Source organism: Cricetulus griseus, chromosome 2, assembly GCF_003668045.3.
Source record: "Cricetulus griseus strain 17A/GY chromosome 2, alternate assembly CriGri-PICRH-1.0, whole genome shotgun sequence".
NCBI classification, from domain to species: domain Eukaryota; kingdom Metazoa; phylum Chordata; class Mammalia; order Rodentia; family Cricetidae; genus Cricetulus; species Cricetulus griseus.
In genome coordinates this window covers 77,106,045-77,394,402 of record NC_048595.1, presented here as the reverse complement: position 1 = coordinate 77,394,402, position 288,358 = coordinate 77,106,045, and the positions used below count along the sequence as shown (strand labels likewise).

The window sequence follows — 288,358 nt, the reverse complement described above, 5'->3', positions numbered from 1 at the left end:
CACAGCTCATTGAACACAGAGTGCTACCTTAATCGAATTTTCACCCCTAGTTCTAGTCTCTGTTGTGGATCTCTGCAGTCTACTAAAAAAGAAACCCAGAAATCAACCCAGCGAAAAACCTTCGACCTACAACCTGTCGGGCTTGAAACATGTGTAAGGCAATACTGGCTCACAATTTGTGGGAGTGACCAACTTGTGGGCGTGGCCAACTAAAGCGTGCTTTTGCCACAAGAGGGAGCCCATGTCTTACACTACGTCCATTGCCAGGAGTTGGAGACTTCATAGCACAGGTATCTAGGATAGAACCAAACACAAACAGGACGGACAAACAAAAAACAAAAAACAAAAACAAAACAAAAAAACAGAGACAAAACCTTCGTGATTCTTCTGGCAGCAAATGGGAGAGGGTGCAGAAACCTACAGCAAGACATAATGTGGAGAGAGTCTAAATTGACTGGAGGGAGGTCTCCATGGGGCCCCTCCTCTCAGAGCTAAGAGAATCCTACAGTAGAAAGGAAAGATTGTATGAGACACAGGGATTGGAGGACAACAGGAAAATATGCCCCACTGAATTAAATAAGCAGGGCTCATATGGGCTCACAGAGACAGAAGACACAAGAACACGTTCTGCATGTGTTAGCACTAGGCCCTCTACATATGTGTTATGGCTGTTAGCTTGGTGTTTTTGCGAGACTGGCTCCTAACAGCTGGAAGCAGGTGTGCCTCTGACTCTTTTCCTGCCCTTGGGATGCTTTGTCTCCTGTTAGGTTTCTTCGTCCATCCTCGATACGAGGGCTTTAGCATTGTCTTTTTGTGTCTAGTTTTGTTGTGTTTGTGATTCTTGGACACTTGCTCCTTTCTGTAGGGTAAGGAAGGGTAATGCATCTGGGGGAAATGGAAGATAGGGAAGAGCTGGAAGGAGTGGAGAAAGGAAACTGTGAGATGCATTGTTTGAGGAAGAATTTACTTTCAATAAAAATAGAGGGATACTCTGTCAGCCTAGATACACCGGGGAGGGCCTAGGCCCTGCCCCAAATGATGTGACAGACTTTGATGATCCCCCAAGGAAGGAAGGCCTCCCCCTTGCTGGGGAGTGTATTGGGGGTGGGATGGGGAATTAGTGGGGGGCATGAGAGGATAGGAGGAAGAGGGAACTGGGATTGGTATGTAAAATAAGATTGTTTCTAATTGAAGTAAAAATTTATAAAAAATATTTTGAAAGACAGTACATCAATGAAATTTTTCCTATAATTTTTTCTAACATTCTTTATTTTTAGTAGTTTTATTGCTAATCCATTAATATGCCTATTTGAAAATCTGAATTTTATCATGTGTATATGAAAATGCACTTATGCATTTAGAGGATCAAAGTCATCTAAGTATCTAGGAACAACTGAATATTTTACATTATATATATATATATATATTGAATAAACATGTATATACATACATGCACACATATATATATAATGTATTTGGCCAGGGTTACATGATAATAGAATAGATAGGTAATTTATACACATTGAAGAGGCAGAGAACCTGGTAGCTCTTTTGCCCATGAAGTTGACAGCCTAAGTGGTCCTAGTTCATGCTGAAGATTTGAAAGTCATCTGGAATATCTGCTGTTGAGTCATCTTTGTAAAGGTCACAGAAGCTGCAGCATGTGAATGAGAGTAGCAGTGTCTGTCTAGACACCTGAAACTACTAGATGAATGTATGCTTCCCACATTCTGTTTGTCATTGCTCCATTATTTAACTACCCATGCAACTCTCCACCTGCTAGGTAAGTATAAATCTAATTGACTACTAGCCATCACATTTATGAAAAACATACATATAGACCACACGCACAGAGCTGTGTAGTGTGATTTGAAGTATTTTTAAGGAATCTCAGAATGTATCCCCCATGTATAGTGGGGCACTATCTTATTTACCCCACCATCCAAATACAAACATGTACAAATCAAATGCCATGTGGTTTCTTTTCTCTCTGCCTTATCTTCAAACTTCAGATGGTAATACCAACAGAGTCTATTTAAGGGCATTATAGACAAACCTCTCTGTCCTAAACACCAAGAAACCATCACCATGAAATAAGTTCTGAAGATGCTGCAATATTTTTGTAGAAGATGTCATCTCTCCTTAACTGTGTCTTCAGAAAGCTAGTCCTGTGCGTCTTTCACATGGCATGCCATTTGGTGTTTGTGACCATCGTGCTGGGGTTAACAACATTTGGGAACTCACCCACTCTGACTGAGCTTATCCAATCTCTTCACAGAGCAACATAAGATAACAAATAAAAATGTTTGCAATAACAGAGGATCATGCAAATGCCAAATATAATACTGATTCTATAATTCCACCGCTTCACCAGCATCATGAAAGTAAGGAGGGCAAGACAAGACAGAGTGCATGAATAATTAGAATAGTTTCTCAGGATTCATTTCAAATTATTCTATGAAAGGTGAAGACACAGTTTTCGGGTCACCTTGAAGGTGAGATCCAGTTTCAGAATAGTGGAATGAGAACCTTCCAAAGTCCTCTTTGTAATTATGCATTTTCCTAACCAACAATAAAAATAATATGAAAAAACACTTAACTAAATCAGATGCAGACAGCTGTTTGATAAAGTAGAGGTAATTTTTTTATCATTTTAAAAGCTTTTGTTTTCATAAAGGAAAGAAAATAGGACGTGTTTCTTTGCTTTTGTTTTTAAGGGAGGAATAAGCATATTTTTTTTAATTTGAAGTGGAGTATTAATGGTGTTATCTCCTGAGAATTGCTGCATTAGAGTGAATTGTAGAAAATGCAGTTACTTGCAAGCTTTCTGGTAAATTTTTCCCTGACTTAGAAAGTCAGTGCCATATTATATCAGCCTATTGCTCCAAGACAATATGTACACACCCTGAGAGTTAATTTCCTGAGCCTCTTTTACTAGATCGTCTTACTTTCTTTGTTTATATTATTGATTTAGCAAAAATCATTCTGTGAATATTGAGTGTTTCCCTAAACGAGAAGGTGATAAAACATGGCAAGGAGACAGAGGGATACAGTGTAACAAGGATAATAAAGCCTTGTGTTTCTACTGCAATTTATGACTTACATTATCCTGTTTGAATCTCACCATATACCTGAGCATTATGAGGATAGACACAATTGCACCAATTTTACAGTTTCAAGTGAAAACATGTGGCATTTAATTAGGTTTCCTGTGGTGCCCTTCCCCTGTACCATCAGTAATTGAACTGAAGCTTGGAGATTCACCAATCAGTCTAATGCTCTTTCAACATAAAGATGCTTCTAGATTAAACATCAACCAAGACATTGATAGGCCTATTTACTACACCTACTGTTTAGATGACTCTGGGGTCAAAACTATGGCAGGAATGACAGCATTGTGAGGAATTGCATCTGAACAAAGATGTGTGCCATTGAATCTCAAAGACAAACCTGAAATACACAAGCTATATTAGAAGTAAGATGTGCAAATGAACCACTACAAGGATGATATGTGGCTAAATGTATGAAAGTGATTCCTCAGAAAGAGAACTTTGTAAAGTCTTTGGTATTTGAGCACAAAATTAATGATGTCATAATATTTGCTGAGCAAATATCATTGCTTCCAGTCACATGAGTTGTGACCTCAATCATTCAGTGACTATTTTCTGTGTTTTGATCCCAAGAAGGTATGTAGATACACAGGCAAAAACCTCTGCTTTGTATACTTAATAACCATGGTCATGAAGCTTCATCTTTCTCTTCATTAAAAAAATGGTTTAAAAATATACCTAATTTCATGAACTTTCTGTGAATAGGATATTATTTACGATGAAATTTTAGCAAATAATGAAGTTCCTAGGATTATATGTGTTTTGCATTTAATGATTATGGTTATTTTTCATATTATATTTAGGAGACAGAAATAAAAATGAATAAGAAAATCACCTTGCTATTAATTAATCCTATCAAGAAAAGTTCACACACCTTTCTTCCCTTCCTTTTTCTTGCTCTGCAATCCCTTCTCTCCCTCCTTATTTAATTCCATTGCCTATCATGGCTTCCCTTTTTTCCACAAAACCTTTGTGTTCTCATATTCTCCTTTTTTCTTTCGGTAAGTACTTAACTAGGGCCTAATCTTTACCCTAAAAGACAAAACTCAATTACTTAGTTTTTAAGTTTATATAAGACACTGGCCCAGTTTTCAAAGAGATCCCACCAAGACAGGAAATAATACACAAACTGCAATTAATTCTTAACATCATTTTAAAGAATAACCAGTATAGAAAAGTATCATATGAGTATAAGCAGAAGGGGATCAAGAGCACAGTTGCTTTGAAGGGGAAGGGAGGGTTTAACTGAATGGAAAGGTTAATACTCAGGGAAACTATGGAGGAGAGACAAATAACACAAAGGATGCTTGAAAAAGCCATAGGAAAACCAATTATTTAATAAAGTTACTTAAGATATGTATATGTTACAATTACCTAATATAATGGGATAATGAGCCCCCTAGGAGTCAGAGTACATCTTATCAAACTCCATTGTCTGATGATGATACCTCACTTCAAGTTGTTACTCTGAAAGTTTTATGTTGTGGATGGTTTCTTTCTGGCCAGGTTCCACTACCCTTCTCAGACCCCAAATAAGCACATGGACACCTACATTAATTATTAAACTGTGGCCGGAGAATAGAGCTTCTTAATTGTTAACCCATTTCTATAAATCTATGTATTTCCATGTGGTATTATCTTACCAGAGAGGGGTCCAGACCTTTTACTCCTTTGTGGTCTGCATGGGAACTGATCTCTGGCAGGCTCTCCTGCCTCTTTCCCAAAATTCTCCTCATCTCCTGGTCCTGCCTATCCTCCTGCTCCATTGCCCAAACAGTGTTTTATTCATCAACTAATAAGAGAAACATATATACAGAAGAACATCCCCCATCAGTTTTAGAGGACACCTAAACAATGTAGGCTATTGAATTTCTTATGTTCCTACAAGAACTACAAAAAAATCTATCACTAAAGATATTTATTGCACATTTTGTTCACAGGACTTGGAGAAATCAAACTAGTCCTGATAAGGAAGCCTCTTCCAACAGACAACCAGTGCTAATTCTCATAATGTTGGCAAGTGCTATTGCTAACCACTAAAGAGAGGATTTATCAACAGTCCTCTACCAATGTAAAGCCTGAGAACTACAATAGCAGCAGGCCCAGCAAGATACTCCCAGATGGGTAATAATGGTACTTCCTTCTTAAAAACACCTGGCAGCAGTCTGATTGGACTCAAAGCCTGATCCAATGGAAGGGAATTATCACTGGTTATATAAACCTATCCATGAGGGAAAGTTGCTACTCTATTATTAAAAACCTTCCAACAACCTTCCAAATACTCAGCCTTACAGATAAGTGCAGCTCATTCATAGCATCAAAGAAGTGTCTTTCTGCAGCAAATGGAGAACACTAGTGAGACCCATGCTGCCCAAAATGAAAATAAGCACTGACCCTGAAATGTTCAGGAACAAACAGGACATTTATAATATATCCCTTACAGTTGAATCTTAGGGAATATTGTAAAACAAATGGAGGGAGAATGTAGGAGCCTAAGGACCAGGATGATTGCTAGATTCTTCTGAACAGGACATGGGTGTTACTCCATATAATCTCAAAAATATAGTTGCCTGTGTAGGACTAACAGATTGTTTTTTAGATGCCATTATTATTTTTTGTTTATTCGTTGTTTTTGAGAGTTATCCTGGTTGGGTTTTAATGGATTTTCTTGTGGTCATCATCACTATAATACATAGAGTTATACAAAAAGAAACAACAATTGAGAAAATTACTCAATAAGATTGGCCTATAGGCAACCCCATTGGTCATTTTTGACTGATGATTGATACAAGGGGGCTCAGTCCATATGGATATTGTCACCCATGGACACTTGACCCTGGGTAATATAAGAAAGTAGGCTGAGTAAGCCATGGAGAGCAAGCAAGAAAGTACATTCCTCCATGGCTTCTGTCCCAGTTCCTGTCTCCAGATCCCCAGCTTGAGTTTCATCACTGACTTCCTTTAATGATGGACTGTCAAGAGTAATTATAAAGGAAATAAACTCTTTCCTTTCCTGGTTGCTTTTGCTCATAATGTTTTATCACAGCAATAGGAAGCTGAAACAGTGGTTTTGTTATTATTGTTGTTATTTTTCAGGGATATTATTTTAATACTGAGTGATCAGCACCAAAAAATGCAAGTAGGAGGGAAAATAATTATACTCCATAGGAATCAGTAGTTTGCATGTGTGTGTTTGTGCATGTGTGTGGAGAGGCTATGAATTTGAGATGGAATGTTTGGAGTGAACAGGAAGAGTTGAGGAGGAAAACAATCCTAACACAGTAAAATCATGTGTGAAATTCTAAAATAAAATAAAAAGTAAGTAGTAATAAAAAAACTGTGAGTCCCCAAGATGTAGTTGAAAATTCTATGACTATCTGTTATCTCAAGCACAATCAGATTTCCAAAGGTAACACTAAGATTTTAAGAAATATAGTGAAACAAGTAACATTTGCTGAAGATACAATCAGAAAAATATACCTTGGAGAAAACTCTACATGACAAATGACCCAATTGTTTTACAAAAACAAAATAATATGAGCTTTATAGGAAGAAGAATATAATCCCTAATTAATGGCAGGATGAAGCTGAATGATAAAGTATAGAATGATACATTCTGCCAAATTCAAGGACTAGGATTACAGCTGGTAAATATCAGTTGGTAACTGGGGTGTTCTAAGAACCAGATGTCTATATAGAATTCATTCCTCTGTAGACTTGCTGAGTACAAAGAGTATCTCAAACAGAAACATTTTCAATATCAAACAAACAACAGCAGTGGAAGAAATGCTGTATACTAAAGACTTAATGGACATATCAAGCATATTTGGATATGGAATCTTAATTGGATTCAAATTTGGGAAGAATACTCAATACAATTAACAATTTTGATCCAACTGGGGGAGACCACCTGTACATGATTTAGATATTTTGATGGCAGCAGGACTGTGTGTTATTGATGTTACCTGGGATGAGTTGGATATGTTCATTTACCCCAGTGGGAACAGACAGAACATACTGACCAGAGAAACAACTAAATCAATCTCCACATTAGCAAACTGAAAAGTGTATGGAGGCTGTTTACACAAGAATGACAGTGTCATGTCCAGAACCATAGAAAAGCAGATGGCAGCTAGATGACTCCAGCATTGGTTATTACTCAAGAAAGCTCTGCTTCTAGAGTTCCTGAGAGACCTGTGGGCATTTTTGCAGGTAAGATAGAAGAGTCTCCTTTCCACAGCAATCCTTGCTGATTTCTCTAAACTAAGGGAGTGAGTGAATTTCCAGATCATGGAAATTTTCAGTATTTCCCTGAGACTTGCTCACTTCTTGATGATGGTAAGTTTGTTGTTTTGGTTTTTGGTTTTCAGTTTTTTTGTTTGTTTGTTTTTTGTTTGTTTGTTTGTTTGTTTTTTACTTCCTTAGTCTTTTATACATTGTTATTTTCCTACACTTTGTGCTATCTATGGCTGATCACTCACAGGTACTTTAAACAGTTAAGAATCTCTTCATTAACTGCTACTACCCTCTGTAATAAGACCTCTGACCAAGGTTGAAAGGACCACAAATCTAAGACTAAATACTTAGAAGGCAATTTGACTACATGGCAATTTAGGAAAACAACACCAGTATGATTTCCCTTTGGAAATATGACTTCCTAACTTAAAGGCTTTGTCCATGTTTATAGAATGAGGTATGAGATCTCTCCTGTGGAAAAAGCTCCAGTCCAATCAAAGGAATAGTTGATTGGGCCTGTAAATAGTCTTGCACAATAGCAAATGCCTCCAATGCGTAGATTTTATCAGACAGGAGAGTACTGTGACACACATTTCAGCATTGGATAAACATGTTGACATTTTTTACGTTCCTATCAGCCTTTATAACACCTTCCAACATTAGGAAAGGTATCCAGAAGAAAGAACTGATCAGTTCAAGACCAATGTCTCTGTACCGTAATAAGTGTGTGTTGTCTACAGCAATGTGGTTCTCACTTTTTGAATCTTGCTCCAAGTCATAATGTTTAAAATTGGAAGAAAATGCTTCACTACAATTATTGGTTGTATTGGATGATAATGATTTTGTAATTAGAAAGAAGAAAGACAGAAAAGGAATAAAGAAGAGGAGGTGGAGAATAGTTCTAATTTGTTAGAGGTACTTAATCAAATATTATCAAACATGGGAAGATATTTGCTTCACAAGATTCTAGGACAGTAATCAACAAACAGTGACCAGTAGGTTCATGCAGAGCACTAAATGTTTAAATGTTTCCAAGATCAGATTCAATATTTTCATTGATGAAAAACAGAAAGAAACAGAAGTGTAGGTAACAGAAGGAGTGCCTAGGCATATCCAGGATCTAGATATCCTGGTCTTTCTCCTCCTGTCCCTACAGTAAAGTAAGAAAGAGTGACCAAGTCCTGTGGGATGTTTTGGAAGAACATTAGAAAAGTTTGCTAAAAGTATCATCATCACTTGGGAGGGTAGTTGGGGTGAATCTCAGTTTAAGAAGATTCTCTATTCTTGCTTTTTGAACAGACATTAATAACCCAATATTTTGAGCAAAAATTAAAGGAGTGCGATCATTCCCATCACTATTATTTATAAGATAGCAGAGGGGGGAAAAAGAAGATTCTAAATCCCAAGTAATGCTTGAATTCAGAATTCAAGGGGTAAAGCTACAGTCAAACAAAAATAGGGTTAACTGACACAATGAGTGTATGGATTCTAAATGTGGCATGTATTTCTGAAGGACAGAATTTGCAATTCAATGTCAGCCACATAGCTTTTGTTGAAAGAAAAAATAGAAAGAAAAACAGCAGAGTCTAGAGGGAAATCAGTGGCTGTTTATGCTTTATCATTTGTATACAATAAAAATACATTGGAAAGAAAAATTGATCCTGGTTCATTTTCTCATTTGGGTTTTATTCATCTACCCTCAGCTTCTTGGCTGAGACCTGTACCATCCATGTTATGTAAAATGGCCTGATGCTCTCCTCTTGCTTTCAATAATTATAGGTCTCCCCAGAATGTGTCTTTACAGGGAAATTTTATAAAAGTTTTAAAGATTTTTATTATGAAATATTAAGCCCTTCCACATTTATTAATTTTAAAGGTACTTGTAGCCACTGCTAGTGGACAGCTATTGATTCCCCTATAAAGTGGATGATCACTCCTATACACCTACCTGAATGCTATACCTCAGCATCTCCTAACCTGGTATAATAATGTTGAGAAGTATAGTCATTGAGTTTCTTGTGGAAGGGACTTTTATTCCCATTGATATTTAGCAAATAAACTTTAGGCCAATGGACAACAGCAGTCACAATATTTACATAGGTTATAACAGATACAAGGAAAGCAACAATTCACTTCATATTGATGTTAAATATTCTCAAGAAGGAATTGGTAAACTTATTTAACAGACAGCCCCCTACACATTTCTTGACTGAACCCTAACATGATTAAATATTAAGCATTTCCCTTATCTCTACCATGCTAGAGTATAGTGTTTAATCCAGCTGCCTAGTGGAAGAGTCGAAAGTGTACCATGTGCCATACAATTCCTTGATATAGATTACTGATGGGGGAGGTCCTTCTGTGTATATGAATGTCTTATTGTTTGATAAATAAAGTACTGTTGGTCAATAGGAAAACAAGGTAGGTGGGCCTGGGAGTCAAGGAGGATTCTGGGAAAGGTAGGAGAAAGGCAGAGTCACCATGTGAGCCCGGGAAGACAGGACACTTGCTGCTGGCATCCAATAAGATAAGTCTTATAAAATATATAAGATAATTAAATGATAATTAAGAGTGAGCTAGCAGATGAGAAATCCTAGTCATTGGCCAAGCAGCATTTGTACCTAATATAAGTCTTTCTGTGTTACTTGGGACCTTAACGTGGCAGCAGGCAGAACTAGGGTGGCCTGGCAGAAATCGCCCACGTGGCAGCAGGACTCGGCGGCTTGGTGGAAAGACTTATTTTTACACTTTACCTCTGTACTTGGTCCTGCATGAACATCATGACATGCCTAAAATACTAGTAATCATATCATACCTGAGAAAAAGAATAGGAGACCATTACAACTCTTTTTAAATTAAAAACAATCTTATTTAGCATACCAATCCCAGTTCCCTCTCCCTCCTGTCCTCCCATTCCCTCCAGCCAACCCACCATCCACTCTTTAGGGAATGTGAGGCCTCCCATGGGGGATCATCAAAGTCCGTCAAGTCATTTGGGGCAAGGCCTATGCCCTCCTCTGTGTATCTACCCCTCCATGGGTAATGGGCTCCTGAAGTCCATTTGTGCACTAGGGATACTTCCTGGTTCCACCGCCAGAGATGCCAGAGACTGCCCAAGGCCCCCAACTGACACCCACATTCGGGGGGCCTGGTTCTGCAGAAGACCATTTTTTTTTCCTTTTTTAAAATTTAAATTAGAAACAAGCCTCTTTTACATGTCAATACCAGATCCCTCTCCCTCCCCTCTTAACCTGCCACCCTCCAACACCCTCTCCCAACCCCAGGGTATCTTCAAAGTCTGTCATATCTTTGGAGCAGGACCTAGACCCTCCCCAGTGTGTCTAGGCTGAGAGAGTGTCCCTCTATGTGGAGAGGGCTCCCAAAATCCATTTGTGTACTAGGGGTAAATACTAACAGTGGCCCCATAGATGGTCCAGACCTCCAAACTGACTTCTTCATTCAGGGGTCTGGAACAGTCCTATGCTGATTTCCCAGCTATCAGTCTCCGGTCCATGAGCAACCCCTTGTTCAGGTCAACTGTTTTTGTGGGTTTCTCCAGCCTGAAAGAAGACAATTTTAAATCCAGAGTTATTCTCACTTTGTTTGGTAACTGAAGTGTTTACAGCACCAAGGAAAGTGCTTATTTACTTATCATGACCATATATATGCAACTACACCTTGCTTTAATAAATGTTAATGTTTTGACATATTCTTCTGGCATTGTTCAGTCATCAATGCAACTAAAACACTCCTGCTCTGCTAATTTGTCTTTTTCCTTACACGGAGAGCTTCACCTTCTTCTTAGGTCGTTTTTTATTTCTTTTTATTTTAGAAACACTCTTGTTTACATATCCATCCCCCATTCCCTCAACCTCCCATCCTTATAAGGGGACTGGATTATGGAATACAAGACAAGAAGAATTTCAAAGCCAAGCAGGTAAGATTGTTTTTTCACTTAGCAGATATGACTTGGAAAAAAAGTGTTTAACCTCTGGAACTTTATTATTGAAAGGGTACATACTGATAAGTAAAACTGATGTGAAAGACCAGCCATTGTGTCTGGAATAACATTAATATCCTATGAAAAAGAATCTACATTTCTTTAGACAATGTGAATTGGAAAAGTGTGAAGTCATCATGTTCTCTAGAGGAACAAAGCTGATGGTGTGAATACATATTGAAGGAGAATTTATTAGTTCAGTATCAACAATGAGGTCTGGGTATTCCAACAATGGCTATGTTCACAGTGGAATGATTGAGAACCAATAGCTACTCTGCACTGTCAATCTTCAGTATAAGTCCTGGAGAATTTCTGAAGAGACAATGGTCTTCATTGCATATTGTATGGCTGTAGAAACTAGGTTTCTGGGTTCTGGCCTGAAGCCAGCGATGGATGGCAGTACCAGCAGTAATAGCAGTGCCAGAAAAAGAATAGAGGAACTCACTAGCAAGACTTAAATTCCAGCAATGAAAAGGCAATGAGTCTTTCCCTTTACATGTGTAGTAGTATCAAAGGTTAGTACCTATATTTAGAAGGGGTGATCCCTTTTCATTTAAGCTAATCAAGAAACTCCTTCCCAAGTATACCTAGAGGCACATCTCTCTGTTCATTCCAGATCCAGTCAGTCAATACTATCACACTATATAAATGACAGTGGTAAGAGAGCTAGGTATTAACATCCCCTAGTCTGTTTTCTTACCTATTAAAAAAAAAAAACAGTGGGATAAATCTAGGTGGAATCCAGACAAAATATGGTCATTGATGTAAAATAACTTGGTCAATGCCTATAATAAAAACAATGATCCCAAGTACCAATAATTATTCCTTCATTTTCCTTCACTCATTATTACAAGAATAAAAATATCATTACACTGCATGTAACCCTCACAGAGTTGGTACTAAGGAATGCTGTAGCCAGGCTTCTTGGTCATTGGCTTTATTCAAATGAAGATTGTTTGTTTAATCCTGAGATCATCATCATTCTGTCCTCATCAGAAAAGCTTCTTTTATAAGATGGTAATGAACACAGATATTCACAACTGGACAAGTTGCAGAGAATGAGACAGCTTGGAGAACTCAGCTTTAATGGGATGCCATTCTCAAATTATTCTCTCGGTGCTCACAAATCTAATGAGATGAAGAAATGTAAATATTATAAGTGGTAGAGGTGGTAGATGAGTGCAAGGAATGATGTCTTCTTCCAGGCACATCAGAATTGATATACATATGAAATCACAGGAACTGACAGCATGCACAAGACCTGCAGAGTTTCGAAACTGACAAAATCCCAACAGTGACCAGAAGAAGTAGACACAAAATCTCACTGGGGTACAAGAAGCTATTTGTAACTGATACCTTCTGGCAAAGGAAAATCAGTTTTCTTTCAGCGAGTTCCACTAAGTATATTAACCAGACTCTAGAGCATATAAATGCCCAGGAGTAGGTGGTCAGTACAAAATGGACTCCATGTTGTGGTTGTTTTCTTTCATTTGTTTTGTGTGTGTGTGTGTGTGTGTGTGTGTGTGTTTATGACTGTTTCCTTTTTGGTGTTTGCTTCTTGTTCTTGATTTTCACTTTTTTGTTTTGTTTTGTTTTAGAGAGATGAACATGAAGATGAATATAGAGCTAGCTGGAAAGGATCTGGGAGCAGCTCAAGAGCAGAAAACAAGATCAAAATATATTGTGTAAAATAAAATTGAATTAGAAAAGTATTAATATATATATATTTATAATTCATATGATTAATAAAATGTTTTTAAGTAAAAAATGTGCTATTGTGATTAAAATATAATTCAGTGTGATACAGGGCAGAGGTGAGCTGCTTCAGCCCCTGCCTGGGGCCCAACTTCCACCTGCCCACTCTGGGAACTCCTGTGCTAAGGTATGCAGGCAGGTTGACTTGGCCCATGAGGAGAAAGCAACCCAGAGTCTGCTGACATCTCTGTGCTAGTCCTGCTCCCACCCACCTGGAGAGCAAGTACCTCAGACCCACCTGCACTCACCTTGAGACCTATCAGTGTATCAGACCCTCTTTCACCCACTGAAAGAGAACCTTGGACCCTTACACACCAGTAAAGGAAGAGACACCACCTGCACCCACTGGAAAAAGAGAATGGAAGACACAATAAAAGAACACATCCAACAACAGAGAAACCAATATGATGCCACCAGAGTCTAGGGACTCTACCCCAGCAAGACCTGAATATCCCAACAGAAATGAAGCAGAAGAGCGCAACGGTAAAAACAACTTCTTGATGATAGAGACCCTGAGAGAGGAAATCAGAAAATCCTTCAGAGAAATGGAAGAAGAGACAAACCAAAACATGAAAGAAATCAACAAATCTTTTAAGGAAAGCCAAGAAAATACAATCAAACAGCTGAAGGAAACAATTCAGACAGTTCAAGACCTGAAAAAATGAAATAGAGACAATAAAGAAAACACAAACTGAGGGAATGCTGAAAATAGAAAAGCTGAGTAAATGATCAGGAACAACAGATACAAGCATAACCTACAGAATACAAGATATGGAATCTCAGATTCTGAAGATAAACTAGAGGAAATAGATTCATCAAGCAAAGAAAGCTTCAGTCCATCAAATCCTTAACACAAGATATCCAGGAAATATGGGACACCATGAAAAGACCAAACCTAAGGATAACCAGTATAGAAGAAGGTAAAGAAACCAACTCAAAAGTGCAGAAAACATATTCAACAAAACCATAGAAGAAAACTTTCCCAACCTAAAGAAAGACATGCCAATGAAATTACAAGAAGCATAAAGAACACTAAATAGAGTGGACCACAAAAAAGCCCCCTCTTCACATAATAATTAAAACACCAAACATACAGGAAAAAAAGAATATTAAGAGCAGTAAAGGAAAAATGCCAAGTAACATTTAAAGGCAAACCTATCAAACTTACACCAGATTTCTCCATGGAAATTCTGAAAGTCAGAAGGGCCTGGATAGATATTATACAAAAACTAAGAGACCACAGTTGCCAGCCCAGACAACTATACCCAGCAAAGCTTTCAATCACAATATATGAAGAAAGCAAGATATTCCACAACAAAACCAGATTTAAACAACAAGTAACTACTAATCCAGCCCTACAGAAAATACTGGAAGGAAAGCGCCAACCTAAAGAAGTTAATTACACTCACAAAAACTTAGGCAATAGATAATCCCACTTTACCAAAAGCCAAAAGAAAAAGCAGGGTAAATCCACACACAATAACACTACCAGCAACAAATAAAAAACAAACAAGAATAAGCCCTCAATGGTCCACAATGTCTCTCAATATTAATGGTACTAATTCACCTATAAAAAGACAAAGGATAAAAAGAATGGATATGAAGACAGAATCCATTCTTCTGCTGCATACAAGAAACACAACTCAACTTCAAACATGGACATTACTATCTCGAGATGATCCATAGTCTATAAGGTTAGGATATCTTTATTTAGATAAACACCAGCCAAACACAAGCCAGAGTGTGACAGGGGCAGCAAGGCAGGGAGGCAAATGAGAAATAGCTCCCATGTGCCTTGCAGCCCCTTAAAAATCCTGTCACCCATCATCATGACCTCACCTTGACGTGCCCTGACAGACGTGGTCAGGCACACCTGTAGCCAGCTTCTAGCAGGCATGGCTTACACTGTCACGTACAATTCCCCTTTTAGCCTAAAAGAGGATTAAAGCTTAACAGTGTAAAGTATCCAAAATTAACAATCATAAAGGTGAAATACAAGAAGATACAATAATCTGCTATGACACATCCTAATTATGCCTACATCTATTAAATCCTAAGGTCATCTGAAAAGAGGTATCCAAGCCTGAACACCTCCTTCCAATCCCAACCATAAACAATAGTAAGATATCCCTAACTAGGCTTATGATACCCTAATATTAAAAAATCGGGGATAGGGACATAGCATCCTCCAAGTTACTCCCTGCTGAAATGGGACTAGGGTAGCCTTGTGGCATCCTGTGGGAAGAAAATGTTAGTATAGTGAAAGTCTCTAATGGATTATATCCAATCCATGTTAGATGGGATTTGCTTGATTGAAGATCTAGGTTGAAATCCTCAACTTGATTGAAGTCAGTACCTGAAGCTCTGGTTGGAGTGTCATTTGAAACAGAGTAAGTTGGATCCAGTGCAGTCTGGGAGGTATGACCCAATTTCCCTCCAGAGTGTCCAGTGATTGCTGTCAGGTGGGTCTTCATTGGCTGTGTGGGACTCAAACATAAGTGTTAGCAGAGAAATGTTTGCTTGTATGTATATGCATGCTGGAAAAGGCAACCATGGAAAAATAATCATTATGAGATGGTATACACCTTAAAGGAAAGAGCCAAAAAAAAACAAAGACAGTCCCCAAATTCTTCTCTCATTCTATATTACATCAATTGGATTCTTGATACAATAAAGAAATTCTAAAGTTCCTAAACAATGTGCTTGGATTTTTAGAGGAGGAAAGCCAAATCAAATTCTAAAGCCAGCATTGATTTACTTGAATAGGGACTAGAAAAATAAAGAGAAGTAGAGTTATTTGAGAGGCAACTGTAAAGTTTACCATATGGCATGTTCCTTTTGTTTGATGGTTACAGCTACCTTCTCTTCTTAAGCATCTACCCATGTAGTGTTCTTGTCAAGAGATTTGTCTTTTTCCAGTTGAATCTTGATCAACTTTGGTGGTATTCACAGTTTTTCTTCTCCTGTGGAAACAAATACAAAACCCCTACCCCAAGATAACACATGTCCAGGCTTCCATACAGAGGTTAGTACATCTTTGAAGTATACTGGTTGATACAGTTCAGCAGTTTTTTCCATAGTCCAGTGTCTTTCTGCAGCTGTTTGTCCTTTTTCTTTGGCATTAAGAATGGTTATTGTCAGTAAATAATTATGCAACCTATGTTTGGGGGTTTTGTCTTCCCATCCTGTCTATGGAGTATTTCCTTAAGTGTTCTATTAGATCTCTCAACCACTGCTTGTCCTGTAGGATTGTGTGGTATACCAGTGACATGCTTGATGTTATAATATTTGAAAACCTGTTCCATTTTTGTGGAGACATGTTCTGGAGCATTGTCAGTTTTTTTATTTTTTCAGGTGTACCCATAACTGCCATCACCTCTTGCAGGGGTGTAATAACAGAATCAGCTTTTTCAGAGTTGAGAGCAGTAGCCCATTGGAACCTTGAGAATGTGTCTATAGTATGATGCACATATTTCAAATTTCCAAATTTTGTGAAATGAAAGACATCCATCTGACAGATCTCATTCCTGAGAATGCCTTTAGGATTACAATGTGTTGGCATGGAGTTTGGTTTTAAAAGGAACAAGTAGGACAGTTTCTCACTATCTCCATGGCTTGTTGCCAAGTGATGGAGAAGTCCTCTTTTAAACCTTTGCTATTTACATGATGTTTCTTATGAAATTCTGAGGCTTCTAGCACACTTCCAATTAATAAATGAGCAATCTTATTATTGCCTTGTGCTAGTGGGTCTGGCAGACCCGTATGGGATCTGATATGTATAATGTATAGAGGATTACTTCTGTTTATGATTGTTTCCTGTAATTGTAGAAACAGCAAAGTTAATTCTGTATTATCAGGAATGAATTCTGAAGTCTCAATATGTAAGACAACTCTCTCTCTGCATATTGGGAATCAGTGAGTATATTAAGAGGTCCTGTAAAATCCATAAGCACCATAAGAATTGCATATAATTCTGCCTTCTGTACAAATGTATACAGACTTTGAACTACTTTACTTATGTCACCTGCTTTATAACCTGCCTTACCTGATTTGTTGACATCAGTGTAGAAGGTAAGAACTCCAGAAAAGGGAGTTTGTCTTACAATACATGGAAGAATCCAGACTCTATTTTTATGAATTTGATTCTGTCAGTTTTGGGATAGTTGTTGATAATCATTACCAAAAATTCAGTAAGAGCTATTTGCCAATATTCATTATCTTTCCACAACGAGGAAATTATTTCATTAGTTAAAGGAACTATAATTTCTCCTCGATCTTTTCCAGTCACTTGACAAAATCTTAATTTGCCCTTTAAAATCAAATCAGAAATGTTTTCTATATATGTCTTTAACTTTTTATTCTGTTTATGTGGCAGAAATATCCACTCCAATATGGTGCCTTCCCTCTGCATCAGAATTCCAGAAGGGTATTCTCTGGATTGCAAGATAACCAGAATACAGTCTAAATCAAGTTTTATCCCATCTACATGCGAATCCAATATTCTGTTTTCTACCCATTGTAATTCTTTTTCTGCCTCAGTGGATAATATTTCTGGACTGTTTAGGTCCTTATCATCTTTAAGGGCCATTTTAAATACTTTAAGTCATGTCCTTCTACCCCAATAATTGTCTGTAATTGAGAAATTTGCCCTAGCAGCTTCTGAAGACTATTAAGAGTTTGATAACGATCCCTTTTAATTTGTACCTTCTGTTGCCTGATTCTTTGTAAGTCTATCTTATAAATTAAATAGTTAATAGAATCTCCTCTTTGCATCTTTTCTGGGCCAATCTGTAAGCCCCATCTAGGCAGAATTTCCTTCACCATGTCAAACCTACGTTCCAAAGTTTCCTTATTGGAATCTGATAAAAGAATATCTTCCTTCTAATGATAAACAAGGGATTGTGAAAATTTCTTATGAATCATTTCCAAAGGTTGTTGTATGAAGTGTTGACATAAAGTAGGACTATTCAGCATCCCTTGTGGCAAAATCTTCCACTGATATCTTTGAACTGGCTGTGAGTTATTAAGACTTGGTACAGTAAATGCAAATTTCTCTCTATCACTTTCTTGTAATGGTATAGTGAAAAAATAGTCTTTCAGGTCAATTACTATGATTGACCATTCTTTAGGTATTAAGGAAGGCAATGGAATTCCAGGCTGTAGAGTTCCTATAGGCTGAATTACCTTATTTATGGCTCTCAAGTCTGTCAGCATTCTCCAGTTACCTGACTTCTTTTTGATAACAAATACATGAGAATTCCAAGGGCTGGTAGACTCCTCTATGTGTCCATACTCTAGCTGTTCCTGTACTAATTTTTCTAGAGTCTCTAGCTTCTCAGAGGTCAAAGGCCGTTGTCCTACCCAGACAGGTTCATCTGTAAGCCATTTTAATGGCAGGGCCTTTGGCTCCTCTGAAGGTCTATCATTTGTATTTAGTTTCTGAAAGCCTGGATGGTTGGTAACCATTTCCCATAGCATCTTACCAGGTCTTTTCTACTATCCAGAGATTGTACATAATTAGTATCTGACACTGCAGGGATATTAATCGAGTGTTCCATTGCTGTAAGAGATCACAACCCCCATAGATTTATAGCTATATTTGCCATTTATGGTTTTAGTCTCCCTTTCTGTTCTTCCTGTCCAAAGCAGACCACCAAGTGAACACTCTGTTGAACTCTAGATAGACTTCCAATTCCCAAAAATTTTACATTTGCTTCCCTAAGTGGCCACTTCTCTGGCCAGGACTTTTGTGTAATAATAGTAACATCATCAGCAATGGAGTCTACAATGCTGTTAATAATCTTATTATTGTTTTTACTTTTAAATGAGGCCTTTTATCTTTAATGGAGGTCTGTCAAAATATGTGCTTTTCGTAGTGTCCAGTTTTATCTGATTCTTCATCGCTAGTCAAACTACTATATATAGCAGTGTCATCTTTCACAATAGACAAAGAACTATCTATTCATCTATTCATGTGAGAAATTGTCTTCCACTGCTACTGGAAACGAAGAGACCTTTCTCGATGTGGGGGACTTCTTGAGGCCCCCTTCGGAGTTTCCCAACCTTAAAGGGTTCCCTTGCATGTCCCTGGTTGATCTACACTCACTAGTCCAATGTCTGACCTTACCATATCTCCTATACAATCCAGAAGGCAGTGTCCTTTCACATGAGGAATCATTAGAATTTCATTGCCTACAATTTCTCTTTACATGTCCCATCCTACCACAGCTGAAACCTAGGTTCCTGACATCTTCGTGGTCTCCTAGAGAGGGCTCTTCCTACCTGAGGTTCTGGTTCATAGTAGTGATGAATCTTGGCCTCTTGGTACCTATGTTGATCACGGTAAGCTGTTTTTCCTTCCCAAGCCCTTCCATCATGACCTCTGGAACTCTTAATCTCCTGTTACCTTTTGAAACCTCTTGGGATAGCTTATCCTGACCTGACTCCAGCATCTTGCACACTATAGTGAATATGGATTGTATGCATAACCCATTCTTCTAGTGGAGCTGATCTGATATTTAAAGGCAAAAGTATTCTTTTGCATATTGGGTTTGCATTGTCATAAGCTATCATATATACAAGGAATGTCTTACTGCTGGATCTGTTACTTGTAATTCTCCTGTCCTGGTTAACCTTTCTAAGAAGTCTTGGAATAGTTCTTTTGGTTCCTGTTCTATTCTGGTATAAGCTTCCAGTCATTCTCCTGTCTCATGAACCTTATCCCAGGCATTTAATGCTGCTGTCCTGCAAAGGGACAGCATATGGTCATCATATTCAGCCTGAACCTGTGGGTCAGAATAAATACCCTCATCAAGAATCTTATCCAGGGGACCTTCATAACTGTCTTTTATGCCCTGACACTCAAGAAGCTTTACTTCCTCCCTACCAATGGTTTCCACTGGATTTGACAAGAATTCTCAAGTATAGCTATACCAATCCTACCCAACCTGTTAAAGGTTGCCCATGAATGTAATAGCTGTTTTACATATGGGCTATGAAGACCATCTGAGACAAATTATTCTTTAATATACTTAAGATCCTTCAGCTGTATTGGTTGCCATACATAAGCCACCTGTCCCTGGGGATGTTTTTTAGTAGGTGGCTTTTCAACCATTGTTGCTGGGTAGACCAATGGTGTACATGTAATGACTTTAGAATGATCAAGACACCTGGGTGGAATAGGTGCCTCAGATTGGAATGATTCTGTCTCTGCATCATCCCAACAATCCTTGTAAAGATATCTTCATGAAAAGTTTCAATTTTCTTAAACATAAAAGATTCTAGGCATGACAGTGAATCCATAAATTGCTGTAACTGCTCTTCCACATGGTTTTCTAAGTGTTTAATATGTTCATCTCTAGCTAGCATCCGGGTTGGTGTGCTAACTGCCACCCAGGAATTGAAGTTTAGACTCGAGGATGTGATTTGCCTCAGCAATCGACCTAATGGACCTCTCTAATCTGTAAGCCCTGTTCTGTAGGTCATCTTCCAAACATTCTAAACTACATTCAACTCTATCATTTACCCTCTTGTATATTTCAGCCATAATGGCATTATCCAATTGTTTAAGCCTATCCTGGGTATCTTGCATCTTAGTATTTACATTACAGGACAGAGATCCTATCTGAGTTTCCAGTTGGCTACATATATTCTTTAGTTCATCACTGTCCTCTGACCATTCTGCCTGTATCATATAAGACATAGGGCAAAGCCTATCATCTAGCTTCTGTTCTACACGCTGCATAAATGTATCATGGGTCAGTCTTGTCTCTAAGACCTAAGCATTACATAAAGCTTGTATGTCCTGTAGGCAGGTGGTGAAATTAACTTTATCCCTGTTCCTGGGGACTCTGGCTAGTGATAATGCATGCATTAGCACGCTAAGACCAATAAGGCATACAGGCCAGTTATTGGCAGATCAGCACCTTCCTTAAACATTGAGTTTGTGTCAGAAGCGAAAATGTTACCAATTGAGGTGAATGATAAATATTCGACCATATTTACCAGTCAGCTTCTACTCCAGATACAGTAGGAGGTTTTCAGGTTGAATCAGGCTGCTTCCACTCCAGATGCAGTAACCACTTTTGACCAGCAGGTGGTGCCGGTGTTTAGTTGTGGTTGTTTTGAGTTGGACCAGAAATTTCCTGAAAAACTCTTACAGAGCTTGTTAAGAATGGATTGGGTATGTGTGTACTAGGTGTACTAGGAAAAACCTTCGAATAGTACAGGGTGGAGACCAAGCTTGGCAAATGGAGCTGGCGTGATAGGCAGCACAGCTGTAGCACAACCTCAGGACCGGGAGCTATGCTGGTGCGGAAGCGGCAGTGAGCATTCTCTTCTGAGAAAGGCTGAGGGCAGGCAGGTGGTATTGCTCCTTTGGCTTTGGAGGCTGCAGTAACAAAAAATAAAACTGTCCCAGTTTCGTGAGACAGGACAAAATGAGCCTGGTGCATCACTCCCGACTCTGGTGACAGGCATGCAAACACAGATAGATCTAAATGAGAGCATGTGGCTGAAAGCAGCTGTGGTATTTGCTGCCTAAGGCAGTAAAATCCTCGGGGAAGACTGTGGGAAATTTAAAACTCTCCCAATCAGGTGGAGGGCAGAGACAGTGTTCAATGTTCAGTGGGGGAGGCAGCAGACCAAGAAAGTTTAACTCCCTGTTTCCAAGATGCAAGCATGTAGGATTCCGTGCACAGGTGGGTGGAAGTATTTCGATACATTGCTTCAGGGGAACCAAAGCAGAGCAAATCCTACAGCCCTCTTGGGTCACGTGGCTTCTGGGCTGGGGCCAGCGGGCTTGCAATAAGCTGGAATGGGTCGTGGATTTCTGACAGGCACCAGATATCGTGAGATGATCCATAGTCTGTAAGGTTAAGATACCTTATTTAGATAAACCCCAGCCAAATGCAAGCCAAAGCATGCCAGGGGCAGCCAGGCAGGGAGGCCAGAGAGAAGGGGCTCCCATGTGTCTTGCAGCCCCTTAAAACCCTATCACATGTCATCCTGACCTCACCTTGACCATTTCCTGACAGGCATGGTTATGCACACCTATAGCCAGCTTCTAGCAGGTGTGGGTTACACTGTCCCCTACACATTACCTCAGAGTAAAGGGTTGGGATAAGATATTCCAATCAAATATACCCAAGAAACAAGCAGGGGTAGCTTAGCTATCCTGATATCTAACAAATAAGACTTCAAACTAAAATCAATCAAAAGAGAGAAGTTAATTTTATATTCATCACAGGAAAAATCCATCAGGAAGAAGTCCCAATTCTAAACATCTATGCCCCAAATACAAAGGCACCAACATTTGTAAAAGACACATTATAAAACCTCAAATCACAAATAAGACCTCACACAGTTATAGTGGGAGACTTCAACATCCCACTCTGACCACTGGACAGGACAAACAGACAGGAACTTCACAAAGAGACAAAGGAAATAACAGAAGTTATGATACAATTGGGATTAACAGATATCTATAGAACACTCCATCCAAACACAAAAGAATATACCTTCTTACCAGCACCACATGGAACTTGCTCTAAACTCTGAACACATACTTGGCAACAAAGCAAACCTCAATAGGTACAAAAAAATTGGAATAATCCCCTGTGTTTTATCAGTCCACCACAATTTAAAATTAGAAAAGTTAGAATTCAAATACAACACAAATTGCATAAAACCTAACAACTCATGGAAATTGAAAAATGTGCAATTGCACCATTCCTGTGTCAACACAGTCTTTAAGAAATTAAAGACTTCCTAGAATTCAATGAAAATGAAGACACAACATACCCAAACATATGGGATACTTTGAAAGCAGTACTAAGTGGATAGTTCATACCTCTAAGTGCTCACATGAAGAAACTAGAGAATAGATACACCAGAGAGTTGACATCATGACTGATAGCTCTAGAACAAATGGAGGTAAATTTACCCCAGAGGAGTACCTGCCAGGGAATAATCAAACTGAGGGCAGAAATCAAAAAAGTCAAAACAAAGAAAAAAATTCAAAGAATCAATGTAATAAATAATTGGTTCTTCGGGAAAATCAGCAAGAACAACAAGCCTTTATCCAAACTAATTAAAATGCAGAGAGAGAACATGAAAATTAACAAATTCAGAAATGAGAAGGGGGACATAACAACAGACACTGAGGAAATTCAAAGAATCTTCAGGTTGTACTTTGAAAACTTGTAATGCACAAAATTGGAAAAGTTAAAGTAAATCAACAATTTTCTGGACAGATATCATTTACCAAAATTGAATCAAGAACAGACAAGCAACTTAAACAGGCTAATGTTCCCTAAGGAAATAGAAGCAGCCATCAAAATGACGCCAACCAAAAAAATTCCTAGGTCCAGATGGCTTCAGTGCAGAATTCTACCTCAAATTCAAATAACAGCTAATACCAGTACTCCTCAAATTATTCCACACAATAGAAGCAGAAGGTTCATTGCCAAACTCTTTTTACAAGGCCACAATTACCTTGGTACCCAAACCACACAAAGAAAAACTAAGTATGAGAATTGCACACCAATATCCTTCATGAACATTGATGCAAAAATACTCAATAAAGTACTGGCAAATTGAATCCAAGAGCATATCAGAAAAGTCATCCACCATGATCAAGTAGGCTTCATCCCTGGGATGCAAGGTTGGTTCAACACACGAAAATACATCAATGTAATACACCATATAAACAAACTGAAAAAGAAAAAAAAAAAAACATGATCATCTCACTAGATGCTAAAAAACCTTTGTCAAAGTCTATCACCCCTTCATGATAAAGGGCCTGGAGAGATCAGGAATAATAGGAACATACCTCAATATAATAAAAACAATATAGAGTAAAGCAACAGCCAACATCAAACTAAATAGAGAGAAACTCAATGAGATTCCTCTAAAATCAGGAACAAGACAAGGCTGTCCACTATCTCCACATCTCTTCAATATTGTACTTGAAGTGCTAGCTAGAGCAACAAGACAACAAATGGAGATCAATGGGATACAAATTGTAAAGGAAGTTATCAAACCTTCACTATATGCAGATCATATGATAGTTTACATAATTGACACAGAAAACTCTACCACGGAGCTTCTACAACTGATAAACACATTCAGCAAAGTGGCAGAATACAAGATTAACTCAAAAAAAAAAAGAAGAAGAAGAATCAGTAGCCCTACTCTATACAGATGATAATAGGGCTGAGGAAAAAATCAGAGAAACGTCACACTTTACAATAGCCACAAACAACATAAAATATCTTGGGGTAACACTAACCAAACAAGTGAAAGGCCTGTCTAGTTAAAAACTTTGAGTCTTTTAAAAAAGAAATTAAAGAATATTCCAGAAAATGGAAAGATCTCCCATGCTCTTGGATAGGTAGGATCAACATAGTAACAATGACTATCTTGCCAAAAGCAATCTACAGATTCAATGCAATTCACATCAAAATCCCAACACAATTCATCACAGACCTTGAAAGAACAGTATTCACCTTCATATGGAAAAACAAAAGACCCAGGATAGCCAAAATAACACTGTACAATAAAGGAACTTCCGGAGGCATCACCATCCCTGACTTCAAGCTCTATTATAGAGCCATAGTCCTCAAAACAGCTGGGTATTGGCACAAAAGTAGACCCGTTGACCAATGGAACCGAATTAAAAACCCTGATATTAACTCACCAAGAAACACCCAATTTTTGACAAAGAACCTAAGGTTATACATAGGAAAAAAGAAAGTATCTTCCACAAATGGTTTTGGCATAACCTGATTCAGAAATGTAGAAGATTGAAGATAGATCCATATCTATTGCCATGCACAAAACCTAAATATCAGTGGATCAAGGACCTCAACATAAATTCAGGTGCACTAAACTTCCTAGAAGAGAAAGTAGATGATACCCTCGAACAAAGTGGTACAGGAGACCGATTTCTTAACATAACACCAGTATCACAAACATTGAGACTGACAATTAATAAATGGGACCTCCTGAAACTGAGAAGCTTCTATAAGGCAAAGGACACAGTCAACAAGACAAAATGCCAGCCCCCAGCATGGAAAAAGATATTCACCAACCCCACATGTGACAGAGTGCTGACTACCAAAATATACAAAGAACTCAAGAAGCTAGCCACCAAACCACCAAACAATGTAATTAAGTGGAGTGCAGAACTAAATAGACAATTCTCAACAGAGGAATCTAAAATGGCTGAGAGACACTTGAGAAAATGCTTAACATACTTAGCCATCAGGGAAATGCAGCTCAAACCACACTTATATACCATCTTATTCCTGTAAGAATGGCTAAAACCAATAACACCAATGACAGTTTATGTTGTAGTGGATTTGGAGAAAGAGGAAGACTCCTCTATTGCTGGTGGGAGTACAAACTTGTACAATCACTTTGGAAATCAGTATGGCGTTTTCTCAGGAAAATAGGAATCAGACTACCTCAAGATCCAGCAATTCCTGTCCTGGGCATACACCCCAAAGAAGCAAATTCATATAAAAAGGACATCTCTTCAACTATGTTCACAACACCATTATTTGTAATAGCCAGAACCTAGAAGCAACCTAGATGCCCCTCAAGTGAAGAATGGATAGAGAAAATGTGGTACATTTACACAACGGCATACTATTCAGTGAGAAAAAAAAGCAATGAAATCTTAAAATTCACAGGCAAATGTATGGAACCAGAAGAAACCATTCTGAGTGAGGTAACCCAGTCACAAAAAGACAAACATGATATGCACTCACTCATACATGGATTTTACACACAGATCAAAGGATTATCAGCCTACAATCCACCCCACTAGAGAAGCTAGGCAACAAGGAGGAATCTAAGAAATACATGATCCCCCTGAGAAGGGGAAAGGGAAAATTGGGAGCATGGGGGAGGGGTGGGGAGCTAAGAGAATGAGAATGGTAGAAGAGGAGGGGAGATGAGGACATAAGGGAACAGGAAGGTTTTGTAGGGGGAAGAATAGAGGAGAGCAAAATAAAAGATACATACCATCAGAGAGGGAACCAGTATAGGTTTAAAGAGAAATCAGGCACTAGGGAAATGTCCAGAGATCTACAAGAATGACACCAACTAACTATCTAAATAACAGTGGAGAGGCTACCTTAAATGCCCTTCCCTGATAATGAGATTAATGACTAACTTATATGCCATCCCAGAGCCTTCATCCATAAGCAAATGGAAGTAGAAGCAGATAGCAACAGCTAATCACTGAAAGAACAGGACTCCAGTTGCAGAGAAGGAAGACTGATGAGGAAAGGGGGTCAAGACCAGTCTGGTGAAACCCTCATAAAAAGCTATCCTCAACAAGGGGGAGTTCTTGGCCCCCAGACTGATAACTTGGAAACCAGCATGGAACTGATCCAGACTCCATGAATGTGGGTGTCATTGAGGAGGCCTCGTTAATCTATGGTACTTATCCCTAGTGTAGGAATGGACTTGGGGAGCCCATTTCATATAGAGTGATACTCCCTCAGCCTCGACACAGGAGGGAGGGCCTAGGTCCTATCGAAAAGGATATGACAGACTCTGAAGACCCCCCTTGCATGGAAGGCCTCATTCTCCATGGGGTGCAGAAATGGTATGGGGCAGGTAGGGTGTTTGTGGGGGCAGGGGAGAAGGGGAGGGAGAGGGAACTGAGATTGACATGTAAATCAATCTTGTAACTGACTTAAAAAATGGAGAAAATGTCTGTGTGATAAAGCATAATGATAAATATACCAGTATTCATTCATAGGAACTTCTCCATCTACTGCAGGAAAACAAATATGTACAGAGGATGAATATAATATACACATGTGAAAAAACCTAACATGCTCTAAAATTTAAATGAGACCTGTTTACATTAAAGACTTCTACTTATAAGAAGTGCTGACAATTTAAATTAGAAAGTAAAGTGATATTTCACAGGATAAAATTCTTAAAATAGAACAAACAAGCAATTTCAGGGATTGAAAGAGTCTGGAGAATACTGGGGCACACAGATAATGGGAGGAGATGTCATGAGGTTAGAAAAATATAAGAGTTGAGACTTCAGTCATATTTAATCATAGAAGAACTTTGAACAGCAGAGAGGCATAGTCAGAGAACCATTTAGAAAGATGAATCTGCAATAAAGGAAAAGAGGAAGGATTACATGGAGACATGAAGCCAGTTAAGTCTAATATATTAACCCATGTAAGAGTGACTAAGAGAATTAAGGGGCTTATAGTACATATTAAATGATGAATCCAGATGTGACAGAGGCAGATGTTGTGCTAAGACAGTAAACAGTTATACAATTATTAGTACTCAGGGAACATTTTACTTTTTCTTAATTATTGTTATGTTCTGCTCTGTAAATCCAGAAAGCATTTTTATGTCATCAATGCAAATTTCCACAGAAAATAAATTCCTTATGGTCACACATTTTAGGTTTTAGGTATGGAATTAGATGTCAGACCAGTTTGATGCAAACTCCTCTCCTTGCCTGCATTGTCTCAAATGCAAATAGGGAAGCCTATTGGCCAAAAAATACAGGCAAATTAGCTTGACTTCTATACCAATATATTGTTTTCCAGTGTGCTTTGTACCTGTTTGGAGAATTTAAACGTCCCTAGCTTGTTGCTTTGCTTTTGTCAGTGACACAGTGACACCATGGTTTGTGCTATAGTTTACCATCTGACGGCTGGAGTCCTCACTTCTTCAAAATGTTTCCGACAATTTCTTCAAATTTTCTTCAATTCAAACTTCTTCAATTTTCCAAATCAGATATTTTTTTCAGATCTTCAAGTCACAAAGTGAGCATTTCATTAACACATTTGTTGAAGTGGCATTGTCTATTTGGATTGATACACATAAAAACTTCACCACTTGCAATATCTTATGAGAGGACAAGGGAAATTATTGTTCTCTACAAGCCTTATTTGATTAGCTGCAGAGGTTTACAGTTTTGATTCTTTATATGGGTCCTGAAAATATTTTGTATCTCCAGGGAGTTGATCATTACTATCACACAAATAAATGAGATTTTTCTCTTGTATTAAATGTATAGTAATATGGTATAATTACAAGTGTTAATGATTTTTATTCACAATTCTAATTACCTTATAAATTATCTCACCTATAATTTAAGTCATTTTCTGAGATTGTAATTGTACATGATCTTTTCATGTTGATAATAGTTTTCCATATCTGCTATTTAAAAATATCTTAGTTCCATTTTTCTACAAATGTAGCAGGGAATACTTAAGAACAATGCTTTTTAGTTTTGTTTTGCTTCATTTTCACAGCTGAATTGGAAGCTTTAATTTATCATAATTATTGCCTTCCAAAAGTACAGTATAACATGGGACAAAAGTTAGGCCTAATTTTTGTAAATGTGATATGAATTATATATATATATATATATATATATATATATATAGTTTTTCGAGACAGGGTTCTCTGTGGCTTTGGAGGCTGTTCTGGAACTAGCTCTTGTAGACCAGGCTGGCCTCAAACTCACAGAGATCCACCTGCCTCTGCCTCCTGAGTGCTGGGTTTAAAGGCATGCGCCATCAACGCCCGGCCTTGAATTCTATTTTATAAATGGAAAATATTTGTTAAATTAGTCTTTAACATTTTCAAAATCAATGAAGTAGTTTATTTGCTTTTGCATTTAAAAAAGATTTATTTTATTTTTAATTTATATGTGTTTTTGTATGATTGCATGCCATATGAGAACAGGTAGCTCCTCTCTATCTCCTTAAGTTTTATAGGATTACTCATACTTCAATAATCAAAGCTATACTTATGCCATTTTACACACATATATTGATTTCAAGAAATAAATTATGAAAATATATTTAAACTGTTGCTTATACTTAAAACAACACAATTTTGCTCAGTGTTTTAAGCCATATCATTTCTTTCTCTTTTCTTTTTTAATCAATTTTTAAAGTTGGAAATAGATTCTTCTTTCATACAATACTCCCCAACCACAGTTTCCTCTCCCTCCATTCTTTCTAGCTCCCTCTTGCATTCCCACCATCCCCTCCATTTCCTCTTCTGAAAAGAACAGGCTTCCAAGACATAATCAAGGAGAACAAAACAAGATACAAGATATGACATGGAAAAAGCCCTCATAGCAAGGCTGAAGTGGGAAACCAAAAATAAGGGAAAGAGTCAGAAGAGCAGGCAAAAGAATCAGAGACACACCAGCTTTCATTGATTTGTTGTTGTTGTTGTTTTGTTTAGTTTTGTTTTGTTTCAAGACAGGGTTTCTCTGTGGCTTTGGAGGCTGTCCTAGAACTAGCTCTTGTAGACCAGGCTGGTCTGGAACTCACAGAGATCTGCTTGCCTCTGCCTCCTGAGTGCTAGAATTAAGGGTGTGCATGTGCCACCAATGCCCGGCTATCCATCTTCCATTGTTATGAGTCCCACAAAAAAAAAAAAAAAAAAAAAAAAAAAAAAACCACGAAGGTAACAGCCATAACTGAAGAGGACCTAGTCGAGACCTATGCAGGACTGATGCCTCTGAGGCATCAGTCTCTGTTAGCCCATTATGAGTCCTGCTTCGTTGATGCAGTGAGTCATGTTCTCTAGGTGTCCTCTGTTCCCTCTGACTCCTACAATCTTTCCTCCCTCTTCTGTGGGGTTTCACAATCTCTAAAGGAAAGAATACGACCTCCAATATAGACTTTCTTTTTTCATGTCTGGCTGTGAGTCTCTGCATATGCTTATATTTGCTGTCAGAGGAAGCCTCTTTTATGACAACTGGACAAAACAGAGATCTAGGTGTATAGCAGAATATTATTAGGAATAATTTCATTGATTTTTTTCTGCCTATTCTGTTTGTTTCTACCCTAAATCTATGCTAAGGAGCAATCAAGACTGTTTTTCTTACTTTTTCTGATCTTTGAAGGTAATGTTCTTTCAAACTTCCCAGACTTTTGATTAGCATAACATTAAATCTATTTGATTTATGTTTTGTTAAACATTTAAAGGAAATGAATAACCAAACCACTGAATAAAACAAAACAACAACAACAGAATATAGTTGTTTGGTGTCCATACCTATAATCCCAGAGTTGAGAAGTCAGGATCAAACAATAAAGGTCCTTCCCAAACTACTTAGTGAGACCTTTCTGACAAACAAACAAAACATTTTAAGTATGAATAAATGTTAGAGTTGATATGCTTGAATATTGAGATAATTATGAGGATTTTTTTGATTTATTTATTTATGGCATAATAGTAATGTTACATTTAAACTAGAATAAACTTTTTAAATAGAAAAATGTCCAGAAAATATAATTTGTTAATCAATTTGAATAGGTAATGTTTCATCATATTTGCTAAGTTGTTAAGGTATGTATATCAACAGTCCCAAGAGATGCTATTTAACTTTTTCCATTCTATCTTAAATGCTTTGCTAAAGTGTCAATAATGTCTTTCTCCATTTATTCACTCCACTTCCAACACAATTACACATGTTTTAATTAGTTAATGAGTAACCCATTTTCCCAAATTAAAAAAAAACTTTTCATTATGTTCATTAATCCTGCTGTTTTTGTTTTCAAAAACATTAATTTTCATTTTACTTATTAACCCTTACCTTCTGTTTTCCTTACATTTATTTTATTTTTTCATTTTACAATCTTTTAGATTAATGGTTAATTTATTTTCATGTTTTGAACACAGAAATATGTTTATAGCAGGAATTATGCTCTAGACATAATTGCCCCTCTTCTATATGACTGTATGTTTGGCATGTTGATTATTGTTGTCTTCTAGATATTCAACATTTTCTGTTGTACTTTTCGTTTTCTGATAATGGTTATTTAGAGACTGGGATAACTGGCAATTTTTAATGTGTTTTGACCACATTTTTTAAATTCAGATAAAAAACATTATCTTCCATCTTTCCTTTGCTTTTTTTAATATTCATTATTTTTTAAGATTTTTAAAAGCTGTGTGTGTGTGTGTGTGTGTGTGTGTGTGTGTGTGTGTGTGTGTGTGTGTGAGTGTGTGTGTTGGTACACACAAAGGCCAGGAGAGGGCACCAGAGTCTGGAGCCTGAATTTCAGGAGATTGTGGGATACCAGACTCCCATCGTTTCGATGGTGCATTATTTCCACAGATACCGAGCCCTCTCCAACCTCCTTTATTTCAGTGTTAAACATTGTTTAGGTGTTAATAGATGACAAACACAGTGCTGGGCCAACAAAATGTTCCTTGATACTTCTAAAGAGCAGGTATTTACTTTTCTTTGGTGTAGAATTGATAATATAATTTTGTTGAGCATATGATTCAGGTCAGATATCCATAACTAGATTTCTTAAATGTCTGAGAAATGCATCTTTTAAAATTATGAGTTAGTTAGAAAAACTTGCCAAAATTGTTTTTGTGTACTAATTTTTAGATTTTTCTATATGGTTTTCTTGACAGGTACATTGTGAACAATTATGCTTTCAAGCCTGTATACTTTTCTTAGTTAATTACTCTGATGTAATTTATGCTTATAGCTTACTTAATTTGTGAGATAATTTTGTTTGTGGAATGGTTTGTTCATAATTTTAGAATGCTCAGATACCCTTTTTTTTCACTTCTAATTTCATGGTGTAAGTCAATATGCTGGATTTTAAGGCAGCGATTAACTCTGTCATATTATATGATGTCTGTTTTTGTGCAATTCTATCATTTATTTCATGCCTTCATTTCCAATTTTGCCAGTTACATTTTCCAAGACATTTTCATGGTTTATACCATATAATAATTTTCACACTATATAATTTTAGCTACCTTTTACTTCAGCTCTAAATTAAAAGAAGTTTAGTGTATAAGACCTTTGAGGCCACAGTACCTCCATTTATACAGTTTGTTTTGTTTCAGTTTGTTTTGTTTCATTTTGTGGTTAAGTAGATTTTATGACCATCTATTTTCCACAGAAGGCTAATGGGTGGCATTTACTCTCAGTTCTAGTATGTATACAGGGCATAAAATGGCTTTGGGGTGACTTTATTCTTGAGCTCCAACTCTATAGTATAAAAATCTCGAGTCACCCTTCCTCCTCTCTGATCAACTAGACATGGTTAATATAGAATGCTACAGTCTTCTAGCATTGACCTCTGCTTAGAAATGAACAATGTTTGCCAGGTATGACACATGCCTGTAATCCCAGCTCCCAGGAGGGAAACACAAGAGCATCATAAATTCAAGGCCAGTCCGAGCTATGTTCAATAATTGTCTCAAAACTCTTTTATGAAAATAAAATGAGAAGCTCATCTCTTATTCATCCCCTTCTCAGTAAGAAATGTGTGTATAATCAGGGTATAGAGGTCTGAATGTCTTTAGAAATCAGTTGTGGCCTTTGAAACGTAATATCTTCCACAACTATTTTGCACATTCAATGTATTTTGTGGCAATGTATGTTCAGTTAATTTTTCTAAGACTTGTTACACTCTCTTTCAGATGGATTTCCTTATTTAATTCAGTGCATTTTTTGTTTTAAGACATTGTTTTTTGACTAAATTTTTCTCTTCTCCAGAAACATTAATCACTCAGATATTTGTTTTCTTCTGTATTTCATAGCAATAATTTTCCTTCTGAACAATTTTATTCTTTTTCTTTTCCATATTATTCTACATTGTTTTTCTAAACATATCCTCTGTAGTATTGTTGTTAGTATTTAGGGATTCCTTAACTTTACTTCCCCCTCCTTCTCACAGAGCTTTGATATTTTTGCTATTATATTATTAATTATTTTATAATTTCTTACAGGTACACTTTATATTCCCAAGTGCTTGATGATTCACCTTCACTTCCTTCCCCTTCTGAACTTCTCATCATCTTTGATCTTTTTTTCTGTTTTATAGCCTGTCAAATCCAAAATGTGCAGCCATATGCATGAGTCAGCATTTGCAACAAAAGAAGGTTCTCTGACAAAGACTGAGAAAAGTACTAATAATCAGTTATAAATACAAAGACTTGAAAATTAATTTGACAACATAACAATTTAGCAAACAGAAGTAATGCGTTCACCCTTCCAGAATATATCATATCCAGCCATATGCCTTTGAGCAGGTCTAATGCATAGGGCATAAGCTCAATCCTGTGGAACAGTGCTCATAATATAATTGGTTACCTACAAAACAGGCATGCTACTCTTATATCAGTAGGAATATTTTGCTGATTATATTGTTATTGTAGCAATCATCGTCCACAGTTAAGTAAGACTACTGATGATTTTTCTCCCCTTGTTGCAGTTGCCTTCTTAGAAACATCTCTTATTATGAAAGCTAGCATCAGGAAGCAAAGTTTCAGCTCAGTTCCACCATAATCTCTCTGTGTCACACATCCAAAGTGTGTATTGCCTCTAGAAACAGGGTCTCAGTATCTAGATGTAGTGGGTTACCAATATTGATGACAATATCCTGTAGTGTAGTGGGGTTGGGCCTCAGTAGCCTTACTAGCAAAAACGTAATAGGAGGGAATCCAACACCTAAATCTGGGATTTTCATTTATACTGTGTGGATTCTGTGATCGTCTACTCACCCATGAAAGATGCTTCCTTTAAATATATTTTAAAAGGGAGCTGAAATAAGTAGTTTCTATGTGGCTTTTCTGTATATGCTTAATTTTGATGACCCCACCTCATCTTTTCCTTCAACTTGGTACTCCCTGTGTACTTAAATTTTGTCATGCCCAGTATTCCCTCCCTCTCCTTTCATATGATATGTGTCCCATTACCCCTGTCTCATTATGACCACTCTCATGCCACTTTTCTAGTTTCCAGGACTTTATAAACATTCCAGGTGAAATGTGTCATGTTTAGTTTTCTGAGCCTGTGTCATTTTCTTGTAAAAATCTTTCCTGGAAAAGATTTCTCCCATTCTCTTGATTGCTTCTTCACTTGAATGGCAGTCTCTTCTCTAAATAATGTCATGGGGTCCCATTTGTTGATTGATAGCTTTAGTAACTCTGTAACTAGAATCATATTCAGGATGTCCTCATATATGTAATTGTAGCACTAATTATTCTGATTTTACATTCTATATTTTTTCATAGTTGGATTCAGTAACATATTCCTCAAAGAACACATGTTGAAAGCACATACACATAGGTATTAAACACTCCCATGTTTCTACACCTATGAAATATGTATTAAACTGAAAATAATGTAGATTATATATACTCCAAAATGATAAGTATCAAGGTGGCTTTTTTCTACATTCATGGCTTTTGTTAACCACTGTAGTTGATACATTATATACAGAATGGCATGCACACATATATGTACATAATAATTTTTATTATTCTTCCATGAGAAAAGGGAATTGTCAGTTTGAAACCTAGAGTATTGATTCAAATGTCTCTCTCTATTCATCTCTGCATCTCGGCTATGTCCTCCCTCGAGATATTTGTCTTCTTAGTGAAAAATTTATGAACAACACTAACAATAAACAACAGTATTTTGTATTCCCCTAAAAACCATATGTATCCAAATTTACCAGGTAATACTTCATATGTAATTTGCAGTTGATTTTAACATATGTAATAGATTAGAGAGATAATTCAGCAGCAAACTTTCATTCAGAGGAGGAATCCAGGAGATGGGTTGACAGAGGATCATGAAGAAATCTGTTGTGGCAGTGTTAGAAAGATGGCTCCAAAGTTTCACCATATGACAAATGTGTCATCTAAACCTGTGCAATTGTTCATGCCAATGAGAATGGAAGAAATAACCAATTCTTTCAAGGCACCATCCAATAAGCCATCTCTTCACTCTTGTTCAGAGTGAATAATAGTGCATTTTTCAAAAGGCTGTCTTAGACAACACGCTGAGTCTTCCCATAATGACCTGAGAACATTTGCAGCTTTTAAAATAATGTATATCATGCATGCATATTCTAAAATAATTGACATATGAAAGAATAGGCAATATTACATATTGGTCCAATATACAACAATGGGAACTCCCATTGCCACTGGCAGTTAACAATGGTAAAATCAGGAAACACAGCTCAGTAGTATGTAACAAAACCAAATATACTGTTGATATTTGATCCAATAGTTGTGTGTCTAGGTATCTAAGCAAAATAGCTGAACAATTTCATCTACATGAAATTTGCATATGAATATTTATAGCAGCTGTATTATGAATGTCCAAAACTGGAAACAACTGAGTAGTCCTTCACTAGATGAGTGTGTAAACAAATGGGTGTGCCTGTTCAAGAGGACAGTTAAAGGAAATGAGTTATCAGGACATCAGAAATATGGATAGGAATTAAATGAACACTCTCAGGTGAAAATAAGGACAACTAAATATATGACACCAAGTATAAGACATTTGCAGTAGTATCATGGACAATCAATTTATTGAAATTGAATGGAATGAAATAAAGTGAAAGAAATCATAGATGGTTATAATATTTACTCTTAATCCTTTTAGAAAGTGACACTACTCAATGAAAGCCTGAGCAACATATAGACAATAGCTAATTAGAATAGGCTGTTTGTTGCCTTCCTGATGCACAGCTTTATCTGTGCTATGCTTCCAAGGAAGAAGCCTCAGGACACAACATCCATGTCCTCTTCCTGGACACACACTAAAATCCACAGGAGCCTGGAACTACATGGCTCGTCTTGGTAGGTATCTAGTAAACCCAAATATGATTGCTAAAATATTCAACCAGATATTCTCTCTCTTCTGCAGTATCAGACTAGGTAGATATGATGGACACATTTAAAAAATGGAGGAATTTCAGTGTTACTACTCAGAGTAGAGCTACTAAGAATACCCACAAATCCACATTGAACTATGATAAGAGGTTGAACTGGGATTCTACTGTTGTTCACAGTATACTTGTTATTTGTTTGGTTAATATTAAGTGTCTGAGCTCATGTTTGAGTTGCAAAACACAACAGTGGAAACAAAGTAAATAAAGACCAAATTAATTATGGAATAACCCTAGTAAGGAGAGTTATTGTTTCTGGGTTTTTTTTATTTGTCTCTCATCTGTTGTTCATTTGTTTTTGTATGTCTGAAGAAAGGTTAATTTGGGGTAATGATTTTGATGGTTTTAGTTTTAATCTATCTTCTAATTTTATGTGTATGAATTTTGTGTTGAATGTCTGTGTATTATGTACGTACAGTGCACATAAAGACAGAAAAGTACATAAGATCCACTAGAAGTGGTGTTACTGAGAGTTGCTAACTACAATGTCAATGCTAGATCTAGAACCAAGGTCTTTTGCAGTAGTAACAACTGCTCTTAATTGCTGATCTATCTCTCTAGTATTTGTTTCTTTTTTTAAAGTCCCCATCCATTCCATAAAGATGTCTTCATGTCTGAAACAAGTCAAAACCCATATGTCCTACATATTTATGAGAGTTCTGAATTTTATGCTTGGATTTATGAGGAAAATGAAGATGGAGGTTATATTATATATTATATTGATGAAGAGAAAATTTTGAGGCATTATAAAAGATGTTATCCCATTTTTCCTCCTCAGTCATATATCTTAATTAATTTTCAGAAGGTAAATGTTAAAAAGAGGCAAACACAAAGCTAAATGTCCCACATTTAATTAGGAGCTGAAATAGGTCTGGAAGTGTAACATATCTGCCCTCAGCACACTGTTCTTTCTTAACAATGTGTTTTCTCTGAATCAAAATAAATGTTCTAGTGTCCAGGGGAATCATCAGAATCCAATCAACTACATGTTCATGTGAAGAATGAAGCACTGAAGTTCAAGCATAGCCAGCAAAAACTAACGGCCATTCAGTGTCAACCACATAGCTACACAGGTATTAAAGGCAATCAGAAGACACTCTGACTACTAGCTTTGTAGTAGGTGATGCTGTGTAGTTTCAGGGTTAGAGCTTGATGTTGGGTAAAGGTAATTTTCATTTTTACCCCTATAGAGCATCACTTGTGAAAAACTGACTTGTTCACATTCCTGAAAATCAATCTTTGAATGATTTGTGGTTAAATTGTAAATTTTATCTTTAAAATGAATGGAATTTCACATGGCACAAATGAGCTATTAAATAAACCTATAATAACTATAATGTGATAATTGTTAATATAACTGTAACAAAGTAGATAAGATTTGTTTTCATATTTAAGACTAGCTATACTTTCAATAAAATTGAGTAACCATATAGTCCACTAATGCTGTATATGAACTGTCTCAGTTTTACCAAGAGACCTTGGAGCCCTGAAAAACAACACAATAATCTCATAATAGAAAGTTGAAATACAGCAGGCAGCTCCTGATCCTGAAGGAGTAATCTTGGCTTACTTATCATGCTAAATTGAATTTAGGGTCAAGTTGGTTTCTATAAGGAAAATGAGATTAATTTTGGATGGATTTTAAGTCATTTTCTCATATTACCATCAAGTCTGTTTTACTTGTAAAGGGTGGATGCAAAATATAACCTATATCTAATAATATATAATAACACTTGTGTAAAAAAAATATAAACTAACTGTTTAAAACACCTAGTGGTTCCTTTTTGAGTGTTGTTATATTGATGATAAAAACGAGAATTAATTGCAGAAAATTCTTGCACATTTCAACAGAGTATAAAATTCACCTTTACTCTTACCACATCTTAATGTGCAACACCAGGATTTCTTCATTGTATTTTAAATTATACCTATATGTGTATACAAACACTTATAGGTATGTAGCATATACAAACATATAATATTTCTGTTATATTTAGCATTATGAAAGGGATTGAGAATATTAAATATTTTTAAGTACAGCATTATATTTTCAGATACCACAAAAAGGAAAATAATTGCCATATAAAAATATTTTGTGATAAGCAGACTTTAGCCTCAATGAAAAAACATACAATAAATTGTTTACCTTTGGAGGTTCTTCTGAAACACCTAAATATATTTACGATCACTGTGTTTCAATCAGATGAAACATTTTTCTCTCCCTCATATCTTATTTCTATAGTTAATTTACTTAGAATTATATTTTGCTTATAGATAACTCAAAATTATGGTTGAGTCTGGTCTGAATTGTTGGGAGCTGAATTAATCAGATTGGCTTGTATTTGACTTAGCTTCTGCAAGCATTTTTTTCTTCCAAATAAATCACCCTGCAACAAAGAACAAGAGAGTAACAATTAAAAAATGCATCAACAGAGTGCCAGTTCAGAGTACACTTTAGGAAATCATTAAGACAACAATGAGGAACAAAATTTTGCCTTGAAACCAGGAAGTAAATGCATTATGTCTCCATTTAGATAAACAGTTCTAGCACACAAAATCAAGTTAAAAAGTATGGTGTCTGGATTTCTAGAAGCACAAACTGAGGTTCATTAACCACAGCCTTGTAACAGAATGTGTTAAGCAAGGTTACAAGATAGATACAGCCCAGATTAAATGGCCTTTAGGTTAGTGCAAATTTAGCACCAAAGTGATGTTCTATAGAGCATCTTGTCCCTCATGGTGTAATGATCATGAGTGGGTGTTAGAAATAGTTGAGAAATGGGGTAAATAACTTGTAAATAAAAAAAAATCAAGAATAGATACTTTGCAATACATCTGAGAGCTAGTTGATCACCAGGTGAACCAGTCCCTCTTCCATACTTCATATGTTGCAAATATTTCTAGGTTCGAATCTGAGACCCTGGTCTCCTTGCTTTGTTAGCACTAGCATATCCCATTTCCTAAAATTTAGAATGAATACTTTGAGGCAAGGATTCACATGTTCTAGTCCTTCCATATAGAGTAAAATCTTATATGCTACAAAGGCTTATTATGTAAGCAAATGAGTGAATTAATGAATAAAAAATCTAAAGCAATTCCTAGTTTCAGAGTAGCTTTTATTTGTATGCTCTCCACTAGGAAACAGGGCTGAGACAGGGATAAAAATAGGACATCAGAGTCAGATCTGAGCATTTGCCTGTGCTTTGATTTGATGTGAACCAATTTACAATAATTAGAGGTTTATGTTCATCTTAAGTATCAGACATTGGCTTTGGAAATAGTCTTAGGTCTGCAGGGAAGAGGATGGTTTTCATTAAATATGTGCTATTAATTAAGGTCAATGAAGGTTATTTTGGACCTTTTTTTTTATATTAAGCAACTGCGGCATCTTCAACCATAGAGACTATGAAATTTTCTTAAGTTAAAAATAAAAAGTGTTTGCAATGGACTCGGTGTAAACTGGTGTCAGAGGACATGCTTGAGCTCCAGGAACATTGGGGATTTCTACACCAGTAGTGATGCTTATTTCCTACAATGTCCAAGTAATTTTCTTTTGTCCAGGTCACTGGCTCTGAACAGAAAGGCACCCATTAATTAGAAGCTTGACTCATGCATTCTTCTTTCTATTTACTTATAACTCATTTATACTGAGTCCATATTCTGATAGTTGTATTTGAGAGTGCAAGTCAGTTTTCCTTTTTGGTATCTGCCTACTTACAGATCAGTGCATTGGCCTTTTCTATAATCTTAAAATGGAAACATAGCTCCCAGCAACAGAGGCCTACAGAGTTGTCTCTGATTTGTTGGCATGGTAGTTTGAATAAAAATGGCTCCATAGGCTCATAGGGAGTGGCACTATTAAGAAGTGTGGTCTTGTTAGAGAACATGTGGTATTGTTGGAGAAAATATGTCACTGGGGACAGGCTTTGAGGTCTCAGAGGTTCTAGCCAGTCATAGTGTATCTTAATCTCTCTTCTTGGTTCCTGAAGATCAAGACGTAGAACCTCCAGCTCCTTCTCATGCACCATGTCTGTCTGTGAGCCACCTTGTTTCCCATCATGGTGATAATGTACTAAAGCTCTGAATTTTAAGCCAGCCCAAATGGTATGTTTTCCTTTATAAGAGTTGTCATGATTATGGTATCTCTTCACCAAAATAGAAACGCCAAGACAGAAGTTGGTGCCACCATATTGTGGCATTTCTCTGATAGACCTGAACATACTTTGGGAAGGATTATGGAAGGACTTTGGAACTTTGTGATAGGAAAGCCATTGGGTGTTGAGACCTCAGTGGGATGTTCTTTAGGAGTTTGGAAGATAAGAATTTTGAAAGTTGTACAGAAAATGGTGGAATGGCTAATGAAGTTTCATAAGGGAGTTAACGACTATCAGGGCCATTTAATATTTTGAATTAAAATTTTGTCATTCTGGTCAACTGAGGCTGAGACCAGCACCTCAAAAGTAAAACATTTTGTTTTTATGGGACAATTAATACTAATCAGATGAAGCTAAGAAACTAGTAGTGATTAAGAAGAGGCTAGCATCACTTAGATGAAATCCTCTGCAAAATGTTTCCTGAGATCACAGAAAAGCTTTGTTCCAGAGGTTGCCTTGGTTGTACCTAGTGTTGACGGCTGAACTTGGTGATGTATAAGAACCAACTAGGTGCTACTAGGATAAAGGTGGCATGGAGAGTAGCTGAGATTTGAAACTATGAGGGACCACAAGAAGATGTTAGTGAAGGTCCAGCAGTAGCAGTTAAAGACCCAGAAATGAAGGACCTTGAAAAAAAGTTGAAGCATAGCATCATGAAGATAGTTTATGAGAGACTATTGGTAAAAGTGCAGTCCAGTTGCAGCAAGAAACTTCAGTAGTTTTGGAGATTCCAGTGCCATGGGATGACTAAGAAGAACAGCAGCAGCAGTGGATGGGAGCCAGTCAGAGCCTACAAGGGAAGCTGTGTGTGCTACAGTGGCAGATATGGAGAAGAGTCCCATGTGCATTGGAGGACTCAAGATGACACTGAATATATCCTAGAAATTTAACAGTAGGAGCTTGGTCTTGCTTTTGTTTGATTGATTGTGACTGTCCTGATTTTTCTTCTTAAAGTGAGAAAGTAGTTTATTGGAGTCCTTAGTAGAGAGATTTGCATTTTAAATGACTGGATTTTAAAAGAGATTGACTATTTTAAAGGGACAAAATTTTTAATTTGTTTGAGTTTGTAAAGACTATTTGTAAGTTATTTGTGTTTTTAATGTGAGATCTTGGGGATGAATAAGAAAGGAAACATTGTGGCCTAGTACTTATCAGTCTGTGTGTCAAGTTCATATGGTGTCAATTGTACTGGCTCATTTTGTGTCCTCTTGACCTGAGCTAGAGTCTTCTGAGAGGAAAGGAGCCTCAATTAAAGAAAGGCCTCCCTGAGATCCAGCTCTATGGCATTTTGTAAAATACTGAACTATAGGGAAGGGCCCATCCCATTGTGAATGGTACCATCCCTAGCTGATATTCTCAGACTCTATAAGAAAGCAGGGTGAACAAGCCATTGAAAGCAAGCAGCACTTTTCCATAGTCCCTACATCAGCCCCTGTCTCCAGATTCCTGCCCTGTTTGAGTTCTAGTCCTGACTTTCTTTGATGATGGGCAGCAACAGGGAAGTATAAACCAAATAAATTCTTTCCTCCCCACAGGGAAGTACAAGCCAAATAAACTCTTTCCTCCCCATGGGGAAGTACAAGCCAAATAAACTCTCTCCTCCCCAACTTGTTTTTTGGTTCCAGTGCTTCATTGCATCAAACGAAACTCTGACTAGACATTTAGGTGTATCCATTTCCAGGGAACAATATTGGGGAGCAACATGACTCATCCCTCAACCTCATACTCCAGCCTCTGTGTAGTCAATATGACAGGCAAAGTTTGGCTTTCTGTTCTTCAGCCTCACAGAATTTGAGTACAAGTGACTCTAGACCTAGTGAAGCACTATCATGAAGACACTTGACCTCAGGAAATAGCTTCCTATTGACAACATGGCTCTATTAGGGAAGGTATCCTCAAGCATTGGAGGATACACAGAAATGTATTGCTGTGTTAAGGGATCCATCATTTATTTAAATCTTTATGGTTTACCAAAATGAATGCAGTAACTCAAATATGCTACATCCATCAACAACAATTTGAAAATTGTGCTAGAAAAGATGTAAATTAAAATTCTTGAAGGGGGAAGGATGCATACATAGATCAAAGCCCTAACAAGATCAGCTGCATGTGTCCAAGGCTCATCACTTCATGAAACTACAAAGAGCATTCAATTCCCTAGCTAATGTTGGACAATACGCATGAAATGTTCTCACCTAGGGCCACTCATTTGAGCACTGGTCTGTCCTTTCCACTGAAGATCAGTCACAGATGTGTACAGTAGCTGCCTGATTGGATTCAGCCACAATGACTGTTGGTTTGAAGAGTAAAAACAAATATTCATTGTAGATAACACTAAGTACAGAAACTATCCAGTCAAAATCATAACTGAGAACCATAGGTCTGGACATGTAAAAATATTCTTATAAGGCAGAACATTCCAGGATCTTAGAAAGTATCTTCTAAGTGTTAGGCAAAAGCCAGTACTAAAGGAAGGCTGTTCTTAAAAGGGTTCATGATTTGGGTAACCATATGTTTTCGAGCACAATTGCCAATGACAAAATACTGAACTCTTTGGATATATCTTTCTTCTTGCATTGAGGTAGCAAGCTGTCTAAGCCCCATTCTAAGTTCATAGTAGGTACATAAATGCATGCTTTAGTAGATAAAAAGAACGAATGGTTTCCACAACACAAATTGGGTTTTTAAAGAGTTTGTTGATCCTCCTTTTTGAAGCCCTAAGGACAAAGACATTATGAGAAGCAAGTTTCTATCCTGTCAAATACAAATGTTCATATCCATCCTATTTTCATGATCTGTTGGACAGTCAAACATTTAGACCCAGGACTCAAAGTCAGGTACACAAGTAAAATGGGTGTTCTTCATGGGGAAATGTGGAAGAGACTGGATTGTAGTGAGGCCCACCCATCACCCTGCTCACCAATGAACTTCTCACTCATTTATTGAAAAGTCTTGACAACAGAGCAAAGAAACATATGCAAAAGGAGCACGCCCAAGTCAGGTGTTGCCTGTGCCAACAGCAAGGGATGCACCACAGCCTGAGCATTTGTATCTCTGACACATCAGGAGTCATGCTTTACAGTTTGTGATGCTTCTGTTCCCTTTGTTTAATATCATAGTTGTGAAAGTACATCTTCAAGAATTCAAAAAATTATTTTTTAATCAGCTTATTAGGGAGTTCCTTATACTATGAAGCCTTTATATGGCAGCAAATCTCTGTTGCCATGAAGAGTTCCTTGCAATGTGACAGATTCAGGTCAGTGTCATTAACACACATCCAGATTGATGTTGCCAGCCTGATGATCATAGAAGATGGCAAATTCCCTCTGCACAGGGCAGAGTCGAGGAGCATTTGTCACACTAGATCATTGTGCCCATCCATTGGCAGAATGCCAAAATACTCTGATATAGATGTGTCTGGAGAAATGAGGTTAAATGTCTACACAGGTTTTGAGTTCAGAATTAGAAAGGGAGTCAAATGCTTTCCATCATTTCTCTACTATTGATACATTCTATGGAGTTTGCTAAGTCTCTTTATAAATCAGGGCCTCTGTGTATTTTTATCTGGAGGAAAAGTACACAAACACTCAACCAATGGTTAAAGAGGTCAGTCCTGATATCAGGAGCTGTTCTGATTCTATGGATGAAGCAGGGTGACATAAATAAATATGTCCCTTACCTTAGTAATTACCTTATCATTTTTCTAACTGCTTATAGATAATAGACATTAGTTAATTCCATAACACACAGATGCTAATAATGCTAGCTTCAATTCTTTTAAAATTACACCTGGTTCTGAGTTACAACATTTGTGTCTGTGTGTGTGTGTGTCTGTGTGTGTGTGTGTGTGCACGCGTGCATGTGTGCATGTGTATATGCACATGTTTTTATAATATATACACATTAATTTCAATGTTTACATAACTACATGTTTGTGCACATGTGCGTGGAAGCAGGATGTTGACTTTGCATCTTCCTCTGTTACTTTCATTGCTCTTTGAGATTGAGTCTTTCACTGCAACTGAAGCTCATTGATTCAGGTATTCTGGCTAGCAAATGTACTCCAAGAATCTGTACCCCAGATTCTTGATCCTAACCTACACTGGGGTCACAGAAAATGCTTCCATGCTCAGGTTTTGCATGGATCCTATGGTCAAATATAGGTTCCCCTGATTATGCAGCAGGCACTTTAACCAGTAACCACATCTCTGGCCCCTAATTATAACCTTTCTGATTAGCATTATGCCTTTTAATTTAATAATGAAGTTCCCTTAACCATTTCCTAAAATTCAATAATCTCCAATATATAAAACTCCATGAAAATAAGAAGTGGTCTCTGTTATCTACTGAACACTATGATGCAACCATTAACTCTACATGCTTTAAGAGAAATCCTGTGTACTTGAGAGATTACTGCTTTTGAAAGGGCCCATGTTGGAGCTGGTCATAATGTCCTCTTATTTGCCTGAGCATCTTCATAAGGGAACCTTGACAGTATCCTCAAAGTCACATAAAAATGACCTTTCTGAATACACTTAGGCCAAAGTTGCACTAATCTAGTATTTTTGACTCAGGCACTTGTCTCATTCTAATTGTCCTAGATCTCTCTTTACAAGACAATTACCTAGTTCTTTTCTATGGCCACAGAACTTGTTTTCTAAGGTCTGCATAACAAAACATTACAAATAAATGATTTGAACAACAAAGAAACTTTGTTATGATTTTGTGGTCGATATGTTTACAATTAAGATACAACATGTTATTGGTCCCCTGGAGAAAAGAAAAGGAACAAGCTCCCCTTAGCAAATTGGAGCAAGGGTGGAGCAGAGTTAGGAGACTAAGGAGAAAAGAGGACAGGGAAGGAAGACATGAGGGACCAGGAAGGTTGAGTTGGAGGTAGAGTAGAGGACAGCAAGAAAATAGATACCTTAATAAAGGGAGCCATTATAGGTTTAAAGAGAAATCTGGCATTAGGGAAATGTCCAGAGATGTACAAGGATGACCCTAACAAAGATTCTAAGCAATAGTGAAGAGGCTATCCTAAATGCCCTTCTCCTATCATGAGATTTATGGCTACCTTATATGCCATCTTAGAGCCTTCATTCAGTAGCTGATAAAAACAGAAGCAGAGACCCACAGCTAAGCACTGAGCCAAGTTCCTGGAATCCAGTCACAGAGAGTGAGGAGTGATGAGCAATGAGGTCAAGACCAGGCTGAGGAAACCCACAGAAACAACTGACCTGAACAAGGGAGAGCTTATGGACCCCAGACTGACAGCTCAGAAACCAGCACAGGAGGGAACCTGGCCTCCTGAACGTGGGTGTTAGTTAGGAGGCCTTGACAGTTTATGGGGACAGTGGTAGTGGAACAGTATTTATCCCTAGTGTAAGAATGGACATTAAGAGCCCATTCCCCAGGGGCTGGAGAGGTGGCTCAGAGGTTAAGAGCACTGACTGCTCTTCCATAAGTTCTGACTTCAATTCCCAGCAACCACATTGTGGCTCACAGCGATATGTTATGAGATGTGGTGCCCTCTTCCAGTATGCAGATATACATGGAAGCAGAATGCTGTATATATAATGACTAAATAAGTAAATAAATATATTTTTTGAAAAGAAACCATTCCCCACAGCGGGGTATTCTCTCAGGAAAGACACACAGTGGAGGGCCTAGGACCTGCCCCAAATGATGTAATAAACTGGATGATCCCCCATGAAAGGGCACCCCTCTCTAGGGAGGAGAACAGGGATGGAATGGGGGTCAGCTGGGAGCATAGGAGAATCGGTGGGAGAGGGAATTGTGACTGATATATCAAATAAGATTGTTTCTAATTAAATAAAAAGGAGCGATCTGCTCACCTGATCCGAACTCAGTGGCAGAACACGACTCACCAAGGCCCCGGGGGCAGCTCTATGTCCATCCACTGGCACAGATCTGAATTCACCTGCGGGTTCCCACAAACCAGGGCCCTGGTGACAACTCTGCCTCCCTCTGCTGGCCCAGGTAGGCCAGGTTCACCTTTGGTGTCACTGCTCAGGGTCGCCTGGCACCAGCGATCTGCTCACGGGATCCAAACTCTCAACGGCGGAATACAACACACCAGACACTCCGGAGGCCCTGATAACAACTCCAACTCCATCCACAGACCCAGCGTGACCCAACACAACCGATCACTGCCAAGGCCCCAGTATCAGGGCCACCTCCATCCACGAGAAAAGTACAGACATCAGAGTATTGAATCTGTTTGCATCTACCACAAGGGAACTTTGGTCACATACTCACCAGGAGAGGAAGAGACACCTGCTACACCCACCAGAAGAAAGGATGAGAAGAGGACAAGGTAAAAGTACAGTCAACAACAGAAAACCCAATATGACACCACCGGAGACTAGGAACCATATACCAGCAAGACCTGAACATCACAATGCAGATGAACCCAAAGAGAATGACCTTAAAAACATCTTAAGAAAAATGATAGAGGACATCAAAGAGGACATGAGAAAATCCCTTAAAGAAATGGAAGGAAAAGTAAACCAAAAAATACAAGATATCAACAAATATGTCAAGGAAACAGTTCAAGACTAAAAGCTGAAATAGAGACAATAAAGAAAGCACAATCTGAGGGAATGCTGGAAATAGAAATGCTGGGTAAATGATCAGGAACTACAGATGCAAGCATAGCCAACAGAATACAAGAGATGGAAGAGAGACTCTCAGGAGTTGAAGACACACTATCGGAAATAGATTCATCAACCAAAGAAAATCATAAGTCCAACAAATCCCTAACACAAAATATCCAGGAAATATGGGATACCATGAAAAGACCAAACCTAAGAATAATAGGTATAGAAGGTGAAGAAATCCAACTCAAAGGCGCAGAAAACATATTCAACAAAATCATAGAAGAAAACTTTCCCAACCTAAAGAAATACATGCCAATGAAAATACAAGAAGCCTACAGAATACCAAATAGACTGAACCAAAACAAGGTTTCCTTGCCACATAATAATCAAAACACCAAACCTACACAAATAAAGAGAAAATATTAAGAGCTGCAAAGGAAAAAGATCAAGTAACCTATAAAGGAAAACCTATCAGAATCACACCTGACTTTTCCGTGGAATCTCTGAAAGACAGAAGGTCCTGGAGACATATTCTACCTACAGTACTGGACCATGAGTGCCAGCCCAGACTACTATACCCAATAAAGCTTTCAATCAATGTAGATGGAGAAAACAAGATATTCCATGACAAAACCAGATTCAAACAATACATATACACCAATCCAGCCCTACAGAAATTTCTGGAAGGAAAACTGCAACCCAAGAAAGTTAACTACAACCAGAAAAATATAGGCAATAGATAACCCCACTTTACCAACTGCCAAAAGGAAAAAGGGATAGAATCCCACAAATAATCTCGCCACCATCACCAAATCAAAAGCAAACAAGAATGTACAATGAATGGTCATTAATATCCATGAACATTAATGGTCTTAACTGGCCTATAAAAAGAAACAGATAAGCAGAATCCGTAAGAAAACAGAATCCTTCCTTCTGCTGCATACAAGAAACACACCTCAACGTCAAAGACAGATGGTACCTAAGAATTAAAGGTTGGGGAAAGATTTTCCAATCAAATGGACCTAAGAAACAAGCAGGGGTAGTAATCCTAATATCCAACAAATTGGACTTTAAACTAAAATCAATCAAAAGAGATGAAGGAGGTCCCTCCTACTCATCACAGGAGAAATCCATCAGGATGAAGTCTCAATTCTGAAAATTTATGCTCCAAATACAAAGGCATCCACGTTTGTAAAAGAAACATTACTATAACTCAAATCACACATAAAACCGCACACACTTATAGTGGGAGACTTCAACACCCCACTCTCACCACTGGACAGGAACACCAGATAGAAACTTAACAAAGAAACAAAGAACTAATAGAAGTTATGGCGCAAGTGGACTTAATAGCTATCTGTAGAACATTCCATCCAAATACAAAACAATTTACCTTCTTTTCAGCACCACATGGAACCATCTCTAAAATTGACCACATACTTGGCAACATAGCAAAACTCAACAGGTACAAAAAAATTTAAATAACCCCTGTATCTTATCAGAACACCATGCTTCAAAGTTAGAATTTAACAACAACACGAATTACAGAAAACCTACAAACTCATGGAAATTAAGTAACACTCAATTGCACATCTCCTGGGTCCAGGAAGAAATTAAAAAAAGAAATTAAAGATGTCCTAGAATTCAATGAGAATGAATATCCAAACCTAAGGGATACTTTGAAAGCAGTGCTAAGAGGAAAGTTCATAGTGCTAAGTGCCCATATGAAGAAACAGGAGAATAATCACTAGAGAATTAACAGCACAACTGAAAGCCTTAGAAAACAAAGGAGCCAATACAACCTGGAGGAGCAGATGCCAGCATATAACCAAATTGAGAGCTGAAATCAATAAAATGAAAACTAGGAGAACAATACAAAGAATCAATATAACAAAGAGTTGGTTCTTCCAAGAAATCAACAAGATAGACAAACCTTTATCCAAACTTATCAAACAGCAGAGAGTGAACATGCAAATTAATAAAATAAGGATGAAAAGGGAGACATAACAACAGACACAGAGAAAATCCAGAGAATCATCAGGTCATACTTCGAAAACCTATATTCCTCAAAATTCAAAAATCTAAAGGAAATGGACAATTTTCTGGACAGATTTCACTTACCAAAATTAATTCAAGAACAGATAAGCAACTTAAATAGATCTATAATCCCTAATGAAACTGAAGCAGCCATCATAAGTCTCCCAAGGAAAAAAAAGCCCAGGGCCAGATGGCTTCTGTGCAGAAATCTACCAAAAATTCAAAGAAGAGCAATTACCAATACTCCTCCACACAATAGAAGCAGAAGGGACTTTGGCAAACTCTTTTTATGAGGCTTCAATAACCTTGATACCCAAGCCACACAAAATCACAACTAAGAAAGAGAACTACAGAGCAATATCCCTCATGAACATTGATGCAAAAATTCTCAATAAAATCCTGGCAAAACAAATCCAAGAACACATCAGAGAAATCACCCACCATGATCAAGTAGGCTTCATCCCATGGATACAAGGATGGTTCACCATATGAAAATTCATCAATATAATCTACCATACAAACAGACTGAGAAAAAAACAAAAACAAAAACAAAACAAAAAAATATGATCATCTCACTAGATGCCGAAAAAGCCTTTGACAAAATCCAACATCCCTTCATGATAAAGGTCTTGGAGAAATCAGGGATAACAGGAACTTAGCTCAAAATAAAAAAGCAATATACAGCAAGCCAACAGCAAACATCAAATTAAATGGAGAGAAACTCAATGCAATTCCTCTAAAATCAGGGAAAAGGCAAGGTTGTCCACTCTCTCCATACCTCTTCAATATTTTCCTTGAAGTTCTAGGTAGAGCAATAAGACAATGCCCCGGTAACAGTAACACCTCCATCCATAAGAAGAGGACACATATCAGAGTATTGGATCTGTTTGCATCTACCAGAAGGGAACCTTGGCCCCATATCTACCAGGAGAGCAAGAAACTCCTACTACACCCACCAGAAGAAAGGATGAGAAGAGGACAAGATAAAAGTACATTCAACAACAGAAAACTCAATATGATGCCTCCGGAGACTAGGAACCATACACCAGCAAGACCTGAACATCACAATGCAGATGAACCCAAAGAGAATGACCTTAAAAACATCTTAAGAAAAATGATAGAGAAACTCAAAGAGGACATGAGAAAATCCCTTAAAGAAATGGATGAGCCAGGCTTGGTGGCACACTCCTTTAATCCAAGCACTTAGGAGGCAGAGGCAGGCCAAAAGAAGCACATTCATACAACAAAGTCATTTGTTCAACAATGTTCATAGCAGCATTATTTGTAATAGCCAGAAACTGGAAGCAGCTTAGATGCCCCTCAACTGAAGAATGGATAGAGAAATTATGGTACATTTACACAATGGAGTACTACTCAGCAGAAAAAAAAAAAAAAAAAAAAAAAAAACAACGGAATCTTGAAATTTGCAGGAAAATGGGTGGAACTCGAAGAAATCATTCTGAGCAAGGTAACCCAATCACAAAATGACACACATGATATGTACTCATTCATATGTGGATTTTAGACATAGAGTAAGGGATTACCAGTTCTACAATCCACACTGCCAGAGAAACTAGTGAACAAGGAAGACCCTAAAAGAGACAAACATTGTCCCCTGGAGAAGGGGAAAGGGTCACCATCCCTTGAGCAAATTGAGAACATGGGAAGAGGTGGGAGGCAGCTATGAGAATGAAAAGGGAAGAAAAGGAAGAATGCAGAGGTCATGAGGGAGCAGAAAGGTTGAGTCAGGTGCAGATTAGAAGAAAGGATATGCAATAGGCAGGGTTTTAATTGGGGAGAGTTAGGAGAGGGAGGGAGAAGGAAACTGGGATTGTCATGTAATTAAATCTTGTTTATAATTCAAATAAAAAAAGTCAAAAAATGAAATAAAATATGGAAACTTTAAAAGAAAATCTGTAGCCCTACTATATACCGATGACATATTGGTGGAGAAAGAAATCAGAGAAACATCACCCTTTACAATTGCCACAAACAACATAAAATACCTTGGGTTAACACTAACCAAAAAAGTGAAAGACATTTACCATAAGAATTTTGAGTTTCTAAAGAAAGAAATTAAAGAAAATACCAGAAAATGGAACCATCTCCCATGCTTTTGGATAGGTAGGATCAACATAGTAAAAATGGCAATCTTTCCAAAAGCAATCTACAGATTCAATGCAATCCCCATCAAAATCCCAACACATTCTTCACAGACTTGGAAAGAACAATTCTCAACTTTATATGGAGAAACAAAACACCCAGGATAGCCAAAACAACCCTGTACAACCATCTGAGCGATGTAACCCAATCACAATAAGACAAACATGATATGTACTCAGTCGTATGTGGTTTTTAGACATAGAGTAAAGGATTAGCAGCCTACAATCCACACAGGCAGAGAAACAAATAAACAAGGAGGACCCTAAAAGAGACAAACATTGTTCCCTGGAGAAGGGGAAAGGGTCACTATCCTCTGAGCAAATTGAGAGCATGGGAATAGGGGGGAGGAAGCTACGAGAATGGGAAAGGAACAACAGGAAGGATGCAGAGGTCATGAGGGTGCAGAAAGTTTGAGTCAGGTGAAGACTAGAAGAATGGGTTTGTGATAAGTAGGGTTTTAACTGGGGGGGTGGTAAGAGAGGAAGGGAGGGAGAAGGGAACTAGGATTGTCATGTAAATCAATCTTGTTTCTAATTCAAATAAAAAATGATAAAAAAGACCACATCCCCTTTCAGTGCCACTCAGGCATTATAAATGTATGTATACAAATACATATCTGTAAATTTAAGTTTTAAATATTTTAAAATTTAAATAATATAATTCATAATTTGAAAACAAAAAAAAAGAAAAAGAAAAAATACATGTTAGGTGTCTTCTGAGACTGGTTTCTGGTTTTCCAATGATTGTTTGCTAGCCTTCAAGATAATTTTTATATAAGAGCCTCAGAATCAAAGGGAATATTTTCAGAAACTTCTTATTTTTTCTCCAAATTTGAGAACAGCCCTGAAGAATAAATGTGGCAAACTAGGTCGATTCCTCAATGAATAAAACACTTGACTTGAGTCTTAGTTAATGTCTCCTAAGTTCAGGGTTATGAGAAATGACCATAACGAAAAACAGCTGAGGAGGAAAGGGTCTATTTCATTTTATGGTTTGTAGTTCACAGGGAAAGTCAGGATATGAACTCAGGAAAGGAACTCAGAAGCAGGAACTGATTCAGAGGCCATGAGGAATGATGCTCATGAGGAATGATTCCTCGTGGTTTGCTCAGTTTTTTTTTTTTTTTTTTTTTTTTTTTTTTTTTTTTTTTTTTTTTTTTTTTTTCTGTTAAACCCTCCAGGGTTCAGGAGTATCACTATCCACAGTGGTCTGGGTCTAGCCAGAAAAATCATTTTTTCAAGAAAAATAATCAAGCCAATTTTATGGAGGCATTGTAGCAAATAAATAAAAGCCCCAGAGAATATTACAGTTCAAGCTTCAAGCTGAAGATCAGAGAAGCAAAGCAGCCAAGCCACTAGATCTCACCTCTACTCAGCTGAAAGGGAAATCCTAGCCCCATGAATACTAGGAGGCAGAAGGCTCTCAGACCTTGTCTACTCCTCCTTTTATTTCTTTCTCCACCCAGTCATATCACTCCTGTCTCCACCTTCCTAGTGCTGGGATTGAAGGCTTGTGATCCCAGGTGCTGAGATACCTATGTGTGAGTTGTTTCTTTTAGGACTGGATCAATTTCGTGTAGTCAGTTTGGCCTTAAACTAACAGAGAGCCATCTATCTCTTAATCCTGAGTCCTAGGATTAAAAATGTATGCCATCATCACTCAGCTTCTGTAGCTAACTAGTATGGTTGCTTTGCTATTTTGATCTCCAGTAGCTTTAATAAATCATAAACAAAATATCATCACAAGGCATTTCTTTCAATTGTTTCTCCCTCCTCTCAGATGATGTTGGCTTATGTTGAAGTGACACTAAACTAGTCAGCAGTACATAAATGTGAGAACCCAAAGTAAGAATTCCAGAATCCATGTAAAATTTGAGAAAAGGAAATCATCTGTAATTCCTGTGCTTAAGAGGTAGAGATAGATCCACAAAACTAGATTGCTAATTCTACTGGATAATCTGGGTAGCAACTGATTCAAAGATAATGTCTGCCTCAGTGAATGAAGTGGGGCCTAATTGCAGAAGGCATTTGATATCAACCTCCAAAATATAGGTGCACATGAACCCACACACATGTGAATCCACACACATGCAAACATATGTACACACATGTGCACATAACATACAAATACACTTGCAGATAATAATGGTTTATTTTCAAATGGTCACATGTAAATATCCATAAATGAAACACAAAGATAAATGGTATCTGTTTAATTATGTGAGCCTATATTTAGGGAAACAAGACACAAATATCTGTCCATCAATATATACTGCCTCATTAATAATAATAATTATAATAGAATCTGTACTTATCCTGTTATTACTACGTTCCTAGTGTTTTATATGCTTCGTCTTCTTTAATCTTGGGAAATCATTGTAAAAGTCAAAATTGGAGATCTGTAAAGATAAGGAACTTTCAGAGGACAAGTAGAGAGTAAATAATATTTACTTTGGTCCTACTATGTAAGATATTTTAGATATTTTCCTTATAATTACTCTAAGGAATTGTATTAGGATTAAAGGTGGGTGATAATATTACACATAGGATGATAAAGCCAAGCCCAGAGAGATGAGCTGGCTTTCTAAAGTTTATGTAGGTAAGTCTTGTTGGAGACCAGGTTTTACCCTCAAAAAAAGTTGATTCCAGAATTTGTGATTTTGGTCATTATTCTAAAACATCATGAGTAAGCATACATGCATCTTATATCATCATCAGCTGACCTAAGCTTGAACTGGGACAAATTATCTTAAAGAAAGCAATTGTTTGTAACATAGTTGATACAATGCTTAACAACATAAGAAAGCTATGGGTTCTAGCTGGCATTAGGGGAATGAAGAAAAATGTTGGTGTAGTGACATAACATTATTAGAGACTGGTTGTTGGAAAGAAAATGGCCACTGAAGGAAGTGGCACTATTAGGAGTTGTGGCTTTGTTGGAGTAAGTATGACCTTGGTGGAGGAAATATGTCATTCTGGAGGTAGGCATTGAAGGTTCTTATATGCTGAAGCCACACCCTTGTCTCAGATCACTTTCTGCTGCCTTCACATGATGTAGAACTTTCAGTTACTTCTCCACCACCATGTCTGCCTGCATGCTGCCCTGTCCCACAATGATGACAATGGACTGAACCTCTGAAATGGTAAGCAAGCACTCCTAATTAAATGTTTTCCTTTATAAGAGTTGCCACAGTAACGATGTTTTTTTCACAGCAAGAAACCCTAGCTAGGACAGAGATAGCTACAGTACCAAATGGTTCAAGGTTGTAGGACAAGCTCAATGACTGACATCCCCTAACAAGCAAGTAAAGAAATTGCTGGAAAATATATATGAAATGACAACAAGTTAAGGATCTGGATTCCAGAACTGGGGACTCACATCAGAAGTAGAGAGTCCATGCAGCCATGTGTAAGATATTGGCTTCTACTCCCAACACCACAAATTAAAGCAAAAGAACAACAAAACCTATCTATATACATTAAAAAGAACATTGACATGAAGCAAAAATAGAAAAAAAGAAAAAGGTATAAAGCCCTCTTTATTCAAGAACATGAGAACTTTACAACAGACAAAACCTGGAGTTTGAAAAAAGTCTAGAACAGACATCCAAGCATTTGAATATAAGGACAAAGTATGAGATGGTCTGAATATTAAATGTTTCTCATAGGTTTATGTGTTTTAACAGTCCCCAGATGGATGCATTGGTTTAGAATGTTATGGACCATTTAAGAGCTTGATCCTCAGTGAAGGAAGTAGGCAATTAAGAATGGGCTGTAGCTTTCTGCTGACCGACCCAGGAACTAAGTGAGTGAGACTCTGCCCTTACCCAACCCCCACCCAAACCATCACTCACCCTGACCACCCCAGGCCTGCACCTGCCTGCTTGGGGTAGACATGAAGAGACAAGGAGGAGATCCCTGAATTTGGGAACACCCCACTATTCCATCTCTTTCTGCCAACCGATCCATAACAAGTGAGGAGACTACCAGGAGAGGCAAGACCATCCAGAGTTGTGGACATTGAATTCCTGGCCCCCACACACCACTGGGTCACAAGAGGTGATAGAGAGACCCCACCTGTACCCACTAAAAGAAGATATGGAAAGAAGACATAATAAGATTTCACTCAACAACAGAAAGACCAATATGACACCACCAGAATCTAGGGACACCAAACCAGCAAGATCAGAAAACTCCAACACAAAGCATGAACATGAGATGGACCTCAAACATTATCTCAGCAAGATGATAAAGACCTTTAAAGGGGAAACAAGAAAATCCCTTTAAAAATAGAAGAAAAAGCAAACAAAAAATTACACGAAATGGAGGAAAAGACAAACCAAGAAATTCAAGAAATAAACAAATCTCTTAAAGAATCTAAAGAAAGCCAAGGAAAAACATCCAAACAAATGAAGGAAATTCTTTAAACAGTTCAAAGCATGAAAGCTGAAATAGACACAATAAAGAAAACACAGAATGAGGCCATGCTGGAAATAGAAAGGCTGGATAAATGATCAAGAACTAAAGATGTGAGTATAACCAATAAAATTCAAGAGATGGAAGAGAGAATCTCAGCTATTGAAGACTCGCTAGAGGATATACATTCATCAACCAAAGAAAACCTCAAGTCCAACAAATACCTAAGACAAAATATCCAGGAAATATGGGACACCGTAAAAAGACCAAACCTAAGAACAATAGGTGTAGAAGAAGGTGAAGAAACACTGCTCAAAGGTACAGAAATCATATTCAACAAAATCATAGAAGAAAACTTCACCAACCTACGGAAGGATATGCCTATGAAAATACAATAAGCTTGCAGGACAACAAACAGACTGGACCACAAAAAGAAGTCCCCCCCGACACATAATAACCAAAACACCAAATCTACAGAATAAAGAGAAAATACTAAGAGCAGCAAAGGAAAAAGGCCAAGTAACATATAAAGGCAAACCAATTAGAATCACACCCGACTTCTCAATGGAAACTCTGAAAGCCAGAAGGTCTTGGATAGATACCCTACAAGCACTAAGGGAGCATGGATGTCACCCAGACTACTGTACCCAGCAAAACTGTCAATCCAACATCCCTTCATGATAAAGATCTTGGAGAGAACAGGAATAACAGGAACATATCTAAACATGATAAATGCAATATACACCAAACCAATAGCCAACATCAAACTAAATGGAGAGAAACTCAAAGCGTTTCCTCTAAAATCAGGAACAAGACTAGGCTGTCCACTCTCTCCATATTCTTCAATATAGTACTTGAAGTTCTGGCTAGAGCAATAAGACAAGAAAAGGGGATCAAAGGGATACAAATTGGAAAGGATGAAGTCAAACTTTCACTATTTGCAGATGACATGATAGTCTACATTAGTGACCTGAAAAACTCTAGCCTGGGAACTCCTACGGCTGATAAACACCTTCAGCAAGGTAGCAGGATACAAAATTAACTCAAAAAAATCAGTAGCCCTGCTATATACAGATGACAAATGTAATGAGAAAGAAATCAGGAAAACATCACGTTTTACAATATCCACAAGCAACATAAAATACCTTGGTGTAACACTAACCAAAAAAGTGAAAGACCTGTACAATAAGAACTTTGAGACTTTGAAGAAAGAAATTAAAGAAAATACCAGAAAAATGGAAAGATCTCCCATGCTCTTGGATATGTAGAATTAACATAGTAAAAATGGCCATCCTGCCAAAAGCAATCTACAGATTCAATGCGATCCCCATCAAAATCCCAACACAGTTTTTCACAGACATTGAAAGAACAATAATCAACTTTATATATAAAATAAAAAACCCAGGATAGCCAAAACAACTTTGTACAATAAAGGATCTTCTGGAGGCATCACCATCCCTGAATTCAAGCTTTATTATAGAGCCATAGTTCTGAAAACAGCTTGATATTGGCACAAAAATACACAGATAGACCAATGGAATACCTTATTTTTGACAAAGGTGTTAAATCTATAAAATGGAAAAAAGATAGCATCTTCAACAAATGGTGCTGGTACAATTGGATTCCAACATGCAGAAAATTTCAGATAGATCCATACTTGTCATTATGCACAAAACTTAAGTGCAAATGGATCAAAGATCTCAGCATAAATCCAGCCACACTGAATCTTCTAGAAGAGAAAGTGGGAATTACCCTTGAACAAATTGGCACAGGAGACTGCTTCCTGAACATTATACCAGTAGCACAAACATTGAGGTCTGTAATTAATAAATGGGACCTCCTGAAACTGAGACGCTTCTGCAAGGCAAAGGAAACCATCAGTAGGACAAAGTGACCACCCACAGAATGGGAAAAGATCTTCACTGATCCCACATCTGACAGAGGACTGATTTCCAAAATATATAAGGAGCTCAAGAAGCTACCCACCAAAAAACCAAACAATGAAATTAAAAAGTGGGGTGCAGAGCTAAATAGAGAATTCTCAACAGAGGAATCTGAAATGGCTGAAAGACACTTAAGAAAGTGCTCAAAACGCTGGACCATCAGAGAAATGCAACCTAAAACAACTCTGAGATACCACCTCACAACTGTCAGAATGGCTAAAATCAAAAATACCAATGACAATCTATGCTGGAGAGGATGTGGAGTAAAAGGAACACTCCTCCATTGCTGGTGGGAGTGCGAACTTGTAAGACCACTCTGGAAATCAGTTGCTCAGAAAAATTGGAATCAGTCTACCTCAAGATCCAGCCATTCCTCTTTTGGGTAAAAACCCAAATAGTGCATGTTCATGCAGTAAGGACATATATTCAACCATGCCCATAGCAACATTGTTTGTATAAGTCAGAAACTGGAAGCAACCTAGATGCCACTCAACTGAAGAATGGATTGAGAAAATGTGGTACATTTATACAATGGAGTACTACTCAGCAGGAAAAAAGCGATGGAATCTTTAAATTCGCAGGCAAATGGATGGAACTAGAGGAAACCATCCTGAGTGAGGTAACCCAGTCACAAAAAGACAAACATGGTATGTACTCACTCATATATGAATTTTAGACAAAGAGCAAAGGATTACCAGCCTATAATCCTCTTCACCAAAGAAACTTGGAAACATGAAGGACTCTATGGGATAAATGGTCCCCAGGAATGGAAGTGGCATGAACTCCTGAACTAATTGGGAGCATGAGGGTGGGGGAGAGGGAGCTGCTACAATAAGAGCAAGAGAAGAGGAGTAGAGGAGAGAAAATGGAGGGGCAGAAATATTGAGCTTGGGGAAGAATAGAGGAGAGAGAGCAGGATGAGAGATCCATATCAGAGGGAGTCACTATAAGTTCTGAGAAGAGATTTGAAACCAGGGAGATCTCCAGAGACCTACAAGGATGACACGATCTGACAATCCAGGCAATGGTGTAGAGGATAACCCAAAAGCCCTTCCCCTAAAATGAGATTGATGACTTCTCTTTATGCCATCCTAGAACACTCATCCAGTGGCTGATGGAAGCAGAGACAGACATCCACAGATATACACTGAGCTGAAATCGGGAATTTAGTTGAAGAGAGGGAGGAATGAAGAGCGAAGGGGTCTGTACCAGGTTGGACAGGAACAATTGGCCTGAACAAGGGAGAGCACATCGACCCCAGATGCTGTCGGGGAGGCCAGTGCAAGACTGGTCCAGACCCCTGAACATGGATGTCAATAAGGAGGCCTCTGAACTCCAAGGAGCCTCTGGTGGTGGATTAGTATTTTTCCCAAGGGACTATGAGAGCCCATTCCACATGAAGGGTTACACTGTGGCCCTGGACACATGGGGAAGGCCCGGGACCAGCACAGGAAGATTTGGTGGACTTTGCAGAGCCCCGTTTGAGGGCCCTACCCTGCCTGGGGAGGGGTGGGTGGATGGGGTGCTGGGTAGGCTGGGGGTGGGGGAGGAAGGATGGGGGTGAGGTGAGGGAGAGGGAGAAGGGACTTACATGTGAAACAAGCTTGTTCCCTAACTAGAACTAAAAAAAAAAAAAAAAAGAATGGGCTGTAAAATATTATAGCTCTAGCTTTTGTAATATTAGAAGTGCCATGTAGGCTGTTGTGGGAAGCAGCAATACAGTTTTACCCACTTATGAACTCTGTGAGCCAGAATAGTGACTTTCCTGACGAGATATTCCCATGATACAGTAGTGACATACATTACGGGGGTAACCAATCACTTTGTGATTGAATTTAAGACTGTTCCACAAGAGGAGAGACTTACCTCAAGCTACAAATGTATCACATGTTTAGAAGTGCCCACAGGCCACAAGAGTGAACCTGCTACAATCGGATAAACTTAATTGTTCATCTAAATACGGATTCCTGTATCCACAGACCTCATTGGAGAAGTTTCTTTGTGAAATGGATGGTGGTTAAGGCAAAATCTGACAATTCGCCAAAATGCAGAGTCAGAGATTAGGAGTGCTCAATCAAAAAAATGGGACATAATCCTGTGGCTTATGAACCACTTATGGAATATGGAAGTGAAAGATTGTGAGAACTAGAGGTTACAGATGACTCAAGTGAAACAGTCTTCTGGCCCTGGCAAGACCACCGAAGGCATGAACTCAGAGTAGCAAATACTGTACAGACTTGTACAACATCAAGCTAGTGAACAGTCTAGCATGTGGGGGAGGGACTCCTGATACCCCCACCCCTAACTGAAGAGATACTGATATTTAATGGCCTCTGGTGGGAGATGAAAAGTCATTTTCTTTTAAAGATAAGTACCCTGGCATGATGACCAAACTCCCTTGGTTATCTCTTGAATATATGGGCAGTTGCGAAGAGTTGTAGAAGTGGAAGTTAATCTGGCAAAAGTTAATGAGAGGTGAATATTATATAATTACATTGTATGGATTTTTCAAGGAATTAATAAAATGTTACATTCAAAGCACTGCAAAACCTTTTATTGCCTCATTTTACCTCCTGTCTTTTCCTTGTTTCCTGAAGCCAGATACAATGTGACCAGATGTCTTGGGGTCCACTATAGATTCTCTGTAATGATGAACTTCATCCATTTAGTCACAACAACAAGGAAAGTAATTAACACAAAGAGGGTAATGAGATGGATTGGATTTGATACTTGAAATTCTAAAATGGCGGCCAGTTTCTCTCGGGATAAAATTGGAAATCCTCAAATGAGTTGCAACATGTTTTATCAAATAATAATCTTAGCATCTGCAGATATTACTGTGTATCCACACCCTTCAGTTTCTTGTCTTCTCTATTATTCTGTTATCTTAGGTAGACCTTCAATACAGCATGACGTCTAACCTGAAAAGTTTCTTTCTTCTCATCATCTCACTTAAATTATTCTTTATGATTCTGACTCTCTGTATACTCCAGCAGCACCTCACGATTGCTTTCCTTAACATATATTACACTTAAAGATACTCTTAATCTTTTTTCTTCATTTTTTCTATTTTTATTTAAATTAAGAATGAGCTAGTTCTAAATGTCAACCCCAGTTACCTCTCCACCCCTTTCCCTGACCCCCACTAACCCCCTAACCCATCCCCATTCTGCTCCCCAGGAAGAATGAAGCCTTCCATGGGGAATCTTCAAAATCTTTCATATCATACTGTTTATCTTGTTCTATAAAATACTAGCTTTGAAAAATACCTGTTGAATGAATGAATGAATGAGTATAAAATTGAGCTCCATCTCCTAATATGTGTCCTGAAGACAATACTTTCTCCAGATATTTCTTTGAGATTGTATCTGTAGATACTAATCAAGTACCTGAAGCTGTGAAATAGTTGCCCACATGAACTAAGAGCTGGTTATGTCCTGCTGGCCTCAATTGTCATGTGAAAATTCAATAAAGCAGACTCACCAAGTCCTTTGCTGGCAATTCTCTGAGCACATCAATTTCCTGCAGTGTTTGCAGGGAATAAAAAAAAATCACTCTATTTTACCACTAGTTTAGATAGGATGTTTTCTTCTTTGCCTGTCCTCTCATCAGTCTTATCCCACAGTGGGCCATTGTTCCAGGTGCTTCCAATTTGCAGGTGTGCCTGGTGCTGAAGGTGGAGCTTTAAGGGAAAGTTCAGTTTTTTGTAGGACTGCAATAGTGGCCCTTAATGTCCCAGTACTGAGCTTATTCTGCTGTTTCAGGATGGGTTGCTAAGCAACCAACCTATTTGCTTGGAAATTGGGTGAGGCTGTATGAGGTTGGTTTGGAGAAGACACTGGGAATGGTTACTCAGGACTTCTGACAAATTTAGTCTTCTGTTCATGATTCATTTACATGATATATATATATATATATATATATATATATATATATATATATATTTGCAGTCTTCCTTTATTTGGGACTTTGGATACATTATTGTAACCATTATTAACTTGTACAACACAAAGATTCATCTACAACTCATCCATTCTGTGCTGTAATTGAAAGGGTTCACGTAGATAACAAAAGACATTATTGGAAAACGATTTCCAGTCTTGGGTGGGAGCCATGCATAACTCAAAGGAATCATGAGGGCTAACTTCTATGGTCTTCATCAGGGAACACTAGGCAGGCTCTATAACCACTGCTTCCCGTTAAGGAATGGGAAGCAATTTTAAGCAAAAATATATCTAATGAAAATTTGGGGAGCCAGAAATTATTATGCATAAGTGATATATAAAGATACTTAGTACACAAGAATCATATGACTTTCAATAATCAACCTGTTTACAAAAGATCTTACCAAGAATTGAGTGCTTCAGGCATCAGAGCCATAATGCCTAAGCACTTAGTACTTATGCTAATTTGTAAATTTGAACCCACCTTATTTTGGTTGTTCTGATTTCTTCACCTGTTTGATGGGGATAACTTTTTTAGAGATTTCTAGGGAATAAATAAGATGCATAGCAAGTTATCTCTCAAAATCCACATCATAGTAGAGAATCTTCATTTGATCTATCCAAGTTTCAATGCTGTTGTAAGAGAAATAAATGGGTATATATGTTACAAGCAACAAAGGTAATTCTTTGACTTTTGGTACCATGAGATATAAATTATAAGAGAAAAAAAATGTGACAGAAGGGAGTTGAATGATGGTGGTCTCCTCATAGAACCTATCTCTTCTCTATAAAAGGCCCTTGTTTCTGTATCATTCATTCTAAAGATACCCTCTGGATATATCTGATTGCATAGGATGAGTCTGAAGTGGGTGTGCTTGATGCTTGGATCATGCTGATTCTGGCTCCATGTATAATATTGGAATAGGAAATTTGTTTAACTGAACAAAGGTTATCTTTTATGCCATATATTTATAAAAGATGAGAATTTTCATTTCCTGACATCAATTACCCATGCCACTACTCACAACCTGCCCATTTCAATCTCTTTATTAATTTTCCTACTACAGACACATCAGTAGTGGCTTGCCAAAATGTAGTAGGTCTACCTGGAGTCACTAGGTTTCCTGAGCTGTTGGAGGAGCAAGAACTACATCTGGGCTCTGAGCCAGAGAGTGCTCTTCCAGCTGGAAAGTCTGCCCTAAACACCCTACTCATCCTGAGCTCCTGCTGCAGCTGTATGATTCTGGTGTCAGTGCATTTAACACTATTTTTTGATTCCATCTTCTGGAGGAGCTTAACATTTCTGTGGTAAGGAAGTGGTGGTGTACAGGACTTTCAGAGTTTGGTCAGTTTCTTCAGATTGCATTTTTGCACATATTATTTGAACTTATTGAGGCAAATAAAGTTGTCTTTCATAGTTAAGAGCCCCGTTTTTTAGCCAATGGCAAATCCTAATCCCATGATTGTATAGAGACAGACAAAATACCTTTAAGACTAAGTTTAACTTCTTATATTGCTACTGAGTCAAGCAGCATTCTATGGTTTGCATATTGATGCCCCCCCAAAAAACTGATATAACATAACTAATTACACAATGTGAGGCCATTGGGATTGGGTTGATTTGTGAGAGTTCTACCTTCTCTACTTTATTGGAATTAATTAAAAAGGCGTTTTCTTTTTAACATTCTTTCACAATTCCAGACACCAAGTCTACTGATGCCTTATCTTGGAGTTCATCACTTCCATACTGAAGAGAACTACATTTCTAAGGTCCAACAATTACTCAGGTGTGTTATCATGTTGTAGCTTTTTAAATGTACTAATACATAGATAACCTGAATGAAATTATTACTCTTCTACTTATTCTGCAAAGTGAGCTGAATTGATTACAGATTTTATTCTTTCAAAATCAGTGCTATCTACATTGCCTTTATTCACCAAGTAGACAAGAGTCATGAATGGCAAATCTTCACAGATTTCTTAAAAATGGTTACTTTTTACAACAACCAGGATAGAGAAGACCTACTAAGAATCTCTTTTCTACAGGATAGAGAAGACCTATTAAGAATCTCTTCTCTACAGGATAGAGAAGATCTACTAAGAATCTTTTTTCTACAGAGAAGAAATTGAATCAGAGAGAGATTAAATAGCTCATTTACATTCCAAAGCTAATAAATAGCAAAGCTGCTGGCTTACTTTTCAACTCTAAGTCAGCACTTCTAGCTACTGTTCTGAATCCTCTGTTATTTTCTGTTAGAAACATTGTCAAACATTTGCTAAAAGTCACTAACCTGGAAATCAGAAAACACAGATTCTATTTCTGGTTTTATAGGCACTTGATAACCCCAGAAAAATCTTTTACCAAGGTGAAATCCCTAAACTCAAAATCGTTTTGTGCACTAACAAAATATCAAGTGATATTATTATTAATTGATAATAATTATGTACTATATGATAACACCATATAATTAACTAACTTTTGACAGTGTTTATAATCATCCTATAATTTATAAGAACATTATAATTTCCTCACTTGCACTGGTGTGTCATAAAGTCAGACCAATTTTCTATTGCCACCCAAGATTTGTGGGAATGGTTAGACTGAGAGGACACAGACATCTTTCCTAACAGCAACACCAAAATTTAGGCTTTCAGATGAGCAATTCTTCCATTCAAACCCTATGCCTAAATTTTATCAAGCACATTTTTCCCTTAAGGGAAATGGTTCCATGTAGAAGTATGAGCAAGACAAGAGAGTTTTAGCCCTAATGCAGATTATGTTCCCCAGGGAAAAGAACACTTGAGGATTCCTTCTTAGCAAGGAATTTTGGTATTGAAAATCAGATACTAACTCAGGGAGAAGTTCAACTTGTAATATATGGCATCTGTTTACTTCCTAAGGAAAGTATTTCTTTTTTTAGTTTTAGTAATCTCCTTTCATGTCCTCCTTTATATTTGCCACCACACCTATCTGCTATCAGGCTCTATTTGATTCTAATCCAATATCAAATCTTAATTTCTCATCCTCTCCCCAAACTCACTGATTTGTGATGTAATAGCCCTTTATTTAGTTTGTTCTTAATCTTAATAAGCACAAATTAATGTAATACACTTGGATCTAGAATATATTGATTTTCATTAAAGTCATCATACTACCATTCCTATCAACTGGTCCATATTTTAATAAAATATGATAGAGTCCAAGATAATGCCACATAAACTACATGGATTTGGTATGTTGTTTTAAAATAAATTGTGTTTCAGTCAAAAAGGAACTAAAGTGGTAGTGCAATGTTGATCAAAAATGCTGATGCATTGCACGATTTCAGAATATTCAAGGGGAACAAGTAAGGGATAGTGGAAATGTTGCTTCAAAGTGTATATAAAGGTATATTTTAATTAGGAAAAAGGACAGTATTTTTTAAAATTCTCCAAGCATTTATTAAGTTGATATGACAAAAGTAGGGTGACTACTTTTTCCTTGATTACTATCTAACCCATATCATCCTTGAGTCCTTCTTGACTTGTAAGCATCTTTGAGTAGAGAAGATTGTTACAAGCCAACATAGTATACCCTACCATTGACTTACTATGCTGAAAGATCCAGTGCAGGAGGGTAAAGAATGATTGTGCTTGTTACTGCAGCATTTAATGCTGTTTGGAAGAAGCAATGCTAGAATAATAAAGGTCACACAAGCATTCACTTTCCTCCAAGACTTTTAGGTTGATCAATCTGTAGCTTCTGATACTATATAAGAGGAAAGAAAATAATGACCTCCATTTAGCCTGAGATCACTGTCATTAATCAAAATTTGGCCAATCCTAGTAGTAAGAATTCCTTTCAATAAGATTTTGTTGATGATGATGTTGATAATGATGGTGGTAGAGGGAAACAGGACAGTGGAGATTGTAAAGGATGCAAATAAAGCACATGGCTGTGATTTCAGTAGCTCATTAGTTGAAATTCCACAAGGCAGAATCTTGTATTGGATAGGTAATTAGCATATGTGACCTTTAATTTTGAGATAATGAAAAGGGCACCAAGCTCACAGTCAGTGACCAAAACTGATGAAATAACTTTTTGAATAATTCCTTTTTGCTAAAGTTTGAAATATTTTAAAACATTCATTTAGTATTAAGCATCTTCTTTTTTATATGTTTAATTTCCTGTTTATTCTTCTTAATAAAGTGGCAATTTTAATCTTTGAATACTCTTGACAACCATTAACAATGCAACATCTATTTTATTTTACTGTTTTTCTAGCATATCTTTACTCATTCTTTTATCTTTAACATTTATTTATGTTTATATTTTAACCAGAAACTTGTAACCTGACAAACTGTTTTTTAATATATTAATTTTATCCAATTATAGTTATTGTGATTATCTGGACAAAAAGTTTTTGTTGCTATGTGTTTATGCATCTGGGTATTTTACTTTTCTCCTTCATGGCCTTCCTTCTTAATATTTGCTTTCCTCCTATGTTTCTTAGAAAGTGATATGTTCTGTTTCTACTCCATTAGGAGTTAGTCACTCCTCCCCCCTCTGATGCTGCAATATCATTTATTATTTGATCATTTATCACCATCTGGTGGATCCGAATTTTTTTATGATCATTTTTTCTCATAGAACTGTGAATAGATTAAATTCTTTATCATTAAGATAATTTTGTTTTAGTTTAGACAACCCAAGAAGGAAGTACATATCAGAAATTATGTTTTTGCACTAGAATAACCTCAAGTCTCATTGTTACTGTGTTCATTAGTTTTGCATACCAACATTACTCTCACATTGAAAGATATAGTCTCTGGGTAACTGTAATTTTAATCTCTGAAGAGAGCCTTACTGTTAGTGCAACTCTCTCCTTTCCTCTACTTTAAAGAGGTCATATATACCATGGTCTAGAATTTTCCAATGATTTTACTTGATAGCTAATTAATGGCTGTCTGTGGTTTCCATGGTGATGACATGCTTTACTGCCAAACCTTATCCAAATGGGCATTCTGTTCACTCTTCTGTCTTAGCATCAGCATATTAATCAGAGACTGTAGGTCTTCAGTTGCTGCATCAAATTGGTAAGAATCTAATTGAATTAAAATCCCACTCAAAGGCTTCAGGATTCTCTTCCTCAGGGTTAGAGGCAATCTTTGTAGTTTAAAGGGCTCAGAGTGAGACTGAAGCAAGAGACAATGGAATGCTACCAGATTTTTGTGTTCCATAGGTGCTAAGTATTTTTCTCTCACTGTAGATTATATTTTAGTGATTTTTCTTCTTGAAAATTCATATATTTCCATGATTTTCAAACACCATAAATGGTATACATTTTCAAAATGAAATGACTGACTCAGTATTCCAAGGTAAAGGTGGAGTGACTTTTCTCACACATATATTTGGTAAAGACTGATGAGGACTTTAGATTGAAGTTCTTAATATTGTGATAAGGATGAGGCAGCACTTCATGAAGATGAAGACTGCCTAGCAACCTTCCAAGTTCTTCACCTTGCAAGAAGACTTCAGTTAGGAGTTATGGGGAAGTCCTTGGAAGTTGGAGATAAGGGAGAAAAGAAAATGAACCAAAGTTAATCTGTCTGAAAAAGTTGTTTAGGTCATTATGATTGTGAATGTTTGTTTCTATTTATCCTATATAACCAACATTCTCACTCCTCCAAACAGTTATTTCCATTTAGAAATGAAACATTTCAAAGTTGTTGTTATAGCTAGTCCCTAATGTTTCTTATAAGCTCTGTTTTATATACTTGCTTTTTTGTTTTGTTTTGTTTGTTTTTACCTTTTCTCTGGTCATCATTTTCTTTTTGAATTGTTAAGTTCTAGCCATTTTTCAATACTGACAATGAGCCTGTCTCTTCTACAGAGCACCCCTTTTTCATACTGCCCAATAAATTATAGTTTCATCAGGGCTCTTCTCAATATGCCCAACTTTACAACAACACTCATCTTGGTTAACATATCTGTCTTCTTAATTACTATTTGAATGGCATAAAACCTGGGCCATTTCTTTTCAATATTTATATTTTTGACATTTTCCATCCATTTCCTAGTTGCTTAAAAATTTATGACTTCCTGAACTGCTTATGCTCTGGGGATATTCTGTAATATGACTCCCATAAAGGATGTCAAATCTAAATGACCACTGACACTTTCAAAAGCTGAGGTCCTAAAACCTATGCAAGCATGTTGTAGTCAGCTAAAATGTAAATGCATGTGATTCATACTAAAAATGAGAATATCAAAATTTTAATTTACAGTTTTATGAAAAAACATTTTTTTGTCCTCACTCAGTTTAAAAAGCCAAGAAATTCTCCTTTTGTACAGTGAAACACTACTTTTCACTTTAAAGTATCATTGATGGGGTTCATATGGTTTCCTGGTGACATCTAGGCTGTAGAAAAAACATGAAAGACAAATGCATGTAATAGAACTGAAGCCTGTGTGTGCTGGGGTCAAGAATGTGCAGAGTATGAAATGATACCTAATCATTAGATAGCTTTTATAACTGAATTGGGAATTATTCCTTCCCTTTGGTGAAAACCGTATTCAAGGAAAGTGGAAAATAGAGACAAGCAGTTTCCTGTGTAGGCAAGCAATCAGTGAACAGTGATGTTAGACCAGAATACTTCTATTTTCTACTGTACACTTCCATGATTCTGCATTTCACTCCCAATGCACAAATGACTATCTAGATTGCAGACAAGTACCTCTTGCAAATACCACTTAGTGAAAAAAACAAATTCTGATCTCCTAAGACTAATAAGCAATGTCTGCCCAAATCTTCTGCAGAAGTGTCTTGAGAAGAGCCTTCATCTTTCTGTCTATCAGTTTAGTAAACCCAAGTCCCTTTTAAAAATGGCAGTGTTTATACTGTGCATACATGTGTGGTAGGCAGTGGATTCCTGTGCACTTGTGCTCATTTGTATTATAAATGAATCCAACAGTAATTAAAAAGTACTTGGGAAGCCTTTGTACTCTAATAGAGTACTAAAACTTACAATATTATTATTGTTATTACTTGGTCATTGGCTACTCTCAAATTCAAACCATCCTTAATAGGGAAAACATTTCTGAGTAATATGGTATTATATTTCTTTTTGGAGAAATTAGCTGGAAATTTTTTTATAGAAGCAGAACAACTATCAAACACAATCTGGGTACAGAAATCTTTTACCTTTCGTAAAATTTTTTAAGGCAGAATGCACCAAGTGTAGAAAGTGCTTATAAAGAATGTGTGACTGCAAGGGAACCAGAAGCTTGGATTCAAACCTGTATCAGGGCAGTTATTACGGCTGTATTCATGAAAATGATGTTTCCCTTTGACCCTAACTTTTAAACTAAGGGCTTTGAGAAGCAAGTATCTAATATTATTCACAGTTCCATAATTGTGTCAGTTTATGTTGTCCCAGCCCCACCTATTAGGCAGCTTTCATTAGCTTCCATTTATTTAGAAGTAAAGTAGCCGAATGGGTAAGACTGAAGTGCTTTTGCATCCCCCAACCCCATCAAAGCATCAAAAGAAGCACAAAGAATTAAGCATAAAGAGGGAAGAAATCTTAGCCGAAGAAATATCTTCTTTATCTACGTCCATTTCCTCCCACAAGGAAACATGGCAGTGTCAGAGGTACATTACATATATCTCTTTCTTTCTCTTTTAGTGTTTAATCTTAGCACCTGCACAGCAGAGGTCTTTACAATTCATTGCATATGCTCTCCCCTTCTCCCCCCATCCACACAGCACCTGAGTCCCAAGAATCCACCACCTCAAAGCTCCACAAAAGTCCGAGACCCTTCTTCATGACATTATATAGTAGTAACAGACATGCCCCACAGTTTTATACAGTTGCTAGAACACTTTAGTTTCCAACAAATAAAGATTTTTTCCTCCTTTCTTTTGAATATTAATTACATTTTACAAATTATGTGTGTATGTGTGTGTGTGTGTCTCTGTGTGTTTTCTTTTGTTTTGCTTTGTGTTATTCTGTTGTATGTGTACAACAGAAAGGGAAAGTCCACGGCAAAGGGTCCCGGGTTAGCAGAGTTTGGCTGTCATCTGGTCAGACTGTTTGAGGATCTCAGTGTTGTAGAGGTCCAAGGCATGGTTCACCCTGATAATCTCACTGTTAGTCAGCTTCAGGCGGTGCTTCAACATACAGGAAAACAAGTCCAGCTGGGGTTTTCCTGGGGCCACAGGAGGGGCCAGGCGATTAATTCGGTCCCGAATGTCCAACATGAGGAGCATCACGGATGAAGAGGAATAGAACTGACCACCCTGTGTGTAGGACTGATTCACTTGCTGCACAGCACTTCGAAGGAGGTCAGCATTGAACCTCAGGCTGTACCCGAACACCTGCACATCGGATATCTTAATGTAGAATTGCCTCTTGGAGGGATCTGACAGGTCCACAGGGCCTTGGCCGGTGTCATTACGTAGGGTGGGTAGCCGAGTCCGACTACGCAGGTAAATATGGACAGTCTCGAAAAAAGTTTTCCATCGATTACCCAGCAAGAGAGTCCAGTTGTAGCATTGACTGTTTTGCAGACGGATCTTCTCCCAACGTGGATAGCCAAATTCCCCAAACGGCATGTTCCAGCCCTCTGAATGGCTGCCACTGAAAGGATTGACATAGACAAAGAACATGGGGTCCAGGCTGCTGTTTCGCATCTGGCAGATTCGCATGGACATGCCAATCACCATGTGGATGAAGTCCATGCGATTTTTGTTGCTCTTGAGAGTGAGTGACATGCGCTTGCGCCACCGAGGGTCAAAGAATGTATCCAGACGAATCTCATTGCTGATAAAGGTAGTGTGAACATAGAGGCGCGAGTCCATCTTCTGCAACAAGTATTTCAGTTCCAAGTCCTGGAAATCCAGGTCGGTTTCAAAGCTGATGAACTGCTCACTCCGCTCAGAGTCCACGTTCTGTGGTTCGCAGCGGCCTCTGTACAGCTTGTAGCCCTTATTGCATGAGCCACAGAGGGAGATGTTTGCCAGGCTGCACATGGCACAGCTGTTGTTCCCACCTATGATGCATGGGATGGGGCGCTGGCACAGTGTGGTACTACCATGGCACACACAACTCCTCTGGCTCTCCAGGAAGGTTCCCCAGAACCCGTTCTCATTGCAGTAGAGAAGTGACTGGACCCTTGCAAGCCACTGCTGAATTGTCCTGGGAAAAAAGAAGGAAAATGGAGGTTAGCCTACCAAGGATGGGGTTGTGAAGTGCAATACACAACTGACCATGCAATTTGGAGCCTCCCAAAGAATGAAAGGGGGATTAGAGGGATGATTTAGTTGGTAAAAATGCTTGCCCTTCAAGTATGAGGAACTAAGTTTAATCCCAAGTATCCAGGCAAAACGCTGGATAGAGTGGCCAAAATTTGGGAAGGTGAAGATAGGAGGATCCCTGAGACTCACTTGCCAGCTAATCTAGCCTAATTGGAGAGACCTATGACCCAGTGATATACACTCACAAAACAAAGTTGATGGCTGAAGAACAATGTCCAAATTTGACCTCTAACTTCCACATGTTTATACACTCATGTGCAGGTAAACCCAACTATAGTCACACCAACGCAAATGTGAAAACACACACACACACTACACACAGAAACAAATAAGCAAATCAACTATAAGAGAATGTAATGTGAATATGTAGTGATAAATACATGGTTATCATGCATAATATCATAAAGCAGTTGTATCACTCTGGCCTTTACACTTTTAATGTTCTCTGTGGACCTTTTAAAAAAGGAGGGGCTAGACTGCATTTGGGGTATCCACCCATTCCATTATATAATAGTTACTATAAAATTTGCTTGAGGAAACACAGTGTCTAAACATGAAAATGCTTTCTGGATGAGAACAAAATCATGAATCCTCCCCATGGGAAATATTTAAGGGTCATTATTTTTTATACAAACATCAGAGAATTTAATGTTCTCCACACCTTTCTCTGATGAGGTTATTTGATACCTAACCCTGCCAACAACAACAACAAAGCTTCGTTGCATTATATTCTAGAATTCCTGAGTGCTTCATCTGATGTGATTCTCACAGTGGCTTTCCATGCAATGCAATAAAGTTATATGTTCCTCAGATGTCCAGACTTCTAAATTCTCAATTGTGTGGCATTTCTATTGCAAACTGCATCTCTAGAACCCCTGACCATGGCCTCCCATACTGTGAATGATACCAGTGTCTATACCTAGATTCCAGACACTAAAATATTTCAATGAAGACAGATCTGTAAGCTGATCAGAAGCAGCAGAAGAATACATAAAAATATGGAAGGTAGTCAGCCTAGAGGCCTCTCATTTTTTCCCATTTCTGTGGAAGTCACCTCTTGGCTCTCTTCCATGTTACAAATAGTCCTGTATATCTGCCTAGCAGTCTTTACCCTGCACAGGGCATTTTTACTCCCAGCTTTTCACTCATGTCTACCAACAACTCTCAGACAATGACTTGAGATTCATGCATCATCAGAGACGTATTAAAATTTTGGCTCTTCTGCACATAAACAGAGGTGACAGTGGACAGTTTCCTTAGCCTTCCCACTCACTCCTTCTATAACACGGAGTTGTCGTGTTACATGAATTTTTATGAGAAATCTAGCATCAAATTTGGTATGCATTAAAGACTCAACAAAACTCAGCTCCTGTTCTCTCTGCAAAGGAATTGCCAGTTCATTTTATAAGCATGGCCATAGAAGATCCAGGCTAAATGATGACTTACAATCACATGACCATTGAGAAGGGAAGTCTCTTGACACACTCACTTTGCTTTGGGCATTGCCAACAATGCAGAAAGTTAAAAAGAAAAAAATCCTGCCTTAAGACTACATGCAAGGGCTATGATGATATCACTGCTAATTATGATGGAGCCCATAATTCATGATCTTCCATTACTATGATGCTGTAAACAGAAGCCCATCTGCATCCTAATTCCAGCAGTGGGGTATATTAGCAAACAGTCTGCTCTAACATATAGTCACCAAATCATAAACTCCCAAATTCATTGGAAAGGCAGTGAAGTCTAAGGATGAAGAGAATGGATTTTGTTGGTCCAAGCAAAACTGAAGTCCGGGGGAGAAAAATAAAGAAGCATACTTACATACACACACACACACACACACACACACACACACACACACACAGAGAGAGAGAGAGAGAGAGAGAGAGAGAGAGAGAGAGAGAGAGAGAGAGAGAGAGAGAGAGAGAGAGATCCTACTACTCTGGGACTGGGAATGAGTAATTGCATCTCTTGATTCCTTCATATTCTTTGCTAAAATGGGGTTAATAAAGTCTATCTCAAGAGGCTTCACTGGGGTTGCTGAGAAGATATATTTAAAGTGCTCAGAAAAGTCTAGCATACAGCAATTATAAAAAAATGTAATGATACACAATGCTCATATCTCAGAGAATAAGCTCTTCCTTTGAAGGTCCTGCGACACTCTGTGGGACTCTCTGAAGTGTAAAAGAAGCCATTTTGTTATAGCCATTTGAAAATGGATACTGTTGAAATGGTTGCCTGGCTGCCTTAGGTTTAAATGAGTTGTTTACCGGCTGAGAAAAATGGTGGAATAATTAGCTTCCTGAAACAGTCTACCTGTTTAATCTACAGAAACATTCCCACCTGGAAATAAAACCTTCCTCACAACACCCCAAGGTATTTCATCTGAACCATTTGACTCATTTTTACTTTCTCCTCCAGCTCCTCTGGTTTGGCGTCTATACCTAGCACACGACCAAGCTAGCTCTATAAATGTTTGCTGAATGAATGAAGAAAGAATATTAATATTTTCCTTCCTACATTTTATTAACAAAAGAAAAAAATAGGAGAAAGAAAACAAACGTCTCCCTCTCCCCTCAGGACTGCAGTATTAGTTTTCCATACCATCCACCCACACAGCCGCAGGCCTCTCTGGTCTCTGCTTCATGAGACCAATCCTATTACAGCCTGGAGAACAGCAGGCCCAGCTTTCAGGAAATGGAGCAAGAATCATAATGAGCTGTGTGGCTCTCACTTCCCAAATCAGAACATTGACTGAATATTGGGGTATGAGTCATCTGATATTTTTTGCGAGCTGCAGGGGCCCTCCACGCGGCTGCGATTGCGTGGTTACATCTGACAAGAGCGTTATTTCAAAATGCCTCTTTCAAATGGCCCACACTTGCCCCTGTCACTCCCTCTCCAATTGACAGCACAGTACCCCATTTAGAGCGCCTCTGTTCCCATCTGCAAGGCATTCTATAACCCCGTAGAGCGCCCCCTTTCTCGTGTCTCATCTTTGGGACCCTTTGTAGGGATCACAGCCCCCACTCCTCCTATCAATGCTCCATTGTGGTGGAACTCTCAGAATCCTCAGTGAGGGAAATAAAAAGATGAAAGTTCCTGGTGATGCTGGTACAAGCAAGGGGGCTGCTGAGGAATTAGGATTCCAGCCTTGTCAGGCAGGAGGGATTGGGGACAGAGGCCCTCTGAGACACATTAGCAGGCTGCATGGCACCTGCGTCTCCTGAGCTTGGAATAATCAGGAGGTTGTGGGCTGTATCAAAGGGGGCATTAATGATACAGCATGAGGACCCAGAAGGGAAGTGGTGTGAAAGAGGGGTATAAGGAGTGCTAGGCCCAGGAAAGAGGAAATGGAGGGAAAAGTGGGGTGGTAGAGGGGAGAAAAGGACTTCATGATGAAGATGATGGGAAGAAGGGTACATGGCAGCTACTGTACAGAAGATATGTCACAACCAAAGTGGGCAGGATAGAAACAATTTCAATTATCATCAGTTACAAGACTCAGAGAATGTGGACAGTGGAGAGCCCTCAACTGGGGCATGGATTAGTGATTCATCCCTTTTCTTTCATGCTAGAATAGCTGCACCAGAGGGAGTGCACACTGCTATCAGTGACTCCTAGTTTACAAGGCCAGTGAGCATCCTGTTTCTTTTCAGTACTTCATTTTGAGAAAATTAAAACCTGAAAACACAGGCTCAATCCATTGTGTGTGTGTGTGTGTGTGTGTGTGTGTGTGTGTGTGTGTGTGTGTACACAAGTGTACATGCACACTCTCACTGAGTTTTTTTTTTTTTAATACAAGCAACTTCAAGCAGTGAATCACCCTCAATCAACATAATCTATACCTTTTCCTCTACCCAGTGATCTGAGTAGTAAAACTGCTACTACAGGTGGAACCCTATGCTAGTGGAGGGATTCTATGCCTTGCCACCTATTATGCATCACTGTGTATCATAGGTGGTGATAGGGAGTGTTCATGTACAGTCTTCACATGAGTGTCACATGCCACCACCCTGTTGGGCACAGAAGATAATGGGGACTTGAGAAATGAGGTAACATACCATTCAAACACCAAGCTTTGTACATCTAGTAAGGATATACTTTGTGCTATGCACCATAATATGATACTACAGCAATAAAGAGAACACGGAGGAAGGAGTAGCCAGAAGAAGAGAAGCAAATGAAAAGAATGGGGAAATAAAGATAGTTTGAGTATGTAAGAACTATTATCACATGCCTTGCTTCCTCTCAACCTTCCAGGGTCCCTCTTCTCTGTTCACAGATAATTGGAAATCTCCTAAGAGTGCACAGGGATAGGATGGGGACCAGGGGTAGGAGGGGAATCTATAAATACCATTTCCCAGGCTAGCTGGTGACAGCCACCTCAACTTTGGCGACAGGGAAACAGCTTAATAGGCCAGTTCTGTATGGGAGGGTTTCCCAGTGCTCACACAGACCCACTGTTATGCAGTCAGTGTGAGGCAGCTAGAACCATGTTTTAAAATGCTTTTCTCTGTTCCTGGGGATCCAGCCACAGTGTCTTCCATTCGCAGCCAAATCAGCATCTATCTGTTGGATGAGATAGTCAATTAATTCATTCTGATGGGAGTTGGAGGGAAGGGAAGTGAGAGAGAAAGAGGGGAAGAAGGACTCAAGAGAAAGGGTGAAAGAGAGTAAAGAGGAAGGAAGACAGGAAGCTGAATATTCAGTTCTAAGCTGGTAAAATCTGGTGCTTGATTGATTAGTACCCACAGTGGCTTCAGATAAAACATAGAACTTTTAAGAAAAACCTTTCAAATTAATAGCCTATCTCTGTCACGTTTGGACCTCAGCACCCCTGTCACTGGATTTAGGACATGGACAGCCAATACTTTGCAGCATCTACTAGATCACAGAAGTTATCTCTTTACCCTCACATTACCCATATAAGATAGGATTTGCTTCTCATTTCCATCTTACTGACAATGGTGTTGAAGTCAGAAGAGGACTGTCACTCCCCGATGGTCACACAGCATATACATGGCCAGAGTTCAAAATCTCTAAATATAATCATAGCACACTCACTCCCAGTGATCATAGCATATATTGCTTGCCCTCTAAACCCAAGAGTGCATCTAAACCACTCTCAGAACCCAGGAGACTTCTCAGCTGCTTTCCTGCTGGGCCCTGTCTTTGCCTCAGCTAGGAAGTTCTGGCAAACTGACAGGACTCCTAGTGACACAGCATGAATCCCTTGTCATTTGGAGGACAGAGGCTTTGCCACCTAGGGCTTCCCATCCGTTGTTTAAAGGCTCACATCTCCCTTTCAGAACCATCAGGCTGGGGAGCCCTGGCTGGGATTCCTAATTCAAGCAACCTCCCTGCTGATTTTAATTGGAGGTTTTGCCTAAGCTGGGAATGTGGTGCCTGGCCCATGGCATTTTAGGGAAGATCACACAAATCTAGTGCCAAGAGGGTGTGTGTGTGGGGGGGTGCATCTAGGCTAAAATAGAAAACTATAATCCTTATGGCCTATTTGTTTAATAGAAGTGTGTTTTTAAAAGTGGAGAAGAAATGAAAAAAGAAGAAAGTGGAATTCCATAATATTCTTTTACTTATGTCCTGTGTGTCTTCCTAGGTGCTTCCTTGACACTATAATGGGTTTCTAGGCAAAGAGTATATTGGGCAGAAGACAGGCTGAAACTTGGAGACAAGTACTAGGTGCCTGGTATGCACTGTTTTCATATACAGTGTTTGTTTATGTGTGTGTATATGTGTGTGTATGTGTGTGTGTGGGTGGGTGCAGCTCTGCTCCTTCCTGTTCTGAAAGAATGGTGCTGATTAAATCTTCACATGTCTATAGTGTTAGATGCCTGGAGTACTGGCTCATGGCCTTGCTGGTCTTAATTATAGCTAGCCACCAGTCTCACTCTGTTCACCATTTTTCCCTGAACAAATATTTATCTTTTAATCATTGCCCTATTTGAGCTCCTTCCATGGCCTTAATAGCCTGTGTCTCCTTCTCAGTTCTTCAGATGATGTCAGAGCCTCAATGAGTGGCACATAATGATGAGGAAGTAAAGACCAAAGGAGAGTTGTGTGGTGTCATGCCCTGCTGAGGACATTTTCTAATTTGGAACTGTGGAGTGAAGGCAATAAGTATGCTTGCAGGGGGCAGGTGTGAGTGTGGAAGGAGGAAAAAGGCAAGCTGCAAAGTCAAAATCCAACCTGGTCTTTCAAATTAGGTTGTCAAAAACTTAATTGGGGAGGATTATGAAACAATTTTTGCAATTACACTGTTCTGTGTCTGGAAGGAGGTGACAGGCAACATCAGCTGCATATTCAAACTCAGAGTTTTGCTTTGGGGCATAGAAGTACTGAAGACAGATGATGGAAGGAGCGAGAGCTTCTCAGAGATGCAAGAACGACTGGAAAGCAGCAGGTGCTCCCATGTGGATGCTGACAGAGTGTATTATTTGTCCTGAGCAGCACACAGGCAGGAAAAGAAAAGCCTCAGACCAAGGAGGATAAAGAGACTAACTATAGCCCAATGGCCTGTTTTAACCTTGAAATGAGACAATAGCCATGCAGGTTAATGCTTTGGATGATAAAAGTGTACAAATCGGTTAAGTAAGAATTGCATTTGCACTAAAACTATTTGGTCTTGGATATTTGACCTTGAATGAGTCACAAACTCTTCGAAACTCAGTCTTCCTTCCTTTCTTTGTGCACACATTTTCACACATGTGTTTGAGTGAATGTATGTACACATTTGTGCTAATGCACTTGGAAACCATAGGCTAACCATTATTTCCTCAGGAGCCCACCATCTTATTTCCTATAGCAGGGTCTGCCACTGGAAAAGAAGGCTCACTGTTTAGTTTAGGATTGCCTAATACTGAGTTGCTAGGATTCAACTTTCTCTGTCTCTCCAGTGTTGGGATTTCAAGCATGAAATGCTTGAAATGTGGATACCAGTTTTTAATGTGGATACCAGTGATGGAACCCAAATATTCATGCTTACCATGCAACCACTTTTCCAACCTCTCTTTCAGTTTGCTTATCTGCCAAATGAGGAACACAGTATCTACTTTACACTTCGTCTTAAAAGTTGACTTGAATGAGAAAAGCTTCTTAAAGTTTCCAGTACAAGAAAGTTGTAAGTATTAGCCATTACTGTTACTGAGGGCAAAAAATAATCATGGATGGCAAATGTCTCACATGAAAATATTCTGCTGTGTTACTAGAACAGCCCAGCTGATTAGAGACTAATATTCTGGTTTCAGTGGTTGCTCATTCTTCACAATTCAAATGAACTTTGCCATTAGATTGCTTTCAAAAGAAAAAGCTAGACTAGAAATGGGCATTGGGCTGAGAGAAGAAGAAAAAAATGGAATTGAATCTTAATGAGTATATTATTTAACCTTGAACTAATCCTGTGTCTTTTCTAAGCTTCTCTTGTCTCCAGTACAGAATGCAATAATAGCATACCCCTTGCAATATCATTCTGAGCATCAGATAAGAGAATGCACAGAAGATTCAGACTTATGGTAGATGCTCAGGATCTTATAAAAACAAGGACTGGGCTCCCCCTGAGCTCACATAGTAAATGGTTCCTTTGAAACCAGTATAATTACTTAAAAAAAAGAAAGAAAAAATTAACAATTCAACGAGGTCTGATGGATGAGTTAACTACTGATGTTAAACAATGGAATTTTGGTAACAATTGCTTCTATTCCACCAAGTCAAGACAAGTCATGACAGATCTGTGAAAAATAAAAAGCAGCATGAACTAAATAATGTAACAAAACATGAAGGTAAATATTTTCATGGTATTAGAGTTGGGGGATATTTCTTTAATGTACTTACCATAGAAGAAAAATATTGGTTAATAGAAGAATGCTAAGATTAATTCTTACCCAGTAAAAATACTGAAATTAGAGACAACACAATGAGTTAATATATGCCCAGCAAAAAATATCATTTGTAACCCAAGCCATGGTCAGAACATCTCAATTTTCAAAGACATGGTGTTCGGTGGGGGAGGGGGGTCTTGGGAAGTGATAAGGCCATGAGAATGAAGTCCTCAGGAGTCGAATTAGTGTTTTTAAGCATGGGGACCAAAAGAGTTCCCTGAAGCCATCTATCATGAGAAGACACAGTTAGAGTGACCAGAAATTCCTCCTCAGACATTTGTGTTAATTTCTTGGTCTTGGAATTCCACATCTCCAAAACAAAGAGAAATAGATTTAGTTTCATATGTGATACACAGATTATAGTATCTTGTTGTAAAATTTTGAATGGCTTCAGACACCATATAAGGTACTACACCTCCATAAGAACAAGCCACCAGCAAAAATGGAACATGGGCAAATGACAGAAGCAGACAGTTCATTTAACAAGTGGTTATTTAAAATGCTAGTAACTCTGTGAAACTCAGCTTTTGTTTTTAAGAAAAGAAAGAAAGGAAAAAAGGAAGAAAGGAGGGAGGAAGGATATATATATATATATATATATATATATATAGAGAGAGAGAGAGAGAGAGAGAAACTCAAGGGAAAATGGTAAATATTGGCAAAGACATAGAACAAATGCAACTTCCCTGTGCAGTGATGGGAAAGAAATGGGTCCCAACAAAGAGAAGAAGTTTACTATTTACTGAAGTATTTCACAATGTGAACATATTAACATGTGTGCCAGCAATTCCATCTCTAGTATGCACACAACAAAAAAACAAATGTACCCTGAAAGGCATGCATTAGGATTGCCTCAGTAGTTATTGCAGCCCCAAACTGGACACACCATGCAAAAGTCCAACAGCAGAAGAACAGATGTCTACACATAGTTTGGAATCTGCTGGGAGATGAGCCAATCCCAGCTACACAAAGCAATGAATGGTAATTGCTAAGGACAATTACAAGGTAACAAAACAAAGATGAAGAGTTTGCACTAATTTTAAAAGGCAGATTTGAGCCATTTGAGATGGCTCAGAGGGTAAAGGTACATGCCAGTAAAGTTGACAACCTGAGTCTAAGCCCTGAAACCCTTGTGGTAGAAGGTGGTATCCTGACCTCCACTTGAGTACTATAGCAGTCATACATGTACAACTACAAATTAATGAATTAACTAGTTAATTAATATTTTTATACAAAGGCAGAGCTGACCTATGGCAAATGTGTCCATCAGAAGACAGTGATGGTCATGAGTACTTCAATTAAAATAAGACCCAATGTACATATAATATAGATATATGATACAGAAATAGAGCTGGGCAGATATTTGTTTAGATAGATAGGTGGGTATATGGATAGGGCTCTCTGTGTGTGTATATATAAATGCATGTATGTGTTCAAATTTTTACCTTTTAAATTAAAACATAATTACATCATCTTTCCTCTTCCCTTTGTTCCCTCCAACCCCTTTCATATACCATATATTCTCAACCTTGATTCCTCTGGAAATCATGGCTTCTTTGCCTTTAATTGCTGTTGTTTCATATATAGAGATATACATGCACATATGTACACATAAAATATATATTCACATGTATATAAATAAAGACACATACACACTCACATATTGTGCTCAGCCCATTTACTGTTACTCGTATACACATGATTGCAGTGCTTGCCACTTAGTATAGGATACTTTTTAAATTTCCTATGTGTGTGCATATATAAGCATGTTCACATACATGTGTTGGGAAGGCTCATGTTTGCTGGTGCTTGCAGAGGACAGAATAGATCTTTGATTACTTATTGCTGGCTTTTCAGATGGATGTAAGACATCTAATTTAAGTGTTTGGAATTGAACATAAGTCTTAGGGAGAGCAGCAATTTTTTTAACCTAAAACAATCTGTGTACCTCTAAGACCCTATTTCTTGGTCCTGTTGATATTTACATATGTGAAATTTCATCTTTTTATACACTTACATTGTTTCATGGTTTGTCCTTGCTGTAAGAACATATTAGTTATACAACAGGTTTGAAAAAATAAATCCTTTAAAATACTCAGAATAATAGCATTAAGCAGACAACCACCTGGCGCTGTATTATATCACCATCAAAATTTTAAGGTATTTTGTTTGTCTGTTTCATACTTAACTTTCATCTTCACAGTCATTGTTTGTCTTATGTTGGGTGAAGGAAACATTAAAAATGTCATTTTAACATTATGAGATACTGATGCTCAGAAAAGGAGAAGGGCAGCCTAATGGTCACTAGTGACCTGTCACAACACTGAGATTACACCTCACCCATGTGCAGGCTGGATGTATGTCTGGAGTGTTGGGTACAGCATGGGAAGACATTTCTGAAAGAAGCTTAAAAACAAAATGAAAGAAAGACCTATGCACAAAGATTATGAGAACTCAGTTCTATTTCTGACTCAATTCCCTGAGCCTCTAGATCCTAATCCAAATAAAAAATGGTTTATAGACTTGGGAAAAAGAGGGAAGATTAAAATCAAAACTAAATACAATATAAAGAAACTGAAGATACTTATTTTCTTGTCTTCCATCAAGGAAGTGAGTCAACTGCCTATTTGCTACAAATGCAGAAAGACAAACATTGATGTAAATGGAGATGTCCCTGGCAATCTTGACCTTGATAAATCCTGCAATCCTGCATATTGCTGAGAATGAGCTTTAGGCACACATCTCCCACACTTTATCATAATTGTACTTTCTTGGGTTGCCAGAGTGTAGGGACTCATTGCCATTTTTTTTTTTTTTTTGCTCCATAAATAGATAAGAAATGCCCAAAATACTTCTAGCTCAAAGCTTCATTGCCACATGGTTAGGAAGAAATCCTTAGGCCCTAGTGATTGACAGACAGCTGCCCCAGGCTATGCTGGATTTATTTGTGGACTTTAACCTCTTATTTAATAAGACAGTTTAATATACACTCAGAATAAGTCATATTCACCCAATCTATCACCTTCAACACACACACAAACACACACACACACACACACACACACACACACACACACACACACACACGAAAACAGTCAAGCTCTATCAAGGTAAGTGTTTATTCTGATAGGAAATGCTAAGGAGCCCATACTGGAAAAACATCAAAATCACTGATTTAAGTGATTCTTGGGCAAGGCCTGGACCATAAAATAGATGGAAAACTGAGACTAGAAACATTGTGTGATTTGCCTGAGCTTACACAAATTGTAATTGGAAGTCTACAATCCAAATCTGACCCTTAAGAAAGAATTTTCACGTTGCCCAAAATAATACTGTTAATCTTTCCATAAGATTTTTCCAAAGGAACCTTAATTCCACCAAGGTTATTGTGCATTAAAGACAAGAAGTAACAGAGGACTGATCTCCAAAATTTACAAAGAACTCAAGAGGCTAGTCTCCAAATCACCAAATAATCCAATTAAAAACTGTGGTACAGAACGAAATAGACAATTCTCAATAGAGGAATCTAAAATGGCTGAAAGACACATAAAAAAGTGTTCAACAGCTTCAGCCATCAGGGAAAAGCAAATCAAAACAACTCTGAGATACCATCTTACACCTGTCAGAATGGCTAAAATAAAAAACACCAATGACAGTTTATTCTGGAGAGGATGTGGAGAAAGGGAAACACTCCTCCACTGCTGGTGGGAGTGCCAACTCGTACAGCCACTTTGAAAATCTGTATGGCCATTCTTCAGGAAAATGGAAATGAGTCTACCACAAGATCCAGTAATTCCACTCTTAGGCATATACTCAAAAGAAGCACATTCATAAACAAGGACATCTGTTCAACTCTGTTCATCGCAGTATTATTTCTAATAGCCAGAACCCGGAAACAACCTAGAAGCCCCTCAACTGAAGAATGGATAGAGAAAATGTGGTACATTTACACAATGGAGTACTACTCAGCTGGGGAGGAGGGGGGAAAGAAATGGAATCTTGAAATTCACAGGAAAATGGATGGAACTAGAAGAAACCATTCTGTGTGAGGTAACCCAGTCAAAAAAAGACAGGCATGGTATGTACTCACTGATATGTGGGTTTTAGACATAGAGTAAAGGATTGCCAGCCTGCAGTCCATGCTGCGGAAGAGGCTGGTAAACAAGGAGGACCTTAAGAGAGAGATACATGGTCCCCTGGAGAAGGGGAAAGGGACAAGATCTGCTGAGCAAATTGGAAGCATGGGGGGAGGGGAGAGGGAACTAGGAGAATGAGAAGGGGAGAAGAAGAGTGGTGAGGAAGACATGATGGGACAGGGAGGTTGAGTTGGGGGAAGAACAAAAAAGAGCAAGATAAGAGATAATATATTAGAGGGAGACATTATAGGTTTAAAGAGAAATCAGTCACTAGGAAAATGTCGGGAGAGCTACAAAGATGACACCACCTAACAATCTAAGCAACAGAGGAGAGCCTACCTTAAATGCCCTCTATGATAATGAGATTGATGATTAATTTATATGCCATAGTATAGCCTTCATCCAGAAGCTGGTGAAAGTAGAAGCAGACACCCACAGCTAAACCTTGAAATGAACTGAAATCCAGTTGCAGAGAAGGAGGACTGATGAGCAAAGTGGTCCATACCAGGCTGGTGAAACCCACAGAAACAGCTGTGCTGAACAAGGGAAAGCTATTCATCCCTAGATGGATAGCTGGGAAACCAGCAAGGGACTCACCCAGACCCCCTGAATGTGGGTGTCAGTGAGGAGACCTTGGAAATCTATGGGGTCTCTTGTAGTGGATCAGTACTTATCCCTAGCCTAGGAATGGACTTTGGGAGCCCATTTCACATGTAGGGATACTCCCTGAGCCTAGATACAAGGGGGTTGGCCTAGGCCCTATCCCAAAGAATATGACAGACGTTGATGACCTCCCTATTGAAGGCCTCACCCTCCCCGGGGAGCAGAAAGGGTATGGGATAGGTAGAGTGTTATTGGGGGGGAGGGGAGGAGGGAAGGGAGAGGGACCTGGGATTGACATGTAAAATAATTTTCTTTCTAACAAAAAAAAATAAAAGGAAGAAAAGAAGTAATCTTATTGTTAGGTACATTCTGGACACTCGCCCTGAAGACACTAATTTTGGGAGACAGGAAATAGCACTGTGATCTACCCTCCCCATTAGAACAAGAGCTTATAGAGTTTAAATACTCCATGCTCTTTTTACAGGAGTCCAGTGACTATTTTTTATGATGCTGTTCAATTACAGAATGTACATTTAGGGAATTTTTCTTAATTGAAATCCCTAGCAACTTGCAGAATGTTGTTTCCCTCTTCTGGTACCCACATTGTAATACACCCACGAAATAAGATAATGATAGCAGCTTATGTGAAACCATCCCCTATAATCATCCCACAAGAAAGCAAAAAAAGAGAACAATAATAATCAAAATGAACAATAAAACACATATCTAGGTGAAATATTTAGGAATGATTGCAAATATTAAGATAAAACTCACTAAAAATAATTTTAAGTAACTAATTTCTAATTGTCAAATTTGTGTTACAAAATGTTTCCTCACAAGTTCTATAAGAAATGTGCTCCCTTCTTGTTGTAACATGGGTTGTTTGAGAAAACATGCAAATTTTTATATAGACAGGAGACTAGTTATCTTTTTGAATGTCCACAGATCCTATCACTGCTTTGATTAATAAAATGAGGTAGAATAGACATACCCCATTTATGCACTCAAAATTTAAGCAGCCAGCAGATGACACCCTTTGTCTCTTGGAAAATTACCTTTTGGTGTTCAGAGACCCTTCTAAGAAATCTGGCCATGCTGATCAAGGAGCATATGGAGAGCCCCCCCCCCAAAAAAAATGAGCTGTTGGCCAATGGAAAACATCCTTCTGACCACCTCTGCTTAGGCACCATTGGTGTCTTCTTGGAATCTCTTTGCCACACCAGCTACTATTGTCCACAATTGAGTAATTGCAGTCTACTGCAGGTAGAGAACAATTGTTTTGACAATCCAGACACGAATTTCTAATGGACAGATCATGACTTTAGATAGTAATTCTTGTTTTAAGCTGTGAAATGTGAATCAGTCAGTTATAAAAATTAATATTCTAAGCCAATATATAGTATGAGTCCCAAAGGAAATTTAATGTATTCTTTCTCTATTCTGATATAAAACAGCTGTGCTTCTATATGATGGAGAATTCTAAATATGCTCCTTACTCTGCCCTGTCATTATGATAAGCTGTCATATCAATAAGTATGTTCTTTTATGTAAGTGACCTACAGATAGGGAGATTATGTGGAAGGACTTCTTCTAATTAGTTGTGTTGCTTAAGAGGTAATACTTTCCACCTCAGAGGCATCTAAACCTATGAAATGCATGCTATTCAAGCTCTTGAAGAGGGATAGAACAGTGAAAAAGTATTGGACAGTGACAAATATGATCTTGGAGTGAATCCAAGCCATAAACAACAAGAGATTGTTGACCTGGGACCTATAACTGCAAATAATAGGAAGGAAATTAGAAGTGCATTATTTCTCATTAATGTTAATAGGTAAGAGCTAACTCTAGCCAATGCTTTAATTTTTGCCCATAAGACACAAGCATACCTAAATATATTGCAATCAAACTCCAACTCATAGAAATTGTAAGGTTATGCGTCTGTCTCTTCAGCTTCTAGACTTACATTAATTCATTATGCAATACAAACTAATTCAGCTACTCTAGTTGAGACACTTTTTCCATTCTATTTTGTTTTATTCTTCAATAAAATGATGACAATGAGTTAGGAGATCTTTCAGGTTTCCTTCCAGGAATAACATATGGCTTTATAATTGGAGGTCATTTAGAATTTGGGTGTCAGTAAATATGTTAGATTTCAAATTATGTCCCAATAATGTTATCTACTGTATTCTTCACCATCTCAGTGCTTCTTTGTATAAGGTGTACGATATCTGGAACTTAAGAGGTATTTCCTAAAGATCTCTTCAATGGAAGACTGGATGGGGGACTTAATACGGATTCAGTATAAATATGAATGTATAAGCAAGTATAGGGGATCAGACCTGTGCAAGATGGAAGAAGTAGGAGTCATATGTCATAATTATGAGTTAGTCAGAAACTGAAGTCAATATTTTTTTTTGCCATAAATGGGGAGATGAAAGATTGTTATTTTCCCACAGATTGCTATAAAGAATAGGTATGGCCATCAATGTACAAATCCATTTGCAAACTTGAAAATAACCCGCGTTGGAGGCTGTTTTCTTGGAAATGTTCATTCTCAAAGTTTGAGTATGTCCTAAAACCAAACACAATAAATATATTCCCAAGTTATGCCAAAGATGGGGTTTCTCCCTGATGTTACATTGGCAGCTGCTATATGGCAGTGAGGATGCTACCTGCAAGAATACAAAGCAGTGAGCAACTGCTTTGGCAGAATGGTTTGGACATTCCTGCTTCAGGAAGAGTGTCGGGAGGAGGAGGAGGGTCTCTACTGACAAGAGAGGGAATCATGACTGTTGACAGCCAGGATAATCATCAGGCTGGAAGATGTTCTTTGTCTGGGTTTATTTCTTTCTGAGAAAGATCATCTTCGAAAGTGTTCCAGTATAAAAGTTCTGTGGCCAGAAAGTCTTGGGAAATACTCAAATTTTGCCCCTTCTCTGTTTATTTTTTTAATTCAATAATATATATACTTATTGAATCACAGACAGTACTTCTTTTGCTTCTCCCTTTCACATTCTGTAGAATTCACTTCACTTAGTTAAATTCATTTTTGTTTCCTCACCACCAAGTCCATACATCCAGGTGAAACCACATATACAGCAATGAGTGGAGTTTTCTAGAAAAACATTTCTGAGGCTCAAATTACAAAAGAGTGACAAGGACTATACATTATAAGTTAGAATAAAATTATTCATTAAATGTAGCAACGTACACTTGTAGAACATATGTATAGCAAGTACACATTTCTTATATCCAATTTTACTTCTCTTCTACTTCTTTTCCAATTAGCTAACGATTTTTCCATTCTATCTTGATATGATTAGTAGCCTTGCTTTACACATTTCTATTTATTTGTTTGTTTTCAGGTGCTAAATATGCCAAATTAAATGCTGTATTGCTGGATTTGAGGGACAGGCCATAGTTTTACACCCACCACCACAACTAAAACATAGATACCTGAATACAAAGCCAAGCTTACATTGAGAACAAATGTAAGTCATATATCTTGGCTTGTCAAAATTTATAGGACTGAGAACCCTAACTTGTATCACATCTTCATTATAGGATCACATTTTGCTAGGCTCAATTTTACCTTTTACAACAGAAACACCCACATCTTAAAAGGAGAAATGTAATCTCCATTCACATGCTGGGACAATGTTTCTTAACCTGTGGGTCATAACCCCTTGGGGTTGCATATCAGGTATCATGCATCAGATATTTACATTATTATACATAATGGTAGCAAAATTAAAATTATGATGTAACAATGAAATAATTTTATGGTTGATTTCACCACAACATGAGGAACTATATTAAAGTATCGTCTCATTAGGAAGGTTGAGGACCCCTGGCATAGGGGTTTCAGCTGCTCTGTTCTTGATTATGCTCATATTACAAATATTCATTTCTTTACAGGTTACAGACAGTTGTCATATAATTTTCCTGGGACACTGACGCTGTGTGATACCTGTTCTTAACCTGACTGCAGAGGACTCAGGCAGATTTAGAGGCTTCTGAAGGTCACACACCTAATATGTAGCATGGCCTACCTAGATGGTTATTATAATGAATTGAAAACTAACTTGAATTCAATAAAATGTAAGGACCCAAGGCTCTGTGTCCCACAGCAGTAGTCTGTGGAGATTTTGTCCAAAGATAAGGAAGTTCAGAGAGAAGAGTGTGAACCAGTGTAGATAAAAAGAGTCATTGGAACTGGGATAATAATTATTCTGGTGGCCAGAATCCTTCCACAGACACCAATTAAACACCAAGTAGAATAAAAAGTATGCTAAAAGCTGACAAGGGTTCAAAAGCTAAGGTCCCATGACTAGAGTTTGAGGCAGATGCCTCCAAGTGATTTTTATTTCAACAATGTATAATTACATTATGCTTAGCTATGGCCTGCACTACCAGGTCAAGGCCAGAAATAAAAATAAACCAAAGATCAAGAGTCATTGAGAAATGCAAATAATTATGCTACATGCCCTCAATAAATAATTTCCCATTGTTCTGCTTTATTTCACAATATAATCATCTCTAGCAATCAGGTAATGGTAGTATGTCAGTCACAACTTCATCAAATACCTGTACCTGCTAAGAATGTTACTTCATTTAGCTTAATCTAATAACCTCTAAAAATATCGGTTTCTAGCCCTTTAGAGCATTTTTGAAACTACTCTCTTCCTTCTCTTTCATGTTCCTTCTTCTTTCTCCTTTTTCTACTCCTTTTTATCTTTCTCTTTATCATCCTATTTCTTCTTTTCCCCTTATTCATATTTGGTATAAAAGGAGTATCCCAAAGTAATAAACTTAACAAGATTTGTATCCAGATTGGTTAAAAACAATTTCCACTAGCTTCTTTGATTTTACTGACATGTGTGAACTATATATCTGTGGTCCTTAATATTTGACTTGAGTCCTTCAGAGTATCTTTGAGTGACTTTGGCCAATTGACTTAATTTATTTGGTCTTCAGTTTTTCAATGATACAAGAGGAAGGAATGCAATCCAAACATATTCAGTTATATGCAAAAACTACAGCTCATTGACATTGTGAAGAGGTTCAGTTTTGACAGGATGAGGTCAGTATGCCTTCTGGGCACATTCTGAGGAAAAAAATAGACTTATTTACTCTCATTGAAAAGTTTTCTAAATGCCTATTGTGTGACAAGTTCTATGCTAAGAAATTCTGAGAATATATTGAGAAAGTATGTTGACAAGAGATGCTTGTATATAGGTCTTTTACTATGGTCGGGAATTTATGGAATAATGGTAAACTTTAATCTATCATTCGAGTAAAAAGTCAGAATGCTAAGAAACCATGTGAATCAGGACCCAATACAGACTTTTGATAGAAAGAACAAGATAACCACTAGGAACTACCGGAGTTGATAATAGAAGAGCAGGTAGAGACTACTGTTAGGAAGGTGAAAATCAAGTACCATTCAGATAGGAGGAATGCTCCCAGGCTACAGGTTACTTGTCGACATAGGTTTCAGCCATTTATTTAGTGGGTTAAATTAGTGTGCACTGTCACTGAAAAAGGCAAGAAAGGGTATAAAACATAGCACACACACACACACACACACACACACACACACACACACACAATTATGTTAGAGTTTGACACAGGCAAGCTTCTGACAGATCTGTAGGTCACCTTAAAATTCATCATAGAGCCTGGCAGTGGTGGTGCATGCCTTTAATCTCAGCACACAGGAGGCAGAGGTAGGTAGATCTCTTTGAATTCAAAGCCAGCCTGGTCAACAAAGTGATTTCCAGGACAGGCTTCAAAACTACACAGAGAAACCCTGTCTCAAAAACAAAACAAAACAAATCATAGAACCACAGAACCTTCATCCAATAACTTATGGAAGCAGATGCAGAGATCCACAAGTAACCACTAGGCCAAGTTCCCAGACTTCAATTGAAGAGAGTGTGAAGTGATAATATGAGTAAAGGGGTCAAAATCACGATGGGGAAATTCACAGTAACAGCTGACCCAAGCTAGTGAGAGCTCACTGACTCCTGACTGACAGCTGGAAAATCTGAATGCAGATGACAGTAGTTGGCTTGAGCAGGTTTGGGGAACACTGGGATTGCATATACTGACTTTTTGGAGTTCATTTCCTATGGAGAGATATCTTGCTTTGCATAGATGCTCAGGGGAGGGCCTTGGCCTTGCCTCAACTTGGTGATAGGGCAGACTTTGTTGACTCTCCATGGGAGGCCTTACTCTCTCTGAAAAGTGGTGGGCAGGATGGGCTGAGAAAAGGAGTAAGGAAGGAGGAGGAACTGGGATTGGTTTGTAAAAAAAAATAATACAATAAATTATTTTTAAAAATTCCATTCTTTCCCATACAATCAGTATTTGTCAAAGACTTCAAGTGGGGATAGGACAAGACTGGATTTGCTTCTTAGGTAAGAATTCTGACAGCTCCAGGGAATACAAATTGAAAAGTGATCAGGGTAAATTCTGGGACACTTAGTTAAGAGGGCATCTACATTCAGGCAAAAGCAGATTTTTGTTTGAACTACAGGTTACTCATTAAATTTTACTAATTAGCATTATCTGAGAGCATCCTTGCTCAGAGATTCAATTACTGACCTTCTACCAATATGTCTGAATAGAATGATCACTCTGAGTGTTAGTTCTCATAGAGTTGGGAAGGACCTCAGAGATAATTAGGCATCATTGTTTTCAAACTGTTTTACCGAATTAAAAATCACCTTACTTTCGAAAGTGAGTTTAATTCAGAATTTCCTGAAAGAAAACAGCTCCATTCTGGTTAAAAATGTGATAAAATTTTCCCTACTCTATCTGCATACCATGTTTGAAAGCCATGACTTGTGCTCAGGTACCTTATTTGCAAAACACTGCCCTTCATACCCTACCAAGTGTAAACAGAAATGTCTTGAGCGTTTTGATTTTATCTTTAACTGTCTCCCAGAGACTAAAATGAGGCTGGTGGAACAGATGGTCAGTTAACACTCACAATTTTGCATAGAGGACACCTAAATTCAGCATTTCCTGAGAGGCTGGCTGCTCTGTGGATTTTGTTTTTCACTTTCCTCTCTCCCTCCATACTTTTGCAATTCTTTTCTATCCTAGGTTCATCATTTCTTTCTCCCTCTTTCTTTTGCAGTAAGAAGCAAATCCCAGCACTGAAAACAAATTATGTGTAAATATCTCTGAGTATCTTGACTCAAGGCTAGATACAATAGTACCAGTGTTATAAGAGTAGACTTGGCCTCCTACCTGGCAAAAAAAAAAAAAAAAAAAAAAAAAAAAAAAAAAAAAAAAAAAAAAAACTTCACTAGGCATCACTGTGTTTAATGACCTCAGTCCTTTAAAAAAAAGATGTATTAGTCCTACGTTATGAGACTGTAAAATGATTATGGGGGGTGGGCTGCCTAACACAGGTGAATTATTGATTACAGGTGTTACCTAGGTGTTCAGTGTTATACTGGTCCTTAACTCAATCTTTTCTATTCCCTATGAGTTTTGATACAAGTCCACCCTACTTGCACAGCTCTGTTTCTTAAAGTAATCCACATACAAACTGTAACCTGTACTTAGCACAGGAAACTGGAAGTAATTATTCCCATGTTAAACGTGTGAAAACCATGAGCTGAGCTGGGTATGGTGGTGCTGTCTGTAATGATAGTATTCAAGAGGCAGAAGCAGGATTCCTGAAAGTTTGAGTTTAGTTTGGTCTTCATATTGGGGCCATTTGTTCCATTAGCCTGCATTGAGGCAAGCTTCTTCTTTTCACCCTAGAGAATTTGTTTTCCTAGTTCTTGTTTGGGCTTCAGGGTTTGATTCAAGACTCCACAACTGAAAAGTCACCATGAACCTTAACACAGAATCCTTTATGGAGTCTTAATCATAGTACCAACAACTATAAAACTTAATCATTGTCCACCACATTTCTAATCATAATGATATAACCCTGACTTTGACATCATCACACTGCAACCAGAGCACCCCAAACACAACAAAGGTTACTCTTTGTACTTCACACTTCATAGATAAGATAGGCATTTCCTTATCTTCCCAAGGAACTTTTCTGTCCATCCAGTTTATGTAGCCAACATGATAATTCTAAACATTTTGTTCAGTAGTGTTGTATCTGAGATAATTATACCTCTTGGCTTGTCAGGTTTTTTGTTTTGTTTTGTTTTGTTGTTTTGTCTTAAAATGGATCAACATCACCTACTCCCTAAAGATAGCAGACTAATTTGAAAGACATGTCCTTATTACCAGTACTCAGTATTATTGGGTAAAAATGCTGTTATAAGAAATTGATAGGTAAAATGTCAGTGTTTTCGTGTATTGATAATTTTGCTTAGCAAGGTCACTATTATTTAATGTGGGGAAAAAGCAATCTTCTAAACAGTCTTATGGTATAGGCATATTATTAACTTCATTTTACATCTAAAAAAAATGAGGCACAAAAACGACAGTAACTCATCCCAAAGTCACTATATGGAAATTGAGTTGGGAATTCAACCTGAGCAGTCTAATGTCAAAATCTGTGCAAAAAATGAGTTCTATTATCTGCTAAACTATTGACTGCTCATGAAATAGTTTAGGTGCTCCTCTTGTGTACTATTGCTATTATTGATATTACTGCTGTCATCATTATTGTTAATGATAATCTTATTTTCACTATCTGGTATAGTTACTTTGATCTCCAATTATACTAAATGTCAATGTCCTTTCCAGTATCTAATCCCATGGTGCTATGAAGGCTGATGTGGGGTAATTACCTCACAACCCAACTGTAAATTGTATGAAGTATAAGAACAAACATTCAGGAAAGATGTTTCTATTGGTATAATGGTGGTATCTGCTATAGAGATAACTAATTACATTCTTACTGATTTAGGGGCTTACTCGACAAGAAGGAACCAATGTCTAATCTTGTAAGCCTGGTCAAAAACCCATTATTTAGGAGCAGATTAGATAGTTTCTTAGATCAACTGTCACATCATCAAATCACTCCCTAGAGATCTATGTTTATTCCCACAGACAAAGGTTATTCTCAGTTTGAAACAGAAATATCTCAAAATGATCCATGGTTCTATATGATGCTGAAAATAAACAAAAGTTGAGGGTTCAGCCCTAGATAAAATATTTACACCACCCCCTTAAGGCTCAATGAACGTATCAGAAAAGGAGACAAAGAGAATGTAAAATCTGTAGGAATGGAAGAGGAGTTGCAAAATACCATCTTCTAAACAAGACACAGAAAACCATAGCAACCATGAATCACAGGAGATATGCATACTAAAGAGTCCACAGGAATTGTTCCCTTATAACAGTCAGCTGTGAAGTGGCAAAGAACTTGTGAAGCCCTACCACATATTTCTGATGAGTTGGTAACCAACAGGTTTGGGGAAAAGGAAAAACACAGTATCTAGCTAAGTATCCAGTTGTGAGCCCCCTAGATTCTAATAGTTAGTTGCAAACTGAGGATCAAGTAGATGACTCTGGCTATATTTGGTAGGAAACTAAATTAAGCCAAAACTAGTGAATAGGGAAAGCGATTGATGGGAAGTAGAAGGAGTTGGTAGGGACAGGAAGGAAATGACTATAAGAGATCAAATGATGTACAACTTTAAAATTGTGAAAGAACAAAATATGATAATAAATAAAAAAGGCACTCCCAGCTTTGTCAGACATCCAAATTAGGAATGCTTACTGTAACCAAGGCCATGGAAACATCAAAATGACTAAGACATACTCTACTTTAAGACCCAGTGCTTGCTGAAAGGGAAGGGGTCCAACCATACCAATTCCACATAACTGCTGGCCACCATTCAACCAAATATTTATGAGGTTCCCATCATGCTTGAGGTTTTGTGTGAAGTTGTCAGGATGCTGTGGTGGATTTATGCTATCCTTCCAGTGAACTGGCGGTCCTTGTTCCAGATCCTACTACTGAAGTACGGCATGTGAAATGGAAAAGAGACTGGCAGGGAAGTTTTCTGTGACTTTCTCATATTATTTAGTGCAATATTATATAATAGAAGTGATACTTTCTCACTGGCAAGGCTAGGATGAAGAAATCTTAGTACTTCCTTGGTTTTCAGAGTGCTTCTTTCAGAGCACAGCTGCCATGCTACAAGATGACCAAATGACATGTAGAGGACATGGGTACGCACTCTAGTTGACAGCCCCAGCTGAGCCTCCAGCTGACAGTCAGCTTCAACTGCCAGCTCTGGGAGAGAGCTACTTTGGAGGTCCACAGATGGAAGTTACCCAAGGACACTAGCCTCAGCCAATTTGAGAGCCCTCCAACTGTACCAAGTTGACCTACACAATCATGAGTGGTGACAATGCACTGTTTTGAGACATTAAGTTTGAGGGTAGAATATTTTTCAGCAAGTGATAACAAACATCTCTTCTGCCTAATAGCCTGTTAATAAACTTTCATGAAGTCAAGTTCTAAATATGCAGAGTTGACCTCACACTAAAAAGTAAATGACTCCTTTGAAATATCAATAATAATGGCCATTTATTTGGCACATTCTTAAACTTCTTATGCCTCAGTGCCTTTATTTGTACGAGGAGAATAATAACAGTACCTATTTCATGAAACAGTGATAAGAAAATAGTTAATTCATGTATGAAAAGAGAATGCCAGGCATAAAGAACTTACATACAAAATGAATTCTCATCCTTTTTTTGACTGGAGTCAAGTATTACTGGGTCTTTAAATTTTAAAACTTCATCCTCATACTTAACCTGAAGGCAATTATCATTATCCAGTTTCACAAATGAGGTACAGGTACTTGCATAAAGCTTGATGGCTGGCTGGGAAATGGCAGACAGCCCTGACTGTGACCTATCTGTGCACAGCAAATGCTCTATGCTCTGTCTCGCTCCCATCCTGTATCAATGCCACCCCTCTGTGAGACAAGTAAAAATCTCGGTGGCACCTGTTGCAATAACAGCACCTGCTCAGAGCACTCAACTCCTATGGAGTTCAACAAGCAGACAAATTGAAGCTGAGCAATCAGTTCATTTGCAAACATAAACTTACTCAGTTAGAGGTGGCTCAAGGTTCTCACTGCCATCACCTCTGTCTGACACTGCTCTTTGGCAGAGAGATGCCCTGCTAGTCTGAGAAGTGCTCATTAAAGCCTCTGATTCAGATGTCAGGAAGCAGCCCACAGCCAGGCCAAGGAAGGTCAACTCCCCTGGGAAGCCTTCTGAGCTTCATTTTCTATGTTCCCACCCTCGGCAGTATCAGCATTCATACCTCGTGTATGAACATAACGAAGTGACTTGCCAATTGAAGATTCAAGCCACTCTCTTAGACAGAGTGGGAGGAAGTTGGGATTAAGTAAGTTTTCTTTTTTCAGGAGGGCACGCTAACACCCAGAGCTCTATTTGAAAGTCCCAGTAGCATTATGGTATTTCTAGGTAGCCATTCCTGGCAAGTTACACAAGCAGAATACAGTTCATGGCACAGCTTTGGGAAGCTGAGCTCAAAATGAGGAAGTGACTTGTCCAAGATACCACAGCCTCTAATACCAATAATACCACCACTAATACCAAGGCATAGTGAAACTCATCACTGGAGTTCAGGCTCCCCGACTGTCCAGTGCCTACATTCATTTTGCCCCTTTCCCTACCCTTTTAATCCACATCTGGCACCTTTCCCTTTGTGTCTTCCCCAGACCCGGTGTGCCAGTGACAGTCTAAGCTGTGAAGAGTTCTTTTCACTGGGGTGTTTCCCCAGTGTCTTTGGACTTGGAATTTATGCAGAGACACTCAATGAATTTGATGGATGTATGTACACTCTTGCAATGGCTAAATATTGACCTCTTTGCTCAGATTTTCCTCTGTTAGGCCAATCTTTTGGCACACAGTTTCTTCATCTAAAGATATGACACAAATCATTTTTCCTTGAGAGCTGTGGTTTTCAACCTGTGGGTCTTGACTCTTTTGTGGGTCATATAATCATATATCCTTACATTATGATTCATAACAGTAGCAAAATTACAGTTATGAAGGAGCAACAAAATAATTTTATGGTTGGGTGTCTCCACAACATAAGGAACTGTATTAAAGGGTCACAGCTGTAGGTAGCTTGAGAACTGTTGCTTTAGATTGTTACAGGCTGGATGATCTCACCTCCCCCACAAAGTGCATATGTTAAAGTCTTGGTTTCCCAGTACTGGAGAACACCATTTTATTCAGAGGCAATTTTTAGTTTGAAGTGGCTGCTAATCTAGCATGACTGTGGTGTTGAAGCAGGAGAGATGAGGACACAGATGTACCTGAGTGAAAGATCCTGTGGGGACAAGGGGAGGAGACAAGCCACAGAGTCCTCGAAAGACACAACCCTGAGAAAACCTGTGGTTAAAATTCTATATACTAGAATTATAAGAAGAAAGACCTCGAATGTTTAGGTCACCTAATCTGTAGGACTTAGCTGAAATAAGCTTTACAAGCTAATATCCACTTATGGTAAATTTTATTTTCTGATTCCCAACTGAATCTTTCCCTAATCCTGCTGTAAGAACCATCTTTCATCACACTGTGGACTGTAGTCATTTATGAGCCCCAAACAGTGCCTGAGGCTAGTCACCTGCCACAGTCCTGATAAATCTAAATGGTTCTACTTCAGAGACTCCCTTATGGTGGCAGCTTGGGCATCTGCTGCATGCAACAAGGAAGTCAATTTGTGAACAGACCCTTTTCCAAGTCTGTGTTTCAGCAGTACAGCAACACATCAGCAACTGACAGAAAAAAAATCAATTTCACTCTCAAAGTGGTTATTACAAACTAGGTATAATGGGTAAACTCAGAATTAGGTAGTCTGGGGCAAACAAAGATGAACACACACTGGTATATACCCGTCATACTGGGGAAAGAGAGAGAAGTAAAGTTTAAAAAAGTGATTTTAGATAAAGAGAAACTTAGAATGAAGAACATCTTGGATGTAATCAGGAAAGATATCACAGATGAATCAACATTAGATATTCTAGAAAAATCTGAGGAGAAAGCTTCAGAGTGGGACAAGCAGCTTGAACCTTCCAGAAGAATATAACACTTTTTAATTCTTGTCTTATGTGCTAACACAGCAGACATTACAGAGGACAAATATGGATTTATAGATTTGAATGGCATTTTGACTTTTGTTTTACAACAGATTGGCTATATCTCATTTTTGGTGACTTTTAGAGCCAGATAATTTTTTGTTTTAGAGACTACCCTGTATAGTATCATTCTTTGTGGCAATTAAAAATATCCTTGTATATGTCCACATATTCCTCGGGGACAAAATCAACCCATTTGAGAACCAGTTAGTTATAGCTGTGGCTTTGGAGTAGTAACTTCACCTCTCAGAACTTCATCAGTTTTTTGGGACTGTATAACAGGAAAATGAATATGTGCGCACACACATGCACACACACACACACACACACACACACACACAACTATGTGGACAACACAGATAACACAGTAAATCTGACTTGATTTTTCAAGATTTATTTATGTGTCTCTGTTTCTGTCTCTCTCTGCCCCTCCCTCTGTGTGTGTGTGTGTATGTGTGTGTGTGTGTGTGTGTGTGTGTATGTGTGTGTGCATTCCTGTATGTCACCTGAAGATGTGCATACCTGTATATACATGCAAAGGCCAAAAAGTGGGTGCCCTCATCAATCATTCTTTTCCTATTTCTTTGAGGCAGATTCTCTAAACTTCATGGTTGTGTTTCCTCAGCTAGAAAATAGGTCAGCAAGTCTCAGAATTCTTGTCTCCACCCAGATTAGAGTTAACTTTACATATGTGTGCCAGATGCTTGGCTTGCTCAATGGGTACAAAAATTGAATATTATTGGGAAAAATTATTCTTAAACACTAAGCTACCTCCCTATCCCCAAACTAGTCTTATTCTTTAAAAAAAATTTTGAATTTCTTTTCTCTGAGGGAAATAAAAGACTAGATCCTACCCTCAATATCAAATAAACTAAAAAACAACTGTTCTGGCTGAATCAGTTTAAGGAACCTGATTCAGGCTCCACAACTGAATTCATGCCTATGTCCCCAGCTTGGTTTCTTGCCCTCTTTTGATAGCTTCATAGAAACCATGGATACATTACTATTGAAACTCCTCAGATGAAGATAGATCATAAATTGCCTGATAGAATGGAATTTGCCTAATTGAATCATTTTTTCTTCATTGCTTGTCCCTGAGAAGAAGTGAAAATTCCACAAAAACATGAATCCTGTTTGTTTATTCCTGTATTTCCCAGTGGCTAAAAGTTACAGACAGGGCAAGGCTGGAACCAGACTAGGAAAAGAAAGCAACTCTGAATTTAAGGAGCATCAGATCTCTGGATAAATTCATATACTAAGAGAACTGACTGTATGATCCTTCTTAACATTTTCATCAGTTGGTGCTACACATGGTTCACTCCAGTCTAGGCCCTGACCAAAGGCCCTTAACTACCTGATTGATTAATTAGTTAGCCAAGTTTCTTTACCATTAAGAAGAGATGCAAATCTTCCTAACCATGTACTTTTAAATTGTACAGATATTGCATTTTTCACTAACCAAAAGGGTAGCATATAGTTGTTGGGACCAGTGTTGGAGGTCTCCCACAGTCAGATAGGTCAGAAACAGCAAAAACAATGCAGAGTTAAACTTCATGGCCCAATTCCCTTTGTTATTATTGGGAAACGGATTTTAGGACTTTAAAAACATATACCGAAGACAGTGGGTATACAAATCCTTTAATAAGGTGAAGGTAGCATTTGCATAAAACCTATGCACACTTTCCTCTGTATTTTAGATCATCTCCAGGGTGCCTGCAATTCTTCGTGTCATAAATTCATTATATTTAGGGAAAAATGACTAGAAAAAATTTCTAAGCATATGTAGTAGAGGCACAAATTTTGTTTGGATGATTTCAATCTGAAGTTAGTTACATTGAAGATGAAGAATCCATAGATACTTAAGTTCAATGTTGTACATAGGCAGCATGTGGATTTCAGTGTTGCAAGAGCTAATTGCAGTCAGGATCATTGCTGGTCAAAATTATGGACTACTTAGCTTAAAGAGTGCCAAATATGCTACCTGAAGCATATATCCTTCTACTGTAGGATAGTATGCTAACTGATGCTGAGCAAGGCAGGTAGACATTGTAGAGATGGAGTTGTAGAAGCCACGTACCTCTCTCTAGGCAGCTGGTGGTTGGGATTGTGGCGGCAGCGCACGCTGAGACCAAAGAGCTTGCGGGCTGTGCGCTGGATCTTCTGCCTCTGAGCCTCAGTGGCACTCTGCAGGAGCTTGTAACGGCTCTGTAGATCCCAGTCATTACCCCAGTGCTGGTGGATGCTACCAATGGTCAGGAAGTGGTTGCTTGGGAGACGTTTCATAAATGACTTAAACTCATCTGACAAGAGACAAGAGCCAGGAAAGTAGGGGTAAACATGATAGTCAACATCTGAAGTCCTTCTTAAAAATTTAGTTCTCTCTTTTTTCCTCTTATTTCTTTTCTGCTCTATTCATATCACCTTGGAAATGGGAACAACTTAAATGTCCTTAAACCAACAAAAAGATAATGAAAACATTGTACATATAGACCATAAACAACTACTCTGCATAAAGAAAAACAAAATCATGAAATTTTCAGGTAAAGGAGGGAACTAGAAAATATATTGTCTGAAGTAACCCAGACCCACCAAGACAAAGGTCACATATTCTGTATCATCATTGACGCCTATCTCTCAATCTTCAGATGTAAGTGTAGTCCTTATCTGTCATTAAGGATACTGGTCTTGGAACAGAAGACCATAACAGAATATCACAATCAACCAGAATACAGAGTTATGGAACCCAATTTCAGTGGATACATTAACACATCAAAGGCTCAAGGAACATTTACAAAGAGGGTCCAGAAAGATGGTTAGAGCCAGAAGATCAGGAAGTTTGCTGTGAGAATGTACCTCCTAGAAACAGCAGAATTTAGACCCATGAAGCCTCAGCTAAACCTGAGCTGAACAAGTACACCATCAGATATGCGAAAGTGGAGAGCTGAAGGACCATGAAGTTTCAACACTACATAAAGAACAACAGCAAATAAAGAATTCTAAGAGCAGGAAAAATAGTCTTTCCCCAGGAAAAAGCACACATATTAGTTTTTGGTCAGTCCTGAATTCCTTCCTGACACTTAGCTCATTTGCCAGTGAAAGACTTTAAATTTGCCTGAGGCCAGCATGTCCCTGCACAGTGTGTTGTGCTGCTAATATTGTTTCTGTACCGAAGGCTACCTGAAGAAGGCATCTATGTTTGAGATACATTTTCCCAAACTTCCAGCATTGGGATGCCAAGTCACAATACATCCTCTTTGTATTCATTGTTAACAGTGCCTTTGAATCACTTATCCTCAAGTTTAAAAATTGAAAAGCTTTTATCCAATCTACATAGAAAATCAGTATTGAATGCTTTTGGTAGAATTATGCCTGTGAAAAAGCAATGTTGATAAATTATAGTCAAATATTGTTGCTTGCTAAGTGATCAAATCCCCATGACTTCTTTTCCTTTGAAATACAGGACTCTTGTGCATCTAAAGTGGTGTTAGAAATATACTAGCACCTGACTGAATCTTTCTTAAGCTATAGGATGGATGGAGAACTGAAGGAAGTAAAACTCAGCACTCCTGATCCAACTGTTATTTGAAGTCCTAGGTATAAACCAAGTAACATCATCTCCAGTTCTGGAAAACTATAATTTAAGAAATGGTAAGGGGTCTCGTTGGTAAGAGTTTCAACCCCAGTGCCCAAAAATGAGTTTCTGAGCAACATCTCAGGCTACAGTTTGACAGAGCTTTAGAAATCACCTAGCTAGTCTTTCTTGTTTCATATAGACAGTAAGAAATCTACAGCCCTGAATGACAAACTAATTTTTCTAAAGATGATATAGCCAAAGAGTCACAAGTGCCAAGTGTAAAATCTGGATTTTTCTTATCTGCTCTGACACTTTCTCAACCAGACCATCCTTCCCCCATGTTTTTTTTTTTTTTTCAACTGCTGGGAAGTGAAGCATAGTATGGATCATTTTGTAGGTAAAAAGCTTAAAAATCATTGTTTGAGCCAAAGAATTTTGTTTCATGCTACAAAAAATGCAGGGTTTTTCACACCTGTCCATATATTCACCTTATTTATATACAGAAAGAGTAGTTGCACAGCTTTCAACAGATACCAAATCCAGGCCTAAGCACTTAGAACTCCTGAATGATCTTCACAGCAAACCTATGAAGCACATCATCAGTACCACCCCCACTCTACAGAGGTTGGGTACAAAGCACATAGCTAACTTGCACAGCTGGCCAGTAGCCAGCTCTATTAAAATTTCAGTCTTGCTCCAGAATATGTACTCTCACTCAAAGTTTTATACTTCCTCTCAGCATAAGGAGGGTGACCTTGAGGTTTAGCATACAAAGAAGCAAAGAAAGAAAGAAAGAAAGAAAGAAAGGAAGGAAGGAAGGAAGGAAGGAAGGAAGGAAGGAAGGAAGGAAGGAAGAGTTCTAAAAACAAAAATTCTGGGCCAGATCTTTAGAAACTTTGTGAAAGATATTCAAATATATAAGAAATCAGATCCCATATTGACCACTTAAGAGTTACTTAAGTCATTTATTCAAGACTTCAGGTTATATGTCTGTCAAATTGGTACAAGAGTATCTAATGCAAATTCTGAAATTGTGAAGCCATCCAACAGCCACAATTCCTATTTCCTCCACCTGGGGCTATGGCAGTAAGGCTAAGGGCTGGAACAAACAGAACAAAAACGTAGGCGGGTTTATATTAAACTGAGCTATTTCAGAGGAATATGTGCAGGAGATCCATGGGTATGTATACCTGATAGAGAAAAAGAGCAAGGCAAACTATTTACCATTTTCTAATTCTGCAACATATCACTTTCTGTCGCATTACTCACCCACTCACAGTAGCTTCCTTTAGAATTAGAGCTCCTTATTACTGATGCAGATAGTCTTCGTTTCTTTTAGAATCTTAGCAATTAGTAGCATTTATCTGCAAAAGCAGTCGGCCAAGTATATTTTGTTTGTTTGAGGCCAAACATCACTCTAATATACTTCTATCATGACCTCTCTCTGCTTTTAAGATCCAAGAATTTGAAATAGATTAATGTATAAAGCTTTATAAAGCATACTCAGCACTTCCATCTAAACTGTATGGCCCTGCAGAAGGACAATGTCTGATGAATCCTATCCTGGCAAAGCATGTCTCTACGTTCACAGCAACCAGGCATTTCAAATGACCCTGCTTTTGTTTGTGAAACACAGTGGCTCTGAGGTAACATTTTGTTTGATCAAAGGGTTTTGTGACTAAAGATTTAAATAAATTCAAATATTCAAAATGCAAACATGGCCTCTCCTTTATCAGATGAGGGAGCTCAAGCCTACAGAGTTGACTAGAATTAATAAATTGGAAGACTGCTGTAAACACTGGGTCTGGAGTCAGGGACTCCATTACCAATGCTGTCATTTACAATGTGTGCAACCTCAAGGCAAATTCTGAGTCTTTGTGTCCTTCTTGCTCCATGGAAACGAAGTTTCCATGTAGTTGGACCTGATAGAAGGCTTATGAATTTGTTTTGAAAACTGTAATGCTACATTGATGAGCATCTTCATTTAGCAGATGTTAAACTATGTATTACAAGCTTACTATATCTTTGTGATGCTTCTTGGAATTCTTAAGAACTCTTGAATGTATCCTGTCTAAAACTGACTATCTTTTGTTGATGTCAAACTTTCTTCGGTGTTCTAGTTCAGCTGAGGGAAACCAACAACCATAAAGTTATCAAATATGCGTCTGTAAACAAAGATCCTGGACAACATCAGAATCCCTTTTCTATTCAACTACTTGAGACAACCAGAATCTAGTTCTGCCAATTCCCTGTCCAATGTCAGCCTTTCTCTGCATTTCTGCTTCTGTTCCCTAATCTACATTGGGATTAACATTCCTAGGTAACCTGAGAACTGCCTCTCTGAAGCACAGAAGGACAATAAAACTTTCTCTTTTACAATGGCCACCCCTGACTTTACTGGTCACACTGACTCCATCTCTAAATCAGTGTTCCAGTTGCTCCTCATCCTCACTCATGGACACTTGCAATACCATAATGATTTGTATCTCTTACATGGTTACATAATTAATTTCTGACAGAATTCAAAGATCCAAGAACTCAAAGATCTAACTTTAGACCTTATCCCCCTCATGACCTTGGATAACTGGCTTTCCTCCCCTGTAACTCATTAGTGTGAACCAGGAAATGCAAGAAATAGCTAAATTATCCTTAAAGTAACTTTTACTTTTGATAGTTCATGTGAACTTTGAGTATCTATGATATTATATATCACTATAGATACATAAGACATATATACACATGTACTTATGTACTTATCATATCTAGACAGACACATATGTTTATATACTTATGTGTGCTCATTCATCAAATCATATTTATACACATATTCACACATAAACAGAGAATTAGGAATAAATACAATGCCCTCTGACTCTCCAGTCAGAGGTGTTTCAGTCCTACTTTGTCATTTGAGTCCAGTGGAGATAATATATATAAAGTATAACACTTTATGATGCCCACTGTTTCATTCCATGGAGACTGACTCTGTGCCTCCTCTATGATGACTGCCACAGCTGACCCTGAAACCTCCAACAGGACCAAGTCATAGTAGTCGTAACCTGGCCAGGGTCATGCATGCTAGTAGTCTGTGTACCTGAATTTTCCAGGTCCTTGTAAGCTTCAGTCCAGGCCTTGGCCATGTTAGCCAGTGTGAACTCCATGATCTGGATGTCGGTAATGGGACAGTTGCACTGTGGGAACTCCTCAGCACACTGGCATCGACACTGGCTGTTCTGACACACATACTCTCCCTCACCATTGCACATGATGTAACTCAGAGCCGACTGAACAAACTTCTCTTGCAGATACTGTGGGAAGATTATCTGAAGACCTGGTTAAAAATAGCAAGAAGGGAGAATTAGAAAGGGTGAAAAGGTGTTTTATTAACAGCTTCCAAAGGTGACAAAAATCCAAAACTGCCAGGTTTCTCCCTGTGCATTGGAAGCAAAATATTTCAGAGTCTCCTTAGCTATAGATGGGCCACAGTTAGCATAACCATCAGTTTCATCACTTATGATTCAACCTCTCAGGCCATGACCTTGGTACTCTGGAAAACACAAACACTGTTCTGTTATATTAATAATTAGGCTGGAGTTGCTCTGGTGTATACATTTTTCATTTGGGGAGAAAACTCTTATGAATGCATACCATTGTTTTTTATCTTTTTATATCCTTCATTTATTTTCTTCTCCTTTCTTGAAATATTAATGAACTCTAGTTGTGAAGAATATATCCTGAGCTAGGAAGTAGGTGTATAGAGATTTATTGTATTGTATTGTATTTTGTTTTATTTTTTGAGTAAGTGCCTCTCTAGATAACACTGGCTGTTCTGAAAATGACTATGTACACCACATTGGCCTCAAATTCACACTCACAAAGATCTGCCTGCCTCTGTTTGTTATGTGCTGAAATTAGAAGTGCATGCGATCACAACCAGCAGGATTTTAATGAAAGTGTATTTGCAATATCAACAGGGACAGATGTGGGCACACATCTTCCTAACAGGGTTTATATGTCTTAAGCAGAAACAGACACAGGAAAAGGTCAGGAGCTAGGACAGCTTTCTACAGGAGACAGAATTTGGGTTTGTTAGAAAGTACCTAAGAGACAACCAGTATTAACAGAATAACAGGAGCAAAGACATAAGTTTATCTGGGAAGTCCCACTGCATGAAACAAACTTGGATGGATAGGAGTCTGATGTGGTGGGAAAACTGAGTGGGAGAGCTTCAGAAGCCAGGGGCAGCAAAGAATTTATTATAGACTACAGATCATGTATTTACCATGTGGCTCACTGAATACACACTCGGAGTTTTTCAAGGTTGAGAATGATATAACTAAAGGAAAATATTGAATAGGGCATGTATTATAAAACCAAAACATTGGCGAAAAAAAGCAACCCAGATACTAACTTTCTCCTTTTCTCTCTAAAAAGGAAAGCACCAAGGAACACTACGACAAAGTGGCTAGCCCATGGGTATGTGATGAGCACCCTTGACTACATCTTATGGTCTTCTCTCTATATTTGAACAGTCAGTTTTAATCTCTATAGTGCAAGATGGAGAGGGTTTATCTGGGCCAAAGCAGCATGCTGGAATCTAGAAACATCAGCCAAGTGGATGCTTCAGCCTATGATGGCCAGACAGAAGCGCAGATTTGGATTAAAAATTTACGTCCAGGACAGTCCCCTTCACTTATTCTAGGCCTGCTAATATCTTTATATTAGGTAAATATATTATATTTATTATTATAGGTAATATAAATTATAGGTAATATAAATATATTACCTATATATTACCTATATATAGGTAAAGAGTAACATCTTTACCTATCGCTTTGTAAAAAAAGGTGCTATATTTTTCTTTAAATTATTTCTTCATCACTTATGCTTCAGAGTTACTCTAGATTTGGTAAAAATTGCAGCCTTTTTTTTTTTTACTTTTTCAGTTTTTAGCTTTCACTGATGTTTACAGACTTTTGTTTTATTCCTTCAGATTATATGTAATGTATGCCATTATTATATATTTGTATATAAATGTGTATATATGTATACATAGAGAAATCCATTGTATATGTATGTACACACACACACACACACACACACACACACACACACACACACACACACTGAATTATGCATTCCCATTTCAAATTATGTGCTTCCTTCCCTACTCAATTTACTTTGTATATGTGTATGTGTTGGACACAAAGCACGATATATGTAGGGAGTTTGAAGGACAACTTGCTGTAGTTGATCCTCACTTTCAATCATGTGGGTTCCAGGGTTTGAATTTGGGTCACCAGGCCTGACAGTAACCACCTTTACCCACTGAGCCATCTTGACAGCCTACTTCCTCCTTTTCATATGAAGAAACTGCTGTTGAGAGAGACAATAGTAATGATGATGTTCTCCTTCTGAGGAATTGTTAAGGGTTTATAAAAACTTCAGCATATAAAAGGAAGAATAATGGCAGGTACATTCCAAAGGAAATCTTTAATCATCTGCACAGCTTTCACCAGAGGTGAGTTTAGATTCTCCGCCTACTGAAGCAGAAACCTGTTTAGTGTGGTGTGCATGACATTACCTAGAAGGCATTCTGGGGAAGCTATGAAGCTGGACAGTGGTCTGCTGTGAAATTGGAAAAACTCCTTACCACTGAGCAAGGCATCCACATGAGAGCAAGTGATCAAGCACAAGGGTTCTGTATAGGAGCAAGGTGATACAGACAGCAAAGGCTGGGAAACACAAACCAAGTATAAACTCCTTTCCGAAGCAAGTTTGCAGTCCTTTAGAGGGTGCAGTATTATTGAGTTACTTCATTTGTGTCACCATTTTCTCCTCGAAGCAAAATTTATTTTTAGCTGATCCCTATAGGCAACTGTGTGTATGGATTGGGGTTACGTTTCTGTTGCTTAAAGGAACTCTAGTGACTATATTCTATATTCTCAGTTCTATTTTTTTCAGACAACTCATCACTTTATTTCTCCTTTTGTAGGGGAGAGGATATTCTATTCTTGGTCCTAACCCAAAAGGAATTTGGGGGGAGCATTTTTAGAAAATTGCATCAAATCATTTCTCCGTTTGGCAAGGATACAAAAGGCAGTATTACCTACCCCATTTAGTGCAACTGAAAACAGATAAAACTTAGGGTTGGGGGTTTTCTCAGAGCAGCTGAAACAGAACACTAGCTGCTCTTTAAAAATGGAAACTCAGAACATGCCGAGCTGTCTCAGAGGCAGAATCTCCTGGGCAAATTTCAAAAGAGAATAATGAAGACATAGCAATTAAAAAGCACTTTTCTGCAAAATGTCATTACTGTTTAAAGTTACACAACCATTTCTACAGTAGCGGAGGTTCACACAGCAGTCACAGCCAGAGTCATCTCCCAGTGACCTGTGTCCAACAAAGAGGGCCATTGCTGACCCCCTAGATTGGCGCCTGAGTCCTGCTAGCTTCAATGGGAGTCATAAATAATTTGGAGGGGGATTTGGCCTGTGGAAGCACTTTTTGAAAGATATACAGCTGCCGGCTGGGGTGGAATATTCTATCTCCATGGTTCCCAAAACACTTTTTCTTCAGAGAGAGAGAGAGAGAGAGAGAGAGAGAGAGAGAGAGAGAGAGAGAGAGGGGTGAAATTGACAGAATGAGAGAAAAAGGCCACTTTTAATTGCCAAGCATGTAAATTTTGCCTCACAGACTCAGGAAGGCGATGGGTGAGTGTTACATTTGAATACCACCTTGCCCACGCTGAACATATGGAATATTTTCCCTTGAACCTCATTAATGTTTTTTCAAGTCTGGCTGTGCTTTGAAGGGCAATGTTGTGATGTGCCATCAAAAATGTGTGCAATGCACAGGCAAGTGGAAATACCCAAGAAGACTTCCTGCTTTTCCTGACACTTGCCTCATCCTTCTCAATTGCACCCACCTCACCCAGAAGCTCATTATCCATAAATACATCTCATAATGTGTTTTTTATTTTGCAGGCACTCTGTCCTAAAATCCCACAAATTCTTTGTCCCAGTATGTGGTATCGTTATGCGTTTGCTTCTTCCTTTTCTCTTAAGGTTCTAGTCTTTACTTGCATTATGATAAACACATTGCCCTTGGGAGAGTCCAAAGTCCTATCAGTGTGCTACCCTTGTTCCTCTTGAACTCTTTGCTCTTGTCCAATCCAATTTCTAGAATAATTATTCCTCATATTTCGGTCTGTATCCCTTTTTCCAAAACATAGTTCTTCTCACATTATTGGTTCAAATGTCATTGCTGTTTGCCTTAATAGGTAAAGTGTTGACATAGATTATGCTTTAATTTATTTAATTTCCATCTACAAAAATCAAAAGCAGATTTTGGAATGAAAGGGGCTATATATTTCCTACAGACACACAAGTCAAGCCAAGCCCAGTTCAGGTTACTGATACTCATCAATTCTCATCTTCTTCTCACTAAAGAAGTTCATGTCTTAGTCTCTGTGAATCTTAGAACTTCGGAGTTACTTGTTATGCCCAAAGCCCCACAATTAAAATAAAAGAATCATGATTCAAATGTGAGTATTTGGACCATTCAGAAATACATCAAGGTACTTCTGCCCCTGTAGTCAAAAGGAAATTGTGGAAAGTCTAAATTGTGTTCCACCAGTTTAGGTCCAGTACAGAAATGTGGCAGTGTATTATCCTCTTTGAAAACTATTTTTGTTGTTGCTTTCCAGTACTCTCTAGTTAGGGAAGAAAGAGACTAAACAGAACAGAACTCACAATGTGAATGTTATGAGCCAAAAGTTCATGTGTCCCCCAAATTCATTTGTTGAATCCTTAAGCTCTAACAAAATTCTTCTTCTCAGAGATGGGGAATCTGGGAGGTGATGAGGGAAGTCCTTCTGTTTATATATCTCTCTTATTGGTTGGTAAATAAAGCACTATGGCCAATAGAGAAGCATTTTATGTGGGACAAGTAGAGAAGGACCATTCTGAGAAATGTAGTGGAGGGATGGTCTTCATGTGATTCCCAGGAAGAGAAGATGTGTAAGGCGCCTTGTTAATATAAGTCCTTATAAAAATACATAGATTAACAGTTATGGTTGATAATTAAGACTGAGCTAGCAAATAAGAAATCCTAGTCATTGGCCAGCAGCATTGTAACTAATATTCATCTCTCTGTGTTATCTGGGGCCCTAACATGGCAGAGGAACTCAGGTGGCTGGCGGAAAGAGTTATCGTTACAAATGGCGCCTATGTGGTTTTACGAACTTCCAGATAACTTAGAAGGTCAAGAAGACAATGGTATTCTCTGTCTCTCTCTGTCTCTCTCTGTCTTTCTGTCTCTGTCTCTCTCTGTCTCTCTGTCTCTCTCTGTCTCTGTCTTTCTCTCTCTCTCTCTCTCTCTCTCTCTCTCTCTTTCTCTCTCTCTCTCATTGAGTCGCTGAGTTCATACCAAGGAAACACTATTTGGGCACTCAGTAACACGGCAGCTATCTGCTAACCAGAATTTGGATCTTCACCAGATCCTATGGTATCTTGATTCTGGACCTCACAGTGCTGAGACTATGACAAATGATCTCTTTTGAATGAACTATCTCTGTGCCAGCATCTGGGATAACTCGGGTTTCCTAAGGCACTGGCATAATTAAGTGTGCAGTAAGTGTGTGGTTTTCCTCATTTGTCACAATCCAAAGGATTACTCAAGAAGAGAGCCATACTAGAGCCTTTGCTGGAAAATGTCTAATGATGGGTAAGCAGGTATGGGGGTTAAGAATCCACAGGAAGAATAGTCTAGAAAGTGGAAACTGCATGCGCATGGGCCCCAGGCAACACAAGTTCCAACACTAGTCCTTACCTCACCTTTAAATATGTGCCCCCTCTCTGTAAAGGAACATAGGAAGCCAAGTGTGGTGGTGCATGCCTTTAATCCTAGCACTCGGTAGGTGGAGGCAGGAACATCTCTGTGAGTTTGAGGACAGTCTAGTCTAAAGAGAGATTTCCAGGACAGCCAGGGTGATACAGAGAAACCCTCTCAAAACAAAGAAATAAAAAACAAAAAACAAAAATTAAATCAAAAGCAAAATCAAACAAACAACAACAAAGAAAAGGGGGAATTTACAGATTTAAAATTAAACATTTTCAATAATAAAGAATTTGGAACTTTGGTAGATGATTGTCTCTTTGAAGCACTATTGTGCTTGGCAATGTTTAACATACAGTGACAAATAGTGGGCATTTCATTGTTTCATTATAACTGTGGAAGACAATAAGATTCGAGACTGCAATTGTGGAAGACGAGTATGGGGTTGGTTTTTGAAAAATATTGATGTTATTTAATTTTTATTTGTATGTATACATGACCAAATTTATGTATAAACCCTACATACATGCATGGGCAATGGAGGTCAGAAGAGTTACAGACAGTATCGAGGTCCTATGAGGTTGCTGTGAATCAAACTGTGGTCCTCTGAAAGAGCAGAAAGCATTCCTAACTGCTGAGCCATTTCTCCAGCTTTAGAATGGGTTTTGAAGCCCGAGCATAGTGGGAATTGACAAAGAAAGACAGCTATAAATGCCACCACATAGGGCAGACATTGATCAAATGCAGGTCAGAGTATAAATACTTGAGATGATTCTAAGTCTTGTTTAAGGTACCATTGTGATTTGGAATCTCTTGTTTGCTTTATTTTATTCTGTATCTTAATTACCTAAGCCAGTCTACTTTTGATTGACATTTCTCTTTTCTGACCCATTTCACTTGCTATTAAATTCATGATCTCTTACAGTGCGAAGCGGAAGATGGAAAAATAAAGGCTCTATTTTTGTTGCATATAAATATTTCCTGTTCTGTCCTTGCATCAAATGTGCCCTCCTGTGGGTATCTCTGAGTCCTACAGGAGTCCCAGATGTTGTGTTGTACCTGCTAAGTTCTGCCTGTCAAATCCTGTTCGTTTGTGAAATGCACAAGGTGGGATGAACAACAACAAGGACAGCACCTTTTGCAAAACAAGAGGCTGATCCCCTTCTCGGTGAAAGCCTGGGATTTCATATTGGCAGATAAAGGACTTTATGGCTTACACAGCCAAGCTGAACTCCAGTGTAATGAAGGCACGCAGGTCAATTACCCATCTGTTTGTGTTTCTATTGCTGTGAATTACAGTATCCATTGCTGACAGCTCATTGGAGTGGAATGAAAATAAGACAATAATTCACCAAGTGAAACTGTGCAGAAAGGGCAAAAAGGCTATGATCTCATTCAGAAGTTCAGCCCTGTCTCTGTGATGGGTCATTTACACTCTGGGAAATGAAGAAAGGCAGCTACCTGGGAGAGGAAAGTGTGGGTTCTGCCTCCTTCAATTGCAAGAATTAGGACATGCCACCTCCTCACAAGAGCAATGTGTTGTGTTTGTGATGACCATCATCTAAACTGCAGGATCTTCGGGGTATAGACTTTGAACCTTAAGTGAAAAATAAAGGTAGAATATGGGGTGATATGACTGAATTATTTTAGTGTCAGGCATTTGGAAGAATTAGCCAGAACTTCTTGATAGGTTAAACAAAACCAAACTTTGTGCCTTTGAGATATAGAAACAGTGCTGAATGATATCATGGTGGGAAACATTTAACCTAATGATAATATCCAAATTCAATTCAGTAGACTGAGCTATCAAATGACAAGTAGTAGGCTGAGTTATCATTTACTCAGGTTGCATGCTTTCCTGTAAAGCCCTCTCTTTAATATAATAATACACCCCAATGTCTGAACAAAGACATATCCATATGGAATGTTTTGGTCAAGTTCAAAATGATATGTTAATTCTCAAATAAGAGAATAAGAATCAACATGTGATTCAATTAGTTTCTTTTGTCACAAGACCAACAGTATTCTATATAGAAACACAAGAGGAAAAAAAATCCTACTAAAATTTGAACTCTATGTATCTAACATAAAGTAAGAAAGAAGCACTTCCCTTTGCAAATCATTGAGATTAAGGAGTTATTTGGTGACACCACATAATGTAGTCCAAACAAAGTTAGCACAGCATGGCCAACTGATGAAGTAGAAAAAGAGATTATATTTATTAATAAATTCTACTTCAAGACCATACATATGGAAGAATTGAGTGGCTGCAATGCAGGCTATGTACTAAAGCCTACTATCTGAATTCTCTAAAGAAAATTTTTGCAACCTTCTGTATGAGATGACCATGATGACCATTAAGATTTGTTCCAACTTCCATGGTTTTCCTTTGTATTCTTTCCTTTAGTATGAAAATTTTATCATAGATTATGTCCCAGGAAAAACTCTAGGATATTTCAAATACTGTCAATGCACTTTGGGATCTAATCTTAAGTAAGGAAGATAGTCAATGATGAATAAATAAAAATACAAAAGGATTTATGTAACAAAATATATTTAGAACAGACATGGTTCCAAATGACTATTTCAATTTTGGAAAAATAAGATAGTCTAAATCAAATAAACAAAGATAAAAGGTCAAAATATCTTAATGTAATTTTATAAAACTTCAGGATGAAATTGTTCTTGAAGCCATGAGAAGAAATTTATTCAATTTAAGTAAAGGCTCCTTTACAGAATTCATAGAAAACAAACATGACATCCAGAAGGGTGACAATATTGGATCTTTGCATTAATAAATGTCTCAAAATTCTTCCCTTACCCATTTCTTCTTTGCAAGAAAATCTGGAAAACTGTCTACTTCTATACTCTGTATGTGTCAAGTTATTTTCTCTTCAGATTTTACCTCCAGATTTTATTAATTAAATAAGCTTTGAAAAAACTAAGAGGATTAAGTTCCTTGATCATTACTTCCTTCATCAAAGCTTCCTTTGTATGGCTGACAAAAAAATGGAATGAACTCTTTTATATCTTGGCTGTCCATGTCTGAATATGTTGGTCCAAATTCATAGACCAATAGCACTTAAGAGTCAACTTGGCTATATGTAGATCATGCATTACTGAGGCTAAAATGAAGTTATATAAGTAACACTTTATAAAGTTACAAGTTATGAGTTACTAAAAGATAGATTTTGTATTCAACTGATACCATGTTACTATCATTGCCACACTTGCTGCTGTTTTCTCTAGAGGTCACAGACAGCCTGAGAAAGGCCCTCTACAAGACGCTAAAATAACTTACACTTATCTCAAAATCTAACAGAAATACATATTGCATTATATTATGTGTTCTTATGTTCATGTTCTTATTCTGTGAACATGAGAGTCATTCGTATTGAGCATGTCTGTCATCCAGCACATTACTTGGTATCAATGAAATATGTTTGAATGAAGGTACATTTAGAAAAGATATGTTTCTCAGAAGACCATGGTTCTCTATTCTCTGCCAAGCATGACCCATCACTCCAGCTTCAATGCTCATAAGCAGAACTGAATTCATCCTTGGAGTTATAACTTGAGGCCTGAATCTAATTTAACTTCATCTCAGTAGTTACAAATGCAAGTGTTCAGAAAGGACTGTATTTAAAAAAATATCTAGGCTGAAAACATCCTCAGAGAACAATGGCACTAAAGCACTATTCATCTCAGCATATATTTTGTTTTATATCCATTTCCAAAAATTATGATTCTTGAGGATAATTGTGCCTTTTATTTCTTTTCATTCTTTCCAACTTAACAAGCACAGTGCTAGATGATAGAAGATGTGGAAAAATGAAAATCCTCAATTTTGCCCCTATAATGTCCTTTCATTCACTACTTCTTGAAGCCAAGTGCTGTGTTAGATGCCAAAAGCACAAAACATGAACGAGAAATGATGTCTAACTCTGGAGGCTCATGGTGGATGGTAGGATGAGAGTCATCTATGTACAGAGACAAGAAAGTATATACAAAAATATACACATGAATTTCAGTGAAATACAAAAGGAAGAGCCCCTACTTATGAAAGATATGAACTTGTAACGTTTATCTAGGACTGAAGTGAACCTGAGAGCAAGCATACTCCAGGATTTGCTAATGTGGATTCTCTGGACTCACAGATCTGCACATGTGGCCAAGCTTAAGTACAACTGAGAACGTTTATGTAATTTATGTATGTTTTGAAACTCATACTTCAGATTAGCACAATTTAGGCACTGAGACACCAATAGTAAGAAAATGTCCTTCATGATACTTAATGCAATATATCAATATCAGTAAGCTGCTGTTAAATTACTGAGTGCAAGTGAATAAGTTGCAAATTCTAGTAGCTTATAGCCACTCCAGGCTATTTCTTATTCATGCTTCATGTTGACTAGACTTTGTCTACTCTCCATATGTCTTCCATTTAAAAATCATGCTGTAAGCATGGTATGTCTCAAGAATTTGGTATTCTCATAGTAAAGGAAAAGGAGTAAGAGTGAAGCCAAGTATCTCTATAGATGTGGCATGTTCTATGTCTTTTTGTACTGTCTTGCCCAAAGCATATCACCGAGAGAAGGCCAATATCCTTTGGACAGTAGTGCACCCTCCCCATGGTACAGCACTTTCTAGCAAATGATGAGCTGAAGAATATAGATTTCGATAAAAAGAAGGAAACCCTTTTGTGAATATTCACAGTATCTCTGTACACTATATTCAAAAGGGGAAGGTGAATTGATGAATAGCTATGATATGTGACATATCCTTGCAGTGGGATACTAATGAAGACAAGAATAAGAAATATTAATATTTACCATAATATTGTTGAGTTATGAACATGTACACTGAAAGAAGCTTGACTGGAAATCAGATACTCTTCAAGCCTACTTATTTGAAAATAGAGATATAGATGACAACCTTTAAGGTTAGAGACAGATTAAGATGAAGGATGACTGCTTAATAGGTATGTAATTTGTGTTTGCAACATGAGAATTTTATGAAATCTGTTATTATAATTGCACAGAGTTTGAGCATATTTAATGCTATACCTTAAGTTGTACTCCTTAAGAATGGCTCTGAAGGTTTTTTTTTTTTAATTTTACCACAGTTAAAAATATACAATTCAAAGAAAATTAACTTTGCAGTTCCAACTAATTTAAATTATTTAACATTTATTGAGCATCTACAATATGCTGAATGCCATGCATCTCAAAAGTGAACAATAAGCAACTATATTTGATACTCAAAAACTGATTCATCCATTATGAGCACTTGTTACTCCTCCAGACTACCAAAGTTTGGTCCTCTAGACCCAAAATGAGCAGCTCTCAACGACCTGTAACTCCAGAAGATTGAATGTCTGCTTCTGGCCTAAATGAGCAACTGCAAATGCTTAGCTAGTGCACGAATGTGCACGCGCGTGCGCACACACACACACACACACACACACACACACACACACACACACACACACACACACACACAAAATCCAAACACACAAATAAACTTATTATTATTATTATTATTATTATTATTATTATTATTATTATTTGTTTTTGGTTTTTCAAGACTGAGTTTCTCTGTGGAGGCTTAGCTGTCCTGGAACTCAGTTGGTAGACCAGAATGGACTTTAACTAACAGAGATCCACCTGCTTCCCAAGTGCTGGGATTAAAGGCATGCACCACCACCTGGCTCAAATAAAAGTTTTAAAAAATTTCTAAAGTATATAACTCTTGAAGATTTCAGTGATAAGGGAGTGATAACTTTATAATTGTGAATATAGGAAAAGATGTGGTGTGTTTGAAATATATTAAAGGCACATCAAAAGTCATGTGTGTTCTCTGCAGGAAACTTGTTTCCAATTTAAGTTGTTGGGATAAACAAGGATTCACTTAATCACTTTTTAAAAATAAACAAGTGCTGCATCCATACACATCAATAAACAAATCAGCTTGTCTGAGTTGTTAAGGTTTTGTCCATCCTGATGCTTTATTTCTGTCCAATCAATGAGACTGATAAGCATTCTAATGGGACGTGGTTGTTAAGTCAACCAAATTACCACATAGACTTTCTAACTGTGGTGATATCTTGCTTGTACAAATAAAGCCTGTCTGAAGGTCAGACAGAATGGAACTTGCCATTAGTTAACCATAGAGGTCTGGCAGTTTGTACAGACAGACAGGAAGTGAGATAGCTGTGCAGAAACAGAATATATGCAGGGAGAAACAGGAAGTCCAGCTCTTGTCTGAGGAGATGCTAAGAAGGTACGGTATGGTGGTTGCTTGTTCCTTCTTTTCTCTGATTTTTCAGCATTTTTTTCTTCTATTCCTGACTCCGGCTTTTTATTTCCATTCTATATTTTTGACCACAGGTTTATTTGAAACAAACAGTCCCTTGTGACTATTGCACACCTATGTAATTCCATGACACTCCATCTGCCAGTATTATCCCCAATCCAGTAAGTATGCATTTGCTCAGAATTCTTACATTTTTCCTGCCTGAGTCTGGAGTACTTTACAGATTGCAGTAAAACTCACTGCAATCCCACAATCCTGGAACATCCTGAGGTGGAATGAGCAACCATTCTGAAGGCATTGTTAGTTTCTGGTCATAGATTATTTTGAGAATAACTAAGGAAATCAGTTATAATTGCTCATACAAAGGCTAGCTGGTCGTGTCAGAGCAATCACAGACTCCCTGTACAAAGTAGCATAATTTTAAGTGTTTATGATGCAGGAACAGAAAAAACATAAAAAGTAATTGCTTTATAAACAGTGTGGTTCTTATTTCTGTTGGGAAGAACTGCTGTGAAATTCCAGACCATAGGATTTAAGTATCTCTGGGCTCAGATTCCTGCCCTGACTCTTGCAAGTAACAGAACTTCTGTGAATTTCCATTTTTAATTAAGAAAATGAATTTGTACTGAAGCTTATTTGAGGTATTGATAAAAAGAAATCACTTCAATCCCTGCTATATAATAGTTATCCAAGATGATATCCATGATTAGTAGTATATCACCTCCTTTGGTTGGTAAATATATATTTTCTAATTAAATGAAAAATTCTGTGAAGTGCATGTGGTCTCATTCTCATTTTGCAGATTATATATGGAAGTTGAAAACATGAATTAACTACTTCAAAGTCTGACAGTCATCAACTCTTCTCTACTGAGCCTCTCCATCCTATTTGTTTTTTGATTGATACCTTCAATCTACATAATGACAATAACCCTTCTTCTTCTGACAAGTGATAAAGCAGGGGGTTCCTTGATATATAATGGAAAATCAACATTTGGATGCAAGCAGCTTGGTGGTAGTCAGCATACCCATTTGTCACAAGACTCTGCCATTGAGCATGCCTCACAGTCCCAGAATGGCAGAAACATGGACACTGGTCAGTGAGTCTCATGCCACTGCTAATGATACAAGAGTAGTTCTGATTAGGATTCACTCCTTGCATCTTTGTGGTGTCAATGAAGACTTATCCCAACACTGATCACAAGAGATGTCACAGGGAACAAGCACTTGATGTAGTTTCCTAGGATCATAAGAGCACATGGAGTGATAAGATGTCCTTTTGACAAGGACATTTCCCTTGAAGCCCTGATAGAGCCTTCTGATTATTAAGCATTCCACAAGTAAAATAAAGGACATTTAGAGCCCAGGGGACAATGAATGAATATTCCCCCTTAGGTTCATATGTTTGAATACTTGGTCCCCAATTGATGGAATTCTTTAGAAGGATTAAGAGCTATTGGCTTACTGGAGGAGGTATGTCACTGCAGGTGACTTTGAAGTTCCAAAAGACTTATGCCATTTCCAGTATTTCTCTTTGGATCATCACATGAGCTTTCCAGCTATTTCTGCCACAATACTTTTGTTCTACCACTATGGACTCTAACTTTCAGAAAATGGAAGTCCATTTTAAAACTTACTTTTATAATATTTTGTGATGGTGTATTATCAAAGGAATAGAAAAGTAAATAACAATGAAGCTGGTACCAGAGAGTGAGCTATGGCTGGGACAGGTCTGACCATGACATTTTTGGAGAAATGTGGACTTAAAGACATTAAACCAGGGCATCAGTTGAATGGTGTAAGCAGGGCTTAAAAGACCATCTTCGCAGAAGCTTGGTGGAGAGTAGAACTGAGAGAGTGGAGGCCCAGTTCAAGTGATTTCAGATGAGAACAATATTAGCAACTGGGCTAGAGGCCCATTGTTGTGATATTTTGGTAAAAAAGTGGCAGTTTTCCATCCTTGTCCTAAACATTCACCCAAGGCTTAATTGAAAAGTAATAGACTAATTTCTTTATTTTTGACAGTATCATGTTCTTCATTTCCTCATTTCTATAGTGAGGAGAATGATACTTAGTGACTAGTTTGTGGTGCAGATAACTGGTCTAAGAAGGAGAAACACAGCATCTTTGAAGAAACAGCACCATAACAAATAGTCTGATTTTAAAAATATTTTTCCTATAAATTTGACTGTTATTAAAAGGATGAGTTTTCATATAACAGTGGTATTTTCATTATTATGTACAACAGAATATGTATTGAGGACACACACATACATATATATATATATATACATATATATATATATATATATATATATATATATCATATTTCTAATTGGTATTTGGCAACAGCTAAGCAAATGCACCATTGAGGAGGCAAAGATAAGTAAAGCAAAAGCATAGGTCAGATGCGTTCACAGGAAGTACATGTGGAATAGAGGTTCAAAGGCTGCCCTAATATGTCTGACACCATTTAATATGTCAAATGATGATGAAGTACATTTTTGTTTTCTCAGCCCAAACCTTTTCTTGAATCAAACTTTTGTATAATGGCAATAAACAGAATCCCAATTATATAATGGGAAGCAAATGAAGCAACATGTCTTTCTCTGAAGAGGCAGCAGAATTACACAGCATAGCAGTGCTAGAGGAAAGGAGAGACCTCTTTAAGAATACTGTTTATTAGACAAATCTCTGTGATGTGAAAGTATGTATGGGAATCCTAGGCATGGAAAAGTTTTAAATGGGAGGAGGAATAAAATAAAAGGGTTATGAAAGGGTTACATAAAACTTACTGTTGTGTAAACACATCAAAAAGTAGAAGTAAAAAGCAAACAAAAATTTGAACAGAAGTACCATTCAAGGGTGGATAATGCTGCTTCCAAAATCAGAATTTAAAATAAATGTCCCAGTGCCAGGTGTAGGATGTATCCCCACAAATTTTTTGGCAGGGCATTGCCTTTGTTTGAGGTTCCCCCCCAGAACTGGATAATAGAACCCTATCTCTGAACACCACACACACACACACACACACACACACACACACACACACACACACACACACACGTAGTGCAGTGCTCGTATCCCTCAGATAACAAAAAGGTCATATGATTAAAGATAATTCGTTATAACATGCTAAAAAACAGAATAATTGTGGAATAATTGACCTGTTCATTCAGTCATCCTTTCATTATTAATTCAGCCAAATCTTGTTTTCTGAGCAATACTTATAGCGACTCCATAGTTTGACTTGGAATGGATGAGAGAGATTGTTTTCCTACAGTAGCAATGTAAATGTTTTAATAGGGAGTCATATTAGCAACAAATTTTTATGACAAAATTTCCAAGGAAGCATCGAAGGGCTAGAAAGGGGAAACATCAGCATTTGATGCAGCTTTGAGAAGACTACACTCACTGCAGCAATGTGATGGGTCATCAAGTGTGATCAGAAGCTAGAAGAGCTGCCTGGCAATCATCAAAATGATCCAGCCTCACAAACTGTGACCTTCAGCCCCTCTCCCATCCATCTTCCTTTATTACAAGTGGAAGAAGCTAATAACTGCACTCCATTTTCACTGGAACTTAAAGTAGAATATGCCATTGTGTCTAAGATGCCATTCATCACAAAACATACCATTGCTTTATGTACACTATGCAAAGAATTTCTTGTCAAATAAACTGACAAATCATCAGTTATAAGCAGCAATCCAATTGCAGAGATAATGTAATCTGAAATCATGTAACTTAAATCCTATGAAGAGTAATCAAGAAGTCCAACAAAATATTGTCCATTTCACATCTTTTAATTCTGCCACACCAGAAGCCATTTTCTCCTTTTCCTCAATTCAGAGTGGACAGAATCATCCATCTATGTTAGATGATTCCAGTTATACACAAAATGCCAGTTACTCTTGAATGCTCAACTTTGATCCTGCAATTACTTCCTCATGCCTAGAGCATCAGTCTTTCCTGGTCTATAGAATAATCCCCATAGTCAAATAAAGGATTTTTTGATTCTACATTAAAGAAGGATAAAAATATTTACGTGACACCACAGTCCAGGATACTGCAGTGCTCAACACAATAGTACTGTGTGATTCACACAAGAATTCCTCATACTCTGAATCTCACTATGCAAATGCAAGGAAACATTTCTCCTCCAGATCCCAAACACTTCACTGTTGCTCCATCCAATATTCATTTTTTCTCCTCTTCAGTCTTATATCAGCATCATTTTCCATATTACAACACTATGTTGTTTTTTTTTTTTAATCTACTAGTTTCTGGTGTGTGTATGTGTGCCTATGGGTACACGCATGTTTGACCATGGAGGCAAATATGGAGGCCTGAGTTTGAAGTTAGGATGTCTTCCTTAATTCTATTACCATCTAATATTTTTAAAGAAGGGGCCACTTATTTAACTTGGAATTTACTATTTCAACTAGAAGAAGGGCTAGCCAAGGTGTTCTGTTTATCTATGTGCCTCCAGAGTTCATGTCCTCAACTTTGTACACTTACCCATTGAGCATCTGTCAAAAACATTCCATACTTGGCTTTGTAATAATAAAATCTATGATTTCTGCCTTCCTGAATAGCTACTACTTTAGTCTCTCTCTCTCTCTCTCTCTCTCTCTCTCTCTCTCTCTCTCTCTCTCTCTCTCATCTCCATCTGTGTTTGCACATGGGAGTTTTCACCCAGTTTTGTTTGTTTCTCCTCATATAAGATCTCTCAATAGCCTGGAATTTGTGTAATACACTAGGTCAACTGGTGAAGTGAAACTCATATTTCCCCCTGTGCTCACCTCCAAACATTAGAAACTATCAGCATGTGACATGTATCCACATTTTCCCTTTTATATAGATTCTGGAGATTGAGCTCAGATCCTTGTGCTTACAAAGCAAGCTGTTCTTCCCCTGAGCAATATCACTCAGCCCACATTTTCCCTTGTATTGTTGCTTCTTCTTCTCTTATTTTTCATCTTCCTCCTTCTTCATCATCATAGCTAACCATCCCAACCTATGTTACATTCTCTGTGACTCAATGACTGTTTTATTTTTTTAATAGTTACACGCTCTCGCAATGTAGCCTTGTCCAATTTCAGTCTTTCTATATTAACTGATTCCTTAGCTTTCTTCTCTGACATTCTAAATACTGTCAATCTTAATTTGTTTACTTAATAAATACATCAACTTTTGGTTCAAACTAAATTCTTCATATCTTACTAAAAATATCCCAAATACAGACTTCTCATATCAAAAAAGTAGCAATACTATTGCAAGCCCTTGTTCTGAACTTGGAGGTTACCTTTGATTTCTTTTTTTCTTTTGTAACTTTTTTCTACCCTGTTTCCAAATATTGTCATCATTATGTTTAAAAATATATCCATGAATCTTTCAACTACTCACTTCATTGTAACTATCACACATACACACTATCTTCTCATACATTAATAAGTAAACTAACATTGAGGTTCATACTTTCATTTTGAACAGTCTCTTCTATCCAATTGGCATAGTGAACCATTTAAACTACAAACAAGATCAAGTTACTTTGCCTAAATTTGGACTGGTTTCTCAGTTTATCCACATAAAGTTTAAACTGAAATCACTTCTTTGGTCTACATTCTGCAAAAACTGTTCCTTTCTGTTGCCTGAGTGTGAAGAAATGACATTCTTTGTTTATATATTATTGTCTGCTTCCATTCGATCCACACACTTAGCATAAGCTCTAAAATGACACACAAAACTTATTCACTGTTTTCTGTCCAGTTCTTGAAGCTGTATTTGACATATAGTGGATGTTCAATTAAAACTGTTAAATGAACACTTGAATTTCTGAATAGATAAAATTCAACACCATCCACAGCTTTCAGAAAAATATTCTGTCTGCATCCATTTCCATATTATCGAGCTACTGAGGCAGAGTGCTTTTATCTTTATACTTCACCAGATGGTAACTACATTAAATTACATGACCACGTTGGCAAAACATGTGAATGGCTTCTTGAGGAGAGAATGACAAAATAAGAAGTTATCATTATACCATTATTGTTATTACTGGTAGTTTGGTAGTTGCTGCTATGACTACTAATAGCCTCTGATTTTCTCATCATATTTTCAATGATTTTTCATCTCTGGAATCAACCCTCTTCTATTTTTGTTTTCAGCCCAGTCTCTTCTTACTCTGTTTTGGTAAACATTTTATGTTACACCACATGGAGTGCAAGGGCATTCAAGTGTACATTTCATCTTCAGGCTTCCCAAGTCAACCTCTGAGGTCTCTTCCATCCCAGCCTTATTCAAAGGTGTGGGGAGACAGAGAAAAGATTATAGAACTACATTATTTTAAAGAGGAACCAATGAGGTCAGGATGTCTAAGTAAAAATTCCAACTCAAGTCCTTATTGAGCAAGCTCAGTGAAGCTTAGTTTTTTCACCTGCAAAAAAGGATATTATTTGTATCTTTGTGTGAGAAACATGTGAAGACCAAAAGCCATAAATAATAAAACAAATAAACTATTAATTAAACATATCAAAAAGAAAACATTATTTTTTACAAAAATATTTTGGTACAGTCCCTGAATCACTGAATTCATGGTAACTATTGTTACTACTTTCTAATCTATTCTCAGTCCACATGATCTGACTCTGACAGGACTGAACTCTCTTCTGTGGCTCCACTCTACTTGCAATTTCTCTTTGCAGATGTGTCAAGATAGAGTGAACTATTAAATAAGTGTTGAATAGATGCATAATGTATATATAGAAATGCATACATATAAATAATGTGTGCTTAACTCTATGGATTTTTAAAACAAACACATCCAGGTACAGCTAGGTAGTCCAAGGAATACATTACAAGTGGCCCAGGAACTTTATTCATTCTTTTTTTAGTCACTGTACCATTTGTCTTCCCTAAAGTTTACAGGCTTTCTTTGATATTTAAAACTATTCATCATGCTCACATTTTGTGTCTGTCTTATTTTCCTTTCAGTGTTAAATTTGTGGGATGTTCCCATACTGCTATATGAAACATTAGTATTTTCCTTCTCATTGCTCTATGGGGGCTTGTACTATGAATGTATTTATTTTCTTTTAGATGGACATACATTTTAATGGTTTCCATTTTCTGATATTTTTAAATGAATTTGTTGTGAAATTCATGACTTTCTGTAAACTTGGACACATTTCTCTTGGCAAATACCTATGAGTTGAAATTTCCGGGTCACAGCCAAAGGACATATGCAATGTTTAGTACATATTATAAAGAGTTTTCCAAAATGGTTGCAACTAATTTATACTTCCCCTGGCAATGTGTGTAAGTACCCATGCCTTAAGTTCTCATTTATTGATACTGTCAGTCTTTTTCATTTGTGTTATGGTGTGTTATTCACTGGTATTAAATGGTGGTTTTTCACCGACATTTTTCTGATACATTGAGTGTATTTCCAGATGCTTCACATCTAGATATTCTTGCTTTTGAAATCATTGGATATGTTTTTTTTTTCCATTTTCTTATCCTGCCAGGCTAACTTCCTTATTCTAATATCATATGGATGTTCTTCATACACTTTTATAAGAATTTTTTAATGTGTTGTGTTGTTAACACTTATATTCTATTAATGTATACTCTATAAAAAGAGTTTGACACTAATGTGTTCAAGTTTCAGTCTTTCTCTTTTTACTGAGCATTTCTAGATCATTGGATGGAAATTTATTCAAATGTCATGACATAGTCTTCTGTCTTGTCAAATCTCCTTTGATTCCCTTTAGTACCTTTTGCTATGACTCCTTCCCCTGGACAGACAATATGAACAATCATTTTCCCCCCTAAGTTCCCATAATGGTATATATTACTTTCACTCTTCCTATTACAGTACATAATACCTTGAATCATAGATGTTTGTCTGTCCATCTTCTCTGTAGCAACCCACATCCCATTGACACAATTATCTAAATGCTTCAGTGTCTTGTTATTGAACCTGAATCATAATGTCTCCTAAGAAACTCTAGAATTGGTCTATTTCTCCATGTCATTTTCTGAATGAACTTAATGGCCTCAACTGTCTCATATCTCATCTCCCCTGCTCTGCCCATACAGAGAAACAATGACCTTCCAAAGTATGACTCTCTTCATGCAATACTTCTTTGAAAACTTTTCCAGGATATCTACCTTTCTTAAATTTAGATTCAGTTCATTAGTGTGCACAGAAACTGCATAGACGTTGAAATCTGAGTTTTCCTCACCACTGAGCCTTCTGTCTTAATCTCATAAGACTTTAATTTCCTTGAGTGCTTCTTCATAAAGACTCCTCTGTCAGCTTCTGTATCTGTTACCTGCCTTCCCACTTATCCTTCAGGTCTCATGCTGTGCATAATTCTCACAGGAATAATCCTCCACAAACTCCAATAATCTGATACCAAGTAACAGCACCCATAATCTTCTCTGATAAAATCTACTATAATTATTAGTGGTATTTTTGCCATCTCTGTGAAACCTACATGTTTCCTTAAAGTGGAACCCATGTTACTCTTGATCTCCATTCTATCATTTTGCTTATCTTACTACTGAAATATATTTAAAATAATGTGTATGTACATATGTGTATACACACATATATATAGCATAAGTTCATGCATCATATTTAATTATAGAACATATGTAGATACATATATACACATATATACATACAGAAGCTATGAATAAATTTAGAATCAGATGTAGATACATTGGCTTAACTACATCAGTGTTCATAAATGTAGTCTAATTTTAGATTTGAGCTACATTTTCAGTAAAGATTTGATTATTCATCATTTTACATAAGTCAAAACCAGCCTTTAGAAAAGACTTACTTAAAAATCTTCATTTCAGGGATCAGGAGCATGGAGGGGGTGGAATCAAAGTGGGGAGGGGAAGAGAAAAAGGGGAGGAGAACATGAGCGAAACAGGATGGTCAAGTTGGGGGAAGAATAGAGAGGGAGAGCAAGGAAGAGATCTTTATAGAGGGAGCCATTATGGGGTTAGAGAGAAACTTGGAAATAGGGGAAATACTAGGAATCTACAAGAATTAGCCCTGCTAAGACTCTAAGAAATAGTGTAGAGGGTGCCTGAACTGTCTTTCCCCTGTAATCAGTTTGATGACTAACTTAATTGTCATAATAGAATCTTCATCCAGTAACTGATGGAAGCAGATACAGAGATTTAAAGCTAAACACTGGACCAAGCTCCTGGAGTCCAGCCCAAGATAGGGCAGAGAGATAATATGAGCAATGGGGACAAGACCATGATGGGGAAACCCACAGAAACCACTGACCCAACCTTGGGGAGCTCACTGACTTTGTACTGACAGCTGGGGAACCTGCATAGGACTGAACTAGGTCCCCTGAATGTCGGTGTCAGTTGTGTGGCTTAGGCAGTTTATGGGGCCGTTGACAGTGACATGAATTGGCCATTTGGAGCCCTTTCCCTATGGAGGGATATTTTGCTCAGCCTAGATATGGTGGTGGTGTGGTGGGGGACTTGGAACTGCCTCAATGTGTGTCAGACTTTGTTGACTCCCTATGGGAGGCCTCATCCTCTGAGGAATGCATAGGAACGGGGGGTGGGGGGGAGGGATTTTTAAAGGAAATTTGGAGAACTGGAAGCTGTCCTCTAGCCTCCATGCATATGTGTACATTCCAACATGAACACATACTTGTTAAGGTAGAAGGTCTGTGGGATATAAAACAATGGTAGAAAACTTGCCAAGTCACATAACCAAAGGATGCACAATCATACCACAAGGACATTTGCTCAGCTATGTTCATAGCATCATGATTTGTAATAGCCAGAATCTGCAAATAACCTAGATACCTGTCAACCAAAGAATGGATAAAGAAAATTTGGTACATTTACCCACGATAATATTACAGATTGAAACAAGGATATCATAAATTTGCAGGCAAATGGATGGAACTAGAAAAACATCCCAAGTGAGTGACATAACCCAGACCCAGAAAGACACACAGGGTATATACTCACTCATAAGTCAATATTAGATGCAGTGATAACCAGTCTACAATCCACAACCTCAGAGAAGCTACGTAAAAAAGGGGGACCCTAGGAGAGACACACATGGAGGGACCCAGGAAGGGAAAATAGTTAAGATCTGCCTCCTAGGTAAACTGGGAAGGATATGAAAGGGAGGAGACAGGGGATGGGAACATGAGGTCAAAAAGACTTAATTGTGAGAGGGACTGAAGGGGAAAGCAATAAAATAGATATATTGATAGAGGAAGTCATAATGGTGTTAGGGAGAAACCTGGTGCTAGAGAAATTCTTAGGAATCCACAAGGATGACCCTTGATAAGACCCCTAGCAATAATGGATAGCTGTAGGAAAGGTCCTTTCCATTTAATCAGATTAGTGACTACCCTAATTGTCATCATAGAACCTATATTCAGTAAATAATGGAAGCAGACCCAAGGCCAAGCACTAGGTTGAGCTCCTGGAATTCAGTTGAAGAGGGAGAAGAAGGATTATATGAACAAGGGGGGAGGTGGGTGTGGGTCAAGAACATGATGGGGAAATCACAGAGAGAGTTAACCCAAGGTAAAGGGAACTCATGCACTAAGAACTGACAGCTAGGGTACCTGCATGGGACCCAAATTAGACCTTGTGAATGTGGATGAAAGTTATCAGACTTGATCTCTTGATGGGAGGTAGACTGGCAGTGTCACCAGGACCTATAACAGGGACAAGATCTGTTTTTTTTTTTGAGCCTACTCCCTATTGTTGATTACATTGCTCAGCCTTGATACCAAGGGGGAGGGACTTGACCCTGACTCAACTTGATATGCCAGACTTTGTTGACTTCACAAGGAAGTCCTTATCTGCTCTGAGGAGTGGTGGGAGGATAGGAGGCAAGGAGAGTGGGGGGCGGGGCAGGGGAGGGAGTAGGAGGTTGGTGAAGAGGAAGGAGTGGGAACTGGGGTTGGTATGTAAAATGAAAAATATTTTTAATAAATAAAAATAAATTAAAAAATCAGAACAAAACCCTACCAAGAAAAAGAGAGCAATCATGCCCATGTTTTAAAAAAATGCAAAATATAAGGCAAAAAATTTGGATTTTTAATTTTATTAAAACAGATACTCTTTATTTGCATTATAATATTTATTCGTGGATGTGTGAGGCCACCTTCACTGTCAATTTGATAAAGTGGGCAGAGGAACATTTATTTAAGAATTACACCCATCACATTGACCTATAGACATATTTATGGGGAATTTTCTTGACTGATGATTGGTATAGGAGGGCCTAACCCATTGTGGGCATGCCATCCCTAGGCAGGTAAGCATGGAATGCTATATAAGAAAGTTAGCTGAAGAAGAGCAAGAACACCAGGCAGTAAGCAGCCCTCCTTCATGGGCTCTGTTCTCGTTCTTGCCTTTGAATTCCCTAGGGCATTGTGACCTGGGATCTGTGAAAGGAAACAAATCCTTTCTTCTCTAAAAACAAACAGACAAACAAACAAAAACATCAACTAAGTAATGCTTATCTAATCTTTATAAAATTATAGAATTTCTACCACATAACTTCTTGTAACACTTCACTAAAAGGAAACTACCACATCAGCAAGTGGCCCATTCTGTATTTGGGGAGGAATGTGCCTCAAGCATGCATTTGGGAGCTGAGTGTAGTATTCAATTATTAGCATGTATATCATTGGCCTGAAGTTCCAGTTCTGATTCTTTAGGATCAGAAAAAGAAGAAAGGTTCATATTACAATGAGGTAAAACCAGTATACTCTTATTTTCCTCCCAGTAATCAAGTCTAGCATATTTTTTCTAAGTCAGTGCTTCAAGTATCTGCATCTAGATCCTTTGTGCCTCAAGTAAAACTTTGTTCTAATTACTGGAGACCTTTCTCCAGACATGCCTGTTTCTCCACATCATTTTTAATTGGATATACATTCATATGGATATATCCTTCAGCTCACCTCTGACCAATCCAGAGGAGAACAGGTCTGCCAAGTTATCCCTTTGTGAAGAGCATATTTCTAGTAATGACACCCATAGAAGTCCCAGATTTTATAAGGCAGGATTTTATACAAAGAGGGAAGAAATTTAAAATTTTAAATGAAGCTCCATACATAGTTTTAAAAAAAATGTGAGGGCATAGGTGAAAAAAAAAAAAACATAGAAACTTAAGCTTTACTACATTCACAGTAAATTAGACTCTAAGTGTTATGAAAACTTCAAACTTTTCCTTGGTAGTAACATATGATTTGTCTTACTAAGTTTATTACAATTGTAAGTTATAGTGTACCCTCAGCATGTACAACAATTGATAAAACACTCACTTGCATCCAGTCACCTGGATTAAAATCTTGAGTTTCATTCAAAAGATTTGCTGCAGGTATCACAGGAACTACTATGGTGAAAATTCTAGTATACCCATGGCATATGGGCTATGCCTTTTGGCCATTTTCTTTTATCAAATCATCATACTTACTATTTTATCTACTAAAGACAGTAATTTGATTTTTTTCTAAGCATCTAAGATAGTGTATGTGTCTGTTTAAAGATTAAATCATCACATTGGCATGGCTTTTCTAGAATATATTCATTGAGGATTCCCAGTGAAACTATTATACCCTGCTTACACTATTTCCCAATCATTGTCAATAACAAGTATGTGACTAACAGAATTTTCAAGAAACCAGAACACAAAAAAGAAGTCTTGTTAGGCTCTGCTAAGCTCCGTGCCTGCCAGTTTCAACCCAAGTTCTTCCCACTGACATTCAAAATCATCTTTATCATATAGTTTTTGAGAAGGTCGCGGTTTTTGTCTTGACAAGGTTAAAGCATACCATACTTTTCTGACTATCAAATTAGTATTTGATCATTGAAGGAAACTTGAAAAGGCAACTAGAAGCTTAAAATAGTATGTAACTTCACTCTCCCAAAGTAACCTCTTTTGACATTTCAGCATTTCCTTACAGGACTAATTTTCTTCTTTTATATTGTTAAACTTGGTCATATTGATAAGAAATCTTGCAATTGTTAATTAATGCCAAATCATTTTTTCTTATTCTAGAAAATTCTTTATAAATAACATTTCACTACTGGCCTAATAGTACATTTTACAGATGGGACATAGTTCACTTATACTCTAAATGTGAAAATAAAGGTGGTTATATAATTTTTAAAATATACAGAAAAAGGAAAGAGAAGGTGTAATGTTGCAGTTGTATTATATTCTCAAAACATAAAAGAAATTACATATACATATTTTGTTATTTGGCCAACATTAACTGTGCTATAATCCTTACATAGCTTTCTACCTAAAATCTTTCCTCTCTAGGATATGAATTAAAAACAATAAATTTACTCTTCTTTAACATAAGCAGAATGAACAGAAACATTTAAAAAACTCAAAGTATTAATTCCTGTAATGGTAATGGTATTATAGGTCATTTCAGAATATATTTTTCTACATACAGCCAGTATTAAACACTGTTGGTTATTAACTATGTAAAAAATGTGCATGTATGTGTTAATTTAAAACTATAGATGATGAGCAAATACAGGAAGAAATTACCATAAATCACAAATTCTATAAAATATTCTTTTTTTTGAGGTTTAAACATCTCTTTCTAAATCACACTAGGAATCAAATTAATAAGGAAGAAATATTGATGGTAAGATATGAAACTTTAATATATAGTAGGCTGAGGCATCAGGCATCTATAAATAATAATGTTTAGACATTTTTATCAAAATAATCACATAGAGTTCACATTCTCATATATTTTATTTGAAAACTAATTAATAACCATGAGCTTAAAGCTCTGTATATGTTAAAATCTGTGTATCACATCACAGCTGTCTGATTTCCATATTTCATTTTTTCTTTGTTTTCTGCCTCTCAGGTGTAGACTCACTCCTTAGGATCTGCTATAAACCAGATCCCCTTCCCTCTTCTCGATGTGCCTCATTCTTCCTGGTGGTCTCTGGAACTATTATCATCTGCCCACCTCCAGTGCTGCCCCTGTTGCATCAGTTTCCTACCTTGAAGGTGCAGTTTGCTTTCCGTGCTTTGCAGAAGGACGGAACTCACAGAGTCCAGATTGTCATAGCTGTTACAGCCCAGAGGCCCAGTGCGTGTCTCTGTGACCTAGAGTGGACATTAAGTGAGAAAAGTGTGAGACTGGAGAACTGGTTTATAGCAGATCCTAAGGAGTGATTCCACACCTGAGATGTCTGCTGAATACTTGGTCCGTGACTCAAACTGTGTGTGGGTCTGACTAAGCAGACTGCACAGCCAGCATCATCAAACACACAGACTGAATCCATAATGTCAGCTATCCCCACCAGCTCTCACTTCACAAGGACACACTGAGTTTTATATGAGCAAATACATTAAAACACAATGGTACAATTCCAAAGGCCAGTATTCAGGATCAGAAAACAACAACAACAACAACAAAAAAAACCCAACTATCATTAGTTCCAAGCTAGGGCATTTTATTTGCTGTATGACATAAGGAAGCCACTTAACTCCTCTAAGTGTCAGCAAGCTCAAACTATCAATGTCTTCCAGGGAGAATGTGGGACACATGTGAAGACTCTAAGTGCTGGCACAATGAGTGTTCAGAAATTGCCAGCTGATTACAAAATGCCTCTGTAAATTGCAATGAGTACATAGGCACTATTATTGGGCAAGAACAATACCATTGTCTCCATTTTTATAAAGAAGATTCAGCAATAACTACAACCAGTGTCACTGTGGGGTTCAAAAAAATCAGGATTCTATTGTGTATTCTGTACTTGTGACTTTGTTTTCCAAGATTCAAGGTGGTGACAAAAAGGGTTATCTATTTAAAATAACCTTGGAATTAAGGGTTTAGTATATAAAGGCTCCTTCATCCCTTTACTCCCCATTCTTTGAAGCTGTGTTAAAGTTTTCATTCAACTGTAAAGGTACAGACAGCCTCCACTGAAGGCAAAGCTAACTTGAAGAAATGCCAGTACATAACTTCTCTGTCATTTTCTACCTGTGTAGTCTTGGCTGGTATCTTTCCCTCTCTTAACCTCAAGTTCCCCTTCTGTGTAAAGTTAGCAATGCTCTTCCACAAGGTAAAGAGATTATACATTAAAATTATCATCATCATCATACTTACTATTATCATTATTAGTATGTGCACCTGTAAACTTGTGCATGTTTTGTGAGTGAGATGATACATCCCTGAGAATGTTTACAGTAGACAGAGGGCAACTTTGTGGAGTTTGTTCTCTCCTTCCACATTTATGTGTGTAGAGTGAATAGAACTCAGGTCACCAGTAAGCACCTTTAGTAGTTGAGCCACCTTGCAGGACCAAGGGATCATAGTATTTATGTACTTAATATAAATCAATTAAAGACAATTGCATTTTCTAAAACAAAAATTCCTTATGTTCGTGACAAAGAATAGTGTACTTCTTATTGAGTAAGACTTAATACCACTAACTTATTTTAATTTAATTATCCTATCTTAATCAGAGGCTGCATTTCAAAAAAATCTGAAAATGAGGCAAATTGTAGTGTGCTGATACTTGAGACAATAGAAAGAAAAGGCGAAAAACCTGCTGGGGCCAAATTGAATGCAGAAGCCAGGGTTAGTGTAAAAAGGGCTCATCTAGAGGCTTCTGAGCAATTTGTCTGAGAAATCCCTGCTCAAGAGGAAGGCTGTACATTCCAGGATGCACAGAAAAGGATTATGCCCTGACAGCTCTTCAATATCTCAATTCTTCACCTCATCCAGGGGCAGAGAACCATTGGGTAATAATGAAAACTGGGCCTTTGCAGCTCCCAAATCTGATGGCTTCATAAAGATCTGTCTCTCAATGCCAAGATCCTTAGCAGCACAATCCCCCCACTCTAGGCAACTTTTTTGGATAAGCTGACCCTTTGTTTGTCAATCTGATTTATTTCTCTCCTTACAACCTTCCTCCTCAGTCATACCCTAGAAGGGTGTTCTTCTAGTGATTAATTTCTGATTCAAGCTGTGCAAATCTAACTGGACTTTTTCCTTCTGTCCCTTTTCCCTGGAGATGTTTTAGGGATTCTTAATATGAGGCAAGATCTACATTTTATTCAGAAGTTAGGGTGAAAACTCAGAAGCAAATTGCAGGCATAATGTAGTTTAAGAAAATTTAGGACAAGAGAAAAACTCCTCATACGAATTAATCCTTTATTTCAGGAATGTCCTCACATAGGCTCTTTATAGAGGTCATCTCTAAACTCACTGTACTGTAAATGAATACTAAATTTCCTGTACTCTAAGCCACCGACTTGAAAATCCAGTGCTTCTATGTCCAACATGCCTGCTTGACTTTGAATTAGTTAAAATTGAATCAACTAACAAATGTATTTATTTTTGTAGACATAGCCAAGGGCTCAATAATCACATGTGAATAAAGGCTAGTTCCTGACCAGCACAGACAAATATTTCCAGTATTTCACATCTCTGAAGGTTCTATTGGGAGGTGTTGGTGAAAAAGAGCATGGCTCAGTGAGCACTGTGCCCGGTTGTTCACTTGTGTAAATAAAGATTTATTTGAATACAATGACCCATACTTGTATATGCATTGTCCATGGCAGCTCTTGTGTGATTGCAGCAGACCTGAGAATGTAGCAATGAAAAGCCTGCAGATCTCAAATATTTATTACTGGCATATTGCAGAAAATATTTGCCGATTCCCAGGCTAGAGAGTAGTGCTTTAACTCCTATTAAGATAATCTCAAGATGAATATTTCTGAGCCAAATGCTTAAAACTGTGGACCTCAGTTTTATAATCAAGAAAATAGGTGGTGAGACTGGACAAAGAATTATAACTGTTGTAGTATCTGGTCATTAGGGTTGCATTAATCTTAGTCTTGTTATGTCTGTGAACTTGGACAAATTATTTTGCTCTTAGCCTCAGACTCTTCAATTTGAGTGGTGAGTGGATAGGCACACACACACACACACACACACACACACAGAGAGAGAGAGAGAGAGAGAGAGAGAGAGAGAGAGAGAGAGAGATTAATAGAAAACCAGCTATTTAACAGAGACTGATAGGTCTGTGAATAATTCTGCAACAGCCACAGCTAGAACATATTAATAAGACAGTACATAGGCTACTGTAATGAAGATACTCATTGTCAGAGATGATTTTGCAATACCCATGAAAGTGGTTGGATGGAGGAAAATGAGGTACATTGATTGATATAAAGCAAAGAGCTTTTTGTTATCTGCTCTCAGAATGTCTGTATCATGCTTCTGTTGATTTGAGAATCTAAGTGCACTCTTAAGCCATACCTTGATTGCTCCAGTTGATATCTGGATCTCATGGAGCCTTCTCATGGTGCCATCACGGTCGACAAAGTAGGATGATGCAAGCTGGTGTAAAGCTTCAACACTTTGAGTGGCATTCCCTGACTTTCGGTCAAGGCGACTTTTGTCCATGTACATGGTCAAAGCCTCCTCTCCTAAAGTGGAAAGGGAGAAAGATAAGATAGCTTGCAATAATTTCAGTGGAGCAGGGGGTGTTACAGAGCTTGGATGCTGAGAACAGGATTAATGTCCAACCAACCTGTCCAAATAACCTTCTACCTAGTAAAATCAAGGTCACAGGACAAAAGATCAAATTCAGAGTTTGCTGTAGATACCATGAGAGCAATGGCCATTGAAAAAGGTTCAGACACCAGAGTCCATCACCAAAGAAAATTGGACATACATCTCAAGAATTTTGTCTATCATAATAAAGTCTGCGACTTCTAAGAAAGGGAATGATGGATTTTGCATAGATAGTCTTTCCTTGTTCTTTTTTTCCTTCCTTTTTCTATGCTCTGTTCTTTTATCATCATTTCCTTGCATCCATACTTTATTTCTTCTCTAACTACCCCTATTAAACAGACAAGTGACATATTATAGATATATGAAGATAAGTATGTATTGGAAAAGAGAGGAAATAGATAGCTGAATACTTGGGTAGATATGGGAAGGGAGAGAGAGTGAGAGAGAACTATCTAAAGATAGTTCTTAGATGATTCATGAATGGGCAGAGGAATTAACAAATGAATGAAATATATCTTACAGAGATATAGATATGACTGTATAAATTCATAGTTTTTCTTCAATTAGTTTTCCTAGAAATTCATGTGTAGATTCATAAAACTATCAAGCTATAATGGTTTTGGGTATGCCTAACTAGATATTTCAGTGGAAGACTGTGAAGGATGATCTAAATGTGGCCAACAAGCAGACGTGCCTGCCACACTCCTGCCTCCATTCTCTGTTGATATAACATGATTATATTTCTTAATTTTTATGTTTCCCATGTAATCATTAGCAACAGAGGCAATTCTGAACAAAAAAGGACAAAAACAGAAAACACACTCTCCTTGGGATTATGAGCAAGAATAAATTAGGCAATGTGCAAAAGGTATTGAGAACTGCCTCTAGTTCACTTTGGCATTTGAAAATCAATTAGCATTGGGTTCTGACCCAATGTTAGACAATTTTCTAAAATTGTATAAAGCAAGCCATAAGTTCAGTCTTCAGCCACCATACAGAGAAAGTGACTGAAGGAATATGAGAGGTATGGAGGATGGGAACAAAGAGGAAAGAGATGATGGAAGAGTAGAAGAAGAAAAATGTAAGAATGAAGTGCAGACATAAAGGTGAGTCAGTAGGAGAGGCAAATTGATTTTTGAACTTGAAGGGAGACTGAACCACATAATGACCAGTCAAGGCCATATACTGAGAACTTGTCTCAAAACAAAGGAAGAAAAATTTAGAAAAACATGCAAACCAGACAAATAGAGAAATGTTAGAGAGAGGTTGGGGAAACAAAATGCAAATGGAGGGGACAGGTAAGAATACATATCATATTTCTTTTGTATATATGTTCATCAAAATTGCAGAATTTTTTAAAAAGAAAATAAAGTAAAATAATTACTACAAAGTGAGCTGGCTAATTAAAAGTAGTCATACTAGGCCTAGCGTGTCTTGATGTGAACTAGTTGTCACCCTCATGATTCAGATCCTTCATATGCAAAATAGTGATGCAAGCTGTACCTGCTTCATAGGGTTGTCATGATGATTAAGTCTACTCCAAGAAATGCTTAGATCCTGCATGACATATAGCAAATACTGTATTATTATTATTTCCAATGATTGGATAATTTCAGGTTGCCTATTATATAGTAGTTACCATTACCATATAATCAATAAAATATAATATTTAGAGAACAAAACCTCACAGTACATTCTGAGACATAAAACCTGGTATCTAGGACAATTGGAATGTTTCTAGAATACCGATGACTTTCTGAGTTGAAGAAAGAAAAAGAAATTTACTTTCAGGAGGAGTTTGCCCTCTTTTCCTCTGATATGTTTAGCTTTTAAAGTTTACCAAGCTTTCTAGGCCAGTTCTAATGCTAATTCCTCTTGCCAAGCCTGTATCTAGCATACCATTAGAACAAGTACAACCCCTAGAACTGCTTAGGAATTGTTTCCAAAGCTATCCTCTGAACCAAATAGATGAGATCATTTGCCTTCAACACATCCTAAACTATAAAATCTCCTCAACTCCTGTGCTGGGCATTTCCCTGTTTGAGGACTTTGACAGGAATAATAATGACAAACAAGCAAGACACAGTGTGATGTGGAATGACACAAAAAGTTTTAGTACAAAAATTTAACACTTCATGTTAGTAGTTCTCTTATTGAAACCATGTTGACTTGAGTAAGTTAGATTAAGTAAAATTGTACTATTAAATTGATTTCCATCCTTTTTTGTTTTTCTCTTTAAAATGTAGTCTTGAGAAATGTGTCTGGTTCATTATAGTTCTTGAAAAATTGATTAGGAGAGGGCTGGAGTGTAGCTCAGTGGAAAGTATTTGCTTAGTATCTACAAAGCCCTGGGTTTAAGTCACTGTCACCATCTCCCTAAAAGTATTTTATATTATAAAAAATACATGAAGAAAGCATGAAAAGAAAGGAAGGAGTAAGGAAAGGGATAGGAGGCATCAACAAGTGGTAGGGGTAAAAAAGAGAAGAAAAAAAAACAAAGAATGGGTGATTTACTTAGTTACTAGTGATTAAAGGCACAGGCCTGGGAACTAGAGTAGCCAGAGTTGAACTATTTAATACCTCAAGAAAATTTGAAATGGTTTATAAGGCTCACACTTGGGATTACATTCTGTTCCTATTATCTAGAGATGGATCTAGGAGACAGCAGCTTCAGATCATTTCCATATTAAAGATGAATCACAAAGGCATAGGGACAAGCATATAGGAATGGAACCAGCATGTAACACCTCTGTAGAAAACATGAGCCACATGTCCTGAGAACCTAGCCTCTCCAGCAAGTAAAACATGCCCCACTTTACTTCAATGTTGACATTGCTGATCTTCAAAATGAACCCTTTATACTTCACTGACAACAGCTCTGCTCTTTGAAATGTAACCCTGTTTGTCTCACTGTTGATTATCCTTCTCTGTCAAAAGAACCCACTTTGTCTCACCCTACTTTTCTCTCCTGGATAAAATTCACCCATTCCTCCTTGTCTGATAACATTAATCTTGTAATCTATCCCAAACTCTTTACCCTATCCATGCATGCCCACAATTATTTTTCTTTCTGCAACAAAGTACTTACCTTATTTTTTAGGGATTTCTGTTTTAACACTTTTTTCCCTTCACTAGAGCAGAAATGCTGTGAAATTGGAACTAGTTCCTTGTCATTCTCACTTAGCACAATGTGCGCACGTATTGTGCACTTAGCAAATAATGATAAAAATACACGTGAATAAATATGAAAGCATCCCAGATAAACAGTACTTATTTATTTACTTATCTATTTTAGCAGCCATACTGAAATCTCCCAGATGCAGGTGATCCAAGAATATACTGAGGTTCCAGTTATCTAGACTTGACTGAATTTCTAGCAAGATATGTAGATTTGCCTTTTCTGATGAATCTCCAATCCCCATAGGACAGTAGGAAATGCTACTTTCTCTCTGAATCTGAAAAGTTCCAGTTTAGAGATGATTTTACAACCAATCACATTCTGAGATTCAGGGACAGTGGGCAGTAGGGACAGGAAATGTGAATCACCCAATTCATCTTTCTAATGTTCCCAGTGCTTCTCCTAGGCTACAACAGAGAACAGATGTTCAGTTATCATTTGACAGGTAAATGGATGGGCAGAGGATAGGTGTGTGGACAGATGATTGGATAAATGGACGCATCGATAAATGGTTAGAGAAGTGTATGGTAAAGCAATTCTAGGAGTTACGGCCATGAGTCAGTGGAAATAAATATTCCACATGTCAGCTCAGGCTCTCTTAGGGGCCTATGGAACAGAAGGTGAAACAAGCCAGTTCCCTCTGGACTTAGAGCTGGCAGAAGCAAACCTTAGATCAAAAGGGGTTAATGGACTTCTTGCTGCATTATTAAGACTTAATATCATGTATATTAAGAGAATGTGCTGTTTGGAGCTGCATTCCCACTAGGGCATTTCTGCAAATTGCCTCTTCACCCACGTGGGCACAGTCTTCTAGTCCTTCAGCATCTTTGCCTCACTGTCTGCAGCATCTTTCCTTGGAGAGACAAAGCAAGACTCAGACACACAGAGTATAGAAAGAGCTGGGAATCTGTCCTTTTGCCTTTTCATCAGTGGAAAATACTGCTCTGGGGTTGGATGGAGGAGACTATACACGGGGATGTTGTGGCATCCTTCATCCTTTCTTTAGAAACCATATGATTTTATTAGCAAGCCTCTTCTCAGCCAAATGAAAGTTTTTGGATATGCAGTATAGGGAATACCAAGGATACTCACAAAGAAAACACAAATAGCCAAGGAAAATGAGCCCTTATACTCACGTCTAAAAAACGTATGAATGCAGTACATATATCCCCATTAAAATATAAGCTCACATGTGAGCTATATGCATCTTTCATACCTGTATGCATGTGATATAGATATACCCATGCATAGTCACTTATAGTCAGGCTGTGGGAGGCACCCACATCTGCCTGTTAAACAGGAGAGCATATATTCCATTCATGCATGTAACCTTAGTCAGGCACATCCCACAGATAACTAGCCTACAAGATGTTTTCTCTGCCTCAAACCATGATTTTCAGAGGGACTAAGGGAAACTATTACATGTAGTTCCAGACACAGATTTTGTCTCTAAATTACGCTCCATCAGATCATTCACATGATGTATTTTTGTGAATTTAACAATTTTCATTAAAATTTGAAGAGCAGTGGAAACAGCTAAGCTTTTGGGTCCCTCCCCTAGCTCAAATGCCTGCTTCCCACTCCCTGTCCTTCCTGTCTCTCTAAAGAGCTGAACGAATGCTCTTCCTGTCCTGTACATGACAGTTCAAGGCTCATCTTTTGTTATTTAATTATGCCCTTAGGAACTTACTTGACACCTCAAAAGGTTTATCAAAGCATTTCTTCTCTATGAATACAGTGCTCCTTGGGAGAAAAAAAAACTATAATAAATAATATTTTCTACCCTTCTGTCTGTAGAGATTGCAAAACGGATACCCCAACAAAAAAAGCGAGTTTTGGAATACCTCCCACTCTTCTAGTAAGTGACAGGATATGGCTTCAATCACAGATTCCCTGAATTACTTAACTCCATTAAATAATAACAGTCATGATACTGACAACAATTTGTTAGGTGCCAGTATGCTAAGAATTTTCTTCCCCTCAGCCATGGACCAGTGTTTGCTAAGGACTTTTAATACATCATTTTGTTTGTAATCTTCACAGTGTATCTTAAAAAGAACTATTATTATGACTAGGTACAAAGAGGAAACTGAGGCACAGAGAAATGAGTAGTTGCATAAGTGACACTAAGCTGATAAAAATTATGGTCAGAAGTAGAAACTTGGCATTCTTACTTTGGATCCTGTCCTTTACTTTACAAATCCTCCCAACTCCCCCACCCCAACCCCAACCCCAGTGAACTAGAAGGCCCTTGAGAAATACTTTTTCAAACATGAGCAAATGAGTGAATGAGTGAATGAATGAAATGGTGATATTTAAAGGACCTCACAGTTTCTAACTCACAGGATTTGATCAACAGTAAACCACTTTCTCCTCCTTGCTCAGGCCTGCCATAGTGAGGCTTTAGAGGATATTAAGGGACTGCTGTCCAACACCAGATTTCAATCCAATGCTTTGCATATTTTAAAGAGTTGTGTTGTAAAAACAGGAGAGGAATATGGCTCTGTGAATAATTTACCACCTTGCTTCAGAGAAATTAAAAATATATTTCATGGAGGAAAAGAAAATAGTCTTTTGTTACTTGGGATTTCCAGAGACTGAGACCAAAGCACGGCTTTTAATAGAAGATTCGAATTAGATGAAACTTTTTTTCCCAAGTGAAATGGGAGTTGGGAGTCAGTCACAGGGAAATGGAGAAGTGAACAGCATGCTCGGGAGAACTCACCTCATCTCATTTTGTAGTCAAGTATAATTCATACTAATGATTTCATATTGAAAGTCCTAATTAATTTAATAGCTGCTTAACATGAAACACAAATAAATGGTGATCAGTTGATTGTTGGCGATGGGGGATAGGTAGTTTCATGAGTAGCAAAGTTGGTTAAAGAGAAAATTGATACTCAATTTTAAAAATAATGCAGGCTTTATGACCAGGAAACCTTAAATTTTTACTTTGTTATGTTGCTTATTAGTGTAACTCCTCTGGGATGGATTTGTTATTTATAAAATAGAAGAAATATCAGGATTTAACTTGTAGTTTTGAGAAATACAGACATTATAAAATGTCTGCAGTACCAATTAGCTCAGGAGTTCCAGGCCCTTCCCATTCCTGGGGTCCATGGGATTTTCCCTTAGAGTCCTTCTTGTTTCCTAGTTTCTTTGGTGAAGAGGATTATATCCTTTGCTCTAAGCCTAAAATTCATATATGAGTGAGTACATGCCATGTTTGTCTTTTTTGACTGGGTTACCTTTACTCAGGATGGTTTCTTCTAGTTCCATCCATGTGCCTGCGAATTTCAAGATTCCATTGCTTTTTTCTGCTGAGTAGTACTCAATTGTATAAATGTACCACATTTTCTCTATCCACTCTTCAGCAGTCTCCTGTGCCAATTCATTCAAGGGTAAACCCCACTTTCTCTTCTAGAAGATTCAGTGTGGCTGGATTTATGTTGAGATCTTTGATCCATTTACACTTAAGTGTTGTGCATGGTGACAGATATGGATCTATCTGCAATCTTCTGCATATCCGAATCCAGTTGTGCCAGCAACACTTGTTGAAGATGCTATCTTTCTTCCACTATTTACATTTAGAATCTTTGTCAAAATAAGGTGTTCATAGGTGTGTGGTTTAATATCAGGGATTTCAATTCGATTCCATTGGTCTATAAGTCTATTTTTGTGCCAATATCAAGCTGTTTTGAGAACTATGGCTCTAAAATAGAGCTTGAAGTCAGGGATGGTGACGCCTCCAGAAGATCCTTTATTGTACAAAGTTGTTTTGGCTATCCTGGGTTTTTTGTTTTTCCATATAAAGTTGAGTATTATTCTTTCAAGGCCTGTGAAGAACTGTGTTGGGATTTTGATGGGGATTGCATTGAATCTGTAGATTGCTTTTTGCAAGATTGCCATTTTTACTATGTTGATTCTACCTATCCAAGAGCATGGGAGATCTTTCCATTTTCTGGTATCTTCTTTAATTTCTTTCTTTAAAGACACAAAGTTCTTACTGTACAGGTCTTTCACATTTTGGTTAGTGTTACCCCAAGATATTTTATGTTGCTTGTGGATATTTTGAAGGGTGAAGTTTCTCTGATTTCTTTCTCATTGGATGAGGGCAGGTAAGAGGGAGCTGCTAGAATGAGAGGAGGAGAAGAGGAGAGGAGAGGAGGAAATGGAGGAGCAGAAATATTGACTTGGGGAAAGAATAGAGGAGAGCAGGATGAGAGATACCATAATAGAGGCAGCCATTATAGGTCCGAGGAGAGATCTGGCACTAGGGAGATTTCCAGAGACCTACAAGGATGACACCAACTGACAATCTAGGCAATGTTGGAGAGGATACCCTAAATGCCCTTCCCCTATAATAAGACTGATGACTACTTTTTATGCTATCCTAGAGCCCTCATCCAGTGGCTGATAGAAGCAGAGGCAGACACCCACAGAAAAACACTGAACTGAACTCTGGAACTTAGATGGAGAGAGGGAGGAATAAAGATCAAAGGGGTCAGTACCAGGCTGGAGAAACCCACAGAAACAGCTGGCCTGAACAAGGGGCAGCACATGGACTCCAGACTGCTGTCTGTGAGGCCAGTACAGGACTGATCCAGACCCCTGAACACGAATGTCAATTAGGAGGCCTCTGCACTCTAGGGGGGCCCTGGTAGTGGATTAGCATTTTTTCCTGGTGTAAAAAGGGACATTGAGAGTCCATCCCATGTGAAGGGATGCACTCTCGGCCTGGACACATTGGGGAGAGCCTAGGCCCGGCCCAGGATGATGTGGTGGACTTTTTGGAGCCCCCATCGAGTGTCCTACCCTGCCTGGGGAGTGGAGGTTGGATGGGGTGTGGGGTAGGTGGGAGTAGGGGAGGAAGCATGTTCAGAGGGGAGGGAGAGGGAGAGGGAGAGGGGGAGGGAGAGGGAGAGGGAGAGGGAGAGGGAGAAGGGATTGACATGTGAAGCAAGCCTTTTCCTAATTTGAACTTATGAAAAAATGTCTACACTACAGCTATCCATATTAATTAGTGGTTAAAATGATTCTAATGGTGAATGAATTCATCCAGCCAATATCTCTACTCATGTTCCCCAGGTTATCATATTATTGATTTCTCCATTTATCAAAATGTATACAAAATTTCTGGGGACATGCCTCAGTAATTAAACTGCTGGCTGTGCAAGAATTAGGACCTAAGTTTGAATTCCCAGAACCTATGTAAATAGGTAGCCTTGAGAGCATATGCCTATAATCTAAAACAGAAAGCAACTCTAGCCTATGCCACCTTCTGGACTGCATACATACATATGTGCACACTTGCTGACATCCATAAACTTGTACATTCTTTCAAATTAATAGTGTATAGTTAGCCTGGAAAGCACTGCCACCTGCATTTATCAACCCAACGCCTATCGAATTTAATGCCATTGCTCCCGTGAGCCTAATCCTGAGTGTCCCAAAGGAAAAGACTCTTATTGAGATCATACCTCGGTCTGTCCAACAAAAATTGTAATTATTTTCCTGGCATGGTCTATAACTAAGTACATCTCAGCAACTATACACAGATGTTGAAACACCAAAGATTTTCAGAAAGTACAGTGAATTTACTTACTGAAAGGAAAGAAAAAGAAACCACCTTGGTGCTTCAGGGATATGAAATGATGCATTCGGGCACGACACATAACCTAAATGCCCCAGTTTGCACCAGTTCCCATAGTTCCATTGTCTTTTCATTGGTTCTATTCTATTCCCTTTCCTCATTCTCGCACAGATGGTTTACCCTAGAAGGGAATATGGGGAAGGCTAAGTACAGCAAAGCAATTGGCCTACTTTTCTATTAACCTATTCCAAGCCCATATAAGATACATGTGATAGTCCACTTATACAATGCTAACTTCAAATATCACCCCTTAATGTTGACTTAAACAACAACAAATTTTGCTACAACATGCCTGACATTTAATTTTCTTGAGATTATATCCCACTCAAGAAGAATGATGATAATGATCACATGAAGCATTCCTATCATTTCATTCAAATGTTAGTTCATATGTCCACAAGAGTTAATATTCCCAAATTAGACTTTGTGGAGATGTGGATTATCTCTTCAGACATGACCACAGCAGCCAAGGTGATAAGCATCCCTGGAAATACATGCTTTTGGGTGATATTTGATAAAAATAGAGGTGAGTATGTCTTGGCTCTCAGAGACTTTAATTCACTTGTCATCCTGGACACAAAATGATGGAGTCATGGCACAGTACTTGGTGTCCTACCTCCCAATGTAGCAGAGATGAGCAGGTGTGTGCCGTATTTTTTAATGATGGTATCAATAAACTGCTGAGTGGTGGGTCTTCGGCCAAGCAGACGGATGCTCCTTTGAAACTCCGGCATGAGGGGCACTGGATGGCGGACCAGGTCTCTCCTCTCTATGGCTGTGTTCCTCACCTTCCAACGGGCAAACTCCCTGGGTAGGAGAAATGAGCAAGATTACTCAGCTTTCATTTGTAGCAATGAGCTAAAGACTTCTCATTCATCCCATGCAGGCACCTCTTCTAGAGGAGTATCTACAGTTACTTCCATTTTTTTCAACAATGTATCCAACTATGTAGTCAATCTAGGTTGGAATTCACCCTATAGTCCTGGCAGCTATTGAGCTCATGATGCTTCTGGTTCCACTTCTCAAGTACTAGGATGATAACTGTGTCTTCAGCTCTATAATGCTTTTTATATCTGTTACGTGACACTTTCCCTTGGAATGAACAATTCTCAATAATCCGCAAGTGTTTATTGAGAATCACTGTGATCACTAGGATACTTAATCAGAACCATAGCCAGGCCTTGTGGTTTATTGCTAAACACTGAGTTAAATAAAATAATAATCATGATCTATAGACAATAAATAATTGAAATGATTTTTATATGTTATAGTCAACAAGGTTGGCAATCTCATTACTTTAGTTATCATACTACTTCTGTAAGAACAGATTACTATTCATTGTAGGGGAAGCTGTAGCCACGCCTACTTAGGGGCTGGCTACAGGTGTGCCCGATGGCTACAGGTGTGCCTGACCACACTTGCCAGGGCATGGTCAGGCACACCTGTAGCCAGCCCCTAAGTAGGCGTGGTTACAGCTTCCCCTACAATTCATTTCTGATTTCTTTCTTTCTTTCTTTCTTTCTTTCTTTCTTTCTTTCTTTTTATTTTGGTTTTTCAAGACAGGGTTTTTCTGTGGCTTTGGGGACTCTTCTGGAACTAGCTCTTGTAGACCATGCTGGTCTTTAACTCACAGAGATTCGCCTGCTTCTGCCTCCCGAGTGCTGGGATTAAAGGCATGTGCCACCAATACCCGGCTCATTTCTGATTTCTTTTACATGAAATAGATCTACAATCCCACCCACTTACTTGCCAGTCACTCTCATTAGACTGTAAATGCATTAAACAAACAGAAATTTCTCATTTAATCCCAGACTCACACACTAATCAGCTCAGTAATGTTCTGCATGGCAGGATTTAATACAAATCTTGAAGGCAGATTTAAGAAGCAAGTGGGTGCAACCATGTAAGGGAAGCAGGAAGAGGAGTAGTGAGGGAGACATGTACAGAAACCAACAATGGTCAGAATCTAAGTACAAAATTACCTGATACCAAAGACATTTTACAAAGTAAGTGTATGGCCTAGAATTCATGATAATGCTATGTTCACATAACTCATATTAATCAGAAGGAAGAAAGCAATGTTCCAAATATCATATGGAGAAAATATGAATTTCCCCTCCTCACTGAATATAGAAATGAGCAACACAGCTAAGCAATGGATGCAAGTATTGTTCAACCTACTGAAAATTCTGTGCTATCACATTGAACAAAGCATTTTTTTCTCTGTACATTATTCTTCATCTATAAAATCCAACAAATACTATTTATTTCCTACTGCTAGAATGGGGAATTCTATGAAAGATGGTGTGAAAATGCTTTTGGAAACTTCACGACATTACTCTAATGTGAACTTGTTTATAATTTTATTTCCTCAGAAATTCCAAGGTACGCACTTATAAATTAAAGGCACATTAAAGGCACATTCATAGTCAACTTCAAATATGTAAACTAGTATACAAAACAGAGGCTTAATAGCATTTTATTCAGGTTGCTTTTTGTGCTAATAGCAGTTACCATTTTACCTATGATGCAGCTTGCCTGAAGTGACCATCTCTCTGATCTGCCTTGGATACAGACTCTGACTCTGTCCCTTGAGATAAATACAACAGTCAAGGGGGCTATAGTTCAGCCCAGATAAATGATGAAAACCAATATTTGATGACAAGTTCTCTCTCTCTCTCTCTCTCTCTCTCTCTCTCTCTCTCTCTCTTTACAGTATAGGAGAGAGAGATGAAGACAGGGCAAGAGAAAACAGAACAATATGAGAATCAGGATGGAATAAAATAAGATCTGGTAATTGAGTGGTGGTATCTGAGCCTTGGCTTACAGAAACCAGAATTTGGAAAAAGATTTGAAATGAAAATACATCTATGAGAAAGAGCAGCTATGACCATATTTGCATAAGGGATTGCTGTCCATGACTTTGAAGAGAGGTCAAATTCCAAGGCAACAAGAAGCATCATAGACAGGTATGCAAGTCAATCAAATACAATCAACAAATCCTTAAAGGGTACATATGATCACACAAGAGTGCCTGCCCTAAGGAAGCTACAGTCCAACAGGAAAAGGGTAGCACTTCCAGATTGTTGTAAATTAAATTGTACTAGACACACAAGGAAGATTTGAGTATTATATGCCTTTGAGAAAGAGTAATGAGAGGAAGGTATGTGAATACTCTATTTTGAAGTTTGAATATGGTGTTGATTAATTGAAAGGCAGTCCAAAAATTATCCATGTGGATAAAAAGATAGGAGCAAAGGCAGTGATCATTATAGTTAGAATATATTATAGGAACATCAGAGAAGAAAGGAAGAAGTATGGAGGGTTGGCATGAGGAAACAGGATACAACATGAGGGCTATCCAGGTCTATGGAAGAGTGTGGACAGCTAGCAATGAAGTAGGGTAGTAAGTTAGATTTTAATCCTAGTGAGTCTTGGACTCAGCAATATTGCTTCTACTAAGAAATGTGAAAGTGATAGAATAGTACTTCATGATTAGTTTGTAATAACCCAAAATATCATCTTCTCTTTGTGCCCTTTATTATTTTTTTTTACATTCTACCACACTGTAAGAAGTTCCATGGATAAAGGCATATAGAAAACACTCCAACCCAATAGAGTATTCCATTCAACTATTTCCGACAGCCTTGGATCTTGAAATAAGTGAGTCTTAATAGTGATTATGTGCATGAACTGGGAAACTAATCTCTACAAGCACAGCTAGAGGATGACTGAAGCCTCATGACATACCCACCCAGACTACTAACCAACATTAAGATATGATTGTTGTTTTGTATCATTAAATTGTGAGTAAACCTACTAGTACTCAACCATTGATGATTAACATGAGGTAAGCTGAGTTACAAGCTATGTCTGACAAAAGAATCTTTCTTCAGTAGCTTACGCTTTATACTCCTAAAATTATATATATGCATATAAGCATGTATTTAAGAAACCAATCACATGTTTTTCCACATGTGCATATTTATTGATAGCTTACTTCTGTGGTCTGATTTTTCATGTAAATTTCTTATGTGCCTCAAAATTAATATTTATCTACACATAAGATGTTACGTTAACTTGCTGAAGGTCACTCAGTTAGTTTGAATGGCTAGTGGCTAATGTAACCAAACTGACACCTTATTTACACTTTTAATGTAAATATGGAGGAAATACATAGAGAGAGAGAACCAATAAAGATATAGAAGAAAACAGGAAAGAAATCAACATTGAGTTCCCAGTTATTCTTTCATGGAGTAGATGTAAGACTTGTAAGAAGAAAAGCACATGATAACCCAACCATGTTTCCAGGTCCATTTAAAAACCTTGAATATGAGGTTGGAGAAATTGTTCATCTGGCAAGAAAGCTTACTGCCCTTGCAGAAGAAAAGGTTTAATTTGTTATACCTATTAGCAGCTCACAATGGCTCGTAACAAAAGCCCTAGGAGAACCAGATGCCTCTATCCCCCACAGGCATTACTATTCATGTACACACCAACATATATATTCATGGACACATAGACACATATACATAATTGAATAATTATAAATAATAAAAATAAATCTAGGAAGGAAGGAGGGAAGGGAGGTAGGAAGCAGCTTCATGTGTGGGACTCCCTGCTCAGCACCACGGACAGCACTCCAGGTCCTAAATTGAGGGAGGGTGGAAGTGGCTGGTTGCTGAGCAAAGTTTGCAAACAGTGGTCTGTTGTTGTAATCATAGTTTTAGTAAAGGGATCCAAAGTAAATGATACACAGTACAGCCTATTGATAGGGGAAAGGGGGAATAGAGGGTGTCCAAAAATTCTGTGGAAATTGAAGTTGAATGAAACAAGATTTGGCCATACAAAGAGGAGGGCATTTCAGAAAGGGTTTTGCTTTTACAAAAATGGAAGATAATGAGAAGGGATGAGGCATATAGAAAGAGAAGTGGACGTGTGTGCATATACGAGTCAACAGTACTATAACATGACTTCTCTGGGATGTATATTTTAATGCCCTCGCTCTGTATCCCTCATGAGGTTTGCAGGGCTGGGAAACATGTGCTTCTCAGTTAATACATACAGTTACAGTCATTACTCTCTTTCTATCTCTCTATCTCTCTCTTCCTCTGTGTGTGTGTCCATGTATCAAACGTTAAACTGTTATTAGCTCTTGTAAATTCCAGGCTACAACACACATTCTGTATGTATGTGTTGCATGTGAATACACAGCCCTGTGTGTGTGCACTTGTGAGTGTGTGTGTGTGTGTGTGTGTGTGTGTGTGTGTGTGTGTGTGTGTGTGTGTGTGTGTAGGTTAGTATGCACTGCCAGGTGTCTTTTTCAGTCACTTTTAACCTTACTTTACTTACTTCATAACAAATTTAACTTAGACATGATGGCTAGAAAACTCTAGGGATCAAACTTCCTTTTCCCTGACACTCTATACAAGACAATAGATTCACACCATCACACATGTATTTTTAATTGTATGCTGAAGATTTGACTCTAATTCTTTATATTTTTATGGAAAATGGTGTATCTCTGATACACCATTCCTTTCACACCAACAATGTTACTTTTAAAAAGTACATTTTTACTTACTAAATTGTGTGTGTGTGTGTGTGTGTGTGTGTGTGTGTGTGTGTGTGTGTGTGTGCCTGCACATACATGGAGGGAAATTTGAGGGTATGAGTCCTTTCTTTCTACTATGTGTGTCTTGGGGGTTGAATTCAGATCATCAAGGTTGACACCCAGTGCCTTTAATGCCTTTAGGTAGGATACCAACTATGACTCCACATGCCAATGACTCAGACTCAATGTGTTCAGAGACTAATTTATGAAGCTCTATAGAAATTATAGGGATGCTGGAGCGAGAACTGTAACAAAAACAGGATTCTAGAATTATAGTATACCCTTTCCTAAAATGAACTTCATTAAGTAGACTCTGCACCACTTAGATCTGTTCTTATGCGTGCAGCTGAATCCATGATTTCCATGCCTATTATTGTTATAGCCCTTGAGTTTAAGAAGTAAACAAATTGATTTTTTAAAAGATTTGCTTTAAAACAGCTCATATTCTTGTGAGAACAGATATATCTCAAAGAAACCAGAATGTTGGGAGACTGTTTTTCAGACAAATAAGGAAAGAGAAAGAATGAATTGTCCACAAGCTCTGTATTGTGGCTGGAATAGGACTTTCTCATTTGAGAAGAAGAAGAAAAAAAAAAAAAAACATTTGAAGTAAATGATGAGAAACCATGGGGCCATCTGGTGGTTGAAGTGTGATTTCCAATGAAAGAAGAATGGGTGCAAAGATCCTGAGGTAGGAATAATATTACCTTGTATGGGGACTATTAAGGATACAGGCAGATTTGAGGAGAAGAAGTAAAAGAAAGGTCAATGACAGAAAATCAAGCAACATGATTATGTGAAATTGGAAGAATATAGATATTGAAATTCTCTGTTAGTGTTGGCAAAAATTAAACTGGACTCTACACAGGATAGGCAAACACCTTGCCACTGAGCTGCATTTTGAGTCCTCATTATAAATTCTGTCATACAAAATGCTAAGAGACTGTTTTCAGCCAATTCAATCTGATTGTGTTTGAAGGACAGGAGTTAGGGAAATGCTTTCTGAAAAGGACCAGATTTTAAATTCATTAGGCATCACAGACAAACACTCAAATTCATTCCTGTGCTTTGGAGCAGCTACAGGTAATATGTAAACAAGCAAATGTGACTATATTCTAATAAAATAATATTTACAGACATTAAGTGTCAGGCTAGATTATGCCTGTGGAGAGTGTAAATCCTTCTTTTGAAAGCTTCATTTTGACCCCATTCATAGAAGATATCAAAATCAATTTGCCCAATTCATGGATTGGAAAATGGAATGTCAAAAAGCTTAAATTATAAAACCCAGAAGAGAGAAAGCAAAAGACTAAAATGACTTAATCAGAGCCTGGGGCTCCTGACTCCAGGTGCAGTGACTTCCCATGTACCATGCCACCTGAGAACAAATAAGATAAAATAAAATGAAGCAAGGGAGAAATGTGGCCTATTTGCTCTGCTGGCCCTGGAACAATGTCATGTAAGTGCTCAGTGACTTGAGAACAACATAAAATATATCATTCATTCTCAGCCCACAGAGTAAGTAAATCCCCCTGGAGGAAAAGGAAGAAACTACAATGACACAGGATCTGCAGAATATGCTTATGCTCAATTAAGCATCCCAGCAGGGTGGGTGAACCAATTAGACTGAGATTTTAAAAAGGGTTATGGATGGAAGGCATGAGGACCCATCCCACTAGGAGGATCGAAAGCAGGAGAGTAAGTAATGGCAAGACAGTACATGGAGGAAGAATGGAACCTCAGGTGCAGGATTTAAGGAGAGGCTGAAAGGAAGCTGTAAGACCTAGGCTTCCATTTTAGAATAAGTATCACCTTGATAGGAAAACGTTTCATCCTCTTTAATAACTCTTTATTTTTGTATTCTCTCTCTCTCTCTCTCTCTCTCTCTCTCTCTCTCTCTCTCTCTCTCTCTGTCTCTCTCTGTCTCTCTCTCTCTCTCTCTCTCTCTCTCTCTCTCTCTTTCTCTTTCTCCTTTGAATGCACATCACACTGAAGTGGGAGAAATGATTATTAAGGCAGGCAGGAATCAGAATCTGTACAAAGATGTGTCCCCTTCCGCACAGCCATACCTCCATCTGGTACATAAAACTGATTGATTTAGATCACCTGCATCCTTGACTCCTTCAGCGTAGGTGTTGAAGGTAAAAATTCTGGGCTTTGCCACGTTACTGTGGCACCTACTACTGTTTACAATCCATGAAATGTAAAAGGTACCTTAAAGGAATGTATTCAGCCTGTTCTAAATCATAAAACATAGCACCTAATGAAGCCAGGCCTCAATAATATGTTAATGTAAAGTCACTTCAATATTAGTATTGCTGCTGTGATTATGTAAGAGGCTCCAATAGAAAGCTGAGTGGCTATGGGTAGATGGGAAGAGAGGGAACAAATTATAATTTTCATCATAAAGTTACCCATAGACAGAATGTGGAGCAAAGGTAGGATTTTATAACTGTGAAAAATACTAAAAACAGGAAGTCTGACTATAAGAATCAATGTCTTCAGGTCTATTTCCTAATGTACATAATGAAGATTAAAACACATGGCTCCATAAATTGTCTTATAAAAAGTCAATGAGGGGGGCTGGAAAGATGTCTCAGGGGTTTAAGAGCATTTCTGCTGCTAATGTAGAGGCCAAGTTCAATTTCCAGCACTCACATGGGGGATCATAAGCATTTACAACTCCAGTTCCAGAGGAATCCATGCCCCTCTTTGGACTCCAGGGGCATCAGGCATGCACACGATGCATAGACAAACGTGTAGAAGAAGCAAACACACAAAATAAAAATAATTAATTTAAAAATAATTAACGAAATAACACTGGAAGGCATCTTGTAAGTTGAAATAGACTACAAAAAGATAGTTGGCATCTGAAGATATTATTAATTATTACTTTCATACGGGATGGTGTCATGTTTCTTCTGACTCTTTGTTGGGAAAATGAAATGAGAAACAGGCTCTGGCTCTCTTGGAATAACATGAAGCCCCATATTCACATGGGTTTCTAAGTGATTGAAACTATTGAAGCCACCAAAAGAGGGGACGGGCTAATCTGCTTTCCATACAGGTTTCATGGTTGCTTATTGCATCTGTTAATGTGGTGTTTTTCAAAAGCATCATATTTTATCATTTTTAAAATGTAGCAAAGGGAGCAGAAATATTATAAGTGGGAAAAAGTGCTTTCTGGGCAAACATGATAGACTGACTTTAACCTTTATGGTAACGGATCATGTGGAATCCCCACCGCCCACCAACGACGACACACACAACATTCCACACCACACCACACCACACCACACTACACCTCATGTAAAATTCCAAGATTCTGGAGGGTAGAGGCAGAATGATAGCTGGGACCTTCTGCCTAGCTTGTCCAGCTGAATTAATTCAGTGAGAAACCTTGTCTCAAGAGAATTAGGCAGAAAGTGATAGAACAGGGTTCCTGATATACTCCTCTGACTTCTAAGCATGGTTGGATGTAAAAGTATGCACCCCCCCACACATGTAGGCACACACACATATACACACATAACACAAGGTTATACCTACTATATTTATACATATATACAAGTAATAATAATAGCATAAAATGTAGATGATAAAGGAAAAATGATCAATAGAAAAGGAAGTCTGGGTGACAATATCACACTAGAGTGATTCTATTTAATCCTGAACACTTGAAGAGTGTGAAATACCAATATCTTTGAGCGTGCCTATATTCAAAAGACAAAAGCAAATCATAGCCAAGAGGAATGCAGTCAAGAATATAGCAGGGTGGCTGTTGCTTAATGTCTTCCGAGAAATGTAGATTCTCTTGGTTCATAGTAAGTCACGAGCACCTGCTATGGTTTCCTAGGGAGACAAAGGAAGTGGATTCTGAGTGATGTCCTCAAAACAAACCCTCTGGAGAGTCTGACTGGCTCTAGGCAGCCTTATATCTATGTGAAAGCAACACTCAGGAAAGCGGCTGCATGAGGGTCAAACCCATTATAAGGTAGGTATGCACTTCTCTGTGGTTTTGAATTCATCCAAAGAAACAACTTAGAATATTTTATAGACACTTTATGTCCAATAAATATTTGCTGAAAGCATGATTGATTGCAGTTGCAGGATGTTTGCATTTGTTTATTCCTGGATGGCTTGTCCTTTTGGTTGCATTAAATAATCACTTGGAAACAGAATAAAAAGAAGCCTCAGAGTTTCAGTGTGATGGAGAAGAATTCTGAAACTGCTTCAGATATTGTTAGCAGCAAATTATCCCTAGAGATGAACAAGGGGAATCACAGAGGAGGAGGGTAAAGAGATGAAATCATTGCACTGAGAAGAGAAGCGAGGGCATTTCTCTTGCCTGCTGTTCCCATTCTCTCCCACAGATCCCCAGTCAGCTCAAGGAAAGGTGAATCCAAGGGCACATGTGAAGTAGAAATGATGCATTTTAACGAGCAAGGGTGTCGGTGCCAAATCCCCTGCCTGCATTCATGCCCCAGAATGTAAGAGGGAGGGCAGTTGAGGAGCCATGCCATCCAAGTGAATCTTTCAGAGAATTCCGGCTCAGAAAGGGCAAAAGGAGAAAAGCAAGCAAAAAAGAAAAAAATATATATAAAAGAAAGAAGTATCTCTGAAAATGTGATTATGAATATACCGTTTTCATTACAGGTAATGACACTTGCTTACGTTTAGACAATAAAATAAGGTTTGCTTAGAATTTTCAAAGTGTGTTCATTTAAGTAATCAAACTTTTAAAATTCAATGTGCCTGTCCATGTGTGCCACAACTTAAATGTGGGGGTGACAAGACAGCTTGCAGCAGTTGGTTCTCTCTTACTCCATGGATTCTGAGTACAAAACTCAGGTCTTCAGGCCTGATAGCAAGTGCATCAACCTGCTGAGTGGTCTCATTAGCACAAATTATCATAATTTGATTCTTTACCAATCAAGAGCAGGTCTGAAGGCTCATGAGGAAACAAAAGTTGAAGAAATTAGAGTGTCCAATCCAGAGAAAAGATACTTGAATGGAGGTTATCTTCTATCTGAGGAAAACCTTAAGAAACAAAAGAAAAGGAACACAAAGAGCACATGCAAAATGAAACAACTTTCCTATAAATGGGCCATTCTGGGAAACACAAGTGAATTTCTTCATACCATACTCTTTGTGAACACAAGGACACGTGGAGATGATGGGAATCAATATTGGAGAAGGCAGCAGGAAACCAATGTGCTTTGTTTCATATGGAGCAACTGGCATTTGCTGTGAAACCCTGTGAACTTTCCCACCCACCTGCTGCTTTTCACTAGAGAATGCAAACATTAGGATGGGAAAGATTTTTAAGAAACCACCCAAGGATATTGATATCATTTCACTATGTAGACAATTTAGACTCAAAAAGAGAAGGAGTTCTCTCAAAGTTAAAGCATCACTGATAGCATGATAGGTGAGAGGGGTGATAAAACAGAGGTTCCTGATTTCAGATTCTGCATGCCCCACTCTAAAATTACCACTTCATTCCATGGCTGAGATTTGTGGGTTCTGTAGAGTATCCAGGCCTGGACACATCTTCATTATGATTTATGTTTATATTTATCCTCCCAAGGACCTGGAAGCTTGAAAAGATTGTCAATACCATCATAGGAGAAGACAATGGATCTCAGAGAACTAAAGCCCTGCTTGGCAAATCTGTGCTAGAATATGGCTGGAATCCTAGATACTTTGACTGTCATGGTCTCTCCTATGCTGAACTCAACATACCAAGAAGAAGAGAATTGACTTTCCCAAATGTGTCACAAGGGCCCTGTGCTATACTCCACAGGGCAAATTCAGGGTTGCAAAAACAGGCAGACAGAACAGGGCAGATGGTTCAGCTGGCAAAGTGCTTGCATGATGACCTAAGTTCTATTCCCAAGTCCTTATGTGAAAAGCCAACAGAAACAGTGTAAGCTTCCAATTCCAGTCCTGGGGAAGACTAGAAAATTGTTAAGGTCAAGGTTCAAAGAGAGACTGTGACACAAACATATAAAATGGAAAGCAGTTGAGGTGATGAAGACTCCCACAAATGATGATTGACTTTTATTCAATCATTCACATGTATGCATCATATATGCATAAACACCCACATGAATAGGCACACACTTACACAAACCATTGCATATAACACTCATACATGCATACCCAGACAGAGAGAGGAGCAGAAAGAGAGAGAGAGAGAGAGAGAGAGAGAGAGAGAGAGAGAGAGAGAGAGAGAGAGCAGATGCTTACTGTCTTATGTATCTGCACAGAGGTCTTCTCCCAAATGTGCTATGGCACTGTGGAATGAGCACAGATTTTACAGCTAGACAGATCTGCCTAGAAACACAGCAAGAAGCTGTTCATTAGCTAAGAAATTGTGTGCACCTCTCTCACCATCTCTAAGCTTCTTCATCAGTGCAGTAGAAATATCAGGACTTACCTTGCAGGGTTGCTAGAAGGATTAGACATAATGAATCCAATTAATCTGGCAGTAGTAGCTACTCAATAAATGTTAGCTCTTTATCCTTTGGCAAGGCATTCTAAAAGAGGAGTTTGTCGCAAAACACATAACTTTTAATGGGTATTTTAAATGATCTTAATATGCCTATGGGCTCCAGGGATTACACAAACTGCATATAAATAAAATATTTAAAATTCTGTTTACTCGATTTGTCTCTCCACTGATTTCTAAAGCATCTATTGTGAAAGCATGACTCATAACTAAATATAGATTAATAAAAGTTTGAAGCAGCAATTATTTTCCAATTATCACAGATCCCATTAAACATTGCAATTATATGAATTTTCTCTTTCAGATCACAAAATTTGAGAGCACTGAGGGACCACAAAAAATGTCTTCATCATTCTATCAATCCTGAGATGGAAATATGGAGACTCTGAGAAAAGAAATTTTCCCAGAGATGCTCAGCTGTTAGTAAAAAAGGTGATCTGAAAAAATAACAAGTCTTGCCTGTCCAGGTCTGTTTTCATTTTGCTGGTCTACAGTCCATCTCTTCTTAAGAGAAAAACATGCATATACTACTGCACTTAATTAGCAACTTCTTTCTTAGTGAAATATTTTAAGATTGAGAACGATTTTCTTCCAGATCCTAGCTGCCTCCCAATACAGTTATCACCTATATTTCTCTCTCATGTTTTCCTAAATAGCATCTGTCCATGGCTCTGCTTTAAACTAGCTGAGAAATATATTTTTTGAACTCATTCTATACATAGCCAGTATGTTTTGGGCCTTTTACTGGGAATTAGGGAATTTAAAAACATCTGTTACTTAGCCTAAATATAGCCAATGTCCTTAAAAGTCATTTATTTAATTCATGAGTTGACAAATTATAGGCCACAGACTATCTTTTTTCCATGGCTTGTTATGCAAATAATATTTTGTTGTAAGTGATTTCCAAGTTCTGTTTATGTGTACAATGCCTATGGCTGCTGCTGAACAACATAAGAAGAGGAGCACTCACATCACAAAGCAAAAGGCCCTCCTATCTGAAATATTCACTCTCTGGTCCTTTATAAAACCCATCTACTGACATTGGCTTAACTTACTTCAGTAAGGAGTCAAATTACTTATTTTAAAGAAATAACCAAGAATGCCAGATTAGAGGCTTATAGATTGAGCAAGAGATCAGTATATTCCTTGTGATTTGTTTGTTTATTTATTTATTTATTTGGCCAAAGGAATCCCTTATTTCTAAAAAATTTTGACAACTTTGACACAACATCAAAGTAAAAAAGAAATATTGTCTATAGCCATACTGAATTAATTTTATGCTTTTTTTCCATTGTTTTGATTGTGGTTGATTTATTTTTGTGACAAATTACACTATGTAGTCCAACTTTGTATTAAACTCAAGAACCTTCTACCTTAGCCACTACAGTGATAAAATTATATTGGAGCAATTTTAAGCACAAACACGGTCATTTCAATACCACCAAGGTGTATAAAACACAAGTGACAAATGCACCCAGGTAACAACCATAAGAGAAAACAGCCTCTGAAATGGACTTCATAATCTGATGTCCAAATAAAGAGACTGACACTGCACATACAGAGAGGCTCAAACATCAACACATGAGCATCTAAAGTATCCTTATGGGTATCTGATTGCCTGAAAACCACATTAAGAAGGAAGACACTATTAATTTTCCTAATTAGTGGGACCTGATTAGTTATACTTCACAAAAATATGGCACCACGGTCTGGAATATGAATGGCTGTAAATAACTGACAGAACAGCAGAACCCTGATCAAGAAAGCACACTCTCTCTGTTAGAGCCCAGGAGAGTAGAATGAGATGCTTGGTAAGACAGAGGGAAGCCACTCTCTTCTAGAAAGCTGAAGAATTTACAAATATTATTGACACATACTTATGGGTGGGATTGAGAATCATAAAGATGGTTAGAATGTGTCACTGAGTTTGTCCTTAGTAAGGGGATTACATGAGTTATGGGGAGGGGTGTATATGGAACATTAAGAACTGTCTTACGGATGCTCAAAAGAAATGGAAATATGCCAGTGTGCAACCCATAATTGTTAAGACCATAGACATATATGTTAGTTTCACACATACCAAGATGACAGATAACAGTTCAGAAGGAATTGCCTCTTTGTCTTTCAGCTCTGGGAGCAAGATGATGTTCTAAAACATGTTGGAAAATACCATCACAAAATTAGGAGTCTGAGTTTTACCCCATCTTTACTACTAATAAAGCATTCACAAACTTTGCCCCTCCAAATTATCTTTCATTTTTTCTTCTTTCTTCATACACCCTTCTTTACTACTACTAACAAATTATTTGTGCTAAGCATAAAGTCATTTTGATGACTGTATCCTACAAAAGCCATTGTCTACAAGCTCAAATGGTATATGCTTTCCATAAAACAATACTCAATTTTGCTCCTCTCTGTTTCTGTCTCACTGCTTCTCCTTGATTTTGTCTGTTACATAGATATACAAATAAACACCTTTCTTTCTTTCATCTGTCTGTCTCCCTCTCTGTGTGTCTATCTCTTTGTCTCTTTATCTCTATCTGTCTCCTTGTCTCTGTCTCTCTCTTTCTGTGCCTCTCTCACACACGCCAACACCTGTAATTTCTATTATTGTACATGCCATTTTTTACAGATTCCTAGACAAATATATATATTAGGCACTAGACAGTGGTTATACATGCCAGACACTTTGTGCTATTAACCATAAGAATCACATGGGCTGTTTATGATGATGATTGTCACTTTATAGAAGAAATTCAGTATACAGATACTAATCAACTCTGATTATACTGTGCACATAACAGATGCTTTAGGATGGTTTTCAACTCAGGATATTGTCTACCAAGCAAATTGCCTGTTATGATTCTGAAGTCCATGAATTCATATGGGTGATTCCTAAGCTATTATATATTGCTTCCTTTATTGCTATTTTTGCGATGTTGTCAATACCTTTGACCTTTCTTAAAAGCTGCAACATGACATTAGCTACATTAGCCCATGTAGCTCTGGGCTGTGGCCAAAGACAGTGAAAACTGACCACTTACTCTGACATGGAATGCACAATGTGTACCAACTTAAATATGGTATGATGCTTTGATGGATTTTAATTTTCCATTTGTAGAATGGAGAGGTAATTGGGAAAGTTTTTTTTTTATATACATGAAACTTCTGATGTAGCAATCTATCCTTCCAAATAACTGAATAAGAATCTTCAGACAAAATTAAGTTTCTATTCTGATGCTGGGGCTGTGAGAGTGAGTATAGGTAACTTGAATTTTGCTGGAGAAAGCCAGCCAAACAGGTCAATGACAAGTACATCTCTCCTATGAGTGCAAATAGCTGAAGGGCCCTGTGTCTCCCCTCAACACCCTATACTAAGGGTGAAGAAGCACATTCTAAGAGCTGTTTGACTCAGGTTCTGTCCAGGTTTCTGTAAAGTAAGTTCCCTAGGATACCCACCTCAACAGAATGCCGTGAAAGCACATATTAAAATACAGAAATAAGGATGCACTCAAAGCTGAACAACTCAGTCCCAGTATCAGATTGTGTAAAAAGCTCCAATGTGACTTTATATAGAGTAAAACTGGGACAAATACCACACCTGATTCTCACCTTGCATTCTACCTTTGTACCCGGAGGTCACCCCTTCAGAACACTTTCTTAGCTATGGTTCTCCCAGAACCCCAAAACATAAAATATTGTTTACCATGGGATGACAATAAAGTCACTATGTTACAGAGTAAATTCGAGAATCGGGGACTGTATCTTTTTTTTTTTTTCTCCACTACTAACATTGCCTGAGGTTTATAAAACACCTAATAAACAATCCCTAAATAAACTAAGACAGTGCCAACAGGCTTAGAAATGGATCTTCTCTCCTTCCCAGCAAGCAGTGGCCCACATTCCCAGGTACTCCCCACATTCAAATGGTTTCATAGCCAATACTGTGCCCCTGGTGTCTGGCATGTTACCCAAGACTCTGCTTCCAAATTGTTTAAATCTTCAGGGACTTCCTGTTTCTATTTATTACATCACCCTGTTTCACATGTAGGTATGGGTGGCAATTAAATCTTCAGAAATGGGGAACTTTGGAATTAATCCTGAACACCATAGTGCTTTCATTTTTTCCCTTTTCCCATCAGTAGTATGTCTAATATGTCCAAAGCTCTTCAGGAAAGGTGCCTTATGGGATTAAATAAAGCAAGTTCTTAGCCAAGACACACAGAAGCGCAAATGCTACCCAACTGGTCCCTTGCTTCTCCCTGACAACCTTAAACAAAGTTGCCAAAATCATCTTCCCAAAAGATGGGCTGGCTCTTGACACCTTCTACAACTTACAGAGCAGCAGTCATTAATTCCACTGCCTAAATGTAGGGAGCCGTCCCTGCATTCTCCATTACAATGATGGCGCCTGCAGGCACTGAATGTAAATTATTGCGCAGGCGCTGGAAATTGTACTGATTCACACTGAAGTCTCTTCAAATCTAGAAGAGAAATTCAAGTGTCTGGCTCTTTCTGCTATTGCACTGTCCTCATTCCAGCCACACCAGAGTTTTCTACAACTATACATGTTAACAGCTGTCAGTGGAAGAAGACAAAAATGGTGACATTTGGTGATGAAAAATTACAAAATCTAGAGAAAGGGACACACAGTCATGAATGAGGACATAAAGCTAAATGCTTTTTTTTTTTTTAGTTTAAAATTCATCTTAGTTTCCACTCATTTATATATATATATATATATATATATAATATATTATATCCCAAAAATATATACATATTTGATAGAAAAAGTGTAAGACTCTAAATGACGCTCCATGTCTTCAGATTGGCCACTCTAAAAACATAGAAGTTTACTGAGATATATAATTTGAAAAAGGGCAAATGCTGTTTGAATGACTCTGTGTGATGTTTCTATATATGAGTTCATTACATTTAAATTGTTTTTTAGAAGACAATGTCACCCACTTTCAACTTTGCTTTGTATTTGAATAAACCTTTAGTGCCTAGTTATTCTGCAAAACTCACCCCAAAAAGTTAATGAGAATGTTCATTTCCCCAGCTTACATTTTTTTATTTATTTTATTAGAAACAAGGTTCTTTTACAGGTCAACCCAATTTCCCTCTCCCTCCCCACCTCCCCCTCCCCCCACTCCCCAATCCCAATCCCTTCCTCCACCCCAGGTAGTGTGAGGCTTTCCATGGGGGAATCTTCAAAGTCTTTCATATTATTTGGAGCAGGGCCTAGACTTTCCCCTGTGTGTCTAGTCTGAGAGATTATCCCTCCAAGTGGAGAGGGCTTCCAAAGTCCTCCCCAGCTTACTTTCAATGCCCAGTTTTTACTCCTCTCCAGAGTTAAAAGGTACTTTGATTCTTTATGTTTTGTTATGATACTCAATGAAGTGTACAAATCCATTCATACAAATCCATTCAACTCCATTTCTCCAATGGAAAAAAAAAGCATACCCTGCATTATGTGTTTCAAACTTACCAATAACATCTGTATCCCCAAAGCTATGTTCTATGTATTTCCAGCTCGCATGTCAAGAATTATGTATTATTAGCCCTCCTTTCCTGTTATATATTAGAAAATCTTGTAAAATCCACATAGTAAAGTCATTTACCATGTACACACTTATCATCTTGCTCAACACTATTCTTGCTTTCTTTTTCTTTCAGACCATAATACAACTGTGTATTTATTGGAATTAACCCCTACATTGTCTTTTATAATTACCAATAACATCTATTCTCTCTCCCTCTCTCTCTCTCTCTATCTCTCTCTCTCTCTGCAGATAAGTTTTACATGGAAAAGGAAAAGATGTAGCTTTTTCAAGGAATAATTAATTTAAACTTGGGGTTGAATAAAAAGTGAGTAATTTCTCATATAATTGAGGCAAGAAATATCATGTTACATCTTCAGCTAACTCCATTACTCCCAGTCTATTCATTTACTCAATTGATAGTTTCAGAGCATCTTCTTTATTTCAGGAATTATTATATATGAAAGAGAGTGTAGTCAGGGAGGTCAGGGAAACTGCTGCCTTTGGTGAGCTGATATTTCAACAAAGGAGTCAGATAAAGAGCACATCATTGCTCATGTAGTGATGTATCAAGTGTGTGAATTTTATAGCAAAGACAAAGTAAGCCAAAGGAAAATCCAGTATCACAGGTTGGCACACAAAAACTTCTCATAACAGCTGAAACTCCTTCTTTCCAAACAGTGGAAGAACAAGAGCAAAAATGCCCAGTATAATTAATGAATTGAGCATTAATGATGATAAGATGGCCAGTATGGAGAGGTTCAGAAAGCTAACAGTATGCCCAAGAAATGGCAGCACTGAGTCATCACAAGGAGTTTGGATTTTGTATTGTTTGACTTCACCACTTTCTCACTATTGTGCCGAAAGATACTGGCAGGTTAAAGAGTTTATTTAAGCATACAGTTCCTGAAGGATGTGGTCCACCATAACAAGGAAGACATGACAGCAAGTAGGAAAGCATAATGCAGCAGATGGCACCTGGTATATCACATTGTATCCATACACAGAAAAAGGAGCATAAACTAGATGAGGCCTCAATGCCTGTTCCTACAAGGCTCTACCTCCTAAAGGCACTACATCTTTGCAATACAGCACCATCAGCAGGGGATCCAATTGAGGATCATGAATAAGAGTGAAATAAAAGCCACATTAGTGGTTTGAGAAAGTTAACAAGAACTGGGTGAGGTCTCAGAGAGATCACGATGACTGTTGTACACAGAAGAGTTCAAGGGAAAAGAGAGAGATGCAAGCAGAAATGTCTATAAACACACTACTGTGTTGTGGTCTGAAAGAAGGCTTTAACAGTCTAAACTTAAAGATCATAAGTGCGTACATGTGGAATCTATAATATTTTCTGATGTAGAATAGGAAAGCAAGACGAGTACAGTATTCTTGACTTGAGAGCTCAAATACATAGGATAATGGGAAGCCTTCTGATGAAAATGGAAAAACTGAAGGAGGAGAATATGTGAATACAGAACTCAGAAATGCAGAACTTGACATGGGAAGTCTGTGAAGGTTATTTCACTGCTAGGATATAGTTCTAAAGTTCAGGTTTTTGTTTTTTTTATTTTTTATTTTTTTGCCTACAGAATATGAAACAATAGGTAGATAGATTCTAGAAAACCATAAAAACCAGTGAGAGCAAAGGAGAACCAAAACACAAGTGGCCCAAGGGTTAAAATCCTAGTTACTGCAAATCTGGAGGAAGAAAAGAAAAGAATGTCAAAGAGAGTGAGAAAGCTATCTCAGGGAACCAGTATCCATAAAGCAGAAAATAAGCAAAGAGTAACACTGAACTTCAATTAGAGATTACTATGGACTAGCCTATATTTACACCCTAACAATGTTCTCTGCTTTATTTCCCTTAGCCATTCTTCAGCACAATTGCCTTTTTCCATCTGAAAATAGACAAGGATGCATAGAGACCCAGCACATTTGTAACCTTTCCCTGTCCTTCAGAGCTCAACATAACTACCCATCTTTTATTAATCCATCCGTGTCAACATGCATTCAGGCAAAATTTATTAAGTGCTAGACACTATTCTAAGCACTTGAGGTAGATTAATGAACAAAATATTTGCGGATCTTTCCTCATGAAACATCTTTTCTCAAACTGTAAGTAATTTAAGCAAATAATTCATAAATGGATAAATATTACAGAACAATAAAAACTAACAGGAAAATATAGATTACATGTACTAGTCAAAAAACTCTGGTAGTCTGGAAAGTCAAGGCTGGTGTAATTGAGAATGTGATTATCTAATCAATCACTTGGAGAATATGAAAGAATGAGCAATGTAGACAACGAGCAGAAGACCTTTCTAAGCAGAAGGAATATCAGTAGATCTGGTTTGAAGGTTAGTTAGTTAATCTTGCTCACTTTCATTAGATTGTGAAAAGCCTAGGATTTAAAGGAAGCAGACTTCTGGGTGTGTCTCAGAGTGTTTACAGAAAGGACTGGATCATGAAGGCTCTGACCTACTTACAGGATTGATCCCCTGATGCTTTCAATCATTGGGAGATAGTGGAAAGATTGGAAGTGGTTCATAGTTAGGGAAAATAACTCTCTTAGGGCTTGTCTTGAGGATTTTCTTATGCCCTGAATTTTTCACATTTTGTATGGCCTTTTTACTGCTTTCTGCTTACCATGACAGGGATAACTTCCCTAATCTTTCCTATGGCTATGTTGTTCCTAAACATCTGGTGCCAAATGACTATAGATGAAACTTTCAGAAACAATGATCTGAAATAAATGTATCTTCTTTAAACTGCTCTCTCAAGTGTTATGGCCACAGCTTTGCAATATATGACACTGCAAGCCAATAAGTAGACAGAAAGTGTTGGCTGAGGACTAGGAAGTAATAGTTACTAATATCAGAGCAGAATAGGCACCTATCCAGTTGACCAGTGCTGACCACCTAAGAAGAGTTGTTTTTACAACAAAATATATAAGCAGTGGTTGCAGAGAATTTAACTACATGAATCAAATGATCTGACATGTGTTTTTACCAAGACCACTCTGTTTAGGAAGAAAAGCAGAGAGGAAAGGGGAAAAGCAATGAGGCTATGAGAAACAAAGGCTACATTCGTATTTTGGGAGAAAGAAAGGGCTACGGAAGCAGAGAGTAACTGGAGAGGAAATAAGATTTTGTAAGATTATATGCTTATGTTCATAAAATTATGATATTCTAATGGATTAGCTGTGTGTTTGAGAGAGAAAAATAGGATCAAGGAAAAGCAGAAGCATTTAGAATTAAGGAACCTCCAGTATGGACTCTCAGCTACCTAATATGGAGAAGACTATGGGTAAGATGGATCTGGCTTGTAGTGGAAGAGACAGTTGGAAGATATTTACTATTTCTCTGTGTAGAGATGTTTTCTGGGTTTGGGGAATAAATCTGGATTTGGGGGGAGGGAAGGTTTGAGAAGGCAATGTTAATTCCTCCATTTATCATTAAAGCAATCTGAGTACACATTTCTCTCTCAAGCCAATATAGTGTAATTTATGATTATTATTTAGCAGGAACTATGCTGGGCACTGGAATTGATAAGGAACATAGAAAATAGGTATAAGATATTCATGGACAGAGTGTTCACAGTCTATCATGAAAACTGAATATGTAGCTATGTATAAATAATCATATATCACTATGATAAAAGTAACTGTAAAGAATCAGTTCAACTGAAATATGATTAAAAGCTTTCTTGGTAACAGTAAGTGGGTACTAGAAGTACATAGCTATAACACTTGACCTAACTTGAGGATTTTATTAAATGCATCCTAGGGGAAGTAAGATTTAAGATGATACCTGATAAGGCAAGTTGCCAGGGGCACAGAAGGAAAAGGAGCATTTTTAAGGCAAAGAGAATTGCCTGGGGGTGAAACAGAAATGGTTGTATAAGAAGGAATAAGAAACATTAAAAGGCCATTGAAGCTGGTATTAGGGGAGGAGGCAGTGTTGAAATAGTAAGAGCAAATACTGGAAGGATGAACAGCTAGCAAATGAGATTCAATTTTCTTTTTAAATGTTATCCATGGCCTTTGAGTTAAGGAAAGAAAAGTAAATGAAATAGTTTGGAAATGATGGTAAGATTATATTGTAAAACAGTTATTCATTTTCTTAGGAATTTTAATGATAAGGTTGTTGATTTATGTTTATGCATATTTATTATTTACATGGTAATGTTTTATTAATGTCAACCTAGTTATTATTCTTTTCCATGCCCACATTTCAAGTAATAGCATGGCACAATATTTAAAATCATGGCACAATGTGCTATCTACAACTTATTTTCTGCTTTTTCAGAGTAAAGGGAGAATAAACAGGAAACCAGAGAAGGTCAGATAGAAAAAAACAAACTATCGATGACTAGAACATGTGAATATAATGCATAAATTCTCAGATGTGAGTACATAGCTTTGGAAACCAGGAAAGCATAAAGAGGCCATAGGCTGGGAGCAGAATAACAGAATTTGAAAGAGGAACAGCAGAATATGGGTGATAAGAAGAGGAAATAGAAAAACTAGGAGGGAACTCCAACTGGGGAGGAGATGGAGACAGGATTTAAAAAAAACAGACTCTCAGGTTGCTGGAATGGCTCAGAAGTTAAGGATACTAGACTCCAATCTGGATGACATGAGATCAAACCACAGAACCCACATGAAGACCCATTCATGCAAGTTATTTTCTGAACTTCATATACGTGTGAAGGAATGAACATATGCATATACAATCAAAATGCAAAAAACATAAATAACAAAAGAAGTATATGGTTGCTAATTTCCCTTTTTCTTAGTGTTTACCTTTTCAAAATGTAAAATACTTAGTATTTTTAAAATAAAGAAATGTCAAGGGAAGGCATTATTACACAGGTTGTATGAGATGGGTTAAGCAGGCATCCATGCTAGCACCCGTGTGACAAAGAGAAAACTATTCCTAAGAGCAGACAGGCACATCATTACCTGGGATGCTGTTAGGATGCCACCTACAAGTCCTGAGCCACAGACGCTCAAAAGAAACACCAGCAGTCCACAACCAACCTGGCAAGCATGGGATATGGAAAGAGAATAGGAATAGGAATATATTGCAACCTATGTCTACTTATCTTGGCTTCAGATGTTTTGTCTGCATGTTGTGGCTTGCTGTAACAAAAACAAAACACATCAAACAAACAAACAAACTCAACTTCCTTGGTGACCAAGCTGACAAGGCATCTACTTCCCAGCAACAAACACTCAACGGAGAATGATGGACCACTAGCTCTCTCCACTACTCATCTGATAACTCAGGCCAGTGTGTTGACACACTATTGCTTGTAAACAGTCTAAGCTGTCTGGTTTTGTAGCAAGCTTGTCTTTAAGAAGTGTTTTTTGTGGATCTGGAATAAAAGTGAACATAGAATTTTTGAGTTCTGTTAAAAGGTTGCATTGAAATAAGCAACAGCAGAAACTTTAGGGCCTACAGATTCCTGAACAGCAGGTCTGGATACTCTCTGAACTTCTTTATAGGAGAAAAAAAAAAAAGACATCAGCATACATCTTGAGAACCTAAGAAGATTAACCCAGGAGACACTGGGAAACAAAATGAGCCCATTATTCTTCCTGGAAAAAGAGAGTAATTTTCCAAAGTGTTTTTTTTCCCAAAGTCTTTCTGTGAACTTTGGAAAATTTTCAACTGGTGGGCCTCAGTTTCCCCATGTACAACTGAAAAGGATTTAAGCAGTGTTTATTAAAGTTCTTTGCAATATGTATTGTGACTTTTTTGTGTTCATTTGTTTTTAAATAGAAAAGAGAGAAATAGGTGCATTGGTGGTGCACGCCTTTAATCCCAGCACTTGAGAAGCAGAGACAGGTAGATCTCTGTGAGTTCGAGGCCAGCCTGGTCTCCAGAGCGAGTGTCAGGATAGGCTCCAAAACTACACAGAGAAACCCTGTCTGGAAATCCCAAAAAAAAAAAAAAAAAAAAAAAAAAAAAAGTCTTCATGCATTGCTTTTCCCGATCTATTTGCTGCATCAATTGAAACAAGTAAAGAATCAGAGATTGTGAACCCTGGCTCTCAATCTAATCCACAGTGAGAGGAGAGGACTTAAGATGAGTGAGGATGATGAAAAAGCAGAATTTTGCTGTGTGTTGATGGTGCAGAAGATTTAAGTCAGCAAAGATAAGATAGAAAAGAATTCTTGGAGGAGAGAATACTGTGTGCAAGACTAGACTGATGTCATTGAAGGGGTGAAAATGACAGATAAAAACTGGTACTTCTTCCAGGAAGCCTTTGAGATTTCCAATGTGCATACTGTGTCTTCACCCTAAACAAGCCCTTTACAGTGATTTTTTTTTTCTCATTTGTAGATATGAACTTTTGAATTCTCTTAGTTAGCACATATTTTCAGTATTACCTTATACAACTTTCAGAAGTAAAGCTAAGGAGTAATTAAAAAACAAAAACAGGTACAGTAATAGTAGGTTTAGCAATGTCCTGCTTTTCATTCAAGGGTGTCCAGGTAGCTGCAGACTCCTTTGTAAGTGTTTCATTGTAATTTTCTCATAGCTTACTTTTCTGAATTAGAAGCTTCCCAGGGACAAATCATTCCTACATGTTTTATTCTCAGAACCTGATAAAGAGCTGAATATTATAATATGAAAAATAAATTACCCAGAGACTGATACTTGTGTTCAAGCTTCAAGCTGAAGATCAGAAAAGCAAAGTGGCTGGCCACTAGTTCTTACCTTTAGCTCAGGCTGAAAGGGCAAACCTGGCTCCACCAAACCTCACACTGAAATCCCACACTTCTATGCTCTCCTCAATGTGGCTGGAGAATCCTGAGGCTAAGCTTTCCTATCCTCAATGTGACTGTAAAATGAATGCCAGCACTGAGACCCTATTCCTGTCTTAAATATGTCCTCAGTGCTGGCAGTAAATGCATGTGATCCCAGGTGCTGGGATCAAAGGCATGAGCTCTGTGTTACTCTTCACTCTTGTGTTGGCCATGGTGGCTTTGAACAAACAGGGATAAGTCTACCTCTTAATCCCGAGTTTTTGGATTAAAGGTGGGTGCCTAGCTTCTATGGTTTGTGACTGACTTTGCTTTCTGAATCTTCAGGCAAACCTTAATAAATCATAAATAATACATCACCATAGAATCTGATGATCAAATAAAGTACAAATAGAAGATATTGTATGCTGAGGCTGAGGTACAGACTGTAGCAGGGTAGGAATCAGAAAACAGAGAGTGAAGGCACTTGGCAAACTGAGGCCACCCAGTCACACAACATTCTGTTTATGCTGAGTCATTCTCCTGGTTGTCCAGCCATGGAAACTTTTGCCCACTCCGTTTCCTCCCTCAAACCAGCTGTGCTCTCTAAATAGCTGGTATTTCCTAGAAAAATAGAAAATGTCAAAGGGATGTTGGTGGTGGAAAAGCTAGCTGTCCTCTTCTAGGCTAGAGTAATCTAGCCATAGAAAATAGGACCATGAAATAGTCCACATGGGGGAACAACAAATTGCAGTAAGGAAAACAAAATAAAGAATGAGCAGAGTTAAATGATGGAAGAAGAGTAGCTGAGAGGCATATTGGGTAGGGATTACAGATGATTTCTGAGAGCCATGTGTTTCTACCAGTGGGTCTGGCACCATTTCACTGGACTGAACATCACCTGGCCCAGATTGGAAAGAGAACATAAATGGATTCCCTCCAGCACGCTGCTCAAGAGTATTCTATAAAGTAGGAAGGATAGCAACATCCCCACCTGACTCCCTTGTTAGTCACAGGAACCAAATAAGAAAATATGAGCAGAATATTTATCATAACCATTATGCAAATTAGGAATATGGGGCCTTGAGATATAAATAATTTTCGTGAAAATCAAAAACAACAAGGACTGGTATTGCAATTTACTTAATAAATGAAACATTTAACTAAGAGGATCTCTCATTGCATGCAAATATATATATATATATATATATATATATATATATATATGCATGTATGTTATCTGAATATTCACATATATGTAATATAGTCACATACATTATATCTAATCAACACATATAAAATATAAATATACTATAGACATGTAGAACATATATGTGTCTATATCGATGTGTCTACATACACAAACTGTTATATACTTTATATAATTTTTTGATTTAATGACTATAATAACCTCAAGTTTCAAATCACATCTCTACTCAAGAATTTAAAAAATTGAAGTTTTGGGAGAAAAATGACTTGACCAAGGTTAATTAGATGGAAAATATGAGCTTGGATTTGAACCAGTTCTTTCTGACTATAGATTTAGGCTGACTAATAATAGCATTTAAGTTGTGGTAGGTATCCAATGGTTATATTTACCAATAAGAACCTTAATACTTTCTAACAGATATTTTAGGTGTACAGAACTAGACTGTACCCCATATTACACATGAAGAGATACCATAGTTTAATGGCAAATTATTTCTAAATCCCTCACAATACCATCCTTCCTTGAGTTGTGTACATTTTCCTAGCCTCCCCCAGCCCCCTTCAAGTCTCTAATATCTCTGTTTATCTCTATTCCGGTAGTCTGGAACACAACTACTGATCCTTGATATGATTCACTGTGATTAAAGGCTTGTTCCCCTGGGTGGCTCTATTGAGAAAAGAGAAACCTGGGTGTGATGATTAGTGAGATGTTCTTAGGTCATAAGACACATAGGGTGCTTCCTATGTGACCCCTTAAGTGTTTCTTGCTATGAAGTTGTTATCAAAGAAGGAAGGTGACTGCCTGACCACTTTGTATCTTCTGATCTGATAAGGTCTTTGGCCCCAACATGAGCTCTTACCATGATGGACTGCCACACCCTCATCAAAAGGCACTGAATCTTGACTTTCCACAATTTTGTGCTAAAGATATTTCCTACTGTTTATAAATAGCTAGTTTCAGATATTTAATTTTCCCAATGAAAAGATGACTGGTATGGTAAATTTCTGAAGTATGTAATAAGACTGTGAGAAACAAGTATATAGCATGATCTGAGCAGTTGCTTTAAATGACCCAAAAGTGGCAAAGTTTCTTGTACCAATCTATTGGAATTTAGGACTGTCCTGAAATGAATATGACAAAGGCTGGGTTCACTACAATGTAGTGAATGGTACCATGGTATATCTTGCAGTATCAGGAAGAATAAGACCCAGTGACATTTGCAGTGTTGTTGTCGCTGGCCTTTCCACACCATGGCCACTAGATTTCTGAACAGTAGTTTCTTTTTAATTTTTATTTTTTTATTTGAATTAGAAACAAGATTGTTTTACATGCCAATCCCAGTTCCCTCTCCCCCCTTCTCCCCTATAACCACCCCCCAACTAAAACCCCACCTATCATATATCCTTTCTGCTCCCCCTGGAGGGGGAGGCCTTCCATAGGATGTCATCAGAGTCTATTATGTCCTTTGGGATAGGGCTTAGGCCCACCCCCATGTGTCCTGGCTCAGGGAGTAGCCCTCTTTGTGGAATGCACTCCCAAAGTCTACACCTATGTTAGGAATAAGTACTGAACTACTGCAGGAGGTACCATAGATTTCCGAGGATTCCTTATTGAAACCCATGTTCCTGCTGTCTGGATCAGTCCCATACTGGTATCCCAGCTATCAGTCTGGGGACCAAGAGCTCCCCGATGGTCAGGTAAGCTGTTTCTGTGGGTTTCACCAGCCTGACCTGCACCCCTTTGCTTATCACTCATCCTTCTCTGCAACTGAATTCCAGTTCAGTTCAGTGAGTAGTTGTGGGTGTCTGCTTCTACTTCCACCAGCTGCAGGATGAGGGCTATCGGGTGGCATATAAGTCAGTCATCAATCTCACTATTAGGGGAGGGTATTTAAGGTAGCCTCTCCTTTGTTGCTTAGATTGTTAGCTGGTGTCATCTTTGTTGATCTCCAGACATTTTCCTAATGACTGATTTCTCTGTAACCCTAAAATGTCTCCCTCTATTATGGTATATTCATTCTTGTTTTCTTCAGTTCTTCCCCTGACTCAATCTTTCTGCTCGATCATGTCTTCCTCACCCCTCTGATTCTCCCCTTCTTTCTTATTTTTGAGATTATAATATTATTACCAAATATTGCTTTTCTCTCCTCCTTTCAAAAGGGAGATCCTATGAGGAACAACATGAAGACATTTCAAACACTAAGCCTGTTTACTGGGGAAGGGGTCACAGGCTTCTTCTTCCCAGAGAAAAGAATTAGCCCAGAGTAGTTCAGAGACATTTCCATTGTCCTCTCCATCTGATAGTTGTCATATCTCTGCCATCTCATTTCTTTTTTTCCTCATTCCTTCATCCATGGCTGGTTCCTCTCACTCTTTTACTGTCTTTGTTCCTTGTCCTCTTACTTATCATTCGTCTTGCTTATCTACTCCTTTCCACTTTCCTTCTCTTTCATGATTCTCCCCTGAGAGCAGCCAGTCAAAATATCCTTACTGCAAGATTCATTTTCCTGAGATATCTGTAACAGCCATCTTAATTGGGTTCTTTCCTAAATACATCTAAAAGAAGAACCATAACTTTCTATCATATTTCCTAATAACAGTCATTTATGTTTAATTATCCAACCAATATGTGAATACATTTTAAAGTTTTAATTATAGACAGTAATGGTGAAATCTTCTTAACTTTTCTTTTTATAATTGCATGTGTATCCATGTATTTTTCTAAAGTTCACAATACTATTTTGTGTAAACACTAAAAATTTTTAGACAATACTACTAGAAGGATAACTATATAATATTTTTAATAGAATATTTTATTAAGCTCTTTCTGTCAACAGCAATTTATACTCCACTTTTATAATGACTGTAACATTATATATTATCAATAAAATATATTGTACATGTATATCAACTATTGTCATTGTCATTCCATTTCAGGCATAAGGAGAACCTCAGTCGATATCTGACCATATATAGTTAACTGTCATACTTTTCCAGAGTAGACAATGGAAAATGTTGTCACTGGGATGAAATTTCACCCATTTTACATGATACCAATAGCGCTTGATCTCTTTCCAAAACAACTGTGAAAACATCAACTCCTTTTGGATTCTTAATTTGTTGGTTTTCTCTTTCTGTGCTCCTTTATATGTCAGGGCCCATAGAGGTGACATTAACTTATCAGAGAGTTCAGAGAGTTCAGACCTATCCTTGTTCTTTCAAGGTAAAAGGTATAAGACCTAAAGATCTAAGGTGTGTCGACTGCATGATGTTTGGCCTAAGGTGTGGTCACTGGATGTCTTGCCTAGATAACAGAATATCTGATCTAAGGTGTGGTTACTAGTTATTTTAATCCTCAAGGCCCAGATAACAGGAGTAATCTGATCTAAAATGTGGTTACTGGATGCTTTGAAAATTAAGGAATATTTAAGTCTGTTTGTTCCTTGTATCATTGCTGAGGATACACCTCCACTTTTGGTTGGGGTGTATAAGAACTTTGAGCAATAAAGTTACAGAAGTTCCATCCCCAATCTATCTTCTGTCTCTAGTCTGTTTCTTTCCTCAATCTGTAACCCCCCCTTCCCAGGGAAGAATGAGATTTGTCAGTTGAACCAAATAATTCTAACTCTCATTATTGTTATTAATGTTTATAATAATATGTGGAAGATTGAGCATTTCCCTAAGTTTTGACCAATTTATACTGTATTAACAGCCATCAAAGCAGAGTTCTAACCTTTATAAATCTACCTTTGTAATCAAACTTTCTCCCGGCCCTCAGTCTTGAAAAGAATCCATTATTTTTCACATTTCCATAGTTTTTATCATAAGGCTATGGAAATAGAATTACAGAGTCTGCTGAGTCTAGTTTTTTTTTTTTTTTTTTTTTTTTTTTTTTTTTTTTTTTTTTTTTTACTTGGATAATCCTTTAAACATTCATTCCTTCTGAGGTGCTTATTGTTTGTTTCTCTCACAGTAGCATGTGGCATGCATGAGTTACAGCCTGTGCATTTGATGCTGAAGGACACTTGAACTGTCTTCTGTCTTTATTTTACCCTCATATCTATATCCTATCTTCCCTTCCTTCATCCCTGTGTCTTCCAACATACCACTTGTTTAATATCCTGGATAAAAGCTTCAAACAGGAAACAGAGAGTGTACTCCCACACTTGACTGAAAACCAAATGCACTCCTTTCTTCCTAACTCAACATATTTAAAGATATCAATCTGGAAATTTGATGGTGAGAATATTTGCACTATTGGAAATTGGTAAGCAGTAAAAATAAAAGCATTTCATAGAGGTGATAGAGGGGAAGAAATGTCAATAAGTGTTAAACATTGCAATCAAATGTTAAACATAGAGTACCACTGATTCTAACAGAAGGGTCTGTGAAGGCAAACCTAGAAGCAAGCCTCCAAGTCACTTGTAAGTGTTGAATGAGTAGTGTAGATCAACGCGGGTGAATGCTGAAGGAAATACTGTCTTGTGGTGATAGGATGATGCCCTATGTCTTCAACTAATACAAAAAAATAGTCTCAATTTTTCAGCAAGAAATAAAGGTTCCCTGGGATTTAAGCCTATTTAAGAAATCTCCTCTCATGGGGAAACAGCACCTGTGAAGGCAGCAGTGAGGAATATGGAGCAGTCTAATCTACACATCCCCAAAGCCCTCCTTTGATACTTTATTTATTTTAAGTTTTGTTTTGTTTATTTGTTTGGTTGGTTTTTTAGACAGTATTTCTCTGTGTAACCCTGCGTATCTCTGAATTTGCTTTATGCAACAGGCTGCCCTTAAAGATCTGCCCTCATCGACCTCCCATGAACTGGGATTAAAGAGTGTGACACCACCACCCAGCATTTGATGCACTTTCAAAAAGAGGTCTCCTTACCTCTGCATACAGAGTTTCCCAGTGGATGGCCTCCTCTGACTCATCTATATGGAGTCATGGCCTGCGCCCATTGTTTTTCTCCCCAGTGTCTAGCTAAGATACATCAGTCTTGCTCTTGTTCCTCCTCTTCTCTTCACAGCTATTACTTTTTGCTGGATGATTGCTCAGGTCTCTTCTAAACTACTGGCTTCTCTGAGTCGAGTCCCAGGTTTCTCATAGATCCCTTGCCACGCCCACTTTCTCTTGCAGCCAGCCCTTCCCCCCTTCTCACTATAGTTAGTCTTGTTTTTCTGAGCAGTGAACCATTCCTTAGCATTCAGTGGCAGTGCTGTTCCCTGACTAGCTGTTTGCTGAATCTCTGGGGAGTTTCTTTTTTCTGACCTCATATAGAGCCCATTAGGCACTATGTTCATTTTCTGCAGATTATATTTGTGACACTGCTCCAATGAGAAGCTTAAAACACAGAGATGGATGATCGGTATTTGAGAGACTGAGGCAAGCCCTGTAATTTGTTTTTTTGTTTGTTTGTTTGTCTTTTGGTTTTGGGGTTTTTCTTGTTTTTTTGGTTTTTCGAGACAGGGTTTCTCTGTGGCTTTGGAGGCTGTCCTGGAACTAGCTCTTGTAAACCAGGCAGGTCTCGAACTCACAGGGATCTGCCTGCCTCTGCCTCCTGAGAGCTGGGATTAAAGGCATGTGCCACCACTGCACAGCCTGCAAGCGCCGTAATAACTGAGTAAATAAGGCAAATTAATTCATCATGTATGTTCTTAAATTGTAACTTAAGCTGTTTATTGTCTACTGAATTTTTATATACATTATACTCCAGATAAAGAATCAGGTACAATAGTACCCTTATATCTCATATATGATAAAATCAAGATTCAGAAACATATCACAATCCCCTAGGGCTCAGAGAAAATGGGTGTCAGGGAAAATCAGAGATTCCCAACCTCTTTAGATATATTTGTGTTTTTCACATAGAAAAGAAATATAACCATAGGAATTTGAGATGCATGAGAGAAACTAGGTCTGAATTAATGAAAATGCTGAGATCATTTAACACTTGAAAATAAACATAATATTATTAGTATCATAACTGAAAAATGTGTTTGCATCTATACTCCTTGGTTAGTAATCAATAATTCTACTCTATCTAAATTCATCTCTAAATTCTTCAGTTCTGTGATTAACTATGGGAATTTTGCCTTGGTATCTGCTTATGTGAGGTTCCCCTCAGAGTGACTGCCAACTTATCCTGCCATTTATCAGTCCTCTTCATCACTCAAGCTGTATCTGTTTGTATGCAGTGCTCTCCTACAAGAAAAGATCACCTTCAAAAATGAGACCATGTTTTACTTACCTATGTATCTTCTGCACCTAACATAAAAATTCCCAGAAAGGAATAGGTGCTTAATACTTATGTCTCAAATGAAACAGTGGGGAAGCATCCAGAGATAGCCAAAACCCCATTCACATTAATTGTGTAGAAAAAGGTGGAAATTAGTTAAACAAGTGTTGATCATTTAAGGCCCATGGTAATGAATTGATGATAATAAATTATAATTAGCATATCAATTCCACACACAACAAAAAGATGCCTACCAAAACTGCTCAAAATATATGCATGAAATACCAGTGGTACCCCAGAAAATATATTCATGCCAATTTGTTATTTTAGTGATTTTTTTCTTTCTAAGAGAGAATGAAATGAAGCTCATTACTTTCCGAAATCATCACAAATTCAGAATTAGTGGGGTCAGACTTAATGAGGCTTATAAGAATGTTCATATGCGTTGACCTAATAATCCTTCTCCTGGGAACATACACTGAGGAAATAACTACACCTATGAAAAATGCTATGCACACAAAGATCACAACAGCCTTACTTATGATATTTAAATGGGAATACCCCGCCACACACACACACTCACCCAAAGTCAAATGTTCAACCTAAAGAAAATAGCAATCTCAACAAAGATTTCTGGGGACACAGGCAAGTGTTTGCCCATTTGTTTCTCAGCAATTTCAGGATGTTATATTACAGCATAAATGGAAAGCAGTATGTACTGAAAGAGAAAGAATGTAGTGGCCTCAGACAGTGGAGCATGAATAGCATGTCTAGTCTGTTAAGTTCTGCTGAATTAAGCTCAACTGAGACTTAACCAGTAATTATTTAGTAGGCTTCCCTGAACAAAGGGTCTTACTATTTGACTTATCATCTAGCTATTTTTTCTTCTCTTTCATCCTTTATTTCATTTTGGGGGGAATCTTTGTAGGAGGCATACATTATACAATGGGAAGTACAAAATCCCCAACCTAACTACCAATCTGCCATGGAGAAACAACACTGGACTCAGCTTGGTATAGAACCTCAGAGAAACTCTGAGATGTACCAAGTTCTCAAACAGCAGCCATGCAGAAAACTTCTGAGAAGAAAAAAAAGTACCCAGAGCCCCAAGACTGATGCTCAGTGCTAGCTTTCTCTCTCTCAGAGATGGGGTTTCTCTGTGTAACAACATCTATGTCTATCCTGGACCTCATTCTGTAGACCAGGCTGGCCTCAAATTTAGAGATTTGTCTGCCTCTGACTCCTGAGTACTGGGATTAAAGGTGTGTGCATAGAATTGTAACACTTCCCCCCTTTCCTTTAGTCTCTTCAACTCTTCCCACATCCCTGCACCTTGTTTTAAAATTGGCATCTATATGTATGTCTACATATACACATGTATGTAAACCACAGAGTTTGAGTGTGTCCAAGGTACTTCAATATAGATACACTCAATGCCACCAGCAGGAAGGTTAAGGAAATACAAGTGATGGGGTAAGTGTGACATGGGGCTGACTGTGGAGGGATCTTGATGGCTAAATCAAGGTGTCCAGCTCATATCACCAACACTGGTCCTGTGAGTATAGAAATAAAACCTGTTACCAATGGGTTAGGAATTTCACATGACTCTCATTGCTCATTGCTTTTCATGCCTGGCCTGGAAGAGATTCTTCCCCACATATGGAATATTTTATTCTCTTTTTAAGAGCTCTTCATTTGTCATCTGGGACAGAAAGTTGGACCAGGTTGTAAACTATCATCAATTAGCCTGAATTTGTGGAAGAGCTACCAGGAAACTGGTCTTCTCCATCTGTGGAATTTCTGCATTAAAGTAAGCATTCGAAACTCTCTTAGGCAATCAGTCTAAGGGAGCTCTGGCAGAGACAACAAGGGGGAGAAATGAGGTTGCTAGAACAGAATAGTATTCTCTATAGCAAAGTGAGACTCACTCAAATTTGACAAAGTGTATAAAAGGTTATAAAATCACTCACAATTCTACATTCTTGTATTTTGTCCTCTACTGATATGAACCTAGTATTTATGCACATCAACAAATAAATGTCATCAAGCTGAATCCTGGTCAGAACAGATGCATGGGTACATTATGTGGGAGTGTGCAATTTGCCTTATTTTTCCCTTTGAAGGGTATTTTTTTCATATCAGCACACACAGACCATTTTCATTTATTTTTGTAGGTTTGTGATATTATAAGGATGCACCACAATTTCTTTGAAAACACCCCTATTGATAGGTACTGGCTGTTTCCATTTCCTGTCCTTGGCTGGAACTAACACTGCCATAATAAATACTGTTGTTAAGTGCACCTCTGTACATGCTGCTTTTCTTAGAGATGATTCTTGAAGAGGAATTATAGAATCATACCTCATATACATCCTGAATTTACAAAAACAGTGATTTATACTTCCATTAGCAATGTCTAAATGTATGAGCTTCACATCCTCTGCAGGTTTAAGTAATTTTGACACAGCCATTTATTCCTCTGTCACATACTGTCCTTTGCATGAGGTTCCTGTCCCTTGAATGAGAATCACCATGGGTACAAAAGATGTCACTATTGAGGAACGTGCTGAACCTAGAGTGGTATTTAAATGGGGGGTAGCTGAGACCCATAACATAGAGGAGAGAAAGTACTGAGGCTGATAGCCCTAGCCCTTCAACTGAATCACAGGGAAATTCTGGTGTGTCAGTTCTATGAAGTCTAACAATGTGAAGTGAAGCTTTGGAAACTTGCTTTTCTGTAAAGCAAATGAGGAAATAGATTTAGATTGATGGGTATCTTTTAGGTATTGATTGTTTCACTGAGATACCTAGGGACGTCATGGAAGGAAGACTGTAGAATAGGAAGGATAGAGGCAGGAAGGCAGGATTTAAAAGAGGAGAAAAGAGGAGGAAGAAGCAAAATAAATAACAAAAGAAAAATGACAAGGGAACCAATGAAAACATAAGCCTATTTCTACAGTTAAGTTACGGAAGAGAGTTTTTAAAAATTTAACATGCAGCAATGCCAGGAGCTATAACCTTTAAAAGAAAGAGAAAGGAATTCTGAAGGGGACCTGGGGATCAAGAATGCTGTTCTTTTATTTTCAAAACCCAAATTTAATTTTGCCCAGAAATAATGTTTTTCATGTTGAGTGAAACCATGGAGAGAATAATAGCTGGTCTCCAGGGAGAGAGCCGAATGATATATTACTCCAGTGTTGCATGTTTCTATAGGTACCACAAACATGACACTGCTCTCTGCCTCTTGACTGAAGGTAGGCTCCTTCCTGGGTAATAGGATATTAATCACAGCTGCCTAAATCATCACCCTCACTGACTGCCCTTTCTTAGATTTTTCATACAGCATCTCAGAGTCCAAATGGATGATGAAGGGGAGGATGACTCAGTCATTAAAGACCATATTTGGATCTTGCAGCATCCAAGCAAGAAAAATTCCACCTACGACTCTACTGTGAGTAGGCAGAGAAAAAAGCATCACTGGAGGACTTGCTGACCAGGAGAGTGTCTGAACTCGTGAGCTCCAGGTGCAACGAGAGACTCTCTCAAAAGTGTAAAGTAAGAAGCAATTAAGCAGGATACTGATGAGGGATATAGATCTCTGGTCTTCAATATAGATCTTTGGCCTTCAACATGCATACTTGTGCAAGTGTACCTGCTTGAAGACACACACACACACACACACACACACACACACACACACACACACACTACCCATGAATGATAAATGTAAAATGAACAATGGTGAAAATCCATGGATAAAGAAGACTTCACATAACTTGAAGGTTAATTCTCTCCATCCATTGTTCTGTAGCTGGAAGTGAAATCATTTTGCCTTCTGGTCTTTTTGTTTGTTTGTTTGTTTGTTTCTATGTAAGGGAAGGGCTAACAAAGCTGTAAACATCCATATCCCTGGACTACCAGCATCATTAGCATTGTCATTGCCTGACAGTTAGTCAGATTTGTAGAGTCTCTAGACAGGCCCCAAACCTGGTGAAACAGAACCACAGTGGAGGGTTCTCCATGACCAGTTTGAGCACACCTAAAACTGATTTTGATTTTAAGGAAGACTAAAGTTGGAGAATTCTTGAAACAAAAGATTTCCAAAGTTATTGCCACTAAAAGAAGGTAAGTAGTGAAGGAGATGTGACACAGGTTTAAATAATGCTTTCAGAGTGCCATATTTCCTAGTCAAGCATCTGAAAAACAGTTGATACTATCATCTGTCCTTATTCCTCCCTACTTTGTCCCTTACCATCTTGCTGCTTTAATCACAGATGTTAAACAGTTGAGATTATATCCTGTGGAGAACTTTAAAACCACCCAGAGAAACTGAAGAGCCCAGGTTTACCTGAGGCTGAATGAGTCATAATCTGTGTCTTTAATTGAATCAGAACTGATTAAAATTCTTTATTGACTCAAAAGCTGCTTCTATTCTTTGAGGCCTCTCTCCCTCCCTGCTTGACTTCTGTCTATGCACACCTTTACTTTTCTTTTATAGCCCTTCCCTCTTCAAAATGCTCTTGTTTTATGGTGAAAATACTTCAATTTAGGCTGACTTTCAGATTTAATAAATTGCACACCAACTCAGTGATATGATTAAGTATCACATTTGGAAGAACTAGAAGCCAATGAGCTTGAATTCCTTGCTATCCACTGTGGTAGGCAGTATGATAGAGGGAGTAGTCCTTAGCTCAGCTATTCATTGTCCATTAGGTTAGAGTTCTAATCCCAGGTCGGCTCATATTGATGATTGGCAAAGAAAGACACTGAACTTCACAGAATCTCCTCTGAAAATGGCGAGAGACACACATGCTTTTTATTTCTGGGTGACGTAAGCTTTGAATTAATAGAAATAAAAAAGCTCAGATTCAGAAGCAAAGAAATTATAATGGCTTTATTGAAGTCACTCTTTTCCCTACCCTTTGCTTTGGGCTTTTCACTGGCTGACCTCAATCACTTGCCCCCTAGCTCCATGCTGCAGAAAAATAAGGACAGTTATCCACATTTTCTAAAATGATCCCTAGAGTTTTTATTAGAGAAGCAAATACCAGATCACTTCACTCACTCCTCAATAAATGTGTTTATTACCCTGTAAATTCCAACATATCAGTAGCTTGTTATAGAGAGAAAAGGTCGCCGCCAAGAAAGATATGTCATTCCACAGGAAATTTGGGTTTAATATATACAAGGGAGACAGCACATGGAAATCTCTTTGGAAATGATAAAGTCCTATAATGAAAAATACCACTACAATACTAGGCTCATTTCAGCAGATAAATATTTAATATAGATCATCCAAGATTAATTGCCTACTGAAATGTGCCCGTCCTCTGGCTGGGGAGGAAAGAGAGCATCTTTACGTGGATTTATGACAATGTTTGAAACAGACAGAGCTGCGCTGGTCTGAGGTTCATTTTTTTCTACCAGTGAGTAATGCATCACAAAGTTCCCAAGGCCTTCTGCATGCCTTGGGGCTCCTACCGCAATGTGGCATGGATGGCTACTCTTATGCATACTAATTAAGTTATTGCAAGCATGAAGAATAAATAGAGTTCAAGAGAACCATTGAAATCAGTACCTGCATAAAACATGTGAAAAAAAAAAAAGAAGGCTCTTCTGTGGCTGGTGCAGAATGAATACAAAAACTGGGGACAGGACAAGGATGGGAAGAGAGAATCAAGGGAAAAAATGAATCAAAAGCACTAAGGGAACTTGTCCATGGGGAAGTTAGACAGACATGAATGTCTTCCTGTACAGATAACAAGGCTCTGACACTGGAATTATGTAAGTAACAGCTCTGCTAGTCAGTGGTGGAGATACAATTTCAGTTAAGATATTTCTCATTCTAGATACTATCCTTACCTAACTATTCTTATGGTTGTGCAAGTTTTAACCTTAGGAATTAGTGGCATGGATAAAGGTACAGTTTAGGCTTTTGGGCTACAAGACTTTTACCACTACTATCACCATCAACTCTTCCCTTCCTCTCCATCCCTATCCTCACTTCTTTTTTATTTCCTTCTCCTCTTTTAATTCTCTTTCTATTTTCTCTTCCTCTCTCCATTCACACCCGCTTACACAACAGAATTTATTTTAGACTCGAGGATATTTCTGGAGCCTCAATAGTAATTTGTGGAATTCAAGAAGATGTTAAGAAGACCCTCTTTACTTAATAATTAGTAGAAGTTCACTTCTAATTCATTTGTAGAAATGACACCCAGCTTATACTAGAAGGATAAGCTTTCATTAAATCAATTAGATATGAGTTAAAAAAAAAAAAAAGAAAAATGCCTGGGCAAAAAGCTGGTTGACAAGTCCTATTCACCATCTTCTATGAGTATCAGTATTATCCTCACAATAAATGGAAATACCAATGAATATATTTGAATTTTAAAAATAATCATTTTTATTTGTTTTATATTCAGACCAGAGTTTCCCTTCCCTCATCTTCCCATCCCCCCACCTCCCTTCTGCCCAACCCCCACATTCACTCCTCCTCCATTTCTCTTCAGAAAAGGACAGACCACCTATGGATATCAACTAAGCATGGTATATAAGTTATAATAAGATTAAGCACCTCTCTTGTACTAAGTCTGGGTAAGGGAACCCAGGATGAAGAATACGGTCCTAAAAGCCAGCAAAAGTGTCAGACACAGTCCCTGCTCCCACTTTTAGGAGTCCCACAAGAAGAACAAGCTACACAACTGCCACATATGTTCAGAGGGCCTAGATCAGTCCCATGAAGGTTTTCTAATTGTTCAAATTAAATAAAGAACTCAAAAAACAAGACATCAAAAAACAAATAATCCAATTAAAAATGAGTAGAGATATAAACAGAATTTACAAAGGAAGAATCTAAAACAGCTGATAAATACTTGAAATGTTCTACATCCTTAGCCACCAGGGCAATACAAATCAAAATGACTCTGAGATTCTCTTACACCTGTCAGAATGGCTAAGATCAAAATCACAGTTGACAACTTATTCTGGAGAGGATATAGAGCAAAGGTAACAATCCCTCATTGCTGGTAGGAATGTAAACTTGTACAACTACTTTGGAAATCAAATGGCAGATTCTTAAGTAAAACTGGGAATCACCATACCTCAAAACCCTGCTATACCACTGTTGGCCATATATACCCAAAGGATGCTCAATATACATAGCAGCTTTATTCATAATAACCAGAACCTGGAAACAACCAAGCTGTCCCTCAACTGAGGAATGGATAAAGAACATGTGGTACATTTGCACAATGGAGTTTTACTCACCTCGTAAAAGAAATAACATCATGATATTTGCAGGGAAATGGATGGAACCCAGACTCAGAAAGACAAAAATAGTATGTACTCACATGTAAGCGGATATAACCTGTAAACTATCATCATGATGTAATCCACAGATTCAGACAGGACAAGTAACAACGAAAGCTCAAAAGAGAAAACTTGGATCTCCCAGGGAAGGGGAAATAAAATAGATTTCTTGGGTGGACTGGAGGCAGGTGGGTATGGGAACATGAGGAAACAAGTAGGGGAGTGGAGGGGAAGACTACAGAGAGAGATGACTAGAAAGTGGGTGCCAATATTTCATGATCAGGTACAAAATTGTTGCAAGGGAAACTCCCAGAAATCAACAAGGATGACCTCAGCGAAGACTCCTAGCAATAGGGGAAAGTAGCCTGAACAGGCCATCTCTTGTGTCTGGTTATACATGTAAAATTTTGCTGTAACTAGTAGGACTGATAATTGACAACACAAAAAGTCTCAAATGAATGTTGTTTGGTGTTTTGAAAGTTCAACAAAAGTAAGATCTGCTGTAAGAGAGCATATCCATTAACGGTAGTGGGGTATAACTTCCTGGACTCATGTAGTAACCTTGAATCATGAATATCATCAAGCCACCAAGCACTCTCCATTATCTTGCTGAGGAGAAAAAATATTAGACTGACTTTGAGCACATTACCAGAGTGGAAGGTTCTATGGGATACTAAATATGAAATTAGATGTATATTTTTCTTCACAGAATCACCAAACACCTGGCAATTTTACCTGGAGGAATCAAAAGCACAGAGAAACTTGAGATAAGGGGAGAAAAAAATAAAACACCTTATTAATCTTATCTGATCTATCTCTCCTCTCTGGGGACCCAACACTGGGCTATTCCAAATGCTGTTTAGGGTGGTAGCTCATTCCAATTTAAAATAATTTACACAGAGCTTTAACTCTCCCATTTGAGTAGTTCTGCCATATGAAAAACATGCTTCCATGGAACAATCCTGGAATAGCATCCTAAATATATCAGTGCAGGCTGAATCCTCCTCATTGTATGACTCAGAGAGAGTTCACATATTTTCCTTGTATTCTACATGCTTTTCTGGGAACAGAAGGCTCTACGCTTGATTTTAACTTTTGGTGTTGTGTGTGTTACCTGGGAAAAGCTCATTCACTTCTTTGAACTGCATTATTTCTCACTGGTATAAATGTATGAACACTTGTCTATGATAGGGTGTTTGTTTTTTTATTTTTTATTTAGATTATAGACAATCTTATTTTACATATCAGTCCCAGTTCCTTCTTCCTCCCATCCTCCCATGACCCAACTGGGCCACCATTCCATCCCTTTTCTGCTCTTCAGGGAGGGTGAAGCCTTCCACGGTGGATCATCAAAGTCTGTAGGCCCTCCCCTGTTAGTCTAGCCTGAGAGAGTATCCCTCTATGGGGAATGGGCTCCCAAAGTCCATTCCTATACTAGTGATAAATACTGTGGCCCCAGAGACTGTTGAAGCTTCTTAAGTGACATCAACATTCAGGGGACCTGGTAGGTAGGGTACTTGTAATAGAGTCTGCTACACTGGACTTGACATAATTAACAGAGAAGCAAATAGGTAAGACAATACTATTGTATGTCTTACATACAATAAAATTACATGATTAAAAATCCAAAACTGCATGTGGGTGTCAATGCCATAAAAAAGGAAAAACAATCCAAAAAGTTTCCAGGGCCACAGAAGTAAGGCTCAAGTGCAGAAGCACCAAGGTTACCATCTTCCTAATGGGTCTAGACCCTCACTCACACACAAAGGTGGAATCTTTAATCTATTCACCAGTCTATTGTTGATTTCCATAAGTGGTGACAAAGTTGATGTTAACAAGACATTTCCATTTTTCAAGAAGAGTGGGATATCTGTATTTTTCACCAAAATACTTAAATTTTCAATAAAGCAGAATCTCACAGTTATTTTTAAAACTCATTGTGAGCCAAGAATAACATGTCTTTGGGCCAAGGTTTTAGTGCTATATTGCAACATGAAAACAAGACTCCAAGTTGTTAAGTGTCTGAGTATTGATATGCAAGGTCTGCTTCCCATAACCTTTCTTTATCTGTACCTCAACCAAAAGGATTCATTAAAGGAGGATAAATCACTTCAACCTCACAGAAGCTTTCTGCATGCAATTAACTCACTAGGAATTATGCCATGGGTATATGATTCTTAGAGGCCTGGTATGTAAAAGGTAACAATCATCACTCGGTGTTGTTTCCCCTTTTAAAAACTATCACCATGCCATTAGGCACAAATATATAATTGTGTCTGTGTGTGTGTGTGTGTGTGTGTGTGTGTGTGTGTGCCTTTGTGTGTTTGTGTGCATACATATATATGGCACTTTGGAGAAAAGAGTTAATTATAACATGGACTTGAACTCAAATGGCAAGAGAACATTATGGTACAGAAGAGAGGGAAAGATTTCCAAAATCACAATTCTGAAAAGAAAATAAATGTTATTTAGGACCTACTGAGTTGTGACTAATCACTGAGTATCTAATATGCATGATATATTGCACTGAGAAAAAATGGCATCTTAGTGATAAGATGTTAAGAAATGTTTTTCTTTAGCCTTAGAATGTGCCAAGCATATGGTAAGCAAAGGTATACCTTATGTCTGGAAACAAACTCAGTAATAAAAAAAAGGGCTAGCATACTAAGCTAGACCATTTGAACTTCCACTCTTTTGCTCAGGAAGCCACTGATTTTTAAAATTAGGGCATTGCACATACTAAGCACGTGATGTAAGTCAGAGCCACATTGCTAATATAGGAAATATATATATATATATATATATATATATATATATATATATATATGTGTGTGTGTGTGTGTGTGTGTGTGTGTGTGTGTGTGTGTGTAAGAAATAACTAAAACTAAGGTGAATTTCATCTTAGAAGATCAGCTAATGCTATGTAGTTCATAAAAGGAAATGATCTAATTAAGTTGGAATGGCAATTTGGGGACTGAGGGAAGCCATTAGAAAAGAGTAATACACAACTTCTAAAAGTTGTGTAGAGTGTTTATAATGCATCTTCAAGGACCACAGTTCAGGATGTAACATACATATACAATGTATGGTACAATGAATGGCATATGTCTACAAACCCAGTGCTAGGAAGGATGTTAAAGGGTGGGTACGGAAGTTCAATAATCTGTTTGAGAGAGAGGACTAATAGATGTCTAAGGTTTTCAGAAATTGCCTTAGGGATAGCTAAGACACATAGATTTTAACTACATAAGGTAAAATGCTGTGTGTGTAGCATTATAATAGTTACTCATTCTAGGTTTTCATCAACTCAGAAATCTAGAAGAATGTACACTTTGTCAATGAAGCATTGACACAACTGTAGAGGCTGCTGTCTGTTTATAATAGATCACATAACCCAATCATCTTAAATCTGCAAATCTCATCATTTCTTGTAAGTTCCCTTGGCCCTTGGACCAGTTGTTCTCAACTTTTCTAATGCTATGACCCTTTGTAACAGTTCTTCATGTAGTGTTTACACCCAACCACAAACTTACATTCATTGCTGCCTGCTAACTGCAATTTTTGCTACTGTTATGATTTGTAATGAAAATATGTGATATGTAGATTGTCTTAGGTGACCCCTGTGAAAAGGTCATTTGTGCCCTAAAGGGGTTGCAAGCCACAGGATGAGAACTGTTGCCTTAGATCAAGCTATTATGTTGTCTCTTCCTGGCATTAAGCTTAGGGCTTCTTCGTTGGCACAGATTATGCTATATTTCACTCCTTCTTCTTGATTCATCAGAGACTATTTTTAATAAGTGAATTTGGAACTTTTGGTAAAAGCAAAAAAGGCAAGTAATCAGCTATCTATCTGCCTGATAGATAGTTATAAAATTAGATTTTCTTCTTCCTTATTCCCATGAGTGTGATCTATGTACATGTTCATGTTGGTGTATGCACAGAAATCAGGGGAGTGTGTATACTTATATGGAAGAGAGAATTTGACAATAGGTATTTTCTTTGAGTACTTTTCACCTTACTTTAGGAAACAGCGTCTCTCATTGAACCCAGATTTCCTTGATTCAGCTTCTCTAAGTAACCAATGAGCTTTAGGGACTGACTTGTTCTTTCCTAGCACTTCCCATCCTTTAACATCCTTCCTAGCACTGGGTTTGTAGACATATGCCATTGTACCATACATTGTATATAGATGTTACATCCTGAACTGAAGTCCTTGAAGATGCATGACAAACATTTTACTGGCTGAGTTATCTACATACCTTGTTTTATTTTTAATAGAACATAGCTAGAAATGGTGATGCATGTCTGCAATCCACATAGTAAGTTCAATGATAGCCTGGGCTGCCTGAGGAGAATCTGGCAAATAAGGAAATCAAGAAACACACAGAAACATAAGCAGGACAAGATATACAAAACATAAGAATTATATCTCTCTGTCTAATGTGAATGTGGTCAAGAGTCACGATGGAAGTACATACAGGGTCAGCATGATACAGTACAAAATAGTGACCAGGGATAAACACAGAGCTACAGAATGACCACCATTAAATAAAGACTAGTTGTTACTAAAAAATACACTACTTTTGTTCTTTGGTGAGGAAAAGGAATGACCTTTAGCCAATGACACTATCATTATTGATGTCAGAGACAACCAAGGAAATGGGAATTTGTGATTTTTGAAAATATCTGAAGGAAAGTACACTTGTCAGTGAGATCCAATAATTATTACAGCAGAAGAGGCATGAAAGCTGGAGTTAGAAATGCATGGAATGCTGAAATATCAGGGATAATAAAAGAATTGGGTTTGGTATGCTTTTCCAGGAAAAATGAAGGAAAGAAGCACATTTATTGAATATTTGGAAAAGATTCAGCTCAGGTATGTTATTTATGGACAGATTGACCCATGAATTGATATATGGTTTCCCACTCTCATAGCAGATATCACATAGATATTAGTAAAGGTCTTTATCTATGTTCACAAATTACATAAATGCATCTTTCCCAGGCACAAAGCAGTCCCATGGCTGGTTGCAACTTCACATAATATGATTTTTGAGGAATATTTTATGCACAGACAAATTAAAATCTGTATATGGCTACCAAGAAAGGTAACATTGGGTTGTAAACACTGTGAAAGGTTACTGAAGCTAGTGTCTGATTTCTTCATACATCTGTCACCAAAGACTATGTAAATTAGAATTCCTCTGTTTCTATAAGTTTGACAGTCCCTCTCAGCCTTATCATGGTATTCTGCCATCTGTAAATCAAGCCATTAAAGCTGGGCGTTGGTGGCACAGGCCTTTAATCCCAGCACTTGGGAGGCAGAGGCAGGCAGATCACTGTGAGTTCGAGGCCAGCCTGGTCTCCAGAGTGAGTGCCAGGATAGGCTCCAAAGCTACTCAGAGAAAACAAACAAACAAAAAAAAAATCAAGCCATTAAGATTTGTCTCCAAAACCTGTCTTCCAGCAAATACCAGCAATGATTTCTCTAGAAACAAATCACAAGAAGATCATGTTCCCCATTCATGTTCTTTGCAAAGTTTCAAAGCTTGCAATGCATAATAGATATGATCCCAATATCAGTAGATATTTTTGCTTGTTACATTTCAAAAACAAATTCCCAAGCAGTACTGAAAATCCTGCTGACAATGGCAGGTGCATAAGGAAGAAACTGACACATCCAAGAGTGTCTTTCACCTGGCCTTGTCTCCCAGATATAGGTGGGTGTTGCTCAACCAAACAAAAGGATCCAAAAATGGGAGAGAATTATAGAGTAGGCTGAAAGAGAAGTGTATTATAGGTACAGCCATGACCTTCTCTCTACCATCCTCCATCTGCAAGAGACAAAAGGAAATCTGTGCTGAGGCAAAGCAAGCTGGCTGTGTTTAATGATACATCAGACTGCTAATTTCAGAAAAGGAATCCTAGTTAGAAAAGTACTTTATTCTTAAAGTCCAAGGATGTCAGTCAAAGAGAATAATAATTTTCTGAAATGTTTGAGAAAGGATGGGACCATGTTACTAAAGTATGTAAGAATGGGAAAGGCTCCTAGAAAACATTTATTTCTATTATCTCATTGCAGAAATGAGAGCATAGAGCCCTGGACTTAGCCAATTTCATTTTACAAATTAGGTATAAAGCTAAGAACTGAAACAAAGTGTTGGAGTATCTCCTGTTCATATATGGAATGTTTCTCAAGATCTGCTTAAATAAAGTTATCTATTTAATGTGAGACATTTTCAGAACCGAGAAAAAAATGTAATGGCATTAGCTGTATATGCTTTTAGTACACTTCTAAAGCATTAGTTTATAGCTGTTTACTTGTCTGTCATTAACATTATGCCATTAGCTCCTTCAGCTAGGAGGTTATGTTACTTACTATTCATATCCATGGTAACCAGCAGAATGCTTGGCACAAAATGAAGCTTGAATGCCTGCATTATGATAGGACATGCAAATGATTGAAATGAAGATAGATAAACACTAGGAGTTAAGACACTGCTCTTAGTCTATGTCTTTCTTCAATTCAGCCTTTAGTATATCCTGCCAGTGCAGAAAAATATCTACCATAGTACCTGAAAATTAAGTAATGGTTTCTTTCCTCTAATGATAGATGTCTCACATCTACATCAGAAGTAGGTAGACCAAAGTTTTATGTCTAAAGGTATACAACATTGGGATACACTTAATGATGCAAAAGAGTTTGTATGAGAACTTTCTTCTCCCTCTGTCCTTCTCTTTATCTCTCTTACCCCTCCACTCTCATTTCTTCATTTTTCTCTCATCATTTCTTTTTCTGTTCCTTGTCTGTTACAATTGTGACTATATAAAAGCTAAAAATTTTAACGAAGTTCAAGAATATAAGAAAAGGAATTCAGAACCCAGGTTATTAGTAACCTATTTTCTTAAAATTTAGCCATGTATTTATTGATTTAATTATTAATTTACAATCATCTGTTGGATCTCTGCATTACTCAAATGCACACACACACACACACACACACACACACACACACACACGATAGGTAACAGAAATTAAGGCAAACTCAAATGCATGACCTTACCAAGTTTCCATTCTGGATCAAAGTTTCCAAAAAGATTATGTGCTTTTGGGATAGTACCAGTATATCTTATGTTATTAATAACCAGTAAATTGAAACTGAATTCTCATCATCACTGGAGTGTGATATGTTATAAAATTATTTAGAAGAAAATAAGTGTTCTCCTGATTGCATTCTAGCTCAAGAATTAAGAAAAAACAAAAATATATATTTCTTTAGGAAATCTGAATAGTCTTCATTAATCTTGTTCATTTAGGTAGAAGTTGCTCTCCAAGATTCTTCTTTGAGAAGGAATGAAAGAGGCAGCACTGATTTACCTAAATTGAGTGCCAGTCATAAGAAAAGACTCAACAAGCAAAAACCCATGCACAGAACAGTTAAAACAGTAGTTAACATCATGTGAGAAGCTTTACCTACTAAATAGTAGGTAATGCTCCATCACTTAAGATAGAATTTATAATAGGGAAGTAACTTGACATAGAGCCTTGGTTTCCTCATTCACAAAATGTGTTATCATTTACCTCCCACATTTAAGAATGTGTTTTCTGAGCTTTAAAATATTATGTCCAGTTGGCATATTTGCATATGAGGAAGAAGAACTGGGAGTGAAGAAGGGAAAAGTGGAAGGGGCACTGTGTGGTATTTAAAGAGAAAATTAGAAGTTCTTCCTCCAAAATCCAGTACAAAGTAAGAATGTCTGCTCTTTCCCCTTCTACTCAATATATTACTGGAGGAAAATTTAAAAGGTTCTAAGTTGAAGGGATAAAATTATCCATATGCAGATGATACATTTGGAAAACTGTAAAGACAGAACAAATTATTTCACAATTTATCAATGAATTTAATAAATTACAAGATACAAAACCTGCATAAAAAGCCATCAACATCTCCATACACTAGTGATTAGTTGCCCAAGAATGAAATTAAAGAAAACTATTCAGTTATAATTAGCAAGAAAATGAATAAAGACTGAGGAATAAATTTAAGCGATGAAGTGAAATATTGGAATTAAAATATGAAACTGGGGGAAAGAAACTAGTTAAACAAGACAGTGTTATAGGGAAAGACAGCCCATGTTCATTTATTGAAAGATTTAATATATTGTTAAATTTATCATTTTTCCCAGAGTGGCATACAAATTATATGCACTCCCTATCAAGCAAATAATATCCCTTTACAGAAATAGGAAAAATAGACATAAAATACATACAGAACTGCCAATGTCCCAAATGGTCAAAGCAATGTTAAGAAAGAATAAAAACTATGGAGGTTTAAAATTTACTGGCTTGAAGGCATATTACAAAACCATAGCAATCCAAGTAACATAATTCTTGCCTAAAATCAGACTTACAGATTTACATTTTAACTAAATAGACAGAGCAGAAGACAGACATATTCTGTCTTTGAGAAAGGTGCTAAGAATATGCAATAGGTAATAGGTTTCAGTGATTGCCATACCATATCTCTAGTGCTATATAAGTGCAAATCAAGGATCATGTAGTAATCACTGAGGTGATACATGATGAGCATCAAGGTTGACCAGCTAAGACTAAGGTTTCTTCCTTGACAGACTGCTCTCTCCCCTTTTTTACAACATTCTTTGCAGACTTTGGAAGAGAACTTCCTAGGTTTATCTGACCTCTTAGCTGTGTGACCCTGGGTAAATTAAGTTTTTAAGTCTCAATTTCCTCATGTGTAAAATGAGGTTGGAGTGAGGAGTCACCACAAGTTATGTAAGATATAATAGGCCTACATGCACTATACTTACTAATGCCGGGTCATTTTCCATCATATTAATTTCCCATCAACTTTGTTTAAAAGATGCTGTCTTCTTATGATTCACTGATTATTTCCTAGATTAAATAATTCCAAATGCCTTTGTTCTCAGACTCTCCCCATTGCTCTGTTTCTGTCTCACTTGCATCATTAAGCCAGACAGGGAAAGTTACATTATACTGCTATTCCACATCTTAAATACTCTTCCTGTGAAAATCCCCATATTCTAGTGGTTATGATTGTCTATCTTCTTTACAATACTAACAAAAATCAATTTAAGATCTAGTTTTGCTGAAATTACCTCTAGTAAGGATTCTATTCCATACAAAGGACTAAGCAATGCAATATCCATTTACTTTGGCTGATACATATGCATGGGTCTGGTTGTCCCAACATCTTTTTGCAAAACAGAAGATTATTGAACTCATTATGCCAAAGCCAAAGTAATCCTCTCAGTGGTCAATTTGCCTGGGGTCAACTATTCTACCACATTCTGGACATCTGAAAGAATAGATATCTAACAGTCCATCTTCAATATTACAGTGCTGTTATCATAAAATGATGTTCTGAAATCTGGCTATTCAAATGCAATTATCCACTGCACTATCTTGCAGTGAAAAGAATCCAACATCAGTCTTCAAATGCTAGTATACACAAAAATAGGGTCCATATTACCATGAAGATGCAGGAGTTACTAAACACATTTAGTTTCACTTTCTCTTTCTAGCATCAGACTGTGGTTCTGTGGGAAAGATAAAGATGATAAATTGCCTTTTAGAAAGAGTGACTGAAGGTTCAGAAAGGATAAATCACTACTCAAAGATCTAAGGCAAAAATAGAATAAGACTCAAATATAAAAATATTTCACAGATTGAATCATCCTCATGTCTTCTTAAGGTCTTTTTGTTGTATGCAGTAACTGCTATTATTGGATACTATTTGTACCCTCAAGGCATCATGCACTGGGACCTTAATAGCCTCCACACCCAGGATGATGGTGTTGAGAAAGAGGAAGCTATAATAGTAAGGTCTAATGGGAAATACTGAATTCATGGAAACTCTGTCATTGAAAGGATTAATGCTGTTCTCCTGGAACAGATTAGTTATCAAGAAAACAGAGTACTGCTACTCTAAGTTCAGCTGTATTAGATAATTCTTTTAAGTGATGCTAGGAGAGCAGTCTTCGCCTTCTAAGTATTTCCAGCATGATGCCATCCACCACATTGTGATGTAGATAGAAGGACCTTACCAGAGACAAGTTGATATTGATACCAAGTTCTTAGACCTCTAAAATGGTAAGCTAAATATACTTATTTTCTAATAATGTAAAAAATATAAGTATTTCAAAATAGAAGCATAACATGGAGTAAGACACAACTTTCATAGTTACAAAATTGGTTTTAGTCATCATTTTTGGTCATGACTTAATTTATACATTCATGCTACATACCATGTATGAGATTTCCCTAGATCCAAGTCCCGTGATCTACTCTAACTTGGTGACCTTCACCATCACCCTCTTCCAGCTCTCTAATTCCTCTCCTATTTACTCTAGGACATGTCATCTCCCTAAGCTTCTAATTATGACATATATCAAAACAACTCAGTCTCTGGCCTAATTACCACAACACTTGCTTTCCCTCTAAGACTTGGAAACCTGTGACCTTCATTCACTCTATACTGTGTCTACCACACCCACGTCTATTTACATCTGACATACATCTGAAAATCTAGTCATGTATTTATTTTTAACAATTCCCTTTTAAAATTCATTTTAACTTAATATGATACATATTTATAATGATTATATATAGCCTCATGATTTGACACATGTATATATTTTAGCATGACTATATCAAAGTAACTAGTAGGTACATTGTCTAACATACTTATTTTTGTTGTAGAAGCACTTAAAATTTACCTTTTCTATGATTTTCAAACATACTGAAAATTCTTGTTAATTATAGACATAATACTCCATAGAAGATTTGGGAACTCATTCCTCTTATCAAAATTAATTTTTCTATCTTTGACTAAGAGTCCTCCAACTCCTACATTCTCAGCCATTGGTAGATAACATTCTATTATCTGCTTGTAACAGTTGGCAGTTTTAGGTTCCATATATATAAGAATGTATGGTATTTGTTTTTCTGTGTATGGCTTTTTTCACTGAGTGTAATGCCATCCAAGTTCGTCCATGTGGTCAAAGAAGGGTATTAGTTTCTTTTTAGAGACTAAATAGTATTTCACTGAGTTTACACATATCACATTTGCTTTATCTATTTGTACATTGTTGGACACAAGTCAACTCTATGTCTTGGCTACAATAGATAATGCAGCAATGGAGATGGGATTGTAGATATCATTTTGGCATATTAATTTGATATCATTTGGCTGTACAGATATATTTAATTATAGGATTTCAGAGTCATACTGTAGTTCCAATTTTTATTCAGTATTCTCAATTCTCTTAAGTAATTATCTTTCCATCTCACCTGTTGGTAAGCCTCCTCCTATAAAAACCAGCACTACCATCACCATATTCTGTTATTAAAACTTTTCAGTTACTCAGGAGAATATTTCAGCCCCACAGTCTATGGTCACTATAAATAAACTGTTCACCAACTGCAGCAAAGCCTGCTTTTCTGCAATTTGCATTTTCTTTTGTTTTTTTGCTCTTTAATATATGTTTTTCCTTAGTTAGAACCTCCCACCAGTCTTCAGGTTGACAACTCCAAATAGCTTCAAACAGTGTATTTTCTGGCTCTCCTGACAACTTTATTATTTTTTTAATCATAAGGCATCCACAAGCTGTAAGAGGTCCCCCAAATTCTCACCAGGGTGATCTATTTATTATCTCTACCTACCTCTCTCTTTTTCTCTCTTTCTTTCATTCTCTTAACTCAAGGAGATGTCTCCTTTAGTCCTTTTGTCCTACTTGTGTTCTTCTTGCATGCTTAGGAATTGCTTTTTCCAGACTAACCCCCCTTTAAACCACAGACTTTGTCTCTCCTATAAGTGCCCCAACCCTCTCCAAAATGAACAGAGAAAAATAAAATGTCTTCATCACAGATCTCTACTCCATTCCTGCCTGTACTTCTTTAAAATATAAAAGCAAAACTCCTTCTTTTGCTCTTATGTATCATCCCACTGCCATCTTGCATCTATTCCTATGATTATATTTTAAGAACCCTTGACAAAATGAAGATTTTTTAATCTATAAGTTCTTCTTCAGTTTCTGGCTGGTGTAGTATATGAGAACTTCTAAGGATTGGTTGTTCATGCCACCTCCTCCAAGTGTCCCCTTATTTTATATTCCACCATACAAAACATTCACGATGTGATACCCATATACTTATCCAGCTCTGTAACATTCAATGTTTTCATTTGCTCACACTAAATATGTTTTTCATGAATGAACATATACCCAGGAGCTATCACTGGAGGCCTGATGAGTGTGAATATTATAACATGTTACCCAACTCTGTTTTAAGAGCTCAAGCCATTTCTACAACTGACTACCAGGTTTCTATCTGGATAACCCACATAATATAAATCCAATATTTTCAAAGCCAATTCATCATGTTCAAATATATACAACTGCAAAAATGCATTCCTAAGCTCTCCATCTTGAAAAAAAAACCCACCACATACTCAGTGAAGCAAGTAAACAATGTTTACCTGTTCCACATTCACCCCAGAGCTTATGATTCATTGCTGAATGTACAGTTTTGACATTCCCCTTAGGTGGTAAGTTTTTGCTTTCAGTCTCCATATTCAAGCACTCACCAAATGCTGACTCTTCTGACTCCTTAAAGTATCTCAGGTGATGATTTCATTCATATAAAATTCTTAAAACGACAAAATCATATACATGAAAAACCCATAATAATGGCAGAGTTCAGAGGTGTAGTTGATAAAAGAGTTAAGTCTGACATAAAGGGGTTAAACAAGGCATCTATTTGGTGACAGACTTGCCTGATATCTTGACTGTGTCTTCTCTAGCATGTTGGAAACTCCTTATCAAATTAAAACTCCTTATCAAGATAATTTTATATATGAAAATTATCTCATTCTCCATTTCTGCTACTTAATTCCAAGTGATCTTTTCTTTTCTAGAGCATATGAAAGCACTTAATAACTTCTCCTGATTTCCTTTAATCAATCCAGTCTCACTATTTTAACAAGAGTGACCTAAGACAGAGCTAGGAGTTATGCCACATTAGTCAGAATCCTCTGAAATGTTAGCTGTTGTTCTCAGGATACAGTTTGCAAACTTTGCACTGAGATGGTCCGAAGAACATCAGGACATGGCAACTGATCCAAGGAAATGAGGGATACTTAACATTTATTGGGCTATATTGGGGCAAATACAGCTTTGCATTCAAATATGAAGTATCTTTGTGAAGCTTTACTTTGGACAATTTGACAATTATAAAATATTGCCCAAAGTGAATGGGTAGAATGAAATGAAGAAGTTAGCAAGGGAAATCAAAGTATGTACCTGTGCCTGTTTGAGAATTTGATAAAAAGAGTACTCTTACTTTAGTTTCACATGTATTATGTTTTCTTCAAATGGCCAATAAGAATGCCAGGACATAAACACTTCATTAAGTTGTTTTGTTCTAGCCACTTAATAAACAGTTATTAGTCTTTGTTTGGCCTAGAGGAGGCACAGCAAAAGTTCACTGAAGCAATAAGGTCTTGCAATACAGTAGGGAATTGTGGGAGCTTTCGCCTTAAGATAAGGTTCAAAGTACTTTATATAAAGTGCAAGGGCTCCATGACCTGACTGTGCTACTTGCTAACTGCTGGCATGCTAACAAATTTTTCTGTGTCAGCCCATACTAAACTACTTGCAGACTTCAGAACAAGTCTTACTTGAGACTGCTTCATGAGCATGCACACACAACTGCATGTGCATGTGTGCATGCAGGAACACACACACACACACACACACACACACACACACACACACACACACACACAATGTGAACATTTGCAAGATTGATTTTAGAGCACTTTCTTGACATTACTACCCTGTTCCTGGCACTCCTCACACTAGGGGTCAGTTTAGCTGTTTCTGGATTCTTCCCAGTTGTCTTTTGGTGCTCCTGTTGCATCAATACTGATTTAATGACATTAAAGACTAACATAGCACCTGCAGATGGTAGGAACCAACAAATGCACAGGCATTTCCTTCTTTTCATAAAGTACAGCAACTTCAAGCCATCTTTCAACACTGAGACTCTCCTGTCATTTGTATTCAGTTCCTTTCTTCTAATTTAAAGCACATTCCCCTTTCAATGTGAAATAAAATGGCTGTCACACTAGAAGCATAGAGGGTTGTCACAAGCTTTCAGGGAAAGAAGCTACACCTTTGCTGACCCTCTTTGAAAAACAAACCTGCAATTGCATTAAGCTGGTTATTCCCCCCTACACACACACACACACACACACACACACACACACACACACACACACACCACTTTGAGACGTTGCTGATTGCTGTGAAAGAAAACAAGTGGGAAGCCATCCCTAGGATTGTACCATCTCCAGAACACACACATCAAAGATAACCTAGCAAGCACCCTAAAGCAAGAACTAGAAGATGAGATGTCACAGATTGCCCCAAGTCACCTGCACTAACTGATTAATTAGAAGCTTGGAAATCATGGAATGTATAATATATCTTAAACTGATATATGTATGCTGATAACCTGAAGATACCTTGCCTTTGTGTTGGCCTCTTATTTTTATCACCTGGGACTTCAAGGTATGAGAAATCTCTGTCTCTTTGGTCTTCCATCTCTGTGTTTTTGTTAGAGATGTTCACTTTCTCTAAGAATGGTAAACAGTCTACCTTCAGAGGTTATCTATAATACAGAACTCATGTTCTGGAAGTTCCAGTAAGACAGCTCTAAGAGAGTAGCTGTTGCAGAATCTCCAGGTTTCTGTGTTTCAGCTCTTTATTTTTGCTACCAGTCTTAAAGTACTTACATCATGTTCATCATATGTTCTCTTTGTTGCACTTCCCAACAACTTTGGGAATATCCCTTTGTTTAAGAAGACATTGGGTGGGGCTCAAAGAATTTAAGCCATGTGTTTAAAACTTCGTAAAAGCTAAGTGCAGAGTTAAGGCTCATACTAAGGCTAGCCTTATTCTTTGAGCATGTTATGGTTCACATAAGCCTAGATACTGACTTTCTTTAAGGAACTTTCTGTGCAGGTGAACAAGGAAGAGTTAGGTAAATATAAATGGTAGAATTCAAATGATTCACTGGACCAGCAGTCCTCAAACATCCTAATACCAAGATCCATTAATACAGTTCTTAGGTTGTAATGGCCCCAACCATAAAATTATTTTTGTGGCTACTTCATAACTGTAATTTTGCTACTGTTGTGAATTGTCAAGTAAATATTTTTGCAAATTGAGATTTGCCAAAGAGGTGATAACCCACAAAGTTCAATGCTCTAGGCTGTCTGAGAATACTTTTAAAGATGCCCAATAATTCTTGTGCCCAGACAGGAGGCTTTGAGAGTTGAAGAAATTACCTGGAGGCAGAAGTCTGAGCATATTGGTTGCTTTTATTAGATACAAAGGTATCCAGCAGATTCAGAAAGGAGAATGTATCATGCCCAAGGTACACAGAATAGACCTGGGGAGGGTGGGTCCAGACGTAGTACAGAAATACGCCTGCTGAGAGGGAACAGTAATGCTGATGGTAAGTAGAACCTGGCCTTGGATTTCACTGATAAAATTCTGCCTTTCTCTTGAACTACTCCTATAGCTTTCTTCTCTCTCCCCTTCATCTATCCTTCATTCAGTAGCCAAAATAATGCTCCAACTGTGTAACCACTCACATCAGTTTCATACTTTGGAACTTAATCTTTCTTTTTTTTTTTTTTTTAAAGAACTTTTAAACAACCTGAGTCAAACTAGTGCTGTCAATATGTATGTGCATGTTATGTCATCCACAGGAGCATTGAAAAATCACCAGTGGTCAAATCCCTCAAAAAGTTGATTCAGTCTCTCCAGGAAGCCTTCATTGTCCAATAGCTCCTCAGATAGATAGTTATAGAGCCTCATGAGCCCCTCCATACTCCATCCTGTAATTTTAAGTGGCTTGACAAATGTCACTCTTGTGTATATCACGACCACTGATGTGACTTCACATGGACAGCAGAATACCATGTCCAGAGAATAATATATTACAACACTCTCTGTCCACCAGTACTTACATTCTTTCTTCTTTCTTCACCCTATTCCAAATTCTTCACTGAGCCTTTGCCAATGGGGTGGGTGGAATTTAATGTAGATATCTCATTTATGCTAATAGTTTATGTTTAAGTCATTGAACAGTAGTGCAAAAAAGAATCATAAGATTTAGGGATGGTCTTGACCCCTTTGGTCATCATTTCTCCCTCTCTGCAACTAGATTCCAGGAGTTCAGTTCAGTGTTTAGTTGTGGTGTCTTCTTCTGCTTCCATCAGCTACTGGATGAAGGCTCAAGGATGGCATATACAGTAGTCATCTATCTCATTATAGGGAAGGGCATTTAAGATAGCCTCTCCACTACTGCTTAGATTGTTAGTTGGTGTCATCCTTGTAGAGCTCATGGACACCAGACTGATAGGTTGGAAACCAGCATAGGACTGATCCAGACCACCTTAAATGTGTCAGTGAGGAGGCCTCAGCAATCTATAGGGCCTCTGGTAGTAGATCAGTATTTATCTCTAGTATACGAGTGGACTTTGGGAGCCCATTCTACATAGAGGAATATTCTCTCAACCTAGACATTAGAAGAAGTGAGAATCAACTTTTGCTAGGCACAATTATCTTATAACTGATTCAGAAAAGAACAAATTCTATTTGAGTGATAAAGCAAAATATATCCAAATGTGTCATGTGTAATAAATAGGTGAAATTTTATGTGATTGTCCTTTTAAAATGCATAATTTTAAAACCCATGTCACTGAGTAGGAGTATTAAAAGTCAATATATATCAAAATACCACAATTAAGTAGCTAAATAATAGGACTCTGATAATTACCTGGAAATTGAAGGACAGTTAAAATTAACTAATAATCTCAATTTACTTCCATTGTTGGCTCTAAGACCTGGGTCATATCATCAAAATAACTGAAAACATGCTCACAGTCCATGAGACTTCAGTTCCAGGCTTTGTCCTGTCTTCTTCCTAGGCAGTGTTTTATCTGCCTGAGATGCTTCTCTCATTGGCTTTCCTTGATGGCCTAATACTCCTTGAACACTGAGCACACAACTGTATTTTATTCCCTTCCATTTCCCCCTGTGTTTGACACAATAATTCTATAGAAGATGTCTTTCTATCATAACCATAGCTACTGTGGAAGGGAGCTTCCCACATGACACTGGCAATCAGTCTTTGGGTAGTCTTCCTCAAAGATAGCACAGACTCTTCTCAGTCATGGACAAAAGATTTGTGCTCCCATTCCCATGAAACAATTTAAGGCTAGATCAGCAGGAATTTAGCAAACAATATAAAAGTGAGTGAGTAACCTGCAGGTGGTACAGAGAAAGATCCCTTATCATCTTCTGTTGTGGGACATTTGTACACTGTGGGAAGATGTATTGCTGTGATTGTTGTAACAAAAGGCAGAATGGACAGTTTCTAGGCAAGATATATAGACAGGACTTCCAGGTAGAGATAACTTTGGGGAGAAAAAAGGCAAAATCAAAAGTTTTAAGAGCTTAATTTCTGTTACTAAAGCTGTAACCATTTTGGAGATCAGCTTAAAAACCCAGTAACAAGTTGCCCCTTGAAAAGAAAGTGCAAGTAAAATCCATTTATAGACACTGTTCCTGATTAAAGCTGTAAAATTGTTTTACAGAGATTTCAATGGTTTGTAACTCATAGAAGATGGCCTAGTAATGACACAGGAACAAAGAGGAAAATACCTAACAGGTACCAATTTGGTGGCAATAAAACCATGGTTCTTGGAATTGGGAGGTCAATTTTAAATAATCAACACTGCAGGCTACTTTTGAATTGACATTGCCCAAGAAAAAGTTGTTGGGTGTCCTTCTCTATGCACCTCCTTCTAGGGAAACTTACAAGAAATTTAGATCAAGTGAGGGTGAAGATCACTGCCCCCTACAGAGAACATGAAATCAGACATAAGAACAAGGAACATTGTTTTATATTTATTTTCTGGAGCCAACTGAGCATTTTCTAACACAGAGAAAAGAATATGGTTATTATAGGGGGTCTGAGTTATGTTGTTGTTTTGTTTTATTTTGTTTTTCTGACATAGGTCATATCTATCCAAGTGAAAGGTAGTGTCTAAACATCCTATTTCTTAAAGAATACTCCAGTCAGAGCAGCAACTCCCAGAATTCCTAGAATAAAGAATACCTGAAGTGGATTAGTAGTCTTCTTTAACCATTTGTCTAAGTCAGAAACCAAAATGATTTACCTTTATTTCTGAGTACCTGCTACTGACTATACATCTATACCTTAACATTACATGAAAAGACCTTTTCCATTTGCTTCTGCAGCAAGACACATTGAGATCTAACCTATAAATTGAGGTCTACCTTTAAACTAACCAAACTCAAATTTAAGACCCAAATTTAAGAATGTTTATTTTAATATTATTTTAAAACCTCCCTTTTTATTTTTCCAGAAATACAAGTTTCTTTCTTATCCTCTACAAACTGATTTTCAAACTGAAATGAAAACAAAAATGTTTTTTAAAACAAACATAATGAACCCTGTGACAGGAAAAAAATTGAAGCTTCTGATTTCATTCCTATCAATCTAAGACCAGATTCAGACAAAAATACTTAAAAATGCCACAAGACGATGGGACTTCCTAAGTCAGGTGCCACATACACAACTGGAACCCAGAACAGCACCACTCACTTGGAATCAAATGAACATGGACAGCATGTAAGACATCTTTCTCATCAGAAGAAACTAAATGTCAAGGAGATTTGGCCAACTATCAGGACATAGTCTAACAGGAATGAAAGTCCTTCAGTAAAGAACCTGAGGTTTCCCCTCATGTGTATTATCATCTGGGAAGCAGCCTATTGTGGGTAAGGACACACTCCATTGTATCATACTTCCTATAACTTCACCATTTCTGGCATGAATTAAACTTTTACCTTGCATAAACTATGTGAATGCATATAATAGCAAAAGAAATTGCAAATAATTATTGTAAAGACCAGTGGCAATCATTTTGCCAGTAAGTACAGTGCAATGCTAGACAGTGAAAAGAAAAATGTTAATATTTTTAGTTATTTTATTTATCATTATTATATATAAGAATTAGTATTTTCATTAAGTTCATTATGATTTTTTTTTTTTTTTTAGAAAATGCCTTTTCATATCATGTGGTTTAATAATTGCTACACCAATAGAAATACTGTGCTAGGACCAAATGTCAAGACTGCACACAGAATCAGAGGCTCCAGACTTCCTTCAAGTTCACCAACAGTCTCTTGAATGAAACAGTACTTGGCTTCTCTTTCACATATACTTTTGTGAAGGTTTCCTGAGTACAGAGAAAATGTCTAACACCTTGTATATCTCTGATTCTTTCATGCATAGCTTCTGCCATATTTGATTTCTCACTGTATTTCTCATTCCTCTTAGAATCAACCACCCATATCCACCCATTCATTCAATGAGCTTTACCACAGAACCTATTAAAAATATTTTGTAAGAAAGACATGAAGGAATATCAGAACCACACATTAGAGCTGAGATTCACACAATTCTGAAATAGATAGGGAAGACAGACAATTAAATTTGGTTTACCGATATTTGATTTATATTCAACTTTCAGGTGCACATACTAAACTCAAAGACAGGATCAGCATAAGCCACAAACCACTTCCATTGAAACCTTCAGGGAGAGCTACTCAATAAAAAAGAAACCACCTCATCTACAGCACAGTGAACCTATTTACAACTGTCCTCCTTCTGACCCAAGTCTTGGAATCAAAGTGCACAGTGGTACCATAGTTTTCCTACCAAATCCACATTTGAAATTATAAGTGGTAGGTAGAAGCAAATAAGCATGGAGTTCAAGGCTAATCTCCAACACAACAGTGAATGTGAGGCCAGAATAGGTCATGTCTTAAAAATAAATAAACACTGACCTTCCTTCTTCACCACTGAAAATAAAAATGCAGCAAAAATGAATTTTTGAAATAAATGGCTAACTTCACAGCAAATTTATCAATCACTAAATCTATAAACAGTTAACAGAAATGCAATAAAACAAAACAAAATAAAAAACATTAAGAACATATTCAACTACCCCAGCATCTCTGGGACAGACCTTAAATTTTCTTATTCTTTCTTCTATAAAATTCATAGCATATTCAATTCTTCTTTTTTCATCACAACAATACCAGACATTTAATAACATCTCAGTTTTATAGATGAGAAAAGTGAGCCCCAGAAACTGTAGATTGTCCATAGTCAAAGTGAGTCACTTTGACTAGGTAAGTGGCCAAGCAACTAAGAGGCAGAGACAGACAACAAAACAAATTCAGGGCTCATGCTCCAGAATATCAGAAACTTGCTTTTGGATCCTACTTGGAGGCTCCCAAGAGTGTGATTGGATCAGCCATCTCACTGAAAATGTGGGGAAGGGTCACAGTTTCCCTGACAAGGTAGCTGTGGGTAGTTAAGAATTACCACACTTATGCTCTTGACCTGAAGTTAAATAGGATATTTGAATTATTTTCTCATAATTTGTAGCTAGAATTTAAACTTTGAACTTTACAAAGTATTTTCAAATAGTCTGCATATTCTTTATGAGTCCATGTCTTAAAACAATGTTTGTAGAGCAGAGGCATTCTTTTTTTCTTTAAAGAGAATGTAGAGTACACGAGGAGGTATCCTTACACTTGCTGTGGATAGTTTTTGCTTATTCCCTTTATCCTCTCCTATCCATTCTGCCTATCCTAAAACTCAGTGGAAGAGTAGGTATCAGATATGCTTCATTTCCCTGATTGCTTTTGGTCATCTCCAAGTTTGAAGCTACTAATACCAAGATACTTAACAGAGACTTCAAAAACAGTACATTTTGCTTCCCCAGACTCTAAACAGAGCTTCTACAGGGAATCGCTATAATATTAAGATAGCAAAACTTCATGGAATATGGAATTTCAGAGATGGAAAAGGGCTTGAAGAATACTTAGCTAACTTATGCATTGGTCATATAGGGAAAGTGCGTCAAATCTTTCTATTACATTGCCAAAAAATGAAGAAAGAAACAAGCGAGCTAGACAATGTCAAGGTTCACTGACTTAGCTGACAACTCTACTACAACATCTTTGCACATTTGAAAGATAAAAACTCCTCTTAGCCTCATAAACCTCCCTAAACTCAAGTCTTCAGCCCTGTCATTCATACTGCCCAAAGTGACAGAGTATATACCTCACAAAATCAAACCATTGCATGCACACATCTAATGGCACTTCTTGTGTAACCACACTGGCATAAGCTCTTCATAGATTTTGACAGAGCTCATACTACCACTGGGAATGACATCTTACCATGATGATACAATCTGTAGACAGAGTCTGTGCACAGGGAAGAAGAAAGCTTTAAGCTGTATAGGTGAGGAGATGATTTTTCCTTTTCCTTTCGCAGCTTCTAAGTCACCCTTGGTAGTAGCCTGGACTCTGGAGAGGATCGAACTGACTGAGACTTCAGGACTCATTTCTGAAATGCTTTCCAACCATACATTATGTGGAAAGGTTTTAGGATGGTTCTTCCTTTAGGAAGCATTATCAATCTTCAGCATTTTTGTTAGCATACAGCAAGCAAAACATGCACATTGCAAACTGCTTTAATGTTTCAGCAAAGTGGCATGTAGAAAGGAAACAAAATCAACTGACAATTGCCTGAGTGAGCTTGAGCTACTGGGTGCTTGCTCTGACCTGCAACTGGATGAGCAGATGTCTCTTTGGATCCATTTGCATGTGTTTTCATGCACAGATTACACCAAGAGTCAAATAACCAAAGAACACAGAATTTATTACTTTCTAGAAATATCAATCCTGGATGTTTTCCTTTGTAACATTTAATATAAGTGTGTGCACACATGTGGTTAATCAATGTCACTCTCTCCTCTGAGAGGAAGGGCAGTGTTTATTTTGCTCATTATTGTACCATCTTCATTAAACATAGCGCTGGGTCTATAGCCATTCCTTAATAATTATTTCAGGATTAAATAAAGAAAAGACAGGATAACTAGATGACCAAGGGCTTGGCTTCAGAGTGGGACTCTATCATTTAATTAACCATGTAACCTTAGTTAAATCTCACATTTAATTTTAGAGCTAAAAGAATCTTAGTAATCAGCTCACTGAATGACTGCAAAATTTGTTTAAATGTTGGATTCCATTCCAACAGAGAACCCATGTGTAAACCAAATATTAAAGCAGATGCAAGCCTTCTCTTTATGGATGTGAAGGGCAGAAAGCCTTGCCTGGTCAGACTTTTTGGTCTTCTCACCATACTACCGTGGTTTCTATGGCTACCTAAATCAGCCATCAGCAATTCACACAAGTAAAGGTTGAAAATCACTAATGTGAATTACCTCTAACTTTTGGTAATTGAGGAAACTGGTATAAGGAGACAAAGACAGGATCCCCTAGCATACAGATAGAGATACTTGGAACTGTACACAAATAAATGGAACTGGGACTCGGCTGCTGATAATTGTAGCACATTTGTTGGTATGGTTATGGACTAATAATTACGTTTGGCCTCAAGCCCATTTTCTATCTTTTCTTGGCTATAAGACTTTGTTCAAGTCACTCATGAAATGGTCTTTTAAAATGGGAAGAAAAATAGCCAAATGACCCCAGCATGGAAGGTGTCCTTGAGAGGCTCAAATGAAAGACAATGTTATACTTAAAAAATTAAGGTTTTTTTTTTGATAAAACACAAAATTAGATGTTCAATCTCAAAGATTTATGTCATGCCCCATCTACAAAACTTCAAAGCTCAAAATATCCTGGATCAATCATTTTAGAGATTGTCACATCCTCTCCACCAACATATACTTTTAATCCTTTGCTTAAGCATGGTCATAAAACAGCAATAGATGTATTCTGCTACAAATGGTTTTAAGGATCCAAACTTGAAATGAGGCAGTTAACTACTGTTCTCAGTTGGTTTAAGAATAGTTCTCCCAAGAGGAAGCCTTTTGTATCAATCATTATGCTAGAATTCTGACTGTTTCTTTCAAGAGTAGAAATGCCAACAAGTTTTTCATATTTGTACTCAGTTTCAGTATTTTATACACTCTATTTTCATTTTTCTTTGTATGTTACATTTTCATAATGTTCATAGGTAGCTTTCCCTAGCAGTTCAATGATTGTTTTCTATTCTGTGGGGTGCACAGAAAGTTCACCCATGCACTGGTGCATTTTCAGCACTACTGTTGTCAGCTCTCAAGACCTGAGTGGGACAACTTTCACATGATAAGCATTGTCACCTGGTTGAAAATTCAAACATTCACTCATCTCCAGTAATCAGGACCACAGAATGGCTTTGCTACTTTCCATGTCAACCACTTGCGAGGCCTAATGTCTAAATTCAGACCTTGCCCTCTGCAAGCCAACATTCTCTTTCTACTGTACTTTCTTGCTTTCTTATTCTAATTGTCTCAGCAATATTAAGAATTTGCATTTTCTTTCTGGACACTAAGACAAATTTTCAGAGTGGTTTTGCATTTCTTCTATGAAAATACAGCACTCATGGTGTGTTTATGATAACAAGCATATGACAAATGAAAACCTGAACATCAATGACATAAATGGATTTTATACATATATGTGCATGTGGGTGTGCACAGACATGATTATATAACACTAAAGGAGATTCCAGTTAGTTATGTAAAGAGTTATATAATTCCATCTAATAAAGAAATAGAGGAATACATTTTAATTGAAAATGGTTTATAAATAATGCAGAATAAGTCTAGTGTTTTGAAGACATTTCACGGATATTACAGCTAAGTAGAACATGGAACCTAAAAAATAGTAGATGAAGAAAGTACTTCTGGTGATTGAGGATCAACAAACAATACTGCAAAGTACAGCACTTATTGTCCTTAGTATTTTGAACTGGAATCTGTCATTATCTCCTGCCTTCCTATCTTTTGTCCCATTTGTCTACCAAATCACCAAGTAGAATTCTCCCTAAAGTTAATTTACATGTTTACAGATAGATTCTCCCAAAAGTAGCCCAATGGTTATGAATCCTTTTCCCCAGAAATCTCATCACCAGGTGATAGTAGCTCACAGGACAGAGCACACTAACCCAGATAGATTCTATCACAAGCTATTGCCTATTGTTATAGTTGGATGCTCTGAGAAACAATTTCTACCATCTGAGGCATTTTATCTGCACCATTCAATTTCCCACTCATTTTTTTTTCTCCTTGGTGTTCTCTGTTATTCAGGGTGCTGCAAAAACTTCAGTCGTCTATCCCTTCCCCATGTCTCCTATTTAGCATGACTACCACCATATGTATGCATATAATTCAAGTAGTTTTCTCCTTTTAATCTGTCTACTAAGCATGTACAATGTACACTCATTTACTGAACCTTCAAAAAGTAATTCCGGTTCAGACTTGCTTTCAAAAAGGTTGTTCAGTGAAGGTCTCTACCCAAAATTCATGAATATATTTGAGTATAAAACTAGATTCACTAATTGTATTTTCAAAACAAGAGGATTGTCATGACAAAGGATACAGATAAACAAGGGGTTAAGTGTAGCTTCTATTACTTCTGAAATTGTTTCTTTAGGAACCATTATTTAGCCTAGTTTCGACTCAGTTGCCTAAGTAACTGAGTAAAGCAGAGAAAAACAAAACAAAAATCTCCATCAAATGAATACAAAGTATAAATGAGACACTAGAACAAGCATTGTCCGAAGTACACTAGTACTCAATAAATATTGGTTATTTGGACTCATCATATTAATATTTTATGCAACATTGAATACATTCAATTAACAGCCTATAATGAGGTCATAGCCCCTTGTCCTAGAATGTTCTCCACAGAGCCAAGATATCAGACAATATCGGGTCTCTCCAAAGCACAACAGAAATGAAAGGCAAGGGCTCTCTTAGCCTAAACCATACCTGTATATTTTATATCTGGTTGTAAATCCTTGACGGTGTCTTTCCACAAAGGATAGGTAGCTCCTGGAGTGGTGGAAAGGCCCCCTGTCTGAAATAAGCCAATCAAATTCCTTGGAGACATGTTGATCTGTCCCAGCTGGCTCCTGGTGGGAGGGCTGCACTGAGATACGGCCCCATACAAACAGGAAGTAGAGGAGCTCAACAAACCTCCAGTTCATGCTTTTCTGCCGGCCTTTTTCCTCTCATTCTTGCTCCATTCTGTGGAGTCCTGTAGAGAAAAGGATCAAGGAGAAAGAAAGGAAAGGGGAAGGGGAAAAGGGAGAAAGACAGTGAAAAGAAAAACAGGAGGTTAACATATCTTCATTAGTAGGTCATCAGTAGAACGATTTAATGCTTATGAAATCATTGCTGCTTTGTTAAAATTAGAGGACCTATGGTTACTGGGGGCACATAGTCTTACTTTGCTTTGCCATATGTGAAGTTATGCAAACTCCATAAGCTATGTAGCATAACTTCCTAGTATATAAAGTAAGGACATGTCTAAGGGCCAATATCTCAATCCTTGCTGTATTACAGATGTCCAGGTATATGTGTTTTAAGTGTAAAGGAAACAAATTAAAGCACTAACAGAATCTAATACAAGCAGGTAGGGTTATGGGACAGAACTAAAGTTTGTACCATGTTCTGTCTTAACCAGAAACCTGCCTCTAATTACTGAGACCTTAGGAGCAGGAGGGCCTTTTTCTTCCTTTATACCATAGGTACTTGTTCTCTTTTTGTCTGGTCAGTTGAATGTCCAAAGTCTTACAATAATCAACAGTCTATTTTGAGTGGAAACTTTAAGATGAAGAACTCTTACAATAAGTAAAAGTCTAGTTCAATGGAATCTTTCTGGACCCTCAAGGAAGTTTTTGAACGAACTACACATTCATTGGTACCTTTAAGCTTCAGTATATCCCAGCCTCTTTTGTTGGACAGTGTCACAGCACTGTGGCTCTATATTGTACAAAATTTCAAGTTCAAGACAGACTTAAGGTGGGCAGATTTTTTTCCTGAAGAAAATAGAAACTAATAGCAGGAAATTTCCAAATTTCAAAAGATGTAAAAGTTTAGTTTTGTCACTTCGCTGGCAGTGAATGCTAGCCTAACAAATTGATGCTTGCCCCACCATTTATTTTTGTTTTTTCTTAAATAATATTTAGAACACTTGACATGGTAAAGGCAAAACATACTTAAGTTGTATCATTTATAAGTAACATTGTTTTAGGCAAATTATTTTGTTGGCCTTTTTTCCTCATCTATAACATGCCATTAATGAGGATACATGCACCAGAATTAACATAGTGACTGAATCACTCAGGGTACAGTGTTCCATCCACACACCCCCAACTAGGCACAGAACAAATGCTAAATACATGGCATAACTGATAAGGAGAATTGTCAGAATTGACATTAACGATATTAATGTTGTCAGGTCTTAAGATGTAGTTCAGTAGTAGAGCACTTACTGAAACCATTGACTCGATGTTGTCAACTTAATTATCTTCTAGGAAATATTTTTGTTCACTTTTTTCTTATGCATTGAAAGGCCCTTGAGATCATGTCCTAAGGGTCATTATCTTTCTCTGTTCCTTTAAAATGCCTTTGTCCTATTCTGTCCACCCAACCCTGCTCATTTTCTAAAACTCTATATCAGTGCCTATTGTCTTGCATTATACCTCTATTTTTTATGTCTATCTTGTTCCCTGGGCTGTGAATCTTAACCTTCGAGAAGCTTTACAAGGATGTTTCTTATCGTGGCTTGCTATGTGACTGTGTGTAGTCACAGCCCCTCAGTAGACCTCTTATTTTTATGGTTATCTTTTAAAAGTATGATGAGGACACATACATTTTGTGAACTGTAAAACCTATACACATGACTAAGCATACCTCATTTTGTGATTCTCCCAGTTGAATATGGGAGGTCAGCAATGCTAGAAAAGAAGAAATCAAAGAGGGCTGCATGTTTCTGCACAACTAAATATTTCTCTCGATTGCTCAATTGCACCATTTTATAAAGAGATGCCACAAAAATCTGCCTGTTGTTGCAAGCCCCAGCTGTCAGGGTAAGGGAGGAAAGCATGTGTGCTGAGTGTGAGATGGAAAAAAACTGAACTCTGAAGTTTTGTTGAGAGCCTAAAACAAAGCTTTCCATGTTGAGTACAGAACTGTTTCATCCACAGCTGCCAGGATTGTCTGCCAGAGCCCACCAGAGTGACAAGGGTAAGGGAATGAATATTTGGAGATCTCTGGAGTGAACTGCAACAAGCTGGAATCACACTGTGCTACCCATACAGACATCTATGGAGCTTCTGCTGTGAGTGTGTATGAATGGAGGCCTGGGAGAGAATGTTTAGCTGTTATTGTGAAGAAACAGGATGCAGAGTAGTGCAACTTGCATGAGATTATATATCTAACAATGGAATGGTGTGTGTGTGTGTGTGTGTGTGTGTGTGTGTGTGTGTGTGTGTCAGAGAGAAAGAGAGAGAGAGAGAGAGAGAGAGAGAGAGAGAGAGAGAGAGAGAGAGTTTTCATCCTGTAATCCTAGGTGTAGCTAAAATTGTCTAATACAGTTCTTCACAGGTGGTTGTCAATATTGCCCTAGGGATGTCTTTGGTTGTCACAACTTCACAACTGAAGGAATGCTCTTGATATCCAATGGATAGTGGTGAGGGTTGTTGCAAAATACCCAAGCATGTACTGGTTAGCCCCTTGAATGAAAGATATCATTGGTTCCAAACTGAGACTCTCATTCAATTCATTTTACCATGACCCCAGCAACATATAGTGAACCCCGTCTTTTAGCTTCTGTTAAGTAGTTCTACTTTCTGCAATAATCTTAGCTGGGCAATAGTCCTCATTTCTCTTGGTCTTGAATGTCTGTGATAATCCACATTACAAGATTTTATGAGGTAATTCTCTTGACTGAGAAAGTCTTAGTTGTACAGAAACTACAGCTCAGTGGTTGAGAACTTACTTGGTATGCATTAAACATTGAATTCAGTCTCCTGTACTGAAAAAAAGGAAAAAGAAAAGAAAAAAGGAGAGGTGGGGAAGCATCTACCAACAAACAACATTCCCAGCCTTGTGCAATTTGAGAATCTGAATTCATGTCGCCAGCACCCTTGTAACAAAAACAAAACAGAACAAAACAAAATGATGAAATTGCTGACCTTGGTCCTTAGGGACCAACATGTCAATGTGGACATGTGAGCTCTTAAGCTCAGCTCTGGGAAGGAGAAACAGAAACATTTGAGGGCTTGCTAGTCAGCTACCCTAGATGATCAGTGAACTTCCAGGCTCAGCAAGAGACACTAGCAAAGAAAACCAATGTGGAAATAGATAGAGGAAGACACCCAACTCTACATTCCTATGCATACTGAGGAGCTTCCTTCACTCTGCCTCATAGCTCAGTGCAGCCATTGCCCACAGTCCTCCAGCATCCACTATCAACAAACAATAGATGCACTACAAATAGAATCCCCTGTTCACCTCTATCATGGCTGCTGAGCCACAAATGTTAAAAGACAGCCCTCGGAATCTTCCACAATGAATTTGAGACTAGTTGATTTCTAAAAGTTCATAAAGGGGATTCTTGCCACTAGGGTTTAGAGACCAAGTTTTAAGGGCCAGATGTAGGCCAAGTGACCTTTTCAAGGAGTCAAAGGTGCTGCTGTGTGATACACTAGTTGACCTAGACAGCTGACACAGGCTGAGACATAAAGATCATTTGATGACCATGGCTGAACTGGGGTGTTCATATGCCCGCAATGCTATGAAGTCAATCAACTTCAGCACCTACACAGCCTGTTTTGTAATACTCCAAATTATTCACATCAGAGCCACATGCACACAAAGAAAAATATAACCTCAGCATGTCCCCAGCAGCCAATATCAAGTTCATTCTTTGGAGTCTCTAAATGAATTACTGGGCCAAGGCTCACATACTGTACCAGAGTGTAGGAAAGAATGTCCCTTCCCCTGCTTCAAGATTCCCTAAGGACCAAGGTCAGTAATTACATCTGAAGGTGGCACATAGCCCCTAATGGCTCCAGCTGAGCCAGTCTGGTGGTCTCATCAAGGCTTTTACATCCAAATCTGGGTCTTCAGCCAAAATGTCTCAGTGACAGGAAGACCTACACACTGAAAGAGCGTGGTTATGCTAATTAACTCCCTTGAGTCTTGGTTTCCTGCATCTTTTAGAGTACAGCTAGGAATTGAATAGGATGTTTTAAATTTAGCTATTTCAGCTTAGAGTTCAGCTCAATTGTACAACCATTGATATGCCAGCTACATTCTGAATGGAGGTCTGTGACCACCATAACATACTCACCAAAAAGGCAGCCAAAGTACACTTACAGGGATTCTTAACCTCTCACCCACATCATAGCATAAAATGTCTTAAAGATAGGAGTTAGATGTGAGTGGAAGCTGACAGTGCAGAGCCCTCCCACTCACTCCCTAAACTTCTCAGGGGGTGAAAAGGGGAGAGAACTCCTCCACCTCCAGCTTTGACAAGAACACTCAAACAGCACGCTAAATGTGCCCTACACCTTAGGGAAACATGGTAGAGTGCTGGCTAACTCATGCCAGAGAATTCTAAAAAAAGAATGCTAAAGAGAGGAGTTGAAAGAGGCAGGCTGAAACCTGGCAGAAGAGCAGGGAAATGACTGCCTAAGGCATGGGTAAAAGGAATGTGCAGCCTCCGCCTTTCCATGGATTAGAGATGGGCCACATGATAGAGAAAGTCAGAGGAGGTTACCTAGCATCCTGCCTCAGAGCAGGAATGAGTCCAAGTACAAGGAAACTAGAATGGTGCTGCCATTTACCCAGGGGCTAAGGAATGCGTTACAGCTGAGAAGAGATACATTTGCCCTCATCAGAACAATCAGTAGCAAGAGAGCTGAGTGGAAGGAAAGAAGCTCAGACACTTCAAAAGTGTGGCTAATGATAGGTACAGACAGCCACACATGGTGAGACCTCTCTGTGATATCGGGACTTAGGAAATGGAAACAGAAGAATCAAAAGTCCTGTGCCAGCCTGGACTACAGCAGCAATGCTTGTTGAAGGTTCAATGTACTAAAACCACATTTTCAAAGACAACTAGCCATGTAAGGGATGTCTGTTTTGCTGACTTGTGCATTCTTGATGAAATCCTGTGTTCTAAGGACATTAGGAAGTCAGACAGATCCATCACAGTGATCTTGCAAGGAAAAGAAGACTCTGAACAGTGAAATTTCTACTGCTAATAAAACGATTTATTTGTAAATATGCTGTTATAGTCAGATACAAACTTGACAAAAAGGGCAGGGACCCTAAAAACAAAGAATGAGACAATCCATGCCAGAGTCCTGGTCCTGATTTCTGTCTTAGCTCCAAATGAGGACCTCCGCCTAAAAGTTGTACACATGAACATGAGCTTTGCTGAGAGGAGGCACCTGGATATCTGGTTCAGACAACTGGATTAAGCAGCTTACACCTCGTCTTTCTATCCACAGTTCCTGCCAAAAGCCCGTCAAAAACACTCTAGACAAAGAGCTGAGGATTGTCCTAGTTCCTAGGACCCATCCTGCAGTATGAGCCCTGGGAATTCTCCCTTTCTTCTAAGTTTCCTATAGTAAGATACTTCTTTCTAAAACTCAACCACCCTGATCAAGGAACTCCAGTGTTTCAGTTTATGACACAAGAACCAAAAAACCACTGATCTGACTTTGGTGGCTCTTAAGTTGCTAGGACTTTAGCTTCCCAAACTAAGCAAAGCAAAAGAGCTGAAAAAGTTTCCATTACTCTCAAACTCATCCCAATACCCCTATATTATTTCAAGATTAATATTTGAACAAAGATTACACATGGGAAATAGAACTGTTTTAACTAGTGTGTGTGTGTGTGTGTGTGTGTGTGTGTGTGTGTGTGTGTGTGTGCGCTAGCGTGTTTAATGACCCATACATGACACTGCATACAAGCATGACCCATACATGACACTGCGTACAAGCAGATATAAGACAACAACCTAAAAGGGTCAGTTCTTTCCATCTACTATATGGAATCTAAAGATGGAATTTAATTCATCAGGCAAGCAGCATTCACTCTTACCCTATGACCCATCTTGCCAGCCAAGGAACTATTTTTAAAGTAATCTTAAAATGTCCAATCTCATCTGAATTTTTATCAAACTATCAAGAGAAATCTTATCTCAAAACAGGTTTAAACAGTGAGAGTCAAGCATTACACAGATTTGTTTTTGTTTCCCCTGTCTATCTTATATATCCTATTCAGCCAAACTAAAGGTTTCATATAAAACACAACTCATAGTCCACTTCAATGTGAAAGCCCAGCTAACTCCAATTGCAATTTATTAATCAAGACATACAAAATAAGGAAATCTATTAGAAATTCTGTTAAGTATGTTTATTGCCAGTTTCCAAGTTTCACCCCAAATAACAAATAGCCATAAGCCACCAAAGGCACAGGACTGTTGAACACAATCCTAGCTGCATGCAGTGCTTTCCCTTTTGCAGTTAAAGGGCACTCTTTATATATGCTGAGTGTTACATAGCTGAAGGTTTTCGTATCTGTTACTAAAGCAATGGGCATGTGGCTTAAAATTAACCTTTCTCCTACAAAACAAGAACTATGGATTGGAAATAATTTGAGAAACTTGAGCAACGTGATCAAGAAAATAGCAAATGACTACAAAGGGCCATCTAGACTACAACAGTATGTCAAAATAGTATCTGATCACTTTTGCCAATAGCTGGCCAGACCACTCAAGGTATTCAGAAAGACAAGATACATTGTAGATTAACATTAGTATTATTTTTTTAAAGATTTTATTTATTTATTTTGTATACAACATTCTGTTTCCATGTCTATCTGCACACCAGAAGAGGGCACCAGATCTCATAACAGATGGTTGTGAGCTACCATGTCGTTGCTGGGAATTGAACTCAGGACCTCTGGAAGAGCAACCAGAGCTCTTAACCTCTGAGCCATCTCTCCAGCCCAACATTAGTATTATTAACACTGACCTCTATATAAATAACTGTTGAGTTAAAAAAGGACAGTTGAGCTAGTGAAGCAATTTATGTAAAAAGTTAGGAAAGTATTTTCTCACTTTTTGTTTGTGAATCTTAGCTTTTAATGGCTGTGGGCCAAAGTCATTTTTCAACTAAACGTTACATTTATTGTGAAAATGGCTTAGAAACCAATGGGATGAGTACCAATTATTATAATTTGTATGCTTTGTATTGTAATAGTAAAACACTTCATCAACTTTTCTAGAAAATCTCACAGATTCCCAAATTTAAGCTATTCCAGACTAAACATACCCTTGCCCTATCAAGCATGATCTCTGTCCCAATGGCCCATATAATCTCATAAATCATTCTTCTGAGAAGTTTGGAACTTTTCTTGACTTTCATCACCATTCTATATCCCATCAACACACTTTCTTTCATACTCATCCACTACATTTGCCGCTAAAGACTCTTTGTATCATCTCAGTAAGCTCAGGGTGATCCCACTGTTCTTTCCTTCAGAAATGTGCCTTCTCCAAGTACATATATCCTTTTGGAATATTCCCACCACAGACATTCATGAATATCTACCTTTCTAGCCGAAACACTGGTAGTGATTGGTATGTATCTATACAGCTCAGTACAGCTAAGCAATAGCACCCCTAATAGAACATATTAAACTACTCACCTCTCCCCCTTAGTTTTGCATCCACATGCCACTCGATTCTCATGTCACTGTCATGAATGAAACATTACAAACTGCATAGCTCAAATTTTGGCTTATGCTGTTCCCTCTCCTTGTCCCCCACTCCCCAGTTTTATCATAGACATAATAAACATAATAAACATAATAAACATCATAACATTTTTAAATGTATGAATGAGAACAAATAAAAAAGCCATTGAGCTACAGCTAGATACCATCTCAAATTCTTTCTTATTCCCCATACCATAAAAAACTACAGAACAAACTTATCAATGAGATAAATGACAGCATGTCTATGTTACAGAATAAAAAATACAGACTCCTTTACAGTGTAGTTTTTTTTTAAAACAATGTCATATGTTCTAAAAATATCACATTGTACAAAACTGTTAGAATTTAACTGGATCCTAAGCCAATTATTTGTTCTATGGCAGAGGACTTTAATATATTAATCTATGAAAGCAAGCCATCCTTAGCAGTATTTTTTTGATAAACACAAACTGTCACAAAGGTGCTGTAAAGATGTTAATGTAGAGAAAAGAAGAGAAACCAACCTGCATGTGAAAGCTCCAGCAATATTGAACTTAGGAAGATCGCTAAAATCCTGATTAAAAACTGAGGTATGTAGATGTTCTATGTGATTTGTGTGAAGTATGTGGAATTCTTGTGATCCTGTCTTAAATTTGAAATTAATACTGTAATCATAAGTAAAGTATAGAATTGTTTCTTTCATAAATATTTCATTTGAGCCACATTTAGAAATGGGATGATTTAAATTCCTACACTTTGAGATTTCTCCCCAGGTTATCAGAAGTCTCAGCAGGAGATCTTTCAAAAGAGTAGTAAAATAAACATTTCGGAGAGTTTTTCTGTGCTCATTTGTTGAAATGAAGCAAATATCTTTTGAGTCCATGCTATCCAAATAGGCTCTTACATACTAGGACACAATCTAGAAGAGAAACAGGTGATTTCTGAAAAATCAACACATGGGAGGGACCATTCAAAGCAAAAACAGAGTATACATACAGAGAGCCTCTGGCCTCATCTTCTCCGAGGATGTTTCCTGGCCAGGAAGGCAGCACAGGAAAAAGAGAGAACAGAAATAATATGGAAGCAATTTTAAAGAAAGGAACTCCATACAGTGAAGCAGCAGCCAACTGATGCCTCTTGTCTCTTACTTCATATCTCTCTGTAGTTAAAGCTAGCCCTTTTCTTTTGGTTCATTTTGTGTATGCCCAGTATCTGGAACCAATCACGTGGTAGAAGCTAATCAATATTTATACAATGAACAAACTGTACAAATCAAGAGCTAGAATCACATCCGTGAGATCATTTTGAACCACTGTCATCTTGTTAATGTTTTAGTTTTTCTTGGTTTAACTGTAAGGGATACTGGAAAGATTTAAAGATAATGACAAGGTTAAAATGGAGGGAGCTAATTAAATGGACTAGGTTATATATAACACGAACAAGTTCTCTTATATAATAAGAGAAAAGAAGAAAAATAGCAAGGTTTGGTGTGTGGTTAGATGAAGTGAGGAAAAGCTATCTATGGTGACTACTAGGACTGGATTTTTGACTAGAATCAAGGATGGTGCCATGTATGACAACACGTAGAATAGGTAAAGGATTTGTAATCAATGATAAGTGCCTAGGAAATATTCAGTTGAGAATTTCCATTAGACTATGGTATCTTTTCATCCAAATGGAAAGAGAATTAGAGACAGAGAGTATTGATCACTGTGTTCTAGTGGTGGGTAGCATGAGTCCACCCAGTTACTAGCAGTGACTCAAAAGTAATAAAAACAAACAATAAGCAATGTACACAATTGATCAGCTTGAAAAAGGAAAGAACTTCATGAAGTTTGTTGAGAATAGATTTCATACACTGAAGGAGAAGCAGAGATGTGAAGAAAGTGAATGTTATCAAGCATTAACAGCTACAGAGTTATACAACATAAAAAACAGAGATGCCCATTGTCCTTCAGGGAACAGAGGTGGGAAACAGTCTTCAACAGTCATTAGATTCTAAAAATTTCAAAGACTTTTAAGCATGGATGGGGGAACAAGAGAATAGACTAGTGTGGAGACTTGTCAAGTGAGGAAACATCAAAACTATGACCGCCAAAAGTTTTCATTCTCCCTACTACTGGTGGGATGCAAGTGCCAATAGAATAAGTTTCTTTTCAAGAAAAATGTTTAGTGCATTTTATAAATACATAAGATATCTATAATTAAAGTGAAATTTAAAGAATGGAAATTAAAGGAAATAAGTGATGATTGAGAAAGCCATATGAGCTCCAAAGTTGGAGTAAAATGCCAATGGTAATTAAAAAAGATGAGAATGTTCAAAGCTTTAGGAATCCATACTGAGATAAAACTGTAAAACCCAAATTGCAGATCAATGGATTACGTTTTACTAGATACAACAACACAATGCATTGTTAGAGCAAAGGAAGGGAAAGGTTAACTCAGAGAAAGCAAATTAGAGAAAGCCTCTTACAAAGGAAGCACCCTTAGGGAGCTGACATTTAATTTGGCCTCTAGTTTAAGTTTGGATTTGACAGATAAAAGAAAAAGAAAAAAGAAAGACTTCCAGATCCCTGAATCATGTGATCATAAAAACTCACCTGCTTTGTACAAAGCAGTAAACGAGACATTGCTATAGACAGAGGAATGAGTTAAGAATAGTAGCGTTCTTCCTCACAGAGGTGTATGGAAAAGCAAGGAAGCAGAGGGGATGCTGAAGATGGCAACCAGCATTACAGAGGCATTAATATTAAAAAGAAAACTTCTCAATATAGAAACAGGGCTTTCTGATAAGCTGATGTCTGTGAATTCTGCCCCATGTTTACTCTGTTCCTAACATTCAGTAGACCAAATGAATAAAACACAAATAATAAACAAATACCTGGCACAAAGCTGTACTCTTATGAGAATGCACTATCACCTTTTTGAGGATATGTATTCCAGGATTCAGGGGACCTGTCTTTCACCATGCTTACCATCATATTAGAGCCCATACAATACTAATGATGGTGACAGAAATAACTTATGAACACAATGAATTGTATCAGCTGTGCCAAAACATTTACATAGCCATATTTCAGTTTGTCTCTCTGAGGGGATATTTTGTGCTAGGTTTCTTGTTTTAAAGAATTATTTTCATTTCTTTTCCCTTCCCTGTGTGTGCTTGTGTGTGTACTCTCTCTCTCTCTCTCTCTCCTCTCTCTCTCTCTCTCTCTCTCTCTCTGTGTGTGTGTGTGTATGTTGTGATATGTGTAGGTTCACACGAAGAGCAAGAGATGTCATTAAATACCCTGATTTCGGGGGTCACAGGCTGCTATGAGTGGCCACATATGAGTGCTGGGAACAAATTTCAGTTCCTCTAGAAGAGTAGAATGCGCTGTTAACTGTAGAGCCATCTCTCCAGCTTGCTAGGTTGTTTGAATGTCCCCATATCATTATCTCTCCCTGTCATCAAGCACTTTGTCAAAGAATTGTACAGCACTGAAAAAGACAGAAGCCATCATTCATCACTGCCCTGGCTTTATATGGTACTCTCCTCATTGCCCAGCCTGCTGCACTCTTGTACTACACTAAACTGTTCATTCTATTTTGCTTGAAATAGTGAACTCATTCAACTCACTCACCACTGACAATTTTTTCTCCGCTACTGTATTTTTTGGATTACAAACCAAAGTGTTATCAGGAAATTAAAGGACAGCCTAGTCTATGTAGTCAGGCTAACTAAGACAAACAACTCAGTTGGCAAATACACAACAATAAAATGCTGAAGCAAGACAGAAAAGGACCACAGATAAAGAGGAATAACCTTGCTGATACTAGAGTCAATACTGAGGTTCCAGGCTAGGACTACTCAGTTGCCTTTGTTCCTTTATTCTTGTGCAGCATTGGAGATCTTTGTTTTTAAAATACACAGACGCTCCATATTTTAACAGAAAATTTCACCAGAATCTTAAAATACTACCAGATTCTTTCATTTTAGCAATAACAAACTTGCACTCATTCGGACATATTGGGAGGAGGAGAGAAGGCTGGTCCTGAAGGCTGGTCCCTAGATGTTCACTGAGGTTGTTTCCAGCCATAGGCTATGAATAATCAGCCCAGCCTAATCCATCTGCGCATAAGAAATGAAGCTTGAAGGTCTTAAGCCAGAAAGAAACAAGGTGTTTCATTGGGAGCTCAAGGTAAAGAAAAATGCATATTTTGCATGAAAGGACCCTTAATCTTCAAAACATAATCCATTTTTCATACCAAAGCCCCTTCAAGCCTAGGAATTCTGCTGAGGCCTCAAGTCAGGCAAACAGCTTGTGTTTTGCAGATTAAGGGACCTTTGACCCTAAGGATCCATTTTTGTGAAATCCTGAAAGAGAGGCCTGGTTTATTTCTAGCACTCACTCTCCCTTATGGAGACAGCCCTAAATGTATTCTGAGGACAAGACTGCTTCCCTGCTGGGCCTGCCACACAGTAGGGAGTTAGATGAATGGAAGGGCTTCTCAAAGAAATCTTTTGCCCCAAAATAATATACTTGCTTCCTTGCCAGGATGTCCTAAATACTCATTATGGAATAAATACAACTTTGATATATTGAAAGGTCCTTCTCAAGGCTGAGCTAATGACAGAGCAGTAAGAGTGAGTGTAAACCCAGCACCCTAGGACCAGGAGGCACACTACCTCAACCCATTCTCAGAGCAACACACCACTGCTAGCACAGTGGGAAACCAAATTCCAGAAAATTTCCTAATGTCACATGCCTAAGATTACACAGACATTCTCTTGTGTTCTTCTGAGACCTCACCATATCAGCAAGTGTGAGATGAAGCCTTAAGCAGGGTCATTTTTGGAACATAAATGAAAGCAAATTAGCTACCACTGAACTAACCTGAGTTAGTATGCTTGAATTCTAGACCTATTCCAGGTGCCATTGAAAATGTTGGACTTGGATCAATTGGTGTCACCAAAAACCTAGAACTTAGTTACTGTCTATGTATTGTTACTTGAGTCTTTAAGGTCAGAGTCTGGGCCCAGAAGCCCTAAAAAACTAGGCTTGGCTGCTGGTCCTGAAGAGAGCAACTAAACAGATAAGCATTAGTAAATGCAGAGAATGATATATTCAATGTGGCTACATTGGCAAGTGTAATGAAGAGGTCTGGTGACCTTCCAAACCCATATTTGGGGACTTGAATAAGGTTTAGGTTTAAGTAGAAGATAAGTAGTCTTGCTAATTATAATCTATCTTTGGTGTGGTCTCTCCTGCAAGGGAGTCTAACAAGTTGCCAGAACTGTGTGAAATATTTTTACGGGAGACAGGTTCCTTTTGTTTGTTAATAAGACCCTAGCTTTCTCCTTCTGCTTCTGAGACTCCTGGAGAATTCTAATTTCTTGGAATCCAAAGTCTCAAAAGTCTGACAGTGAAATGGAAAGACATGAGTGTTTCTCCATATAATATCTTCACTCCTGACCTTTACAGTATGACTAGAAAGGTCATATTAGGTGTTCATTCTATTGTTATTATTGTGTTGTGTTTAATTTTGTCTCAAGCTTACTATGTCTTGGTCTGTTTTATATGCTGATGGAGGAGAAAAACTTTGCACATTGTTTGCCACACAGAAAAAAGGAGACACACACACACACACACACACACACACACACACACACACACACACACACTGTGGTGGGGCTTGGGGAGGGGCATGAAGTGAGCTCAATCTTGGCTCGCCTTGGATAAGAGGACACGGTGCCAGACAAAAGACATAGAGTCTGGAGAACTGAATGGATTTGATTTGTCTAAGCCTTAAGAAAGCAAATATTACTGAAATGTTGGCTGACCGCCACTGACTTCCAAACAGAAATGGCTTCCAGATATACTGTGGGTACTCAGCAGGGTCTGTTAGAGTGAGTGATGGGTTGGCTGTGCACTGCTGAAAAACAGACAGAAAGATTATAATGTTGTCTTGACTGAGACTAGCAGAAAGTGCCAGCTCAAGAGGAAGGGAAGGTAGCAGTTGAACCTTTCCATAAAGACTCAGAAAACTTGTGTACTCTTCACAATAGCCTCTGGAAATGACTAAATTAAGGCTACCTGAATCAATTTACACCATGGGAAGGGCTCTTGGAGTAGAAGACCTAGACCCAAGTCCCAATTCAGTCTTAATTCATCAGGTGAGCATAGTCTTCCCATGGAATCCAGCTTGTTTGTAGATGGAAAAAGAAGCTGGAAACTCTAAACAAGCAACAAGGACCTTTTTATCATAGGTATTTTATAGTGTACCATGGCCAAGTAGAAGTGATTTCCATTTATCAGGTGCATTTTAGATATCTGACCAATTTTAATATTTGTGTGTACAAATAAGGCACTCTTCCTGTGCTAGGCATTATACCTGGGAGGCAACTGATTCTTTAAATCTATAGTCTGCTTTCTAGAAGGTCATCCTTATCCTCAGAAAGTGACAATTGGCCCAAAGTCATTCAATCTAGACATCTATCTTCAGGAAGTACAAAATTCGAAGCTTGATGATTTGATGATTATCATCATGATAATATAGAGAAGAGGGAAAGGACTTTCCTCAGAAACCACCACAATCTTTCATGGTCATAAAGTTCCCTGACATTTCCCTTAAGGCTGGCTTGCTCTCCAAGTGGACAGTACCCATAGAAGCTGACACAGATGGGTAAAATTCTCCTGGATTCCACATTTCTTATGTCATGAAGGCATCCCCATAACATGCTTGGCACAGACTGAGGAGAAGACATGTTGGGGTGTAAGTGTTACATTTCCTTCCTGTGTTCCGGAATATTCCAGATTGTTTGGTCCTTAAAGAGAGTCTAATCTAGTTGCTTCATTTTCTAGAAATGGAAACCATGGCTTTCTGAAGGTTCCAGTGCTGCTTAAGGGCATGAAATCAAAACTATAGGCGATATCTTCGTGGTTCCTCCTGAATACCATTTTTACTATTTCAAATATCTGCCCTTTTCCTGCTGACACTGCTTTTCTGGTAAGGCTTTTTGTTGTTTGTTTGTTTTTCGTAGTTTTTTTGTTTGTTTGTTTTTTAAACGTTTTTTTGTAGCACATTGTAGGACCATTTCTGGAGAAATCAACATGCCAAATCCAGAGTCTAATTATTCTGAAAGCAAACATACTGGAAAAGGACCTCTGAGAAATACACTGAAGAGAAAGGGTGGGTTGAAAGGGTGGGAGTGAAAGGCAGGAAAGGGACCTGGGAGGAGATAGAACTAGAGTGCAGCAATCAAATGCAGAGAAAGAGACAGAGAGGATATATTAAATCACAAAAGCAATTCTGTGAGCCAGGCTAGCTTTTCTTGGTCTGTTCTCTGCACTTCTGTGAAGAAACATGTACACACTCCAGGTTCAGAACTCTCTATATGCATGCAAGGACCAAGTAACAGACAATTCGAACCAGATGGTATGCATCACTAGACAAAATCAGAGAAAGATATCAGAAAGATGGAATTTTAATACAAGAATGCAAGAATATGTATATAATAGAAATGAGGTGAAAGAGTCTAAACAGAGGTTCCTAGCTCTGTGGAAATGGATGGCACAGCATTTTCTTTAAAAAGGTGGGGGGCTGGCTTAAGTTATGCACAGGTAAAAGCAAAAGCAAACAACATCTACTCTATCATCTTAGCTCCATTACAATGCTGATTTCATTCTGTCTCCCCTGAATAAAGCAAGCTCCCAATTCATCTCCCAAACTCAATCTTTTCTTTCTAAATAAACCATTGCAGAAAACAGTGCTCAATAAATGTTTGATGAGCAAATAATCACCCTCAAACATTGATTTCATCAGGCCATTGATGACAGATATTTTTTTCTCCATCATTCCTTCTACATAGTAAATAAAATCAAGCAGTAACAGAATACAGACAGCCAACCTTGATGGATGAAATACCCAGGAGTAGAGTTTACAAAAGTATTCTGTCAACAATTGGCAGACAACAAATGTCAAGCAAATGCCCAGGTATATAAGGAAAGCAGACTGCTTCCATGTAGGAATAAGATCACTAGGCTACCAAGTAGCCTGTTGTGACAGAAGAAGTCAGCAGAAACTACAGGTTGTTACAGAAAATCTCTCAGTGTTTTAGTGTGGTATAAATGATCTCTCCCCAGTTTTTCTGGTGAGGGTGAAAACCAAAACTGCCCTATGGATCAACACACATATTGGTAGCAATGGGGTCTCAGGTAGATTCTACCTGAGACCCCAGTTTTGCAGAATGAAGTCCTCCAATTTTAATTTTTAAAAGCCAAGACTTTCCCTTAACTAGTCCTAGTCAGTGCCCTAATTCTGCTTTTAGCTTCTACCTAGACCTGATCATATGACCACAGCCACTCCAATTTCAACACAGGGGAAGACTTACATCTATAAACACATGTTTCTTTTCCCTCTTTCTCCAATCTTGATCTAAATGTACAAGTCACACCTAAATCTTGTTTTGAACATGTAACTTATTTATGTGTTCTGTTCCTTTGTGTATATCATATTATTCAGGTGCTGATGCAGGCCAGAGGTTTTGGAGCCTATAGAACTGAATCTAAAGGTCATTGTGTGCCATCTGTTGTATCTTCTGTGAAGCAAATTCATGTCCTTTATAAGAGGAGTACACACTCTTAACTACTAAGCCACCTCTTTAACCCCCAAAAATATTCCAAGGTTTCTACTAGTTCTTGTATTTAATTGTAGGTATTTGTCTTTTTGTTGATGCAACTAGACTGGCTTCTCTGAACTCAGCTAATCTTCACCGACTATATGTGCCAACCACTTTATTAAATGATGCTTTTCCTGTATTTGTATGTCTATTATGTTTTCCTATGTCCTATCAATGTATAGAGTAGACTGTAAAATAATTACACAGGAAGAGAAAACCAATTGAGACAAGGCCATGCTTCTTACCACTCAATATCCACATATTTTAGCAGCTAATTTCTATTTCTGGGATACAGTGTCTTTAAAAATAAATACCTCTGAATTGGAAAGAATCTTTCATCTCAAAACCCCAGGTATAAGGTGAAAGAAGGAGAGATAGAGGGATGAGACTAGAGTGTAAAAAGGTAGAAAGTAGAAGAAATAATAAAGGAAAGAAAAATGAAGCATTGCATGAAGGGCATAGATAAAACATAATTTGGTGTGTGCAGTCACCTGTATGGCAACTCCTAATGTTTGTTTTCTTCTACATTAAAGGGAAAGATTCCTTCTGTAAAGTTAGTTAATATTTTAGACTGTGTGGGCCATTCAGTCTTATTTTGACTATTCAACTCTGTCAGTATAGCAGAAGGTGGAAAATAAACAAATCGATGAACATGGCTATGTCCTCCTAAAACTTTATTTTCTAAACCAAGAAGAGGTCCAGATGTGGCCCACTGGAACATTTTGCTATTAAGCTACACATTATTTAGCTTTTTATTTCTATAGACCTTAAAACTACCTCAGCCATATTATTTGTTCCTTTATTTTGAGCCTTCATTGCTAGAATATCTTTGCTCTTTAAAACATAAACTGCAATCCCATAGTTTATGAACAAGAACAAGAATCATGCAGTAGAATTGATCACATATCTTTAGTTCCTAGAAGTGTTTAGCTCCAAGCATGAGCCCATATCAGGTCTTTAGAATATGTGCATGTATGTAAGAATGCATGCAGGAGTTAGTGAATACTACTTTAGTGTTCACCTTCAGGATCATAGAATCTAGAATCACCCAGGACAAAACCTCTGAGTATTCCTGTAGACTCCCCAAGTGGTTCTCAATCTTCCTAATGCTGTGACTATTTAATATATTTCTTCATGTTGTAGTGACCTCAACCATAAAGTTATTCCATTGCTACCTTATAAGTGTAATTTTGCTACTGTTATAAGTTATAATAGAAATATCTAATATATAGGACATATGATATGCAGCAACCAAAGGGGTTGCAACCCACAGGTTGAGAACCACTGATGTAGATAATTATTTTTATTATATAAGGTGCAATGGGACCTGCCCACTACTAGAATCACCATTGTCTGACTGCCTTCCTGATCTGTCTAAATGGAGCAGCAAGAGTAGACCCCTACTTTTGACTGTTGTGTCTTTATTGGACTGAATGTCAACTAGGAACTAAAGTGAACCATCCCTTCATTGTGTTTTTTTTTTTCAGGCTATATTATCACATTCATAGAGAAAATCAAGACAAGGCCAACAGATATCACCATGCAAATTCCAGACACTGGCAGTTGTTGCCTTTCACCTGTTCTATGGGAATTATTTCTCCTATTTTAGAGACAAGGAAGCAAACGCATGGAGTGACTCACCCACCACCAACAGAATATTTATTTAGGATAAAATACTTGAGGCCAAAACCATGTTACAATATGTCAACAGATGTAACTTGGTCTTTCAGGGTTACATGTGGTACAGCCTCAGATTTCAGGTTGATTTCAATTTCCCTCATGGGTTCTTCTGCACACTCTGGTTCCATGTAGTCATGGAATCTGTGCTCATTCTTTCCTACTCTTATTCCATCTTCTGCCCACATGCACTTTTGTTCAAAGACAGTTCTCCAAGCCACTGAATTAGAAGCAACCTCAGCACTTGTCCAAGAAGGACTCTGGAGCTGCTTTTCTTTCCAGAAATGATACCTAATGTGATCTTAGGTACTGGTTTATCTACCCCCAAGATACAGTTAAAGTGATATTATAAAATTAAATAAGATATAAATCAGGACAACTAAAGTAAAAATGGAACAAAGAATAGTTAAAACAGGTGAAAGAACAGATATAACCACGCACCTGGGATGAACTAATTGATCTGAATTTAGTTGTGAGGTTCCTGGCAGCTGAGATAAAGTGAAGTTAATTGGCCCCCAAGGAGCTAAAATCCATGATCAGGCTCTCATTAGCATGGGAATCCAACCACTGAACAAGGAAAGGCTGAGCTGAAAGCTGTGACAGTGTGTCCCAGCCCCAGGATGGAGGGAAGGTTCCAAGAACTAGCTAATCCATGACCCAAGAATCATCTCTTCTATAGTAGACACATCACAGCAACAGAAAGAAAGTGCAAGATTTGGGCACAGTAATAGTCTATAGGCCTCAGAAGCTAGGCTGCTCACTGGGTTACCAGCATAGGCCTTATCTTTTCTGATGTGTGAAAGGAGTTACTAGTCTTTATTTATTTCATTGACATGTTGAGATAAATAACAAAAATGTACTAACTGCCCAGTCAGTGATGAGGCAGACTCAATTTATGTTCATTCCTCCTATTGTGCACAGTTTTCAAAATTACCTTCAATAGAGAACAGCCAGGTACCACATCTACCTCAGTGTGAACCCCAATACTTTCAAGCACCATAGCCACCTTTAGAGTATTGCATCACTTATCTATATCTCTATGTCTCCACAAAATAGAAAACATGAGAATTGCTTCATGGGCAGGAAGTAGACAAGAAATTAATATATCCAGTCTGCCAATGAGAGACCTTCAAACAGGGCTACCAGGAAGAATGCCTTGTGGACAACTGGTGATTTGTGAGCAAACTTAATTCAATGGTATTTGTGATAGCACTGGATAGTAACGTTGTCCCTGTTCCTTAGATATAAATACTGTAAAAACACTGTAACATCTGAACCCTAGCTACACTTGTGCTTGAAATTCCACACACAGCATCAAGCAAGCAGTGCACTATACCATAACCACACAAGACTCTCACAGAGATAACTGTCAGTTCAAATTTATAATGCGTGTGTGTGTGTGTGTGTGTGTGTGTGTGTGTGTGTGTGTGTATGCATGTATATATTCGTGTATGCACACACAAACTCACACATGCACTTGCTTGTGTGCGCACATATGCACATGCACACACACACAAACACACACACACACACACACACACACACACACACACACACACACACACACACACACACACACACAAGACCTGACTTTTAGCTCAGGGTAGAACGTTTCTTTAGCATACAGGAGGTCCAGAGTTTAATCCCCAGCACACAGAGGAAAGAATAAAATTTCTTGAATGTGTCATTATCAACTGTTCAGTCTTGTCAAAGTCTTTTCTTTCCCTTTATCTAAGTTTATATCACTATAAAATACATAATATGAAAATACACTGGCTTTGCTTTATTTGGATCAAATCTAACTCAACGTTGCAGAGCAGAGCATTTAGTGCAATGCACCTAAGATAAAAAGCATTTATTAAGTGCTTTCATTACTAGTAGGATACTATGTTGAACCCAGCTTCCTCTAGTTCATTCAGCATACTAGTGCATTTGCAGTTATGCTCTTGTCCAAAATGTGTCAGGCCAGGTGTAATGGAGAGGGCCCACAGCTATATTAAGTGCAGATGCAAACAGATTGCTCACCATGGCCTCTGGGAAATGAGATATGGAGTCAGCAAAGGGTGAATTTTAGAAGAGCATCCAATTAAAAACACATCAGTGAGAGAAAGCTGACTATATGGGTCATAGTCTTCAAGTCATAAGCCCCGAACTTAACATCTGCTCTATTCCCCATGTGGCACCAGGCTTTTGAGTCAACCACTAACATTTGGCACAATTCCTCATTTTCATGTACCTTTATGGTTCTGGCTACTCCAATGTGTTCACTCCCCATGCAAAACACCAGTACCCTGTATGACAGCCATCTCAAAGATGTTCTTACATCTAAGAGGGCACCTATAAACATTTAATACCTACTCCTTCCTTCTTTCTTTCTATTTATGAAGGGTGTTTCCTACCTAAGTCAGTGAATCATCCCTCCCACCTTCAGTCCCTGAAAAGTGATCCTTGACAGATACTGAAATTTGAGATGCTGTTACTTGCCTGATTCTGTCATATACAGAGAGACAGAGATGTCTCCAACTCCCCAGCTGTTCGTAGATCACTGACCCAGAGGTTCTTATTCTCCCTCAATTCACATTGTGCATTCCACACAGTCTGGTATGCATTTACCCAGTGTGCCCTGCTGGTGAATCTAATACCTCTATACTATTCATCTTAAGCATATTTCATCTCTTTACAGAGTTCTTAATTTCTGCCAGAGACCCTATGGCATCTTGGGGTGGGGGAGTTGACACACAATGAAAGAAGCTAAGTGGAAGGAGGCTGCAGTCAGAAAACCTCTTTCTTTCTCATTCTATTGAGATTCTTTGTGTTTTCTTAGTAACTTATTCAATATCCCTGAATATATTTCTTACATTTAAATTTGGGATAATAACTATATATTTTTCTTAAAGTGGAGGGTAGCATGAAGAATTGAAACAAAACATATGGGATGTTTTGGTTCAGTGTCTTGTGTGGAGCAAATGCTAGATAAATATGTTTTTACTTGAAATACCAATGCACACACTAAAACTCTCATATCACACTATCTACTTAATATTAATATTTCTCCTTATTGTATGAGAAATGTCATTAAATGTAAAGGTCATCCCACCAGGTTTGTATTTTTATCTACAACACAAAGCACATGGTAATAATACAATTTATATGAAATATCAAACTCTTGGAGAATATTTCCTATTTTTCCTATAGCTTCTAGCATGAAGTAAAGCATATCTATGCATGTTCATGAATAGAGGAACAACTGGGTAGATAGATTCCAAGATTCTACAGTGAAATGCTTATCTGATATCCTTTGCCAAGGTTGTAAGCCTAACTGACACCTCATAGCTTCCAAAAAAAATGTATTCAACTTCAAATGTTTGACCATCATCCACTTGTGAAACCACATTTATATTCCTAAAAGGAATATCCAATCACATTTCTATTCGAAATCTTCTGTTCATGCCTACTTTGTGTATGGGCATATGTGCATGTGTATGGATTTGTGCTCTCCCCCATCGTGTGTGTGTGTGTGTGTGTGTGTGTGTGACATAACCTCTTGCTGTCAGAAAAAGAATTCCAAAGTATATATAAACACAAAACTTCGTCTTCAGACCTCCTGTCATGCACCGTGACTAGCTTCCTTTCACAGCACTAATGTGCAGCAAGTATTTCTTCTCTGCATGAAAGTAAAGGCATTGCTAAAAAGCATCAGATTATCAACTGAATCCATGCAACATCTTGAATGCAGGTAGTAGCCAGATGGCAGCCTAATCTATGGCAATAAGCAAAATCGTGAGAGCCACAGGCACCTACAACCCATGCCTCATTGAATATTCACAAGCACATACACATCTGATTCCACTCACAAGAGTCCTCAAAACCTTCCCAGATTGATCCAAACTTAAGAATTTTTATGAGGATTCCAGATTCAAAAAACTTCATTCTAACAACTTAAGTTTCTTTAATTTCATTTTCAACTTTACTTTCATTTTCTCATAATTTCTTTTGTAATATGAAGTTCTTCCTAGCAATGAATTTCTGAGGAGAAGAGAAATCTTGTTTCTATTGTGTCTATTGGGAAGAATGCCCCATCAGCTTTAATACTGCAAATATTCCTCATCCAAAATGAAATAAATGATTTTACCAAGAACTCCTCAAAATATTCTTCAAAGGGAGAAAAGTAGGTGGTCCCAAATCTGTTCCATATGTGAATTCATCTCTTTGGCTACCCATTTTACTAACTTCACCATAGTAACATATTATTCATCTTTAAAGACTCCTTTTTATAGGGACTTTAAAAAGCAACTTGAAGTCAGGCCTTCTGATACATGTAAACCAGTATTTTTAATTCTATTTTTTCTGATGTTTGCCCTAAAGACAAGTGTTGTAATCTAATGAGAACCTGGATTGTGCCAAGTGCTGCTTTAAAATTTCTGCTTTGAGCCAGTCATTGGTGGCATACACCTTTAGTTCCAGCACTTTGAAGGCAAAGACAGGCAGATCTCTCTGAGTTTGAGGTTGGCCTGATTTACAAAGCTACACAGAGAAACCTTGTCTTGAAAAGCAAAAAGAAAAACCTCTGCTTGGTAAAGTCATGCAATCTTTACAATTCTGGTTAAGTTTTGTTACTCTCCTTGAAGAGAGTTTAAATGAAGTACTATATTGCTAAGCATCCTTTGTGAGAATAAACAGCTACTGAGATTAGGTGCAGGAAACCAGACTTACATGTTGCACTTTTTATAAACTAAGTTTACAAATTTTTGACACCCTGACTAGAAGCTTTCTATCAGGGTGAAATGCATCAAATAAACTTGAACATAGAAAATATGCATCTATATTTTTAATTAACCAGAATTTCACCCATTTATAACAATGTGATGATGATTAACTCTGGACAAGACATTCCCCTAGGTATTATAGACCATGATATATACAAAGATATCCTAATAGTATCCTCCAGTCACATGAAGAATGAGAAACTGTGCTATAAAACCAAACATACAAGACCAATAGTTTGACAAACATCATATTATCACTATTTTCCATTTCCGGAAAAGAACATGTGACTTAAAAAGCATTACCATATAAGAGACCACACATGTCCAACAACAATATGTACTAGGAAGGGAAAAATCATCAGAATAAAAAAGGTTCTACAAATTTCTATACTGGCAACCTACGAGCATTGGTCCAAGGAGGATGTTAAAAACAAAATAAAACAACAACAACAACAACAAAAAAGAAAACAAAAAAAGGTATACACATGAAAGATAAGCCCAAAAGTACATTGTAGGAATAGAAAGAGGCTGAATGAAGAGGTATCTGCTTTGGTATTCCCTAACTGAGAAACAGGAGGAAAAAAAATCTCATAGACCTTTCAGATCTGAGTTTGTGGTTCTCTGGCTTTTCCTTCAAGGAAGTTAGAATTCTACAAAAATCTAATTATAGAAGGAAAAATAAAGGTTATGAGTTGTTTTATGGCCTTTTCACTTTCAGGTTCTGTCTCCAGTGAATTGCCAAAGAAGCAGCTTCCATGATATTATCAGGAAATGTTAGGTATCTGTACCCAACCAATAAGCTAAATGTGAAGACGTTAATTAACAGAAGCCCAGGAGCCCAACTCCTTCACAGACACCCATTTTCCTTCCAGATGAAACAGGAACTTTCCCAAAATGTTGCGGTTCTAAGAAGCTTCTTTGACCGCAAACACCTTCTTGAAAAGTTTCAGAATAATGCCTGGACCTCCACTGCCAAAGTGATTCTTTTTCTTGGAATTCGACTGGATAGTCTTACTTTCAATAATAAATAAACACAAATTGTCCCTTGCTCACCATCTTCATCTCAGAGCTAAGGAAACATTCCTACAATGAAAGACTGATTGTGAGGATACTATAAGCAGTCGAATTTGACTTTGGCTCAAGTCGTGAGAGTAACGATCTATGTGGGCAAACAATGTCAGCTTCTATCAATGCTCGCTTCCTTGTCAAATTGTTCTTTGTTAGTAGTGTCTTTGTGTGTGCGCAATGAATGGTGAATGGAAACTGATGACAGGGTCTGGCAAGCAGAAACTGTGAGGTAAAAGACAGCTGTTGTTATTATTGGGTTCCTTCCTGGATCGTGCCCTGATCAATGGCTGCCTCCCACCTCTAAATGACAACTAGGATCAGTTTTCACTTCACTCCATTGTTATAACTCCGTGTGTCACTCTCTATCAGTTACCAGCGTATCTATGTTTGCTTTCTAGGTTATCTGTAGATATTTTCAGCAAGTTCAAACCTATTTTACTCCTCAGCCAAATTCCCTCAAGTTATTCCTCCTCTTAGAATATCCTTCTAATTAACCCCATCCCCATCATAAGGCCCTGCGGCAGATAAACTGTGTTATTTTTCTTTTGTTTAAAGATTAGTTTCAGATTCATGCCAAAAATTAAAGGGAAGTTGCAGAGGTATCTACATGGAATCCCTCCACCCCTCCATATGCATATGGCTGCAAAGCCTACCCTACTCCCTATCCTAAACCATGGTGAACCCTCTTGTGTTTGCTGATGAACCTACATTGACACATAGTTATTCCCCTAAACGATAGTTTACATTGTGGGAGTTTTAGTTTTGGTGATGCATGTTTTACAGGTTCAACAAATACATAACAACATGAGTCAAATATTACAGTATCACCCAAAAGCCTTTTCTCAGAATACTGTATTGTTGTACTGATATGGATGTAGCCTTTCTAAATTGATTGCTTTCACTAGTGATTTGCATTAATCTTTACTCATGTTTTTTTCATGTCACAATAGCTCCTTTCTTTTAAGGACTCCACTTCCTGGATATGCCACATTTTATTTATCCATTCACCTCCAATGGGACGTTTTTGTTTTTTCCAAGTTTTAGTAATTCTGAACAGAGCTACCAAAAACATTGTGCAAGTTTGTCATGTGAATATAGAATTTCAATAACTTTAGTTAAATACCAAAGTACATGTCTGCTGAAAGTACGTATAAACGTGTGGTTAATTTTATAGCATTGGAAATACATAAATAATTGTCAGTATTGAGGATTTGGGAATAGTTTCTTCTTGAACAATCATCTCAAGGCTATTCCACCCCACTCCCAGGTCCCATAGGAAGATGAAACAGAAGCACACCCATTACTCCATATCAGAATCTATGCAGTCATGCATGTGGGTTTTGGGAAGCATGGATTTGCCTTGTTTTGATAAGGTATAGCAAAGCAGAATTTGCTACATAATGTTCACCCAGCTAATAATCCATTAATAAGAAAAGGAGCAAACATAACAAACTGACAAATGAAGGGGTTGACTGGATACATGCAGTCTTAGTGAAACATCTCATAATTCGCAAAGCATTTATGCTTAGTTAAAACATTTGATCATCATAGTCTCTCAGGATTTTCACAGGAAATTCAAGCTCAGAAAGCATGATAGATTTGCCAAGTAAAAGCATGGCAAATCAAGGTTTAAACCTAAGTCTTCCAATGCTTCTCCTACACTAAAATATAGTCCTTTTATTAAGAAATGAATGACAACTTATTAAAGAACCATAATATAGGGGCTGTGAATGTGGCTCAGATAGGAAAGTACTCATGGTGCAGGTATGAGAAGCAGAACTTAGACACCCAGAACACAAATGTAAACTGTGCGCTGGAACACAACTGTCATACCACCTCTGGAGAAGTGGGGGAGTGGGCAGAGTCATAGAGCAGAGACAAGTGGATCTCTGGAATTCATTGGCCAGCAAGCCTAGCTGAACCAATAAGCTCTAAGCCAATCATAGAGACATTGCCTCAAAAAGTAATAGAATGAGAAAGACACACATATTGATCTGTGACCTCCATTTGCATGCATAGGCATGATCACTGACATACACATGAGTACACACACACACACACACACGTGCGCGCGCGCGCGCGCACACACACACACACACACACACACACACAGAGAGAGAGAGAGAGAGAGAGAGAGAGAGAGAGAGAGAGAATCACAATTAAAGAGCCTTTCAAGAATGGAGAACATGATGCAATCATAGGGAGCAAATCTAATGACTCCATTTGGAAGACAAAGTGGGAAGAGGAAGCAACATGGGGGCACCCAGCAAGTCTCAGACACAAACTGGAACCCCAGTGACAATGGTTGAAAATATCAGACATGCTAGTTGGGAGAACAGATGATCAAAAAAATACCAGAAACAGATTTTATCAATTTTCCTATTGCACCAATGTCTGGCTCTACTTCCTGCCCAGCATATCATGCTACAACTGAGGTTTCAGCCCTTGGAGAAAAGCCGAGAGATTTCTGCAAATGTTTTCTCTTCGACAGATGGAGCAGAAACTGAGAAACATTACAAGTAAGATGGATCGGTGCATCACATTTGCAACAATAAAAATGCAGCAACGGTTAAAAGCAGTCTTGGTTAAATACAATTGGAAACCTAAGGTTGGCCTAAATCCTTTTTTTTTTTTTTAAATTACAAGTGAAGGGGAATCTCAAAGTGTAATTTCAACCCCTCTAAGCTTCAGTGCATTGAATGCAGAATGTTTATGCATCTTGGCTAGATGTCAGACAGCATAAGATTTATGTGAGTTCAGACCTTAGCCAGGGAAAACCCCAGCACAGGAAACGTGATAAAGAAATGCAGAGGGGACATCCTCACAGACAGAAATGCCAGGATACTTGATGCCCTGTAATGCCCTCCATTCCTCTTTTCTCCATCTTCCGCCTTGTGAACAGCCACTGGTATTTACCTATTTTTGCTGTCTCAGTTTCTATTTTTGTCTATGTTAACACTGAGATTTATAATTCTCAGGAGGCATTCTCAATTCACCAGACATAGACATATCTAAGTGCTATTCAAATGACTTGGAGACCTGACTGGAGACAGGGAGCACTGGATGCTAGGATACTGCCAGTCTCAGAACTGAGGACACATCCAGATTCAAAGTCTGATGGAGCAGGGAGACTCTGGTAACAGCTTACTCTTCTGAACTTCTGAAGGAATTTTCACTAAGTCAGAACCCTACCCAGCATTATCTGATCCATTCAGTCTAATGGGCCCTGGATATGCACATTTTGAAGAATAACTGTTGGTGGATAATAAATTGTGGGATAGAACTCTAGCAAAAGCACACAGTCATGTCAGCGATATGGTCAAATTTATGTTAAACTGTCATCCTGCATCTCTTGGGTAATTTTCCTATATAGCTCACATAACCCACTCTCCCTTAGTCCACAAGTCCAACCACAAACATTTCCTTTTCTGCCTGGTTAGTATTTAAAAGGAGCAAATGATATTTAACACAAATGTATTAATATGTGTATATACACAAAAGTGGTAAGAAGTACACTTTAGAAATACTGATTGTCCCATGCACATGAATGCAGTCACATATACACATACAGGAACACCCCCCATACACACACACACACACACACACAAATACAACTATATTCACTAACAAGAACACTCACTTATATTAAATCAATTTTATCTATCATCCTTGGTATCTATCATAACTTTATTTCAAGAGGTATATTTGAAACAACATTCAAATAAAACTGACACTGCTTAATAGTTAAAAATACAAATACATTGATGTTCATTTAAACACTTCCTTCTTTGTTAGCAATAGCATAGCTGCTTAACAAATGTATATCAAAACCATGCAAGCATTTGTATGCCTTACCTCCTGATGAGAACATTCATTTCCATTCAAGTTTATTCATATATGAATGTATTCAGGAATCCATGAGTACATTCAATCACAAATGGCATATTCACATTTGAAAGAGTTTAAGCTCACTATTTATGTGAGTCATATATATATGCAAACTACACCTACACACAAAATGCACCACAACAACAATCTATACATACTACACATCATATACCTCAACACACAAACACACCACCACACATACCACCACACACACATATCACATACTACATACATCACATACTATATACATCACATAACACATAAACCACACACGTTTATACCACAAGTGCACACCATATCACACATACCATACATGAATACATATATCATATACACATTCTCTTTCTCTTTTACCCATACCTCATAATATACAACATACTATCCTCTATGTAGACCACACAACATACACACATGTTCACACACACACATGTATTCCATACATATAGCACACACACTTATCATACATACCATACACAACACACCCAAAATACACACCACACCACACTCACATCCTAAATATACCACACATAGATGCACACTCTTCTCTCTACACATACCACATACACACCACACAAAATGCACAAACAGGATAAATATGTACATAACACACACACACACACACACACACACACACACACACACACACACACATACACAGACACATATACATACACACGCATACACAGCATCATCCCCACCACCACCCACAAAATAATACACAGATCTTATGATACAAAACAGAGTGTTTGACTCTACATACTTCTCTAAATCAGGCTTTTCCTCTTCCTGTTAAAATAGACCACTGAATATGAAGACCTATGAGAGAACATAGAATCTGGAAGAAATAAATGTCACATATAAAACAGATGCCAAGATTAAAACAAGTCTAGATGATCTGAGCCAATGTTTCACAGGAAACATAAGGCAGAGCGCAGATCAACAGTGGTTTATCATGTGTACAAAAGAGGAAGAACTATGGACAAGAACAAGGATAAATACCTAAGTCACCAGACATAAACAAAAAAACTGTCCTAAAAACAGCTTAAAAATCATTGTCATGCATGAATGTTAATCTATCTAAATCTAGTATTGTCCTACAACAATGTGCATTTAGAGAAATGCTTTCTAAAATGACAGCCATCATAAAGACTAGAGCAGAGCTTGCCAGTGAATAAAGATGTTAATTCTATTTTGCTTCAAGCTCTCTCTTGCTCACGGTGAGTATTCATCTTAGGTGTCAATAAAGTCAACCCTCACCCTCTCAAGAAATGCCAGAACATCCAGAAGATTTATGTGTCACCACCATGGTGACATTTGGCCAAAGTATTTACCCTAAGTGATGTAAGTATTTTGCCTCTCATGCTTGTAATTGTACATGCACATTTATTTAAGAATAATCCCTAAAGTTGCTATATACATATTTTTCATGGATAAGAAAGACAGGAGACAAGACAATTACAAATGCTATTCTCTCAAAAAAATTAATGGCATAATCCTAGACTTTCAATATTTCAATATTGATGTTACTGAGATTGCAGTTTTTCATTCCACAAATATTCCTTTTTTGAGTCCATGAGATTCTGACTCTAAGTTTTTATTATCCTGAGATTCTCTGATTTAAAATTTTGATAGCTTCTAAAACTACTATGGTTCTCAAATGTCAATATTGTAAGAATTTGACACGTATAGCTTACAATTTGAAGCTCAATTCTCTTGATGAGATTAGGGTTGCCATGCCATTCTCTGAAGCAGGAGAAGCTTAAAGGGCCAAAGTGGCTATACTAAGTGGTGAGGAATGAGAGGCCATGAACAGGAAAAACACCCTGTAGAGAAGAAAGCGCAAAGTGCATGCCACTTGTCTCTGAGGTACCTCCCTCTACCCATCTTTGTCTTCAACTTCATCTTATGGACAAGTACTATGGAGGCAGACCCAGATGTTTATCCTAGCATCTAGCATAAATCCTGAATACCTGAAGAAAATGCTTCAAATAAATATTAAGGGTAAGACAGTTGGACTCACTGTGGCACACCTCTTCTCCCTTTTTGCCAATGCTTTCTTCCAACCTTCATCCTTTCCCTCATCTTCTCTACATCCTTCCGTATCATCTCTTTAATAGTAGTCTCCAGTTATATTAGTTATGCAAATCTCTTAGAAATTAAATGATTATTTCTCCTATTATACGGATAATGAAGTTGAGGCTAAATAGGATTCATCAAAGTTCCGTAGGATGATAGAAAAAAATGGCGAACCTAAAATTGTTGACTCCAATGTCAGAGCTTACCAAATTCCATTGTTTTTTTACACTGTCCTTAAAAACAATAAAAATATTAACTTCGCAAAACACTGAGGAATACAAAAACTAAGATATGAGACCGCCACTTTTGATTCCTCAATACATTTCTAAATACATTTCTCAATCAATACTAATTCCTATTTTATGATATCCAACAGTGTGGCCTTCCATACTCAACAGTTCATTTCATTTTCCTGCCTCTTTTTCTTCTCCTGAAAGTGCTGTACATGGCATGTGTTTATTTTTCAATTAAAGCAAATTAAACTTAATTTTGTTTTGAGAACATTTTTTTTTAGAATTTCACAGTCCACGTTGAGATAATTGAGATCCTGCTGTTTCTGGAAACAGTGCTTAGAGAAAGGAGGCCCTGATCTGACACAACCTTAAAGAAGCCATCTTTAACTCCTCCCTTCCCTTTGTCCCAAGAACCCAGTTTTTCTCAAGTCCATCCATTTTCCTGATACTCTTCTAGACTAGATTTGCATTTTCTATACAGTAGCTATATCACAATCATGACCTGCTAAAGTGTTACCAAGGCTTTTCATTCCCCCATGCACCTCCTATCATTTTCAATTGTAGATCTAATCAAGTCACAATTCTCTTAACAGTCAGCAAAATTTGTCTAAATAAAAATTAGCAGAACTAAGTCCTGAAAATTTAAGTTGTTAATTTTGCATTAATCCTCTAGCCTCAACCTCTAGGATGCTCTCTGGACACACTGAAATGCTTGTGTTCCCACTATCCATCTGGAAGAGCCTTTGCCTCATCCAAGTTGCTATGAAACCCACAAGGTCACAGGGATAGACCTCTTTTCTGTTCCTCATCATACAGAGTATAACTCCAGATTCAGCACCAGTCACTTTGCACAATCCCAGGCTGTATATCTGTTTGCTCTCACACTGCCAATGATTTCAGGTCAGGAAACCAACTCTATTCACAAAAATTCTTTCAGAATCAGACATGTTGCAGATCCTCAAGAAACATGCTTCAGAAAACATTGAGGAGAAGTGAACAGTAATACAATAAGCTACAAGAGGACACAGGAAGGGGAAAAGCAAAAAAGAGAAAGCAGGTTGGTAACCTAATGACAGCAACAAAAACAACAAAAGAGATGCAGATAGAGAGAAGAAAAGAGAAGTGAGACTTAAGTTCAATCAGTGAAGAAACTTCTTCATTATCTTATGATAATTTTCTTACTATGATAACAATTTCCAAAATATTGTAGACCATCAAAATTACCAAAATACAAATTTATCACAAATGCAATATTCCAATGCTTACATAGAATATCGATTTTCTACTACTTAGAGTTTCTTATATGTCACATATAATACTAATAATTAATTGAAATAAATAAAGTTGAAATTATAAGATCAAATAAATTTGAGAACACTTGAATTAAGCATAATTGTATTCTCCTTTATTGTAGGAAATAAAATATTCTTTAAAATGTTTATGCATATAATATAATGCTTCTTTAAAATGTGTTATACTATCCAATGCACTATTATAGGGCTTTCAAAACCCCAAACAAAACAAAGTAATAAAATAATGCCTAATGAAAAAGGACATGAGAATGTTATGGAAGGAAAATGATTTTATTACTGGACATAGGGAACTGGTATTGTAGGCTTGGAGACTGTGTCAACAATGTGACCTTTGTCAAGTCAGTCCGTGTTGTAACAAATTTAATGTCTTCTTCTTCTTCTTCTTCTTCTTCTTCTTCTTCTTCTTCTTCTTCTTCTTCTTCTTCTTCTTCTTCTCTCCTCCTCCTCCTCCTCCTCCTCCTCCTCCTCCTCTTCCTCCACTTCCTCCTCCTCATGTTTTTTTAATTTGTGTGTGTGTGTGTGTGTGTTGTCACAAATTATGTGTGTGTATTCCTTGCCACATGTGGAGATTAGAGGACAAGCTCCAGTGTCAGTCTTCACCTTTCACCAAGTTTGACACAGTATCTTGATAATTACTGCTGTATATTGGTGAGCTTTAAAAGTTCTACCTCTGCTTACCTTGCCATGAAAACTTTATGACTACAGATGTTTGCTACCCTGTCCAGATTTACAATAGTTTAGTGGGTCTGAACTTGGGTACTTATGCTTGGATAGGATGTACTTCATTTACACTTTGAACCATCTTGTTGGTCCCTTATTTATTTACCTGTCAAAACAGGAGAATGGCTATGTAAAGTTTTAAGAATCTTAGCTTAGCTCTAATGGTTCTGAGTTAAAGGCACACAAACTTTATTAGGTTCACCATGTCACCCACCTTCATCTATTTCTTTGAGTCTGAATTTTTCCATGTTCATCTCCAGAGCAATCCCTAGCCTTACCCTTTCTTGAAAACTGAGAGGGACTTACTTTTAGTCCTGAGGTCCCCTAGGCAAACATTTTATTTCCACAGGAGCATATCAGAAATATGGAATGCACTGTCTTGATATCATTTTATCTGCTGATAGCAAATGTATGCTATGCATTCTGATGACAAAGGTAATGAAAGCACAGTTTTACAGGCTTTTCTTTCCAGGGAACCCTCAGGGATATGTCTAAGTCACATTTGGCTTGCTAAGACCTCAACACAATGGTTTAAATAGCAATAAAAGTTGAAAACATTGCTCTCAAGCCATTGTTAAAGCCTTGGAACTTCTTACTCACATCCTACAAAAGTATACTAAAGCAAAGCAGATAAGAGGCACTGCTTGGGTGCAGGTAGAAGGAGGAGAGCTTAGTTAGTCTCAGAGGTAGTCTTACTCTATCACATCTCCCTGCTTCCAAAGTGATTTTAGAATGGTCCTATGAACCTCAAGCCTTCACTTCATAAGTGAGAAAATGGAGGTCAGGAAAATTCAAAATAAAAGGCCTCCTGAGTCACACATGATTCTCAAACCATGACACACAAAATGATCTCTCCTCAGGAAATGGTTTCCTTTAATATGAAGGCAGCACTGCTTTGTTTTAAGGGGCTGAAAGCCACTCTTATTTATCAGAAATCACAAATCACTTGGACAATCATCAGGGTTGTATAAATACCTTTACTTAAGCCATTTGTGAGTAAAAAAAACAGAAGGTGTGTCATTTAAATTTGACTTACAAATGTAGGTAACTACATTCATGGATTCCCCTATACTTCAGGTTTTCCTCTAACCCACTATAGATTACTCATTAATCCTACTAATTAAAGCACTGATTAACCAAGTAATGCACACTCATTACAAAATATAAGGAAACATAGGGAAGCAGCAGGAAAAATGAAATTCATTCATAACACATTATCCAGAAAATAGCCACTAATACATATATGCACTTGTCCAATAATCATGAATTCTGTGAAATTTTGTTTGTTATGCTTTTTCAATCACTCACCCAAAAGCAAATCACTATGGAAAGATCCCTTTTCCATAAAAGGGCCTTTCCAAAAAAATACTTCTTATGGAGTACTTGCTGTGCATAAGATGTGTTCCCATGTGCTTCCTGTATATGATATTCACTCTCACATCAAGACTTTATGGAAGGTCCTGTTGCTAGCCCATTGTATAAATGAAATTTTCTATCGTTCTTTCTCCTGGTATATAAAGATACCACTCAAACACCACAGTTAGAGTCTTCTGGCTCTATTCTATACTTTCTTTTATTTCAATTTTCTTTTGTCCTCAAAAAGGAACATTCTTCATAGACTCTGCACATCTTCTTAGAGGGTGTCACATTCTTAATTTAGAAGCATTTGTAATTCCTTTTTAAAAATTAGGATAGACTTCGGGTGTGTCTAGATATTGCACCTGTTCTATTGATAATTAATCACCCCCCTCACTTCCTGTTGCTCACTCCACCTTAGTCACTTTTTACTCTTACACAGGATCTCACCTCAGAAGATCCCTCCCGAGCACGATCCAACCTCTGCTATTTTACTCTGTTATCCACTTTCAATTGTTCCTTCTACTTTCAGGATCTCCCTGAGACCTCTTTTCAAAAGTCAGCACTTCCCTGGGCATTTCCTTTCCCTATTTACATGAATTAGCATGCCCTCTCTCACCATGCCATCTGTCCCACCCACCTTCCTTCTCTAGTCATGTTCTATATTTTTCTTCTCTGTTACACTTATCACCATCTATATTTTTTGCTTGTTTATTTATACAACTTTTATATCAATTAGTGCATGAGTTCCAAGATGTGGTGGTTTGGAGGGGGGGGGTGTCTTAGTGTTGAATGCTGTTTTCACAGTCCTAGAAAAGTGCCTGACTCACAAAAGTGTACAATAAGAAATTCTCCTTGTGTTACTTATTTTTGTCTCATTTATATATGTATACAGAAGATGTGTGCGTACATGTGAAACACAGATTATGCCACCAGATACCTTTAATTTCTATCTACCTTTGTCATTGAAGTAGTTCTCAGCTGACTTAGACCTTGCTGGCAGGACAAGTAGAGCCCTAACACTATAGGTATTACTGTGTCCATCTGATATTTATGTGGACACTGCAAATCTGAACTCCAGTCCCATATATGCCATGAAAGTACATTAACCACTGACTTGCCTTTCCAACTCTATTCTTTCCAATTTTAATATGAAACAAACACAAGCCACTACAGGGGAGTCTCTGTTAACCTGCACTGCTAGCCTGGACAGCATTTGCTGCTAAAATAACTGATAACATCAACATCATTGAAAAACCTGAGCACCAACAACAAAAGTAGAAATATTTTGATAATGCTACTTCGAATTACGTTGTTTTTGCTCTTACTTATCATCATAATAATCATTATTTTCATGTAGCGAAGTCAAGCTTTGTTACATTACATCTTGATTTCTTGCTTAATTTTCTCTCTTATAGCATTTTCTTTCTTGTAGCTAAGCACACTTTCCATTTTAAAGTTCTACCCATTTGGCTTCTAATAGTAGGTGATCCTACAATTATGACTGAGTTCATGGCCCAGTAATACAGAAAGGCACCTCTACTTGAGCATTTTCCAATATCTCCATAGTTATTTCAACTTGATCCCAATGTGTTCATCATTAGTTCTCTTGAATTCATGTATGTGTGTGTATAAGTTAACAAAGAAAAGATACAAAGACAGAAAAATATTCATAGAAATACATACAGTATGTTGCAACATCTGGCTGTTACTCATGCCATCTCCATCCCACAATTTCTTGAGTTGCTTTTAACAGTGACAGTGAGATCACTGTGATCACAGGTGGATTTGGAGTTATTGTTTCCATTAAAAGGAAGATCTTGGCACTTAGCGCTGGATCAGAGTTATAAAGTAGCTTATTCTATGATTTCTGGCCATGGTTTCAGCAGCATTTGTACTCCCACAATTAGGGTGCAAATAAACAGGCTAAGCTAAGGTTTCTGCAGAGGCATTGTGAAGTTAAATTACTATTTTAAGAGGCTATGAAATTGGCAGCAAGAAGGCACTGGAAGAGTGGAAGATATTCATGATACTGACAGATAAAGAAGGGAAGGAAGTAAAATGCAGATTGCTAGCAAGGATTTAAGAAGTTCCTTCCAGCAGTCCCACTTATAACTTCTCCTGGAACATATAATGGATGCCTTCCTACTTCACACAACTGAAAGATCAGAACTGAGGGCAAAGTCTATGACATAATGGTTGATGATTTGCAATGACTGACCCTGCCCAGGACAATAGAGACCTAGTAGCAGACATCAACCTCCACTACAAGAATCCATCAAGTTGCATGTGGATGTAAGCTGGAAGCTGCTACTAGTTGGACAATGCCTTAGGATAATGCCAGGAGAGAGGGCAATTCAGGCAAAGCACATCACATTTAATGTGCCATGGTAGAGAAGAGCCTGAGTGCTGATATTGTCACTTATTGCATATATTGCTGTGATTTCCCTACATTTTAGATAGAATGTCTTTGTTGGAAAACTGGAAGGAATAATTTTAAATGTGGAGTATCAATATAAAGGATAAATGGAATTTAAAAATCATTTCAAGGTATTCAGAAACTTAATAAAGTAAATGGCATCAATGGTGTGAAAGAGAATTATGAAAATAAAGATAAAGAGGATCCAGCTATTGTCAATCATCCATGTATTTAAGTAAACCTGATGGACACATTGTCCTTACATATTAGAAAATGAAGTAGACAGGTACAGGGAGAGAGGTTCCAAGGATTCAGGGCACCTAAGCCAACACAGGTTCTGTTTTTCCTAAAATAGAATGGATCTATATATGAAATAAGACAAAATAAAAAGGAGAGAAAATTAACCAGGCCTATATGAAGTACGACGTTTAGCTCTCATGGTCAATGACCTGTCTACATCTAATTTCTGACCCAAAGCAGCACAGAGAAGTAAAAATTCTGCTTTAGCAATTCTGCATACTATTATGCTTTACGCTTCTTTCTCAGTCTCTCCTATAACCACTGCTGTCACACTGCTACACTGTGGGATGAAGGGAGGGGACTGGTTTGCAAAAATGATCCTAAGAATTCCTTTGCAGGGTCATGATTCCAACCTAAAAGCAATCTCTTTTGTGTATGTTCTTTTCCAGTTTGAAAACAAGCCTAAGAATTCAGAAATACTCAACCTGATACAGGACATAGCAGTATTAAGAGCAAAAATGGCTAATCCCATATGGTTGTGACAATCTACCAAGTACAGTTTGAAGAACCAAATCAATTGGTTAAATTCCCATCTCATTTCCATATAGAGTTGCTAGTGTTCTTCTCATTTTTACAGATGGAGAAACTGATAAGGGAACATTATGTAACCTGGCTAAGGTCAGAGAGCTAGTAAGAGCATTAGCTCTAGGTGTGAGGGCAGGTCTTCAGACTCCAGCCCTCACTTTCTCTGCTTTCTAGTCAGATAGAAATAGGTTCAAAGCTACCATATCACACCATTGTCTTAATGTTTGGTCTTCAACAGGGAACATTTTTGTTACACACCTCAGTTTTCACATCTTCAAAATGGGAGAATATTCTACCTACTATGGACTTATAGACAGTATACAACAAAGAATCTACTACATGTCTATTATAGTACAAGGAATATGAAACAAACAAGCCTGACATACACAACACCAGTCCAGGAATGGTTTTATAATAGTGACATTTCATCCAACCTGGGTGAAAACCCTGAACTCTGAATAAATGTATTTTCTCCATAAACACAGAAAGAAGAAAATGGTGAAAAATGTGGCTTGCTAATATTTTCAGAAATCATTTGAAAGGCTTCACTGGACTTTGAATGTCACTGTCCTGTTGATATGCAGTCAGAAAGAAATTATTTAAAACTCTCTCAGCCCTCCCTAGCCTTAGCCATCTCTGGAAATGGCACTTGATGACCACTTCCTCTGAAAGAGTCATGTCTCCAAAATGTGTACCAGCGGCAAAAACACATTACCAGCCCTTCCAGGTAATCTATTTTTCAATCTTTCCCTACACTCCGACACATACTAAAATGCTGATTTCTTCTATTTAAATGGCTGCTGTGCTTGTGTAGATGTTTTATAGTACTAACGAGGCTCCTTATAGGTGCTTCCCCTACAATATGCCTGTAAACCTGGAACTCGTCAAATTCTATGAGAAATTTAGCTTGTCCAGTACCAGGTAAACAGCAACATATTTGCTCAAGGCTATGGTCTCCATCAAATTCTCAGAATTCTCTTCCAGATTTATCATAGGGCTTCTGGATACTTCAGGGATTCCCACAGACATCAAGCATTTCACCTCCTTTTTGCATACGACTAATTCTTAAAACAGGAACTTGAGAACTTATCCTTTAATAGTGTGGGTCCCCTGAAATGAAACCATCTAGATACATATGTAACCTTTTTCCATCCAAATCAACTTGTAATCTGTATGCTGGCTATTGCACACTACACACAGGATCTGTTCTTTCCCACCGGCTCATTTTCTGGGGCTGTGAAATGTTAGATAAATTATATCTCGGAAAGCCTTTGGGACCTGTATTGGGTTAACCCTTACAAAAGGTTCTAGCTGTTCAGATAGGCCATTTATTTGGAGTCCTGCTGTTCCAACCTATACAGTTTACACACAAAAAAAACGATTGCATCTTTCTTTTGTTAATTGCCTTATGGATCTACCTCCCACCCTTGAGCAGTTACTTAGCTATTCCCATGAGGATGCCAACATGCCTCTATACAGCTCTACACCATGTGAGTACAGAATTTGCTAAGAATGATAGATTGCATGCCTTCATCAGGCTCCATCTTCCTGTGTGGCGGTAGCAGGCAACACTGGTAATTGACCACTGTTCACTTTCTCACACCCAGTCTTATTCAGGCTATAACCATTCTGAGCATGCCTTCATCCAGCAGCTGGTAGAAGTAGAAGCAGACACCCACAACTAATCACTGAGCTAAACTGGAATCCAGTTACAGAGAAGTACGAGAGATGAGCTAAGTCATCCAGACCAGGCGGGTGAAACCCACAGAAACAGCTGACCTGAACAAAGGGGAGCTCTTGGTCCCCAGACTGATAACTGTGATACCAGCATGGGACTGATCCAGACACTGGGTTTCAGTGAGGAGGCCTCGGAAATCTACGGGACCTCCTGTAGTAGTTTAGTACTTATCCCTAACATAGGTGTGGACTTTGGGAGCCCTTTCCACATAGAGGGATACTCCTTGAGCCAAGACACACTGGGGTGGGCCCAGGCCCAAAGGACAGACTCTGATGACCCCCTATGGAAGGCCTCACCCTCCCTGGGGAGCAGAAAGGATATGTGATAGGTAGGGTTTTAGTTGGGGGGCGGGTAGAGGAGGAGGGTAGCTAGAGGGAACTTTGATTGACATGTAAAACATTCTTGTTTCTAATTCAAATAATAAAAAAGGCTATTCTCCTTAAGGCAAATTGCAATCTCCAAAAGAGAGTTCCCCTGGGAGACAAAAAAACCCCTCACTGTCACAGGACAAAAAAAAAAAACTAATTTCACTTTTCCTTGCCCTCATTATTTTCTTAATTGTCTTCTTTGCCCCCTCAGTAGCAAGGACTGTCTATGGATTTGTAGAAAAGCTTTTTGGGCTGTTACGTTCCAGAAGGATAGTGTTTGATGTTAACACTTAATGACTTTGATGTTAAGAATTGCACTAGTGGCAACAGACTCACCATATATCCTACTCAGCTGTTCTGTCTTGAATCACAACCAGTACTGTGAGATATGACTTCTTTTAGATTGCTCATCTATGAGAGGACATCTAACTCTCATGATGAAGCATAACCACCACGCATGTGTCTCTCTCTGATTTTACAAAAAAAAAGTTGTCATGCTGCATTTCCATATAACCTAGCAAAGTCTCTTCAGTGAGCCAAGCAACAGTAAGGTTCTTCTGAAGTTACAGAAAATAAACCTAGAGAGAGAAAAATAGGCTCCTAAGGAGCCTTTGTAGACATTGAGAGTGGCCAGGATTAGAATTAAGAACCTTATATCTCTATACTTGCAGCCTATGAAATTTTGAAGTTGGGGAGATATAAAATAAAAAGATACAGTCCCTGATCTCCAAGATCTTACAGTTAAATATTCACCATCATCACATTATTTTCTGATGTGCCTTCCTTTAGCCTTCCCCATGCCCCAAACTCTATGAAATTCTGAAATACCAATTACCATGCCATTACACATATTTGGGAATTTGTATATCTCTTCTGTTAGACGGTCTGCATTTATCATGGTTCACTAGCATATATGCTCAATCACTTTGTCAAAATCCTTTTGCAAATAATATATTTGATAAATCTTTGCAGCTGAAACTGCAGCCAGATTCTACTCTTTCCTTCAGGTTTCAATTATCTGCTACCCACATGTTCATTCTCTTCCCCCTTTTCTATCCATTTACTTTTGGCTTTTAAGCCCAAGGATTTCTAGAATGTGGTGCTCTAAGCAGGTCTGGAAATTAAGATGAACAGAACACATTGAAATGACTGATTAAAAATGGGCATGATGAAAACATAACAGAGTACCTAATAATGACCTCCTGCCAGTTTCCAGAATGCATTCCTTCCCAGACCTGATAATTCCTAACTAAAGATGTGTCAAGAGAAAGATGTCAAAACCTCTCACTTCCTTGTGCAAGACATTTCTGAAATGGGCTTTCTCTGTCTTTCCTGTTTCATCTCATGTCACACACCGCCGCATTTAAAGCTTCATCCACATTGGGTATCTGTACATCCTTAGCCTTCTCAACCATGCCCCTGCAAAATAACTCTATTTCTCTTTTTGTTTAAATCTCAACATCAGTCCATTACTCAGAAATGACTTTTTTATGATTAACTCATGTAAACGTCTATCTCCTGTCTTCCTTTCTAGAATAGGATCCCTAATTACTTGTATGACATTTAATACTAGATTTAATTAATGTGTTTTTTATTTGCTTGTACATTATTATGCATCTCTTCTTCTATATGTGAGCTCCAATGAAAGCAGGACTGTGTTTATACAACATCTCTGATGTCTAAACCAGAACTGTCCATTTCAATGGCCACCAGCCACATACAGCTGTGTAAATAAGAACAATAAATACTACCCCAAAATCACACCTCACTTCACCAGTATTCCTTAAGCACATTTATGAGTGCAGTGACTACCATATTGGCCAACACTGAGAACATTTTTCTTATTCTCCAAATTTCTATTGGACGCTACTATTCTAGGAAATATCTGTCAAGCAGACGACACTCTGTTAACATATACTGTCACTGAAAATAAATAAATCCTTTCTTTCAATCCTAACCCAACACACATCCTCCTCACAAATTTGTGTTGAAATCCTAAAGATGAGATGATCTAGAGAAGTCATAAACTACTGTGCAGTTTGAGATGGTCCTTTCAAGTGACTATCAAACGATGATGGGCTCTTCTGCTCAAAGAATATTTTCAATGATATGATTATATTTACTTACTTATATAATTATAGCATGTATGACCTGATGACTAGAAAATAATCATATTTGTTCAGTTGCAGATACTGATAGATAATGGGAAGGTTTACAGTCAAAATAAGAAAAATTCACAAAAATCTATCCACGTTTAACACCAGCTCCTTTGTGATGTAATGAACTCACTCACATTAGTATTAAAACTGAGACTCGGAAGACACATATTGTCTTTGTTACCAAAACAATTTTGATTCTGGACTATGGACAAAGGTTTGGTTATTGAAAAACTTTCAGAGGTTTCTTCAGAAAAATTCCTCAGATAAACCACAGTTTTTATTCTACATCCAAAGTTTCTGCAACAGTTTCATAGCATCAGCTCCAAAGAACCAACAGTGTGCTCCAGCTGTTTCTAGCATCCATAGAACAAGAAAATCTCAGTGTTGACCAATGATCTTGATTGTATAATAGAAAAAGAATGGAGATGCTCAAGCAAAGCTCAGATCCTTTCCCTACTGCTTAAAAGGAAGCTGGCAAACATGAGCTTCACTTTCCTCTCTGTATGGGATGGGAAGAGTAATTAAAGGAGAGAACAAAACTAATGATCCTGGGGCACAGCAAGTAATGTTGTCAATTTAGATATTCATCTACCCATCTACACCATCACTGGTACCCCTGAGTTGTTGGGATATGTGGTGTAATTTTGAAGTCATAATGGCATTGCTTTGAGTAAATGAGGACAAAGTGTTTGAGAGAGAGAAAGAGAGAAACAGGAGAAAAAATGACATACTGTTGATGCTGGATATGGCATGCAAAAACAAACACTGATAGACCAACTACTGTGTGACAATTCCTAGGCATTAAAAGAGAAATGTTCCTAGTAAGAACACATGTTGATGTGATCAAGAGAGACCTGTCTTTGTGTGGCTGACAAACAGAGCAAATAGAGACAGAAACTAAATAAATAGGGTTTCCAATGAAATTACATCAAAACCCAGACAAAAGAGATCGGTTCTGAAACATGTTCTTGGGAAGACTTCTAAAATAGGGTTACTTGAGCCAGATGCTAAAGTGTTATTATGGCTTGTGGAATGGAGAAAGGTATGATATAGACATTATCTTTAATTGGAAAGATTATTATAAAAAACAATAGGGAAGAGTTGTTCTAAAAATTCTGTGTGATATCTTTGGTCTTCCTATGCTTTTGTTCATATGATTACAAAGAGTTCACTAACTTATTTGTTCAACTTTGGATTTTAGGTCAGAGGACACAGGAAGAGAGGATGTTGTGACTAACTGTAAAGTCCTGTTTTCCTGATGTGTGCTAATGACTTCCTCTAAGGGTCCAGTATGAGAAAGCACATGCAAATCAGAAAATATTTCCTCACACATTGCTAGGCCTTGGGGGGCAAAGACACTTCCAGAGAAACAGAACCTTTTGATCAATAGCATAAACTCTCTTGAAAGCACTAAGAAAGAGATGTCCCACTTGAACTGAACAAGAGAGAACATTTTTACAGTCCCCACCTATGCTGCTACAGATATATTCCCTGCAGTCTGAGCCTGGCCTTCTCAACTCAGCAGGGGGGCCCCAGAGCTGATTTGGAATAGCTGAGCTCTTTCTCCTTGGCTGAAATGGAGTCACAGCTCCCCCTTCTGGGAGCTAAAGTGCCATCTAGCTCTAGAAAAGACAACGATTGTGAGGCTGTTAATGGCTTTATTGCAAATGGGCCTAAAATCCCCATGTTTCACAGTACTTCACTGCACCCCAAAAAGAACATCTAAAAGACTGGCAACACACTTTTTTCAGTGAATCTGATTTCAACTTCTGAAGAAACTGTGACTCTAAGGACTTTCTGTTTTCCTTCCTTTGCATTTGTGAGTCCAAGTCCACATACAAGGCATGGGTTTACACAGCCTAGATCAATTTCCTATGGAGATTAAGAATCTCTTCAGAGGGGATGTAGCAGAAAAAGAGGGTTTTTAGCCCTGAATGTACATACCTGTATATGAATGTCTGCACATTCTTGCATATGCTCCTGTGCCTATACCATGAATGTACAGAAGTGATATTTTAATTGATGTAAATAAATTCATTTTCCTGAAGTATTTGCATGGATGGCTCAGTATATACTTTGCTCTTCAGAAAACAAAATTTTCCTCATAAAAGGCTTAAATATAGTTCAAATGCTCTACTGGGCTCTATGTGCCAGTTACATAGTCTGGTGTTCCAATATGCATGTAATTATTTGATGAAATTGAAAAGAAAATCTCTCTTATCTTAGCTCTCTCTCCCTCCTGGCCCACCCTCTTGTGTGTGTGTGTGTGTGTGTGTGTGTGTGTGTGTGTGTGTGTGTGTGTGTGTATGACTGTTTAACACTTTTGTGAAGTAAGAAGAATGACTGAGACACTAGGCACTATTTCTCCTGGGTCATGATTCCACCTGAAGAAGGTCAGAAATGCATCTCTGAAACAAGTTCCAGAAGGGAAGAAAATCAGTTATCATGGGTGGGAGTTTGGTGGACAGGTGAGATTCGGAAATGGTGTGACTCCTTGGAGTGAAGAAGACTTGGATCAGGCTGAGAAAAACAACCTGAGTTCTAGTCTTGGACATGCCAATTTGCTAGTGAATATTGGGGAATTGTCATCCTCTCTCTGAGTCAGAGACCTGCCTATTTGCTCTTTAACATGCCTTCCAGTTTTGATCATTTATAAATTGAAAAAAGATGAGAGCTTGTATCAAAAAAAGGGCTCTTCGTCTGTCTGTACCTTCTCCCACGAATGCATAGGAAGCTGTGCTCTAACCTGAGTTCTGTAACGTCTACCCTATGGCCATAGCTTCAGCCTGAGAGATCAGCCCATAGTCAGAGAATGGTATGTGTGCAAGTGCTTGCAGGTAGAACAGTCACCCACCAGCTGGGGCAGGTTCCTACAAACATACACATTTTCTTTTATCTCTCTTCAGAAGATATATATGTGCATATATAAATATTTTAAATGGGTATATTTCTATTTTCTTTCTGTCCCAAGAGGCCTTTCCGGTGAGCCCTTGGAGACACTGCAGCCCACCACGGCAGCCTCATCTTCTAGCTTCGCTGCTTACAAGCAGAATGGCTGCCATTTACCTTGAGAAAGTAACAGCTGCCTAGTCTGGAAGCCATGCTAACAGCAGTAAAACTCAGCATTTTTGCTGAGTAGGGCAAGCCTTTAAGAGGCAGCCGGGAATCAAATCAATGGCTGGCTCCAGAACCACGGCCCAACTGTACCTGGGCAGGGTGGTCAAAGTATTTACCTACACAAGCTCCTAAAAGGTATAGGAGATAGGAAGGAGACCTTTAACTCAAAGGCTCTTCCAGAGAGCCTTCTGAGGGCCCCCTGCCCTTGGTAGTATTTTAGAGGCAAGCATACACTGTGAGGTGCAAATCAGACAGCAGTTTAAGTCAACTACCACAAAATTCTATCATGGATTCCCCCTCCACAATCCCCCACAAACTGTATGTCTCCTTTGGTCCTTACACACATACAGAGGACCAACACCCATGCATGCACACATATCAATCCTTCTCCTTTCTCCCTGTATCTTCCTAACTTCCTGGAGCCATAGAAAAGCAGTTTTTAGAAGAGATTCTGGGGCTTCCAGAGCTTGCCTAAGATGGAAAAAGCAAAACGAATGCGTCTAAGGAAAGTACCCTATCAGTCTCCTGTCAAAGAACCCAGAACTGCCCCAAATTATATTTTCTCTAGGACCCTGTGTGATTGCGGTAGAGAAGCAAATACCCAGAAGATGCTTACTCTTTTCCCCTGAAGTAATTCAGGCAAACTTGCCCAGACCACCCCTTCAAAGGTGTGTGGGGGGGGAGCTGCTGTGATTTCAACAGGGAGACAGGGCGATCTGTCTACCCCAGACTTGCCATGCACTTGATGAGGAGATCCCTGACTTCCTCCTTTCCTTTGCACTCAGTACCTAACATCTCCAAATTCCCATCAGAATCCTGGAGTCTGCCCAGTGTAGAATTTAAAGGGACAGCATCTCCTTTGCCTCAGGTTTTGGACATGTCTCTTTTCATTAAACAGTGAGTTCAAGTGTGCAGCACTACCCAATGGTTTAGAGGAAATTTTCCTTGAACGGTACCCACACTAGGCTAAATAAGGCACCGTCTATATTCCTATCATCTCCCCCAAACAAGTCCAGAGCCCTAAGAGGAAGTCCACAGCGGGCTTCCTGGTGGCTACGTGATCCTGTAGTAAGAACCCCATTCCATCCCCTGTAAGCTGAAGAGACGTAATTAAAAATACACAGACGCGCACACATGCAAACACATACGTACCAGCACACATACACAAATACACATCACGCTGAAAGTAGGTTATAGGGTCTATCTACACACACACACACACACACACACACACACACACACACACACACACACACACAGACGCCACACGCATCAAACGAAAACGACGCCGCACAGGCAAACACACTAGCACCACATCAAGTTGCCACCATGGTACACACGTCGGGAGCGCGCGGGGACACACGCCACTTACTAAAACCCGCATTTAACCCTTGTAGTCCAAGCTACAGGGACCCCAGTCTCTGGAACAGAAGAGGACTTGGAGGCTAGGGAAGCCGGACGAGGGTGCTGAGAGGGGGAGGGGAGGCGCCTACAGGGGCGCCCCGACTGCGGTCCGGGGCGGGTTCCAAGGGCAGGGGGCTGTGGGAAGCTGCGCCCAGATCGCCTTACCTGGAGTCAATGTCCGTCTTTGGGGGAGAGCAGCGGTAGGACGCTTTTTATTCGGCTCGGTGGGAACTTGGAAGAGCCCTGCGTCCAGCTCGCATACCGGGGACGGCGCGGGGACTGCAGGCGTGGGGGTACCTGGCTTCTAGCAGCCTGGCTCATACTCAGCCGTAAAGTCCCCTTGGCTCGTCCCGAGGACAGGCATGAATCCCGGCTCCTGAAAGCGGCCACTACTCCCTCTGCCTCTGGCTCTCTGGCTCTATAGCCCTCTCCTTCTCCTGAGCTCTTCTCCTCCTGCCCCCCCGCGCCAGATCAGTTCGCAGCCGTGGGGACCCGGAGAGAGGCGGCTGGCGAATGGAGAGGGAAGTCCAAGTACGCAGCGGTCTCCGGGCGGGGAACAGCGGAGGCCGGGCTAGGCAGGGGGAGGGACTTCGTCGGCGACGGAGCAAAATGAATGGGGGAGCGGCTGCCTGGGGGTGGCGAGGGAGGAGCCTAGCGCCCGGGTGGATTCTTAGGAGTGTTTTGTACATCTTTAGGCGGAGGAGCAAGATGAGGGAGAGGAGAAATGTGGAGTCCTAGAGGGAGAGGCGGCGGAGGTGGGCCTAGGTTTAGCCACTGGGGAAGTCTCAGGGTCTGGGGACAGAGCGGCAAGTCTTTGTATAGGAGCACCAAAAGGGACCTTGTGTGCGCAAATCCTGAATTCTAGCTGAAACGGGTCTGTAGCTGAGTGATGCGTGAGCGTCTGGGTGTTTCTGATTATGCAGGAAATTAGCGTGACTGCATGTACATACCTGAGTGTGGGTTTTGTCTGGGGTGACGCACGTCTGAGTCCCGCTGTGTCTCTGTGTTTCTCTGTCACTATTAGAGATGGTTTTTCTGTGTAAGCAAGAGCCTACTTAACCTCTCAGAATTAAGCATGCATGCTCTTCCATACGTGGGAAGGATGGCTGAGTGAGAATCAGAAGAGAACGCAAAGTTCTCTAGGGACCAACAGAGACAGGGAAAATGCCAGGGTAGCGAGTCTAAGACAGGAATATACAAAGCAGGAATACTCCGAATTCAGCCTGCGGTGCAGGTAGAACCTCTCCCTGAAGCAAAACAGACGGCCTTTGCACGGTCTAAATCCCCAGAGTATGCATTCTGTGTGTTTTGCTTTTCACTCAAGGCTCATATCACACAGGAATATCAGATTCATAGACCCTTGGAGATTTGACCACGAGGGGAAGCTTGGGTGAAACTATCAGAGGGAGAAGCAGGAAGCCATAAGAAAAGTGTTGGACATTGTAAAGAAATCCAGATTCAGTAAAAAGTGCAAGTGCTGGGTGTGAACTGGAATTCTGTCTGTGTGTGATATTGGCTAAGTTTGCTTAGTCTACACATTCTCACTTGTTTAATAAGATGATATCATTTACCCTATGATAGGATTGCTGTGAAATTGCAAGTGAAATAAATATATGTATGAATGTATATGTATAATAGAGAATGCATGTGTATATATGATTACGCTTATGTATATATAGTGAGAATGATCCCTCATATGTAATTAATGCACAATGCCTATTATGCATTGCTGAGATTCCTAACATTATTGATGTTTTACTCAAAAAGGTGACGAGAGAGAGAGGCAGGAAGTATAAAATATTATAACCCAGAAAACAGTAAATGAAGAGGAGTTTTGAAGCAAAATGAAAGAAAAATACTTGATTGCCAGACTAGAAATTTGAAAAAAACTGTCATAATTGACAAAGAAGGTGGCAAAATAGAAGGAAAAGAGTTCAAGACAAACATAATTATATGGAGTGTAAGGTGGTGGGGGGAGAGAACAACAGAACCCATGACCCTCTCCTCTGCAATGGAAATGAGAGTAAATCAGTACCACGGACAGCTCTCTGGCCACTGACCAGATGGGTGCTTTCTCTTACTGATGGAAATTTCTCTTTTTCTTGGGCAACACTTTTGTTCTTCCCTTGGCTTCTGGCTTGAGTTGAGATCCTCATCAGTGGTTCTTGAAATGATTACAATTAAGAAATACACTGAGCACACACCTGCTTCCCTCTTTTATATTAGCATTGCGTTCTGGTTATCACTTATCTTTTCCTCAGATCTTTATCTAGCCTCCTCTTACTTTCTATCTATACCATACTCCTTCCTACTTTTTACCCATTCTCTGTTTTCTCTGTCACCCCCAGTTGGGAGCAGCCTCCTTCAAAAACCCAGCAACAGCTGGTGATGCAGTCCAGAATGAGCACAAAACAACCTCGTCAGAAGAAGACCATGATACAGACTCATTCCTCTTCCTACCCCTTCACTCATAATTAGTTGCTTGTGGTACGATGCAGCCAAATAGGACACTTAATAACATGAAATGTCTTTCAGTTTTTCAATATTTCACTCAGACTCATACAACATTTTCTAGTTTCAAATGCTATGATATAGAGAGAAAGAGAAAGGGGGAAAATAGTTGAAGTTTTACCAGGTACTGACTTTCATTTAAAATATTTCCTTTATAAGTCTCCAAATGCTATGTGACAAGCCGAGGTCATAATTCAGTTGCTTTTCTCACATGCACAAAGGTGTGGTAGCATGTGCCTAAAATACCAGTGCTGGGGAGTTGAAGATATAAAAATTGGAAGCACAAAGCCATTCTTGGTTATAGTGACATTGAGACCAGACTGGGATATATGACACACTGTCTCAAAAAGAAAAATGCAGAATGATATGAAACAAATAATACTAACCCATTTTATATACAGGATACTAAGCCCCTTGACACGTGAGTATCATACCTAGATGCATGCCACCATGATTTGATGAACCCCAGAATTCAACAATAATGCCAAACTTTAAAACATTTATTGTGTCTCCAGAAAATAATGGGGGAACCCTGGGATGACTGGATGATCTTGTAATTTAATGGAACACTGTGTACCTGACATAAATACAAACCTAAATACGTAGAATCCTGTCTGATATGTGCCAATGAAGAATTTCATAGAAGCTGTCCCTGGAGGAGGATGTGAAGACATATAGTGCTCAAGAGAACATCACTGCTTCTAAGTTTTGGATAAAACCTCAACCTTGGCTCATTTGCATTTGGCTCTGTTTAGCTGCCCCATTTCTATGAGGCAAGGCTGAGAGAGCCATTTAAAACTGTCTCCAAAGAGTTCTTGGTCATCAGGAAAGTTCCTAGTGCAAAGCATTCCTAATGACTTATGGAGAAAGCAATCAGAACCATATGGATCACATTTCTGCAGAAATACACACTGGTGGGAAAAGGTTTAGAGGCCAAAAATATACTTCTTTTTTTTCTTTGCCAAAGAAAGAACATTTAAGGAAGCTTGAGATATGTGAGAAATGTCTTGTTCTTTCTTTGGGGTGGGTGTTGGTGAGCAGCTGCTTGCTATTTCCACGGAATTTACAAAAAGCTTGCATGAGGGAGGAGTTTCCAACAAATTAAGGTAGACTAGAGTGAGAACTTACTATCTGTGGGCCTTGAGGTGATTCTTTTAAAAAAGACCTTGATCAAGGACGCTTACTCAGAAGATGGAATTATGCACCATCTCATTCCTATTGTGATGGGTAAGATAATGCTTGTAAATCTAAGCTTATTTTGAGATTGTCACAATTTCTACTGGCTCTGAGTGTTGTGGGGGAGAAAAAAAACTATTTATGAAAATGCTCTGAACTTTTGATAAGACTTTTCTAAATCCCTTGTTGTCAGTTGCATTCACAGATGTCTGTCCCTGGGTATGCTGGAAACTTCTTTCCCACCAGCCCTCACTTGTAAGAGTTGCTTCACCTAAATGAAAAGAGAAAACAAATATGAAAAAAATCTTTTGATTTCTGAAATACTAAGTGTACAATAAGTTTTCAGGATAAAGTAAATGACCTGCTTCTCTCAACTCAAATAATGACAAGATTTTTTTCCCTGTATGTACAGGACTTTGAGCCACCTGCTGCTACCTCCAAGGCTTTTAAATTCACCATAGCTGTCTGACCTCAGTGGGGTTAAAAAAATCCCTTAATCTGAGGTGCTTTGGGTTCAAACTGGGCTGAACATCTGTAGGAAGAAACCTGAATTTCTTGAGGGCCTGCTGAAAGTGACATTGTATGAAAGACTCAAAGATGAGTGGTTACCTGACTTCTGTCTATCAGCAGTCTAAAGCCCATTGCATGGCCAAACTTGGACCAAATAATCATAATGCATCAAGGGATATAGTTGTGACCTCCAGAAGCCTTAGAAAATTCTGGAAAAGTTCATAAGGAAACTTTGTTTCTCTATCTGATCTAGCATATTGCAGGTCTGGTGTAAAACAGCAAGACCTGGTTTTTTATTATGTCTTAAAGGCAGTTGAAAGAGAAGAAACTTGTATTTCTTAGTTTTACATGTACTTATTTATTTTTGTATGTGGAGAGCATACATCTGTGTGCTTGTGACTGTGTGTGTGCTTGTGACTGTGTGTGTGTGTGTGTATGTACAATTCATGGGTGACAGTTACTCTCCTTTCAACATGTGGGCTCATGGGATTGAACTCAAGTATTTAAGATCAGCAGCTGTAAGCATTTTGACCCAATTAGACATTGCATTTTCCAATGTGTTTGTATGTCTGTATGTGTGATCCTATGTTCCTATGTTTGGGCTTCTACATATAAGTGTGGTTCGCCTTCATATGTGTGTAGGCTTGTGCAAAGCATAAACCTGACATCACATGATGTCATCCATCAATTTCTACATTATTTCTGCTGAACTCTGAGCTCACTGATGCAGATGCACCTACTCTTGCTAGCCACCTTGGTCTGGGGATTCCATGTATTCACCTCTGAGCTCTGGAGTTACAGGTGGAGCATTGCATTCCTGGCTTTAACAAAGTTTCTGGGAATCTGAACTATTAATCTCATGCTTGCTAGGCAAGCGTTTTGACCACTGAGCTATCTTGCCAGCCTGGAACTAGTATTTATTAATCTGTACAGGTTAGAAGAATTTAAGTCTTGCCAGTCCTCATTGAAGTTTAAATGAACACCTGTTCACTGAACAAAATATGTATCTCAGGTGTCCTCTGTTTCTGTACTTAACCTCCCCAGATTTCCCCTTCTGACCCTCATCTCATCTAAATCTTCTGGACACAGGGTATTTAAAATGAAATTCCTATCCATTATAGTATTTATGTAAAACCTCGTGGATTTTGAACTGCCCAATAAAGTCAGAACTGATAAACTCAGACTTCCATGTCCTCCTTTATCTGGCCCCTGTATTATTTCCATTCTTTTTATACCTAGTTATCACCATATTTTGCTTCTGACAGCAGAAATAAACTGCTCACTGATGGTCAGTTATGAGCTTCTGACTGTGCATAATAATCATGCTGGTACCTCTAATATCACTGTCTTTGCTCCCAGCACAGCTACAGCTCCATGAAGACATATCATAGTTTCTTAAATATGTAGTTCACATGCCATCTTTTCTGCTGCTCCAACTAGGATACAGAAGGATTTAACATGCAATATGTAAGGCTGCACATAATCTCACTCAACTTTCTATTTTTCTAAGATGATTTACCAACCTCTCAACTCCAACCACCCTGGTCCATTTCAGGGCTTATAATTTATCTCATTTGCCTGTAATCTTATATGTGTGCTTTCTGTTTCATCCATATCCTTCTCACCTTTCAAGTATCATTGTAAATATCACTCCATGGCCCCAGACAGAGGGTATTGACTCTTCCCAACCCTTAATGTCTCCTTCATTATAATTGTAATTAAATAATTATCAATGACATTATTCATGTAATGTATATTTCCTAAACTGAACTCAATGGCATAAAAATAGATTCATAATGAAAGTGGAGCATACAAAGACAAAAGCACACCAAGAGCTTCTCCCTGACCTTCACAAACACTAATTAATTCAACCCATCAAATCCGTCTGTGATGTGACTATTGCTGTTTTGGTCATCACCACATTTTCTAGTGCAGAAAACAATAAAATTGGTCAGAATTATATAACAGAAGCAGAATTCAAATGTGGAGCAACCTACCATAGAAACTAAAAATAAGGTAACATGCTACTTGCCATTTCACATGGAAGGAGCCTCGTGCATATTTATTTAATACACAGAAGATCTTTCCAATCCATTGAGTCCTTATATATACTATGTCGTCTATTTCTATAATACCCCTTGCTTTTAATAAGGGATATTTGCATATGTCAATATTGTTTGAAGTTTTCCAAATAATCAGAAAACACATACTCATATTCTAGAGTTTTGCTGTCACATACTGTTTTCCTGAAGAGGAGTTTCACTTGGATTAGTTTCCTGTCACATTTTTCAATACGAAATAATGGATGTTGTTGTTCAGGAATGCATGTATCATAGTTTTGCTACACATGACTACCCCCATTCCCTCTCTCCTCTCCCCATCTCATGATGCTAAACTTCTGTCTTCCCTAACGAGCAGCCCACCTAGCCCTTTGTCCTGGTAATATAAAATTCTAAAATAAAAGAAGCTTGAGTATATGATCATGTTGATGGGCACTCAAGGAATATCCTTATTGGAAACTGTCTTAATACCCCAACTTTCATCAATAATTCAGCAAGTATGGACATTTAAAATCTCACATTATTTATACTTTGCTTTTGGAAACATTACTTTTCTGGAGCAATTCAAAGAGGAGGTGAATACAGCAAGTAGCCCCACTTACATGGCTGAAAACACCAGTTTAAGTCTGGTGAATGAGTTCCAGAGCACATTGTAATGAGGGACCCGCCCTTGACCTGGGTATTCACTAAAGACAATGCAATGGTCCTCTCTTTATTCTTCTGTTGTTGTAGTTTAACCAATTGCAACCTTTTCCCTCTTAGCTCTTCCCTTGTCTCTGTCTGTCCATCTCTGTCTCCCCCTCTCGCAGTCTCTCTCTGTGGTGATCCACCAGAGGGAGCACCACATAGGTTATTTTTAGCTTTTTCCTGCCTCAAGGCCATTGACTTCATTTTGTAAAAGGACCCCTTTTCCATTTTGGGAAACCTCATTTCTAAATTTATCACTACATATATCTCTAGAGGTGTTACTCCTTCCCCTGAGTCTCAGGAATATTCACAAGGCCAGCATGTCACACCACCTGACTGTGATTGTTTTAGAAAAGGTCTAGATACAGATACATCTGATCAATAAGTTCTAGAATATTGATCAAATCTTCATTTAGTAGTTCCATAAAATGAAATAGCAAAGCCAGCAAAACGTTCTGTAGGTAAAGAGGCTTGCCATGAAGCTTGACAATCTGAGTTAGGTCCTTAGAATCCATACACTGGAAATAGAGAACTGACTGTGAAAATTGTGCTGTGACCTCCACACATTTTTGTTCTACAAACACACACACACACACACACACACACACACACACTAATGATAATGAAATAAATGCAATTAAAATTAATACATTCCTTTAGAGTCGGTTCTTGTTTCCTAGTTTCTTTGGTGAAGAGGATTGTAGGCTGGTAATACTTTGCTCTAGGTCTAAAATTCATATATGAGTGAGAGTACATACCATGTTTGTCATTTTGCGACTGGGTTACCTCACTCAGGATGGTTTCTTCTAGTTCCATCCACTTGCCTGTGAATTTCAAGATTCCATTACTTTTTTTCTGCTGAGTAGTACTCCATTGTATAAATGTACCACATTTTCTCTATCCATTTTTCAGTTGAGGGGCATCCAGGTTGCTTCCACGTTCTGGCTATTACAAACAATGCTGCTATGAACATGATTGCATGGACCCCAGGAATGGGAAGGTGCAGGAACTCCTGAGCTAATTGGGAGCATGAAGGTAGAGAAGAGGGAGCTGCCAGAATGAGAGGAGGAGAAGAGGAGAAGAAAGGAGGAAATGAAGGAGCAGAAATATTGAGTTGGGGGAAGAATGGAGGAGAGATACCATATTAGAGGGAGGTATTATAGGTCGGAGGAGAGATCTGGTATTAGGGAGATTTCCAGAGACCTACAAGGATGACACAAGCTGACAATCTAGGCAATGGTGGAGAGGATAACCTAAAGGCCCTTCCCCTATAATGAGACTGATGACTACCTTTTATGCCGTCCAAGAGCCCACATCCAGTGGCTGATGAAAGCAGAGGCAGACACCCGCAGATATACACAGAACTAAACTCTGGAACTTAGATGCAGAGGGAGGAATGGAGATCAAAGGAGTCAGTACCAGGCTGGTGAAACCCACAGAAACAGCTGACCTGAACAAGGGGGTGCACATAGACCCCAGACTGCTGTCTGGGAGGCCAGTATAGGACTGATCCAGACCCCTGAACATGGATGCCAATGAGGAGGCCTCTGGTAGTGGATTAGTATTTTTTCCTGATGTAAGAAGGGACTTTGAGTGCCCATCCCATGTGAATGGATGCACTCTCGAACTGAACAAAAGGGGGAGGGCCTAGGCCAGGCCTAGGATGATGTGGTGGACTTTGGGGAGCACCTGTTGAGGGCCCTACCCAGCCTGGGGAGTGGAGGGTGGGTGGGGTGAGGGGTCTGTCAGAGGGAGGGAGAGGGAGAAGGGATTGACATGTGAAAAAAGCTTATTCCTAATTTGAACTAATATAAAAAAGAACAAAAATAAATTAATTAATAAATTTAAATTTTCATAATAGGCACAATTAGTAGCTAATAACCAATCCTGGAATTCTTTCAATCATTTTTGCTACTACAGAAAATTTTACTGGGAATGGAGGAAGAAGGTGTGGTGATATTTTGTTTATGATCTAACAAAAAGGTTTCCTGAATATCTGAATGCAAAGCTAGTCATACTTATAGAAGTAAAGCCGTGATGATGCACACTTTTAATCCCAGTACTCAGTAGACTGAGGCAGATGGATGTCTCTGAGTTCAAGCCCACCCAGGCCTACATGAGAGGGAATCAGTCTAAAAGAGAAACAGCTCACACCTTTAATCCCAGCACTAGGGATGTGGAGGTAGGAATGATATGGCTAGACCAAGAGGAATAGGAGAGGAGGAGACCTAGGCAGTTTGAGGAGTAGTGAAGTTTGCAGATGCAATCAGAGGACATGATCACCTCTTTAGTCTGAACATTGGTAGAAGTGAGAACTCTCTAATGACTGGTTGCTTTGCTTCTCTGGTCTTCAGCTTTAACTCCAATATCTATGTCCTGGATTTTATTATTCATGATTCATATAGGTATAATGATCCAGATATTTTCAAAGTCATAATGGCTTTGCTATTGGTTTTACTTGAACTTGTATAAGTTGTTACTAAGCATATCCCAGCAGATCTTGCTAAATCAGGTAATTGGGTTTTAATAAATCATCTGACTTAGAGGATGTAGAAGTAGTACTGTTACCAGTAAAGAAATTAACTATGAGCCAAGTGAACAGCAGACATAGAATTCTTCCTCTGTTAAACAATGCACTAGAAAAGTTAACTCTGTCTGTAATTTCTGGCAGCGTTCTCAACCTTTATAATTGGCGGAATTTTACAATGACTTCTACTGACGACTGATCTTACATAATCCCCTCTCTTAGCAGTATGGCTTCAATCTTTATACATAATAAGATGCCTGCATTGTGATTGCTCATTTGTGTGGTGAAAGGCTGGGACACCTAATGCACGACAACTTTAAAATCAAAATGTTTTCTCAGGATGCTTGCAGAAGAGGAGGCCTGAGTTATCCACTCCAGCTAATTAGTGAGCAGCCATCTAGATTTTGAACTGACTATGAAGTCTACAAGGGACTTTGAGGGACACCTAGATATTGGCATGTATCTCTAGCAGATAGTGGGCAGGGAAATGAAACCTCGTTTCTACAACCATACAGACAAACACAAGGAATTTTACCAACAACCATCAAAGAAGATAACAACAATCATCACATGAAAATAGTTCTAATTGAAATCTTAATTTCAAGATAATGGTACCACAAGTGAAGAATCTAGACACTGCTTTATGAATGTCTGGCATACAGAAACCATGAGGATTATATGTTTATGCTATAAGTCACTTACTCTGTGAGGAGTAACATAAATTTTATATAATCTATAAATAAAGGAGCAGGATCAAATAATCTCTATAGTTCTGCCTGTCAGTTCTAACACTGTGGGTCATGTTACTTCTAGTACTAAATGATCTTAAGATTCTTAAGGTATCTCTCCTCAGTCCCTTAAAGTCCATCTCATATCTATTTTTCTCAGGCTATATAGGAAAGGAAAGTAAAACGACACCCTCCTTTCTCTTCTACCCACAGAGCTATTCTATCCAGTGATTTCTGTGTATAACATCTTGCACCATGGATGTAAGTTAAAAAGTTGCACAAACAAAACAACTGAAGATGGGATGTGTGTATGAAAATGCCTCTTTTTGCTATTATATTCATAGTAAAAGGCTGTTCCAATCCAGTGACATTGTTTGTTCTAGGTGTAAATAAACACCGATTATTCTCAAATCAATGACCATAATAGATATGAGAAATAGATTTTGGAATCAAATATATTTGAGTAAGAATCTTGCATCATCATTTCCCAGGAAGACATATAATAATCCTTGTCATGAACATTAGAGTTATAACTGTAATCCAGTAAAACCACATGTCATTGGGAAATTTAGATCTAATGATTTATTTAGAACTCAGATTTTGAGTCTCTTATCTACACCATATATACAATGATTACAGTTTCATTCAGAAGTGATGTGCATCCGAAAAAGATTGTTGCAAGAATTGTGTAAGATCAGAATTATGTGTGGGTTTGGAATACTGATACTAAGCATCTGTGGGACTCATGCTCAGAGTAGTTACATGTCAAATACAAGTTTTGTAACTATTAATAACAACATTTACTGGAAATTCACATAGAATCAAGATTCCTCTAAATGGCATCCATGTTGCCAGGCAGTGGTGGTGCACGTGTTTAATCTCAGCACTTGGGAGGCAGAGACAGGCAGATAACTGTGAGTTTCAGTCTAGCCTGGTCTACAGAGATAGTTCCAGGAGAGACTTCAAAGCTACAGAGAAACCCTGTCTTGCAAAACAATGAACACACACACACACAAAATATGAATTAACACATAGATGTCATATATATATACTTGTGTGTGACACACACACATGTGTTAGTGCATATTAACTGCCACAAACATACAAACTAAGTGTTATAATCATCACTGCCAGTAAGAAAAGATTTAATAAGAATCAAACTAGTGTTTAAATTCTGATCCTTTGTTCTCTGGTGGAAACATTTGCCCTTACTCCTAACAACACTCACTGAATGTCTTTAAAGCAAAGGGGTAGGATGCTAGAAACATTCATTTGTTTTGTCTTTTGAATGATGGGAATTTATGAAGTCACATGTATCACCTCTATACTATGAGTGCTCTGTATCTGAAATTCTAAACAAATCACTAGTACTAATTTAAGTGTTAAATGAAACCACATTACTAATACTACTGTGGTTATCATTGTTTTTCATTTACTACATGCCTATGATGTTACAAAGAGTTTTCTAAGTGCTTCAAAAAATATTGCTTCATTAATTCATTTGAATTACCTGAAATGAAATTCAAAACCTTGTGAATAACATATTATCAAAATCATCATTAATGAAAATAAACTGAAAGGAAAAATAATTTTCTTAGGAAGACATGGCTAGCAAGAGCTGAATTGGGGCTATAACCTAGAGACCTCAAGAAGCTAAGTAACAAGGAATTCTCAAGGGGGTTTTGGGGATGCATAAATCTCATTGTGAAGAGAAAGTGGATATTGCCAGTGGATGTGGGGAGGGGCTTGGAAGGGGTAATGGATGTAGGAACAGGAGGGATCACATGTAGGGACTATAGAGGGGGAGACAACTAGAATCTCAGGGCATCTGTGGGAAGAGATTGAAACCTGGAGGAATCTCTCAGGAATCTATAAGAGTGACCCGAGCTAAGAATCCCAGCAATAGGGGATATGGGACAGGACAGCTCCTGTAATCAGACAAGACTTCCAGTGGAGGGACTGGGACATCATCCCAGCCACAAACCCTTCAACTTACGACTTGCCCTGCTTGCAAGATGTGCTGGAGGAAAGATGGCACAGAAATTGTGGGAATGACCAACTGATGACTGGCACAGATGGAGACACATACCCTGAGAGGGAGTTCACCACTTTGGGCCAGGACCCACAGGCAGGATACCCACATACCTACCATAGAACCAAGCAGGATTGGCAAAAAGTCAATGAAATTATTCACAATGATATTCTGCTATATTCATATATTGGTGCCTAGACCAACTGTCATTATAGATCCTTTACCCAGCAGCTTATAGAAACAGATACAGAGACCCATAAGCAAACAATAGGCCAATCTCAGGCAATCCTGTGGAAGAGGGGAAGGAAGGATGGTAGGACCCACTGGTGTCAAGGGTACCACAAGAAAACACACAGACCAACTAACCTGGGCTCATATGGGGCTCAAAGAGACTGAACCAAAAACCAGGGAGCCTGCACAGGACTAAAGCTCTGCATATATGTTATAGTTGTCTAACTTCATCTTCTTGTGGGACTACTAACAGGTAGGAGTAGGGCTCAGCTCTGTTGTCTGATTTTGGAACCCATTTTTCCTACTGGATTGCTGAATCCACTCTTAATACAAACAAAAAACACCAAAAAATGAAAAAGAATACACAGCTAGGAAGAACTGAATTGGGTCTTGAAATCCAATGCTGTAATCATTTTTCCTACTTGCTATGTTCTGTGCTCAGCACTATTGTATAATCCAAAGCAGTTTGTAACAGGGTGTGAAAGCAATCCTCAACTATTTGAATCCAGACTGTCATCTCTCTGGCACAGAAAGTTTGTTTTACAGCCTTACTGTTAAAAGAAAGGATTGCTGACTTGTTGCTTTATAAACTTTTTAAAACTGTTTATAATAAATGTCCTTGGAAATTAGCTTCAGTTCAACTGGTTAATCTTTGTTTTTTGCATCGCATGTTCATAGATTTTTCAATATCCCTTACTGTTTCTTGTCCATCTCTTCACCTGAGACAGCCTCTGCCAATTGATTATGGTGTTCTCTCCTACAATATCCCCTCCCAGTACTTCTTATCACAGCCTTCAAGCCACAATCTCAAGTTAAATACATCTGGCACCAAAGGTAATGCTTGGAGCAGTCCATGTGTTCTCTCACTGACACAGGTAAAGTTCCTCGTAGATTTTAGAGATGAAAGCATGTTTAGCTGATTTCATAATTAAATATAAAATACCTATGTACCTTGTGAATTAAGCATATCTTAATACACCTTAATAAACCCTTCTAATACAACAGTCAAGTGATCAAAATTTTGTATTATTCTCTGTCTTATAAAAATATCAGCACAGAAAATGGTTTTCAGGACCTGAGTTCCTGCTAAAATTGTTTAAAATGCAACCCTTATGAACCTAAGATATAGTTGAGAATGTCAAAATCTTTTTCAGTAATATGGGGGCACTAAAGACAACACTTGTTATAGATAACACCAGAAACAAATTAACAAATTAATGTCTGTTTTACTTAATAACAAGAGGTTAAACAAAGCTAATGATAATGCATTTAATCACAGCTCATCTATGCTAAAACTTTTGCTTATATTAGACCTTCAGATAATAAAACTGTTAAATGCATAAACCATTATAAATGGAGTCATCCACTTCTGCACTCAATGACCTTGAGAATCACTACACACTCTAAAACACTGTAAGAATTTCAAAATTGTAAGATAAATAGTTCATTAAATTGCAATATCAAGCTAGCACTACTTTGCTTATAAGTTAACACAAAGAAATATTAAACAAATTAAACCAAAAAGCATCTGAAGATTAAGAAGGAAGAATAGAAAAAAACAGAAGGAATAGAAAGAGGGGTAGATGAACATGAAGACTACATAATAATGACAAGACGAAGTGAAGATGAGGAAGAAGTGGTGGAGGATTAGGAAATTTATTGTAACATGAATCTAAAAATGAGATAGTTTAACATCCTTCAGGTTCTAATCTGTGTCACAAGGAACTACCTTGATTCTCTCAATTCACTCGATGCTTCAGTTGATCTGACTCTCAGGTAGACATTGTCTGTCAAAGGCCCAAGTGCCAGTATTATCAAGTCCTACTAAAAGTCTTAAGACTGGGTTAAATTCATTGTGATAGAGTTGTATTTCTATCCATGAATTTGTATCATGGATCATGGATGCTACCAGTATAGAGAACAACCAGATGGACTAAGGGGAAAGATGCCCTTCCCCCTGAGAAAAATCTCAGATTCTGTTTCCAGATATATAAAGAGATAAAAGCTTTTGAAGCATCAAATGTCCACATCATCAGATCCTTTGACTCTAAACAAATGTTCCTATGAACCACATCTAGACAAATGTGTAAGAGAAAGTCTAAAGCAAATAATTTAAAATTTTAAATATATCCTTTATCACCTAAAATTTGGTAGAGAAAACTGAAATGGTTAATTTTATGTGTTCCAGTGTGTTTCTCAACAATTTGTTAGACATGGTATTTTCTGTATCAATATAGAAACAATATTTTTCATTGTTTATTTAGGCTTGTTTTCTAATACCAGATTGACTTAATTTTACTTTCAATTTTTAAAATTGTTTGACAGTTTCATGAATTTATATCACAACTGTTAGACATTTTCAACTCTCTTTCTTCTCCTTCAGCCTCCTGAACCCTCCCAATGGTACCATTCTTTTTAATGAATCTGTCTCCTACTTTCACATCTTTTTCTGGTCATTGTCCCACAATGTTATTCAATGAAGCAAGGGCAATTCACCTATGGTTAAACAACTGAAAAAAGTGACATGTGCCTCCTATCTAGCCTTAATTGCTAATCCTTCTGGGGACAAGGCCCATCTTCTATCCATGATGAAATTTTGATGGGTCAGATCCTATGGAAGTCATGCACAGATATCTCAGCAGCAATGAGTTGATGAGTACAATAGCTGTGCATCTCTAGAAAATGTCTTTTTGGCTGCTTATCTCCCCATCCTCAACTATTACATTACTTCTGTTTCCTGTTCCAATTGTTCCCTGAGTCTTGAAGGGTGTATATCAGATATCCCTAAAGAGCCTAATGCTGCACCATCACCTACTCTCCACACTTTGCTATTTATGGGTGTCTTTATTGATGACTGCCTGCTTCAACAAGAAACCACTCTGACTAGGGTCATAGGCAATACTGATCTACGGGTACTAACACAGGAATTTAGAGGGATCTTTGACATTGTGACTATTTAGTAAAACATTAATGATAAGTTCCGAAATATTTTATCAGAAAAGTTCTTAGACATTGCTGAACCTTACACATTTTATTACCAAATGGTCATAGTAAATCTTGAATATCGTATTGATTTATTAAACATTGCAGTGAACAGTAAAAGTTGATTTTATTTTTTAACTATAAATGCCCAGACTCACAAACACCATAAAGAACAGGATAAGGTGAACAAGATTAGGAAGAGGAATTTTAAAATACTATTTTTAATTGACTTTCCCCCCTCTGACTCAAGTAGTCTACAGAGCATAATTAGAATATATGTATATTGAAAGCATCAATCAAACAGCTATAAACAAATTATATGTGCTGTTTTCCCACTCCTTGATTTCCACTAGTAACTTGAATATAGTGGTTTATTGAGTGCATATTGAGGACCAGTTATAATCAATATGATGGAAGACATATGAAGTCAGTATATGTAAGGAAAGAATGTGAGAGTTGAGATCAAAGACCCATGTCTTTCTTGTGGCTATTCTATTCTTTCAATGATGTATCACCTTTTGTATTTATGGTATGGAGTTATATGTCTGGGGTTACCACACATTTAATCTAATATGATTTTGAATATTTCAGAAAGGTCAGCTTTTGATGATATTAATATTCAAACAAATAAATCATCATGTTCTCCCTTATTTTATTGGGCATCACCTAACCTGTGGAAAAACTTCAGAAAACAGAAGGGCCAACATTCTTACCTCTATTCTTTTGGTGTAAATACTTCTGGTTGCTTGCCTTCAATTCCAATTCAGTTAGCTATATTAGCTATTTCTTGCCTTTAGACTTAAATTGAAGAAACAAATCTCCCTTTTTTCATCTTCTGGACTGAAGCAAATCCTAAACTATCATTTCTCTAGTGTTGCATCTGCAGGTCTTGTAGAAACTAGAGACTGATCAGCAAACATATTTAAATAAAGCAATTCCTTATTATCTGTCTGTCTATCTATCTACCTATCTATCATTTATCTATCTACATAATCTACCTATAATCATCTGTCACCTATCTATATTTACCAACTCTCTATATCTATCATGTAACTATCCATCCATCATCTATCATCTAGCTGTATCTGTCGTATATCTATGTATTTAGGCATGTTTCTCTAAGACATTCTAATGCATACCATAAAATTATTATTTAACCCTATTATGCCTCAGTTAGAAGAAAACTGAATGAAGATATCAAATAAACACATTCCATTTCAGCCATCTGGTAAGTCCTTGAGTTCTGGCATTGATTCAGGAGCTAACTGCAGCTCAGCTGCCCGCTGTATCACATCCATCCCGGAGCTACAGGTCCAGGACCAGGTGCAGCACAAACACTGCTGCCCAGGTCTCAGCTCTATGGCAACAGAATCCTGGCTAAAGCCTTGCTCAGATGCACTGGGATATACTTTCTATGCTAGCAGGCCTTTGTTGGTTTTCCAAAAAATGTGTCTGGTAAAAATAATCTTAAAAATTCTTATCCCTCATAGATATATTTAAAAATAATACCTGAAATTAAGTATATCATTCTTAAAATGTTTCCCAAAGAAAGAACATTATCTTTGCATCCAAATGGACATAGGTTCAAATCCTATCTCTTGCTTGTCTCATTGATCCAGATTGCTGTACCTCAGTGAATCTCACTTGGTTTGCATGCAAAATTGGGCTAATACCATTTAACTCAGAACTAAACAAGAACTAAATATATGACAGCTTGGCATAGGTTCTGACACAAATTTTCAATGGACCATAAAGCTAAAGCATGTGCATTTTGTATCATTGTCAAGAAAGTTAAGCAAAGGCTCTGGCTCTCATGTTGGAGTCACTATAAAACCCAGCAACAAGAACATCCTCAGGTGTATAGTATATCCAATATATATCTGCTCAGTGAATTAGTGAAGGCAAGTACTATGTTTAGATTCATCAATATCTAGTCAAATTGTCGTTTTGTTATTTCATTTTGGTGAAGGTATGGGAACATTTAATATATAGTTGGTGACTAGAATATATTTCTTGCTTGGTCCATTAACTTGAATTGTGACAGCTAGCCCAAAGATGTGACATGTTCCTCTGCTATACGAAATGTTATCATTTTACAGTCTGAGAAATGAGGTGTTTTCTCTATTTTTCAGTAGCATTATAAAAAATTACCTATAAGCTGAAATTAACCTGAGTGCTAGGAAATGGCATCAATGATCTAGCTCTAGCTAGTAACACAAATCCTTGAGAGACCACTCTGGGTGTACCAACATGTCTTTCATATTTGTAAAGCTTCATGGAAGAGAGTAAACGAGTTCTTTGGGAAAGGGATACTATTCTACATTCTTACTCTGTAGATGAGGCTTACTGCAAAGTTCCTTGAGCTGGAATCAGAGATGGTTCCTTTCTCCTCTGACTACCTTATAAAATGTAGCCTGCAAGCTGGAAAGAGGCTGGTAGGTTCTTTTCCAACCCATTTTTAAGTGCTTGCAAGCATTCATGATTTTCAAGCCAAAATACCCATGCTGTTCATCTTAGGCTAGAAACAGATTAAATGTGCTCTTGTAGAGCTGCGTTGATATTCTGCTGCTTTCTGAGTCTGCCATAGATTGTGAGCTGCATTTCTCCCCTGCAAACTCCTATCACTCTGATGAGTGGTGATCCTATTTGATTGTGCCAAGAATTCATTGTATAAACATCTTTCTCCTGGGAAGGTGTCATCTACCTTAAATAAGATCAGTGTATCTCCACTGTCTAACTGCTAAATGATTCTGGATCTGTATACCTCAATTTAAAGGGACATCAAAAACAGAGGAATCCAGATGTTTCTGAACTTTCTGTGCTTTTAGGATTTGAAGGCCACAAGTCCGAATTTGAACAGTTACAGAAACTCAGGATTAGCAGATTCACTTAAAGCTGTTTGAATCTAAGAAATCTTTGGTTTAGACAAGAAAAATGATATTGAATATTGCCTTATGATTAGTGAGAGGAATCTTTATTTTTGTTGTGTTTTTTTTTTTAATCGCTGTGGATGTTACTTTTTTAAACAGCCATCACCATTCTCATCCAATTTAAACTGCATAATCCTCCATGCCTCAGTGAGCCTGCCAAGTTCAGGTTATGGTAGACTGAGCAGGGGTCTTTTGCTCTTGGGTACATCTGCATTCATACTGCACAGAGCCCCTCAGTCTCTTATAGCATCTTAACTTGGGAACATTGTTGGAAGGAAAGGGAAAGGCACAGGGGTTCTAATTTGTTCTGGTCCACTCTCTTCCCAGGGTGTGTGTTTGTAGGTTTAACTGAACAACAAGGCGTGTGTTTAAAATTACCAATGAGGCACTGAACCAGAACTAAAAATGTTCTTTGAAGGTCAAACCCTACATTGTATTGCATCTCATTTTCAATTTCATGTTTAAATTTGAAATACCAGGAAAGATAGCCAAACTGATTTAAACTTTAAAATTATACCGATATCATGGGTGTGGTTCTTAAGTTATTTTGGGTCACTGCTGCCCATGAGCAATAATAAAATGTTCAGGAAACAGAGTAATAATATCCCTCTTGAATTCTCTAAGGAAGAGGTAGCAGCAGGCCACAAGTGGCTACTGAAAAACAGAGACATCACTTTTTAACCTGAGATATGCCCAAAGTGTAAACTCTGTACTGGATAATGAAGAGACAGTGGGGAAAAGAAACAAATCTTGCATATCACAGTTCATATTGGTTACATGATGTTGAAATGGTGACTTTCTGATAAATGACATTTAAAATGCTATTATTCTATTTTACCCATTTTGTCTATTCTCTGTTAACATGACTATTGGATATTCTAAAGGCAATGCATAAGTGTCAATGTAGCTGAATGTAGTGAAGAAAGAACATTCTATTAGTAATAACCAGGGAAAATTAGTAGGAGGCAAAAGATGAATGCTAATTGAGCATGGTCATGTTTACTCTTGCTAATTATTAAGAACAAATACATGGTGACTTTGACAACTGCATGTCCATTAGAAATGTCTTGTATCTGAGATCAGTAATTTGAGACAGTAATGTACTAAGAGATTAAACCATAAGAAACATAAGACTGAGAACCAAAGATACAACCCCACAGTCGCACTCAAGCTTCTTTTCCTACACCAAAGTACACCTTTCTAAAATGTATTCACTTCACTATAGCCAGTGGGCTAAAGATCTGCCATTCTGATTCTGCATCTCCACTTCTTATCTCCTTTTTCCTATCACTCACAGGACTGCAAACAGGATTTAATATTGTTATTTTATTTACTACAACCATTTCTGGCCCTTTCACTCTGCTTGATGCAGTACAAAAATAGTTTGCCCTTTGGGAGGAACAAGCTGAGTCTGTGCACCTCCTTGTCTGTATCGTGTTTATGAACCAGGCAGGGTGGATGGAGATAGCAACTTGAATAAGTATGGCTCCAAGGGGAGTAGCTTTCTGGCTGGGTTGATAATAGAAAATAGAGAACTGCACCTCTGAGTCAGGGACTGAACCTAGTCCAGTCTTTCACTGTCTATTTTGTGTGATTACTCAGAGAACAGTAGGAATTTGGAATCAATCCCCCCCAGCAAGACATCTCTATTTTCCAATGCTTCATGCTTCCCCCATTTTCTATACCATTTCTGTGTTGTTCCATGAGTTCTATATTTCTTCAAAAACCTCACTTCACTGGTTGCAAATGAGAAGTTAGTCCCCACTAATTCTTGCCTCCATAGCAAAAATGAGAAAATAATCAGGGCCTACCAAATGATCTAGAAATTTTGAAGTATCATCTTTTCTATATTTTAAAATGGCATTTTATCATCATTAGAGTGTCACAATTAAATAGTGTACCTTCTACAATTTGTTTGGAAACTAAGATTTTACTAGTATCACAAGAATTCCTGAATTAGTGGTATAAGGTTATTTGAACATATTGTTCATATACTAGGACACAACACACATTTTTAAATGATGAACACAATGATGCATAGGAATGTGATTTGTACTCAAAATGAGGAACCTTGTACTTACTAAACATTGAGTCTTCCACTTCATTGTGGTAACTCACAGTTGTCTGGTTGGACTTATAACTACACATGCAGAAAATCATATTGGAAATCTACCCCACAACCAGGGGTTCATGAGGTTATGCACTTTAGAAGAGAACCCACTACTGTCATTTTACTAAACCAGCATAATTTCAAACTGCACTGTAAATACTTACTATTATGTAGCTCTCACCCTTCATCAAAGAAACATCACTTTGGCTGAAAATGAGATAATTAAAGAAAACAATAGTCAGTCATATTAGAGAGAACAGCTGATCTTGGGGACCACAACCACAATTGCTATGACACAACACTTTACACTAAACACCCAGGAAACATCATAGAAGAAGTTATGGAAATACTATAAGACCAGAAGGTCAGAGAAATTGTTGTGATATTGTGTCTTCTAGAAATGACAGGTAAGTTTTGACTGCAATACCTCAACAACTCCCTAAACAAGACCTGAATATGGAAGGCAATATATATGATAATGGTGACAGGGTAAATTTCACAGGGTCACAGCCCTGGTCAAAAATAGCAGGCAGCTAAGATATGCTGGATATAGGAGAACTAAGCTTACTCAGGGCTGAGCTCCTAATTGGATTACCCAATGTCAAGTGATCAGCGCTGGAATCATATACATAGAAGGAACATGGCATGTACTCATTCAGCTGTATTCATGTATTTATATGTGTGTATACATATAAATATATACATATATGTAAAAATAGCAAATATAAATCATGCATGAATTTGAGAGGGAGAAATAGGGGGAAAAGGTAGGGGTTAGTATCAGAAAAAGAAAGGGAAAATGATATAAATTTTTAGTTAAAATTCAATAAAGGTGATGGGATACCTGAAGCCTGGAGACAGCTCATGGTGAATCCCATCCCAGTGGGATTCAGCCCAACCAGAGACTGCCAAGTCCCTTGTACCAGTCCTGCCTCCATCCATGGGAGAAGGTAAGCTTGGGCCTGTTTCCAACCCACCTTCCTCTGTCCTGCTCAGAGACACAGAGGCCTGGGGACTGCTCACAGCAGATCCCATCCCAGCAGTAAACAGCACACCCAGATATTGCCAAGGCCCTGGTACCAGTCCTGTCTCCATCCACAGAAGAGGAGAGAGAGGTGAATATTGGACCTGTTTGCAAACACTGGAAGGAAACCTTGGTCCCATACCTACCAGGAGAGGAATAGACTCCTTTTAAACCCACTGGAAGAAGGGATGGCTATAAGACATTATAAAAACATATTCAACAACAGAAAAACCAATATAACAACACCAGAGACTAGGGACCTTACACCAGCAAGACCTGAACAACACAAAGCAGATGAAGCAGAAGAGAATGACCTTAAAAGCATCTTCATGAAAATGATAGAGCTCTGTGGAGTGATCAACCAGCAGTCAATAGGGCAAAGCCTTCTTTATTCAGATACACCAGCCAAGCGCAGGCCAAAGCATGCCAGGGCAGACAGGCCAGAGTGTGGAGGAGGGAGCAGGGAGAAGAGCCAGAAGAAGAGATGGTCCACATGTCTGTGGTCCCTTAAGAAGTCTTCCTGACTTCCACCTCACCCTGCCCTCAGGTGTTCAGGCACACCTGTCCTGGTTACCTGGGGGTGGGGCTACAGTGTCTCCCTACAGAGTTCCTCAAGGAGGATATGAGGAAATTCCTTAAAGAAATGGAAGAAAAAACAAACCAAAAATTATAAGAAATCAACAAATTTCTCAAGGGAACAGTCCAAGACCTAAAAACTGAAATAGAGACAATAGAGAATGCACAATCTGAGGGAATTCTAGAAATAGAAAAACTGAGTAAATGATCAGGAAACAGATGCAAGTATAACCAACAGAATACAAGAGATACAAGAGAGAATCTCAGGAGTTGAAGATACAGTAGGAGATTTAGACTCATCGATCAAAGAAAATCTTAAGTCCAACCAATCCCTAACACAAAATATCCAGGAAATATGGGACACTCTGAAAAGACCAAACTTAAGAATAATAGGAATAGAAAAAAGTTGAAAGAACCCAACTCAAAGATCCAAAAACATATTCAACAAAATCATAGAAGAAAACTTTCCCAACGTAAAGAAAGACATGCTAATGAAAGAACAAGAAGCCTACAGAACACCAAATAGACTGGACCAAAAAAGAGGTCTCCTTGCCACATAATAATCAAAAACCCAAGCATACAGATTAAAGAGAAAATATTAAGAGCAGTAAAGGGAAAATGTCAAGTTACATTTAACGACAAACCTATCAGAATTTCACCTGACTTTTCCATGGAAACTCTGAAAGCCAGAAAGTCGTGGATAGATATTCTACCCACAATAAAAGACCATGGATACCAGCCCAACAAAGCTTTCAATAAATATAGATGGAGAAAACAAGACATTCCATGAAAAAACAAACAGATTTAAGCAGTACATATCCATCAGTCCAGCCCTACAGAAAATTCTGGAAGGAAAACTCCAACCCAGGATGTTAACTAAAACCAGAAAAACATAGGCAATAGATAATACTACTTTACCAACAGCCAAAACAAAAATGGGGTGTAAATCCATATACAATTCCACCACCAACAACAAATCCAAAACAAACAAGAATGAATAATCAGTGGTCATTAATATCCCTCGATATTGACTTGCCTATAAAAAGACATAGGCTAGCAGAATAGATAAGAAGACAGGATTCATCCTTCTACTGCATACAAGAAACACACCTCAACTTCAAAGACAGGCGTTACCTCAGAGTAAAGGGTTGGGAAAAGACTTTCCAAATCAAATGGACCCATGAAAAAAGCAGGGGTAGCAATCCTAACAAATTTCTAACAAATTAGACTTTAAACTAAAATCATTCAAAAGAGATGAAGGAAGTCACTTCCTACTCATCACAGGAGAAATCCAACAAGATAAAATCTCATTTCTGAACATCTATGCCCCAAATACAAAGGTATCCACATTCATAAAATAAACATTACAAAAAATAAAATCACACATAAAACACAGTTATAGTGGGAGACTTCAACACCCCACTCTCACCACTAGACAACAACACCAGGTAGAAACTTAACAAAGAAACAAAGGAACTAATAGAAATTATGGCCCAACTGGGTTTAACAGACATGTATCAAACATTTCATCCAAACACAGAAGAATATGCCTTCTTCTCAGCAACACGTGGAAACTTCTCTAAAACCCACCACATTCTTGGCAACATAGCAAATCTCAAAACCAAAAAAAAAATTGGAATAGTGCCCTGTAACTTGTCAGACCACCATGCTTTAATGTTAGAATTCAACAAAAACACAAATTGCAGAAAACCTACAAACTCATGGAGATTGAATAACACCAAATTGCACCACTCAAGGGTGGTGGAAGAATTATAAAAGAAATCAAAGCTTTCCTAGAATTCAATGAGAATGAAGATGCAACATACCCCAAAGTATGGGACACTTTAAAAGCAATGCTAAGGGGAGAGTTCTTAGAACTAAGTGTCCACATGAAGAAACTGGAGAATAGTTACACTAGAGAATTAACAAAACACGTGAACGCTCAAAAACACAAAGAATCCAACCCACCGGAAAGGAGGAGATGCAAGGAAATAATCAAATTAAGAGCCAAAATGAATAAAAGAGAAAATAGGAAAACAAGACAGTCAATGTAAGGATGAGTTATGTCTTTGAGAAAATCAACAAGATAGACAAAATTTTTTATTTAAATTCTTTAATTACTACTCATATTTACATACCATTCCCCCATTTCCTTGTCCCACATCCTCTCATGTTTCCCCCCAAACCCCTTTCCTAACTCCTCCCCAGGGATAGTGAGGACCTCTACCAAGATCCTTCAAAGTCTGACACATAGTTTGGGGGAGGGCCTAGGTCCTCCTTGCTATATCTGGGCTGCTATGGTCCTCCATAGGGAATGGGCTACCAAAATCCATTTGTGCTCTTGGGATAAAGACTGGCTTCACTATTAGAGGTCCTATAGACTGTCTTGGCCTCCTAGCTGGTACCCACATTCAGAAGGCTTGGTTTGGTCCAATGCTGTTTCCACAGCTTTATGAATAGGGACTCCATTCTATCAGTGGGTCAGGTCCACTGTTTCTGCAGGTCTCTCCAGCCTTGTTTTGGCTCCTTTGCTCATCCCTCCTCCGTCTCCACACTGAATTCCAGTAGTATGGTTCAGTGCTTAGCTGTGGGTGTCTGTTTCTGCTTTGAAGAGCAACTGGATGAAGGCTCTCCTTCCTATCCCTGCCCTGGGTTCCAATTTGTTCAGGGGTTCTTGTCCCTATTCCCTTCTTCAAGGGAATATGCAATCTTCACTTGGGGTCCTCCTTGTTTCCTAGCTCCTCTGGAGGTATGGATTGTAGAATAATGGTCTTTTGCACTATGTCAAAAATGAAAAATGAGTGAGTACATACCACGTTTATCGTTTTGTGACTGGGTTACCTCACTGAGGATGGTTTCTTCTAGTTCCATCCATTTGCCTGCGAATTTCAAGATTCCATTGATTTTTTTTCCTCCTGAATAGTACTCCATTGTGTAAATATACCACAATTTCTTTATCCATTCTTCACTTGAGGGGCATCTAGGTTGTTTGCAAGTTCTGCTATTACAAATAATACTGCCATGAACATAGTTGAACATATGTGCTTATTATAAGAGTGTGCATTCTTTGGGTATATGACCAAGAGAGGGATTGCTGGATCTTGAGATAAACTGATTCCCATTTTCTTGAGAAACTGCCATACTGATTTCCAAAGTGGTTGTACAAGTTTGCACTACCACCAGCAATGGAGGAGAGTTCCTCTTTCTCCACATCCTCTCCAGAATAGATTATCATTGGTGTTATTGATTTTAGTCATTCTGACAGGAGTAAGATGTTATCTCAGAGTGGTTTTGAGTTGCATTTCCCTGATGGCTAAGGATTTTGAGTACTTTCTCAAGTGTCTTTCAGCCATTTTGGATTCCTCTTTTGAGAATTCTCTATTTAGTTCTGCACTCCATCTTTTAATTGCATTGTTTGGTGTTTTGGTGGTTAGCTTCTTGAGTTCATTGCATATTTTGGTGATCACCCCTTTGTCAGATGTGGGGTTGTGAATATCTTTTTCTATTCTGTTGGCTGCTGTTTTTGTCTTGCTGACTGTGTCCTTTGCTTTACAGTAGCTTCTCAGTTTCCAGAGGTCCCATTTATTAATTGTCAATCTCAATATTTGTGCTACTGAATTTATGTTCAGAAAGCGGTTTCCTGTACCAATTCATTCAAGAGTGACACCTACCTTCTCTTCTAGGAGGTACAGCGTGGATGAATTTATGTTGAGGTCTTTGATCCATTTGGACTTAAGTTTAGAGCATGGCAATAGATATAGATCTAAATGCAATCTTCTCCATGTCCGAGTCCAGTTATGCCAACACCATTTGTTGATGATGCTTTCTTATTTCCATTCTATAACTTTAGCTTCTTTGCCAAAAATCAGGTGTTCATAGGTGTGTGGGTTAATATTAGGGTTTTCAATTCCATTCCATTTATCAACCTGTCTATTTTTGTGCCAATACCAAGCTGTTTTCAGGACTATGAATCTATAATAGAGCTTGAAGTCAGGGATGGTGATACCTCAGGAAGTATCTTCATTGTACAAAAAAGATAGACAAAGTTTTATCCAAACTTACCAAATAGTAGTGGGTGAACATGCAAATCAATAAAATCAAAAATGAAAAGGTGGACATGACAACAGACACTAATGAAATCTAGAGAATCATCAGGCCATACTTTGAAAACTTGTATTCTTCAAAATTCAAAAATCTAATGGATAGGGAAAATGCTATAGCTAGATTTCACTTACCAAAATTAAATCAAAACAGATAAGCATTTTAAATATACCTATAAACTCTAATGAAATAGAAGCAGTCATCAGAAGTCTCCCAAATAAAAAAAGCCGAGGGCCAAGTGGCTTCAGTGCAGAAGTCTACCAGAAATTGAAAGAACAGCTAATACCAATACTCTTCACATTGTTCCACACATTAGAAGCAGAAGATTCATTGCCAAACTCTTTTTATGAGGCTTCCATAACCTTGGTACCCAAGCCACACAAAGACACAACTAAGAAAGAGAATTACAGACCAATATCATTCATGAATATTGATGCAAAAATAGTCAATAAAATACTGGCAAATTGAATCCAAGAACACATCAGAAAAATCATACACCATGATCAAGTTGGCTTCATCCCAGGGGTGTAGGGTTGGTTCAATATGTCTAAATCCATCAATATAAGCCACATACAAAGAGACTGAGTGAGAAAAACCACATGACCATCTCAGTGGATGCTGAAAAAGCCTTTGACAAAATCCAATACCCCTTCATGATAAAGGACTTGGATAGATCAGGGATAACAGAACATACCTAAACATAATAAAAGCAATATACACATCCTCTCCAGTATAGACTGTCATTGGTGTTTTTGATTTTAGTCATTCTGGCTTGTTTAAGATGGTATCTCAGAGTTGATTTGAGTTATATATCCCTGATCGCTAAGAATGCAAAGCACTTTCTTTAGTGTCTTTCAGCTATTTTATACACCTCTATTGAGAATTGTCTATTAATTCTGCACCGCACTTTTTAACTTTCTTGTTTGGTGTTTTGGTGGTTAGCTTCATGTGGTCTTTGTATATTTTATATATCAGCCCTCTGTCGGATATGGAGTTGGTGAAGATCTTTTCCCATTCTGTGGTCTGTCTTTTTGTCTTGCTGACTGTGTCTTTTACTTTACAGAAGCAACGGAGGAGGGGAGGGAGAGGGAACTGAGATTGACATGTAAAAAGAGCTTGTTTCTAATTTAAATATAAAAACTATAATTATTAAACAAATGGGTCTTCTGCTTATACTGTATGGAATTATAATTTTCATTGAACTACATTAGCCTCAGTTTTCTTACTTATAAAATATAAATAATTACATTGAATTTTAGTGTATTGTCATTTGTCAACTCAGTAAATTCTTTCCTTTTTTTGCATTATTTTGTCTTTGAAAGGCTCAAGGACAGACAAATACTTCTGTTAGAAATTGAAAGAGGCTCCAACAGAGCCACACTAGCAACAAGGAGCCCAGCCCAAGTCTCTCTATCTTGGCCTGTGATTATTAGAAAAAATGGTTCTCAAGTAGAGTGGTACTACAAGAAAGTATGGCCTTGTTAAAGTAGGTATGACCTTTGTTGGAGAAAAGATGACACTGTCAGGTTGGACTCTGAGATTTTTTTGCTCAAGCTTACCTCAGTGTGACACTGAGTCTACTTCCTGATCAACATGTAACCAGCACCATGTCTGCCTGCATACCACCATGCTCCCCATCATGATGGTAATAGACCAAACCTCTGTAAACAACCAGCTCAATTAAATATAATAGTTTCCTAAGATTTACTAAGGCTATGTTATCTCTTCATAGCAATAGAAATTCTGCAATGGTCATGTTGGTTGTGGCGGCACACAACCAGATTTGCTTAAGGAGGCAGGGCAGGAGGATCATGAGTTTGAGGCCAGTGTGGTACACACATTAAAAAAATAAAAGATATTCCACCTGCCCTAACAGTGGCCATGCTATCACCCAGATTCCAAGCCTTTCCTCTCCTTACCAACATGCACTGACCTAAACCTCTAGAAAAAGCTTCCTGCTCCATAAGAGGTCACAAAGGCATCCAGAAAACCAGCAGTCCCTTGCTTCACCATTGGCCACACAGGAATGCAGAAGTCCAGAGGGCCAGCAGTTAGACAAGAGGACACTCTATTTGTCAAAACTCTAGCCCTCAACTTGGGAAGAAATCCCATGCTCAGTTAGAGGCACCCATGACTTTGGAAGTCTAGTCCCCAACTCCAGATGAGATCCTGTACTCAACCACAGGTCACTCAAGCTAGAAGACCACAGAGAAAACAGAAACCAAAGAACAAAACACCCATCCAAGAAAGACAAACTCAGAAATTGGTACCTGGATCTATAGTCACCCTAAACACAAATGTCTAGATACCAGTTTAAGTCAACAATAGCCAGGACAATAAGTCACCTCTAGAATTCAGCCATCCCTCTATATCAAGCTCTGAATATTCTAACACAGCTGATGCACAATAAAATAACACTAAAACCAACTCTATATAGAGGATAGTGGTCCTTAAAGAGGACATGAATAAATCTCTTAAAGAAATTGAAACTCAAATATGTGATGAATCCAAGGTGTTTCAGAGAGTGCTCACCTGTGCATGCAAATTTGATTTCATCTTTAGTAAGTAGTAAAGTTATATGCTTGCCTAAATAAATAAATAAATAAATAAATAAGTGACACACTGGAAGACAAATGTCACATAATTTCAATTTTATGTGTAACCTAGAAATGATGAACTTATAGGAACAGAGAGCAGAATTGTGGCTATTAGGCTTCAATGTGGGTTTTTAACAATGGGGAAACAATTGGTTTAAGGATATAAAACTGCATTTGGACAAGAGGCATGGACTTTGTGAATCTTGAGGTCTACTGTGAGCATGATAAATATGGCTGATAACAATATGCTATATTTTAAAAGTTGTGAGATAGTATACTTTAAGTGTTCTCAAAACAAAAATGATGAATATGTGTGATATAACATGTTAATTGGTTTAATTTAGCCATGCCATTGTGAACATACTGTCTAGTGTATCATAATTGTGCATGAGTTTATTTATGAGCTAAATAAATGAATGAAAAAAAAGAAATTGGATATAACAACCGATGTCCAGAAAATCAGCATGTCATACTTCAAAATTCTGGGCTCTAAAAATGTGAAAGATCTAAAAGAAATGGAAAATTTCTCTGATTGACACAATTTACGAAATTTAAATCAAGACCAGATAGAAAATGTAAGTAGGCTGGGTGGTGGCAGCACATATCTTTAATCCCAGCACTCAGAAGGCAGAAGCAGATAGATCTCTGTGTGTTCCAGGCCAGCCTTCTCAACACAGTGTGTTCCAGGACAGGCTCCAAAGCTACACAGAGAAAGCATGTCTCAAAAAAAAAATAAATATTTTTAAGTAGGCCTATAGCCACTAAGTAAATAGTAAATAGAAATTATTAAAAGTCTCCCAACAACAACAAAAGAAAACCAATGGTCAGATTGTTTTCATGCACAACTCTACCAGACTTTCAAAGAAGAAATACTAATACTAACACTTTTCAAATTACCCCACAAAATAGAAACATTGATAAATTCACTTTATGAGCCCATAGTCACCCAAATCACACAAATATTAAGCAAAGAAAGAGAATTACAGGCCAATTTCCTTCATGAAAATTGATGCAAAGTACTCAAAATTATACTCATAAAATGAATCTAAGAACATATCAAAAAGATGTACCATAGTTAAGTAGGCTTGAATCAAGAGATTCAAGGATGATTCAACATACAGAATCCATCAGTGCAAGGCAATCTGTTGGGAGCCAAAGATCTCAGGGCTTGGTATAAGATCCTAGCCCATTCTTGGCTGGGCACATAGTTGTATATTAACCTTTACATAGCAGCTCCTTAAAACCTCAGCTCAAGAAAAGAAACAACTTTACCTAGTCCTCCACCATTCCTGGACCTCTTATTCATAAATGCTTTACCCTGCCAAACATCCTCTTTGTGGCTTCCTAATATCCTGCCTACACTAACACCTGGCTCACAAACAACCCATTCTACCCATCCCCATATCCTGCTCTGCTGACTATATAAGATAGCCCGAGAAAAAAAAATAGTTTGCTATTTGATCAGAATCCTGTCTTGTGGTCGTTCTTTCTGCATCTCTTGTCCACATTCCCTATCCCTGACTTTTCTTGGCTCAGATTGATGTCCTATGGGTCTGGACAGCAATCCACAACACAAACAAACTGAAAGAAAAACAAAACATATACCTCATTTGATGTACAAAACCCTTTGACAAAGTCCAACACTCCTTTATGATGAATGTCTTAGAGAGATCAGGGATATAAGGGACATACTTAAAATAAGGTTATTTACCACAAGCCTAGAGCCAACATTAAATTAAATGGAGAGAAACTCAAAGCAATTTCACTAAAATCAGGAACAAGACAAGTCTGTCCACTCTCTCTGTATCTATTCATATTGTACTTGAAGTTGCATGTAGAGCAATAAGATTAATAAGGGAGATCAAGGGATACAAGTTGGAAAGGAGTGAGTCAAAGTATTGCTATCCAAGATGATATGGTAATATATACAAGCAATCCCCAAAAATCTACCAGAGCACTCCTACAGCTGATTAACACTTCAGAGAAGTGGCTGGATACAAGAGTAACTAAAAAAATCAGCAGCCCCCCTATAAACAAACTACAAGGAGGCTGATAAATCTTGGAGTAATTCTAAGCAAACAAATGAAAGACCTGTATGACTAGAACTTCAAGTCTTTGAAAAAATAAATTGAAGAATGTATCAGAAGATGGAATGAGTTTCCACACTCATTGGTAGGTAGGATTAACATAGTAAAAATGGCCACCTTATCAAACATTATCTACATATTTAAGGCAATCCCCTTAAAGATTTGAACACAATTCTTTACAGACCTTGAAAGAACAATTCTCAACGTCACATGTAAAGATAACAAACTCAGTATAGCTAAAAAAATTTCTATGCTATAACAGAATTTCCACAGGTATCACAATCCCAGGTTTCTCGCTCTACTACAGGACTATATCATCAAAAACTGCATGGTATTGGCATAAAACATACTGGTTGGCCCAAATGAATTGAATTGAAGACCCAGACATAAATCCACACTTCTATGGACACCTGGTTTTTGATAAAAGACTTGGAAATGTACAATGGGTGGGGAATATCTTCAACAAATAGTGCTGTTCTAACTGGATGTCAGTATGTAGGAGAATGCAAATAAATCCATAATCTATCATCCTGTGCAATACTCAAGTCCAAGTGGATCAAATACATCAACATAAAACCAGATACACTTAACCTGACAGAAGGAAAGGCATAGAATAGCCTTGAATGGAATGGCACAAGAGACAACTTCCTGAGCAGAACACCAATAGTGCAGTCACTAAAATTAACAAATAATAAATGGGGCCTTGTGAAACTTAAAAGCTTAGGTAAAAATAAGTGGGACTTCATGAAACTAAAAAGCTTACCTAAAGCAAAGGACACTGTCAACAGGATTAAATGGTAGTATACAAAATGGGAAAAGATTTTCTCCAACTCCATTTCTGACAGAGGGTTAATATCGAAAATATATAAAGAAGTCAACAAACTAGACATCAATAAACCAAATATTCCAATTAAACAATGGCGTTCAGGTTTAAACAAAGAATTCGCAACAGAGGAGTTTCAGATGAGTGAGAAACATTTAAGGAAATCTTCCATATCCTTAGCATTCAGGAAAATGCAAAACAAAACAAATCTGTGATTCCATCTTTCAACTGTCAGATTAACTAACAAAAGAAAAAGGCAAACAAATCAAGTGGCAGCTTATGCTGCTGAGGATGTGGAGCAAGGAGAACACTACTCCATTGCTGGTGAGAGTGCAAACTTGTAGAGCACCTTTGAAAATTGGTATGACTGTTTCTCCAAAAATTGGGAAATGATCTACCTCAGGACCCATTTATACCAGTCCTGGGAATATACCCAAAATACACTCCATCATATCACAATAAGACTTACTCAGCTATACAATTCACAAATTAATTCATACTATGCAGAAACTGGAAACAACCTAGATGTCCCTCAAACAAAGAATGAATAAAGAAAATGTGGTAAATTTACACAATGGAGTATTATTCAGTTGTTAAAAGAAATAGCATCAAGAAATATGCAGGCAAATGGATGGAACTAGAAAAAATAACCTTGATTGTAGTAACCCAGACACAGAAAAACAAACATGATATGTACTCACACATTAGTGGATATTAACTATAAGGTAAAAGAAAATCTTTCTACCATTCACTGACCCAGAATGGTTAAGTAACAAGGAGAGCTCAAGGGGGAAATATATGGATACCCTGTGAAGGGAAAATGTGAACTTTTGTTTGTGAACTCTAGACTTGGGACTGTATAATGGGAAGAGGAGGGGTTAGGTGATCAGGAAGTTATGGATGGAAAGAGTGCTAAGAGAATTGAATGGAATTTCAGAGGCCAGGTAGAAACCTAGAGCGATGGATACACCCAAGAATCCAGAAGGCTAACTTTACTGAAGACTCCTAGTATTGGGGGACATGGAACATGAACTTTCCATCTTCTTTAACAAGGCACGTTTTCCTGTGATACGACTGGGACCCTGCCACAAAATGAGCTACAATTTGTCCTACCTGCAAGATATTTCTGGGGTGAAGGTGCTGAAGACTTTGTTAGAGTTGTCAGTCAATGATTGGTCCAATTTAATAACCATGCCTGACACTGCCTAGGGGGCCAGAAATCAGAGTTTGGATAGGCCAGACACACACACACACAAACACACAAACACACACACACACACACACACACACACACACACACACACACACAGTCAATGAAATGATATCCAGTGATACTATGATAGACTTGTAGACAGCAGCTTGGCATAATCCTAATCAGATAGGCTTCATCTAGTAACTGAGTGGATCAGATGCAGAGACCCACAGTCAAACATAAGACAGAGCTTGGGGAATAATCTGTAAGAAGGAACAGATGGGTTGTCATTTGCTGAGTGGTCAAGGAAACCATGTGATAATGGCCCTCAGAATCAAGTAACCAGGGCTCATAGAGGCTCACAGTGAGTGAACCAACAATCAGGGAGCCTGGTGAATCTGATCAAGGTCCTCTGGATATGTCCTATGGCTGTATATTGTATAGCTTGGTCTTCTTGTGGGACAAATAATAGTGGGAGTTGGGACTGTCTCTGATTCATTTCCCTGACTTTGTGGATCTTTTTCTCATGTTGGGTTGCCTCATCCAGCCTTGATATGAGGGGATGTGCCTGGTCTCATTATGATTTGTTATGCCATGTTTGGTTGATATCCCTAGGAGGTCTGCCCTTATCTAAAGGGGAAGGAGGAGGGCAGGGTTTGTGAAAGAGAAAGGTGGGAGAAAGGGGCTTGGAGGAAAGGAGAGGAAGGAGGGAAAACTGTGTTTTGTAAATAATACATGAGAGAAAAATAAATAAAAAATTTAAAAAAGTAAATAAAAACATCTATGAGTTTTGAGAAGAAAATGTTATAATTATATTTTTATATAGTTTTCCATCTTTTGATGTTCTTTTCTGCATACAGGGGTACTTAAATCACAGTATATAGCTTTTACAATTCAGTTATGAATAGATATGTCATACATGTATATAGTGTAGGCTTCCTTAGAGTATTTTATTATCAGGGATATACTGTCTTGCATCTCAGAAGGACTCTACTATTAAAGGGAGTCTTATATGTTTTTCTAAATTGTAGCAAATGAAATTAATTTTCATTTAATATTGTAATGTTGGTCCTTAATATGATAAGTATTAAAATGAACTAATCTCAAATTTTCCATATTTCATTGTTTATTCTTTGATAACCCACACATGTGCAATGCATTCTGATTACACCCTCACATGTTTTTTCTCTCTCTCCCATCATTGATACCCACCCCAAACATACACACACACAAACACATTCACACCCTGTTGCCTTTCCCAGACTCATGACTTTAGGGTTTTGTGCATATTTGACCAGCTTAGTAGTTTAATTGGGGCAATCTGGGTGAACATTTGATTAAAACTACCCATTGAAACATGATTGGGTACCAGTGCATATAAAATGGAAGGTGAAGACTCCCATCTGCCTGAATCCATAAATATCAAATAGTATCTTGTTATTTTCTATAACAAAAGCAGATGCCTACATTCTACATAGAACCCTGGCAATGAGAACAAGTAGACAGCAGTCTAGTGTTGCTAGCTAAATGCATGTTGTGTTTCTATTCTAGATCATATCATTAAGAATGAATCTGGTAAAGATTCCGTGATTCATTTTTTTACTAATTCTAATTCTCAATCATGACTATAGACAATGATAATTTGCTTTTCCAAAAAGTCTGAAACTGTACAAATGTTAATGTCATCAGGTTTTGTAATTGAAATTGCCCTTATGTTAGTACAAAGCAGTTAGAAGTGAATAACAGTTAACATTCTAGGGAAAGTGTTGCAATTTAAAAAAGCAGCTCTGGAGAGAAAGCAGGCATGTGACATGAACTCAAGCAGATGGGTTTTTATTAAGAAAAAGGGGTATTAAAAAGGGGAAGGAAAACACCAGCCATCTTTTGGGACAAGAGAGGAAAGAGACATAGGGAGAGAGACACAGAGAGAGAGAGAGACAGAGGGAGAGAAAGGGGTGATGGGAGGTAGGCAGGGCACTTTTTACTTTTTAAAAGGAAACTTAGTGAATGGTCACAGGAGGTGCTCTTAATGTCAGCAGCTGAGTGTATATCCTGTTAGAACTCCTGAGAAGACCAGTACAATTACCAAATACTAACAGCAATGATTTTTTTAAAGATTATTTTTTTTAAATCTGCATGAAAGCTTATATGGTATTACACATTTTAAAATATACCTGAGTGACTTTCACATCCACTCAAGAGAGATTTATGGTGATAGGAGTTAGCTTTTATAACCAGAAACTTGGACAAAATAAAAGAAAAATTGGAGGCAAGATTTTGAACACCAACTATGTAGAATTTTAAGGTCAGCCCTATGCTGCCTATGGTTTCTGCTAGAATCAATTTCCACCATGTAAAACAATGAGGGGAACTAAACTGTCGGCTGGACTATTCAAACAATGCAGGAAAAGGAGACTGTAGTTCAGGAAAGCCAAGATGGTGAAAATTTTCAAAGCTCAGAAACAATCAAAGATACAAGAAACAAACAGATCGCAAACTCTAGAGATATGTGTGGAATTTATGTCCCGTTTAGTGAGCATAGCTGTATCTGTTGTGATAACACTGACTATGACCAAAGAAACAGTTCTGATAAGCTGGAGGTTGTAATTCTTTGGGTGGTGTTATAGGACCAGGGATGATGCCTGCTTTTACTAACTAATCTATAAGACAATGGACCAAATCCTGAGAATGGTGTTGCTAGAAAAGTGTATTAAATTGGTCTCTGAATAAATACCACTCTGGAACAGTCAAAACAATTTATTTTAAAACAAGACTCAAAACAAACTAAATTCTAAGTCTGATAATGCATGCTTGAACAAGCTAGATGTTGAAAAACTGATGTAAGTCACACAGAAAGGTCAGCATCCAGTGATAAAAATGCACAATGTCTGGTACACATCTTTATCCTGGAATAAACGAGGTAGGGGCAGGAGGAGCAGTAGTTTAAGGACAGCCTCAGCTACATACTGAGTGTGAAGCCTACCTAGACTGCATGAGAAAATCTCAGAAAAATCAAATAAACAACAAAATCCAATGTCTAACATCTAAAAATATTACCTAAAATGTATACTTGTATGAAAATGTGCTTATGTAATCTAGTATTGTGTATATTTTTCAATTATCAGTTCTACAAACCTGGCAAAAACGATGAGTACAGCCAGAAGAAAAGGAAATTAATAGAATGAGATGTATTAAATAAAAAATTAACTTTGAATACATAGAAATTAAAATTACTATTGGACAAACACTCAACATGTTCACACTGTAAAGGAAAATAAAGGAAGCAAAAGTAAAAACCAGAGAATTCAAAAGATGTAAATGGAAGTTGCAAATATGAAAACAAAATATGTGATATGAAAGCAATGTTAGTCACTGCCAAAGATTTTTTTCTAATAACTTAGGACATAATAAGGGGAAGATTCAAAAGAGAAACAGAGAGGGGAGAATAGCCAATAAGAAGGAACAAATATTCAGGCATGGTGGCTCAAACCTGTTACCCTAGCTCCAAGGATATGGAGGCAGAAGGGTCAAGTCTCAAGGTCAGAATGATCTACATAGCAAGTCAAAGACAATCTTAGTTACAGGAGAACTTGTTTCATAGAGAACTAACTAGACAGACAGACAGACAGACAGACAGACAGACACACACACACACACACATACATAAATAGATAAGAAAATGTTTAATAATCTTGAGTGCATTTGCATTCAGGACTAAAAGTACATAGATACTCTTTATAAAATCACAATAAGAGGAACAATGTAATGAGGTAAAAAAGTTTTGAAAAAAGAAATTAAGTTATTCATGTTTTCATTATAATTACATGTGAGGAATAGTGTATATAATATATACTTGGAATTTACCATTTTTAGTTATTGTTTAAATAAATTTGTTTAAAAATGAAGAATTTTGAAGAATGAAATAATATTATCAAGAGCCTTCATCTAGTTGAGAGTGTAAGTGTATAGAGTAACAAGAGGCACACACTATTTCCAAGCAAATATAAGGTGTCAACAAAATAATAGAACATCATAGAATGTTCAAGAAATGAAAAAACTTAAAATCAGTATTCGCTGACCAAAACACAAACAAGATATAACAGGACTTAGAATATGCTTTTGAAATCCTCAAATATTTTAAATTACTCAAACAAGATGCAAAATGAACTAATAAAAAGAAGAGTATTAAATGGAAATCAAAAATTTGCCTGTTCTTTCTTCCTTCTTGTTGGTTTATCTTCCTTCTCTGCTTTACCTTAGAAACTCCCCTTTAGGATGTCCCAAGTTCATTGAAAATTCAACACATTGTAAACAACTGAAAAATTCAAAATCATTTTCAAGTAAATGAGGATTAAAAAATTGTGGATGGAAGCAAAACCAGTCTTTGA

At 37.9% G+C, this 288,358-nt stretch overlaps 1 protein-coding gene across 1 annotated transcript; it reads right to left on the bottom strand.

Moving 5' to 3' along the window:
- Positions 1 to 69,158: 69,158 nt before the first annotated feature.
- Positions 69,159 to 205,724, bottom strand: Brinp1 (BMP/retinoic acid inducible neural specific 1). Its single transcript, XM_035438960.1, has 7 exons — positions 205,507 to 205,724; positions 141,935 to 142,125; positions 132,230 to 132,399; positions 128,955 to 129,060; positions 102,845 to 103,081; positions 98,254 to 98,476; positions 69,159 to 70,296 (listed from the first exon to the last, which is right to left on the bottom strand). Exons 1-7 carry the CDS (start codon positions 205,722 to 205,724, stop codon positions 69,159 to 69,161), a joined length of 2,283 nt encoding a protein of 760 aa, XP_035294851.1.
- Positions 205,725 to 288,358: the final 82,634 nt, after the last annotated feature.

What these genes read in the sequence shown, in the direction of transcription:
- Brinp1 (XM_035438960.1), bottom strand. Translation starts at nt 205,724, where the DNA reads ATGAACTGGAGGTTTGTTGAGCTCCTCTACTTCCTGTTTGTATGGGGC. An exon ending in ACCAGATATAAAATATACAG is followed by an intron (nt 142,126 to 205,506) that starts GTATGGTTTAGG and finishes TCTCCTACCCAG; the next exon opens with GGAGTTTGCCCGTTGGAAGG. An exon ending in CATCTCTGCTACATTGGGAG is followed by an intron (nt 132,400 to 141,934) that starts GTAGGACACCAA and finishes TTTCCACTTTAG; the next exon opens with GAGAGGAGGCTTTGACCATG.